This window comes from Callorhinus ursinus, unplaced genomic scaffold (genome assembly GCF_003265705.2).
Source record: "Callorhinus ursinus isolate GAN/ISIS: 27379988/994484 unplaced genomic scaffold, GSC_fseal_2.0 scaffold133, whole genome shotgun sequence".
NCBI classification, from domain to species: Eukaryota; Metazoa; Chordata; class Mammalia; order Carnivora; family Otariidae; genus Callorhinus; species Callorhinus ursinus.
The window spans coordinates 101,890-375,779 of NW_027397195.1; the positions used below are offsets into that span (position 1 = coordinate 101,890).

The window sequence follows — 273,890 nt, forward strand, 5'->3', positions numbered from 1 at the left end:
TTGTTCCTTCCTTCCTTCCTTCCTTCTTCCTTCCTTCCTTGTTCCTTCCTTCCTTCCTTCCTTGTTCCTTCCTTCCTTCCTTCCTTCCCTCCTTCTTCCTTCCTTCCTTCTTCCTTCCTTCCTTCCCTCCTTCCCTCCTTCCCTCCTTCCCTCCTTCCCTCCTTCCCTCCTTCCCTCCCTCTCTTCCTCCCTTCTCCCACCCTCCTCCCTCTTGCCTTCCCTCCCTGCTTCCAAGTACTGTTCTGGGTGCCAAGGACATGACAGTAAGAAGGCCTAGGAAGCTTTTGAATTGGAGAGGTGGCCCTGTGCCCTTTGGACCCCATCCATGTGCTCCCTCCACTCTCCTCTCACAGTTTTGTTTTTTTCATCTTCCTTTGGACATCTTCCATATTAACTGTTGGAAGTTAATTCATGTAGCCCCTTGTGGCCACTGAGAACCATGGCCTGCCCTGCACTGGGGTATCACAGCAAGTCGGGGTAATCACAAGGCAAAGGGAGAGCTGGTACCTGTGCTGTAGGTGACATCAGGCCTGTGCACATCAGCCCTCCTTACTGGGTCCAGGCCGAGCTAGAGCCAGGTGGCCAAAGTCCTGCTCATTCCTATGATCTGTATGAGGTCCCTGGAAACAGTCAGCTCCCATAGGGTCTCTACTGCTACGTCTTTGGTCTTAGCCACCACTGTCTCTCTCCTTAACCACTGGAATAGCCTCCCAAGTTGTCCCCTGTTCCCACTCTCACCCCCACTATGGTTGCTGCTCAGTTCAGCAGGCAGAGTGGTCCTAGTGACTAATCGTGTCACTTTTCAGTTGAGACCGTGCTCACTTAGGCTCCATGTCACTCAGAGTAAGCCACAGCCTTGACAGCTCTAGAAGACACTACACAGACTGCCCGCCTCCCACCCCCTCCCCCCACTGCCTTACCTCTCCTCTCCTCTGTTTGCTCAGCTCTAACCACGTGCCACCTAAGCTGCTGCTCCAGAACCTTCCTCCCTAGGGGATGCTCCTTGCCCAGATATCTGCAGGGCTCACTTCCTCACTCCCTGAAGGGCCTTTACTCCAAAGTCACCTCAGTGAGAAGGGAGCCTTCCCTGGCCCCTTATCTAAAATTCCCACCTCCTCTTTGTCATACTATATCCTCCCACCTCGTTTTCTTTTTTTCTCCTTAGCCCTTACCACTAACTAGCATATATTCTACTGATTTGTCTTATTTACTGCATGTCCCCCAACTAGAACATAAGCTCCACAAGGGCAAGAATTTTTGCCTCAGTGTGGCACCCGTGCCTAGAACAGCATCTGGCACATGGTGGGCACTTGATAAATAGTTGTTGGTTGAATGAATGAATGAGTAAAAGAACAACTGAATGCCCCCGACACTAGGCACGTGTGTGTGTGTGTGGCGGGGGGGCACCCAGAGCTGTCCTTGGCGCAGGAGGAGGGACAGAGTCAGAGAACCAGGGTGCGGCTTCTGCTTCTCTGCTCCTCCTGCTGCAGCCTCTCCTTCACTCCGTCCATCCCCCCTCAGCTACAAGGCATTTCCCGATTGCACCCCCCATGTCCTCAGGATAAAGCCCCTGCTTTCAGCCTGGCACTCCAGACTCCAGGGGGCCTCTGGGCACCCCTATGCCCCAGTGGTGCCGAGCACCTCGCCATTCCCAGAATTCACCCTTAGCCATCACCGCTCGTGCTCTTGCCATTTCCTCCACTTGGAATTCTCTTCCCCTTTCTCTGTGGACTGAAAGGGAGCCTCAGCAGGGCCCACCCAGGAGCATTCCCCTTAGGGAGTCAGACTGGAGGCTGCCGGTGAGTCTGGGAGCCTGGAGGTCCTGTGCTCCTCACTCTGTGTGTCCTCCCCAGATTCTGGTTAAGTCCATGCTGAGAAAGCGTTCCTTTGGGAACCCATTTGAGCCCCAAGCTCGGAGGGAAGAGCGATCTATGTCTGCTCCAGGAAACTTACTGTCGTAAGTACCAGTGGGCTGTGGCCTGCAGGGTGCTCCCTGGGGTGGGGTGCGGGCTCTCACTGTCACTGGGCTGTGCAGGCTGAGCCTGGAGCCTGGGGTCTCAGCCCGGTCTCAGGGGAGGGCCCCGTTTGCACCTCTGTTCTCAGCTCATGGCAGCCTAGTAGAGATTTGTAGGCATCATGTCTGCTCCTTGTAGAAGGTTGCCTCTCTGTGGAAGGAGAGGCACTTTTGCTGACTCTTCCTGGCCTGGGGGAGTGTTCGCTTTCCTGAGTAGCCCATGCTCCCTCCAGCCATTGCTGAGGCCATGTGCTCAGGCATCACTTTGTAAACGCTTGTCCAGCAAGTAAGTATGGACAGGCCAGGGAAGGGAACTCCCATTTGCCAAAGGCTTCCTGCTGTGAACCAGGCATGTGCATTCACCACCTCCTAGGAGAGGTCAGAAAAGCAGCTCCCCAAACCTCTATGAGCCTCGTCCTCAGCTTTTCCACCGTCTTCCATTAAAATAAAAGTCAGTTTGGGATGCCAACAAGGCCTGCTGGAGTTTGTGCACAGACCTGCAGAGAGAAAATCGGGAAGGGGTCCTGGACCAGAAAGTGGTCCTGGGACATTGGTTGCCTTCCTCTGGCCTGTGAAGGGTGCTGCAGAGGGGAGACATTGTGCACCCCCGCCCCATCTTCTGCCCCTCCCACCTGCTGTGTGGAGAAGGTGTGCTCCCTAGAGAGGTGAGTGCCACCCGTTATCCGAGTACCTCAGCCTCTCTGGAGGAGAGGCTTGTACTGTGCAGGGGCCCAGACATTGGCTTCGTGTGAGGCCACCCTTTTTAAGTGGGCTCTTCAGAAGTGTCAGGTCCCATCATGGTGGACAAGCTGGTGTCTGCTCCAGCCAGAGGTTGCTTGTACCCGGTAATGTCCATATACCAACTGCTTGCCCCCCACTTGACAAACTTCCTGGCCAAGGGAGGTGGAGGGGTGGGCCTTTGGAGAGGCCCTGACAGTACTGAGCTTATATTCAGCTCCCCGTGTCTTCTCTGGGCTCCTCTAGGTCTGCAGGCCTCGATGCTGGAATTGGGTTTAGTGTAGGGGATCACATATTTAGCATCCAAACAGAGCCCCTTTTGAGAGTGAAAAAGGAAGCTGTTACTAATTATGGCAGGACAAAAGGCATTAAGTAGGACCGCGATGATGAACAAACCTGGATGGCTGGTTACTCCAGCTCAGTGCCAGTGACTTCACGCCCCCTAGTGGTGGCACAGGGCAGTCACAGGCTAAAGATACCTAGCCCACGTGTGGCACAGAACTGGGTCCCAAGAATACCACTGAGCAAGGCAGTCCTTAGTCACTGTCCTTTCGTGGACATGTTAATGGGGAGAAAGGCCAGTTTACTCATCTGGACTGTGAGAGGGTTGGGCTTAATCCTTTTCAGCTATAAAATTCTGTAATTCTGGGACCCAAGTTTAATTTTGAAAAGCAGGTTTTACCTCATCAAAGTCCCAACATTTGTCCTTGATAGACTCTGTTTTTTATGCTTTGGGATAATTGGCAAAGCTCTACAGTGGAGTTAAATGGGGTTGATTTTTTTTATATCACAATCTATTCATCAGTCATTTTAAAAAGAAAAATCTTAGGGGAATAATCAGATACAGGAATCCATTAAATATGACAGAATTCCAAGACTGATAGGTAGACTCTGCCCTGTGAACAAGGCAAAGAAAATACAAAACCAAAGCCCCTCTACCCAGGATGACTGGGGCTGAGCTAGGCCACATGGCAGGCCTGTGACCGCTGCTACTCAAGGATGCGGGGGAGTCAGCGGGTCAGCTTGTGAGCAGCTCTGGAAGCCGGGCTGGGAAGTCTGTGCTTCATCTCCAAGCAACAGGGAGCCACAGAAGTTGTGGGCTGAGACCAGGGACAGGGAGACCGGCAAGGGGCCACAATTCCGGGGGCAAGACTGAGGCGAACTTGGGGAAATGGTGGTGGTGGAGGGTGGAGTGGGCAGGGGGCAGTGGTTGAGAAATTGTGGAAAGGAATGGCTGTGTGTGTGTGTGTGTGTGTGTGTGTGTGTGTGTGTGTGTGTGTCTTCCTAAGTGCATGTTCTGACCCCTGAGGTCCCTCTGCCCCTGGTGTCCCCTGAACAGGAAAGACAGGTGTGGTGAAGGGGGCAAGAGCCTGGAGCTCCCCGGCGTCCAAGAAGATGAGGCTGCATCCTGAGCCCCTGCATGCGCCCAGGGCCACCGGCAGCACGCTCATCCCACGCCTCCGAAGGCCCACTGCCCTCATGCCGATAGCCGCCCCTGCGGGCAGGGGGTTGAGGACTGTGGCCCCTCTTCCGGCCCTCCTCCTTCTGTCATGCTGCATGACCTCAGCGCACAAGTCCAGGGACAGGATTGGAATGTTCGTCATCTGGGCTTTGGGGGCAGGGCTCCCATGAGGCCTTTCTCCTCGTCCTGGCTCTCCCTGGGGGGACCCATCCTGTGGGAAAGAGAGGTACCCGTGGTGCCTTAGAAACCCCACCTGGCTCGCTGGCAAGGCAAGAGGTAGGAAACCAAGCTAGCAGGTGGAGGCCTTGTTTACCACCACGGCAGAGACCTCCTACTGGGAGTCAGGCAGGCCTGGCTCAGTTGCCTCATACACACATGGAAGGCTGTACCTTGCCCACCTCAGGGGTTCCTGCAAGAGCTCTTGTCTACTGAGAATGCTGATAGGGAGGCTCTGAGCCCTCGGGGGGTGTTCCTGGGCCTCACTGAAGCAGGGGCCAGCATTAGAGGATTCAGATTCCTTTTTTGTTGTCTCTTACTTTTAACATTGCGGCGGGAGGGTGGTGGTTCCTTCCCAAGGTGTTCCCTCCTTGGGAACATCTAGAAAGCTCTCCCACAGCTTTGGGTGGTCCCCAGCACGGTCCCCAGCACACTCACCATTTGGCAGCCAGGTGGGGTGGACTGACTTTCCTTGATTGTTTCACACTTGGTGCCATCTGGAGAATGGGTTAAGTGAAAGCTCTGGGCAGAGGCCTGAGCCAGGAGCACCCACCTTGCCTGCCCACTTTACTCCCTCCCTGCATGGCTCCCCTGTAGAAGAGACACCAGGGGCAGGCCTGACCCATGGCCCTGGACTCACAGGGCTGTGGCCTTGCAGATGCTGAAGTAACTGGAATCCAACCTCTGATCCTATACTGTCCTGCCCATCTGGCCCCAGAAGCTGCCCTCACATTCCTACAATGAAGGACAAACTGCCCAGGTTGGAGGCAGCACTGGAAGTGGGACCCTGGTGGGGTGTGCATGCTGGCAAGTAGCCACAGAGAGGTGGGCCTCCTGCCGCTGCCTCACCCCCAAGACAGTTGACATTCAGCCTGCACAGAGCTGGTGTGCTGGAGCATGTGTGTGGAGCTGGCCATGCTGGGGCAGACTTGATCTTCTCTCTGGAATCTGTGCCTGGCTGGCTCGGCATTTACCGACCAAATCCTCAAGAGATTGACCCCCAGAGGAAAATAAAACAGGCCTCAGATACCTCCCCTGAAAACATGGGCCAAACAAGGGATTTCAGTTGCCTGTGTGGGGCTCCTACTGCAGGAAGGCTGGTGCTGAAAAAGAAAGGGAGGCTGGGCTGGAGGAGCGTCTGTGTCCTGCTCATCTTTGTGCCTGTGGGTATATGTCGCACCTCCATGCACATGCATGTGCGTGCCCATCTGCTGCACACAGCACACCTGCATGTCTTGCACTGGCACATGCATCTGTAATATAGTTTCTTTGTGTCTTTAAGGCTATGAGCAGAATGTGGCTCATTGTCAGTGGGCCCACATTTCTCCCTAGCTCCTCTGCACTAAGGCATTGTAACCCAGGGCTTAAAAAATAATTCGGTACTGTTTTTAAGAACACTTTTTTTAGAATTCATGGGAGGCTAATCACAGGTCTACAAGTCTCCCTGAGCATCTCTGCACTGGGGCCTGGAGGGTGGGAGTTTCAAGGGGCTACATCAATTAGGCCTGCCCTCGCAGACCTCAGAGGTGGACCTGGCTTCATTGCCCATGTCAGAGCCTGGATGGGGTGCTCACCCCATTCCTGAGGGTTTTGGTTGGCGTATTGTTCTTGAATGTAGCACAAGTGATGAACAAACTCCATAAGAGTGTTTTAAAAACTAACTTCCCAGGAAGTGAGTTAAAAACAATAAAAGCCCTTTCTTGAGTTAAAAACAACAAAACAAAAACTTTGTGTGTACATTTTCAATATCTGGATGTGTGCTCTTTCTCACCAACTGGACCACTGGCTTTGCTAGTTGTTCTGGAAGAGTCTGAGCAGGACAGTGGTGAGAGGAGCTCTGGGGTGGGGGGATGGGCAGGGAGTGAGAAGGGGGCAAGGAGGGAGAGGGAAGGAGAAAGGCTGGCTCGGGAGGGTGAGAAGCTACAGTCAAGGATGTGACTCCATCTCCTGAGTGGGTTCTGTGGCCCTTCCTTAGGAAGAACAGGATGTTTAGGAGCCAGTGGGTTGCCCATGTTTCACAGGGACCCAGGAAACCCAAGGTCTGGTCCTTGGGAGCCGTCACCACTCCCCATGAGGCAAAAGTCCCAGTGGAGCAGCACAGGAGTCCCTGTGACACGTGTCCAATGTCTTTACTGTGCCCCTTTAGCCTTGGGCACTGGCATGGGCTTTTTGCACCCTGAAGCTCCCTGCTCGTAGTAGGCCCTCTATGGCCATCGTGAAGAGTCATCAGTGAGGTCAGACAGCCTTGAGCTTGAATCCAAGCTTTTCCATTTAATAGCTGTGTGTGACCTTTGGCAAAGCCATCGGAGGAGTCTTGGTTCCCTCATTGGTAGAATGTGGATCATATCAGCACCTCGGGGGGTTCTTGTGAAGTTAAATGAAGTCCTTGGGCCAAGCATCCGATACAGTACTCGGTATATAGTAAGTACTCAGCAAATGAGGCCCTTAAAAGAAAAAGAACTTTCTGTTTCTGGGGCTCTCTGGAACCAGCCTTAGAGGCCATGGGCTCAGCACATCTTGCACGATTGGTATTTACCTATCTGTGGAGTTCCCAGCTGGGTGAAATGAGACCAACCAGGAGACCAAGCCAAAGGCCACCCAGCATACTGCTCAATTTTTCCATCTGAGAAATGGATACCAAAGCTGTTATTGCATGTTTCCTGGTCATCCTGGGAAGGTCCCATGAGGGACTGTACCAAGCCCTCTCTAAGAGGGGCACTGGTGGCCAGGCAGAAGTTTCCCAAATGCCAAGACCAGTAAGTAGGTCTATCCGCACTTCCTCCCCACCATCTCTCACTTCCTCACTGGTCTCCTGGCCTTGGTCCTTAGGACTCTAAACCGTCCCCTTGCTACCAGAGCAATCTCCAGGCACCCCCCTGACCATGCCCATCCGCCCATCCCTCTCAGAACCCTTCCAGGTTTCTCCAGTGGTCAGCCTGGCATTTGAGGCCCCTGCCATCAGCCCTGCTACCCTCTGGATGTACTCCTGACCATGCCCCACACTCCATTCACCCCTTACTCCCCACGGCTCTTCAGGCCCACCCACTCCTCTAGAACACTGCCTTCCCCCAACCCCTGCCTCTGCTTGTCAAAGTCAGCCTCACCTCCAAGGGGGTGGTTCATCCCAAGCGTTGGGTCACCAAGTCCTGGGTCTGGGTTTGACAGGCCAGATCATCATGCATAAGAACTTTGAATAGGACCATAGGTGCATGATGTCATTTCCCCACGAGGACAACCACCCTAGGAGGCACACTGTGGTAGGGAAACTGAGGCCCAGGAAACAGTCTCACTCAGTTACATAGCAAGTCAGGGAAGAGCCAGACTAGAGCCCAGATCCCTTGTCTACCCACCCCACCCAGGTCTTCCCACATCAGCTGCCAGGAAAATGGAGAACCCTATTCAGGGAAAGGACATCTAGGAAAACCAGAGACAGGGGCTGCATTTCCAAGCCTAACCACACAAGAGAGCTGAGCCCAAGCCAGCGGTGTCCAGCTGGAGGCTAGGGGACAGTTGGGTTTGTCCTTGGAGGCCCTGATTACTTGCAGAGAATCTCTTTGGGCTCTGGAACCTACAGGCACTTTGTCTGGTCTCTGCTCCTCCCAATCCCTATCATCCTGTGTGGTCTCAGCCTGAAGTAGAAGGGGGGGGCCTCAAGGCCACTAAGGTTTCCAGTTTTCCAGGGGGACACCCAGCCACATACTGGGACCCATATGAACACCCCACAAATTACTTAGTCTCTCTCTCTCTCTCTCTCTCTCTCTCTCTCACACACACACACACACACACACACACGAGGCCTACACACCTACATAATCTCCCCTTGGGCAAACAAGCAGGCCTGCCTCCTAGGCCATTGGGACTCTGCCAAGGGAAGCCAGGGGAAGCCATGCAATGGGTGGTACTGGACCCTGAGGGTCAACTGAGGCTCAGGAGGAGACCAGGAGGGTCTGGGGAAGGGTGTGCCCTCCATCTCACCTGCAGAACAGAGTCCTGGCCTGCAAGGACTCCCTGCACCACTCCAGCCTCCTGCTAGACTGCGTGGCCATGGCTTAAATGACCATCTCCTGTCCAGGTGCCCTCGGTCATACACACACAGATCTGGCTTTTCCTTCTGGGATCTCAGATTTATTTCTCCAGCTAGGATGCCCCAGGGAACAAAGTCTCAATCCTTTCATTCTCCACGGCAGCTGCCAGTCCCCTCCCACGTCAAGCTGACCAGTTTGTCATTAGCCCCTCCTAGCTTTGTGGCCAGCCTCCCTGCCCTCCCCACTGCCTAGGCCCCCACCATCCCCAAGTCACCTCCTCCAGGAAGCCTTCCCTTGTCACAGCCCCAGAGACACCCTTGGCATGTGGTCTGGGGTCTAGTCCATTTCCTACAAGACTGGAATCAGGGCCTAGGAATTGCAACCTCACCCACTGACTGAGTCACTTTCTCAAACTATATCTGCCCACTGACTGTTCCACCATGATGACCATTCAAAGAGCATCTCTCAGCTGAATCACAAGATGGGGTCTTCCCTCTGGGGACCCCATTCTTTCCACTTTGATCCCCAGTAAGGCCCTTCTCTGGCCTGTATATCACTGGCTTTTTCTGGTCCCATGTTCCTGTTCCTCAGCCTGAAAACTACTAGCTCAGGCCTCCCCTATAGCTATAACCCAGATTTCCACACCCTTGGCTTTCTGAAGGCTACTGCCTTACACTCCTGGGCATGTAGGAGGAAACCCCTCCTGCCTTCTCTCTCAGATGCCCTCTGCCCTGGCTCCTTCTTTCCTGTTCCTGCCTGGCTCACTCTGTCCCATTCCCCGCAAGACCGGTCACTTTCCTAGCCATGGTCCATGCAATTGGCTGATACTGTCTGCATTAAGAGCCTTATGACACCCCCACCCCAAAGACCTTTGGTCTCCTCAAGAGCCCACCTCCCATGGCCCAGATGTGTCTATGCCAAAGGAATGGAACTGGAGTAATGGGGAACTGCAACACAGGAAGGAGCTGGTTAAGTCTGTATACTTGGTCTCCCCCAGAGTCCAGGGGACCATCCCTAAGGCACTGGAACTCTCACAGAAGAGGATCCCCTTGCCCTCAGGTGCTCCCATCTCCTTCTTGAAAGCAAGCTGTGCCAATATCTACCCACCTTCCTGGGAAACCCACCCCAAAGCTGAGGGCAGGCTCCCAGCCGTGATCTGCCCCTCCCATTCCCAGTTCAGTCCAAACAGTAGTTATCAACGAGCCTACATGCTAGGATTCCCCCAGGGAGCTTTGGAAAAAAAAAACAAAACAACAACCCTGATGACTGGGCTCCACCATCAGAGATTCTGATTTAATTGGTCTGGGATGTAGTCTGAATGTCAGGATTTTTTTTTTTTTTTTAATGAATAGACTATATTTTGGAACAGTTTTAGGTTTACAGAAAAGTTGCGAGGAAAGTACAAAGAGTTTCTGCACACCCTCTCAGCCTCCCCTCCTGCCCCCCAGGCTCTCCTGTTAGTAACATCTTGCCTTACGATGGTCATGGTCCGTCTGTTACAACCAATGAGATAGTATTGACACATCATAATTAACTAGACAGTTTACTTCAGAGTCCACTCTTTGTGTTGTATGTTGTATAAGTTTTGACAAATGTATAATACCGTGTATCACCCTTCCAGTTTCACACAGAGTAGTTTCACCGCCCTAAGAATCCCCCATGTCCCACCTGTCCATCCCTCCCTCCCCCCAAACCCCACCCTTCACCTACCCCCAACCCCTGGCAACCACCAATCTTTTTACTGACTCCATACTTTTGCTTTTTCCAGAATGTCATAGAGTTGGAATCATACAATGTGTAATCTTTTCAGCTTCCTAGTTGATTTTTAAGTTTTTTTTATTATTTTTAATTGAGATGCATTTGACATATAATATTCTATAAGTTTAAGGTGTACAAACATATTGATTTGATATATTTGTATTGCAATATGATTGCCACGATAGCATTAGCTAACACCCCTGTCTCTTCACATACTTATCATTTCTTGTAGTGGTTGGGACAATTAAGATCTAGTCTCTTAGCAAGTTTTATATTTATAATAATTTTGTTGTCTATAATCACTGTACTGTGTATTACATCTCCAGGACTTATTTATCTACTAGTTACAAGTATGCATCTTCACCTAGGCGATTTTAATGAACAGTGATGGTTGACATTGAGTAGCCCTGGTCTAGAATTTGGTAAAGGTGGGGGGTAGATCTGGTGCTCCATGTCTTTAAATCTAATGTGGGCAAAAGTCTCATTTTCTTTTGATATGCCCATCCATCCATCCATCCATCCACCCATCCATCTGTTTCAGTATATGTCCAGGGCCTTCTACACCTGGGCACTGAGTTAGACAATCAGCTAAATCAATACTGTTCCTGCTCTCATGGCTGTCATAGCCCACTGCAGGAGACAGACATCAATCAGGTTGCCATGCATGTATGTGGATGATTTTGAACTGATATGAGTGCTGTATAGGAAAGGTTTGTGGTGGTGGCTAAGAGTAGCTGGGAGGTTCCCAGAGGAAAGGAGGCTCCAGCTGAGATCTGAAGTCGAGGAAGAACTATCTAGGCCAAGGAGGGGGAAAGAAAGCTCAGGCAAGAGACCAAGCTATGCAAGACCCCCGTGGTAGGAGGGAGGCTGGGGCTTACCAAGAACTCAGGTGATGATGTTGGGAGTGAGGAGGAACGCAGTACAAAATGAAGTTGAAGAGGAAGGCAGGCCTGGATAACGTGTACTGAAAAAACCAGTCTGGCCACAGGGTAGAGGAGGGATGAGGGTGGAGGAAACAGAAAAATGGAGAAATCAGTGCGAAGGCCACAGCAGTGTCCAGACAAGATGGGATATGATGACAGCCGGGATGGAGAGAAGCTGAGGAATGGTAGCCAAGAGGATGGAGAGAAGCAGATGGCCGAGAGGGATATGTAGGAGAGGGGAGGGGCCCTGAGACATGCAGAGGAAGATGTGCACTAGGCGGTCAGATGTGTGGGTCTGGAGCTCAGAGGAGAGGGGAGAATTGGAGATAGAGATGTGGGGGACCTAGGGGTATATATAGTGGGGGAACTGGAAGCCATGGATGGGATAAGACGGCCTAGACATTGAGCATGGGGTGAGAAGAAAGAGGGTCTAGGACTGAGTCCTGGAAACTATTAATACTGGGTGAAGAGGAAGAACCTGAAAAGGGCCTGGAGCAGGAGCAGCAGGGAAGGTGAAAAAGGAAAACCGAGTGTGGCTTTATAACGGAAGAGTGTGTGCGTGGTTTCAAGAACTAGGGAGTGACCATCAGTGTCCGTGATACAGAGTAGTCAAGTCAGATGGAGAAATGAGGGAAGATAGCCCTTTCAAGAATTTAGCTGTGTTGGGGGACGTGGATACAACTCCCTCACCAGGTTCAGCTGCCTCATGAGCTTTCCTTTAACTGTGGGCATTTTTCCTTAACTAACAACCTGCCCCTGTTCCAAGGATAGACATAAACTGGGGTGTGTGAGGCATGGGGTTGTGTGTGCCCAATTTAAAACTGCATTAAAGAGGGACGCCTGGGTGGCTCAGTCGTTAAGCGTCTGCCTTCAGCTCAGGTCATGATCCCAGGGTCCTGGGATCAAGCCCCGCATCGGGCTCCCTGCTCTGCGGAGAGCTCTGCTCTCCCTCTCCCACTCCCCCTGCTTGTGTTCCCTCTCTTGCTGTGTCTCTCTCTGTCAAATAAATAAATAAAATATTAAAAAAAAAACTGCATTAAAGAACATCTCTGAATAGTCATCACCTCAGGTCAGTGGACCATATTACCAGTCCTCAGGTAGCATTTGATTTCACCTTAGAAGCTTATATTACCTTTTAATTGCTTTTCCTTTTGTTTGCCCTAGGAGAGATAGGCTTCTATTATTTTTATTCCCCTCCTCCATGAATGGGAGAGAGAGAAAGGAGAGTTTGTGGCCGATTCAGTCAAAGGAAAAAAAAAGTGAATCCTGTAGAGGACACTGTTAATAGCCTCCCTTGGCGCCTAGCCTCCATCTTCACAAACTTTTTGAAAGACTTGTCCATACTTTTTCACATTCCACCATTAATCTACCTTCTCTTTCATGGGCATTGGTCTCCTCAAGGTCACCAACAGCCAACAAACCAAGTTCCACTGCATTTGACACTCGATCACTTCCTTCATGAAACTCTCTCTCCTCTCTCCCCCAATGTGTCACTCTCCTGGTTTCTTCTGTTAATAAGAAATCATCCAGACTTTGGAAATAGGAAAATGAATAGGAAAAGGAACTACAATGATGTCCTCTCAGGGTCAGGTGCTGTTCAACGTGCCAGTTCCACCTGGGGATCACCTGATTTTCTAAGGAACATGTACCTTTGCTTGATTTCTGATTTACTATTGAGTATTTTATAACTCTGTAAGAGTAGAGGCTAATTCATAGGAAACTTATAATGAGTAAATGACTCTTGTCCAATAACAATGCAAATATTTTCTGTCTGATAAGGGGGAAACCCAAAGGTTGCACTTTCTTGCATTGTAGGGCATTAACCTTTGTTGTTAAGTTCATTTCAGCATTCCTTTGACCAACTCTGTATTCATTCTCAAATTCTTTTGAACTAGTGTTAAGATCTTACTGATGTCCTCATTCATTAATCAGTGAATAAAAGCTTTGACATGTGTTCATTTTATATTTAAGTAACGTTTTTTGAGTTTTTGAAAATTATTCTTTACCCCTCCTAATTCTGTGGCTCCACCTCAGCAGGCTGCACTGAGGACAGAGGTGAAGGGGGTGAGGTAGGGTTAAGTTAGGTGACCAAAAAGGAGTAAGGCACAGAGGGCATTCCTGGCAGGAGTCTAGGAACCCTCGTGTTTGCCTGTTGCCCTGGCTTGCTCTGGATTCCTAATTCTCCTGCCAGCTAGAACTCCCCCAGGGAACTGGTTTTCCTCTGAACTGTGCTGAACTGCAATGCCTGAATCCTCAAGCAACAAGGTACCTATACTGTAGGAGAGTCTGCCCAGCTTTTTCTGCTGGCCTCCAGAGGCCACAGCTGAGGAAGGACTGCTTCCTCCTCTCCCCATCCCCCACCCCTTCAGGCCTAGAAAACAAGTGTAATGCTGGGGTCTATCACTGTTACCCAAAGCTGGCCACCCCAAGCACAAACTTTCTTTGAAATGTTCTTAAAAATTCATGCACATGCATTCCATGCATTCAATCCAATTTTGTTAACTACCGTGTCCCTTTCACCAAATAAAACTAGCCCTCTAAAGAGCCCCATCTTGTGTTTGTGCTGTGATTCAGCTCACATTTAAGAAAAACTTTGATGTGTTATACTCCTGCTGTTGGGTCCTACATCTACATATCATTCAATCCTCACACTCTCCTTTGGGGGGGGTAATATTATCCCATTTTACTGATGAAGAAACTGAGATTTTGAAGGGTTAAGTGGCTTGCAAAGGTCACACATGGTGTAAGGGACAGAGCTTGTCAGTTTGAAACCCAGATATGTCTGATGCTGATTATGCCTTCCCTTGGTTTATAATTATTTGTTCCTCCATGGTTAGAGCTAGTAGGGCCTCAGAGACCCTAGGGTCCCACTTACACCCTCTTCAGATGGGAAGACAGGCCCAGGTAGGGGCCAGATCTAGCCCAGGGTAACATAGAAAGGAAGGTGCAAAATCAGGACTCAAAGCAAAAACTGACCAGTGGTGCCCTCTGGAAACCTAGAGGACTCTCCCTGTCTTCCAACCAGGCTATCAGAAATGTTGCAAGTACATATTTTAAGAAAAAAGGAAAAGAAGAAGATAACAGGAGAGGAAGAAAAGGGGAGTATGTCAGAGGGGGAGACGAACCATGAGAGATGATGGACTCTGAAAAACTGAGGGTTCTAGAGGGTAGGGGGGTGGGGGGATGGGTTAGCCTGGTGATGGGTATTGAGGAGGGCACGTTTTGCATGGTGCACTGGGTGTTATGAACAAACAATGAATCATGGAACACTGCATCAAAAACTAATGATGTAATATATGGTGATTAACATAACAATAAAAAAAATTAAAAAAAAAAAAAGAAATGTTGCAAGAAACCATGCTCAGGAGTTTACAGTGGACTGAGCCTTGGGGAGTCAGGAAATTGGGGTTCAAGCTCTGGGCTTTGGGCAGCTCACTACTCTTCTGGAGTCTCAACAGTTATGTATGTAAAATGGGCCAGTTATTGGGAGACTTTAAAGAGACACAGTTGGCAAGGAAGTAGGCTGTAAACCTACCAACTGCCTAGAAGTGATAGACCAAGGCTCTGGAACCTTAAGCTCAGATTCAGGTTTTATCCCTTAAATAGCCTGTCGCCCAGGCGCCTAGGTGGCTCACTCACTCAGTTGAGCATCCCAATCTTGATTTCAGCTCAGGTGTTGATCTCAGGGTTGTGAGTTAAGCCCTACATTGGGCTCCATGATGGAGCCTACTTAGAAAAATAAAAAATAGGGGCGCCTGGGTGGCTCACTTGGCTAAGCATCTGCCTTCCATTCAGGTCATGATTCCCAGGGTCCTGGGATCTGTCCTGTTGGGCTCCTTCCTCAGAGGGGAGCCTGCTTCTCCCTCTACCTGACTGCTGCTCCCCCACTTGTGTGCACTCTCTTTCTCTGACAAAGAAAATCTTTAAATAAATAGCCTGTCACCTTGGCTAAGTTTCTATGCCTCAGTTTCCTCATATGTGAAATGATGCTAGTAATAGCACCTATTCAATAGAGTTGTAAGATATCAAGCAGTCGGAACAGTCACTGACATGTAATGATCATTGTAAATCTGCCTTCTTTTTAGTTGATTTTTTATTATGTTATGCTAATCACCATACATTACATCGTTAGTTTTTGATGTAATGTTCCATGATTCATTGTTTGCATATAACACCCAGTGCTCCACGCAGAACGTGCCCTCTTTAATACCCATCACCAGGCTAACCCATCCTCCCACCCCCCTCCCCTCTAGAACCCTCAGTTTGTTTTTCAGAGTCCATAGTCTCTTATGGTTCGTCTCCCCCTCCGATTTCCCCCCCTTCATTCTTCCCCTCCTGCCATCTTCTTCTTTTTTTTTTCTTATAACAGGTTTACTGCTCAAGGCGAACCTATTCTCTAAGGGCAGGTTACACCGATCTCCTCCAGGCCCCGCCCCCTCCAGCAGGCCCCGCCCGCGTCCCCAACTCGGCCCGCCTTCTCCTCCCCAGGTCCCGCTCCCGCTGTCCTGGGTTCCTCCCGCCACCAGGGGGAGGCGGCGCTGAGGGGGAGGGGTGTGGTGCTTCTAGCCGAAGTAGGCGACACTCTAGGGAGCAGCGACAGCTGCTCTGTGGCCAGTGGCGGGGGCGCTCTAGCCGGCGAGTGTGCGAGGTGGGCTCTCAGTGGTGCGGCCGGCAGGCGGCTATGGCGGCCGTACGGGGCCTGCGAGTGTCGGTGAAGGCAGAGGCCCCGGCGGGGCCGGCTCTAGGGCTCCCGTCGCCTGAAGCAGACTCCGGTTTGGAGCGTGGCGAGCCGGAGCCCATGGAGGTGGAGGAGGGCGAGCTGGAGATTGTGCCGGTGCGGCGGTCGCTGAAAGAACTGATCCCGGTACGGGCGGGGGGCGGGGGCGAGGAGGAGGTCGCTGAGCTAGTGCCCCGCGGCCCAGCCGGCCGGAAGGGGAGGTGGCCGGCGCCTGGGCCGGGGGAAGTCAGGGGAAGGGGAAAGAGGGGAGTGAGCGCTCGGGCGGGGGGTGGGGGGCGGAGGCGCCAGGCTTGAGGAGAGACGGGGAGCGGGAGAAGGGACGCCAGGGCGCTCGGAAATGGGTGTTGAGGGGCCTGGAGAAAATGGGGGAGACTAGGGGGTAGTTGAGGACACCCCTTTTGCTGCCTCTCTGAGCCAGGCTGTGCAGGGGGGTGAGCGAGGAGGGCCTGGAGTTGTCTGGGCGCTTGAGATAAAGGCGGGGCCCCGGGCGGGAACCGGAGGAACTGCCGGGTGACGCCTGCATCAGGGTCTCCGTTGGAGCTGATGTTTGTTAAAATACAGCACTCGCGGTTTCTCTTAGAGGGTTGGACTTGTCAGCAGCAGAAACTTAGTGTTTCTTTTGTGACTTGAGAGTCATCTTGTCCCCATTCCACTTGCTCTGTAGCACCTACACCGTGGCCCCGGCATGTGACCCTTAGTGAGACCAAAACATAAGCGAACCTGCAGTGGTCCTTGGTCCGTCTTTTATCACATGGGGGGTGGGGAGAGGTGTTTTGCTTTTGGTCTGGTGGTCCTATGTCCCGTTCTTAGGGCTGGTCTTAGGCCTGCATGGCTCTTATGTACTTAATTTCTCATCTAACATGAACTACTTTTTACCACATGTCAGCAAGTCTGGCTTTTAAACTGAAATAGTGGGAAAAAGCAAAAAAGATAGGATCACTAAAGATAGCAAATGATAAAGACTCTGGTAACCATTAACATAGTGGCATTTTACCATTTACTACATTATGTTGTTTAAATATTAGTGCAGTTGTGAAGTAGATATTATCCCTTTATTCGTCCAGTGCAGCATGCAGCCAGGCACAATCCTAGGCCCTTGATCAAGATCAAGATCAAACTCTCTCCTGGAGTTTATGTTTTAGTTGGAGGACACAAATTAAGAATTTCAATAGTAGTAAATGCTATGAAGAAAGTAAAACGTGTCAATGGGACAGAGAGTGCAGAAAACAGGGAAGGTGTGCAGAGCGGGAAACCAAATGGGCTAGGATGGTCAGGGAAGTCCTCGGATAGTGACTGGTGACAGTTAAGCTGAAGCCTGAGTGACAAAAAGGAGCCAACCAAGTGCAGATTTGGAAGAAAGTATTCCCAGCAGGGGCCACAGTAGGTGCAAAGGCTATGAAATGGGAACACAGTTGTTTTGTTGGAGAAATGGAAAGTTCGGGAGAGCAAATGGGAGAGCAGTTAAGGAGGTTAGGAGGGTAGGCAGATACCATGGAGGAAACCCAGGCCCAAAGAGGCCAAAGAAATTGTACAGTGTCAAGTACTTAGTGAATCTCAGAGCTGTGACTTCCAAGTCCCATTCTCTCTTCATTGCACTGAGCTGTGTTTTCCTAGGAGGTCTAGGTGAGTCTGGACTTTCTGCATTTTGGTGAAGACTTGTGCTCCACCTGGTGGCCTGGCATGATGAATTTGTCCTATGTGGGCTGGGGAGATGAGTGAGTGTGCCTTACTTAACTTGGACATTTTTCATGAAAGCCTGTAGATTTTCATTTACATAAATACCTTCAGCAGATGGACTTAGTTAAGGTTTGGGACAGGGTCTGACCTAGAAAAGACTTCTTGTCAGAGTGGTTGATTGCGTACTACCTGGAGTTACTGAGACAGGCTTCCTCATTGTAAAGGGTTGTCAGGGTGAGGAAGGATTGCTGAAAGGAATGACTACCCAAAAGGAATCTGTTGCGGGGCTGTCTTTCATCATGAGTTTTTCTTCAGTTGCTGTTAGCATTTCTCACTCTTCGCCCTCGTGTTAGGACACAAGCAGAAGATATGAAAACAAGGCTGGCAGCTTCATCACTGGAATTGATGTCACCTCCAAGGTAAGACAGACCATAATTTATTTATTCATTTTGATAAGCAGGTGAACTTAATGAACTTGATCCCTTGGATTTGTGGAACAGCAGTTACTCTTTACCTCCATTTTTCTTTTGTTGCTTGATTAAAACTTTTTTTTAACTTAAATTTTATATTATACAATGATGCCTTCATGCATCCTGAAAACATACAGGCAGTATTTGTGTTCTTACATTTGTGAAAAGATAAAATCCATGTACTTTGTTGCCTGTGCTTAACCATAGCTAAGAAAAAGTTCTGCACTGGGAATGTTTTTTTTATGTTATATCTACTCTTTAAAAATGTGTTTTTAAATACTGTTTTTAATACTGTTTCCACTTCAAATGAAACAAAACATGAAAAGTACCTGGCATATAGGAGGCTGTTAGTAAATGTCTTTATTTTTCACTGGTTGCCGGCTTAGAAAAATAGGATTTCCTGATTGTGTGACTGTCTAAACTTTGAAAGCCAAGTCAGCTGAATTATTCTCAGTACCTGGGAGTATTGCCTTTTATCTAGTGGCTGCTATTACTAGGTTACCAGCTTTCCTATAACTCTTTACAGAGCCTAGCCTATTATTGTCCTTATTATAAACAGTATACATTTGTTGCTTTAATTGGATACTTGATAGTATCCAGCTTAGACATTCATTCTGATTTTAATGTGTGCAGTTTAGAACAGAATTTTGAATTAATAATTCTGAATAATAGTACTGTTTAACTAACAGTTAAATAGTACTGTTTAACTATATTGGGCATATAAAAATAAACATGTCCTGCTTACCTTTTTGTATTTTATCTGGGTCTCAATCTGTCTCAGATTGCTTAAAGGCCAAAAGAAAGAACTAGTCATCTTTTATTTTATTTTTTTTAAAGATTTTATTTATTTATTTATTTGAGAGAGCGAGAATGAGAGAGAGAGAGAGAGCACATGAGAGGGGGGAGGGTCAGAGGGAGAAGCAGACTCCCTGCTGAGCAGGGAGCCCGATGTGGGACTCGATCCCGGGACTCCAGGATCATGACCTGAGCTGAAGGCAGTCGCTTAACCAACTGAGCCACCCAGGCGCCCAGAACTAGTCATCTTTTAGACAGGCAAGAAAATAGAATAAAGTGAAGATGTTTTCTTACCGTAATTGAAAAAGTAGATGGTTCTGTTCTTACTCTTGTACAGTTAGCCATTATGTGAAACATATATGAGGGAAAGGGTGGTAGCCCTAGAATTGGGACTTAAGTTGTTACTAAGGAAAGGTAGATTTGTTGTTTGCACTGGGAACACTTCAGTGAAGAAAAGTAGCAGAACTGTTGGGGAATAACAAAGTGTTGCCGCTTTACCAATCCCCACAAGCTTTCTTGTAGTCAGACGTTCAATTAGTGTCGCAAAGTCAATGTACAATTAGTGAAGAGTTCCTAAGAGCTATCAGAAACCCACAGTTGGACCTGGACTTATTTTAGCTCTTGGAGAAAAACTTAAAAAGCTGATTATTTTGTTTTTCAGTGAAGTATCAGTGCTTTTTGTCACTTAAAGATGAAAACTGGCAATTCCATGGACACAAGCCTAGAATAGAGGAGAGAGTTTCTTTGCTTTAATGTTATTTTTAAACAGGGAAAACGCTTTAGGGAGTGGACTGCTCAGGCAGACATAATGTGATAGGTGTGATTACCATGCACACAGATGATGTGAAATGCGGGTGGTGATGGGGTTTCTAGAAATAGCACTGAGATCAGAAGATCTGCCCCCCCACCAGCCAAAGTATCTCCAGCAAGCATTTTGACTTTTTCTACCTCAGTTTCTGCACCTGGGAGATTAGAGTGAGATTGTGTAGTTGTAATTTGTTTGCCTGATTGCTAATAATAAGTAAAATGTCATAGAACTAAAGTCATAGAACTAAAGCAGTCCTTAACTCGTTGAATCAATAAATATTCATTGAATTCCTACTATGCCCCAGACACAGTGATACACATTGAATCATGGAGATTATTACAAATTATAGCAGTATTAGTATATGCTGACCCAGTCATTGACTGTGAATATCCATTTCTCTGCAAAAATTATTAAAGGCACAATGTTGCTTATTTCTTCTGATTTACTTTAGGGTTGTCACTGAAGTATTATGTTGCATTTGTGATTTAACTTTCCTCCTCCGTGTGACACTTTGGCTTTTTTTGTACCTTCTAGGAAGCAATTGAAAAGAAAGAACAGCGAGCCAAGCGCTTCCATTTTCGATCAGAAGTAAATCTTGCCCAAAGAAATGTAGCCTTGGACCGAGACATGATGAAGAAAGGTACAATGTGTTGGGGGGTATTTTTCCACATTTCCCCAGAAAATGGGTTTTCCCTGCCATGGCCTTGTGCTTTTGGCCTTGCCTTGCATGTCCAGTCCTCATCCAAACACTCCCAAAGGAAGGGACTTGTGAAGCCTCCATTTCTGAGGTGATGTGTTTAAATTTGGGCTGCTGGGGCGCCTGGGTGGCTCAGTCGGTTGTGTCTGCCTTCGGCTCAGGTCATGATCCTGGAGTCCTGGGATCAAGCCCCACATCGGGCTCCATGCTCAGCGGGGAGTCTGCTTCTCCCTTTGCCCCGCACCTTGTTCTCATGCTCTCTCTCACTCTCTCTCTCAAATAAATAAATAAAATCTTAAAAAAAAAATAAAGTTGAGCTGCTGTTAGCTGTGTCTTTAGATGCTATAGCTGGAAAAGAGAGATCATCTTGTCTGAGAAAGCCCAGAGAAGGTCACCCAGTTAGTAGCAGAGCTGAGATTAGAACCTATACTTCTACAGAATCTTACTCATTTTCTGCTTTTATCATGGAAGTGTTAACTTTTCTTTGCCTTTAAATGTAACGGAAGTGTGGGATGTCTGGGTGGCACAGTCAGTTAAATATCCGACTCTTGGTTTCAGCTTAGGTCATGATCTCATCAGGTCATGAGATTGAGCCTCACATTGGGCTCTGCGCTCAATGCAGTTTGCTTAATTAAGTCTCTGTCCCTCTCCTTCTGCCCCTCCCCCTACATGCTCGTTCACGCTTGTGCTTTCTCTCAAATAAATAAGTAAATAAATAATGTAATGGAACTGATAGGTTTTTTTAGGGGAGTCAGGAATATTGGGATTGGTAGGGGAAAACCATTAATACTTGTGTGATACAGGTTTGTAATTTTATTTTTGTGTTTTATTAGGGTAAACATTTTGCTTCCTAGAACTCACCCTGAATTACATATATAGTAATCTGCCCCAGTCTTCCAAAGCAATTTATAAATAAAAAGAAAAATTAGTCTTTTAATTCACAGCCCATATTATTCCACTCTAATATAAATCCATCAGTGCAAAAGGTCTCCTTTAGTATTTGCAAATTTGGGTATTTGTGAAGGGCTTAGTAGGCATCCTTCTGAATGCATGTTAAAGGTCTCTGCTTGCTGTGTAAGTTTTTCTTGTTGGGAACTTGCTGTTTTACCAGGCACTATGTCACTTAGCACATTACACACTTGTTTCTCAGTCATTTCTCACAACAACCCTATGAGAAATATATTTTTATCCCTATTCTACAAAGAAATTTAATAAATGCCCAGGGTTACACAACTAATAAAAGTAGAGTCAGGATTTGAACCCAGGTTTTCTGACTCTAAAGCCTTGCTCTTAATTACTTTGCTCTATTGCCTTATAGTACGTATATGATACCATAAACCCAAACCTCCTCAGTCCATCCCAGTGGACAGAGTAGGTTGGATACAGAGCTCAACTCTGGATGCTGCTTTACTCTTTTTCTGCACCATGAGTTGAAGTTGGAAATATGACCTTGCTTCCTGTGTAGGCTGGGTTTCCAGGCATCTGCTTGAGTGGATTTCTGTTTTAGGAAAATAGAACAGCTGTGCAGCTTGGCATTCATGTGCCTGTACAGTTTGGGCTCAAGTAGACCTCTGAGGCCTTTCACAACTCCACCTTGAAGCACCATAGTTTTACTCCACCTGTTTACTTCTAGTCCTGTGAACATTTCTTGTGATTTTTTTTTTTTAAGATTTTATTTATTTGTCAGAGAGAGAGAAAGAGCGTGCGCACAAGCAAGGGGGGAGTGGCAGGCAGAGGGAGAAGCGGGCTCCCCACTGAGCAAGGAACCCGATGTAGGACTCGATCCCAGGACCTGAGCCGAAGTCAGACGCTTAACTGAGCCACCCAGACATCCCATCTTGTGACATCTTGCTCTGATCTTATTCATGCCTTTTAGTCTGCTGATTAGCCCTTCCTTATCCCGTGCTTTATCTGGTTCAGATGTCACTTCCTCCGTAAAGCATCCCTAATCACCCACTCAAATTTCTCTCCCCTCTGTTGGAACTCTTTAGTGTGCTAAGCCCTCCTGGAATTCAGTGTCAGTTTCTTTGTGAATGTGGGCAAGTTATTGAACCTTTTCAGGTCTCGGTCTCCTTGTTTATAAAGTGGGAAAATGATACCTACCTGAAAAGGATCACTTTCAAGGTGTAGTTTTAATTAAAAAAAAAAAGCTTTAGGGACACCTGCGTGGTTCAGTCCATTAAGCGTCTGCCTTCGGCTCAGGTCATGATCCCAGGGTCCTGGGATCAAGTCCCACATCGGCTCCTTGCTCAGTGGGGAGCCTGCTTCTCCCTCTGCCTGCCGCTCTTCTCTCTCTCTCTCTCTGACAAATAAATAAAATCTTTAAAAAAAATAAAAAGCTTTAGTTTTGTTTTTGTTTCTGTTTTTTTGGAAAAGCAATCCTGATTGATCTGCCTAGGATGTCAGCTAGAGAGGGTTGTTCATTACAACTTGTTTCTCATCTGGGAGGCCTCATGACCTAGGATAGTGTTGCTAAACTCTGGAGAACCCTGCTGCCTATCCCAGATCAATTTAAATTAGAATGGGAGGGGGGTTATAAAGGTCCCAGAGATAGTTCTTTCTTTTGTGTCTCCCCAGGTAATTCTAATGTATAGTCAGGCTTGAAAGCCTTTAATGTAATGGTTAAGAGCATGGGTTCTGAAGCCTGACCTGTCACTTTCTAGCTCTGTGACCTTGGGCAAGTTATTTAGCCTCTAAACCTCAGTTTCCTTATCTGGAAAGGCAGGACTCTATCCCAGGACCCCAGGAGTTTTTATAGGGTTATTGAGAGGCTTTATTAAAATGTTACAGTTCTTAGAGTGGCATATAGTAAAGTGCCCAATAAATGTTGTTATCATTATCTGATGTTCTCCATCTTCAGGCAGCCATCCAAGTGGCCTAGCCTCTTGGGAGAATGGGGACATTGGAATAATGACTCCTGCAGCCACACCAGGTGTCAAGTTATTTCTTCTTCTTTCTTCTTCTTTCTTTTTCTTCTTTCTTCTTCTTCTTTTCCAGCAATAATAAAAGATACCACTTGATAAATGCTTATTATGTGCTTGTCACTCTGCTATGTGGTTAACTTAATCCTTTGAGCAGTGCTGTGAGGGGGAGAGTATTCATTTGTCTTACTGATGAGGAAACTAAGGTGCTGAGTTTGAGAAGCTCGCTCAGGTCCTACAGCTAGGTAAGTAGCAAGGCTGGGATTTGAAGGCTGGTCTGACCAAGGCCTGTGTTCCTAACCTCTCTGCCAGCATTCAGTAACATAGTTTGGGATATGTTGCACTAGAGCATTCTGCATCAAGAGTTCTTGCTAATCTTGAGTGATTCATTGTCAAGCAGCTTTAGTCTCCTTATCCCCAAGATCAAAGCTCTCATGTTTGGAAGGGACTTAGAGGTTATCTAGACCAACCTCCTGCCCAGTGCTGCAGGCCCTTTGGCAAGGTTCTCAATGGTCTTTTGGCCTTTGCCTGAACATTTCCTAGTGGTGGCACGAGAACTATTTATGAAGCGGTCAGTCTTATGTTTGGATACTTCCTCATGTTGAGTAGAAATTGCTTTCTAGTAATTTCTGTCTATTAGTTACTCCTGTGACTCTTAGAACAACATTAAGTCCTTTCCTTATTCACACAGTGAATCTTCTGAGGCAATTGGCAGGCTGTGCCCTAAACTTTCTTTATGTGACATGACTTTCTGGTCTCCTTCCTCTAGACTCTTTCCAGTCTCAAAATGCCCTACATAAGGTGAGGTGTAGATTCCAGATATGGTTGGATTCATGGGGAGTGTGGCAGGACTGTTACTGTAGTATCTGTCCTAGCTGTTTTGTAGTGTTGTATTAACCTTCTAGTCAACCTAAGCACCCAGGGCTTTCCCCCAGGAATTGCACCCATCAAAACAGTCTTCCCATCTTGTTCTTGAGATACTTTTAAAAAATTACCTTTTTATTTACCCTTATCAGTTTACATCTTGTTGATTTCAAGACTATTTCAGCCTATTGAGTTGATTTTATCATAACTATCTTTCAACATTTTAGCTATACTTCTCACTTTGTTATGCATGGCTTCTGCATCTTGGTAAATATTAAGATAATCCTGTATCATGCCATGAAACAGATCCATGAATTATTAGTCTTACTCTGTTATCAGGCCTGCATTTCATTTTATTGTCATGAGGAACTAGATTACATGCCTTAATAAACTTGAGGTAGAACACCATCTGTAGTATTCTTTGAATTTCTAGGTCTGGTAATCCTATCAAAAAAGAAACAGGTTAGTGTAAACTCTTGTAATTTCTTATGGGAAAGACTTGGTTTCTTAAGGGATCATAGAGTCTGTCTGATAAGCTTTTTTTTTTTTTTTAATCCAAAATCTGTTTATTGGGATAGTGTCCCACTCATCTTGATTCAGGGTGCTTTTAGTGCTGCTTCCGCCTGAAGGAGCATCCTTCTGTAAGCCTTGCTTTTCCTCCTGTGGGCTGGCGGAGGACAGTGGAGCAGCCAACACAGACAACTACCGTTTGTGTGTGGCTCAAGACGGTAGTGCTTTTGTAGCATTCCAGGGAAAGGTACAGGAGGTCTTTTGCCAGGGGCATGTACTCATGGGGAGGTCATCACTGCCAGAAACGTTTTTTGTTTCTTTTGGGGTGTTTTTGTTGTTGTTGGGTTTTGTTTTGTTTTGTTTTGTTTTAATTTCAGAGAATGACATCGTTTCAGTCTGTGATTTGGGAAATAATTTCTCTTTTCCTCTTATGAGAATCAGTACATGATTAGTCTTTCTTAAGGCTTTAAGGTACTTTACTCCTTCTCTGCAACTTCCTAGAGATTATCTACCTAATTTGGAGATTACTGCTTAATTCTGAAATCACAGCTAAGTGTTTTAGTCAGTGCAATGGGATGTAATTTTTGAAGAAGATTTAAACTTATTAAAGCTAATTCTTAGCTGTTATCATCTGTCTTGGGTTTTAGTTCTTATGTAATAATAGCTGTTCTGTCAATTATTAGAATAGCACAATAGAGCAACAGTTCTGCCCTTTTTCTTGCATCATCTTCCCAAAGCAGTGTTGCTCCAAACACTTAAAAGAAAAAGCCATGGGCGCCTGGGTGGCTTAGTTGGTTAAGCGACTGCCTTTGGCTCAGATCATGATTCTGGAGTCCCGGAATCAAGTCCCGCATCAGGCTCCCTGCTCAGCAGGGAGTCTGCTTCTCTCTCTGACCCTCCCCCCACCTCATGTTCTCTCTCTCCCATTCTCTCTTTCAGATAAATAAATAAAATCTTTAAAAAAAAAAAGCCATTAGCATTTTTGATGAGCCTTCTTACTCTGGACTATAACCTTTTCCTCATTAGATGTTATACAAACAATTCATGTTCACCAAAGAAAATTTGGAAAGTAGGGTAAGAGGAAAGGTTACCCACAGTCTGCCACTCAAACCCAGTCATTGTCAGCATTTTGTGTATTTCCTTCTAATCCTTTCTGGATCCTTTATTTTTGTTACTCCTTTTGTAGTCCTATTGGGTTTTTTCCCCCCCATATTTTTTATTGTTATGTTAATCACCATATATTACATAATTTGTTTTGGTGTAGTGTTCCATGATTCATTGTTTGTTCATAACACCCAGAGCTCCACGCAGAATGTGCCCTCTTTAATACCCATCACCAGGCTAACCCATCCCCCTACCCTCCTCCCCTCTAGAAACCTCAGTTTGTTTTTCAGAGTCCATCATCTCTCCTGGTTCGTCTCCCCCTCTGACTTACTCCCCTTCATTCTTCCTCTCCTGCTATCTTCTTCTTTTTCTTTTTTCTTAAAATATGTTGCGTTATTTGTTTCAGAAGTACAGATCTGTGATTCAACAGTCTTACACAATTCACAGCACTCACCGTAGCACATATCTTCCCCAATGTCTATCACCCAGCCACCCCATCCCTCCCACCCCCGACCACTCCAGCAACCCTCAGTTTGTTCCTGAGATTAAGAATTCCTCATATCAGTGAGGTCATATGATACATGTCTTTCTCTGATTGACTTATTTCACTCAGCATAACACCCTCCAGTTCCATCCTCGTCGTTGCAAATGGCAAGATCTCATTCCTTTTGATGGCTGCATAATATTCCATTGTATATATATACCACATCTTCTTTATCCATTCATCTGTCGATGGACATCTTGGCTCTTTCCACAGTTTGGCTATTGTGGCGTAGTCCTATTGGTTTTTTCCTTTTTACTTGATAGCTGATCATCAGCATTTTCCATGTCATTATATAGCCTGATGTTAGTTGCTTAGATTTTTATATTTTTTACATTGATTCTGTTACATTAGTCATTAGTAATTTACTCTTTTTCTTCCATGTTTTTTCTTTGGCAAGTTGTGCTCCCCTAAGCGCTGCTGCCTTTTCTTTTTTGGGGATCACCTCTCATACTTTGAGTTAATGTATTTAGTGTATTCCAAAGCTTTTGATCATTTTATTTTTATTTATTTATTTTTTAAAGATTTTATTTCAGAGAGAGCAAGACAGAGGGAGAAAGCAAAGAGGGAGAGGGAAAGTCGGGCTCCTTGCACAGGGCTTGATCCCAGAACTCTGGGATCATGACCTGAGCCGAAGGCAGATGCTTAACTGACTGAACCACCCAGGCCCCCCAAGTTTTTGATCATTTTAATCTGAGGCCTTGGAATTGACTACTTTTTCTCTGGATTTTCAGAAATCTGCTTTCCTAAAAACTTCAGTTTGGTGTCCTGTTATCTGTCATTCATTGTCTTCTTTCCTGCTAGAAAATCCAAGATGATGCCCTCACCACCTTGCTTATAAGTCAGTACTCAGTAAATGTTGAGTCCTCATTCACCAGTGTGTGTGTTCACTGCCACATCAGCAATTAGCCCTTTCTCAGTTGGGCATAAGTCTAGGTGCCTTTTTGGTTGTTTTATTTTAGGCAGTGACTTTGTCAGCAAGGTGAGGAAATTTTTTTTTGGCAGTCTTCCATCAAATCTTGAGCTTAACAGTTTCCATATCCAGTGGATCTTGCCACTGTCAACTGTCAGTCAGTTTGATTCTCCTTTGAGAATGAACCTTTTTTATCCTCTAGCTGACTGAGAGTAGTTTTTCTCTGTAGTGATACGGCATTTGCATCCCTTTTTTACATCTTTATCTGCTTCTTTTGATCGAGATTGTCCATTGCCCATTTCTAGATTTTTATGTCATTCTCTCTTCTTCAAAACATAGACGTCTGAGGCTAGAAGCTTTGTTCCTTATACTCTTTTCCTTTTGTTTTTTAAACTTTCCTCACCTGTAGGGTTTTTTCTAAATGTTGTTTTAATGTTTTGATAGAACAGTGCTGTGATATTCTTGATACTTGTATCATTTTTGTCATTTTTTGGTCTTTATTTTCTCTGCTTGTCTCATTTATGACTAAATCCTTGTTACCAGAGCAGCACGTCTCCTACAAGCTCTTTTCTCCCCAATCCTCAGTCTGTTCCCGCTACCATCACCAGGAGCTCTCCCTGTATGTGTTACCTTCAGACCTATGTCTTTACTTCCCATAGGATTTTTTTCTTCCAAAGTCATGATTTAGCTTGAAGAACTAAGAAGGATCCTGTCCAATGTGGACATCCATCTCAGTTGTATTTGGGGTCTGTTCACTGTTGAACTGCTGGTCACTGATAAGGACTTGCCAGAGTTCATAAATCTCGATGGTATCTCTGTCTTCATGAATCTGGCTGGCAGGAAGGTACTCACCTGATTGAGTCTGACCATACCTATATGGTTTCTAATTAAACCTGTCTTTTACTCTTCAGAATGACAAGTAGTTAAACATTTTTTTGTCTGAATATATTCGCATACTTTTAAGTAAATACTTAAATACTTTAAATTCATTTGTTTTGTTTTTGTTTTTTGGGTGTTTTTAAACACTTATTTCTTTATTGAGAGAAAGAAAGAGCTTGTATGAGCAGGGAAGGGGCAGAGGGAGAAGAGAGAGAGAATCCCAAGCAGACTGCCTGCTGAGCACGGAGTCTGACGTGGGGGCTAGATTCCATGACCCATGAGGTCATGACCTGAGCCAAAATCACTAGTTGGGGACGCTTAACCAACTCAGCTACCCAAGTGCCCCTAGGTTCATTTGTTTTAAATAGGCATATGAAAACATACTTAGGAGTAATGGACCTTGAATTCTTGACAGAATTACTTCAGAGAAGGGAGTGAGAGAAGGGATGTAGAGGAATTACACAAGCCTGTTCTATATGTCATGTTTTATTTGCCTCAAATCTTTTTAAGAAATTAAGCATTAAGTTAGGTGGTGGATACACAGGTATTTGAAAAAAATTTTATTGATATATTTGCATATTTCACAACTACAAAGATTAAGTGAGATATATACTGAAGTATTTAGTAAAAAAGTAACACAATCCTGTTGGTGGGAATGCAAGCTGGTGCAACCACTCTGGAAAACAGTATGGAGGGTCCTCAAACAGTTGAAAATAGAGCTACCATATGATCCAGCAATTGCACTACTGGGTATTTACCCCAAAGATACAAATGTAGGGATCCAAAGGGGTACGTGCACCCCGATGTTTATAGCAGCAATGTCCACAATAGCCAAACTGTGGAAAGAGCCAAGATGTCCACCAACAGATGAATGGATAAAGAAGATGTGGTATATATACACAATGGAATATTATGCAGCCATCAAAAGGAAGGAGACCTTGCCATTTGCACCGACATGGATGGAACTGGAGGGTGTTACGCTGAATGAAATAAGTCAATCAGAGAAAGACGTGTATAATATGACCTTGCTTATATGAGGAATTTTTAACCTCAGGAAACAAACTCAGGGTTGCAGGAGTGGTGGGGGGTGGGAGAGATGGGGTGACAGACATTGAGGAGGGTATGTGCTATGGTGAGCACTGTGAATTGTGCAAACTGTTGAATCACGGATCTGTACTTCTGAAACAAATAATGCAATATATGTTAAGAAAAAAAACAAGAAGAAGATAGCAGGAGAGGAAGAATGAAGGGGAGTAAGTCGGAGGGGGAGACGAACCATGAGAGATGATGGACTCTGAAAAACAAACTGAGGGATCTAGAGGGGAGGGGGGTGGGAGGATGGGTTAGCCTGGTGATGGGTATTAAAGAGGGCACATTCTGCGTGGAGCACTGGGTGTTATGCACAAACAATGAATCATGGAACACTACATCAAAAACTAATGATGTAATGTATGGTGATTAACATAACAAAACAAATTTAAAAAAAAGTAACAATCCTGGTTAAGGCTGAGGTTCTTTTTTTGAAGGGTCTGGCTTTTATTTATTTATTTATTTCCATCATGGTACATCTACTCTTTTATCCTTATCACCTATTTCACCCATCCCTCCACCCCCATCCGCTCTGGTAACCATTAAGAGTCTATTTCTTGGTTTGTCTTTTTCTCTCTCTCTCTTCTTTTTCCTTTGCTTGTTTCTTTTGTTTCTTAAATTCCACATATCAGTGAGATCATATGGTGTTTGTCTTTCTCTGACTTATTTCACTCAGCATAATACTCTCTAGCTCTTTCCAAGTTGTTGCAAATGTCAAGATTTCATTCTTTTTTATGATTAAATAATATTCCTCTGTGTGTGTGTGTGTGTGTGTAGACCACTTTTTTTTTTTAAGATTTATTTATTTGAGAGAGAGAGAGAGCATGAGCAGGAAGGGCAGAGGGAGAGGGAGAGAGACTCCCAAACAGACTCCATCCAGAGCCTAACACAGAACTCAATCCCACTACCCAGAGACCATGACCCGAGCTGAAACCAAGAATAGGTCGCTCAACTACGCCACCCAGGCACCCCTGTATACACCACATCTTTATCCATTCATCTATTAATGGACATTTGGGCTGCTTCCTTAATTTGGCTATTATTAGTAATGTTGCATGTATCCCTTTGGATTCATGGTTTTGTTTTTTGGGTGTCAATACCAATAGTGTGATTACGAGATTGTAGGGCACTTCTATTTTTTTTTTAAATTTTTTTATTGTTATGTTAATTGCCATACATTACATCATTAGTTTTTGATGTAGTGTTCCCTGATTCATTGTTTGTATATAACACCCAGTGCTCCATGCAGAACGTGCCCTCTTTAATACCCATCACCAGGCTAACCCATCCTCCCACCCCCCTCCCCTCTAGACTCCTCAGTTTGTTTTTCAGAGTCCGTCGTCTCTCATGGTTCGTCTCCCCCTCTGATTTCCCCCGCATCATTCTTCCCCTCCTGCTATCTTCTTTTCTTTTTATTTTTTAATGTATATTGTATTATTTGTTTCAGAGGTACAGATCTGTGATTCAACAGTCTTGCACAATTCACAGCGCTCACCATAGCACATACCCTCCCCAATGTCTATCACCCAGCCACCCCATTCCTCCCACCCCCCACTACTCCAGCAACCCTCAGTTTGTTTCCTGAGATTAAGAATTCCTCATATCAGTGTGCTACGGTGAGTGCTGTGAATTGTGTAAGACTGTTGAATCACAGATCTGTACTTCTAAAACAAATAACGGAACATATTTAAAAAAAAAAAAAAGAAAAAGAAGATAGCAGGAGGGGAAGAATGAAGGGGAGTAAGTCAGAGGGGGAGATGAACCAGGAGAGATGGTGGACTCTGAAAAACAAACTGAGGGTTCTAGCGGGGAGGGGGGTAGGGGGATGGGTTAGCCTGGTGATGGGTATTAAAGAGGGCACATTCTGCATGGAGCACTGGGTGTTATGAACAAACAATGAATCATGGAACACTACACCAAAACAAATTATGTAATATATGGTGATTAACATAACAATAAAAAATTAAAAAAAAAAGAATTCCTCATATCAGTGAGCTCATATGATACATTTCTTTCTATGATTGATTTATTTTGCCCAGCATAACACCCTCCAGTTCCATCCACGTCATTGCACATGGCAAGATCTCATTCCTTTTGATGACTGCATAATATTCCATCACACACACACACACACACACACACACCGCCTCTTCTTTTTTTCTTTAAATTTTTTTATTGTTAATGTTAATCGCCATACATTACATCATTAGTTTTTGATGTAGTGTTCCATGATTCATTGTTTGTGCATAACACCCAGTGCTCCAAGCAGAACGTGCCCTCTTTAATACCCATCACCAGGCTAACCCATCCCGCCACCCCCCTCCCTTCTAGAACCCTCAGTTTGTTTTTCAGAGTCCATCGCCTCTCATGGTTCGTCTCCCCCTCCAACTTACTCCCCTTCATCCTTCCCCTCCTGCTATCTTCTTTTTTTTTTCTTAACATATATTGCATTATTTGTTTCAGAAGTACAGATCTGTGATTCAACAGTCTTGCACAATTCACAGCACTCACCATTGCACATACCCTCCCCAATGTCTGTCACCCAGCCACCCCATCCCTCCCACCCCACCCCCACTCCAGCAAGCCTCAGTTTGTTTCCTGAGATTCAGAATTCCTCATATCACTGAGGTCATATGATACATGTCTTTCTCTGATTGACTTATTTCACTCAGCATAACACCCTCCATATCCATTCACGTCATTGCAAATGGCAAGGTCTCCTTCCTTTTGATGGCTGCATAATATTCCATTGTGTATATATACCACATCTTCTTTATTCATCTGTCGATGGACATCTTGGCTCTTTCCACAGTTTGGATCTTGTGGACATAGCTGCTATAAACATCGGGGTGCACGTACCCCTACGGATCCCTACATTTGTATCTTTGGGGTAAATACCCAGTAGTGCAATTGTTGGATCGTATGGTAGCTCTATTTTCAACTGTTTGAGGAACCTCCATACTGTTTTCCAGAGCGGTTGCACCAGCTTGCATTCCCACCAACAGTGTAGGAGGGTTCCCCTTTCTCCGCATCCCCGCCAACATCTGTCATTTCCGGAATTGTTAGTTTCACCCATTCTGACTGGTGGTACATGGTATCTCATTGGGGTTTTGATTTGGATTTCCCTGATGCCGAGCCATGTTGAGCACTTTTTCATGTGTCTGTTGGCCATTTGGATGTCTTCTTTGGAAAAATGTCTGTTCATGTCTTCTGCACATTTCTTGATTGGATTATTTGTTCTTTGGGTGTTGAGTTTGATAAGTTCTTTATAGATTTTGGATACTAGCCCTTTATCTGATTATGTCATTTGCAAATATCTTCTCCCATTCTGTCGGTTGTCTTTTGGTTTTGTGGACTGTTTCTTTTGCTGTGCAAAAGCTTTTTATCTTGATGAAGTCCCAATAGTTCATTTTGGGCCTTGCTTCCCTGGCCTTTGGTGATGTTTCTAGGAAGAAGTTGCTGTGGCTGAGGTCGAAGAGGTTGCTACCTGTGTTCTCCTTTAGGATTTTGATGGACTCCTGTTTCACATTGAGGTCTTTCAACCATTTGGAGTCTATTTTTGTGTGTGGTGTAAGGAAATGGTCCAGTTTCATTCTTCTGCATATGGCTGTCCCGTTTTCCCAACACCATTTGTTGAGGAGACTGTCTTTTTGCCATTGGACATTCTTTCCTGCTTTGTCGAAGATGAGTTGACCATAGAGTTGAGGGTCCATTTCTGGGCTCTCAATTCTGTTCCATTGATCTATGTGTCTGTTTTTGTGCTAGTACCATACTGTCTTGATGATGACAGCTTTGTAATAGAGCTGGAAGTCCGGAATTGTGATGCCGCCAGCTTTGCTTTTCTTTTTCAACATTCCTCTGGCTATTTGGGGTCTTTGCTGGTTCCATACAAATTTTAGGATTATTTGTTCCATTTCTTTGAAAAAAGTGATGGTTTTTTGATGGGGATTGCATTGAATGTGTAGATTGCTCTAGGTACCATTGACATCTTCACAGTGTTTGTTCTTCCAGTCCGTGAGAGTGGAACATTTTTCCATTTCTTTGTGTCTTCCTCAATTTCTTTCATGAGTATTTTATAGTTTTCTGAGTACAGATCCTTTGCCTCTTTGGTTAGATTTATTTCCAGGTGGCTTATGGTTTTGGGTGCAGTTGTAAATGGGATCGACTCCTTAATTTTTCTTTCTTCTGTCTTGTTGTTGGTGTGCAGGAATGCCACTGATTTCTGTGCATTGATTTTATATCCTGCCACTGGACTGAATTCCTGTATGAGTTCTTGCGGTTTTGGGGTGGAGTCTTTTGGGTTTTCCACATAAAGTATATCATATGCAAAGAGTGAGAGTTTGACTTCCTCTTTGCCGATTTGGATGCCTTTTATTTCTTTCTGTTGTCTGGTTGCTGTGGCTAGGACTTCTAGTACTATGTTGAATAGCAGTGCTGGTACTGGACATCCCTGCCACGTTCCTGACCTTAGGGGAAAAGCTCTCAGTTTTTCCCCATTGAGAATGATATTCACTGTGGGTTTTTCATAGTTGGCTTTTATGATATTGAGGTATGTACCCTCTATGCCTATACTCTGAAGAGTTTTGATCAAGAAAGGATGCTGTACTTTGTCAAATGCTTTTTCTGCATCTGTTGAGAGGATCATATGATTCTTGTTCTTTCTTTTGTTAATATATTTTATCACATTGATTGATATGTGGATGTTGAACCAACCTTGCAGCCCAGGGATAAATCCCACTTGGTCATGGTGAATAATCCTTTTGATGTACTGTTGGATCCTATTGGCTAGTATTTTGGTGAGAATTTTTGCATCCATGTTCATCAAGGATATTGGTCTGTAATTCTCCTTTTTGTTGGGGTCTTTGGTTTGGGGATCAAGGTAATGGTGGCCTCAGAAAACGAGTTTGGAAGTTTTCCTTCCATTTCTATTTTTTGGAACAGTTTCAGAAGAAGAGGTATTAAATCTTCTTGAAATGTTTGGTAGAATTCCCCTGGGAAGCCGTCTGGTCCTGGGCTTTTGTTTGTTGGGAGATTTTTGATGACTGCTTCAATTTCCTTAGTGGTTATAGGTCTGTTCAGGTTTTCTATATCTTCCTGGTTCAGTTTTGGTAATTGATACATCTCTAGGAATGCATCCATTTCTTCCAGGTTACCTAATTTGCTGGCATATAGTTGCTCATAATATGTTCTTATAATTGTTGTATGTCTTTGGTGTTGGTTGTGATCTCTCTTCTTTCATTCATGATTTTGTTGATTTGGGTCATTTCTCTTTTCTTTGATAAGTCTGGCCAGGGGGTTATGAATCTTGTTAATTCTTTCAAAGAACCAGCTCCTAGTTTCGTTGATCTGTTCTACTGTTCCTTTGGTTTCTATTTCATTGATTTCTGCTCTGATCTTTCTTATTTCTCTTCTCCTGCTGGGTTTAGGCTTTATTTGCTGTTCTTTCTCCAGCTCCTTTAGGTGTAGGGTTAGGTTGTGTATTTGAGACCTTTCTTGTTTCTTGAGAAAGGCTTGTATTGCTATATACTTTCCTCTTAACACTGCCTTTGTTGTCTCCCTAAGATTTTGAACAGTTGTGTTTTCATTTTTGTTTGTTTCCATGATTTTTTTTAATTCTTTTATTTCCTAGTTTACCCATTCATTCTTTAGTAGGATGCTCTTTAGCCTCCATATATTTGAGTTCTTTCCGACTTTCCGCTTGTGATTGAATTCTAGTTTCAAAGCATTGTAGTCTGAAAATATGCAGGGAATAATCCTAATCTTTTGATACCAGTTGAGACCTGATTTGTGACCTAGGATGTAATCTATTCTGGAGAATGTTCCATGGGCACTGGAGAAGAATGTGTATTCTGTTGCTTTGGGATGGAATGTTCTGAATCTGTCTGTGAAGTCCATTTGGTCCAGTGTGTCATTTAAAGTTTTTATTTCCTTGTTGATCTTTTGCTTAGATCTGTCCATTTCAGTGAGGGGGTTTTTAAAGTCCCTCACAACTATTGTATTGTTGTCGATGTGTTTCCTTGCTTTTGTTATTAACTGCCTTATATAATTGGCTGCTCCCATGTTAGGGGCATAATTACTTATAATTGTTAGATCTTCTTGTTGGATAGACCCTTTAAGTAGGATATAGTGTCCTTCCTCATCTCTTATTACAGTCTTTGGTTTAAAATCTAATTTGTCTGATTTTGGTGCCAGCTTTCTTTTGGTGTCCATTAGCATGGTAAATGATTTTCCACCCCCTCACTTTCAGTCTGGGGGTGTGTTTGGGTCTGAAATGAGTCTCTTGCAGACAGCATATCGATGGGTCTTGTTTTTTTATCCAATCTGATAGCCTGTGTATTTTGATTGAGGCATTTAGCCCATTTACACTCAGGTTAACTATTGAAAGATATGAATTTAGTGCCATGTGTTGCCTGTAAGGTGACTGTTACTGAATATTGTCTGTGTTCCTTTCTGGTCTATGTTACTTGTAAGCTCTCTCTTTGCTTAGAGGACTCCTTTCAATATTTCTTGGAGGGCTGGTTTCGTGTTTGCAAATTCCTTTAGTTTTTGTTTGTCCTGGAAGTTTTTATCTCTCCTTCTATTTTCAGTGACAGCCTAGCTGGATATAGTATTCTTGGCTGCATAATTTTCTCATTTAGTGCTCTGAAGATATCATGCCAGTGCTTTCTGCCCTGCCAGGTCTCTGTGGACAGGTCTGTTGCCAATGTAATGTTTCTGTCATTGGAAATTACAGATCTCTTCTCCTGAGCTGCTTTCAGGATTTTCTCTTTGTCTTTGAGACTCGTAAGTTTTACTCTTAGATGTCGGGGTGTTGACCTATTTTTATTGATTTTGAGAGGGGTTCTCTGTGCCTTCTGGATTTTGATGCCTGTTTCCTTCCCCACATTAGGGAAGTTCTCTGCTATAATTTGCTCCAATATACCTTTTGCCCCTCTCTCTCTTTCTTCTTCTGGGATCCCAGTTACTCTAATATTTCATCTTATGGTATCACTTGTCTCCCGAATTTTGCCCTCATTATCCAGTAGTTGTTTATCTCTCTTTTTCTCAGCTTCTTGATTTTCCATAATTTGGTCTTCTATATCACTGATTCTCTCTTCTGCCTCTCTTATCCTAGCAGTTAGAGCCTCCATTTTTTATTGCACCTCATTAATAGCCTTTTTGATTTTGACTTAGTTAGATTTTAGTTCTTTTATTTCTCCAGAAAGGGTTTCTCTAATAACTTCCATGTTTTTTTCAAGCCCAGCTAGTTACTTAAAAATCATCATTCTGAACTGTAGTTCCGACATTGTACTAATGTCCGTATTGAGTAGGTTCCTGGCAGTCGGTACTGTCTCTTGTTCTTTTTGTTGAGGTAATTTTTTCCGTCTTGTCATTTTGTCCAGAGGAGACTAGATGAATGAGACAACAAAATACTAACAGGGTAACAACATCCCCAGAAAATACTAAACAAATCAGAAAACACCTGAAACTGGCGGGAGAAAGAGAAATAAAGAAAAAAGAAAAAGAAAGAAAAAGATAAAAGCAAACAAAAACAATACAAAACAAAAAACAATATGATCCCATATGATCAGGCTGGTGCATAGATCAGTGCCACACACTAGATTTTTGGCGTGTTTTGGTCTGTTAGAAGAAAGTGCCTCCCAAAATTTTAAAGAAGGAAAAACTTATATATGTACAAAAATAAGGGTTAATATGATGAGGGGATGGAATATGAGTGTAAAGATGAAAATTAGAAAAGACTTTATAAAAGGAATTGATAAGTTGGTTGAAAAAAGACAGAAGGGGTTTTTAAAAAGAGAGGCAAAGGAGAGAATGTGATCAGGCAGGAGACTTGAACAAAGCCATATACTAGAGATTTAGGGTATATTTTGATCTGTTAGAAGAAACTGTATCTCAAAATTTTAAAGAGAGGACAACTTATATGTATATACCGTAAAGAAGGGTAACTACTATGAAGGGATAGAATATCGCTAAAAATGAAAAATAAAAAATATTTTTTAACAAAGGGATTGATAAGATGTTGGTTGAAAAAGGGAAAAAGAAAAATTGAAAAAAAGAAAGAAAAGAAAAGACAGTTAAAAAAATTAACTTTGAAAGACTAAAGAATCATGGGAAAAAAGCCATGAATTATGTGTGCAGTATTTCTCTAGCGCTGGAGTTCTGCCGTTCTCATTGATCGGTAAACTTGGTCTTGGCTGGATGTCCTTGCGGATCTTCTGGGGGAGGAACCTGTTGCCATGGTTCCCAGTTGTCGTTCCCGTAGTCGGAATTTGCCCACCCTTGTTGGGTCCTGGCTAAGGAATCCGCTCGGGTTTGCTTTCAGGAGCTTTTTTTTTTTTTTTTTGAAATTTTTATTGTTATGTTAATCACCATACGTTACATCATTAGTTTTTGACGTAGTGTTCCATGATTCATTGTTTGTGTATAACACCCAGTACTCCATGCAGAATGTGCCCTCTTTAGTACCCATCACCAGGCTAACCCATCCTCCCATCCCCCTCCCCTCTAGAACCTTCAGTTTGTTTTTCAGAGTTCATCGTCTCTCATGGTTCGTCTCCCCCTCTCTTGGGAGCTTTTGTTCCCTGCAAGCTTTCCATACAGCTTGGAGGACGAGAGTAAAAATGGCGGCATCCCATTCTCCACCCCGGAGGAACCAAGAACTCAGGGCCCCGCTCCTCAGTGCGCCCCCAGAGAAAAGCCGCCAATCACTCCCGTCTCCCCGGTCTCCGGCGGCACTCCGTGGTCACCCCACCTCTGACCAAGCGTTTCTATCTCTGGCACCCGACCCCGTGTGGAGTCTCTAAACTCATTAGATCCCTGCGGTGCGCTCCTGTGCTGCTCCTCCCCGGGGGAGGAAGGGGAGTCTCCCCGGATCTGCCACTCGGTGGGTCGCTGCAGGAAGAGCAATGGCCCGACTGTGCCGTGGATCACGGTTTATGGCAGCCCCGAGCTGAGAGCCCACTCCTTGGCTCCGTCTCTGCAGCCGGCTTCCCCGCTCCGATACCTGGGAGCTCTGCTGTACTCAGGCACCCCCGGTCTTCCTGTGACCCTGAGGGTCCTGAGACCACACTGTCCCAGAGAGGGTTCCACCCCCCGCTTATCCGCTGCAGCAACGTACCTCAGCCGAACCGACTTCTAAAAGTTCCAGTTTTGTCTTCTGGTGCTCTATCATTTGTCAGAAGCGGCCAACAGAGGCCCCCTCCCCCGCCGTCTAGCCTCCCGGATATTGCCTTGGATTTACTTCCGCTCGTCCTACCTTCCAGAAAGTGGTTGCTTTTCTGTTGTGAGAGTTGTTGCTATTCTTTTCTTCGATCTCCTGTTGAGTTCGTAGGTGTTCAGAATGGTTTGATCCCTATCCAGCTGAATTCCTGGACCAGAGGAAATCCAGGTCTCCTACACCTCTGCCATCTTGTTCCGCTCCCCCGGTCCCATCACCTCTTTAACCCATCCACCCTACCCCGTTCCCATCTGTAACCATCAGTTTGTTCTCTGCAGAGTCTGTTTCTTGATTTGTTTCTCTCCCTGTCATTTTTTCCCTTTACTTCTTTGTTTTGTTTCTTTCCACATATGAGTGAAATCATATGGTATTTGTTTTTCTCTGACTTATTTAGCTTAGCATTAAAAAATATGGAAGGCTCTACAAATTTACATGTCATCCTTGCTTAGGGGCCATGCTAATCTTCTCTGTATCATTCCAATTTTAGTATATGTGCAGCCAAAGCAAACACTTCTGCCCATTCTTAAATGGCATTCAGTTTTTGGATGTTGAGTTGTGTCAATTTCTTTATATATTTTGGACACTCACCCTTTATCAAATATGTCATTTGCAAATATCTTCTCCCATTCAGTAGGTTGCCTTTAAGTTTTGTTGATTGTTTCCTTTGCTGTGCAGAAACTTCTTATTTTGATGTACTCCCAGTAGTTTATTTTTGCTTTTATTTTCCTTGCCTCATGAAATACATCTAAAAAAGTGTTGCTACAGTCGATGTCCAAGAGATTACTGCCTGTACTCTTTTCAAGGATTTTTATGAATTCAGATCTCACATTTAGGTCTTGAATCCATTTTGAGTTTATTTTGTGTATGGTCAAAGAAAGTGGTCCAGTTTCATTCTTTTGCATGTGGCTGTCCAGTTTTCCCAGTGCCATTTGTTGAAGAGACTGTCTTTTTTTCATTGTATATTCATTCCGCCTTTGTTGAAGGTTAACTGACCTTATAATTGTTAAGTCTATGTCTGGTTTTTCTCTTCTGTTCCATTGATCTGTGTGTCAGTTTTTATGCCAGTACCATACTGTTTTAATTACGACTGCTTTGTAATATAAGTTGAACTCTGGAATTGTGATATCTCCAGTTTTGTTTTCCTTTTTCAAGATCGCTTTGTATATTCAAGGTCTTTTGTGGTTCCATATAAATTTTAGGATTGTTTGTTCTAGTTCTGTGAAAAATGCTGTTGGTGTTTTGATAGGGATTGCATTAAATTTGTAGATTGCTTTGGGTAATATAGACATTTTAACAATATTTGTTCTTCCAACCCATGAGCATGGAATGGCTTTCCCTTTCTTTGCATCGTCTTGAATTTCTTTCATTCGTGTTTTATAGTTTTCAGACTACAGGTCTTTCCTTTTTTACTATAGCCTTCAACCTTTCTTCCTCCCCAGAGGTTACAACTGTTATCAGTGTGAATTATACCAGGCCTTTTTCTAGGTATTTGTGTGCACAAATACTGACCCTTAGGTTTATATATTATTTTTTTTTAATGTCATCACATTGTACAGGAACACTTCATTTTATTGTACTTTGTAGATACTGTTTTTTGTTTTGTTTTGTTTTTTAACAAATTGAAGGTTTGTGGAAAGTGTGTTGAGCAGGTCTGTTGGTGCCATTTTTCCAACGGCATTTGCTCACGTTGAATCTCTGTCACGTTTTGGTAATTCAATATTTCATACTTTTTCATTATTATTGTATTTGTTATGGTGATCTGTGATCAGTATCTTTGATGTTACTATTGTAATTGTTTTGGGATGCCACAAACCACTCCCTTACAAGATGGAGAACTTGATAAATGTGGGTGTTCTGACTGCTCCACCAACTGGCGGGTTGCCCGTTTCTCTTCCTCTCCTTGGGTCCCCATTCCCTGAGACATAACAGTATTGAAATTAGGCCAATTAATAATCCTACAACAGCCTCTTTAAGTGTTCAGGTGAAAAGAGGGTCCATGTCTCTCATTTTAAATCAAAAGCTAGAGGTGATTAAACTTAGTGAGGAAGATACATCAAAAGCCAAGATAGGCCAAAAGCTAGGCTTCTTGTGGCAAACAGCCAAGTTGTGAATGCAAAGGAAAAGTTCTCAAAGAAATTAAAAGTGCTACTCCAGTGAACACACGAATGATAAGAATTGAAATAGCCTTTTTGCTCATATGGAGAAAGCCTTGGGTCTGCATAGGAGATCAAACCAGCCCATTCCCTTAAGCCAAAGCCTAATGCAGAGGAAGGCCCCGACTCTATTCTATTCTGTGAAGGGTGGGAGAGGTGAGGAAGCTACAGAAGAAAAGTTTGAAGCTAGCAGAGGTTGGGTCATTAGGTTTAAGGAAAGAAGCCATCCATCTCTGTAACATAAAAAGCACAAGGTGAAGTACCAAGCATGTAGAAGCTGCAGCAAATTATCCAGAAGATCCAGCTAATTAATGAAGGTGGCTATACTACACAATAGATGGGCAATGAAAGCTTGTGTTTTGTTTTAATGTGCATTTTTCTGATTACTAGTGAAATCGACTGTCTTTTCATATGTTTATTGGCCTTTTTTATTTCCTTTTGTGTGAAATGTGTGCTCATGTTCATTTTTATTTTGTGCTGTCATTTTATTATTGCTTTGTAGGATTTCTTTAGTTTCATACTTTGCTTTATATTCAGGAGCAGCATCTCTTCAGAATTGTCATGGCTATTGCACATCTCTATTTGACATACATTCTAAAATTATAGAATCAGCTTGTCAAGTTCAAGGAGCAATCCTATTGAATTTGTTTTTGCTTTAATTACTACAGGTTAATTTGGGGAGAGATACCTTGTGTTTTACCAACACCATTTGTTTAATCTTTCTCAGCCTGATATGCCTGTTCTGAATTAGATCATTTGTTTAATGCTGTTGCTCTGTGATAAAAATTAAAATAGTTTACCTTACTGTCCTATTTCATTTCTTTTGAAGTAATTGTCATCTCTTCTAGCATACTTCTTTTCTAAACACATGTTATCCGAACCGTCACAAAGGGCTACTGGTGGGATGTGCAATAGCGGGTGGGGAAAATTCTATCATCTCTTTTGTGTCTTGTTTTTCTAGCAATCCCCAAAGTGAGACTGGAGACAATCTACATTTGTGGAGTAGATGAGATGAGTACTCAGGATATCTTTTCCTATTTTAAAGAATATCCTCCTGCTCACATTGAATGGCTGGATGATACCTCCTGTAAGTACACGCAAGTTTTTTGTTGAATATACTTTTGTTTATGATTTTAATTTTGCCATCTCAGATGGTGAATATTTGTGGTTGAGACTACTCGTCTGTGCCCTAACCTCTACCTTTAGCCTAGGGGAGAAAGATTGCCCATTGATGAGAACCAGAATGCCTTAGCCAATCTGCCAGATCATATTCCATGAGTATTCCAAGTCAGCTCAGATGTGATGACCAGGAATCTAGGAGGTTGGTTGCTGGCATCTGAGCCTTGTTTACATGATTGAGACCTCTTTAACTCCCACAATGTCCCAACAAAGGGGTGGATCCAACTGTATAGACTTGGGCATCACACCTTCCCAATATAGCTCTTCACAGGGCTGGTTCTGCCTTAGTATTTGATTTAGAACTAAACTGGAACCCTCTGACACTGTATGAGACCTCTCACCTCTGCTTGCTTTGAAACTTCACCTGCTTGCCCTAACCTATGAGTTCTCCAACTTGTGAACTAGCTGTAATTTTTACTTGCCTCGCTGTTCCAAGTCTGGTAGGACCTGTGGTAATCACTCTGCTGGCTCCTTGTCTTAACTCACTTCTAGTCTGGCTTTGTTTACTGCCAGTTTGCTGACCTGCTAGGTTGTACCCTGAATAGCTGCCTGGTTTTTCCAGCTACTTTCTTTAGAAGATGTTGATTCAGTGTTTTCACTGAATGAAGAAACATGACTGAGTTGAAGAGTTTTCTCCATTTTTCCTTTTGCTTAATTTACACTATCTAAATCAAGGCTTGGCAAACCTTTTTTTATAAAGAGCTAACAATAAATATTTTAGGCTTTGCAGGTCATGCAGTCTTTGTTTTGTTACATCTATTCAGCTCTGCTATTGTAGCATGAAAGCTGCCATAGACAACATGTTACTGAACAAGCCTACAAGCCTGGCCGCTTTCCACAGAATTTTTTTTTTTTTTTTTTAGTAAAAAACATGGTGGATGTGTAGTTTATTGTTACTTAATTAATTATACCTATATAAAGCTGGTATAAATATAAATAAATAAATGAATAGGTGGTGGGCTGGATTTGGCCTGCAGGTCGTAATTTGCTAACTCCTCATCTAAGTCACTAAAACTGTAGCTAAGGGATATTAGAGTCGGAGGGACCCTTTAGATTTACCCAGTTTTCCTAACTCATGTTGTACATCAGAACTGAGAAACAGAAGGAAAATTGTTTGCCCAAGGCCACGTCACATGTTCATAACAAAAGTGAGAATCTATAGACCTTCATTTCCCAAACTGAAAATGGAAAGGTGACTTTGGTTTGAGAAATGCTCTTTTTCTTTTTTTTAAGATTTTTATTTTTTTAAAGATTTTATTTATTTATTTGAGAGAGAGAGAATGAGAGATAAAGAGGGAAGAGGGTCAAAGGGAGAAGCAGACTCCCGCCGAGCAGGGAACCCGATGTGGGACTCGATCCAGGGACTCCAGGATCATGACCTGAGCCGAAGGCAGTCGCTTAACCAACTGAGCCACCCAGGCGCCCGAGAAATGCTCTTTTAAACAAAATTAAATAGATTTCTTTTCTATAAGACTTCTCAACACCTTTTCTTTGCTAAATTCTCTTGTTTAAATAAGCAGATTAAATTAGTTGCTACAAAGCCAAGTGGCTGTCATGCCTCCATTGTATATGCTCCATGGGTACCATCATCATCCACACTTCACAGTGGGAAACAATCATTAGTGTGTCTGAATGACAAGGTACAACAGATGACTTCCCTGTAGAGGGCAGTAGTATGAAGGATAATCTAAATTTATTTGACGGTTGTCTTCTTGTCATCATCATCATCACCACAAGAACTGCTAACACTATATAGTACTCACTGAGCCAGGCAGTTTTAATATGCAGAACCCTTTCTCATGGAATACTTTACAGTTATTTTGTGGAACCCAGTTTGGGAATGCAACTCTAGGCTAATTTCATCAAAGAGGTTTTACTACCACTTTCTGTACTACTTTCATTAGTTGGTTCATACATTCACTGATACTGACCTGTAGCTATATGAGGCCATAGCAATGAATATGTTGCAGTCTCTGTTTTTTAAAAACTTAAACCATTTGGATGTGATGTAATGTTTTATTTTACATTTTGTTTTAGGTAATGTGGTTTGGCTGGATGAAATGACAGCCACACGAGCCCTTATCAATATGAGCTCTCTGCCAGCCCTGGACAAGATAAGAAGCAGGGATGTCAATGAGGACAGGTCATCGGAGAAAAGTAAAAAAGGTAACAACACAAAGGAGGGACTTTAGGGCTGAAAGTCCTATTCTTTACACCGTTGGTTTAGGTTTCTCTGCAGAGCATTATATAGCATCTCATTGTCAGTTATTTCTAAAATAAGCTGTGATGCTTTGGATCATCAGTAAATAGGAAATATTGGACTTTTAAATTACATGAGATGGAGTTATGTTAAGGTTCATCCTGTCCCTTATATTGTATTTTAGACAAGCAGGAAGACAGTTCAGATGATGACGAGGCTGAAGAAGGAGAAGTTGAAGATGAGAACTCAAGTGATACAGAGGTTAGTAATAGGGCAAAAATATATATATAAGGTTTTAGTGTAAAAACTGCTTACTCTCTTATTTAAGGCTTAAGGACTTAGTAAATTGAGTTCTTCCTCTGGCTTTCACTGTTAAACCTTTTGAGGGTACACCAGGCTCCTGGCCTTTAAGTTCATATGGCTGTAATGAGTGATTTTTCTTGAAATCTTAGAATAGTACTCATACTTGTGTATAAAAGAAAATGGTTTTATTGAGAAATATTTTGAAGTGTTATCTAATCAGTAAAATTAAGAAAAAACAAGTGACAGAATATTTCCTAATGGGGCATGTGTTATTGTTGGAAATATTAAAGTGTATTCATTTAAAAAATATTTATTGAGTACCTACTCTATACCAAATTCTAGGTCCTGTGGATATAGAGCATCAAACCAAAGTCCTTCCCCTCTTGGAACATACATTCTAGTGGAGAAGATAGACAATACACAGATACACAGATATATAATATAATGTCAGAAAGGGAGGAGTGCTATGGAGAAAAGTAAAGAAGGGTAAGCAGATAGAGAATGATGGAGACTATTCTTTAGACAAGGTGTTCAGGGAAGACTTCTGACTTAGAAATGTTTCAGAAGAACATGTGCTGTCATGGTTCAACAATTGTTAAAGAATGCTTTCTCAATGGGGACTTTGCTACTGAATAAATATGAAAGAAGCTTTAATGTTTATATTGAAAATGCTCTTTTTTTCTTAAGTTGGACACATTGTCTCAAGTAGAAGAAGAGTCTCTGCTAAGAAATGATCTTCGTCCAGCTAACAAACTTGCTAAAGGAAATAGGTTATTCATGAGATTTGCTACAAAAGGTAACTGTGATATTTGGCATTAATTTTTAGTTGTAATCTAAGCCATTTATTTTTGAGTGACATCCTTCTCTTTTGAATAGGAAGTTAGGTCAAGTAATCTCAAAGTCCCTTCAAGCTATAATGTTCTATGCTTGTGAAATGATGGCTTGCTGCCTGAGTTGAATTTCAGATTTTGAAGGTGAATGTTAGCTATTTGTATACTTTTGTGATTTCTGGCTAAAGGAAATTATTTTCTGTGAAAGCTAGTTTGCTCTCTGTGCGTTTCAGCCAATTTATCATCTGAACTATTAAAACATTTTTAAATTATACTTTTTTATTCATCACAGCAATATCCTCCTGGACATTGCTAATTGTGCCATTCAGCTCTAATTCTCTAAGGAGTTAAAAGCCTCTTAAATTTGTAAAGCTCTCTATGCACAATGATTCTGGTGTGCATTAAAATATATATGAATTTTGAATATGGAATACTCCTCTGATCTATTTTTCTTGACTGAGACATGTTTAAGGAGTCTAAGCTCATTATTTTATAGACTGCCCCTCAGTTTCGGTTTGTCTAATATCTCTTCCTGATTAAATCGGGTTCTGTGTGTTAGGCAAGAGTACCACAGAAATGCTGTTGTATCATTTGCAGTGCATCATGTCAGGAGACACGTGATACTTACTTGTCCCATGTCTGGAGATGTTAACTTTTCTCACTTGGTTAAGGTAATGATTGCTAGGTTTCTCCTGTATTTCCACTTGTAATATAAAAATTTGTGGGAGGTATTTTGAGATTATTTAAATAGACTTTTGCTCATCATACTTCCACTCAACATCCATTGATGACTTTTTAACTACGTTTCAACTAACTACGTTAGTTGGCATTCTGCTATAAGGAAGAACTTTCTCTTTCTACCCATTTATTTACTTACTTACTTATCAGTTTAGATTCGTGAGTCTTATTTTATTCAGTGGGTTATTCATTCATATCATTGTTTTGATTTACAAATCTTGGATTTGGCCAGTGGAGCCCTTCATGCTCTGTTATTTTGACATGCCTTCATGATTCTTTGAGCACTTTCTTTCTTTATGGTACAGTAAAACATCTTGTTTTTCCAGACTCAACTTGTACTTTCCCTGTCCCAAATCTGGAATCAGCCATTCTCCAAGGAGCTGGTGGGCATGTTTTTTAAAGGGTGTACATACTGGCTTGTGCCACTGTTTACTTATAGTACTGGATACATGTGCATTGGTATTCATCTGTTGTTGTCAGTGAGTGCCTCAACAAAAATGTGTATGATCATTTCTTTCTATTAACTGGCACTTTAACTCGACAAAAGTGATCTTCTCTCTATATTCATTTGAGTGGCTTATTTGAGTGCATTCTAGATAAATGGTGCTATGCTGTTTTCTGTAAGCCATTTTGAGGAACGTCATGATTGGAAAAAATGTTTTACCAGATATATGGAATATATATAATCTGTTTCTTTACTACTTCTTTGTTATTGGAGTGTTGTCATTCAGAAACAAATGTCATCTTTCAGGGGGGCCAGGAAAATACTACCTCTTCTGGAAAGCCTTTTTTATTCCTGAACAGCTATAATGACTGAAGCTCTCTTAAGCTTCTTAGAACCTTGTATGTTGTATTATTGTTGTTGTTAATAGTATTTTCTCTATGAGGTCAGTCAGCTCCTTAATGGCAGCTTAACCTCATTCATCTCTGTATTTTGCTCCCCCCCTCTATATTGCACTGCTTTGCTTTTGTAGGCACTGAGAGTGAATATTTGTAGTGTATCTTTCCCTTTTGTTGGCAGATTGTGCTGATCTGAGCCCAGCTATGGAAAACATTTTTTTAAACCATTCAACATTGTCTTCATATCAATGGGAAATCCTGGGTAACTGTCGTAATTAATTTTTAGATGACAAAAAGGAACTTGGAGCAGCCAGAAGAAGTCAGTATTACATGAAATATGGGAATCCAAATTACGGAGGCATGAAAGGAATTCTTAGTAATTCTTGGTGAGTCCAGAACTTTAAAATACAATAGTTTAAATACTACGTAAGCTTTTCTTAATCCCTCAGTTGGTATTCTGCAGTGGAATGTCAACACCATGTGTGGACTCGAAGGAAGACAAGAAGAAAGAGTTCAAGATTCTTAACTCTAGGGTAAATGGTATGAAAGGCTGAGTTTGAGTTTCACGTAAAATGTCTCTGTTTCAGCACCTAACATTTCATCAGTGTATAGTTGAATTTAATTAGTAGATTTCAAGGTTCTTTTTGTTGGTTTTTTGACTATGTGCTTATCTTGGAATGTTGCAGGAAGCGAAGATATCATTCCCGTCGCATTCAGCGGGATGTGATCAAGAAGAGAGCCCTGATTGGGGATGACGTTGGCTTGACGTCCTATAAACACCGACATTCCGGTAGTTGCCTGCTCAGCTCTTGGGTAGACACATGTTTGGCTCCCGAAATCATATTCTTATTCTTAATACAGTCTTTTAAGGTTCCAAACTTTATCATCCTCTCTTCCTTGCCCTCACCCTCTGCCAACATATAGGAAAGTAAGTCAAGTCACGATTAATTTTAAATTGCCCATACAAAAGAGGTCAAATGATTTAATAAAAGCTGTTCTAACAAAAAAGGCCAAATATGACATAGGAAAAATTGAAAGAAAATTTTCTGTAGGAATCTAATTTTTCTACTATTAATATCAAAAGCTGCATGAAAATCTTTTAAGTTATTTTATCAGATGACTTGATTTTATTATTTCTTTGTCTGATAATGAAAATAGGCTGCTATGTCTAGTGTTTTATGCTTATTGGCTTATGCACACGAATGCCTCCGTTAAATGAGATACCATGACTTGGGTTTCATTTTGTTTGTTCTGTCTTTCCTTCCTTTCTTTCTTTGTTTTGGTGCTTATGAAAGAACCGTTTTCATTATGTTTTATAAAGATTTGTTTTTATTTAAAAAAAAAGATTTGTTTTTATTTTTAATCTAATCTGTAGAATCTTCTACATGCTTTGTAGAACTGCTAAGTCAGCATACAAACATGGGATAACATGTATACATGTTTATCATGGTAACAGGGACAGGTGAAGTCTATCATTTTTGTTTAATGAGTATATCCAAAATTGTATATTTGAAATCTGCTTCTTAAAAATGTACATACTTTTCTGTTACACAGTTACAGGTTTCCAATTTCAATTACTCTAAGGTATTCTTACCATACAATCTTTATATTTACATTAAAGAAATTAAGAAGCAAATTGCCCCTAATTCTAGCACGCTAACATAAACAACAGATTTCATTTTACATTTGTTTCTTTTCATAATAAATATAATTGTTAACGTATTTTATAGTCATCTCCCACTTATAAGCATTTTTCCATGAACTTTAAAGTTACAGTTGATTTTCATTATTCGTAGTGGTTATGTTCTATAAAGTCACTGTGATCATTGATATAGTGAATACTAAACCATTCAGAGACTCTGGTCACACCATTTTCATCAGCTGATCAATATATAACCTTCTTGGATGTGTGTTTCTGTTTAAAGACATCTTATTTAATACATATTGTTGATTCATTAACATTGGACTCAGCCAACAGCACTATAACTCATGCTCGAACAAAGCTTATTTAACATGTGTTTATTCTGTAAGGCACATCACAGCCTTCTTGGGCTTAAGAACACAAGACAGCTTTGGCAGTACACTTGGAGGCCATTTTAAAAAATTTTTAAATGAAATCACCAACAAAAGCCACAAAAATATGAAAAGCATGGCATTTAATGAACTGCAATGTTTGTTTACAGTATGAGAGCTGAAATAAGAAAGCAGAGTGTTGCCTCATTTGACCTCAGCTGGGAATATGCACAGCTGATGACTCAATTTTTTTTTGTCACTCTGCACATGTCCACAAATGACCATAAAAACACCTTTACAAGTGTTGATATGGAGTTAAAAATAAATTTGGCAGATTTGCAAATATAGAATTCATGAATAATGACAATCACCTGCACTTTAGATAACTTTATAATAGTCCATCAGGTTACTAGATCATACCGTACTAGCCATTCTTCTGTTGTAGGTATCAGAATGGCAACTAGATTGGAACTTACAGATAATGCTCTAGTAAGATCTCGGGCATGGGAACCCCACCTTTTTAAAAGGTCACCAACATAGAGTAGAAAATCAGATTTGTTAGTTTTAGTGCTTTTCCTAATGTGTTTTGGTTAAATTTCTTAGGACTAGTAAATGTTCCAGAGGAACCCATTGAAGAGGAAGAAGAGGAGGAGGCAGAGGAAGACCAGGACATGGATGCAGATGACAGGGTGGTGGTGGAGTACCACGAGGAGCTGCCAGCTCTCAAGCAGCCCCGGGAGCGGAGCACCTCTGGGCAGTCCAGTGCCAGTAGTTCAGACTCTGATGAAATGGACTATGACCTAGAATTGAAAATGATTTCCACTCCTTCACCAAAGAAGAGCATGAAAATGACCATGTATGCTGATGAAGTGGAATCCCAGTTGAAAAATATTAGGTAAAAATAGTTTTTTTTTCAATGCTAACTTTTTATTTTATCTTAAATACTAATTTGTAACTTTCTCTTAACTCCTCTTAATTTTATAATCACTTTTATCTGTTCTAATTTCAGTCCGTTGAAGAATTTGAATAAAAGCATCTAGTTTTTCCTGTAAATATACAAGAAGTAATCCTTGTTATAAAAATGATAGACAGTAATAGAAAGTGAAAATCATCCATAATATCACCTTTCTTAAAATAATGATTTAGCAATTAAATGAATAACTTTCCTGCTAATTTTATGTATATACCTAACACATGGAGAAATTATAGTTCTACAAAAATGAAGTTGTATTTATATTGTTTTGCAGTGTGCTTTTTCTGTTTAATATATTGCAGACTTCTGCTTTTCTTTCCACCCAGATGTAGTACATTGTTTATGTATCATGATTTATTTAACCAATCCCTTATTGATAGACATGTAGGTTTCTGTTTTCTTACTGTTGCACTAACTAGATAAATTTCTTGAATTCCAGTTATTGCACAAAACTACATATATATTTAAAAATGTGGTGTTGCTAAAAGTGCCTAGGTGGCTCAGTTGATTGAGCATCCGACTCAGTTTCGGCTCAGGTCATGCTCTCAGGGTTGTGAGATCGAGCCCTGCATCGGGCTCAGCATGGAGTCTGCCTAAGACTCTCTCCTCTTCCTGTGTCCTTGTCCGCCCACCCCTGTTCTCGCATGCACGCACTCTCTCTCACTCTCCAAAATAAATAAATCTTAAAAAAAAAATCCGTGTTGCTAAATACTTTTCTCCAAAATACCATTATTGCATAGTCATTATCCCACAGTTGAAGTTGGTTAATTGTGCCTTTTTTTTTTTTTAAAGGAACTCCATGAGGGCAGATACCATATCCACAAGCAATATCAAAAACCGAATTGGTAACAAATTACCAACTGAGAAATTTGTAGATGTCCGACATCTGTTAGATGAAAAACGTCAGCACACATGTCCACGGCCACCAGGCAGCAATACTAAGTCAGGTATTGTTTGTTCAGTTGTGGTTCTGAGCTCCAGAAAGCAAATTAGGGCAGAGGTAGGTCCTCGGATAAAACATTGCCAGTAATGAACTGATTTATTTGTCCTAGTTCATCACTTCTAAATTTTGGGTTAGGCATTGGAACTTTAAGGACATGAAAAATAATCGTACTTTTGCAGTACTAGCTTTCAATATTTATGTCCCAATTGTTTTACTCTGTATGTCATTGATATACTTTATACATAAGGATGATAGAAATTAAGTTGGGTTTTTGTATAAATGGTCAGGAATTTGAACTAGATAGTATACATGTGCAGAGTGGGTACTTGGCCATGCCTGCTGTGTGCCAGGCCCTGGGTTAGATGGTGGGAATGTTAGAATCTTTGGAGGGGATGCAAAGTCATCATAGCACTTAGATGGAGAGACACGAGTGCACACATTCTGGTAATTCCACCCCAAAACAGAATGGAGTAAGTGCTCTACTAGGTCTGTAAACAGTGGGCTGTGGGAGCACAGAGGGGAGGTGGGTCTGCTGGGGGAATTGTGGAGGGCTTCTTAAAGAAAGTGGCTTTAGAGCAAGGCTCGGGGAGGGAGTGGGATCTCCATTGGCAAACCTAGTTTTTTGAGGTGGGAAATAAACATATTTATTTTAGACAGATAATTTGTGGCAGGGTGGGGTAGGGTAGAGAGCTAAATAAGTAACAAGGGTCTAAACTAGATTGGGGAGTGGAGATGGAATGGATGAGAACATCAAAACTTGTAAAGGAAGAAGACTTGGCACTAGGAAGTGAGGGGGCAAAGGGAAAGAAGCCAAAGGACTCAGGCCTGAAAAACCAGAAAGCTGGGGATGCTGCTCTCTGAAACAATAAGCAAGATGGATGAAGGCCGCAGTACAGTGACTTGCTAGTAAACGTGTTGTTGTTGCTGTTATTGTTGGGGGGAACTCAAGAGGACAGATTTCTTGGAGGAGGATTGGGGGAAGGGAAAAACAAATTTGATTTGTGATATCTTCCCTTGGTCCTTTGCTTTTGTCAGTCTCATTACATTTACTATTAAATGTAATAAGTTTATTAAGAATTCCTTATATGTTCAAAGATTGTGGTTTCTGTTCTCAGGGAACTTACAGTATTGTTTGTTAGCTGAAATGTTTGTAAATTCTTTGGTATGCTTGGTTCTACTTAAAAAAAAAAAAACGCACACACACACACAAAACAGCTGAGTTTGTGTCAGAAATTCCTTTCTGGAGCAGTCAGCTGAGAGTTTTTTTCCACTGGCAGCCTCAATGTCTGAACTTTCCTAGGGGAATCCGGACTGATTATATAGAGAGAAGGATTTTAGAAGCTTGATTTTGTCAGGCTCTTTGTCTTGGTTTGGGGAGATTTGGCACCAGGTCCTCTAGGGATCTCAGGTTGACAATATCGATAGCAAAGCACACACGCTTGGTCACAGTAATCCTTTTTTTCCTTTTTCTAGATATACGCCAGCGGTTAGGAAAAAGACCATATTCTCCAGAAAAGGCTTTTGGTAGTAACCCAGTCTTTCGGAGAGAGCCTTTTTCTGATGTACATAGTAGGCTGGGTGTTCCCAGGCAAGACGTTAAAGGCCTCTACTCTGATACTCGGGAGAAGAAATCAGGTTGGTAACACTTGAAACCGAGGGGGATAGGAATTGGGTAAGAGCAGACTATAGCATAGAAATACTTTGTTGGTCAAAGGCAGGAAATAGCGTGTGTCAAAAATAAATTATTTTTCCTCTTCCGTTATAGTCGTCATAATTGTAATAAGGGTATGGAAAATTTAGAAAATAGAAAAAAACAAAACCAGCCTTGGTTCTTTCTGTTTAGCGCAAATATTATTTAGTCTTAAGTCTCTATTCACATCTTTGTCCATATACATACTCTGCTTTTTTCATACAGGATTTTATTGTGATCATTTTTTCACATTGTTAAATTCTTTATAAATAAAATATTTAATTGCCTTTATAGTGTAGTATGGTATGAAATGCTAAACACATATTTCTCCATTGTTAGATATTAATAAAGTATATTTTAAAAATTAATGGATAGTGGGCCAACTCTCTGAAAGTTTACAGTATAGCAGGTCTGTCAGTTTGCAGAATTTATAGCTGGGAATGATCTGGGAATGGCCCACTCCTGGCAGAATGAAGCTCTACAGAGAATGGTGAGTCTCACCAGGGAGAGGCAGGTATAGCATAAGCAGCCTCCGAGGTGATTCTGATATGCATGGGGAGGCACACGTCCCCTAGCTGTGGGACCCAAAGGTCCCTCAGTGTGCAGGCAGGGATGATAGCCAGGGAAATGAGATTACCTTCCTAATGCTGCAGAGAGGTTACAAGAGCCACAGACCCCTCCCCAGTGTTTCTTGCACATCAGGTGATGGCAATGTCCCTGCTTCTCAGCATTGACCACCAAAACTGAAATGCCTTCTCACCCAAACAGGTAGTTTATGGACGCGCTTAGGATCTGCACCCAAGACCAAAGAAAAGAACACGAAGAAGGTGGATCACAGGGCGCCAGGCACTGAGGAAGATGACTCTGAGCTGCAAAGGGCATGGGGGGCTCTGATAAAGGAGAAAGAACAGTCTCGCCAAAAGAAGAGCCGGTTAGATAACTTACCATCTCTCCAGATTGAAGTTAGTCGGGAAAGCAGCTCTGGTTCAGAGGCAGAGTCCTGACGCCCTTGGGGCTAATGGCAGCTGCACTAAAATCTGACATTCTTGTGCAGGGTGGGGTGCACAGTAGGACCCCTCTGCCCCCCCGCAGGAGTTGGCGCCCCCTCCTGCTCTTACACAGTCACCCTCAGCTCTTGCTGCTTCAGCAAGACATGTTAAGAATGTGATGTATTTTGAAGGGCATCTGTCTATATTTTGCTGCAGAGTAAGAGTTCTGGGCCCTCAATCCTTTCCCCACTACCCCACAAGCTTTACCCTTTGAGGAAAAGGCAGCCCTCCAGATTTTGTAGATGTTTTTCTTAATATTTTTAACATTGTGCTTTTAAAGAAATGTTTTACACAGTTCATCCAAAGAGCAGAGAACTGAACTTCTCACTATTGCCTTGGCCCTGACAGCTGTTACCAGCACCCTTTTCCCAAGAAAAGTCAATTCCCAGGTGCTTATTGGACAGCCTTCGAGGGGGAAGATGAGGGAAGCTGCCAGCTCACCCTTCCAGGACCCTAGTGTGGGGGCCGGATCTCATGGACCTGACCTCAGAGGTGCACCAGTGCCGCCCAGGTAGATAAGAGATGCAGCATCGATCGTGCTTCCGTTCCTCCCTGGGGATTTCTGTTAGGGGCATCTTAGCAATCAGCTTGAAGTGAAGATCAAGTTCAGTGCTGTGGGATTTTTAGGAACAAAAAACTGTGACTTCTGGATTTGGGGTGGATTTTTGTGCTAGGGGTGGGGTCATGGATTAATGTTGAACAATTTTTAAGTCTGTATTATGTTTAAAAATATTAATGATTTAAAAGTTTAAATTTTTAATTTTTATATGTGAAAGTATTTCCTGTTGGCTACAAGGGAAGCTCAAGTGGTGTCTTATGTGTGCTGTTAAATATATATTATATACTTTGGAAGAAGGCAAAGAGAGGAGTCTCATTATTTTTAAATGATCCTAATTGTATAGTCAGTCTGTTGTATATAGTGTTCAGCTTGCTTTTTGGCCACTGTAGGAAAAAAATCCATCCATCTGAGATGGGGTCCTGTTGTTTATTATCACTTCAGAAGTGATACATTAGTATTTATTCTTTCTATTTCCAAGTTCTGGCACCTGAAGATATCTTTAAAACTGGCAAATAAGATAATAGTAATAGAAATTTTAGTTTATCTCGTTTACTTCTAAACTTTGAGATTATTTTAAAGGCAGTAGATTACTTTGTCTTACTATTTGATCTTTATTTTGAAGTATTTAATGTTCGTATTCCTCTACAGGCTTAAAAATAGTGTTTCACTTCAATTCACTAGAACTTAAGAATTAGAGATAGTAAGCCTTTGTCCCTTTGTGATGTCACAACTCCTCACCTGTCTGGAGTGTTTCAGTACCTGGTGCAGCCCTGGATTCTAAGGATCTTTACTTGTGGCATTGATAGTTGATTACAGTGTGGTGTGAATGCAGAACACTGCTGCTAAGAAAGGAAGGAAAGGGCTGTGGGGCTTGAGAGCCACAGCAGCTGTACTCTACCATGTTTTGTTGCTGTACCTGCTTTTCAATCCCTTTAGAAAGATTAGAGGCTATTAACTAACTACTGTATGTTTCCGCCTCCTCATCGGATTCTTGGAGAGAGATGATTCTCTGCCAGTTGAGACCTAACGTTTCTGAGGTTTCTAGCTTTTTTTGCCCTGTGGAGCATACAGCTGAGAGCCAGGTTCTTGAGAAGGGCAAGGTCTGGGGAGTTGGTAGAGTGAGAAGGACAAGGACCTGAGAGTCCGAGACCTGGATGCCAACCCCTGGTTTCTGTTCCATGGGCCTGGGCCTCTAGTTTTCCCATCTGGCAAGTGAATGGGCTGGTACCAGAGCTTCTGACTTTGTTGGTGCATCTCAGTGGTGTTTTACTCTTCCCGAAGCGATGGTTGTGGTGGGCTGGCCAGCACCAGTTTCTGTTGCAGGTGTGGGGAGGGTCAAGAAGGGCATGCATGAGGTTTGGGGCAGGGATTGACCTCCATCCCATTTCCATTACAGTCTCTGGGTCTTCTCGTGGGACAGAGATGTCCTTGTGGTCAGGGTCCTAACTGATGTGGTTTCAGCAGTGTTCAAAAAAAGCCCTTCTGTGTTTCCCAGTCACGACCTTTTCCACCAGTAGTTTGAGCCCATCTCTCCCATGGCCTTATAGTCCTGGCCAGTCTCCTGCTAGAGATCAGGGAAGGCTTTCTGAAAAGGTGGTGGTGTGTAGTCAAAACTGGGCCTTTGATCTTACCATGAAAAATGCCCACTTCCGCAGCCTTGTAATTCTTACAAATACACAGACCCCAGAAAAGTATCTTTGAAGATTTTACTTCCCCAAGTTATTGTTGGCCACCTCCTCTTGCTCTCTGGCCCACACTCAGGCACTCAGATCTTACAACATCTTACATGTGCTCTGAATGCCCAGGCCCTTTCTTTGGAGTTTGGGAGTGAGGGTAGACAGTCAGGATGGCCCCCTAGTGGCAGCTCAGTGTGCCTGGGCGCTCCTTATGTATGTGGGCACCAGGGCTACAGACTTTTCTATATTTTTCTTAGTCTTTATGCATATGAGATTGCAAGTACATTTCTGCTGCTTGATAGTAATTGCAGATACCTCATTTCTGTTTCCCACTCTCCCTCTTGGGAGAGACACCAGCTACCCAGGAGAACTTGTGGAGCCTGTGACAAGCCCTCCTCTGGCCCCTTTTTTTGTCCCATGAACTCCTCCCCTTAGTTCAATCACTGTCTTCTCCCACTTCATCCCTGTGACAGCTCCTCCCTGATCTCTGCCCCATATCCCATCCCTCCATCTCTGTTCTGTGCACTGCAGCTGGGATGAACTTTTGCTGTTTGCAGCTTTACTGAGCTGTTATTTACATAGTGTACAGTTCACTCCTTTCAAGTATACACTTCAAGGGCACTGGCTGTCTCAGTTGGAGGAGCATGCGACTCTTGATCTCGGGGTTGTGAGTTTGAGCCCCACATTGGGTATAGAGGTTACTTAAAAATTAAAAATTTTAGGAAAAAAAAGTATACACGTCAGTGGCTTTTAGTATATTCACAGAGTTGTGCAGCCATCACATAGTCAATTTTAGAACATTTTCATCACCAAAAACAAACCCTATATCCATTAACAATCATTCCCCAGTCCCTCTTCCCTCCTGGCAACCACTACTTTTGGTTTCTGTGGATTTGCCTTTTTTGAATGCTCATGTAAATGGAATCATACACTTTGTGGCGATTTGTGATTGGCTTCTTTCACTAAACATATTTTTGAGGATCATCCGTGTTGTAGCCCGTATTAGTACTTCTTTTTATTAATGAATAATATTCCATTGTATCAATACAGTACATTTTATTTACCCATTCATCAGTTGATGGACATTTGGGTTGTTTCTACTTTTGGCTGATGTGAATTTTGCTGCTATGGAACATTTATGTACAAGGGTTTGTGATCATGTTTTCATTACTCTTGGGTTATATATCTAGGGGTGGAATTGCTGGGTCATACGGTAACTCTGTTTTAACCTTTTGAAGAACTGCCAGACTATTCTCCCAAATGGCTGCATCATTTTCCATTTTCCCCATTAGTGTATGAGGGCTCTGGTTTTTCCACGATCCTCGACAACACTTATTTCGCAACGTGAAGTGGTAGCTCCTTGTGATTCTGATTTGCATTTCCCTGATGTATAATGATACTGGGCATCCTTCCGTGTGCTTCAGAATGAACTTTCTTAAGAAAGTTATTCTGTTATTCTTCTGCTTAAAACCTTTCCAAAGCTTGGAATAAATTCCAAACTCCAATGGTAGCTCACAAGGCTTGTCAAAATCTAACTTCTGGTATCTCTGGCCTGTTCTCCCCAACCTCCCCTGCCCTGTGCCCACTAGTTACTTGGACCCATCTTGATCTCACCAGCCTTTCACAACTCTGCTCAGTGCTTTTCTTCCCCAGCAGTGACACACTCCCCTGGACCTTTCTCCCTTCTGCCTAAGCCTTGCCTTCTCTTTTCCCTCATCCTCATAGACTTAGAGGTGGCTGCCTCCAACTTCCAGAGCCAGGTTATGGGCCTCTGCTACACAGTGCTGTCATGAATGAGACTCTGCTCATTTCAAGGTTGGGCTATACAGTCACACCTAAGATAAAAATGGAGTGTAATCAAAATTCCTCTTGGAAATCCTGGGGAACATGCCATGTTGAAAACCAGCATCGTGAGATCCAGCACAGTTGGTTTCTGCCTGTGTGGGAACAGATCATAGTTTCTTTGGTTGAGCTCCAGCTGAAGTGGTAGGCCTGCAATGAAGGGCATATTGTGGAAAAAAAACCCACTTATTTTTAGGTGTTAAACTCACTCAGGCAAGCAACTCACTTTTGAAGAGGCTCTTGGGAACTGTAACAAGCCACACAAGCTTACCTTAGGTGAGTGGAGGGGCAGGTGAAATGGCCCAGATGACTTAAAATTGTTTTCCTTTCTCCTTGTCATTTTAAAAATTTTCTCAGGAGACTATACCATTGTGTTTGCCTAAGTGAAATGTGTGTATGACGCCAAATTTCTGTAACCGCCCCCCAGAGCCAGCACGGCTATACACTGAATTGTAATTCCCTGTTCCTACTTTGTCTTTTTTGCTAGATTGTAAGCTCCATGAGAGTAGGCACCATGTCTGGTTTGTTCATGGGGGTTTCTCCAGTCTTAGAGCCATGCCTGGCACCTGGCAGGTTATCTGTAAACATGCGGTGAATGTCTAAATCTCCCAGCTGCAGGAACAGCTTCATTCTCTGAGGCCTGGGGTCCTCTTACAGGCTAGTCCTTGTTTTCTGCCTTGTACACACAGTACTTGATGTTCATGTTTTATTTTCCCTTTTAGCCTGTGAGCTCCTAATGAGCAGGTGTCTTCATGTTGTTATCTCTGTATCCTCCCACCATGCCAGTCCAGAGTAAGGAGTACTTAAGAAGTGTTTGGTAAATGAGTGAATTATGGTAACAACCCAGCTCTGACTCCTTTGCCTATAGGCTAGTCGAAATCTAGCTGACATTACCAGATTGAAAAAGAGGAAGATTATTCAGAAGTACATAAACTGTACTTGTATAAGAAAAAAATCTCATTAATTAGACCTCCATAAAATTCAAATTTTGGTGATCTGGCCATATCTGAGCTGAAGTGTACTTGCTGTATAAAGAATTTGCAAGAGAATCATGTAGAATATTTTTTTTGGAAAGCATTCATCTGCCCCAGGAGAGCAGGAAAGGAAGCTGGTAGGTGGATGAGAGGCCCCAAAGAGGGACTACTGAGCCAGTTCTTAGCTTTGGGTCCTATGGGAAAGGAAAGTGACAGCAGTCCAAAGAAGGCAAAGAGAAAACTTGTTCAGGCAGCAGCTCTTTTGCCTCCAGTAGCAATTCCAGCTCTCACTCGAGTGTTCTTAAAGTTATGCTGCAGTGCAAACGGGCCGTTTGGGTTCACAGTAACAGCGAACCATGGCTTCACAGATTAATTAATTGCTGTACAAATCAATTGGGTATATAAGTATTTGCTTTTAAACTTTATATAACAGGAAACAAATGAAGTTAAAACATTTTTTTTCCTTTAAGAACTAAAAGGACAGAATGTTTTTGATAATTTTGAGAATATCACACTTGCTTCAAGGCAGATTATTGCATAATCTGACCAACAAAAATCCAGAACTTTTCTTACATGTTTATAAAATAAATCTTAGAAGAAAAAATATGGTAAGCATTTTTTTTAATGAAATTCTATGAACATTTCACAAGATTTTGATGTTCCTGGGAGCAATTAGGGAAATGCTGGCTCAAAAGCCTATTTTGGATTGTGAGGCACTAAAGTGGGAGTTTCCTGTGCTATAGATAAAACTCTAGAGTATGGGTGGTATTAACCTGCCAAAGTCAATACCCTGCCCTAGGGTTCTTACCTGTTTTTGCTCGAGCAATTCTGAGGCCCTCTGTGCATGACCAGAGTCTTCAGTAGGTGAAACTTTGTGTTATCTCAAATTGTCTGTGACCCTCACCTCTGACTGTAGGGTAGTGAAGCTGTAGGTTAGTGAAGCCAAGAGGCCCACAACATTGGCAGGAGAGGAGACATGACCTTCCTGTCCCTTCCTGGCTGTTTGTGTGTTTAATCATGTGGTGCCTCCCCTCTTGTCATTGGCAAGGATTACTCAGAAAGCCTATGAGCAGGAGGTTGTACTTTTAGCTCAGGTAGAGTGTCTTTGGGGGAAGGTCAAATAGAATGAGACTGGGCCTGAAGCCTGGGGACTCATTTTTTCTCACATACAAACTGAACAAGACTGAACAAATCCCTTCCCCACTCTGGACCCCAGTTTCCCTCTCTGTCAGACGAAGAGCTCAACTGGGATGGCCTCCAGGTTTCTTTCTGTTGCTAATGTGAGTTCTAGGATCTTTGCTCTACCTTTGCAAAGACCATTAGGAGCCTAAGTTGCACAGGAAGGAGGTAGGGGCAAGCAAGAGGCCCAAGCCCTTGGACCCTTGGTCCATAAACCAACCCCTCAGCTACAGAAGAACAAGAGGATCCTCTCCCTTGCTTCCTCCACACTAAGCCCACCTTCCCCAACACGCATGCATGCACCATTCCATGTTTTATTTGGGAGGCTTTTTAGGAAGTAGTCCATTGTATTAGCATGGGCTACCATAACAAAATACCATAGACTGAGTGGCTTAAACACCAGAAATTTATTTTCTCACCATCTAGAGGCTGAAAGGCCAAGATCAGGATGGTAGCATAGTCAGGTTCTAATGAGGGCTCTCTTCCTGGCTTGCAGACGGCCATATTCTCATAGTGCCCTCACATGGCCTTTCCTTGGTACGTGCACATGGGGAGAGAGATCGCTCTTCCTTTGCTAAGGCCACTAAGCCTATTGATTAGGGCCATACATTTATGACCTTAATTATCTCCTTTAAGGCCTTTAGACCCTATCTCCAAATAAACTCATGTTGGGGGGTTTATGGCTTCAACATACGAATTTGGCAGGGGGCGGGGCACACAGTTCAGTTCATGACACCCAGTATATGTTTGTGAAATGAGGTCTCTGCTTTTTAAAAGCTCACAAACTGGGAGAGATTTAGCCCCATGGGTATGAGAGGAGTAGGGTTGTAGTAGTTCAGAGTCCTGGTACTGGAGGAGACAGACCTGTCTTAAGTCCCAACTCTGCCACTTATTAGCCATATGGCCTTAGGCAAGTTACTTAACCTCTCCAGTCCAATATTCTCATCTGGGAAATCAGGATAACCAAGTAGGGTGGCTGTTAGGGTCAGATGAGGGCTTTGCATGGAAGGCCCTTGGCACTGAGTCTGGCACTCCCTCCTTAGTGCTCAGTCAATGGTAGTGATTCCTACCACTCCTCAGATTGCCCCCAGCTGCCCTTTGCCAGCTCTGTCCTCCATTGCAGCCCTGTCTCTGTAAGTCCTCATGCTTCCAAATGCCCTCTACCCAGCTTCCCAGAACTCAGAAGGCTAGTGGGTAGTTAGAACGTCTTCTAGGCCTACAGGCGGTGAGGCAGGACTGTGGGAACAGCCCCCCATCCACTGGTGAATGCAGATACCAGAGCTTTGGACTCACTCTCAAAACAGAGCCGTTAGTGCTTTGACCTCTTGCTGAACAGGTCATCTCCATCCTGTAACTTTTAAGACTTTTTATTTTGAAATAATTTCAAAATTACAGAGAAGTTTCAAGGATAGAACAAAGAACATTTTGCAATATTTTATCATTCATTCTTTCCCTCCTACCTTCTGTCCCCCCATCCCCACCTCTGAAGCATGAACTATTTGAGAGTGACTTGCATACACCTATCCCTTTACCCTTAAATATTTTAGTGTACATTTCCTAAATTCTTAGGAAATAAGGACAGTCTCTCATATGACCATCACATAGTTATCAAATTCAGGAAGTGTATAATTTTATCTGATCAGCATAGTAGTATCTAATCTTTAGTTCATGTTTCATTTTTACCAGCTGTCCCAATGTTTTTTAAAGCTTTTTTTTTTTTTTCCTGGTCCAGGATCAGGAACAAAATGCATTTTGTTTCCTCTCCTTAGTCTCCTTTAACCTGGAACAATCCTTTAACCTTTGTCTTATGGATATACTGATATTTTTGAAGAGTTCAGCCCAGTTAAATGTTGTAGAATGTCCCTCAAGTTGGTCCCTTACCATTTGTCTAAAACCTGTATGAGGCTCTGAGCAGAAGCATTGTAGAACATAGTCTCGCTCTTTTCTTGGGATCTTAAATTTGGATTTGTGGGGACAGCAGTTACTATCAGAGGGACATGCCGGACCTATGTGTGCTCATGATTAGTGTTCTGTCATGCTGACACCAGCAAGCTTGGATAAATACATCTTTGAGGGATGCACGATGAGTCTGCATTCTAGAAGTCTCCAAAGATGCAGAAATGGCCCTGCACCCTGTCCAGCCTCCAGTCACCAGCTTGGCTTGGCCTCCTGAGGTGCCCTGAAGTTCGTACTCCAGACATGAAGTCCTGCTCTCAGAAATCTTGAGCAAGCTGCAGTCCTGGGTTCTAACGTGTCCCTACTGCTGGTCTGTTCTGCTCTGTGGCCTGGGGCTACTCTCTTCCCCCTCTGGGTCAGGGATGATGGGGAGAGGAGCTTCTTCTGGCTCTGCCAAGTGCCCCTGGCACTCCAAACAAGTGTGGGGTAGGGGGAAAGTCACTGAGCCCTGGGGTGGTGGGAAAACAGGCCAGGACTCTGGACTATGACAAGGTTAAGCCAATTTGGATGGTCTTTGTTGTGATCTGGCAGGCAGATCATCAAACCTGGAACTTTGTTTCCAGCTGTCAGACAGTGTCCGAAATGGTGAATTGTAATCTCTGTTCAAGCAACCATATAGCATCAGGGAACTATCACATTAGCTGTAGGTATTTTGTCAGACCAAAGCAGACAATGCAAACATGTTTTAAGTGTCATTGATCTCCACAAGACTTTGGCCAAGCAAGCTTTCAATGTGAGAAACAAAATAAAATTGATTTTCGTCTTGTCATTAAGTCAACACCCTTGTCTGCTTTGTTTTAACACTTGCACTAACACTTCAGCGTGCTCTCTCTGGGGATGCGGACATTTCATGTGAGAGACATAGACTCTCCTGCCTTTTTGAATGTGAATTCATTAAAATTAAATACAATTTAAAATTCAGGTCCTCAGTTGCACTGATAACGTTGCGAGGGCTCAGTAGCCACATGCAGTGTTGGACAGTGCAGATCTAGAACACCATCATAGTTCTGTTGGACAGCACTGCTGTACACTACAACAATCGGGGAAGCAGGGACACTTCCTTCTGTGACCGACGACAGACTTGGTCACAGGGAAAACTTGACAGATTATGAAGTTAGCTTTTAAATATGCCTGCAGACTGTTGGGGGGCTGGATTGGATCAGAGGTATGCTGTAAAGATTTATGGAATTTTATGTCTTCTGTCCGGTAGCTCAGAGCTGCCCACGTTGCTATAGCCAGGTTTTAAAGAGAATGCAGCCAAGCTGAATTCACTGAGGTGGTGATTTCAGTCAGTGCACTGGGTCTTAACATTTATCAGGCCCTCCATAGCCTCAGGGCCCTGAATGCAGGGGCCAGGTGCAGGAGCCCGATTTCTAGCTGTGGGGGTACTTCTGATAGGAAGGGGACCCCATTCTCACTGCTGAGGCAACCACCAAACCACCACTAAGGATCCTGGGCTGGATGTTGGGCTGAGGTATCTGGTGGTAGGTTCTAGAGCAGGGCAGGGGCCTGGGACTCACTCACATGAATGATAACGTCTGGATTAATACTGCTGCACTCAAACATCTATCTGATGAGGACATCCAGAGCTGTGTTCCTAGGCCAAGCTTCGGTTCACTGTTCCATGAAGCGTGGGTCATGTAGAAGGGCTCACAACTGTCTCTGAGTTTCCAGGACCCAGCCCACAACTGCCGAGGAAGCCACACAGCCAGCTGTGCACAAGTGGGAACATCCGTGTCTACTTGTAAGTGCCTGTCTGCCTGTGGGTCCTTGCTTCTGTGTGTGTCAGTCTCCACCTCCTGGCCACCCACGCAGAGGAGGGGAAGCTGAATAGGCCGAGGTCCACGCCGCTGCCTCTGCTCCTGCTAGGATGTGGCTCTTCCACACACTGCTCTACATGACCAGTAAGTCTGCCTCACCCCCGGCCCTGGGAGGTTGCTGTGCCCTCAGCACAGCCTATCTGTCGAAATGGGGCTCCCTCAGAGCGAGAGGTCAGAGACCGTAGGGAATCCCTGAGGGAGGTGCTCTTGCTTGCTGGTTTAGATCCCCAGCCTTACTCAGAAGGGCTTCTGAGGCTGTTGGTACTGACAGCCTGTGACTTCAGACTGCCGAGCTCTGCCACCCTGTTCCTCCTCCAGCCAGCCTCCCCTCCCCGCCTTGGGCCTTTTCCCCACCGCACCAGTTCCTGGCAGGTCCCTGGGTCTGTGCAAGTTTGTTCTCAGAGTATGGAGGCTGACGGTGCCCACACTGCCCAGCAGAGCACCCTTCCATCCCAGACTGGTGCTCAGCTGATGAGGGTGGGGGACTCTGAGAACATGAGCGTTGAGGAGAGACTGGGGGGCATGTGTCTGTGTGGTAGAAGGTGAACGTACTGGGGGAGCCTGCTTCCTGTTTCTGATGTTAGGGCCAGTATGAGAACCTGTGTGTGGGTGGAGGGGGGCAGTTCCTCTTCCCCCAGCCTGGGGGTCCCATTCTGGCCTTTAAACCTACCATGGAAACCACTTGGGGCAAGCCAAGCCATGAGCCTGCACCTGCCTACAACGCCTCAAGGATGAGATTGAGCATGGTCATCGAGCCCCTGGAGGCAGCTCAGGTCAAGCGGGGGGCTAGGGTGGTCTGGCATAGTGATCTGGACAAGCTTCCCTGGGGGGTCTCCTGCATTGGTCAGAACCTTGATGGAAGAATGAGATGAACATCAGGCAGATGTTCCAAGGCTCTTGGGAGCCCGAGTTCTTCCTGAAGGATGGGCAGGGGCCAGCAAGTGAGCACCAGACAGTGTCTGACAAAGCTGAATCCATTGTTGGAGGGAACCCAGAATTAGCATCCACCCCGGGGCCTGGTCACCAGAAGGCAGGCCAAAAGTGTAGGGGACCGGCAAAGCATACATTTTTGGACACATTTTAATATTTGATATTCTAAAATAATCATATGAAAAGGCCAAAACTTTGTTGAACTTCCTTTTCCTTATTTTACAGTTTAGACTTCTCTTTATTTTCAGTCACATATAGAGTGTGGAGAGGGTTTCACACTTTTTATGGCTTAAGGCTTTGATCCCCCATCACCAAGTATGTCTGAAAAAGATACTTAGTCTAGACTCTGGTCCACCCCTTCCCAGAAAGGAGGAGGTGACTGGAGCCCAGAGAGGTGCAGTGACTGTCCAGAGTTACAAGCAAGTACACAGAGAAATGGGGCTCAAGCCCAGGCCTCTGCCCTGACTTCCAGCTCTAGAATACCCCGTGGCCTGGGGTGCTAACCCTGGCATCATTCTGAGCTCCTCCTCGTGTCTGTTTCCTGTGGCCTCTGGCATGACCAGCCATTGCCCCAGTGCCTTTTTCAGCAATGTCAATCCAAGGGACATTTATCAAACCCCTTCTGGGGCCTAGACAGTCCCCAAGCTGATGGACAGCAGAGAGCAAGGTGGAGCAGACTTGCAATGTGATCACTTAGCCCACAGCTTGGCTAAGCTTTGGAAAGGGTGTGAGAGTAAGGCCCCAGCAGCTCCAGTCTGAGTGGGAGAAACGAAGGTGGCTGTGAGGTGGGATGGAGGGATGGACCAATCCTGAAGAGTTTCCTGAGGGGGTTGAGACTGGTGCTGAGTCTTGGGGGCTGGGAAGAGTCTGGGAAAGTGACACAGAGATGCAGGGAGGTTGGGAGGAACCCCTCAGACTATGACTCCAGGCCCAGGGCCCTGAATCCTGTGCCTGGCTGGGCTTCCCTAGACTGGAGAAAATCCAGACTATTCTGACATGACCCTGATCTTTTACCCTTCCCAAGCCACCCACTGTGGTGATGTCCACTTCTCATCTGTGAGAGCAGATGAGACAACCTCAATTGTCTTAAGAGTTTTTTAGCCAGGAGCAGGTACACAAACATACTCTAACCCTGGAGCTGCCCTTAGCCCCACTCCTAGCCCTATCTTGCCCTGCTACCATACAGCCTGCTGTCCCAGCTCAGTCTTTACCGTTGAGCCATCCTATGACCCCAGCCACTCACTTCTCCCTGGGTCACCTTACAGAGGGGCTTGAGATGGAGGGTAAGGCTGTCAGAACACGACAGGCCCTCCCTTGTGATTATAACACTTAACATCAGAAGTCGAGGGCCTGCTGTGCTCTTGTATCAACTTCAGGCTGAGACCTGTGGCCCTGTTAGGTCCTCATGGGGAGTGGGAAGATGTCAGACCTGGCTCTGCCCAGGGCACACCCCAATACTTGCGTGCAAGTATATGATGGAAAACCTTGGTGGTTAGGGATGAGGGAACATAGTATCCAACTCATGGTCTTTAGCAAGTATAGACTGGTAGAGGGGGGCTTTCTGTTTAGAACCAGTATGGACAAAGATGGGGAGTGTGAGGAGTCTGTTTAGGAAGATGTAGGGCAAAGCTTGAGTGGGAGCCGAAGGCTGCTGTCAACACCCCCCCACCCCGCCCCCTGCCCAGGACATGCTGGGCCCTGGGGGTGAGGGTGCGCTGTCCCTGTCCTGGGCCCCGTGTGAAGAGAGAGCGGGCTGCATTCAACACTACAAACACTCTAGCGCCAGCCAGTGGGTCCATTGACGATGCCTTCCAGTCTCGCACATGGGAAAGGGCATTCCAAGCAGAGGCAAAACATCTGAGAAGTGGAATGTTTGTGGCAAGCCAGGTGTGGACTGTGGTCCATGTGGGAACTAGATGTTTCCAACCTTTGCTGGGAGGTTGCCTTGTAGGATGTATACGGGGGGCTTGTGGGCAGTCGGGCTGGAGAGGTCCAGGGTGGTGGTGGGGAGGGTGGAGGGCCAAGAGTACCAGGCGGCTAAGGGAGCTTGGCACTCACCCTGAGGGGAATGGGAAGCCACAGCAGATCTTGAGCAGGTGGCAACAGTGAGACTTACATATGGGAAGGCGGAGTCCTGGAGGAAGGGGAAGATGGTGAGGCTCCTGTGTGAAAGACTGATGTGGGTGGCTTGAAGGTGAGCTGCCCCATGGGACAGGCAACTTGCATGCGGCTATGAGGCAGGAGCTCCCCCTAGGCCTTTCTGGGTGTTCTGGGCTTGGGTGTCAGGACACCAGACTCTAGTCCCAGTTCTACAGCTAGCTCCTTATGTAAATTTGGACAACCCATGCCCCCTGGGCCTAAATTTGCTAAACCAAGAATAGTGCTGTGAGAATGTATATTCAAAATGCCCAGAAAAGACTTTTTTTTTTAAAGATGTTATTTATTTATTTGACAGAGACACAGCGAGAGAGGGAACACAAGCAGGGGAGTGGGAGAGGGAGAAGCAGGCTTCCCGCGAAGCAGGGAGCCCAATGCGGGATTTGATCCCAGGACCCTGGAATCATGAGCTGAGCTGAAGGCAGATACTTAATGACTGAGCCACCCAGGCGCCCCCCATAAGAGACTCTTAACTGTAGGAAAGAAACAGAGGGTTGCTGGAGGGGAGGTGGGTGGGGCAATGGGGTCACTGGGTGATGGGCATGAAGGAGGGCACATACTGGAATGAGCACTGCGTGTTATACGCAACTGATGAATCTCTGAACTCTACCTCTGAAACTAGTAATACACTGTATGCTAATGAATTGGATTTAAATAAAATAAAATTTAAAAAAATAAAATGCCCAGTGTGTTGGGGGAAGATAGAGGTTTGAGGGGGCGAGGAGTGCTGGCTGACAGGATGAAGGGAGGGTCTTATTCTTACTCAGCAGGCCTAGGTGGCTGGAGACAGCTTAGGAGAGGCAGCTCTGTGGGTATTGTGGTGACAGACACTGGTTTGTCTGGGCTCATGTGTCTGACGGCACACAGGGGCTTGAGATAGAGGGTAGGGCTGTCAGAACACGACAGGCCCTCCCTTGTGGTTATAACACTAACATCAGCACCCACATACTGAGCCGTCCAGCGTCAGACCCCTCACCCATCACCCAGATTACACCATTATCAAGACTTGCTGCACTTGCTGCATCATTCCATATCCCTTTTGGTTTCCTTTAAAACTGTGCTGCTCAAAATTTGGTGTGGTGACCAGCAGCAGGGCATCACTTAGGGTCCTGTTAGACGAGGCTCTCAGTCCCACTTCCTGATCTACTGAATCGGAATCTGTATTTTTTTTTCTTTTTTTTAAACATTTTATTTATTTATTTGACAGAGGGAGACACAGCAAGAGAGGGAACACAAACAGGGGGAGTGGGAGAGGGAGAAGCAGACTCCCTGCTGAGCAGGGAGCCCGATGCGGGGCTCGATCCCAGGACCCTGAGATCATGACCTGAGCCGAAGGCAGACGCTTAACGACTGAGCCACCCAGGCACCCCTCGGAATCTGTATTTTAACAAGAAACTTGGGTGACTTGTTAGCAATTTAATGTTTCAGAAGCATTATTTTAAGGCAAACCCAAAACATTGTGTCGTTTCCTCCCCTACCCAAGCACTTCAGTACATGTTTCTGAGGTATGTGGTTATTTTTCTTAGCTAGCCACAATGTTCTTATCACCTAAGAAAGTTAACAATAATTGTGGGGCGTCCATATTTAAATCTTCCTATCTCAATTTATCTTTTTTTTAACAATAAGTTTTTTTGAGCCAAGATCCAAACAAGGTCCACATTACATTTGGTTGCTATGCCTCTCTTAGTCTAAAGTGGCCCCCTTGCCTATTTCTTGGTTTGTGTGTCTTTTTTAAGTCTTTGCTTTACTGCAGAGCTTGGTCACTTGTCTTGTAGAGCAGCTTCATTCAAGATTTGTGTGTTTGCTTCCTTCTGGTGCAGTTTGTCCCTTTATCCTCTGAATTTCCCAAAACCTGAATGTTAGTGCTAATGACTTCATTAAATTCATTTGAACTTTTTTGGCAAGCATACTCTAAACTATTGTGGGGATTTTGCTATACTTCCTAGATATATCTCACTCCCCCTTTTTGTTTCTTTTGCCAAAGTATTTTAAAGGCATGCTACTCAAAATGTGGTCTGAGGATCAGCAGCATGGGCATCACTTGGGAGCTTGTTGAAAATGCAGAGTCTGGGACTCCTGTCACCTTCCTGTGGTGTCACACTCCAAGGCACATATGTCTGAAGACCCATTCTTGGGGACGTTAAGATTGACTAGTGGGTTCAGGGGGTGTCAGTCTAATTGTAAAGTTTTCTATCAAACTTTCTTCTAGTAGTTTCATGCTTTGATTATCGTGGCCTGAATTCATTATTGTACAGTGGCTTGCAAAATTGTGTTTTTATGATTCTATTACTCTGCCCACATCAACTAGGACTATTTGGTGACCCTGAAATGCAATTTATATAGCAAAGGTAAGAAAATTAGTTAGTTTTTCTCTTTAATAAACAACTTTTAGAGTAAGGGGATGGTGCCCTCATTACTTCCAATGCTAACCAATGCAGTGTTTTGATTTGTTTTGGAGGATTTTTTCTTCTCTCTTAAATATTATTATTAACTTATAGAATTTTTATATATTCAATGTGTTTCAGAAACTTGCAATTATATTTTAATGTAAACTTTTTTGAATTACACAATAAAATCAGATTAGTAACTTTTCAAATTAAATAAAATCCATGTGACTTGTACCCATTTCAAGACACAGAATATGACCAACAGCCCAGAAGTACCCTTTGTTACTCCCTCTAGTCATTCATTACCTTATCCCCAAGGGTAACCACTCTCCTAAGTTTTAATACCATAGATTATTTTGCCTGGTTTAAATTTAGTATAAATGGAATTATACAGTATGGTCTGTTTTATTCCTAGTCTTTGACGCAACATTGTGTTTATGAAATCCAACCACCTTGTTGTAGGTTATTTTCACTGCTGTGAAGTATTCCATTGGTAACTATTCACAGCTTATCCTTTCTACTCCAGATGGATACTTGGGTGTTCCAATTTGGAGTTATGAATAGTGAGGCTGTGAACATTCTTGTACATGTCTTTTTGTGGACACATAAACACACTTCTGCTGGTGATATGCCTAAGAATAGAATTGCTGGGCCATAAGTTATACATATGCTCCACTCCAGTGATACACACAAATGGTTTCCTGAAGGGGTTGTACTGACTTATATTCTTACCAGCAGTATTTGAGAGTTCTAGTTGCTCCAAATCATTGTTAACACTTGGTATTATCTTTTTCATTTCAGCCGTTCTGGTAGTTGTATAGTGATATTATATGGTGGTTCTAATTTGCCTTTCTCTGAAGTCTGTTGAGTGCCTTCTTATTTGATTACTAGCCATTTGGATAATTTCTTGTGAAATGTCCTTTTTCCATTAGCTTACATACTTCTTTCTTATTGAGCTGTAGGAATTTTGTACATATTCTGATATAAGTCTTTTCTCAGATATTCGTGTTGCAAGTATCTTCTCTCACTCTGTGGCTTGCCTCTTTATTCTCTTAATGGTGTCTTTTGATAAACAGAAGTTCTTGAGTTTAATGAAGTTCAGTTTATCAATTCTTTCCTTTATGGTTAGTGCTTTTTGTGTCCTGTTTAAAAAATATTTGTCCACCCCAGGGTCCTCTGTTTTCACTTAAAAACGTTATTGTTTCATTTTTCAAAATGAGTCCATCCAAATCCACATTTCAACCCATCAGGAATGTGTGTGTGTGTGTGTGTGTGTGTGTGTGTGTGTGTGTATGTGAGAGAGAGATATTGGGTGAGAATAGTCAAGATTAATTTTTTTTTCAATATTGATATCCAAGTGACCCAGCACCATTTAAAAAATCATTCTTGGGGGCGCCTGGGTGGCTCAGTTGGTTAAGCAACTGCCTTCAGCTCAGGTCATGATCCTGGAGTGTCTGGATCGAGTCCCGCATCAGGCTCCCTGCTCGGCAGGGAGTCTGCTTCTCCCTCTGACCCTCCCCCCTCTCATGTGCTCGCTCTCTCTCTCTCTCTCTCTCTCTCTCTCATTCTCTCTGTCTCAAATAAATAAATAAAATCTTTAAAAAAAAATAAAAAAAAATAAAAAATCATTCTTGGTGCCCATCGACAGATGAATGGATAAAGAAGTTGTGGTATATATACACAATGGAATATTATGCAGCCATCAAAAGGAATGAGATCTTGTCATTTGCAACGACGTGGATGGAACTGGAGGGTGTTATGCTGAGTGAAATAAGTCAATCAGAGAAAGACATGTATCACATGACCTCACTGATATGAGGAATTCTTAATCTCAGGAAACAAACTGAGTGTTACTGGAGTGGTTGGGGGTGGGAGGGATGGGATGGCTGGGTGATAGACATTGGGGAGGGTATGTGCTACGGTGAGCGCTATGAATTGTGCAAGACTGTTGAATCACAGATCTGTACTTCTGAAACAAATAACGCAACATATTTTAAGTAAAAAGGAAAAGAAGAAGATAACAGGAGAGGAAGAAAAGGGGAGTATGTCAGAGGGGGAGACGAACCATGAGAGATGATGGACTCTGAAAAACTGAGGGTTCTAGAGGGTAGGGGGGTGGGGGGATGGGTTAGCCTGGTGATGGGTATTGAGGAGGGCACGTTTTGCATGGTGCACTGGGTGTTATGAACAAACAATGAATCATGGAACACTGCATCAAAAACTAATGATGTAATATATGGTGATTAACATAACAATAAAAAAAATTTAAAAAAAAATCATTCTTGGGCACCTGGGTGGCTCAGTCGGTTAAGCAACTGCCTTCGGCTCAGGTCATGATCCTGGAGTCCCAGGATCGAGTCCCACGTCGGGCTCCCTGCTCAGCAGGGAGTCTGCTTCTCCCTCTGACCCTCCTGCCGCTTGTGTTCTCTCTCTCTCTCTGTCTATCAAATAAATAAATAAAATATTTAAAAAAATAAAAATAAAACATCCTTTCCTCCCTGTTCTTCACTGTCACCTTTGTCATAAAATAGGTGATCATGTGTGTTGGACTCTCTGTTCCATCGGTCTGTCTGCCCTGTGCCAGTATAATTCTGTCTTAACTATAACTTTGTAATGTCTTGATAAATGATAGTGTGTTACAAAGTCCTACAAGTTTGTTATTCTCCCTTAAGAGTGCCTGACTATTCTTGCCCTATGCAGTTTCCTATAAATTTTTAAATTGGCTTGATAACATATCTCACCACCACCCCCGCCCAGTAATTTGCTGGGATTTTGATTAGGATTCTACTGAAGCTATAGATCAGTGTAGTGATAACTGACAGCAATATTGAGTCTTCCGTTCATGAACATGATCTATTGAGATCTTTAATCTCTCCTAATCTTTTATAGTTTTCAACACAGAGGTTTTGCATGTTTTTAGTTATACTTATTTTTTTTTAAAATTTTATTTATTTATTTGACAGAGACACAGCGAGAGAGGGGACACAAGCAGGGGGAGTGTGAGAGGGAGAAGCAGGCTTCCCACAGAGCAGGGAGCCTGATGCGGGACTCAATCCCAGGACACTGGGATCATGACCTGAGCCGAAGGCAGACACTTAATGACTGAGCCACCCAGACGCCCCTAGACTTATTTTTGAGCATTTGATTTTTCTGTCTTTTGCTAATAGCATCTTTAAAAATTGTTCATTTTTTATTTGATCATTGACGGCATATAGAAGTACAGTGTTTCTTTGTATATTGCTTCTATATCCAGTAACCTTGCTAAAGGCTCTTGTTAATTCTGTGTTTGGCTGTGGATCTGTTGGATTTCTCAGTCTACTTAATCATTTCATCTGCAAATAATAGCAGTTTTATTTTTTCCTTTTTAATCTTTATGCTCTGTATCTTTTTTTCTTATTGATCTAAGTCCTCTGGTAAAATGTTGAGTAAAAGTGGTGAGAGTGGGGGTGCCTGAGTGGCTCAGTCATTAAGCATCTGCCTTCAGCTCAGGTCATGATCCCAGGGTCCTGGGATCGAGCCCTGCATCGGGCTCCCTGTTCAGCAGGAGGCCTGCTTCTCCCTCTCCCACTCCCCCTGCTTGTGTTCTCTCTCTCTCTCTCTGTCAAATAAATAAATAAATCTTTAAACAAACAAACAAAAAAAAGTGGTGAGAGTGATCATCCTTGTCTCATTCCTGATTTTAGGGAAAGCTTTCAGCACTCACCAATAAGAATGATGTGTGCTGAAGGTTTTTGTTGATATTCTTGATCAGATTAAGGAAATTCCTTCTATTCTGGTTTACTGTGATTTTTTATCACAGATCAGTATGAGATTTTATCATGCCTTTTTCCTGCATCTGTCATAATGAACATACGATTTTTTTCCTTTTCTCCCTGTTAATGTGATAAATAAATCAGTTATTATCAAATGTCAAGCCACCCTTCCATTCCTGAAATAAACTCAACTTGTTGTGATATATTATGCTTTTTATATGTCACCAGATTTGATTTGCTAATATTTTGTCTATGATTTCTACATCTATATCCAAGAGAGAGATCAATTGTCCTTCCTTGTATTGCTCCTGTCAGGTTTTTTTTTCTGATTTTTGTTTGTTTGTTTTTTAAATCTTTGCTCTTGTCAGGTTTTAATATCAATGTTATTCTGACCCCATAAGATGATTGGTAAGTGTTCTCTCAATTCTGTTTTCTGGAACAGTTTGTGTAAGATTGCTATTTCTTCTTTAAATGTTTGGAAGAGTTTGCTGTAAAGCTATCTGTGCTTGGAATTCTTCCTAAGGTTTTTAATAATCAATTTAATTTCTTTGATAAAGATTATTCAGCTTGCACTTTTTTCATCTGTTTTGGTAAATCTTTATTTCAAGGAATTTGCCTATTTCAACAAAATTGTGAAGCGCAGTGGCATAAAATTGTATATACTATCCTATTATTATTTCTTAAATATCTTAGGATCCATTCTGATGTCCTCTTTTTCATTCATATTGCTAATTTGTGTGTTCTTTTTTTCTTGATCAGTGTTTCTAGGGGTTTATCAGTTTTATTAACTTTTCTAAAACACAAACTTTAGCTTTGTTGATTTTCTCTACTGTAGGTTGGTTTTGTTTCGTTGATATATGCTCATATCTTTATTCCTTCCTGGACTTTCTTTGGGTTTAATTTGTTATTCTTTTACCTTTTTGAGAAGGAAGCTTAGATAAGAGTTTTCCCTTTCTTCTTTTTTAACATATGCCCTTAAGGCTGTACATTTCCTCTAAGCACTGCTTTAACTGTTTCCCACAAGTTTTGTCGTATCTTAATTCTCATTTAGTTCAAAATATTTAAAAATTTCCATTGTGATTTCATTTTTGACTCCAGGTTATTTGGAAGGGCATTGCTTAATTTCGTTTTTTTTTTCACTTACATAATTATATTTATTATGTATAGTTGAACATGGTCCTTTTTTTTATTGTGATGTTATGTTAATCACCATACAGTACATCATTAGTTTTTTTTATTTTTATTGTTATGTTAATCACCATACATTACATCATTAGTTCTTGATGTACTGTCCCATGATTCATTGTTTGTGCGTAACACCCAGTGCTCCACGCAGAATGTGCCCTCTTTAATACCCATCACCAGGCTAACCCATCCCCCCACCCTCCTCCCCTCCAGAACCCTCAGTTTGTTTTTCAGAGTCCATCGTCTCTCCTGGTTCGTCTCCCCCTCCGACTTACTCCCCTTCATTCTTCCCCTCCTGCTATCTTCTTCTTTTTCTTTAACATATGTTGCATTATTTGTTTCAGAAGTACAGATCTGTGATTCCACAGTCTTGCACAATTCACAGCGCTCACCGTAGCACATACCCTCCCCAATGTCTATCACCCAGCCACCCCATCCCTCCCACCCCCCACCACTACAGCAACACTCAGTTTGTTTCCTGAGATTAAGAATTTCTCATATCAGTGAGGTCATATGATACATGTCTTTCTCTGACTGACTTATTCGTTCAGCAAAATACCCTCCAGTTCCATTCACCTCGTTGCAAATGGCAAGATATCATTCCTTTTGATGGCTGCATAATAGTCCATTGTGTATATATACCACATTTCTTTATCCATTCATCTGTCAATGCACATCTTGGCTCTTCCCACAGTTTGGCTATTGTGGACATTGCTGCTATAAAAATCAGGGTGTACATACCCCTTCAGAGCCCTACATTTGTATCTTTGGGGTAAATACACAGTAGTACAATTGCTGGGTCATATGGTAGCTCTATTTTCAACTTTTTGAGGAACCTCCATACTGTTTTCCGGAGTGGCTGCACCAGCTTACAGTCTCACCAACAGTGTAGGAGGGTGCCCCTTTCTCTGCATCCCCACCAACATCTGTCATTTCCTGACTTGTTAACTGTAGCCATTCTGACTGGTGTGAGGTGGTATCTCACTGAGGTTTTGATCTGGATTTCCCTGATGCCAAACGATGTTGAGCACTTTTTCATCTGTCTGTTGGCCATTTGGAAGTCTTCTTTGGAAAAATGTCTGTTCATGTCTTCTGCCCATTTCTGGATTGGATCATTAGTTCTTTGAGTGTTGAGTTTGATAAGTTCTTTTTTTTTCTTTAAAATTTTTTATTGTTATGTTAATCACCATACATTACATCATTAGTTTTTGATGTAGTGTTCCATAATTCATTGTTTGTGCATAACACCCAGTGCTCCACGCAGAACGTGCCCTCTTTAATGCCCATCACCGGGCTAACCCATCCCCCCACCTCCCTCCCCTCTAGAGTTTGATAAGTTCTTTACAGATTTTGAATACTAGCCCTTTGTCTGATATGTCATTTGCAAATATCTTCTCCGATTCTGTCACTTGTCTTTTGGTTTTGTGGACTGTTTCTTTTGCTGTGCAAAAGCTTTTTATCTTGATGAAGTCCCAATAGTTCATTTTTGCCCTGGCTTCCCTTGCCTTTGGCGATGTTTCTAGGAAGAAATTGGCGTGGCTGAGGTCGAAGAGGTTGCTGCCTGTGTTCTCCTTTAGGATGTTGAAGGACTCCTGTCTCACATTGAGGTCTTTCAACCATTTGGAGTCTATTTTTGTGTGTGGTGTAAGGAAATGGTCCAGTTTCATTCTTCTGCATGTGGCTGTCCAATTTTCCCAACACCGTTTGTTGAAGAGACTATCTTTTTTCCATTACACATTCTTTCCTGCTTTGTCGAAGATGAGTTGACCATAGAGTTGAGGGTCCATTTCTGGGCTCTCGATTCTGTTCCATTGATCTATGTGTCTGTTTTTGTGCCAGTACCATACTGTCTTGATGATGACACCTTTGTAATAGAGCTGGAAGTCTGGAATTGTGATGCCACCAGCTTTGCTTTTCCTTTTCAACATTCCTCTGGCTATTTGGGGTCTTTGCTGGTTCCATACAAATTTTAGGATGATTTGTTCCATTTCTTTGAAAAAAAGTGGATGGTATTTTGACGGGGATTGCATTGAATGTGTAGATTGCACTAGGTAGCATTGACATCTTCACAATATTTGTTCTTCCAATCCATGAGCATGGAACGTTTTTCCATTTCTTTGTGTCTTCCTCAATTTCTTTCATGAGTATTTTATAGTTTTCAGAGTACAGATCCTTTGCCTCCTTGGTTAGATTTATTCCTTGGTATCTTATGGTTTTGGGTACAATTGTAAATGGGATCAACTCCTTAATTTGTCTCTCTTCTGTCTTGTTGGTGGTGTATAGGAATGCCACTGATTTCTGTGCATTGATTTTATATCCTGCCACTTGACTGAATTCCTGTATGAGTTCTAGCAGTTTTGGGGTGGAGTCTTTTGGGTTTTCCACATAAAGTATCATATCATATGCAAACAGTGAGAGTTTGATTTCTTTGCCACTTCAGATGCCTTTTATTTCTTTTTGCTGTCTGATTGCTGTGGCTAGGACTTCTAGTACTATGTTGAAAGGCAGTGGTGATAGCGGACATCCCTGCCGCGTTCCTGACCTTAGGGGGAAAGCTCTCAGTTTTTCCCCATTGAGAATGATATTCACTGTGGGTTTTTCATAGATGGCTTTTATGATCTTGAGATATGTACCCTCTATGCCTATACTCTGAAGAGTTTTGATCAAGAAAGGATGCTGTACTTTGTCAAATGCTTTTTCTGCATCTATTGAGAGGATCATATGACTCTTGTTCTTTCTTTTATTAATGTATTGTATCACGTTGATTGATTTGCGGATGTTGAACCAGTCTTGCAGCCCAGGGATAAATCCCACTTGGTCGTGGTGAATAATCTTTTTAATGTACTGTTGGATCCTATTGGCTAGTATTTTGGTGAGAATTTTTGCATCCATGTTCATCAAGGATATTGGTCTGTAATTCTCCTTTTTGTTGGGGTCTTTGGTTTGGGGATCAAGGTAATGGTGGCCTCAGAAAACGAGTTTGGAAGTTTTCCTTCCATTTCTATTTTTTGGAACAGTTTCAGGAGAATAGGTATTAATTCTTCTTTAAATGTCTGATAGAATTCCCCTGGGAAGCCAGCTGGCCCTGGGCTTTTGTTTGTTGGGAGATTTTTGATGACTGCTTCAATTTCCCTAGGGGTTATAGGTCTGTTTAGGTTTTCTCTTTCTTCCTGGTTCAGTTTTGGTAGTTGATACATCTCTAGGAATGCATCCATTTCTTCCAGGTTATCTAATTTGCTGGCATAGAGTTGCTCATAATATGTTCTTATAACTGTTTGTATGTCTTTGGTGTTGGTTGTGATCTCTCCTCTTTCATTCATGATTTTGTTGATTTGGGTCATTTCTCTTTTATGTGTGATGAGTCTGGCCAGGGGTTTATGAATCTTGTTAATTCTTTCAAAGAACCAGCTCCTAGTTTCATTGATCTGTTCTACTGTTCTTTTGGTTTCTATTTCATTGATTTCTGCTCTGATCTTTCTTATTTCTCTTCTCCTGCTGGGTTTAGGCTTTATTTGCTGTTCTTTCTCCAGCTCCTTTAGGTGTAGGGTTCGGTTGTGTATTTGAGACCTTTCTTGTTTCTCGAGAAAGGCTTGTATTGCTATATACTTTCCTCTTAACACTGCCTTTGCTGTATCCCAAAGATTTTGAACAGTTGTGTTTTCATTTTTGTTTGTTTCCATGAATTTTTTTAATTCTTCAATTTCCTTATTGACCCATTCACTCTTTAGTAGGATGCTCTTCAGCCTCCATATATTTGAGTTGTTTCCGACTTTCTTGTTTTCACTGGGTTCTAGTTTCAAAGCATTGTGCTTTGAAAATATGCAGGGAACGATCCCAGTCTTTTGGTACCAGTTGAGACCTGATTTGTGACCTAGGTTGTGATCTATTCTGGAGAATGTTCCATGGGCACTAGAGAAGAACGTGTATTCTGTTGCTTTGGGATGGAATGTTCTGAATCTATCTGTGAAGTCCATTTGGTCCAGTGTGTCATTTAAAGTTTTTATTTCCTTGTTGATCTTTTGCTTAGATGAGCTGTCCATTTCAGTGAGGGGGGTGTTAAAGTCCCCCACTATTATTGTATTGTTGTCGATGTGTTTCCTTGCTTTTGTTATTAACTGCCTTATATAATTGGCTGCTCCCATGTTAGGGGCATAGATATTTACAATTGTTAGATCTTCTTGTTGTATAGACCCTTTAAGTAGGATATAGTGTCCTTCCTCATCTCTTATTACAGTCTTTGGTTTAAAATCTAATTTGACTGATATAAGGATTGCCACCCCAGCTTTCTTTTGGTGTCCATTAGCATGGTAAATGGTTTTCCACCGCCTCACTTTCAATCTGGTGGTGTCTTTGGGTCTAAAATGAGTCTCTTGCAGACAGCATATTGATGGGTGTTGTTTTTTTATCCAATCTGATAGCCTGTGTCTTTTGATTGGGGCGCTTTGCCCATTTACACTCAAGATAACTATTGAAAGATATGAATTTAGTGCCATTGTATTGCCTGTAAGGTGACTGTTACTGTATATTATCTGTGTTCTTTCTGGTCTGTGTTACTTGTAAGCTCTCTCTTTGCTTAGAGGACCCCTTTCAATATTTCTTGGAGGGCTGGTTTCGTGTTTGCAAATTCCTTTAGTTTTGGTTTGTCCTGGAAGCTTTTATCTCTCCTTCTATTTTTGATGACAGCCTAGCTGGATATAGTATTCTTGGCTGCATATTTTTCTCATTTAGTGCTCTGACGATATCATGCCAGTCCTTTCTGGCCTGCCAGGTCTCTGTGGATAGGTCTGTTGCCAATCTAATGTTTCTACCATTGTAGGTTACAGATCTCTTCTCCCAAGCTGCTTTCAGAATTTTCTCTTTGTCACTGAGACTTGTAAGTTTTACTTTAGATGTCGGGGTGCTGACCTATTTTTATCGATTTTGAGGCGGGTTCTCTGTGACTCCTGGATTTTGATGCCTGTTTCCTTCCCCAAATTAGGGAAGTTCTCTGCTATAATTTGCTCCAATATACCTTCTGCCCCTCTCTTTCTTCTTCTTCTGGGATCCCAATTATTCTAATATTGTTTCATCTTATGGTTTCATTATCTCTCGAATTCTGCCCTCATGATCCAGTAGTTGTTTATCTCTCTTTTTCTCAGTGTCTTGATTTTTCATCATTTGGTCTTCTATATCACTAATTCTCTCTTCTGCCTCATTTATCCTAACAGTTAGAGCCTCCATGTTTGATTGCACCTCATTAATAGCCTTTTTGATTTTGACTTGCTTAGATTTTAGTTCTTTTATTTCTGCAGAAAGAGTTTCTCTAATAACCTCCATGCTTTTTTCAAGCGCAGCTAGTATCTTTAAAATCATCATTCTGAACTCTAGTTCTGACATCTTACTAATATCCGTATTGATTAGGTCCCTGGCAGTCGGTACTGCCTCTTGTTCTTTTTGTTGAGGTAATTTTTTCCGTCTTGTCATTTTGTCCAAAGGAGAATAGATGAATGAGAGGAGTAAATGCTAACAGGGTAACGACGTCACCAGAAAATATACACTGAAAAAATCAGAAGAGACCTGAAACTAGGAGAAAAGAAAGGGAAAGAAAGAAAAAAGAAAAAAAAAAAGAAAAAGAAAAAGATAAAAGCATACAAAAACAAAACAAAACTAAAAAAACAGAATATGATCACATATGATCAGGCTGGTGCATAGATCAGTGCCACACACTATATTTTTGGTGTGTTTTGGTCTGTTAGAAGAAAGTGCCTCCCAAAATTTTAAAGAAAGAAAAACTTATATATGTACAAAAATAAGGGTTAATACGATGAAGGGATGGAATATGACTGTAAAGATGAAAATTATAAGATTTTATAAAAGGAATTGATAAGTTGGTTGAAAAAAGAAAGAGGATTTCAAAAAAAAAGGGAGAGAATGTGATCAGGCAGGAGAGTAGAACAAAGCCATACACTAGAGATTTAGGGTATATTTTGATCTATTAGAAGAAACTGTATTCCAAAATTTTGAAGAGGGAACAACTTATATATATATATATATAATATATATATATACCAAAAATAAGGTTAACTACTATGAAGGGATAGAATATGACTCTAAAAATGAAAAGTAAAAAAGATTTTTTTAAAAAAGGGATTGATAAGATGTTGGTTGAAAAAGGAAAAAAAATTCAAAAGAAAAAAAGGTAGTTAAAAAAAATTAACTTTGAGAGACTAAAGAATCATGGGAAAAAGGCCATGAATTCTATTGCAGTATTCCCCTAGCGCTGGAGTTCTGCCGTTCTCATTGATCGGTAAACTTGGTCTTGGCTGGCTGTTTGTGCTGATCTTCTGGGGGAGGGGCCTGTTGCCATGGTTCTCAAGTGTCTTTGCCGGAGGTGGAACTGCCCCGCCCTTGTTGGTCCAGGCTAAGCAATCGCTCAGGTTTGCTCTCGGGAGCTTTTGTTCCCCGCAAGCTCTCGGTACAGCTTTGGAGGATGACAGTAAAAATGGCAGCCTCCCAATCTCCGCCCCAGAGGAGCCGAGAACTCAGGGCCCCGCTCCTCAGTGCGCCCCCAGAGAAAAGCAGTCACTCCCGTCTCTCCGGTCTCTGGCTGCACTCCGTGCTCCCCCGGCCTGTGACCGAGTGTTTCTATCTCTGGCACCTGACCCCGTGTGGAGTCTCCAAACCCAGCAGATCCCTGCGGTGCACTCCCGCGCGCTCCTCCCAGGGGAGGGAGGGGAGTCTCCCGGGATCTGCTGCTTGTTGGGTCCCCGCTGGAGGAGCAGTGGCTCGACTGTCACCGATCACAGTTTATGGCAACCCTGAGCTGAGAGCCCGCGCCTCGGCTCCGTCTCTGCAGCCGGCTTCCCCGCTCTGATACCTGGGAGCTCTGCCGCACTCAGGCACCCCCGGTCTTTCTGTGACCCCAAGGGTCCTGAGACCACACTGTCCCGTGAGGGTTCCACCCCCCGCTTCACCACTGGAGCGACGTCCCTCAGCGGAGCCGACTTCCAAAAGTTCCGATCTTGTGCTACCCGGCTCTAGCACTTGCCAGAAGTGGCTGACGGAGGCCCCACCCCACCCCCACCGTCTATCCTCCCGAATATCGCCTCGGATTCACTTCTCCGCACATCCTACCTTCCAGCAAGTGGTCGCTTTTCTGTTGAGAGTTGCTGCTGTTCTTTTCTTCGATCTCCTGTTGAGTTCGTAGGTGTTCAGAATGGTATGATCCCTATCCAGCTGAATTCCTGAGACCAGACGAAATTTAGGTCTCCTACTCCTCCATCTTGCTCCTCCCCGCCCCTGCATTGCTTTCTTTCTGAGACATTCAAGTTTTTTTAGTTTCTTTTTGTTATTGGCTTCTAATTTAATTCCACTGTAGTCAGAGAACATATTCTGAATTATTTCAATCCATTGAAGTTTATTGGGGCTGCTTTTTGACGTAGCATATGTTCAATTTTGGCAAATGTTTCATGTGCATATGAAAAGTGCTTATTTTACCATTATTTACAGTGTTCTATTAATCAGGTCAATTTTGTTAATTGTGTTGTTCAGATCTTCTATCTCCTTAGTGATCTTTTCATAGCTTATATGAAAGATTGTTAAAGCATTAAAATCTCCCATTTTGGTTGTGGATTTTTGTATTTTTCCTTTTAATTCAATCAATTTTTAAATATATTTTGTAGTGATGTTATTGGATGCATACAGATTTTAAATTTATATCTTCTTGGTAAATAAAGAACAATGTATTTGTATATAGATATTTCTTTCTCTTCCTTATATAAAAGTCTGTAAACCTGTCCTTTGCCTAATGATTTTAATTTGTTTTTAAAATTGCTACTGCTAAGTGTAAAACCATTAATTGGAAGAAATATTTACATCAATTTCAGTGGAAAAACTGGTTCATTCCATCCAGCCCAATACCCAAACAGTTTTTACTGATGGAAAAATTTATTAATTGGCCAATAAAACAGGTTTATACTAAAAAAATAATTTGAATATAAAGATACAATTTACATATACAACTTATTGCAATAAAGGTTAATTGTCCTCATTAAAAGAAGAAATGAAGACTTAATGATGAGTAGTGGAGAATATTTGTGAGGGAGTCATTGAGAAAGGTACATTTTTCCTTCTGCACCATTTCTTCAGTCTTTTGGGTACTCATGGTTATCTTGCATTCAAACTACCTTTAAAAATAAAGTTATAGCACAGAAAAATACACTGAGGGTAAAATAAACACTAAACCTGAACGCACTTCAAAATACATGGAATAGCTTATGCATTTAACACACTGCAGAATCACAGAAGCTACTACCTCTCCAGCCCTTTCAATCGCCATGTATATGCAAAAACAAAGCATTTGGGATTTATCCAAACAAGGCAAGCAGTGCACATTTGTTTCCTATGATGTTGTTGGGCTAGGAACTGTTTTATTAAGAAAATTAGTATGTTTTGCCTGAAAGTGTGATGTCAGAACATCATTCCTTATAGCATGTTTATGTGGTGTATTTAGGGATGAAAAAGTCATTATTACTAACATCATTTAAAAAAGAGTGTTTTCCAAAAAGTAGTATAGCTTTTCAAGAGCCACTGCAAAAAGTTTCTCCTTGAACAGTAGTTGAACAGATGAGTTCTGTACACTGAACTTCACCTTGCCCTTTTTCTATGGAAATAATTTACATTAGAGTTTTTACAGTGGAGTGGCATGGTCCCAACAGAGGCCCAGATGCATATGGGATTTCTGAGAATGATAAAGTTGATACTGCAAAATCTATGGGGATAAGATGAGCTATTCAAGAAATAATGTTGAGACAATTTCATTTGTGGGGAGAAAAAGTAAAAGCTGGATCGCTATTTTACTCCACACACAAAAATAAAGTGTAGCTGGATCAAAGATTCAAGTGTAAGAAGTGAAACAAAAAAACCCCCAAAATATAGAGGAAAACATGAGTGAACTTAAAAAAAAAAAAATCACTGAATGGGGAAGCATGACATAAAACTCAAGAGTCATAAATGAAAAATGACTACATACAAACTATAGATGTGGGGAAAGATATCATGCAAGCCAAATAAATAGCTAAGTGAGAAACAATATCTTTAACACATTGATAATTTCTTTTGGATTCAAAAACTCTTACAGGGCACCTGGGTGGCCCAGTCGTTAAGCGTCTCAGGTCATGATCCCAGGTCCTGGGATCGAGCCCCTCGTTGGGCTCCCTGCTCGGCGGGAAGCCTGCTTCTCCCTCTCCCACTCCCCCTGCTTGTGTTCCCTGTCTCGCTGTCTCTGTCAAATAAATAAATAAAATCTTTTAAAAAAAACAACTCTCACAAATTAATAAGAAAGCAATAAATACTTCATACAAATGGATAATGTATATTAATAGGTAGTAAACAACTTAAAATAAGAAGCTTGACCTCACTCATAATTTAAAAAAAATATATTTTGGAACAAAATGATAAGGTACTCCTTCAAAACAAGGATGAAAAGGTCTGCACACAGCTCAAGCAGTGCTATGGGAAAACAGGCCTTTTCCTATTCTGTTGTATGAATTGGCATAACCTCTGTGGGGGACAATCTGTCAATATCAATTTTTCTTCAAAACTTTTTAGTGAAAGATGTCAAATATACAGAAAAGTTGAAATAATTGTGCAGTGGAAAATTATATACCACACTTAGATTTTACAATTGTCAACATTTTGTTCTATTTGCATTATCACATATATATCATATATATAAACATATATCTGCATATCCATCTAGCCATCCATCAAGCCATCTTGCATTTTGATGCATTTCAAAGTAAACTGCAGACATTGGTATACTTTATCCCTAAATATTTCAGCATACACATCAACTAGATTTCGGTGTTTGTTTATGGTTCTTTTTTGAGGGAAAATGTACCTTCGATGAAATGCACAAATTTTTAAGTTGACCATTCAGTGTGTTTTTGACAAATGCACACATCTTTGTCATCCAAATTCCTGTCAAGATCTAGGATATTTCCATCAGCCTACAAAGTTTCTTCCTGTCCCTTCCCAGTTAAGCCCCATCCCCATACCCCCAGGAAATATTTTTTACCATAGATCAGTTTTGCCGATTCTAGAACATCATGTAAGTGGAATTATACAGTACATGCTCTTTTATGTAAAGCTCCTTTCACTCAGCATAATGATTTTTGTGATATACCCATCTCGCTGTGTGTGTCAATTGCTCATTCCTTTTTACTCCTGAGTAGTATTCCATTGTATGAATATACCACAGTTTATCCCTTCCCCAGTTGATGGCCCTTTGGATTGTTTCCAGTTGGGAACTATTACAAATAAAGCTTCTGTAAACATTCTTGTACCTGTTTGAAGACGTTTTCTCTTGGGTCACTTGGTGGAGGGTCGTAGATAGAATGTATGTATAGCCTGTCCCTGGGGCTCAACTTTGGGGCAAGACCCTGTCGTGAGTATGCGCTGACAGGTACAGAAAATGCATAGTGGGAGGTGTGAGAAGGTGGGAAGTACTTCTAGGGGAGAACCAGGGAAAGTTTCCTGGAGGAAGAGGCCTTGGTGCTGACACAGTTTAGTAGGAGGATTGGGGGGGCGGGGGTCTGGGTCAGACATGCCTACGTTCCTGTCCTATTCCCACAGGAAAAAGATCTTGGGAGTCTCAATTTCTCGTCTGTAAAATGGGTGTGATGACCCCACAAGATGTGACTGAATGATGGGAGTCAAAGGCCTAGCCAAGGCCTCGACAGGCTCCCTGTTTTGTTAATGTTCCTCTGTTCTCCACAGGCCTTGCTCTTCTGGCGGCCTTCAACGTGGATGAGGCCCGGATCTGGGTGACTCCTGAGGGAGACACACCCTATGTGCTCAACTCCCTTCTTCACCAAGACTCCAGCACCAACCAGACCTGGTGAGTGGCGCCTGGCAGATGGGAGGCATAATTGAGGGCGCCTCTGGGGAGTCTGAACAAGCCCCAGAGAAGGCTCACCCCCACAGTCTGGGAAAAAACTCCCTTCACTTTCAAAAAGGTGTACAGGAGAGAGGCTGTGAGCACCAGGCCAATCCTAGCCCTCTTTACTGCCAGGGAACGGGGGGCAGGATATGACCTCAAACTATTTTAAAATAAAGTTTATTAAGGCTGTTTTGTAATGCTCAGTATAGAAATTTTGGGCAATGACAAAAATATCAGAGAAAAAATGGAAACTGTGAGGCATCAGGGAATGTGGTTAAGAGGCAGGTTGTGGGTCTGGTAGCCATGCGTCAGTGACAGCTTTACTCTGTACTTGTAGCGAAGCACTCAACCCACAACCCGTTTCTTATCTCTACTGTAGTGGTAGAGATTTCCCTATATCACGGGGTTGTTGCATAAAACTATTTGAGTTAATGCACAGAAAGGATTTATTACAGTTTCTGGCCAAACTCAAGCTCACTAAACATTGCATTTGTGTTTTTAAAATCTCATCTGGGGGATGTCTGGGTGGCTCAGTTGGTTAAGTGTCTGCCTTCTGCTCAGGTCATGATCTCAGGCTCCCGGGATGGAGCCCCACATCGGGCTCCCTGCTCTGCGGTGAACCTGCTTCTCTTTCTCTCTTCCTCTGCCCCTCCCCACTGCTCATTCTCTCTCTCTCAAACAAATAAAATCTTTAAAAAAAAAAATAAAAATCTCATCTGTACCCACCCATTAGATAAGCCACAAATTTTAAATGTGGCAAAATTCTGCTGGTGAGGATGTGGGAACCTGTGGGGCTGTAAATTGATACAACCAACTCAGAGAATCGTTTTACCATACCTGGTAATGTCCAAGATGCCTTTGACCCAGCCATTCCACTCCCAGACGCCAACCTTAGAGATAGTCCCAGGCACATGTAAAGCTATTTATTGTAGCATTTCTTAGAATAGTGAAAGACTGGAAATGGTCCTCATTAGGAAAATGGAGGAAATAAGCTGTGAATCATATACGATGCAATATTAGAAGCAGGTCAAATGAATAAAATGAGCACAGTGGTTGTTAACTTGAATCACTCCCAAAACGTAAGGTAAAAACGGTGATTGTTGAATTATATATACAATGGTCATTTATTCAACAAGTATCTATACGGAGCACTGACTATGTGCCAGACCCTGAAGATACAGCTGTGAGCAAAGTAGACAAAAATTCTTAGGCTCGGGGGAGATAGACAATGAGCAAGCAAGCAAAATATGTATTATATCAGATGGTGATAGTGGGGATATGCTAATGTAGAAACATGTCTTTAGTTTTGTCCCTTATCGTCATCAAAATGACTTTTAGAGCTGCTTTGTTTTGAAGCCAGGATCCAGTCAAGGTTCACATGTGCCATATTGTTGTGTCTCTTTATTCTCTTTTAATCTAGAGCAATTTTTCCTTTCCTTTTTGTTCATAATGGTCATATGGCTTTCTCTGTGCTTGCTGTCACCCAGCCCTGCTCATGCCCTGCCCCAGGCCAGTCCCCTCCCCATCCTCGCTGCTTTGCTTCTTGTCAGTGGTCAAGGGTTTCCTTCTTACCCAGCACACATGAGCCATGAGCCCAGCATCCAGACAGGCTTTGGGGCAGAGCCAGATGAGGAGCCCAAGTTTTCTGGCTGAGCGGAGCTCCCCATCTTCCCAAGTTGAGCATAGCAGAAGCTCTGTTTGGTGGAGGATGGGTAGGCAGTAACAGCTTCTGAGGCAGCCTTATAGCCCTGGGACTTGGGCCATGACCCCGCCAGCTAAGCATGCTTGGACCCCTTGCTAGACTGTGGTTTCCTCCCTGTACAGTGAAGAGGCTGGTGACCATGCAAGGGGGAAGGGCAGGGTCAGTTTGTTCATTCATTCATACATTCAGGAAGTATTTATGGAGCATCGACTCAATCACAGGCTAAATGCGGGGATAAGATAGTGAAAGAGGCACAGTCCCTGCCCTCGTGGGGCCCCCTGGCTCATGAAGGAGACAGACAAGGCAGGCAATGACAAGAGGAGTGATGGCAGCTCTGGTGGGGATGTCTAGGGTACTTTGGAGACATAGAGGCAGGTGTATCCTTCAGTCACAAGGTGCGCATCAACCCTGGGGCTGAGGAGATGAGTAGGAATTAGTGTGAGAAGGCAGGGGAGGGGGATGTCCCAGCCAAGAGCAGTGTGGTCAGAAGCCTGGAAGCCAGTGGGAGCAAAGTCAAGGAACAGAAAATGTCAAATGATCGAAGCTGAGTGCAATGAGCAATAGGCTGGGAGAGGTGGGTGGTGCCTTGCCACCTAGGCACCAAGGATTTGAGGCTCCAGAAAGGTTTGAAGCAGGAAGGGGTGGTGAGAAGGTTGTTAACAAGTTCTTGGCTGCAGGAAGATGAATTAAAGTCAGTGTTTGTTGTGTGTTTTGTTGTTCTTGTTTTGGTAAAATTTTATGGACATTTGTCACACAGAAAATGCCCCCATCATAAGCGTGTAGCTCAGTGAATGTTTGCAAAATGAAACACCTATGTAAGCAGCATCCAAATGAAGAAGCAGAACATTACCAGCCTCGGGATGCCTGAGTGTCTCAGTCAGTGAAGCATCTGCCTTCAGCTCAGGTCATGATCCCAGGGTCCTGGGATCGAGTCCCACATCAGGCTCCCTGCTCTGCGGGAAAACTGCCTCTCCCTCATCCACTCCCCCTGCTTGTGCACACTCTCTCTCTCTCTGACAAATAAATAAATAAAATCTTAAAAAAAAAAAAAAAAAGCACATTACCAGCCTCACCTAAGCCCCCTCTAGCCTGGTGTTCCCTTCCAGGCACATCCCCTGCCAAGAGCTAACCAGTGCTCTTATCTCCACCTCCCTGGATTAGTTTTGCTTGTTCTTGAACTTATAAATGAGGCATGCCATTATTCTTCCTCAATAGAGTCTGTGAATTTTGAAAATGGTATTGCCTGAGACAATGATACTTATTCTCATTGCTCTTAAGTCTTCCATTGTGTGAACAGTGCTGACAATGGGCATTTGGCCAATTTCCTTGGACAAATTATACTGCTCTTGATGGGCAGGTGTACTTCCTTTTATCAGGCATGTGCCCAGCATTGGAATTGCTGGATCAGGACTTATGCATAGAGCCAACATTTAGTTTTCCAAACTTCAGTGCATGAGTGTTCTGGTTGCTCCCCATGCTCCTGAAAGCCAAGTGTCAATCCCAGTTATTTGTGACCATCTCTTGCCCAGTCCCCTTCCACCAGTACCCCAGCAGGACCCTCTCCAGCTCCAGGCCCCCTGACTAGAAGCCAAGGTGATTGGAGCCCCTGGAGCGGAAGGCTCTGAGTCCACCATAGGGTGCAAGGAGAGCCCAGCTGGGCTCATGAAAACCTCCCTGAACACCTGCTGAAGCAGAGGGGGCTCACAGGAGGATGTGGTGGAAGGAACTTTGGGTTCCTGCCACAAATGGTGAAGCCCAAGACCACGTGCCTGCCGTGCTGAGCAGGAAATGTGCTGCTGGCCTCCTCAGGGCCACAGAGAGCGGAGAAGGCTGGGCTCCCTGTGAAAGGGTGATGTGTCCCTCTCACTTCCTTGTGCTGTTTCTCCCTAAAATAGAACAGCCGGGGCTGGCAGCATGAGTGTCGTTGCCGCAGGGTGAAATGAATGGAACATAAAGAAGGCCTTCCACACCTGAAACGAATATAACACTGTATGTTAATTATACTTCAATAAAAATGCAAATGAAACCATAAAAAATAAACTAAAAAAATACGATAAAAGTTGGGGTAGGGGTACCTGGGTGGCTCAGTCGTTAAGCATCTGCCTTCGGCTCAGGTCATGTTCCCAGGGTCCTGGGATCGAGCTGCGTGTCGGGCTCCCTGCTCTGTGGGGAGTCTGCTTCTCCCTCTCTCTCTGCTGCTCCCCCTGCTTGTGCTCTCCCTCTCTGTGTCAAATACATAAATAAAATTAAAAAAAAAAAAAAAAACTTGGGAAAAAAAAAGAAGGCCTTCTCCTGGGAGGTATGGGATTAGACTCAGAATGGACCCAGGTTAAAGGTGGGTGAAGGCAGGAGATGGACTGCTTCTAGCCTAGGGTACAATAGGGTCCCTGGGGATGTCAGCTGATGGTGGGTTTGGTTATTGTTAGTCAGTCATTCAGTCAACAAACCTGGAGATCAAGAGACTACCCATCATGGGGGGTAAAATGGTTGGGCAACAGAGGCAGCTCAGACTGGGCCCCAGGCCACAGCACTGCATGACTTGATATGAATGGCAACCTTGGGTTCTGCAGTTCACAGCCTGGACAGCCGTATATGGGTAGTCTCTTGAGAACTCACAGTCTAGGTGAGTATAGAGGTGGGTTCCAGTAGTCAGGGCTACCTGGAGGGCTTGGAGGGGGTCAAGTTGTTCCTTTTAGGAAGACTTCCTGAGGAGCAGGTGTTTACGATGACTGTTGGCAGGAAAAGGAGTTGGGAAGGAAATAGCTCAGGCAATGGCCTGAGGGAGGAAGGAGAGCTGAGGCTATTCCAGGCCTGGACCTACCCCACCAAAACATGATTTGGAGTGGAGACTAGTTCTGACCCCACCTTTATGGGGGAGAGGGAATGCGGTGCTAGACCAAGGGCTGAGGCTCAGCCCGGGGAGGAGTCTGGAGCAAAGGCAGTGTTGCTGAGCCCGTGACCTATTTTGGGAGCTCAGCTGCAGAGCCCACAGAGCTGCCCCTCTGCTCTTCAGCCCTGCCCCACATTAGCGCCCTTACCTGCTTCCTGGGCTGTAATTCAGTCAATATTTAACCATATTTACTGAGCCCTAACTCTTTGCCAGTCATTCTTCCATGCTCTGGAAATAACATGGTCAACAAGATTAGATGTGATCCTTGAGGAACTTACGGTCTAGTGGGGGAGACAGATAATAAGCACATAAGCAAGTAAAAAGGATACTATCAGACATAACAAGTTCTGAAAAGGAAATAAAACTGGGAGACATACAGCAGAGTAGCTGTGCTGTGAGGTGGCGCTGGCTGGAGAAAGCCTTTATGAGGACATGACAGTTAAGCAAGGCCAGGAGATGGAAATGAGCCAGACTTGGGGAGTGAAAGGCAGGCTTCCAGGCAAAAGGCACAGCAAGGCAGAGGGCTGGGGGCAGGCAAGAACTGGGGCTGTCCAAAGAAGGGGCTGGAACAGAAGCCAGCCAGTGTGGAGCTGGAGCTTGGAGAGCAAAGAAATGGGAAGAGGAGGGCTCCTGGGTGGCTCAGTCGTTAAGTGTCTGCCTTTGGCTCAGGTCATGATCCCAGGGTCCTGGGATCGACCCCCACATTGGGCTTCCTGCTCGGCGGGAAGCCTGCTTCTCCCTCTGATCCTCCCCATCTCATGCTCTTTCTCACTCACTCTCTCTCTCTCAAATAAATAAATAAAATCATTAAAAAAAAAAAACAAAACAGAAATGGGGAGAGGAGGACTCAGGCAGAGAGAGGCTAGACCGGCAAGGCCCTGTGGGGTGCATCAAGGAGTATGGACTCTTTTTCTAAGCGCATGGGAGGCTACTGAAGCAGGGGAGTGATATGGTATAAACTATAAGGGTAAATTTCAAAAACAAACACTACCAGTTAGTTGGCTATTATCATAGACCAGGCAAGATGCTGGTGGCCAGGATGGTGATGGGGAAATGGAAAAAAGAGATGCTCTGTAGGTATAATTTGGAGGAAGAATCCATAGGGTTTCCTGATGGACTTGATGCTCGGATGAGTGAAAAGATGAAGCAAATAAAGATGCACCCAGGCTTCAGGCTTTATAATGTAGTGGTTGGTGCTACCATCTATTGCCTTGGGGAAAATGGAAAAGCATAAACTTGAGGCGCCTGGGTGGCTCAGTTGTTAAGCGGCTGCCTTCGGCTCAGGTCATGGTCCCAGGGTCCTTGGATTGAGCCCCGCATCGGGCTCCCTGCTCAGCAGGAAGCCCGCTTCTCCCTCTCCCACTCCCCCTGCTTGTGTTCCCTCTCTTGCTGTGTCTCTCTCTGTCAAATAAACAAATAAAATCTTGGAAGAAAGGGAGGGAGGGAGGGAGGCAAGCACAGGCTTGGGAGGACAAGACCCCAAGCTCTGTTTGGTCAGTCTAATTAGACGGGGCAGTTAGTCATTGCATTTGTTTCCTATGGCTGCTGTAACAACCACAAAATTAGAGGCTTAAAGCAACACAAATTTATTATCTCACAGTTCTGGAAGTCAGAAGTCCAAAATGGGTCTAAATAGGCTAAAATCAAGATGTGTTAGCAGGGCTGTGTTTCTTCTGGTGGCTCAGGGGAGAATGGGTTTCCTTACCGTTTTCAGTTTCTAGAGGCTAACCACATTCCTTGGCTTTTGACCTCTTCTTCCATCTTTAAAATCAGCAGTGTAGCATCTTCAGATCTTTCTCTGACTCTGACCCTCTTGCCTTCCTCTTATAAGGACCCTTGTGATTACATTGGGTCCACCGAGATAAACCAGGATAATTTCCCTTATTTCAAGATCCATAACTTAATCAAACCTACAAAATCCATTTGGCCACAAAAAGTAGCATATTCACAGGTTCTGGGAATTAGGACATGGACATCTTGGGGGGGTGCATTTCCTACAGCTATTTCCTATTTCCTACAGCAATGCTGGCCTGACTTCTGGTGGAGGGATCCTAGGGCCACAGAATTTCAGCATTTACAGGTGTACTGAAGCCATGGGATTGGAGGGGATCACTAGGGAGAATGTGCTGGCAAGGAAAACAAGAACCAATCCCCAAGGCTCTGGCAACAGTTAGAAGTTAGACAGTGAAGAAGCCAACAAAGGAGTCTGAGAAAGAGTGTTGAGAGAGGTGGGGGGAAATCAAGAAGAAAGTATTTCAAGGAGGGGATGGTCAGATGTCCAGGGCTGCTGAGAGGTTGAAGAAGATAAGGACAGAGAGGTGTCCATTAGATTTGGCAGTGTGGGGACCACTGTTAACCTCGACAGTAGCCGTATCAGAAGGTAGAATCAGCTTGGGGTGGGTTAAGCTGGGGGTTGGGGGCATATACACAGGTGTAGACTTTATTATTATTCTTAATCCATGGAGATAAGTAAATGATCTATTTCATAATTATAATAGAGTGATAGGAAGTGAGGAAGTGGAGGTGGTACCTCAATCCTGCCACCCAACCCACCATAGCTGCATCATGACCTTTTGAAAGTACAGACTAATATTCCCCATTGTAAAGTCCTCCATGGCTTCCTGCTGCCCTCAGCACAAAGATCTTGGAACTGGTTCACTGTTACCAAGCCCAGCCTCGGGGCCCCTTCCTCAATACCCCCTACTCACAACCCAACCCCTAGGATGGGGAGCTCACTCCCTGCCTTGAAGCAGACCAGTTCTCCCTGGGCAGCATGGAAAATGAGAATGCTTAGGCGGACACTGGACTCTGCTGTCTCCCTGGGCTTGGGATGAGGGCAAAGTTTGCCTTAGGGAATCATATCTCTGGAGGCTGCCTTAATGTGGCTAAGGCGCTCCCCCCTTCAAACCTCCATTTCTGACTCACCCATAGGATAGAGCACCAACATGCTCTTCTCAGGAAATACTATCACTGAGGCCAGGGCGGGCAGTTCCCCTGGCAGCCACCAGGAAGCCAGCACTGCCCCCAACAGAACCAGCGGTCCTGCTGATGGCTTCCTGGTACCTACCCCCCCCACACCCCAAAGAGTAGGGAGTCTTTATTTACCATCAATACCATCCCCATCTCTGTCAGGGTGAGTCAGCAGAGAGCAGGTGCATTTAACCATTTCCCACCTGGAGCTGTGTAAAGGTAAATGCTGAGCAAATGCCTCCCACATAATGCAGAATCTGCCATTCTGGGCTGGAGTCTGCCTGCCTGCCTCAGGTCGGAACCTCCTCCATTAGTTTTCCAGATAGGGAGCCTGTGAGCCTCTGGATTGGGAGTGGGAAGACAGTGCCTGGGCATGCAGAAAGAAGAAAGGAATCATTGGCCAGCTCAACTTTGCTGTCTACCTTTCCAAATCAGGCTCCTGGTCACCGGCCCTCAAACCAAGGGGGAAGCAGGCCTCCTGCACTGTTGTTCCCTCATCCAAGATAAGATCTCCTGTAAACGAGTAGGTAAGTCTACCTCAACTCCAGGGAATGCTCCTAGGACCTCCTTCCAAGGAATCCCACTTATCTGGCCCAGTCCACTTGAACCTAGTCCAGTCCCTCTACCCTAGATTCCACCACCAATAGCAGGTTTTCTATCTCAATGCTCGACCCCATCCCAACCTGACCCTGATCCCCAGCCCACCTTTCCAGACCCAGTCCTAACAAAAATGATACTTAAAATGTATTGAGTGCTCACCATGTGCCTGGCACTGTGCTAAGTGCTTTGTTCACTTTTAATTCTCAAAATTATACCATTTTATAAAAGAGGAAGCTATAGCTCAGAGAAGTCCTTTGATTGCCAGTATGACTAAGGTCATGCATCTAGAGCTGGCAAACTCAACTCTGATTCCAAAACCCAACCTGTCCCAACTCAACACACCTCAGTGGAATCCAACCCCACCCCTCCCAACCTGTGGCCATCCTAGCATCTAGCATGGGACTGGCATACAGTAGACACTCAATAAATGCTGTTTGAAAGAATAAATGAGGAAACAAATGAATGGACCTAATTCACTCATTAACCAACTCTACCCATCCCGCCCAGTCCAGCTCAAGACCTACATTTGCTGATGACCCTTCGACTGTGTATGGTAGAGTCCTTGTCTCTGTGAGAGACACGATGTGGAACAGCCTCACTCTCTGCTTCAGAAGGGGATGCAGGCTGGCAGGGCAACTGAGTGATCTTATGGCTCGAAAATGCATCTTCTGAGGCCCACAATATAGAGAGAAATGAGTGAGCTACATGTTCACCCTGGGGTCTCGGTGGGGGGCAGTAAGATTCTCCAACAACAGAACTTTGAGATTAGAGAGTTCATTGATCCTTATAGCCAGTCCTTTAGCATCTTGCACACCTCCCTGGTGCTGCACACACCCACCAGCTAGTGCTTCTCTGCCCTCCTGCCCCTCTAGACTGGGACCCCCTGTAAGAAAAGCCCCAGGTCTCAGTTATTTCTAGATCCCCATCACCATCTGGCATGAGGCCAGGCACAGAGCAGACATCACAGGACATTTGTTGAATGAGTCAGTGAATAAGTTTGGGGAATAGCCACTTTGCCCCGAACATGTCCAGGCCTGTACTTGAAATCCCCTCAACCAGCTTCTAGAGGCTGCTCCGAATGGCCAACAGTTCTTCATGGGGCCCCGTGACATCTGACCTTGGCTGAAGAGTTGCCTCCCAGCATCCCTCCCTCCTTACCTGGCCTTAACTGTTTCAGAGATTGTCCCCACCCCAAAGGGAAGGTACCGGGGAGTGACAGTTGTTCGGAACCACCACAGTGTTTTGGTGAGTGTGCATGAGGTGGGGCAATGGAGGGCTTCAGGGAGGGTGGCACTAACCCTATGGTTGACCAGTGTTGATACCGGTCTGACTGGTATATTCTCAGGGCTGAGCCCAGCTATCTCCTTGGTACCAACCCCAGGACTGACCAAGGCTTGGACCTGGGTACTCCATGTGAGCAGCACACTGACCCAGGTGCTTAACCTCAGCTTTGACCCCAGCATGACTCCTACCCCCTGCTGAGGGGTGAACCAACTACTCCTACATCCTCTGCCTGGTTGATGAACTTGGTTCTGGCATGGGAGTGATGGTGTAGCTGTGATTAGGGGGACTGTGCTGGAGGTGACCTAGGCTTTCCCCTCCCTTTCTCCCCCCTCCCCTAGATCTGCATTCAAGTGCTGGCCCGGAAGCCCCACAGCCTCAGCTCAGAACTCACAGGGACATGCAGCCTACTATCCAACAACTTCCAAAACCACACCCAGGTCCACTTCTCCAACCTCGGTAAGGGTTGGACACTCACTGACCTTGGACAGCATTGAAGAGATCTCCTCGGGTCTCTAAGAAGAGGCATGGCAGATGTAGAGGGACATAGGGCAAGGCAAGCCTAGGCCCCTGTGAAGGGAATCAGGGCAGATCTAAGTGTGGGCCTGCCTGGAGGTGAACAAGGAGGCTGTCTGACTCTGAGTTCTTCCATGTGCGTTTTTTAAAGAAAATCTGGATCCTAGTGCACATGTGGATGACAGAAACTGCCACAGGAACAAGAAAGGCAACATAGAGAAGCCAGCCAGGTGGCGCCGGACTCTGAAGACACAGGAGGATGATGAGGAGGAGGCAGCCGGTGAGAAGAGGCAGATCTGGGTTGCTCTCAGAGGCCATCAGAGCCGATCCCTAGGCTGGCGACCTCCAGCAGCCCTGCCCAGAGGTTCTGAGGCCTCTGGGGGGAGGTGTGCCTAGGTCTGGAAGATGGGGAGCAATGGCTAGATTCTATAGACCTGGTCAGTCCCAGCTCTGCCCTCTTCCATATTACAGATGGGGAAACTGAGGCCTAAAGAGCAGGAGCGATGGCAGTGACTCACTTGGCAAGTCAGAGTGAGCAGGCTCTGGCTCTCTGCCTCTGAGACAAAATCTTCAATCTTGGGAACTTTACCAACTTCCTCCCTGAACTGAGCCCCCAGAGCTTGAATGGGGTGGGTACCCCACAGGGCAGTACATGCTGCCCTCACTGCTGCCTCAAATCCCATGCTCACTCCTGACCAGGCACTGAGATTGCCATCGTCCTGGATGGGTCAGGAAGCATTGACCCCCCAGACTTCCAGAGAGCCAAAGACTTCGTCTCCAACATGATGAGGAACTTCTATGAGAAGTGCTTTGAGGTGGGCTTCCCTAAGAGGTAGACTCACATGGTCTATCAGTTCTCTATTGCTGTGAACACACCACCTCAAAACAACAACCACTTATTTGCTCACAGTTCTGTGGATCAGCTATGTAGGCTGGGCTCAGCTGGGTGGTTCTTCTGCTGGTCTTGCCTGCAGTTAGTCCTGCAGCTGCAGACATCTTGTTGCTTGACTGGATGGCCTAAGATGGCCTTACTTGTCTGGGCCATGTGCCTCCAGCAGGCCAGCCCAACTTTTTCATGGCTACAGTGTTCCAAGAGGGCAAGATCCAATGCATGCATGCACTTTTCACGGTTCTGACTGTATCACATTTGCCAATGTCCCATTGGCCAAAGCCGGTCACATGACCAACCCCATAGTCTATATGTGGGAGGGGGACTACACAGAGACATGATTTCAGGGACAAGTCTGTGATTCCCTGGGAACCATTACTATCATAGCTTCCTCCATCTCTGCTTGCTTAGAGATTTCCCTCTGCTTTAACATCTCCTCCTGCCTAGAGGCAAGGAGAAATGAATGGATTCTTTTACTACTTCCAGGGGGAGCCATCTAAGGGTCAGGGGGTGCTTTGGGCATGGGGATTCTGCCAACCTCCTCCCCACCTTGGCTTCTGCTCTTTAGTGCAGCTTTGCCCTGGTGCAATACGGGGAAGTGATCCAGACTGAGTTTGATCTTCGGGATAGCCAGGATGTGATGGCCTCCCTCGCCAGAGTCCAGAACATCACTCAAGTGGGGAGAGTCACCAAGACTGCTTCTGCCATGCAGCATGTCCTGTAAGTACGAGGGCAGTGGGAATTCCCTGAGCACCTACTACATGCCGGCTCATGGCCCTGCCCAGAAGCTCTGAGGCCTCATGCCTGGAGAGGTGTCTGGATAGAGCAGCGAGGAGGAGAGGATCAGGTTCTAGCTCTTCCTGGGCTAAGGGGAATGCGAGGTCTTTCAATCCAGCCCCGGCTGATGGATGATATCCCAAGACATCCTCCAAAAATTCTTCCAAAGACTCCAATTGTGAGCAGCAGTAGAGCACAGTGCTTACAGGTATGGGCTTCGTGGCTGCCTGGGTTCAATCCCAGCCCCATTTTGTACTTCAGAGACCTTGGGTGAGTTGCCTAACCTGTCTGTGCTTCAGTTGCCTAACTTTTTCTTTTTTTTCTCTTTTTTTTTTGAGAGAGAGAGAATGAGCTCACATGTGCTGCGAGCAGGGGTGGGAGGTTGGAGGAGGGGCAGAGAGAGAGGAAGAAAGAGAATCTTAGGCAGGCTCCATGCCCCATGCGGAGAGCAATGCAGAGTGCAATCTCATGACCCTGAGATTATGACCTGAGCCAAAACGCTTAATGGACTGAACCACCCAGGAGCCCCCGATGCCTCACTTTTAAAATGAGAATAAATAGGGGCATCTGGGTGGCTCAGTTGATTGAGGGACCAACTCTTGGTCCTGAGATCGAGGCTCATGTCAGGCTCTGTGCTCAGCATGGAGTCTGCCTCAGATTCTCTTTCCCTCTGCCCCTACCCCTGAGCGCACACTCTCTTTCTCTCTCTCTCTCAAAATAAATAATAAATTAATTAATTAAATAAAATGAGAATAATAACAGTACTTGTCTTATAGGATTTGGTGAGGATTAAATGGGTTAAAATATATCCAGTGCTTACAACAGTGTCTGGCACATAAGTACTATGTAAATATTAGCCACTATTATTAATATCGTTATTATTCACGAGAGTAGACTGAAGTGCTGTCCAGAACCTTTCTATGGGAGGAGGTGAGGGGCAAGGCGTGTCACAACCTCCCCTCCACCTGGCCCTGCTGTATGCCAAAGGGGGGCTCTTTGGATTTTTGTTCCCCATTTTGGAGGGCTCCTTAAATCTCTCTAATTCTAAAACAGGTCAGTGAATAAAATTTTCCAGAGCTCAGTATCCCTCTGGCAAAGTTCTCCTCCTCATTTACTGTCCCCTACTTAGAGACAACATCTTCACACCAAGCCACGGCTCCAGAAAAAATGCATCCAAGGTCATGGTGGTACTCACCGATGGGGACATATTTGAGGACCCACTCAACCTCACTACTGTCATCAATTCCCCAAAGATGCAAGGTGTTGAGCGCTTTGCCATTGGGGTAAGAGCCAAGAGTTGGGGGCACCTCCTGACCCTGTGCAGCCTGGGGTGGGGAGGAGCCAGGGTTCCTGGTAGGGGCTTCTGTAAACAGCTTACTCAAGCCTTGCTCTATTTACAGACACTCACCAACTACTCCCAGTCCCTATATCCTGAACTTCCCCCATTCCATACTGGGTCTTCCCACAGAGGGCTTGTTTCCCAGTGGTGGTCACAGCTCACTTGCCCAGCAGTGATGGGAAGAGCAGTGGACATGCAGGGATCCCAAAGGAAGGACATCAGGGAAGGTTCCTGGAGGAGATGGTGCTAAGCTGAGTCTTGGAGGACAAATAGGAGGAGCTGGTCTAGGGTGCAGGGGAGGCGGGATGGGCTCTGCAGGCAAAGGGCACAGCATGGGAGAATGAGCCTGGTGTGAGAAGGAAGGAGTGTGTGCAGGAGAACAGGGAGCAGGGAACAGAGGCAGGGGGTGGAGGGCCCTGAAGGCCAGCAGAGGAGTTCAGCCCTCTCCCTGGGCCTGGGATCCAGCCTGCTCTCGCGATCCCGATCCACTGACCGAGGGCCCCTGTGCAGGTGGGAAAGGCATTTGAGAATAATAAGACCTACAGTGAATTGAAGCTGATCGCCTCAGACCCCGATGACAGATATGCCTTCAAGGTGACCAACTACACAGCACTGGATGGACTGCTGAGCAAACTGCAGCAGAATATCGTTCAGATGGAAGGTGAGGCCTCTGCGGGGCAAGTCCCCTCAGCATCTGGCAGGAGGCCAAGCCCTGTGCTCTGGCCCCACTCCTGTCCTACCTCCGTATGGCTCTCTGGGCAACTCCCCTGACTTTTATGAGCCTCAGCTGTCCCATCTCTATAAAGATGGTCCCCCTAAAGTCCCCCCCAGGCCTCCTCACTTCCCCAGAGTCCCCTGAAGCTCTGATGAGAAGCTTCTTCTGATGCTGGAAAACGAAGGATGACTGGAGCATGGATCCCACTCTCAGGAACTCACAGATGAGGAAACTGAGGCCCAGAAAGCGGGAGTGAGCTGCCCAAGCTTACTCTGCCAGTAGTTACTAAAGCAGGACCAGGTTTCCAGTCTCAGCCTGGTGTGTGTCCCATTATTCTGAATGCCATTCCCTCTGGGTATGAGATCAAACTGGGCTCTTACCTGACTTGGTTTCTCCCTTCACCTCAGCCCACAGCAGTGTCTCACTGGCTTCTTGGCTTCTAGGCACGGTTGGAGAGGCCCTCCACTACCAGCTGGCACAGATCGGGTTCAGTGCCCAGATCCTGGATAAGGTATGTGGCCAACTCAACACCAGGCAGGCTTACCGTAGAGGAGGGGCCCCAGGGATACCCAGGGACTTGGGGACCCCTGGCTCACAGTGTAGGGCTCTGCCCTCCTGTAACGAGGCCTCTGAACCAGCCCTTTTAGGATAAAGGGAAACACTTGTACTTGCTTGCCCTAATCTGGACCACTGAAGTAGATGAAAGAATGGCCATATTTATTACAGGAGGTCGTTTTGTTCTGTGTGCCCAGGGATAGAGCAGTTCCCCCTTAATATGCACTACTAACACAGGCTTTGGCTTGGGTCACTTGCCTACCAAGTTTCATACTTGTCCTCAGAGGCACTGTTCCTCGCGATGGGAAAAGATGCAGGCATGGTGAGGACACCAGCCTTGCATGGACGTGGAATTATGGTTAGCAAATTGCTCAACATAGGTGGGCCTTGTGTGCCAGGCAACCTGTACAGTAGGACATGAACTCTGTCTTGTTCAATCCTACTTTGTTTTAATGCTCAACATTTGGGGCCTGGGTCAGATTTCTGTCCTGGGGTTGACCGGTACTGGAGGGACAGTTGTCCTGATAGGGTCATGGGTACAAGGCAGGAACCGAGTATTTGCCCGTCTTATCTTCCTCCTGCGTATCTAGCCAGGTGGTCAGTGATCACTGAACGTAAACGTGCCCTCCACCCCTGCCCCCCAGCTCCCCGTACCCCCACCCCTGCTGTGGCTGGCCTGGGTCCCTCCCCCTCAGATGGCCTCCAACACTCGTCCCTTGTAGGGGCAGGTGCTGCTTGGTGCTGTCGGGGCCTTTAACTGGTCGGGGGGCGCACTGCTCTACGACATGCACAGCCACCAGGGTCGCTTCCTGAACCAGACTGCGGCGGATACCAAGAATGCACAGTACAGCTATCTGGGTGAGGCGGGGCCTGGAGACCACCTGAGTGAGGGTGGGGCCCAGAGAGGGACACTGAGGCTGGGCATCAGACTGCATGAGGCTTCCTAGTTAGGGCAGGCTCTGGTCAGTCACATGGACTGAGCAATAGGCCTTGGTTAGGGACCCTGAGGCTGAGAATTAGGGCCTTCTGGATGAGGACAGGGCCTCCTCAGTACTGAAGCTCAGGGTGGCCCTGGGCAGCTACCTGAGGAGGCAGGGCCTCACCATTAAGAGTAGTGGTGAGTGACCCTTCACCCCTCTCCCTGGTCCTCATATACTGTGTGTGTGATGAACATGGGTGGTGAATGTGTGTGAAGGAGTGTATTTTGAATGAAGCTGTATATATAATAATGAGTGCATATCACTTCTGTGTGGTGGGGCACATGTGTGTGACAAGCCACAGTGGGTAAGTACGAGCACTCCCTGATGACAGTTTTTAAAATGATGAGAAAGATAGTTTCTTCAAATCTGCCCCCCTGCCCAGGCTACTTTGACGGACTGGCTGGGAAAGTGGGCAGGGGGAGTCAAAGGAGTGGCCCAATGGGAGCTCCCAACCACAACCACCACCAACCCCCTTGTCCCAGGTTACGCAGTGGCCCTACTGCACAAGACCTGTGGCCTCTCCTATGTGGCGGGGGCTCCACGGTACAAGCAGCGGGGGGCCGTATTTGAGCTCCAGAAGCAGGGCAGAGAGACCAACTTCGTGCCAGTGCTGGAGGGAGAGCAGGTACCTGCTGGAGAAGGGTGCCCCTGTTATTATGGAGGGAGGATCTAGTGGCCCTGGAGGGAATGGGACAGGCTTCGAGGCACACAGTGGGTTATGGACTCAGCCTGGACAGAACTCAGGCAGAATGCAGTGCCATTGCCCCAGCTCTGCATGTCTGATTGTCAGCTGGCTTCCCCCATTGCAGGGGATATAGCCGCTCACCCAGGCTTTCTTGTTACTCTGGTGAACATGTTGATCTGGAATGACCCAAACTGGCAGTCAGGAAGAGCAGGAGCAGGGATTTGGCCTTGCTGAGGGGTATCGGGAAGGCCTCCCCAGCACCCTTGTGCGCTAAGTTCCTCCTGGGCTGTAGATGGGATCCTATTTTGGCTCTGAGCTGTGCCCTGTGGACATTGACATGGATGGGACCACGGACCTCCTGCTGGTGGCGGCTCCATTCTACCACATTCACAGAGAGGAAGGCAGAGTCTATGTGTACCATCTGAATGAGCAGGTGGGAGTCTCCGTCTTTGCAGGCTTGCTGGGGTTGTGGCGGCTCAGCCTGGTGCAGATGTGTTGGAGGTTGGGAGCACCCTGGTCCTGTCTTGCATGGAAGGACAGCGATGGGGAGGTGCTCAGGGTGGATGGTAGCCAATGGGGCACCATCACCTTTCCTCCCGTACTCTGGTTTTTCACTTTCTTCACCCCATCGTCTCATGTTGATGATGATAATATCCCACAGATCTGCACAGTTGACAAAGCATGTTTTGTCTATGATCTCACTTGATCTCAGGAAGCTGAGGCTCAACAATGTTGAGATTAGCTCAAGTTTACATAGCAAGTGTGTGGTCGAGCCAAGACTAGAACCCAGGCCTCCCAATTGCCAGTCCAGTACCCGTAACTGTGGGAACAGAGGGGGCAGGCTCTGGGTGCTGAACTGCAAGGCAGGAGGATCCCAGTTTTACCACTCACTCACTGTGTAACCTTGGGGAGGTCCGTTGCCTTTTCTGAGCCTCAGCCTCTCTACTAGAGAATCAGAAACAAGTCCAATGAGCATGCCTCCTGGGGTGGCATGGGTGTGCACGCTGCATCCCTCTCTTGAGGGCTGAGCTGCCTCTTTGCTTTACAGAATGGTTCCAATGGTTCCTTCTCCTTGGCATGCACTCTGAGTGGGCACCCTGGATTCACTAATGTCCGATTTGGCTTTGCCATGGCAACAATAGGGGATATCAGTCAGGATAACCTCACAGATGTGGCCATTGGGGCCCCCCTGGAGGGTTTTGAGGCAGTCGATGGCACCAGCTTTGGCAGCGTGTACATCTACAATGGACGCCAGGATGGCCTTTCAACTAGCCCCTCTCAGGTAACCTGCAGGGCTTTCTTCAGCCTCTGCTCTGGGATTCTGACCTCCCCTATATGTGATGGCCTGAGCCCAAGCCAGCTGCAGTTCTAAGTGTCGGGCAGGTCCCAAGGGGTTAGGAGTGCCCAGTGAAGCACAGAAGTCCCTCAGAGGTTCCAGGCCAGGGCCTCACCCCAGACACTTCCAGTGGGGTAAGAGGTTGTGGCAACATCTGTCTATTTCCTTAGCTGTATCTCCCTTTTTTGGCATTCCTGACCATGGACCTCCCTCAGATTCTCCTTCCTCCCCTTCTGTCCCTTCTCTGGCTCCTGTCCCCCACCCACCTCCTCCATGCCTTAACTCTCATGCCCCAGGACTCCATTGCCAGCCTCTCATGTTACCTATTTTGTGGGCACTTTTACCCACCTCAGACCACAGTTTCTCTCCTCACTTCTGTCTAGCTGCCTCCTGAACACCGCACTGGATGGCCCCCCAGGCATCTCAGTCTCATGCTGCCTAACCCAAAGCATCCTCTTCCCCCAGACCTGCTGCTCCTCTGGACCCCGTCCACTCATGCCCCACACATGTCCTAATGATTCTGTCTCCCCTTCCCACTCCCGGCCTGGCTCCTGTCTCTCCCCATCTTCTCCCATGTCTGATTAGACAGGCCCACCTCACTGCCCAGCCCCTCATCAAGCCTCCTTGTACCCAAATCCCCTTCTGTTCCCACTGTAGTGGCCCCCAGCTATGTTCTCAGATGGCCCTGCTCTTCCCCACCCCCTGCTTCCCTCGCTCTCCCCATGTCAAGTCCCACCTGCCCTTCAGGGCTCCATTCAAATGCCACTACCCCTGGGAAACCTTGCCCTTCTTTTTTCAGTTCCTCAGCTGAGGACTCCCTGGGGTGGGGACCAAAGCTGATCATGCTGATTTGAATAAAACCCAAAAGGACTCCCCTTCTCCTCCTCCATGCCTTGTGTTTCTCCCTCCACAGCGGATCAAAGCCTCAGCGGTCGCCTCAGGACTCCACTACTTCGGCATGTCAGTGGCTGGTGGCTTAGATCTGACCGGTGACCACCTTGCTGACATCACTGTGGGCACTCTGGGCCGGGCAGCTGTGCTCCGGTAGGGGTTCGCCCTGCCTTCTGTGGTCCCAAGTCCCAGCCTCACCTAGTTGCCCTGCCTTCAGTGACCCCATGAAGACACCAGGAACTGATGGAGGGAGTAAATGTGTTTGTTAAGGGCATCAGCTCTGGAATCTGTGCATCTGGCTTTGAACCTCGGTTCTCAATTAACCATGCGCCCTTGGGCAAGTTATTGTATTCTGAGTCCCAATTTTCTCATCCGTAAATGGGAATAACACTAGCATCTACCCCACAGAGTTATGAAGATTGAGAGAATCTTTGCAAAGTATTTGGTACAGTGGTCAGTGAAGGCTATTATTTTGATGATGATATGAATTTCAGAGCTTCTATGCTCCATCCCTAAGTAAATTATCAAATCCCATGGCTGTAAAGACTCTGGCAAAGCACCTATCTGCCCTGTGCCCTCCACTGAGCTCCAGACTTGGCCGTCTATCGAACATCCCTCTTGGCTGTTACTGTCAGGCATCTCAAAGTTAAAATGTCTAAAAATGGGCCTCATATTCTCACCCATTCCTCATTCTCCCAACCTGCCCTTCCCCATGCTTCCCAGCTCAGTCAATGGCACCATTTGTTCAGGACAAAAACCTAGGAGTCATCCTTGGTTCCTCTTTCCTTCTTCTGCCACCCCATTAACAAGATTTTGTTGGCTTTGTCTCCAAAATACCTCCCCGTACAAGACGCTGTCATCTCTCACCTCCACCATTGCTATGGCATTCTTCCCTGCCTCCACTCCCCATGCTCCATTCTCCACGCAGCTGCCAGAGTAATCCCTTTATTCTGCTGCTTAAAACCCCTCAACAGCTCCCACTTAGAGAGGAACATCCAAATTCCTTGCAGTGGCCCACCCTCTCCGTGGCCTGGCCCTGCCTACCCCTCCACCCTCATCTCCTATGCTCTGTCTCACGAACTGTGCTCCAGTCATGCTGACCTCTGTGTTCCTCAAACAAATCAAGCTCATTGCTGCCACACGTCCTTTGTACTAGCTGTACTTTCCGCTGGGAGTGAGGGTCCCCTTATATTCAGCTCTAGTTAACACATCTCAAATGTCTCATCAGTGAGGCCAGCCATGATCACCCAACCTAAGTAGCCCCCAATCTCTATTACCTTATCCTATTTTATTATCATAGCATTACCTGTACATAGTTTCTTCTTATTTGCTTATTGTCTGTTTTCCCACTAGAGGAGGGACTTGTCTCTTTCCCTACTCTATCCCGAAAATGCAGAACAACACTTGGTATATTGGAGATGTTCAATAAATATTCATTGAAGGAATGAATGAGCCAAGCGCTGAAGGTCTTACAGTCATTTCTCACAGTTCTCTTTGCTGTCTCGTTTAGCTCAAGACCTGTGGTTTACCTGAAGGTGTCCATGACCTTCACCCCCAAGGCACTGCCCATTGGCTTCAACAGCAGTGTGAATGCATGTTTGTGTTTTGAAATCAACCCTATGACCACAGCTGCTAAGTCAGGTAACAGGCAGCCTAACTGACCCCCCCACCACCACCTGCCAAGGGTTGTGGTCATTCCTTGTTGGCTTCAGTAGGGGACAGGAAAAGAGGCCTGCCGGGGGAGGGGTACAGGGAGTATTATGAAGTCCTGGTGCTTGAAATCCCTCTATTAGAGCTGAGTTCCTTTGACATTAGGTTCTGTTTAATGGGAAGTGACCCAGAAAAGGGTGGTCTGCTATTAAATCCATACTATGAAGGGATTTATCCCTGCTGGGAAGAGGTGCTTTGGATCTCTTCCTCAAGGTTGAAGGATTGAGTTCTTGAAAGCACACTCAGAAAAAAGCAGCCATGCCTCCATCTCCCATCCCTTCTATTCTGTACAGTAAGGGAGCTGGCCCAGGTGGTCTGAAGGTGCTTCCAGCTCTGCTATCCTCGGGTTTTACTCTATGGTTTCTCTCCCATCTTCTGATTATTCTTCCTCCTTCCTTTCTCCTTCACTCATAGCCTCTTCTCTGAGCCCTCCTTCCCCTAAGGGAAGACTGACTCAGCCCTAAGAATGGGTTTGGAGCTGGACCAAACTGGGGAACCCTAGCCAGGTGCCAGAAGACCATGAGAAAGGTACTTCCAAAATGAAGAAACTCAGGAATCCAGCACAAGGGACTAGGTGGGGACACCATGCAGGAGGGGCTCATAAGGAACTGCAGGCAGGAGAGGGGCACTTTGTCTAAGGCTTACCCACTCCAGCCTCATCATGAAAGTCTGGTCTTCATTCCCAGGCTTCAGAGAGACACTCCTGAACTTCACGGTGGATGTGGACGTGATGAAGCAGAGGAAGAGGCTGCAGTGTTCAGACAAGAGAATTTGTCAGAGCCACCATAAGGAGTGGGATGGCGGTGTGCCTCGGCTTTGTGAGTCCCTCCTGCTCATTCCCACAGAGGGAGAGGTGAGTGGAGGAGTTTAGAAGAAAGTCCAGAGGAGTGTATATTGTTGAGAAAAGATTTGAGGTGCATGCAATGAAGGGCATAGACCCAAAACAAACTAGGCAATTAAAATAATCCTAATAGATCAAGAACCACATAATGACATGAGAGACGGAGTTAATTATACTAGAACTCCAGAGTAAAGAAATCTGCTGAAATTGAACATTTACTGTACCTCTGAACTTCCCAGAAGCTCGACACAAAGGGAAATGTTCAACTGTCTGCCATTTTTCTTGGTAACCAATCAGGAATAACAGAGGTCCCCCACCTCACGTGGTAGTAGCAGTGGGGCTACTGAAGGATTGAGTTCCTGAAAGCACACCTGGTAGTAGCAGTGGGGCTGAGTGCCTTTATATGAATAAACATCAGAAAATTTGAATGAGAAAGTAGAAATAAAGACAAAAGTTATCATTTACAAAGGCTTACTCCTGACAAAGGTGCCTAGAGACATAAAAGAAATGTATTTGTCAGCATTCAGAGCCTGACAGGGCCTAGAAGGACCTAGAAGGATCATTTATGCCAGTAAACTCGTAAATTATGCTTCTGCCTACACATCTGTTCCTATGTCTGTTCAGTGTTAACTGGATTATGAGAGAGTTTCTAGCAAGTCTATGCCTTCCTTCAATGAAAGTTCCATTTTCCACACAGGAATCAGGCTCACTGACTCTCGGGTGTTCAGAGCTCCTACTGTGGCTGAAAGGCTCACTTAAGGAGAATGGCCAATGGCACCCTACGCAATCTCCTTATGTTCAGCTTGTACCTTTCTAATATGTCCTGCAGGCTGCTTTGAGAAAGATCTTTATAAACACAGATGTGATCATGATTCTTCCCTTCTGTGGCATCCATTTGCCCTCCAAAAAATTCAAATTGGTTTTAAAATTCTGCTGGCCAAAATCCCTTTGGGTTTGGGATGGGAACCATCAGGAGTTATCCGGCCTGAGGCCATAGCAGATCAAGTGAGATTTTCCCACAGCTCTAGGCAGCTTGGTTGAAGGAAGTTTCCCTTCAGCTTGGCTTATTTGGAAGAGGCTTACAACTTCTGACTCACCACTTTCGTTGTTTGTTTCTTATTATGACTACTTTAAAATTAAAAGTATTCTCCTTGTCATCTTGTCCCCGACTCTGACCCTGCATTACTTGGTAACTCTAGCTCTGTGAGGAGGACTGCTTCTCCAACATCAGTGTCAGCGTCAGCTACCAACTCCAGACCTCGGAGGGCCAGAGGGACCATCCCCACCCTGTTTTGGACTTCTACACTAAGCCCTTCGCCATCTTCCAGGTGACTCAGCTACACAAGAATCTCCTGGGAGCCACACCCGAACAAGCACCTGCTCCTCTAACTTCAAAGAATGTTAAAGTTAGGAGGGCCCTCAGACAGTATTTGGGCCCCTTGGCTGTTTAAATGGGGAAATTGAGTTCCTAAGATGGTGTTAATTTGCCTAGGGCCTTACTGGTGGGTAACACAACTCTCCAAACCACATGCAAGGTTAGTTCCTTCATGTTCACAGAAACCGTGCTTGCTACACATTTAATGATGCATAGGAATATGTTGTCCAACTTGGCAAGGGTCTCTGATGAGGTGTGGTGGGGTTCCTGGTGTGATGGGGGTCCTGTATGGGGCCTGGACTAGAGCTAACCTGCTCTGTGCTGTAGACAGGATGCCCTTTAGTGCATCTGCTGACCCAGGTCCTGACCACGGCCTTCAGGCTGAATGCCTGGCCTACAAAACCTGTACCCTAAACAAGCAGGTAATGTCACAAGAAACTTCTCTCATAACTAAGGGAAATAAGAGGATGAAATAAACAGTCAAATTTCTTGATTCTTTGATATCTAAGGTGATTTGGTTCCCACCTAGGCCCTGGCCCCCATGGTATTCTGTCAGTCTTCATTTAGAGGGTCTTACAGCATATAGAAAACTCAGCATGATCAAAGTGACAACATGAGCATTTGAAATAATAATTACATTCAGCTGGAATGAACTGCCTCTCCAAAAAGAAAAAGGAGAAGCCAAAAGCAGTTCATACTGGCACAGAAAAGCTTCAGGTAACATAAGTATATTTCCAGGTAATCATTGGACACTCATGACTGTCTAATATTTTTACAACAATGCTCTATATAAATTAAATTATATAATTCTTTGGCTCAAATTTTGGCCAATATCCAATGAATCAATCACAAATAGTGAATAGAAAGAGAGTAACATAATCAAGGTAACTGTTTCTATTGCTCACCTGCCCAGGAAGCGGGAGAATCAGCCTCCCTATGAGTGAAGATTGTCATCTTGATTATTTTAGGCAAGAAATGTTGTTTTAAACTTATAAATAGTGTATTTATAATAGTGTATTTATTTTGTAAAGAATTTTTAAAAATTTGGTATTGACAGCAAGTTAGATGATTCAGAAAAGATTAGGAGAACTAATGTCACAAAATTTCATGAATAAGCAGATGAACATTAATTATATATATTCTGTTTTTTAGAACCTTTTTATTGTGAAATATTTGGCTTGCTAAAAAATTAAAGAATAGTCCAAAAAGAATTGCCATGCATCTTTTATTCAGATTCCCCAAAAGTTACCATTTTGACATTTTATCGTATTTGCTTTATCATTCTCTCATATATATATATACATATATATATATGCACATCACACATTTATATTTTGCAGCCATTTAAGACTAAGTCACAGATATGATGCCTCTTTTACCCCCCAATACTTCAGTATATATTTCCTAAAAAACAAGAACATTCTCTTACAAAACCACAGTACAAGGATCAAAATCAGGAAATTAACAGTGATAAAATGCCATTATCTAATGTACAAACTTTACTCAGATATCACCAGGCACGTCATGTTGATTTGTCCTTTTGTAATTAATAAGGATCTTATAGAGAGATGCTTTGAGACTGTGTATTTATATCTTACATACATCCATTCATGATTCTTACCTTAATCAATTATTACTTTGTCCAGCAAAGAGATTTTTTTAAAAAAATTTATTCCATCAATAAAATGGGTGTGGAGAAATTATTTGGTCTTGGGTTAGGCACAGAGGTGTTTCCAAAGAAATGAGTTCTAGCTGGGAGCTTGGTTTAATCCTGCTCTCTTCCACTGGGGTTGAGTGAAAAACTGTTGACCAAGCCAGATAGAGCTCCAAGATCTGACCTCTGCAAACTGCATCTCCCTTCTCCAGGAAGAAGGTTTTCTTTTCTAACTCTGAGCTCCCATTCCAGCTCCAAGCCATGGTAACAGTCTTTGCAGAAAGCTGCTGAGGTGGTGACTGGCTGCTGGGGACATAAGTACAGAGATTCTCCTATTAAGGAGCTGGCTATGTTTCCTTCATAATAAAAAATAGATGCAGCTCCTTTAGAAAATTTGATCTTTCTGAAATAAGTCAAGCAGAGAAAGATAATTATTGTATGGTTTCACTCATATGTGGAACATAAGGAATAGATCCGAGGACCACAGGGGAAGGGAGGGAAAACTGAATGGGAAGAAATCAGAGAGGGAGACAAACCATGAGAGACTCTGGACTCTGGGAACCAAACTGAGGGTTACAGAAGGGAGAGGGGTGAGGGGAGGGGGTAATAGGGTGATGGATATTAAGGAGGACATGTGTGGTGATGAGCACTGGGTGTTATATGCAACTAATGAATCATTGAACACTACATCAAAAACTAATGATGTACTATGTGCTGGCTAACTGAACATAATAATAATAATAATAAAAGAAAATTTGATCTTTCAACTTAACTCGGGCTGTTCAACCTTGACTGGGCCTTTTGGACCCTATGTAACCTTCCAAATTAGTTTGTTTTAGTGTAGGCAAGACTATAAGGGGAGTATTTAACCTACGGGGAAGACTGGTCATGGGGACTGGACCTGATAATATGTGATTAGGTATACCCCATTCCTGCCCCTGCTGTTCCTGTCTCTACTTTTAAAAGGACTAAGGAAGCTTCTTTCTCTTCACTTAGGTTTTCCTCCCCCAGATGTTCAGATTAGTGAGTTGTGAACACTGCTGCTTAATTCACATGACATAAATGTGACAGGCACCCCCACCATTCCATGAAGGCCACCCCATTTTTTACCTGGACCAGGCCTGATCGTAGTGTACCTATGTTGTAAGACCAAACACACTCCCTACCCCTGACAGGTCAAGGAATGCCAGTCACAGCTCTCTTGGCCCACGTGGGCACAACCCCAGCCTATCAGCCTCTGCTTCTGTGTACCTGTACTTCTCAGAGTCTAAGAAAGGATAAGTGTGTCCTAAGGAGAAGTTACTGGGGATGGTGGTGTCCCTGGGCTGACCCCTGCTTCTCTCTGTTTGGTTACAGCTGCCCTATGAGAAGAACTGCAAGAATAAGTTGTTCTGTGTTGCTGAGTTACAGATGGCCACCACTACCTCTCAGTGAGTTGGATCCAGTCATCATAGTTTCCGCAATTAACTTCCTTCTGAAGGCACACCTGGGCAAAACCCTCATCAAAACCGACCCATCCTCATGGGGTGGCCCATAAAGGGCTTTGCATTTATTATCTCATTGGGTCCTCAGCCACACATGAGGGAAGCAAGAGATTTGTATTCCTGTTTTATAGATTAGGGAACAGACTCAGTAGTTGAAGGACTGTGTGGAGTCACAGTGGTCATTTGGTGGACTTGAACCCAGGTGTCTTGACACCCTGAATAATGCTATTTTTCATAACCCAGTGTTCCTTGCTCCTAGGACTACCTCAATTAGAGGTAGCCTCTTCCTTGGCTCACCTCTTAACCAAATTACTTAACTAATTCATTAAATATTTATGGCACATCTCCTTAGTGCCAAGCACTCTACATGCTGAAGATGCATCAGCAAACAACACAGACAAAAATTCTTGCCCTTCTGGTATTTTAGGTGGAGAAGATAATAGGTGAATTTTATATTGATGAGATATACTATGAATAAAAGGCAGGGAAGGTGGGAAAAAGTTCTGGGTAGGGACGGGTTGCAGTTTTAGAATGGTCGGGAAAGGGCTCACTGAGGTGATGATTTGGTATACACAGGAGGAGGTTGAGGAATGGACTCTGTGGGTGTCTGCAGGAAGAGCAACTGCAAATGCCCTGAGATAGAAGCATGGCTGGAGGTGGGAGGAACGGCCAGGACACCAGTGTGGTTGCAGTAGAGTGAGGAAGGGAGAGGTAATGTCGGAGCAGGGAGCACGGTTATTCAGGGCTTCTGAGGCCCTGCATAAGGGCTTTTACTGTGAACTAGGAAACCAGAGGAATGACAGGATCTTGCATTTTAACAGGCTCATTCTTGCTGCTGTGTTGTATGTAGACTGCAGGAGCAAAGATGTAAGCAGGGAGATGGTAAAGATCTATTATAATTCAGGTGGGAAGCGATGGTGACTCGGGCCACAGTGGTAGCAGTTTAAGGTGGTTATATTTTGAAGTTAAAGCCCACAAGATTTGATGACAGATTAGATGTGGGGAGTGAGAGAAAGAGAAGGGTCTAAGGCAGCCTCCGTCATTTCGTCCTGTGCATCTAGAACTTTGCTGTCCAGTACAGTAGCTACTAGTCACATTTGGCTATTTAATTAAAATTAGGTATAATTAAATTTTAGTTCCTCAGGTGAACTAGGCACATTTCAAGTGCTCAACACCCACATATGGCTGGTGATCTTGAACAGCACAGATATAGACTATTTCCATTAATGCAAAAGTTCTGTTGGATCACAACTGAACTCCAGAGTAAAGGCAATGCCAAGAACTGAATTGGGGAAGGAAGCCTTTAGAAGAATGATTTTGGAAGGCAGGGTGGAGAGGAAGAGATAAAGGAGTTTGGCTTTGGACATGTGATGGTCTTAAAATACCCTCCCTGGCTACAAGTGCCATATACAGAACGTGGTACCAATGGCCTGTTGGCCAGAGTAGGCATTTGTGGGGAAGAACACTGTTTCCTGAGTCCTGGTAAGCCTTTTCATAGACATTTGTAGGACTTGTGGATGGCTTAGCCCATCTCGATTACTGAGGATCCAACTGAAGGCTTTTGAGTGCTTTGGAATCCAGCCTGATAAACAGATGCCACTGTTTCCAACGGGAATTGATTACAGCCCAGAAGTTCCCTCCCAGCCAACTCCTTGTGATATATATACACACACAACTGGCCCTACGTCGCCCCCTAGTGTAAATAGTAATCAGTCTCTTCTTTTTTTTCAAAAGCATGATTGAGACTAATCTTTAGCATCCAAATATTTCAGTGTTTTCCACGTTTTTGTAGGTACAGATCTCCTAAAGACCCTAAGGAAAACTACAGGCCCTCCTCCCCAGAGGATCACATGTGCATACATAAGTGTTTGCACTTGGGGCCCTCTGAAACCGTCCCTGGCCCTCAGGTTAAGAACCCCTGTGAAATATTCCAGTGGCTCCCAGATCTCTCTCCTGGGCTCTAGAACAGTATATCCAACTGCTGTTTCAACATCTCTACCTTGTTATGCCATAGGCACCTCTCATTATATCCCCTGACTGGACTCATGTGGTCAGCTGCCACCCTCTGGTCTTCCTCCATGTTCTCTCCCTCACGAATAGCACCACTTGGTTATCCAAGGTGAAAATTCAGGACGCATCCTTGATCCCTCTTTCTGTTGCTCTGGTTGCAAGTGTGGCCTTCCCATATCTGGCTTCAATCCCTTGCCTCTGTCCCCACTACTACTACCTTACACAGGCCTTTGCCATCTCTCGAATGGATTTCCACACGCAGCAGGCTCTAGCTATCTCTGCCCCTCTCCCCCACCGGTCAATCTATCCTCTTCTCAGCTGTGATAAAACAAAAACAACATGACAGGAAAACACATGTCACATTGCTTCCCGATCGTAACGTGTTTTTGAACATTTCAGATGGTTAGGAGATTTTCTTTGTATTGCTAATATGTTTATCTGTAGATCTCAGTGGTGGATAGTGGTTTTATACCTTGGGGCCCGCAGCACCTCAGGGGACTGAAGGAAGCTCTCACAAATCCCCAAGTCTTCTCTCCTCCTGTCTGAACAGACTGTTTTAAACCAGTCTTTAAATTGGAAGGGCCTGAATGATTTTGTGGATGGGAAAGTTGAGGCCAAGAAAGAGGCAGGGACAGTATCTGTCTCATACACCGCTAATCTCCAGTACTGAGCAGAGTACCTGGCACAGAGAAAATACTCCATAAGTATATGTGAAATGTATGAACTTGGGAGAATGAAGTATCTTGCCTAGGGTTGCAGTGAATTGGTAGTAGAAAGAGCATTTTTTTTTTTTTAAGATTTTACTTTATTTGAAAGAGAGAGAGTGAGAGAGAGCACAAGCAGGGAAGGGTCAGAGGCAGAGGGAGAAGCAGGCTTCCTGCTGAGCAGGGAGCCCGATGCAGGGCTCAATCCCAGGACCCTGGGATCATGGCCTGAGCTGAAGGCAGACGCCTAACGACTGAGCCACCCAGGCGTCCCAGAAAGAGGATTTAAATATAATTTTCCCAACCCTCTCTTGAGAGTGCTAGACCTGAGGCAAATTAGTTAGACTCTCTTGGCTTCTGTTTCCTTTTCTATGCAATGGAGAGTAAGCATACTATTTTATAGGGGCATTACAAGGATTACTTTAGGATGTGAAGCATTTAGCACCGTCCCTGCCATATGGTGAGCACCATGGTAGCCATTAACACCCTCTCACACAGCAACTGAGGTGGGTGTGCTGGTCCAGGCACTTGCTTATGTTGAGGGGAAGAAAATCTAGGCTAAATGTATCCGTCAGGCAATATAAGGAGCTAGTTAAGGATGTTCTATTGTACTGCATTGAGGTTTTTACAGATTAAATAAACTGGTAACATGTACCTATTTGCCTACACTGTGCAGGCAGGAATTGGTGGTGGGTCTCACAAAGGAGCTGACTATGAACATTAACCTAACTAACTCTGGGGAAGATTCCTACATGACGACCATGAGTTTGAATTACCCCAGAAACCTCCAGTTTAAGAGGATACAAAAGGTAACGATGAAACATGCCACTCAAAGCCTTCCCTCCCTGCATACCTGCTTTTTTATGGCAACCTCCTAACTGGTCTCCCTGCCTCCAGGCTCATCTTGGTCCATCCAATAAATGATTGTTAATGAGATGAATCCCCTCCAGTCCAACCACATGCTGTGCTGTGAGTCCAGGCACGCTGTTCTCTGCCTACAGCACCTGCAGTGCGGCTGTTCTGCAGTCACCCTTTCTTTTTTTTTTTTAAAGATTTTATTTATTTATTTGACAGAGAGAGAGAGCACATGAGAGGGGGGAGGGTCAGAGGGAGAAGCAGACTTCCTGCTGAGCAGGGAGCCTGATGCGGGACTCGATCCAGGGACTCCAGGATCATGACCTGAGCCGAAGGCAGTCGCTTATAACCAACGGAGCCACCAAGGCACCCTGCAGTCACCCTTTCTTGACCATGGTTCTGGGAGGGAAAGACTCACACATGAGCCTGCACTGGGAAAGTAAGAGTCGGCCCTGCCCCTGGGCCCCTCGTGAGCCTGGGGTCACAGACTGGAAGCTAGCTGCAAGATAACAGGAAACAGTGTTTCTCCCAAGGACATCCTGCGGCTGTGAAGTATCGTAACCCTGAGAAATGTTCTCTAAAATCGTAGGCTATCAGAAAACTTGGCTGCTTGAAGTTCTATCTGTAATTATGAAACCATTTCACTTGACTAGAGAATAGAAGTCCCTTTGAAGAGAAGCAGTCTCATTTCCATCTGGGGGGCGGGGGGCAGAGCTTCAGATAAAGCACTTCTGGATACACCTTTACAACTCCCTAAGAGTTTCCGAGGGAATGGGTCCCTGGGTCCAGATCTGATGTTGATGGACCCTTTTACACACAACCCTGCTTTACATAGAGCCCATCAGAACTCTGCTTTCCTAGGGTCGCCTGGGTGGCTCAGTCGTTGGGTGTCTGCCTTCGGCTCAGGTCATGATCTCAGGGTCCTGGGATTGAGCCCAGCATCGGGCTTCCTGCTCTGCGGGAAGCCTGCTTCTCCCTCTCCCACTCCCCCACCTTGTGTTCCCTCTCTCGCTGTGTCTCTCTCTGTCAAATAAATAAAATCTTAAAAAACAAAACAAAACTCTGCTTTCCTTCTGTATCACCTGAACTCCACCCTTCCCCAGCATCCTTTAATAACTGTCTTTGCTTTTGTTTAGTTAGACACCACAGCGCAGTCTTCCTCACTGTAAGGAGTCAGTATGACAAGTTTGCCCAGTTCAAATATCTTCTTCCCCTGAAGACTTCACAGATTCCTCCTAGTTGGATTTCACTTCTTTTGATACTGTTTTTCCTTGTACCTTTTACAGAACCACTGCTTAGGGCTTGTATTTAAATTCCTCAACTACCTACCATTGATCCCTTCTGCCCAGCTTGGGAGGAAGACAGAAACCAACTCTGATTTGTGTCCCAAGGCTCCTGGCAGATGTCTGGCATGTAGAAAATCAGTGAATGTTTGTTGAATTGGTATCAGGAAACTGCTTCCTTTCTTGCTCTTTAAGAACAGTGTCTTCTGTGTGTTAACAGCCTCCTTCTCCAGACATTCAGTGTGATGACCCTAAGCCAAATGCTTCTGTGCTGGTCATGAACTGCAAGATTGGTTACCCTATACTCAAGAGGTCATCTGTGAGTGTTTGGGTTGGCGGACTCTTCTCACTTACGTGGAGGTGGTGTCTCCTACATCCCAGTCTCATTTGAATCTTAAGTCATGGTCTCCACATTTCCCTTTACTGCAGTCAATCCACAGCAGAGCTTAGAGCTGCCAAGTTTGCTCTCGAAGTAGGGAGTGGTGGGGTGGGGGATATAGCCACAAACCGTTGCCTCACCCCATACAGCAGAGTGAAGCTGGGAGTAGTATGGGAAGAGCAGCAGGCCCAAAGTTATTAGTTGTGAGTCCCTCATCTGCCACTGATGGTCTTTGTGTTGTGGGGAAGCTCTGAAGTGGTTCCCTCAACTGTAAAAGGGGAATAATGCTGTGCACCCTGCTTACTCCTTATGGACATTACAAGGCGTACATGGAATAATGGATGTGCAAGCATGCTGGGCTAAAATGTGAGGCATAAGAGTGGTTTCCCAGTCTGTTAGTTAGTAGGAAGCAGTTTGTGAGTGCTAGAGAAGAATCAGGTGACCTTTTTTCTTTTTTTAATAGGCAAACTTTTCAGTAGTTTGGCAGCTAGAGGAGAATGCCTTTCCAAACAGGACAGCCAACATCACTGTGACAGTCACCAAGTAAGTAGTGCCTATGGCCCTGTGGGCCCAGGCTGTGGCCCTGGAAGAAGCCTCCCTCCCATGTGCATGTGTGAGCTTCGGCTCGGTCACTGCCCGGGGAGAGCCTCAGTGAAACCGCAGAAGGAATATGCGGCTGCAGTGCCTTGGCTTCCCTTCTTGTTATCAGAGTTACTCAAAATGTCCTTTTATTGACACACAAAGCAAAACTATACTATAGTCTGGTAAATGAGCCTTGGACATAAGTTCTATTCCTGGTTCATTTAACTTGGAGAAGCTCGGTCACCTGCAAAACTTCTACATTTCAGGGGTAGGGTATGGATATAGTTTTGGGGACAGGTTCTCAGATGGGGATGATTCTGCCCTTTGGGGGCAATGCCTAAAAACATTTTTGGTTGCCACAGCCTGTGGGGTGAGGGAATGCTTCTGGTACCTAGTGGGTAGAGACCAGGGATGCTAAACACCATAGCGTATATAAGATGGCCTCTCACAAAAAATGTTATTATTGTCAAGGTTGAGAAACCCTTTTTAAATCAGTGTTTCTCCAAGTATGGTCTTCTGGCAAGTCCTCTGCACTCTAATTACTTATCTTCAAGTGTCTTTTCTTATCTGACCCTCCCTGACCCTGAGAAGCCAAGGTATATAAGCAGCTGTATACACAGTTGATATGCTGTGAACTGACACTCTTATTTCCTAGTTTCAATGACAAAAAGTCTTCGGTCACACAGAGCCACAGCCTTCAATTCAAGCATGCCTTCGTTGCAGTTCTCCCTAAGTAAGTACTTCCAGGGGGCCAACACCTGCAGCTTCAGGTGGTCAGGGTGGATGTGGGCATTCCTCATCTCTGACAGGAGGCTGCTTAAAACCCAGGCTCCCACTGATCGCTAGGGCAAGAACAGTTGGGTCCTAGAAACCCCATGGTAGTAATCAAAGGAGGTGCAGTGCCAACTGGTCTTAATACTAAAGGTTACTGACATAATGCTAAGGAGGGAAGAGAGGAGCTACGGGATTGGGAAGTAAGGAAGGAGAAAAGTAAGGCCACCGAGGAATAACAATTAGACACAGAACCAGCCCAAATACACAGAATTCAAATATTCTACCTGATCTGAACTGCCCTACCACCACTTTACATTTTGATATTCTGCTTTGATTCTTCTTAAGGATATGGTGCCCTCTGTCCTAGTGTATCCAATTGGTAGCATTCTGGCTCATTTGAAAGAAGGGGGCCTTGAGGCCTAACAAATATCCTCTCATTTGCAGACCTTCAGTGATGTACATGAACACAAGCCAGGGGCTTTCTGTCTACAAAGAATTCCTCTTCAATGTAAGTGCTTAATGCTTATTATTGCAAAGTTACAGGTGGCGAAACAACACCAGTTTTGATCTCCTACTCTCTGATTTTATTTTGTAGATACATGGGGAAAATCTATTTGGAGCTGTATTCCAGCTGCAAATTTGTGTTCCAATCAAATTACAAGCTCTCCAATTTATAAGAGTGAAAAACCTGACAAAGATTCAGGTACTTAGAGGTGTATTGTTTTTGTTTGTTTGTTTTTTAATCACGATCACATCTCTTTTTCAGAGTGACTGTGGATTCTCAAAGGTGTAAAACTAGAATTCTAGGAAAGGAGTAAAAACAAGTTTAGTTAACTTGGGAACACATCAGGAGTAAATTGCCAGTCACGTTCATAAGAAATATCAATCATTCAGCTCTTAAAGCAACATTCCAGTTTTCCTTCCCTTGATGAAAAATTAGCAAAAAAAATCAAACCTTTTTAATACCCATGGAGACATTTATTTTCCCTTTGAAAAACTGATAAATTCTGCTTCTCTTTGTGACTGGCAAATAAGCTTGATAAACATGAGCTATTCCTTGCACTTCTCCCTATAAATATACCATCTCCCTTTCCTCCCTCCAGTCTGTCTCTGCTCTGCTTTGCTACAGCCCCTTTGCTCTCAGTTGACTCTTCACCTGTAGTATGGTTCCCTTTTGATACCTACAGCCACAGGCTCCGATGAGTATGAAAGTTGAGGCCTTTGCTTTCCTGCAATTCTTTTTTTTGGGGGGGGGGCTCAGGGTTCATGAAATGTCAAGGTTCAAAAAGGAATATACAGAAAGGCATTTACAGAATGGACTCTGCTGAGAGAAAGAGGGCTTATAAATTGTAATCATTTGTTCTGATGTACAGTTTATTTTTAAAGAACGTCTGTTAATGTCTAGAAACATATAGAATGGGAATTCCACCCTGCTCTGGGGATGGAGATTGAAAATAGCATCAGGGGCTGGAAGACCAGTGTCCTCTCAGTTTGGGCCAATAAGGCACCTCTGGCTTACTTAAATAGACTGTGTTGGCAAAGCAAGTCAGTGGCAGAGCTGAAGTTCAGCATTGTCCTATAGAAATGCTGGATCTTTCTCTTCATTTGTTTCATGGCTGGGGTGTTACATTTAATCTTGAAGGTCATCTGTTTCAGAATCTTATCTGTGAGGTAATGGAGCCAGAGCACATTATTATAAGGGTGATATTCAGCCCAGCAGTTGTTGTTCTCCTTCCTCATTAGCCTGTAGATCTCAAACTGGTAGTCACCTTCACCTGTAAATAGGTCCTCATCCATGGAAATGTCACAGAACACCACAATCCCATCCCGCTCCAACCGCGACAGTGTGTAGTCAATGATATTGACTTGCACTCCCCGGGTGGGGATAGTGCTTGTCTTCCCATTGAGGGTGTAGTGGAGCTCTTTGAGGCTGGTTTTCTTTAAAAGCACGTTCCCCCAGTGTAAGTCTCGGTGCTCAAAGTGCAGTGACGCCTCTGCCACTGCGAGGGATGCTGTGATTTGGTGCAGGATGCTCTTTGCAGTAGCCATGGAGGACAACTTCGTTCTCATTTGCTCTAAGTCAGTCCCTCCAAACTCAAATTCCAGTACAATGAAGAGCTGGTCTTCCTCAAAAAAGTCAGGCCGGTCATTTGCAGAACCCTTAGTTGAGTTATAATGGTCCCAGGCTCTGAGGAGCAAGGGAGGGTAAGATCCTTGAACACAGTGCACGGAGTTCAAACCAATAAAGCCTTCCGTACGGTTGCATACCTCATCAGACAAGAGGCTCAACTCTTTGGAGATGATGATCTCCGGCAGAATTTCCTCAAAAGTTTTCTGATGGGCTCCATTGACTAAATCTGGTCCTTCAATAGCAATGATTTTTAGGGCAACGGGTGTGTGATTAGTAACTGTTTGAAACACTTCTCCAAACACCCCTTCCCCAATCTTCTGACAGCACTCCAGTTTTTCTGTGGAAAGGCAATAGCTAAAGGGGATAGGACCTTCCTGATTGCATTCCCCATAAACCTTTTCAGCGTCAGATGCCTTTTTGTCTGTGACATGTAGTGTCTTTAAGGGGGTTAGCAAATACATGGAAGAGCAGTGCCAAGGAGACAGAGCACTGTTTGTTCTGTTCATAACCGGAGGGTTTGAATATTCGGATATGAGGGACTCAGAGAGAGAACTGGCAATGGTGTGGCTGCTACATACTTCTGACATAGCAGTCACCATCTTCTTCTTGTGGAAACTGAAGGAAGCCCTGGCTTTGGTCCAAGAGCAGGCATTCTGTAAATGAGCCAGGTCCTGGGCGAGGAATGAGTCTTTTCCCATCTTTTGGCTCTTCTTAAACTGGTGGTAATGGAGAAGGGAGGTTTCTACTGTTTCCTGAAGTTTCCTTTTTCGCCTAGGCCCAGTTTTCTCCAGCCCGTTGATTTCCCCAGGTACAATACAGCCCTTGCAGCCATCTGCCTCGTAGTCCATCTGGGCAGCCCCTGGAGACCCGATCTCTTGACAGGAGTCCTGGTCTGTGGCCCTCTTCTTACCCATGCTTGATAAACCTGGCCTCTCCAGCCTCTTCCCAGCCCGTTTCCTTTCACAGCAAGACTCCCTCATATTCCTCCCATCGGCCCCAAACTCATAATCTTCAGGGTTTCCACAGTCCATAAGACTAAAGACAGCGGACCTGAGACTGGCATGGGCTCGATGGGCCAACCTGGTGAACCTGCCTCCTCCTGTTGCTGCCTCCTGGAAGCTGTGGAGGGGTGCTGGGCCCGGGGAGGCCACTGGAAGGTGGAAGGCGCCCGGAACTTCGGAGGCCGCATCCGGAGAGGCGGAGGGGCCGGGGCCGGGAGAGGCCAGACTGCTGAACAGGGAGGCACTGGTGCCCAGCTCGCCGCCGTCCCCGGGCTGGCTGCACGCGCTGAGGTCCGGGCTGAGGCGGCCTGGGTTGCCGTTAGGGAAGGGCGGCGGTCCGAGCGGGCCGCAGGGGGTGCTGCACTTCTGCGGAGGCCGAGCTCGCAGCCTCGGGCGTCGTGGCGTCGCGACCAGACTCAGCCGGTCCTTGGAGGCTCGACCGCCAGGGCGCCTCCGCCGCTGACCTACCGGAATGCCGAGGAAGTCGGGGTCGTCGGGGTCGTCGGAAGTGCTAGACCGCGAGGGGCCGCCGCTGCTGGCGTCGCTGCTACTGCTGCTGCTGCTGAAAAAACGCTTCTGCTCTTGCGGCGGGAACCACTGCGCGGCTGCCCGATCCGGCCGCCGCCGCGGCCTCCCGCCGCCCACAGCCCCGTACGTTCGGAAGAGCCGATTCCCCGGTCGCTGGAGTGACGCCGCCATAGTCGGCACCCGCCCGGAGGTTCAAATGCAAACACCGCGAGACTTCCTTAAGACAGACGCGCGGGCCGGCCGGGCTGCTGGGTCCTAGCGTCCGGCCGTGAGCACACGCATCACAATGGGCCCCGCGCGAGGTGGCGGCGGCGGGCGGGTGACGGGCGGTTTGGCGTCTTCCTCTTCGCACTTCCATGGCTCTCGTTTCAGGCCCACACCGAGTGCAAGTCTAGTCCGAAGTCGGACCGCTGTGGGAGCGATCCTGCTTGGGTGAGCGCGACCGTCGCGAGAGGTGGAGGGAGGGAGGAGGCCTCGAAGCGGGCGACGGGAGCGGCCCGGGGTTACTTTTGCGGGCGTTTCCTGCCGAAAGCTTCTGCGGGGTGGCCTCGAGGCTGTCCTCAGTGTCCTCGCTGGGCCCCGTTAGCCACGGTTAGCCACGGTTGCGGCTTTGCTTGAGCCAAGGGGAGCGCCGAAACTGTTCACACCCTCTCTCCTGGGGCCTGAACATGCTCTGCGTGCCCAGTGTTAATGTTTTCTGCTTTTTCACTCAAAAGGGGACGGTGCTAACTATAACCAGAGTTTCATTTTCAGTATGTGGAAGAATGGTATTCAGTGAACTGTACCATCACTTCGAATACAGAAAATGTAACGGTGGCCGCGGAGCTGTCCTTGAATCAATCTCAGCAGATACTTGAGATGGTGAATGCTCCACATTTGATTGTGCTCACGTGCCTCTGCTCTCTCTCTGAGAAAAGTTAACAACATCTCAAATGTAACATGTCCAAGACAGGTGTCCTGATTCACCTTTTGCCCCGGTCTGTTCTTTACACAATTACTTGGGATAATTGATGAGGGTAACTTACTGTATTTACTTACCTTGGGAAATACTTGTGACTTCTTCCTTTCCTACATCCCCATACCTGTTCCAGCGCCAAGCTCTGTCCTTCCACCTCCAAAATAGGTTCTGAATCCATTCACTTCTCTCCACCTCCACTGCTACTGTTGTAGTTCAGGCTACCATCTTTTGCCCAGGCTGTTGCAGTAAACACTGTCTTTTCCTCCGGTCTCTGCTCTTGCCCTGCCCTCTACAAATCTTTCTTCACATAACAGCTATTTTAAAGTAAACATTGTGCTGGGGCATCTGAGTGGCTCAGTTGTTAAGTGTGCCTTCGGCTCAGGTCATGATCCCGGGGTCCTGGGATCGAGCCCTGCATCAGGCTCCATGCTCAGCGGGAAGCCTGCTTCTCCCTCTCCCACTCCCCCTACTTGTGTTCCCTCTCTTGCTGTCTCTCTTTCTGTCAAATAAATAAAATCTTTAAATAAATAAATAAATAAGGTAAACATTGTGCCACGGCTCTGAAAAGAAAAAAGTGACATTTGAATACATCTAGAGTAAAACACATACTTTTTCAATGGCCTGCAAGGCACTGCATGGTCTAGTCTCTGCTTCTTCAACTTTATCTCCTAGTACTCTCCTCTTTCCCACTTCTTATACTCCAGCTATTCTGTCCTTTTGGTTTCTCCAATATTATTCTGGCCACAGGATCTTTGCACTTGCTGTCCCTGCTGCATGACACTTTTTTTTTAAATTTTCATTTTATTACTTATTTGAGATAGTGAGAGAGAGAGAGAGCATGAATGGGGGGGAGGGACAGAGGGAGAGGGAGAAGCTGGCTCTCCACTGAGCAGCAAGCCGGATGTGGGGCTTGATCCCAGGACCCTGGGATCATGACCCTAGCCGAAGGCAGACACTTAACCTACTGAGCCTTCCAGGTGTCCCTGCATGACACTCTTCTTCCCCCGTATCTTCATGTGCATGGTTTCTTATATTTAGCTCAGATGTTACCTTCTTGGAGAGGCATTCCCTGATCACTCATTCTAAAGTGGGCACTAGGATCAAGTTTAACTCCTCACAGTGATCCAGATGAGAATGATGAGATCTGAACTGAAGGCGTAGCAATGAGGGATGGAGAAAAGGGACAGATGTGAGAAAGAAAAAAAAAGAATTGTCAAGAACTGATTTGGGGCTGGTGAGTGGGGCTGTGACAGGAGGTAAAGTGTAAAGGAAAAGAAATTGGGGAATGATTGCAGGTTTCTTGCTTTGGCAACTTTATGGTTGCCAAGACCACTAACTAGACAAAGGAATACAGGAGAAGGAACACGTTTAAAGGAAAAGATGCTGTCCAAAAACAATAAGTCTATGTCTAAAATATGTTTTACCTACCCTCCATCTTACAGTTACCAAGAGGTGTAACTGAACTACAGATCGTTGGTGAAATATCTTTCAACAAATCTCTATATGAGAGGCTGAATGCAGAGAACCACAGAACTAAGGTAATCCCTGGCTGTTTTCTGGTTTTCTGAGCGGTGTTCTGGGGAAAACTGTGCCTAGCCTTAGAGCCTCTGTACAGGCAACTCTTCCTGTTTTCAGTCTTGCCACCTCTGATCTCGACTCTACCACAAGCTGCCTCTGTGACCTTGAATTAGTCAGATTCTGCCTCAGTTTTTCCATCTTTGAAATGGCAGTTGAATAAGAGGCCTAAGCTGAAATAACTAGGGTGAAATCAACAGCTGTGTATACTTTGATTTGAAAACGTAGTTTTAAAATTTGCCAAGTGAGAAATTACTTTTTTGTATACATTGACTGTCTTCCTAGTGTGTAGTATCAGTGTTTATAGTATTAACTAGTTACTCAGGAATGTGTGATTCTTTTATAAATTTTAAACTAAATAGTAGGACTCTTGGGATTCCTTTTGCCAAAGTGTGACCACAAGTCAAACTGAAATCTATGGGCTAAATGATCTTGACACTTAACCTAGATATGGTTAAGGGTCAGCTGCAGCAGCTGGCTTGAGAGATAATGTGGGCTCTTTAGTCAGGCATGATCATTACTGGAGGGAATGTTAAGAGAGTGAGGCTGGATTGCTAAATATTAGGTCCTGTGATTTCCTTCCTGGAGGAGGAGAAAGGAACAGTTCTCCAGACATGTCAGAAATAACATTACCTTTTATTTTTAAGTATTTCTAATACAAAAAGTTACATGGAAGAAAGAGAAGTGCTCCATTATCCCACGGCCCAGATTTTTTTTTTTTTTTAAATAGAAGAGCAAGAAAATCCAAGCCTTACAGAAAAATATCAAATGAAAAATAATGGTTCCTCATTCCCCCTCTTCCCATGTCCCCAACTCCATCTTCCCAAAGAGTGCTACAGTTAACAGTTTCATATATGCACATATATATAATTTATTTCCCTCTCTTACTGATGCTTTCATTTCTGTACATAGATTCCCCATAATTATTTTCCTTTCTTTAAATTCAATACCCTAAGCAGAGTATTAAGTTGTTCCTGACAATAAGCAACTAAGGTAGAATGAACCTATGAGTATAAATAGCCATGTATCCAAGCGCATTTCATCTGCAAGTAGGGGAAAACTCCCACTAATGTACCATAAAGGCATCTGTTTGGTCAACAGCCTGGCTCCTTTGGATCTTGTGCCCTACAGGCTGTGCCAGCACAAAGATATCACCTCTCCCAGTGCTGTGTTTCCATGTGGCAGGACACAAAACAGGAAGCAAGAGATCAGTAGCAAAAGGAGTTTTTCTAAGTGTGTCTTCCCTTTTTAGGGAGGGAAATTTTCCTAAAAACTCCCAGTAGCTATCTCCTTACATCTTTTCAGTGAGAACTGGATTTCCTCTTGGTCACTGGCAAAGGCGAATAGCTCTGTCATGATTAGCTTAGACCAGTCATGATTTCTGAATGAAAATTAAAAGGAGAGAATGGTTATTGGGTAGGCCACCATCAGTGTTTGACTACAAGCACTAGTATCCTGTGTCCTGCTTCTCTCTTCACCTTTACCAGGGTAGCTTTAGGTCAAATTTGGAACCTGTGGGTTTAGAAGAGGAAAAGGGGAAGAGGCTTTGAGAAAGAGGAGCATTTCTTCTACTGAAATCTGCCCTGTTACATCACTATGACCTTGGGACTTCATTACTTTCCTAAACCCAGATTCTCAAGACCTTCCCCCTGCCCCCCACTTCACTCTTCCATGGAAGAAAAACCAGCTCTCTTCTTGTTTTTCCTCTCCCTCCCTACTCTCAAGGCCCAGAACTTACTCCTATTAACCTCAGCTACATAGGAATTAAATAGTTGCCTGAAGGATCAACCCTAGGAAGTAACCAGCATTTATAACTTAATTAGAAGAGGCCTTAAAGGGAAATTTGTTCAGGGGCGCCTGGGTGGCTCAGTCAGTTGAGCATTCAGCTCTTGGTTTCAGCTCAGGTCATGATCTCAGGGTCGAGGAATAGAGCCCCGCATCAGTCTCTGTGCTCAGCACACAGTCCACTAAAGATTCTCTCCCTCTTCCTCTGCCTTTCCCTGCTTGCACAAGTGCATGTGTGTGGCGCACGCGTGCGCTCTCTCAGAAATAAAAAAATATTAAAGTTAAATTTGTCCAGCTTTCCAACCCATACAGAAATTATCTCCAAAGCCCCCCAACCTTGGTGCTTAAACACATGCATGAAAGGAACTCAGTGTTTGGGCAGGCAGAGAAGTTTTGGTGGCCCTCTGGTCCCACTTAAGTCCTGGGAAACTCTGGCCATGGGAGGGCCATCACTTCCAGCTGAGTCCTGTTAGTGAGAAGAGGGCTTAGACTCCTGAGACAGCCTTTAGACAAGAATGCTGGGGACGGCAGCTGACTCTTGAGCAACGTGACTCTCCATGTGGTCAAAACCCATGTATAACTTTTGACTCCCCAAAAACTTTACAAATAGCATGCTATGGACCAGAAGCCTTATTGTATTAAATACTGTATTCTCTTTTTTTTAAAGATTTTATTTATTTGTCAGATAGAGGGAATGAGCACAAGCAGGGGGAGCAGCAGGCAGAGGGAGAATCAGGCCTCCTGCTGAGCGGGGAGCCCGATGCGGGGCTCCATTCCAGGACCCTGGGATCATGACCTGAGCCGAAGGCAGACGCTTAACCATCTGAGCCACCCAGGCGCCCTCTTTTATGATTTTCTTAACATTTTCTTTTCTCTAGCTTACTTTATTGTAAGAATACAGTATTTAAGGGCCGTCTGGGTGGCTTAGTCGGTTAAGCGTCTGCCTGCAGCTCAGGTCATAATCCCAGGGTCCTGGGATCGGGTCCCTCATCGGGGCTCTCTGCCCCACTGGGAACCTGCTTCTCCCTCTGCCTCTCTCTCTCTCTCTGTCTCTCATGAATAAATAAATAAAATCTTAAAAAAAAAGAAAATCATAAAAGATACATTTACAGTACTGTATTTATCCAAAAAAATATGCATATAAGTGGACCTATGCAGTTCAAACCCGTGTGGTTGAAGGATCAACTGTAGTATACATGGATGCCATTGTGCATTTATTATTGTGTCTCTGAAGTAACATACACTTCAGTTTGGTGAAGAGCAGACAAGTATCTTTGTCATATATTTTGTGTGGGATTTGTGCAAGGTCGAAAAGAGCTGTCAGAAGAGAATTGAAAAGGACTTAGAGATCATTTAAAATAGGTCATCAGTTTGAAGAGGAGCTTGGGGCTCAAGGACACAGAGTGGCATAGCTGGATGTAGAACTGATTTTCTGTCTTTCAGTGTTCTCTAAAACCTAGAGACCATAATTCTCTGAGACTTCTGTTAAACTGTCAAAGAATCTTTAACAGATCTCCTGACAGACCAAAATAACTGAAAGTATTTTGTTCCTTAGGTAATTTTGTTGTGCTGCTATTGGTGTGTTTTTTCCATCCAATTTTTGTTCTCTTTGCTTTTCATGGATTCCTTTGGTATATTTAGCTCAGAGATTCTTTAACCATGGCCAGTCTACTAATGAGCTCATCAAAGGTATTCTTCATTTCTGTTACACTGTTGTTGTTGTTGTTTTTTTATCTCTAGCATATTTTTTTGGTTTCTTTCCTGGGGTTTCCATCTCTCTGCTTACGTTACCTATCTGTTCTTTGTCTTTGTTCTTGCATGTTGTCTACTTATCCATTAGAGCCCTTACCATATTAATCATAGTTGTTTTAATTATCAGGTCTGATAATTCAAACATCCTTTCTCTGTCTGGTTCTCATGCTTGCTTTGTGTCTTCAAGTTGTGTTTTTTGCCTTTTGATATGTTTTATAATTTTTTAATTTTTTTTTCTGATAATTTTTTCTTGATAGCTAGACATGATGTACCAGGTAAAAGGAACTGCTGTAAATAGGTCTTTATTAATGTGGTGAGGTGTCGGGAGGGGAAGTGCTCTGCCATCCTATGACTAGGTTTCAGTCTTTTAGTGAGCCTATGCTTCGGGGCTGTGAACTTTACATTTTCACGTTTCTCATTTTTTTTCAACCCCCTTAACGTGGGACAGGATACCTAGAGTGGGCTTGAGTTAGGTATTTCCCTTACCCCAGGTCAGTTGGACTCTGGTAATACCTTAGCTGGTTAGGCTCCAATTAACTAGTTTCCCCTGAGGGTAGGCCAAAAAGAGTACTGTGGCCTATTTCAAAATGGTTCCTTTTTCTCTCCTGGTGCCAGAGGCACAAAGGGATTTTTCTCTAGTATTTACTGTAGGAACCTGGTAAAGCTCCTGGAAGAAAACCTTATAGTGTTGTGGGGGCTCCATTATGACTGGGTTCCCTTGAGTTTTTAACTCTGAGAGTTGTCAATACTGAGCTTCTCGTAATTCATCAATTACAGATCAGATTTTCTTACCCCAGCACTGGGAAGCCTCTACTCCCTATATTTGTCTATCTCTCTCACCAGTCTTGGGGGCAGCAGTTTGCCAGGTGTCTTTCCCTCTCTTAGGAAGTCAAGAATTGTTGACTTTTGAGTCTGTTCAGCTTTGTACTTGTTAGTACGGAGTGGTGCCTGCCATGTACTCTACATATGGGACCAGAAACTGGAAGTCTCAATGTTAGATAATTTTAGATGATGCATCAAGAAACATTTAGCTTTTTGCTTTACTGTCAGCCTTGGTCAATATACAGAAGGTTGCCAAGTTCTCATATTTTGCTCCTTAAAATAACACGAAGAATTTTTTTCTCACCTGCATTAGCAGACTTATTGGATGCTCTCCTTGTCTCGTTCCAGATCACTGTCATCTTCCTGAAAGAGGAGTATTATTTGTCTGTCATCATTATTATTGGAAGCAGTGTTAGTGGCCTTCTGGTTTTGACTGTGATTATAATCATCCTATTTCAGGTCAGTTCTACTCATGTGAAAATACCAGAGTACAGAGAGATTTTCCTAAAATGGATATGATGATCATTACCCTATTTAAATACTTTACTCTCCTTCCCCTCTTTTAATGTTCAAACTTGCTTACTGCTTTCAAGACCCTCACTCTGTGGCCTCCACCCCTCTCTACCATTAGGTCTTGCTTTTTTCTCTAAACACGTGTAACTCAGTAAGTTTAGTGTCTCTGTGCTTGCTGTCTGTGCTGCCACCCCCCACACCAACGCCTTTTCCCACTTTTTCACCTTGTTCACACTATTCCCTTAAATCTCAGCCCAGAGATTCCTCAGTCCTCTGGGCTGAGTTATATGTTTTTCCTGTGAATAAGCTGCTTTCTGGAAACGCAAGTGGTAGTCATCACAATGTATGGTAATTATTTTTGTTTCTACTAGATTGTGAGTTTCTTTTAAAAAAAATTTTTTTTTTTTTTAATTTTTAAGCAATCTCTACACCCAGCGTGGGGCTCAAACTTACAACCCTGAGATCAAGAGTCACTGAGCTAGCCAGGTGCTCCTAGATTGTGAGTTTCTTGATGTAGGATGCCATACTATGCATAGTAGGCTGAGTATTTTTACATAAATAAGATCCATTACAGCTGAAACTAGAATACTTTGCAGATTTAGTTAAGTTAAAAAGGTTAAGGAACTTTGGGGCTTAAGGGGAAGGTGATTTTTCACTTCTGACCAGAGAATGAGCACCAGAAGAGGCTTGTGGAAAGGCAGCATTTAAGATGGATCTTGTACAACTGTAGTGAAAAGAAGGGGCACGTGCACACCAATGTTCACAGCAGCAATGCCCACAACAGCCAAACTGTGGAAGGAGCCGAGATGCCCTTCAACAGACGAATGGATAAAGAAGATGTGGTCCGTATATACAATGGGATATTACTCAGCCACCAGAAAGGATGAATACTGACCATTTGCATTGACATGGATGGAACTAAAGGATGTTATGCTAAGTGAAATAAATCAAGCAGAAAAACACAATTATATGGTTTTTCACTCATATGTAGAACATAAAGAATAGCGCAGAGGACCATAGGGGAAGGGAAGGAAAACGGGGAAGAAATCAGAGAGGGAGATAAATCACAAGAGACTCTTGACTCCGGGGAAACAAACAGGGTTATGGAAGGGAGGGGGTGGGGGAAAGGGGTAACTGGGTGATGGGTATTGACGAGGGCATGTGTTGTGATGAGCACTGGGTGTTACAGGCAACTAATGAATCGTTGAACACTACATCAAAAACTAATGATGTACTATATGTTGGCTAATTGAATTTAAATAAAAGAATTTTTTAAATATAATCATTCCTGATTAAAAGAAAAAGACAGATCTTGAAGGATCAGGTTATCAGGGAGAGATTCAGAGGAGGCATGAAAAGCAGAGGAGTATAAGAGCTATTTTGGCAACTAGATAATGGTTTTCTAAAACAGGTGGGTATCTTAGGCCTATAATGGGACTTCCCCTCCTTTGTTTTAGTGTGGCTTTTTTAAAAGAAAATACCAACACCTGAACTTGGACAGTACAAGGAAGACCCAGCTGAAATCTGAGAATCTGCTCGTAGAAGATTAGGGCCAGCTTCCTCATCTGTTGGGAGAGAACATCAAACCAAGTTTGGGTTTGTTCCTTTTTTTTTTTTTTTTAAGATGATCTAGAGTAGAATCTAACAAATTAATTGTGGAATATTGTTTTTTAACCATACGTTGTACTAAAAATGTGTGTTGTGCAGAAAATAAACTTGGTAAACATCTGATATTAAATAAAATTAAACTGTTTTCTTTATAGAAGTGCCTTTAATACAGAAACATAATATACTTTGTGATATTTTTTTCCCCAAGAGGAGGTACGGCAATTTCTAACCTTATTTGCCTAAAAATGCTTTTTCTCGGCATTTCTATTAATGTCTCCCAATGTAGTCTTCTACAGAGTACCTCTTGGGGGACAGTGTTCAGAAACATTTCCTAGTCTGGCATTTTCAAGATCCTAAGATGTTGCCTATTATTTCAAATCAGGCCATAAAAAAGCACCGCCTATAACAAATGTAAAAAGGAGAAAAACAAAAGTCACCAAAACAGGAACTAGGGAGGCAAAGAGAAAACAAAGACTTTGATCTGTAGTTTCATTTCTGTTGTGTTTAATGCACTGTGTTAATCCTTACCCAGCTTCCTGCTTAGTGACTTGCTCAGGGAGACTTTTGTTCCTCTGTAAATACTGTCACTGGGAGAGAGCACTGTTGCACAGGTGGAGATGGAACCTGGCCTGGGAGTTGGGGGCACAGAGATTAGGGCCTCGTTACAGGCTGGCTTTGTTCTTGGTATCTTACTTTATCTTTATGCCCCATGTTAAAACTTGACCCATCTCCCTACTCCTAACCCTGTAATGGAGCAATCTTTGTTTTCATGGATCATAAAAGTTATTGCATAAAAATTAAATGGTGTGTCAGTATATAATGTAGAAAGTAATCCTTGTCTTTAATTCAGATGCTATCATTTTTTTAAATTTTATTTTTTTTCTGAAATTTATATGTGTATAAGGTATGAATTAGGGACCGAGTTTCGGTTTTGTTTGTTTGTTTGTTTGTTTTCTCCCAGAAGCATAACTTTTACCACATCACTTACTGAAATAAACACCTCCTTTGCTTATCCACACTCTCCTGTGTCACAGGGGCTGAAAGGTTTTAAACATTTCCCAGACTCCTTTGCTGTGGGTTTCTAGTTTAGGTTTTGCCAGTGAGAGGCACTTGCATGAGACTGGAAGGTGGAAAGAAGTCTTTCTTTTTGCCGTGGCCTCCAGCAGTGGTGGCAACTTCCCGCACCTCCTGACCTCTGGGTGATACCAACTCTCCTGTTTTTATTTTCCAGCCCTCCTGACAGATTTGAAACACAACTCTCTTTATTAAATCCGTTTCTGCTTGAAATATCTAGAGTGGCTTCTGTTTTCTTATTGAACCTGAGTCTAATTATATTATTTCCAATGAATAATAGTTGTCCCTATGTCATTTATTGAAATGCTCATTAATAATTTGAAATTCTGCCGTTACTCCTTGTGAAATTCATATACATACGTATAAATTCTGGAAATTTAATTTTGTTTCACTGGCCTGTTTGTTCCTGTACCAGTACCACAATTGAAGGAACACTTTCTAGCATTATGCAAATGATAAATTCAGAACAGCACAAAGGTATCTAAAAAAGGAAAAGTCAGTCTCCCTCTTCTCTCCACCTCCAATGTCTTTCCAAATGCAACCACTGTTAATAAATTTTTAGATATTCTTTTATTTTTTAAAGTATTCTTTTTTTTTTAAGATTTTTGTTTATTTATTTGTCAGAGAGAGAGAGAGAGCACAAGCAGGGGGAGCAGTAGAGGGAGAGGGAGAAGCAGGCTCCTCACTGAGCAAGGAGCCCGATGTGGGACTCGATCCCAGGACCCTGGGATCGTGACCTGAGCCGAAGGCAGACGCTTAACGACTAAGCCACCCAGGCGTCCCAATTTTTAGATATTCTTTAAAAATTTTCCTATGAATATACCAGCATAAGCTTTCTCTCTCTCTAGATATATTTATATATATACAAATACAAATCTGTATATAAATGGAATTACATTGTACCTAGTGTCCCACCTCCTGCTTTTTCATCTAATAGATTCTAGGTATCTTTCAATAGCAACATCTGCAGATCTACCCCAATCTTCTTTTTTAAGATTTTATTTATTTGACAGAGACAATGCCAGAGAGGAAACACAAGCAGGGGGAGTGGGAGAGGAAGAAGCGGGCTTCCCGCTGAGCAGGGAGCCCAATGTGGGGCTCAATCCCAGGATCCTGGGACCATGACCTGAGCCAAAGGCAAATGCTTAACGACTGAGCCACCCAGGCACCCCTCAATTAAATTTTTTTCATAGATGATGGCAACCTCCAAAAAGTTTTTACCAGTTTATACCCGTGCTTAGAGTATATGAAGTGCCACAATGTGCCTTGTCACCACTGGGCGCCATCAAACTTTATTTTGCTAACCTGATCATTGTAAAAAATGGTATCCTGTTTTTGATACCAGTTTTCATCATTATAACTTTGCAGTAAATTTTGATACCTGATAGGACATTTTCATTCTTAAAAAAAATTACTGATTATATTTTTTCAGATAGTTCTTAGTATCTGTGTTTCAAATTCACAAAAGAAACCCCTTGGGATTTTAATTTAGTTGTACAGATTAGGTTGGGAAGAATTGCTTTCTTTATGGTACTGTTTTCCTACTCAGAAATATGACATTTTTCCACTTGCTGAGATTTTTTTTTTTTTTAAGATTCATCTATTAGGGACGCCTGGGTGGCTCAGTCGGTTAAGCGTCTGCCTTCAACTCAGGTCATGATCCCAGGGTCCTGGGATTGAGCCCCCGCATCGGGCTGCCTACTCAGTGGAAAACCTGCTTCTCCTTCTACCTCTGCCCCTCCCCCCTGCTCATGTGCACTCTCTCTTTCAAATAAAATCTTTAAAAAGAAAAAGATTTGTCAAAGAGAGAACACAAGCAGGGGGAGAAGCACTGAGCCACATACGCGTTCCCTGTACTTTGTTTTTTAATAACTTCTTAGTTGAGTCTCGTGGATTTTCAAAGGAAATGCTATCTGGAAATAATGGTGATTTGGAGTCTTATATTTCTACTCTTTTCACCCTTATTTCTTTGACTAGAACTTGTAGAGCTCTGAGAAGTTAATGGGATTTCTCTGTACCCTCCACTGCCTGGCCCACAGCCTGCCCATGGTCCCACTCCCTGCCATCCTGCCTTTGGGCAATTTCTGGGCCTTTGGTTGGAAAACCCACCCACTTCTCATGGAGCCTCTTATTGTGTTAAATCACCAGGCTCTTTGATTGAGAGCATGATCAACTTTTCTGTTGATCTGATTCCATCTGCTTCACTTCTTTCAGGAATTCCTTCGTATTTTTTTTTTTAAAGACTTTATTTATTTATTTGACAGAGAGAGACACAGCAAGAGAGGGAACACAAGCAGGGGGAGTGGGAGAGGGAGAGGGAGAAGCAGGCTTCCCGCCGAGCGGGGAGCCTGATGCGGGGCTCGATCCCAGGACCCTGGGACCATGACGTGAGCCAAAGGCAGACGCTTAACGACTGAGCCACCCAGGCGCCCCATTCCTTCATATTTTTAGTCCCTTTATTATATCGTTCTCTGTTTCCAATGCTACAGTTCTTCATTCTTTCTATTTCTTGAGTTATTTCAGAGCATTTGCCTTTGAGGGCAAAGAGGTCAGTTTGCTTCGATATTTCTGTTGTTGGACTCAGGAGTTACGTCCAAATTTTCAGTGTTATAGGTGACTTACAGCCCTTGCTTTTATATTATTTTATTACAAATAAAACCCTACTCTGATTTTAACAGTCAAGCCTTATATTAAGCACCTGTGACCTGTTGACTGACAGCTGTGCTGATCGGATTGGAGTTAAGCCAATGCAATTGTAGTTAAGAGACTACCTAAGGGACCGGCCTGAGAAGGGAGGAGACTTCTGAAGAGACATGATTAGATTTTACAAATTCATGTGCTATAGCTTGGACCAAGGCCTTGTCTTTATTCTAAAAGATGCCTTTCTAGTGCCAGGCATTTTCCATTTCCTGTTTACCCTCCTCTGCCTGGGAACAGGAAGTGCCAAAGCTTGTATAGATCTAAGGACAGTGGGTCACGGCCAATGTCCCGACCAGGTAAGACCAGCATGAGGTCAGCTTGACCCCAGCATGGGGAAAATGCCCCTTGTGATTTCTCTGTTTTCATTTCCCCTGTTACAGGCTAATGAGTACAGATTCAAATAACCTTTTTCTCTTGGGATACCATCGGAACTTTGGATTTGGTTGTTGGAGGGATGACATCAAGCAGATGTGAAAACCTAAATCTGTCAGACTTTTTAGGCCTAATTAAATTTTGAGAAAGGATTGCTTCATATGGCCAAGCCTAGCAGCCTTACATTATCCACAAATAGTGTATACTCTATGCACATCTCTACCCCTTCAAGGAAGGATATTTACTTAAGATCAGGATCTAGGTATTTTTGGGTCTCCTAGCTATAATTAGTAATGGTGAACCTTGTAATAGTGCCAGAATTCTACCATTACTTTTTTTTTTAAAGATTTTATTTTTTTATTTTTTTATTTTATTTTTTTTTTAAAGATTTTATTTATTTATTTTGACAGAGAGATAGAGAGCACAAGCAGGCAGAGTGGCAGGCAGAGGGAGAGGGAGAAGCAGGCTCTCTGCCGAGCAGGGAGCCGGACATGGGGCTCGATCCCAGGACCCCGGGATCATGACCCGAGCCGAAGGCAGCCGCTTAACCGACTGAGCCACCCAGGCGCCCCAAGATTTTATTTTTAAGTAATCTCTACACCCAACGGGGGGCCCAAACCCAACAACCCTGAGATCAAGAGTTGCATGCTCTACCGATTGATCCAGTCAGCCCTGTCATTACTTTAAGAACAAATTTAGTAAATGGAATCAAGGGAAACATTGAATCATTTTAAGAAGAGTAGTTCTAATATCAGAGTTCAGGAAATAGCTGGATGTACCTAAATAGACAATTCCCAACTTCAGTTAACTAACATGACTGATAAATAGAACAATATTTTGGGGGCGCCTGGGTGGTTCAGTCGTTGAGCATCTGCCTTCCGCTCAGGTCATGATCCCAGGGTCCTGGAATTGAGCCCCGTGTCGGGTTCCCTGCTCCACGGGAAGCCTGCTTCTCCCTCTCCCACTCCCCCTGCTTGCGTTCCCTCTCTCGCTGTGTCTCTCTCTGTCAAATAAATAAATAAAAATCTTAAAAAAAAAAGAAGATTTAAATAGAACGATATTTTGAAAAATACATAAATAATAACAATGTCATAGTAAGATCATAGTAAAAAGTGAAAAATTGGGGCACCTGGGTGGCACAGTTAAGCGTCAGACTCTTGGTTTCAGCTCAGGTTGTGATCTCAGGGTTGTGAGGTCAACCCCCACCTCGGACTCTGCTCTCAGCGTGGAGTCTGCTGGAGATTCTCTCTCCCTCTCCCTCTGCCCTTTCTGCTCATGCTCTTTCTCTTACTCAAATAAATCTTTAAAAAAAAAAAAAGGTGAAAAGTTGCCTTTGTCACACCCTACCCCATCCGAGCCCCTCCTTAGAAGCTGTGGTGAACTGGTTTAGCATATATCCTTCCAGGCTTTATTCTGTGCATTTATAAATATTCACATATATGCATAAATAGTATATGGTTTGGGGGTTTTGTTTTCTTTTACATCAATAGAATCATATATTCTGCCATTTGTGAGAATTTGTGACCATTTTCAAAGAACCGGTGTCAGAGAAAAAATACTGCTGCCAATTGTGGGTGGAGTGGATAAGGAGAGGTGACACCTTAGGTTAATGTGTCCTTGGGGAATTAATAAATTTGCATAGCTCTTTATAGTTCATAAAGAGTTCATAAAGAGGCCCTTTCAACTTTTTCCAAAAGTGCAGTTAAAGACATTTTTGTAATTGCTATACAATGCCAAAGAGCTTTCCCGAAGGATTGAGCCAGGTTACACGGTCCTGGGATCTCCGTTTTTACTTAACTTATTTGCTTGATGGGTGTATAATCATAGCTTTAGTTTACTTTCCTTTGCTGGCAAGACCATGTATTTTCCCATGAAATAAGATGACTTTGTTTTTTCCCCTCTGTGCCTTACTTTTTCTTTCTTGTCGAGTTAAAATATGGCCCTGGTATTTTCTCATTAGCTCTTCTGAACTGCACCATCTTCTGGGATAGAAGTAATAGAAGTATTTCTCCCTCTGAACTCTGGAGCCTCTGGGGGAGTAAGGGTGATTTGACTCAGAATTGGAGCAATGTGACTTCCAGAATGGGGGAACTGAGTCATACAAATTTGCTGGTGAGCATTAGGAAGTAGTAGTCCTTACTGGTAGTCTGTCTAAAAGAGAAACTCTTGGGCACCTGGGTGGCTCAGTTGGTTAATCGACTGCCTTCGGCTCAGGTCATGATCCTGGAGTCCCGGGATTGAGTCCACATTGGGCTCCCTGCTTAGTGGGGAATCTGCTTCTCCCTCTGATGCTTCCCCCTCTTGTGCTCTCTCTCTCTCTTTCTCTCTCTCTCAAATGAAATCTTAAAAAAGAGAGAGAGAGAGAGAGAGAAACTCTTCCTAAGTACCCCAAAGAACCAGGACCATGGGGCCAACCTCCAGGAGAGCCAGCTGGAGGTTCTGCTCCCCCCTCTCCCTCCACCCTGAAAACAGGATTCTGGGACCCGATAGCCAGTCCAAGTCCTCAGGGCACAGTTGGGAGGGAGGTGATTGAAGATGTGGCCTCTGGGGATATGTCCTCTTCTGTCCAGGGCCTGGGAAAGGTGCCTGGACTCACCTTGCCTAGAGTGCTGGCAGATGTTCTCGGGCTCTTGGCCTTGGTTTCTGGGGTTTGACTAGTGTCCTACTCTGGGGTAATCTTTTTTCTCTTTAGAGCTGTGAGGTCAGAGATTAAGGTTGGAGTGCTGGGGTGGGAGAAAACACCGCTGGAACACTTTGATTCTGCAAACCTTTGAGATTTCGTAGTTTAGGAAAAGGCTACCAGCCTAACTCCTGGCATTCTACACCGGGGCTTGGGGTACTTTGCCAATGATGAACTCACCCTGTGGATCAGCTAGCTAGTGAAGGACACCAGTACCTCTAGGTCAGGGGTTTCTAACTTTTCTCTGTGCCATAGACCCCTTTGGTGGTCTGGTGAAACCTAGGGACCCCTTTTCAGATTTTTTCCCAGCATGGTATTATGAAGAGTTGAATTTTGCAATTGTGAACACCTGTCTACCCACCATCTAGATTCTTCCATTTACATTTTACACTAGGCTTGCCTTATCACATATTTTCCCATCTATCCATCTATCAGCTTGTTTTCAAAAACATACAATAAAAGTTTACAAATAACCAATTATATTGAAATACAATGATCAGAATATTTAAAAATTCTTATGGAGATACATGTGCTTCTTTATTAAAGTGTTAAAGCAGCAGGCCTAATAACTACCCTTCTTTCAAGGTAGTGATGAGCTTAAAATGTATTTTGAGGTATCTGCGGTAACTGTAATGTGGGAAGATAGCTGTAACTTCTACTGGTGCCAAGATACAGATATTTCCTAATACTGCTATGGTTTGTTGCCTGCTTTCCTAATTAAAGGAAATGTCAAATTTCAGTTAAAGAGCAGGAAAAAAATAGGTAACATATTTTTCATCTGACTTCACAGACCTCCTATGTTATATGTTCTGGTCCATTTAAGAAAAGCAGTGTCCTACCCTGGGCTTTGTACTTTTGCAGCTAATCTTAATGATCACTCCAGAGAGTTTTACCTCTGTTTTATGGAGGAAGAAACCACCCCACAAGTCTAGTATATAGCAGAGCTGTTGGAACAGCAGCAGAGTTTTGGATCTCCAAATCTAATGATTTTTCCCATAAAAGCTTCCTGACAGACTTAGCAAGGCTGAGGTGAAAGCCCTGGGTAGAGTGGTGGCTTTCAGACTTTGCTGGGCACGAGAGTTACGGGTGGAGCTCAGCATTTCCGGTTCCTTGGCCTTGTCCACTAAAGGCTCTTGATACTCTAGTCCAGCTTGGGCCTGAAAATCTGCTTTTTTGGCAAGCACTCCTGATGATTTTCATGCGAGAGTCACCCCCTGGAAGATAGGAGTTGTGAGATCAGGGTTTGTTTATCTGATTGTTCTTTGTCAGTGGATGGGCCTTAGCACAGACTTGGAGTGTTGATGAGAAGAAGTTGCCTCAGGAGACAGAAGACAATGCTGAGGCAGAACTATCTCTGAAATCTTCTGTGAATATGCACACAAAATAAAGGCTTAGTCACTCTGTCCTCAGACACTTCTAATATGCAGGCTAATGGCCAGAGGCAGGGAGATCAGGAATCAGTCCATCCTCCCTCCCTTTCTTCCTTCCTTCCTTTCTGTCCCCCTCCCCCTCTCTTATCACCCCACAAGGCTCCATGACCACCTACTTCACGAAGGCCGTGTGGTACAAAGAGTGGTAAAGCCCTTTCCTGCACTCAAAGTCCTGTCTGACAGATGTGTACCCAATGGTAACTCCCTAAATTGTACAGATCCTGTCCTTTGGGAATTTAGAGAACGCGAGGGATTCTGGAAGCCTTCATGAAGGAGGCAGACCCCTTGAAGCCATGGAGGACTGAGGGGAGACCAGCCGTGGGCAAAGGCATGGAGGTGGGAAAATGAAGGATGTGGTAAAGCATGTGAGCCAATTGGGCTGAAGTGGAGTGTGCATAATGGGGTATGTGAGGCTGGTAAGCAGGTGGGGACAGTAACTGCAATAAAGAATAACCTAAGGAAGAATTGTGGATAAGGAACTGGGAAGCCACAACTACTCATGGTGTATTTTTTATGCAAGGATTTTCTGCTCATTGCCATTTCATTACCACTTTAGTTCTGTGAATTTGAGAGTGGAACGGAGTGGAGGGGACGGGTGTGAGGAATTTCACAAAGGCTGTGGGAGAAAGCACTGTAGAGAGCAGGAGGAAGAACAAGATGAGCTTGCTCTAAGACATACTGTGTTAGATTGGTTGACTTGAACCTTTATCCTTTTTGGTGCTCAGTAGATCAATAGTTTACTCTTTTAAGTATTTGAGATCTCTGTAGAGTTTTTCCCCAGGTTGCATTTTGAGAACTAAGTAATGAATAACAACCCATCAATTAAGATGGGTCACAGGAGCCACTGATGGACTCAGAAATGCTTCCTACAGAGAGGATCTTCCTTTTCCTGTTGGCCGTATTGAAATGACATTAATAATGCATCTGCTACTTTTAAATGGACGAGTAATGTCTATTAATGGAATGCGTTTATCATAGCAGGACTGTCAGAGCAAAAGAAAAATTAAAGGATCAATTGTTTTGTGGGGCCTTTTGTTAAACCCTTTCTACACCATGCCTTTCCCACTCTTGTCCCTTCTGTGCCATCCAGGATACTTAGGACGCTGAAGGAAAGCCGGGTCTGTAGATGGTCCTCAGACGCCTTCCTTAATGTTGCTGTAACTTCCTTTTGTGCCCCAGCACAGACTCAAATCTCCTCCCTCTAGCCCTTGCATGAACCCTCCTCTCCTTGGGGTGGGAAGTAGAAACACATTCACTGTATGTAAGTAATATCTGAACCTCCAAGAGCCATATTATTTTATGGACTTTGTGGGGTTTTAAATTTCTATTTGTCTTCCTTTAATGTTTTGGAGAACATTCTTGGGGTTTGTTAGCCTCCTCAGGCTAAAGGAAAAGCTTTAGTACTGGGGGAAGCCCTTACCAGGGCTGGAGAGAAAAGGAGGAAACCATGTGTGTTTGGGGGCTGCAGGGTGACCAAGTGATACCTGCAAGCCTCTGTTGGAAACACAGTGATGCTATTGGCCACTTTCAGGCAGCCACCCACCTGCAGCCAGCCCACGGTTTCCCTCCTACGAGCTCCTTCTCATCTCCCACAGAATGGGAGTTTTTCTTGATTAAAGGGGTGATTGCCTTGTAATTCTCCTGCCTCTAAGGCTCACTCTATTGCACGATACTTCCTCCCTTATAATCTCTAAAATTCATAGGAGAAGGAAGAGAGAATGGTATGGCGGAAAGGTTGGAATCAGAGTCCAGAGGGCCTGCTTTCCACTAAGAGAGTCCAACACATTTCTCTGGGGGGACATGTGGAGGCTCTGTCTGTTTCAATTTCAGTACTTGAGAATCCACCAGGTTGTTGTTGTTTTAAGATTTACTTGTTTATTCTAGAGTGAGAGAGGGAGAGCACAAACAGGGGTGGGAACAGAGGGAGAGGGAGAGAATCTCAAGCAGACTCCCCGCTGAGCACAGAGCCTGACACAGGGCTCGATCCCAGGACCTGGAGATCATGACCTGAGCCAAAATAAAGTCGGTTGCTCAACCAACTGAGCCACCCAGGTGCCCTGTGGATCCACCATATTTTTAACTAGAGATTGTCCCAGGACCCAGAGCAGACCAAGATGGCCACAGCCATGTGGGTTGTGGGTCCAAACCACACAGAACAATAGGCTTAAGATGTTGGCAGGTCCTAGGAGTAAGTGAGATGACATAAGAAAAAAGGTTCTTTAGAAATTCAGTTTATAGAGGCTCCTGGGTGGCTCAGTCGTTGGGCATCTGCCTTCGGCTCGGGTTATGATCCAGGGTCCTGGGATCGAGCCCTGCATCGGGCTCCCTGCTTGGTGGAAAGCCTGCTTCTCCCTCTCCCCCTGCTTGTGTTCCCTCTCTCGTTCTCTCTCTCTCTCTCTCTCTCTCTCTGTCAAATGAATAAATAAAATCTTTAAAAAAGAAAGAAATTCAATTTATAATTCCCCATCACTTGATTGCTGGTACCTTAGGTCATTCAGCTAGACAAAGTCTTGTGAACCAGATGAGAATGGATAAATTCACACCCACTGCCAATCCTTCTTTCAGGTGGACAACACTCAAGACTTCTTTGGGAAAGGAGAGGGGAGGGATGTGGCGGTGAGGCAGGGAAGGGTTTGACTACTCTGAGGACAGGCCATTCACCCCGACGCCTGACCCAGGAAGTGAGGGTTCAAGGCATTCAGCCATTTCTTGGCATGCCAGGGTGCTCTCTGCCCCAGCAGCAGTGGGAGCTCCCACAGATGGTGCCCATTCTCTTGACTGACCCCTCACTCTGATATGGCATCACGAGAGAGTCTGTTGCCTTTTGAGGAGCCCTATACGACTGGGTCTCAGCAGCTGCCTCCCTCCACGGTGGCAGGGCAAATGTGCGAGCTACACACTAACTGTCATCTAGAGAAACCTCAGGCTCTAGACAACTGAGCCCTGACTGGATGGCTGGGAGACCTAGGACTAACTTTAGCTTCTCAGGTGACTGAGGACCTTGTTCCATCAAATGTGTAATGGGATTGAGAGTTACCTCTCTGGCTGGGTTCACAGAGTGAGTCACGTGAGTTGATGTGGAAACTGTAAAGCACTGTGCTCATGGTGACAGTGGACATCATTGCTTGGGCTGGAGAGCCAGGTCACCTGGATTCAAATTCTGGCTCATCTAGCCTCTTAGGGAAACATAAGGATAATGATTGCACCAAGCACGTAGGTGTTAGGGTTGTGATGATTAAATGAGCCCATACACGTAATGCATGTAGAAGCTGAGCAAGTAGTACGTGCTGAGACACCCTCACTGGTGACGATCCCTGGAACAGGGTGCTTGGGGGGCTTGGAAGACTGTGCAGATGGGGTTAGGTAGAAACTGGAGAAACTGTCACTCAGAAACAGTAGGCAATTTTCTTTCAAGTGGAGAATACATTTTACTTTTGGAAACATCCCTGACTTAGAATTTTATAATAATGGAAATGTAAAAAGCATAGGCCCCTTCTCCCACTTCAGGTATATTGAGTGTCGAGCTGAACTTGTAAGGGTTGTGAGCTGGCCTCCCATGTGGAGGTAGATTGCAGATACTTGGGTTTGTAGCTTTCCAGAAGCATTTTCCACAGTGTTTTGACCATGACCCCAGGAAGAAATACATTCTACATCATAGGCACACACTCATACTCCAAACAAGTTTCATGAAACTATGCCTACCTTACTTCCTTAATAAGCACACTGATATTTCTCTCTCTCTTTTTGGGAGGGGGATATGCTGTTTGTAATCCAGTAAGTGGATATCATGATCCACTGATGGGTCTGGACCTAGTAGTCTAAGAAGCTGCGCTATGAGGGAACCCACAGGGGGGGGTCTGGCCTGACCGAAAGAGTGGCCCTTTCCCCTCCAGTACTCCTTCATGTGGTCCCTAAAGCTTTACGATGGTTCTATCAGAAACTGCAGGTTGGTCTTGGCTGAGTCATGGGGGGTTCAGGGAGGGCTCTCCACACTGCTGGGCACACAAGAGCAGAGTCCCTTCTCTAAAGCCAGAGCGGCAGTTAGGATGAGCCACACACGAAGGACAGGGATCCTTGCGTTTCAGCCTTAGCGGCAGCACACAACACACACTCACAAAACGGCTGAGCAAGCAAGAACAGGGGAGAGTGCCCTGGACTGGGGCTAGTTGTAGGCTCTGCCCTGTGACCTGGGTCCTCAGTTACCCGACCTGAGAAATGAAGGCCTGGGTCTCTGGGGACCTCCCAGCAGAACAGACAGGCCAGGCCACAAAGCCTGGAACTCACTTCGGGGAGTGGAGAGACCCAATGTGGCACCATCCTGTATGCAGCTTATGCAAGGGTAAGGGGCCCTGCTGGTGTGGTGTTTTTCAGCCTCAAGCTCTTCTTCAAACGAGATTTGAGATGCTGAAAGGCTACTTTCCTCCTAGGCTCAGGTTGATGGGATGTTCACAGGAGTCATGTGACTCCCTCGTGGCTGCCTCAACCCACACCCTCATCCCCCAGGATTGGAGAGCCTCTTATGAGGTGGGCTGAGGAAGAGGCTGGTGGGAAAGTGGGGAAGGAAGGTCTGGGGACAGTTCCCAAACCTTCCCCCCAGGATGGTATCAGCTTCTAAAATCCCCAGTCATGACCCCCTGTTTAAAAAATCAGGCCTGAGTTTGTTTCCTCATTTGACAAATATGTATTGAGCTGATATCTGGCAGATACAGCAGTGGGTATAGGACACAAAGATGTCCAAAGGCAAGGTCCCCATGCTCCAGGAGCTTAGGGTCTTAGTGGGGGACACAGTCAATAAATAAACAAGATCCTATCCAAGAATGACAAGTGTTTTCAGGGAATCAGAAGGGGTAATGGGATAGAAAGTGACTGGGGTGGGGACCAATTTTGGGGGGGTGGTAACAAGAATACACCTTTTGAGGAAATGGCATTTGAATTTTTTTTTAAGATTTTATTTATTTATTTGAGAGAGAGAACGAGATAGAGAGAGCGAGCATGAGAGGGGGGAGGGTCCGAGGGAGAAGCAGACTCACTGCTGAGCAGGGAGCCTGATGCAGGACTCGATCCCGGGACTCCAGGATCATGACCTGAGCGGAAGGCAGTCGCTTAACCAACTGAGCCACCCAGGCGCCCTGGCATTTGAATTTGATGAAAAGATGCAAAGATCTATGCTTCCCAAATGACAGTCTGAGAGCAAAATACAGATCCCCAGGCCCCATCCTAGACTTATGGAATGAAAATATAAGGGGCAGGGCACAGGGATTTGCATTTTTCTTCCAAATGATTCCCATGCACAGTAAAACTGGACACCTACTGCCCTGTAGCTTTTACTTTTAGAGAAAGTTCACCTTGGTGAACTTTTGGGACCCTTCTAACGCCTGGCGCCTGTGGTTCAGGGAGGGGAACTTCTATGTGTGTGAAGGCCTGGGTAGAGAGAGGAGCAGGACCGCTTCTAGTCAGATGGCCGGATGCAGAAACTCACAGCGCCTGCCTCTCCGTGGCTGTCACAAGTTCTAAAACTGATCTCAGAGATGCCCTCCTTCATCCCAGTGCCCATGCCCTCTCATTTAATTTCACCTGCTGTGAGGAGGGTGCAGTTTTAGCACCCTAGATTAGGCGCATCTCTTGCTTTGGGAACATTTCAGACAGTTGGTTTGAACTCCCTCCAGGCATATTTTGTGATTCTGCCTACATCTCTGCAGCCCCAGCCCATCTGTCTGTCCCAGATCTGGTACAGAGGTCTTCATGCTGTGGGCGCTGGGACCTGCTTGGCAACTGACTCCCTGGGAGCGTTTGGTTTTAAGCGAGCAGCAACTGCCCCTGTAGGGACATCCACTGATTCACAGAGGACACAGGAGCCACGGATCAGGCAAGTCTTCAGTCTCTCTCAGCCTGTGTGGTGAGAAGCAAGGTCCCCCAGAGAGCAGGAAAAATCAAACCCGGGGTGTTTGCCTACAAACGCTCTTTACCCTCTCTTCGTTTCCTGTGTTGTAGGTCCCGCCTCCCCTGGCCTCAGTTTCCCCATTTATTCAATCTATCCAACCCCCACCCCAGTATTGCTTTGGGAGTAGAAAAAGTGGGGTTGCTTGAAAAGCAGCCCTTCCTACTCTCATCCCCTCGCCCCTGCTCCTCCAGCGCCCGATTTCTGATTTCCGGCTCGGGGGCCGCACGTGCGGCCCTGCGCCTCAGGAAGGCCCTCATAGGCGTGTCCTCCGCAGGGGAGGAGGGAGAGGGAGAGGCGGCGGCCAGGTCGCAGCTGAGGCCGGGCACCGCCACCCTCCGCCCCCGGCCCCCAGCGCGGATTCCGCAGCGTCGCCGGCAGCGGCCCGCGCGCCCGGCCCGGCGACCCTGCGCGTTGGAGCCGCGCCCCCGGGAGCCGCAGTGCCCAGCGGCCTGGGGTCGGCGCAGAGCGCGCGGGGAGCCGGCGGGGAGCAGGAGCAGGTGAGCCAGCGCCATGGGGCAGGCGGGCTGCAAGGGGCTCTCCCAGTCGCTGTTAGACTACAAAACCGAGAAGTACGTCATCGCCAAGAGCAAGAAGGTGGGCCTGCTCTACCGGCTGCTGCAGGTCTCCATTCTGACCTACCTGGTGGTGTGAGTTCTCCGGGGGCTTTCGGGGAGGGGGGCGGGGGGAGAGGGAGGCTCTGGGCCGCCCTGTGCCCTTCCGGGGCCCGGGAACTGGACGTGCGTTCCCTGTGCTTGGGAAGGGGCTCTTGGGTGTAAGAGTGGGCAGGTCAAGGGGGAGCCCTCTGGTTCCCCACCGGCTCTGCAGATGCTGAGCTGCGGGCAGGGACTTCAGCTTTCCTTCATTTATGAGGCTCTCGGTGGGCTGCTCCTTCCTTCCGGCCGAGCTCTGAGTGTTAGGGCCATCGAGGGGGGCAAAGACGCAGGGGGGCTGGGCTCCAGCTGTTGCCCTGGGAGCCTCCCTGGTCCTTTGGCCTGGTGCAGGCCCGGGCACCGGGTGGGTTATTTATAAACACCGAGCTCATGTGCCAGGCTCCTGGTTGGGGCAGCTCATCAGCCTGGCATGTCTCAGCACTCCCTTCTGTCAACTCACCCCATCCCTGGCTGGCTTCTCTGGGATCCTGCTAGGGGTCCTGCTCAGAGGCCCACTACCCGGCTCCCAGCTGGACTGTCTGCCTCACCTTTAACCCCTCCCCGAGCAGCTCCTTGGAGATGCTCAACCAGGCACTGTTCAGAGCCCCCCCCCCCCAAGAAGGGAGGGACAGGTGGAAGGAGGAAATGACACCAAATGAGTAGGAGGCTGATGTGCCTCTTTTACTGCCTCAGTAAATGCTGTTGAGTCCCTCCTATTTCCTGACTGGGCCCCCTGACCTCACTAGGAGATCAGTGCCCATGGAGCTTCATTCCTAAGGAACCTGAATGCCTCCCACCCCAGGGCCTTTGTACATGTCGGTCCTCAGCCAGGCGCGCCTTTACTCCTCTACTTGGTTAAAGCCCACTTGTCCTTCAGACCCAGGTTCTTGAATAACTCCTCTGATATATTCCGTAGGGATCGTTTGCTTGTCTGCCTTCCGTCCAGTGGCGGGGGCGGGGAACACCATGAAGGCACACAGGGCCTGGCATCACCTAACTGCTTAGGAAGCAGGTGTGAAATGAATGAATGAATGTGCATTGTTCCTTGGCATTTGCTGAATGTTCCTGTCCAGGCTGGGCCCAGTGTCCCTACTCATTGTCACAGCCGTCTCAGGTTTCCTTGGGGACAGGAGAGTCTAGGGCCTAGGATGTAGCAGGTCTGCCCCAGAGATGAAGAGAGTGGGCACATCTTGGTTGGCACCTGCTATACAAAGAACCCTTACTGGCATGCTGGGAGGTGCAGGGCACCCCCGGCCACTCCTGCATGACCTCAGGCAGGCAGCTTCCGGCCCTCTCCTGGACTCCGTTTTCCCAGCTTTCCCAAGGGGTTAACCTGGACGATCTCTAACGTTTTTTTTTTTTTTAAGATTTATTTATTTATTTACTTGAAAGAGAGAGAATGAGAGAGAGAGCACATGAGAGGGGGGAGGGTCAGAGGGAGAAGCAGACTCCCTGCTGAGCAGGGAGCCCGATGCGGGACTCGATCCCGGGACTCCAGGATCATGACCTGAGCGGAAGGCAGTCGCTTAACCAACTGAGCCACCCAGGCGCCCTGGACGATCTCTAACCTTAACAGTAAACGTCAACAGTAGGCTGGTTAGAGCCTATTTTGAGTTCTTCCGTGGCCATTTACATGTGCCATCGCATTAAAAAAAATTTTTTTTTTTGTATTTCAACAAAAGTTTAGACTTACAGAAAAGTGACAGGAGTAGTACAAACTTTTTAAAACGTCCTTCACCTAGATTCCCCAGATGTTAACATTTTACTACATTTGTGTTGTCCTTTCCCTTTTCTTTCCCCACATACACATGATGTGTGTGTATATGCAATTTTTTCTGTTTAAGGGTAAGTTGCAGGGGCGCCTGGGTGGCTCAGCCGGTTGAGCGTCTGGCTCTTGATTTCAGCTCAGGTCATGGTCTGCTGGTGTGAGATCTGATCATCGGGGAGTCTGCTTCTCTGTCTCTCCCTCTCCCTCTGCCCCCACTAGCACTCTCTCTCTGAAATAAACAAACAAACAAATAAATAACTCTTTTTTAAAAAAGAGTAAGTTGCAGACATTATGCCCCTCTACTACTAAAGACTTCAGTGCATATTTCTTAAAACCAAGGAATTCTCTTATTTAACCAAGTACAGCTATGAAAATTAGGTAATTAACACTGAAACAATATTATTTTCTAACCTATGGACCTCTTGTAAATTGCTCTAATAATTACATTTAATAGCAAAAAATATATATATATCTGAAATCCTGCCTTGCATTCATTCATTCATTTTGTCTTCTTAGTCTCCTTTAATCTGGAATTGTACCCAAGACTCTTTGTATTTTCTGACACTGATGTTTTTTGAAAAGTACAGGATTTTTATTTTATTACAACTTTTTAATTGAAGTAAAATTTACCTAGCATGTAATTCACCATTTCAACTATTTAAAATTATACTATTCAGTAGTTTTTAGTACATTCATAATGTTGTACAACTATCACCACTGTCTTATTTCAGAACATTTCCATCACCCTTAAAAGAAACCCATGTCTATTAGCAGTCGGAATTCTCCCCTACCCCATCCCTTGGCAACCACTAATGTACTTTCTGTCTCTGTAGATTTACCTCTTCTGGACATTTCATATAAATCAAATCATACAACATTTTTTTGGTCTGGTTTCTTCACTTCACATAATGTTTTCAAGGTTTATCCATGCTATAGCGTGAATCAGTACTTCATTGCTTTTACGGCTGAATAATACCCACATTTTGTTTATCCATTCATCTGTTGACAGACATTTGGACTGTTTCTACCTTTTTTTTTAAGATTTTATTTATTGATTTGAGAAAGAGAGATAGCATGAGCGGGGGAGGGGCAGAGGGAGAAGCAGGCTCCCCGTGGAGCAAGGAACCCAATGTGGGACTCTATCCCAGGACCCTGGGATCATGACCTGAGCTGAAGGCAGACGCTTAACCAACTGAGCCACCCAGGCGCACCTGTTTTTGCTTTTTGGCTGTCACGAATAACATTACTAAGAACATTCATTACAAGTATTTGTGTGGATATGTTTTCAGTTCTCTTGGGTATATATTTTGGCAGGAAGTTGTTGGGTCAACTACCAGCTGTTTCCCACAGCAGCTGCACCATTTTACATTCCTATCAGTGAGTCCCAGTTTCTCTGCATCCTCACCAGCACTTGTTATTTTCTTTTATATATTTTTTTAATTACAGCCAACTTATTCGGTGTGAAGTAGTATCTCATTGTGGTTCTGATTTTCATTTCCTTGATGCCTAATGACATTGAGCATCTTTTCATGGGCTTATTGGCCGTCTGTTTATCTTCTTTGGAGAAGATGTCTACTCAAATCCTTGGCCCATTTTTAAATTGGGTTATTTGTCTTTTTCATTGCTGAGTTGTAGGAGTTCTTTATATATTCTGGGCACTAGACCCTGACCATGTGATTTGCAAATATTTTCTCCCATTCTGTGCATTATTTTTTCACTTTCTTGATAGTGTCCTTTGATGCACAAAAGTTTTTATTTTTTATTTTTTTTGCACAAAAGTTTTTAATTTTGATGAAGTTCCACTTATCTATTTTTTCTTTTATTGTGTGTGTTTGGGGTGTCAAAGAATGTAGGATTCGTACTCTCATTTTGTAGAATGCCCCTTAGTTTGGATTTGTCTGCGGCCTGTCCGTGAATAGTTTCAGGTTATGTACCATCTCCTTTAACTGTCCTCACATCCCTGGGGGAGGCACTGTTACCCTGTGTTAACTCCCAGAGTTCATTGCCTCTCCCGAGATCACATCCCCAGTGCATGTGTGAGCAGGTTTTGGCCCAACCTGGGCCATTTTCAGGGCCTCAGCCCCTGAGAGTAGCTGTCTTCCTGTTCTGGGATTGCTTGTCACCTCTGCTGCTTGCAGAACCAGGTTTTAGGCAGCAGTGGAGTTTTGACCCCTGCCCAGGAGCTGGTGGGAAAGGTGAAGCCCCTGGGAAAATTCCCTGAGGGCAGCAATGAGGCTGATGCCCACCTGTTGACCCTTTCCCTGCAGCTGGGTGTTCCTGGTGAAGAAGGGTTACCAAGACACTGACACCTCCCTGCAGAGCAGCATTGTCACCAAAGTCAAGGGTGTGACCTTCACCAACACATCTGAGCTCGGGGAGCGGCTCTGGGATGTTGCCGACTATGTCATCCCACCCCAGGTCTGAGTCCCACACAGCACTAGGGCCCGGGCTAGCAGGGCCTGGCTTGGCGGGGGGGGGGTCACATAGGAAGGTGCTCAGGTACCTAGGGACTCCCTTGGCCCGGGACAGCTGCCAGAGTTTGCAGATGGAGACCCTGCCCGGAGCCTTCCCTCCACACCGACCCCCTGCTTTCCTTGACTGTGCCTATGAGACCCGTTCCATCCCAATAAACCCCGAGCCTGTAAAAACCAAATGGGGCCCCAAGAATGTTCAGGTCAGTGTGAGTTAGGTGGCCTGGCACAGAGCACTGCTTCCTTATGTTAGCCACTGGCTGCCCTTGGGAATGGCTCCCTGGCCTGCTCACAACTGGCCTGGGCCAGGGCCAGGGCCTGGGCCACCCTGTCTGGGCCTCTTCTCCCAGATCTGGGCTTGGATCCCAGGGACTGAGGTCAGAATAAGAATTCATGGAGGGAGCAGTTTGGGATTGTGGGCCTGAAAGGGACCTATCAAAGGATGTCTGCTCAGAGACTTCAAAGTCAGTGGGCAGATGGGTAGGATCCACTGATTTTGTGGCCCTGTTGTCCTCAACACCCATGCAGAGACCCAACCCTTGCCAGGAAGCCCTGGGAAGGAGGGTCCCCAAGAGGGCAGGAGGGTGTCCCTCAACTCCTCTCTGGCTCCTCAGGGAGAGAACGTCTTCTTCGTAGTCACCAACTTGATCGTGACCGCCAACCAGCGGCAGGAAACCTGTGCTGAGGTTTGATGTGGTGCAGAAAGCAGGGGAGGGGGTGGGAGAGCCTCCAGCTGTGGTTGGGGCCTACCCTTCTCCTGAAGCAGGGGATTCTATCCCCTCCAAGTGCCCCAGGGGATATGTGTACCAGAGCACGTACCTGCAGTGTTTGGGGGAGAGAAGCAGGTTCTTAAAGGGTGTGTGACCCCACTCAGGGGAGGAACCCCTGTCCTGATTCCTGGGGTGGGACCTGGTTCTGAACTGGGGCCCCTGCAGGGAAGTTCCCCCACCCAGGTGCCCTTTCTTTCTGACAGAGCGAAAGCATTCCGGATGCCTGGTGCTACACAGATAGTGACTGTCCCCCTGGGGAGCCTGTTGTGGCTGGAAATGGTGAGGCCTGGAATGGTCAGGGCTGGGAGCACAGTGGGGGATGGAGCCAGGAGGCTTCTAGCATCATCTCTGCCCCAATCCTACAGGAGTGAAGACTGGCCGCTGCCTGCGGGTGGGCAGCATGCAAAGGGGCACCTGTGAGGTGTTCGCCTGGTGCCCCGTGGAGACAAAGCCCAGACCAGTGTGAGTGGCTCCAGCCTCAGGACCCAGAAGAGCTCCCTGGGCAGTGAGTGGGTCTCAGCCTGATGGTGGAGACACTTCTACCCTGAGATCCTCTTTCCGAGGACACCCTACCAAGCCCTAGGACCACCCCAACACGAGCAAATGAATGGTCTTTGGCAAAGGCTCCAGGGGCTGCAGGGAGTGGGCCAGCCCCAGCACTGCCACAGGCCTGGGGGGATGTACAGAGGGAGCAGGGGCAGGGCCTCCTGGACAAGCTGTCCCGGCTTCATTTTCAGGAAGCCACTGCTGGGCAAGGCTGAAGACTTCACCGTTTACATAAAGAACTTCATTCGTTTCCCCAAATTCAACTTCTCCAAGTACGTGGGACTTGGTTCCTGGGGATCTGCCTCCTTGTCACTGTGCGTGGGCCCGTGTGCATGGTGTGGAGGTGTATGTGAATGAACCACCAGGTGATGCTGGAGCACCCCTTCCTCTTGCTGTGGGAGTGGGGTTCTGTCCTTGAATGCAATAGGTTAGTGGGGTGTGCTGAGGGGGAGTAGTCAGGACTTGAGTCGAGGCTAAAGTCAGGGACTCAGCCTGGGCCAGGTAAAGGCCCAGCGACTCCTGGGCCAGGCTGTCTCTGGCCTGGGAACGGCAAGTCTCAGCTTCATTTCACTGTCTGTTTGTGGCCTCCATCCAGGACCAATGTGCTAGACACCAATGACAGAGCTTTCCTGAAATCCTGTCGGTTTGGCCCCAAGAACCCCTACTGCCCCATCTTCCGACTGGGGTCTGTGGTCAGCTGGACGGGGAGCAACTTCCAGGAGATAGCTGTGCAGGTGAGTGGCGTGCTCTCAGGGCACCGTGCCCGGGGGCCAGGGGGCCTAAGAGCTCTGGGTCTGGGCTCTGTCACGAAGAGGATGGTGAGTAGGGGGACCTGTGGGGTGGGATGGACAAAGTTCCCTGCCCCAGGGACTCACTGTCTTCAGAATTAGCTATGACACACAGTCTGTCAGAACTCAGGCATCAGTGGGAGGCACGCTGAGCACCTGCTGTTGGTTCTCAGTCCTTGGGGCATCCGTTGAAACTGAGCCAGAGGGAACCTCACTGGCATATCCTGGCTCTTGTGTGAGGTGCCCATTCCTTTGTAGGTGCTCGCTCACGGAATAATGAAACAGGAGGGTTCTGGGGTTGGGCGCTCTCGGCGATGTGCTTTCCTCAGCCACTCCAAAGGTGGGGCTAGGACCCTGGAACTTCCACCTTCTTCCTGGAAGGATGCTTCGGGGGGCTGACCCTTGGCCTGAGTACTTTTCCCATCTTGTCCAGCTCCCTGTGAGGAGCTGGTCTGTGCCTTTTGTCCACTCCACAAAGTTCTGTGCACTGAATCTTGTCTCTTCTTCATCAGGGTGGTGTGATAGGAATTCAGATTGAATGGGATTGTGATCTTGATAAAGCTCCTTCTGAATGCAACCCTCACTATTCTTTTAGCCGTCTGGACAACAAATTTTCAGAAAACTCAATCTCCTCTGGGTACAACTTCAGGTAAGTGGGGCTAGACTTGCTGTCTTGTGACCCGGTCCACATTTTGTCCTCTTCTGGGTGCCAGCACTCTGACACCCCTTATTGGGGGTGGATATTAGAGTGGGAGGTATAGGGAGAAAGAGCTGAGGAAAGGTGAGGGATGGCAAGGGAGAGCATCTCTGGGAAAGGAGAGAAGTTTTTGTCACCCTGTGGGCTCACCAGGAAGCTGAGGCTTGGCTTCTTAACCAGGTCACCTCCCTCAGTGCTTTAGTGGCCCTGGGTTGGCCCAGCATATAGTGGGAAAGCCCTTGCCTCTTAGGGAATGTCTGTAAGGATTTCAAAGATCTGGATGAATCTTTACTGTAATGTTGGCAAGAGGATCTATAACCTCCCCCAAGGCTGCTAAGAGCAGGGTCTTGGGGGCTGCTTATAAATCTCCAAAGCAGCCAAGTATGTGTTGCCAAGCAGGGAAGGTCTCCCCTAGGTTTGCCAAATATTACCGAGATGCTGCTGGAGTGGAGTTCCGCACCCTGATGAAAGCCTATGGGATCCGCTTTGATGTGATGGTGAATGGCAAGGTGTGTGCAGTGTATGTCCCCTCCTGAGGCTGGGCAGGCCCGGAGTGGGGCGTGTTGGAGTCCCTTGGAAGCCTGCTGTCCACCCATCCCATGTTCACACTGCTTTGTTTCTCTGTGCTACAGGCAGGGAAGTTCAGCCTCATCCCCACGGTCGTCAACATTGGCTCTGGGGTGGCGCTCATGGGTGCTGTGAGTACCGCCCCCCCTTCACCTTTACCTGAGCACTGGCCTGGGGGTGGGGGGATCGCTCGGGAGGTGCTGTCCTGATGTTGCAGAAAGAACAAGAGCAGGCGAGGTCGGTGGGATGCAGGTCAGGCTTTCTGGGACCTGACACCTGTCGGCAGCCCCCAGGTGGCAGTGACTGCCCGAGTTTCTGTTTCCAGAGCCAGAGAGCCATCTGCCTGGCGCTCTGGTGCTGGGGGCAGGGCTGGGCTTCTCTAGGATCCGGGGTCAGTCCCTGAACTTCCGAAGCCTCATCTGTGCTGCTGCTGAAAAGAGACGGGACCCAGCTATCTACAGGGTTTCTCAGCTGTCCCTGTTGACATTTTGGGCCAGAGAATTCTTTTTTGTGTGGGGCCCTCTGTGCCCTCTAGGGTGTTTAACAACATGGCGCTGGGCACCTCTACTCACTAGATGCCTGCACTGCCTTCTTCCCCAACCAAAAACGTCTCCAGAAATTGCCTGTCTCCTGGGGAGCAAAAACAAAGCAGGGTGAACATGGGACGGGTGGACAGCATGCTTCCAGGGACTCCAGCATGCCCCACCCCGGGCCTGCCCAGCCTCAGGAGGGGACACACACCGCACGCAGCCCCGTTGAAGGGCACAGGGCTGACAGACGAGCAGCAGGGAAGTCAGGCTGCAGTCCTCCCTCAGATCTGTCCCTTCAGCTGAGCCCAGGGGGCTCACCGGAGAGGAAGTACTTGCTGGAGGGTAGGCAAAGGTTTCCTCCGAATCTCTTGTCGTGCCCCCTTGTTCTTCTGGAAGTTTCTTAAAGCCCTGGGAGCTGTCATGGCTCGTGCCCCTCCCAGCAAGCTCCTTGCCAGGGTTTCTGGCAGCCTCGTCCTCTTTGCCCTGTGGGAGGCTTCCGGCAGGACCTGGGGTGGCCTTTTTTTTAAGACCAGGGGAACAGGATGTGACAAGGCCATATTCTCCTGAGAGGTGGTGGATGAAAGCGAGCCCCAAATGAGTCCTCTTTACTGCCAACCAGCATTGTTAGGGAGCCCTGCACGTTTGCTTCTGTGACTTCCTTAGAGCTGGGCCTCTGTCAGTCATTACTTCCTCACGCTGTGGGTAAGTCAGACACAAGGGCCTGGGGTCCACACATGTGAAATAAAGAAAACAGGGCAAGGGGTGTGGATGCGGGTTGGGTGGAGGAATGTTCTCTGCGCAACAGGGAAGTGATAAGTAACATTTGGGCACCTCCGTGGGGAGCAGGAGACGAGCCGTGAAGTACCCAGAGTCAGAGGCCCGGGTTCACCTATGAGCCCGTCCCTCAGCCCCCAGGCGCCCTCACCCCGTCCTCAGCCCTGCAGGACACACCCCTGCCCGCAGGGCTGTGGGCGGAGGGGCCCTCTGTGATTTGCCGCCCGCCCTGTGGTCGGAGGCTCCTGCGGACGGCTGTTGGTGGGTCCCAGCTGGATCCATCTTGCCTTGACCAGCCCTGTCGGCCTTGTTCTTTAGGTCTCCTCCAGCCCATCTCTCCAAGTGGCTACTGAAGGGACCAGCCCACCGTTCTAAGCTGCATCCTACCCCTGTGCAAGGCCCTTCAGTGTCTTCCCCTACCCTTAGGGGAATTAGGGATTAGGACCGAGGCCTTGAAGGCATTGTAAGACAATTGACCAGCTGGTCCCCACCCCACCTCTCCAGAAGCGTGTCTCGCTTTGGCAACACAGACCCTGTGCACTGTCCTTTGCTACCTGGGCAATGCCCTCCCTGGGCTGGCTGGCTTTTTCTTTTCTTTTTTTTTCTTTCCTTTTCTTTTCCTTTCCTTTTCCTCTCCTTTCCTTTCTTTGTGTATAAATTCCATTCAACGCTCAAGACTCAGCCCAGATATCTGTCCCCAGGCTGAGTGAAGTCCTGTCTTCTCTCTGCTTCCTTGCTCCTGTCCTCATCATAGGATATGTCACTGTCATAATTTACATGCGTGTCTCCTGCACCAGAGGGACAGTCCCCACAGGGTCTCATTGTCTTAATCCTCCTGCACCCCAGTGCAGTGACGGGCACATGGTGAGTGCTCAGCATACATTCATTGAAGACACGATTGAGTGGGGTCAGGGTAGTGCAGGGGGTGCTTGGCCTGATAGAGCAGATGGGCCCCAGGCTAACTTTGGCTCTACTATGAACCAGCTTTGTGGCCTTTGACAAAGGTGCCTCCTGCTGAGCCCAGTTTCCTCATCTGTTAATTGGACAACGATGCCCCCTTAGGGGTTGGTGCAAGATCAGACGGGATGCCCTATGTGTCAAGTGGCAGTCTGCTTTCTGGATGTCTAGGATTCTGAGTCAGGAACCCCCAACTCTTTTGCTGCAGGGGGCTTTCCTCTGTGACCTGGTACTTATCTACTTCATCAAGAAGAGCCACTTTTACCGAGACAAGAAGTACGAGGAAGTGAGGTCAGTGATGCTTCCTCCCCAGCAGTGTGAGGGGACCCTTGAAGAGCCCCCTTGACCAGCCTTCCCATCCCCGGCCTAGAAACTTTACCCTGGTTGGATGGTGGTGCTTGGGGTGTGGAGGGAGGCAGGGCTGAACCGTTGGGAGCCCCCCTGGAAGGGCAGCAGAAGGTGGGATGTTTGGAGAACCTGCTTTACCGAGCTGGAGGTTGCCCCACAGCAGCTGCAGAAAACAAGGCCTGCCTAGGATGGGCAGGAGACTTGGTTTCCCAGCCTGACTCTGCCACTATCTACCATGTGACTTCACACAAGTCCCCCCAGGCTTCCTTGGGCCTCAGTGTCTCTCTCTGTGAGCCTTTGAGCACTTAAATTTTAGGATTCTTGGACATGGTATTCCTGGTGGACTGGGGCTAAGGGACGCTGGAGTGGCAAGGGAAGAAAAAGACGGATTTCTTGTTTTTTACTCTGGGGGTCTATTTCCAGGCTCTTTTGGGCCGTGAGCTTGGTGGTGTGTTATGTGTGTATTCATAGCAGCAGAACACAGTGTAAGTGCGAAATCCAGAGGTCTGTAGGCATATTGGAAGGGGAAAGGGGCTCTGGCCCAGCCATTCTGGAAGAGCTGGGATCAGAAGGGGGATTGCAGATGGTGGGCTCCAGATGGGCACGGGCACTCCCTTGTCCCCACCACAACACATCATTCCCTGGACTGAACCGGCCCTGAGGCAGGCTGAGCCCTTAACCCTGACCCTGACGAAGGCCTCATCGCTCCACGGCTGGAGGGACAGGGGTGCCCCCCCTCGCCCCCGCTGGGCTCTGCAGGCCAGGGTTAACTGGGTCCTGTCCTGCCCAGAATCCTCCGGGTCCTCCAGGGGCTGGCAGAACCCTCGCAGCAGGGCGGGACCCCAGAGGCAGAGGAGGCCGGGCAGCCTGAGGCGCATCTCAGAGGTGGCACCCGGAAGGGGAAAGGCTGTGCAGGCCAGCAACACCTCCAGACCCCCAGGTGAGGGGCTGTGGGGCAGAGGACCCCGGGATGAGCCTTGCAGAGATGGCATGGGCCTCTCCTCTCCTGCCTGCTCCAGGGCGATCTGGCTGCAAGGCAGGATGTCCAGGACCCAGGAGAGCCCACCCACGCTGGACTGTGTGGAGAGGGGGCGCTTTAGCCTGGTATTCCTTCCACGCCCCCAAATGACCACAAGGCCGCCCGCTTGCTGTGCACTCCCAGCCGTACCACCATTCCCTCAGGCTTACTCTGCTGCCGCTTCTCTGAGCTCTTTGTATGTATGAACTCCTTCCGGCAACCTCCTGGGGGGCACACTAGCCGTCCCTCTTCTAACAAGGAAATGGAGGCAAGGAAGGTTAAGTAACTTGCTCAAGTCACAGCTAATACGTGGGAGAGCTGGGATTTGAACACAGGCAGTAAGTCTCTGAGATCCAGTTCTTCTCCATCAGGTTTTTCTGCCTCATCAAGTCCATTCTGCTGCCCCCCATCAGATGCTTTCCTTGCCTGTTGCTGTTGCTGTGGGGGCTCTGGGTGCCCTCTGGGCACCACCACAGTGGCAGCTGCTCATTATGGCCCCAGAGACCCCAACCCGAGCATCCACACGCGGCCGGGCTGTGGCCGGGGTGGGGGGGGGGTCCTCTGGACGGCCCCTCTCTCTGGATGCGCTGAGGGTGGGCTCTGCCTTTAGGGCGGCCGTCTCTGTTCTCAGGGTTCCCGATTGTCCTCTGTGTGCCCCCCTCCTCCCCCCGCCCATCCACACACAGGTCTGGCCACCTGGGGAAGGGAGAGGTGAATGTGGAGCAGCTACAGAACCTGCAGACTGTGGACGCATAGCCAGAGGTGTCAGCTGAGAGCAGATCTGGTGAAGATGTTGGGGCTGAACCACCTGCAGCTCTGAACTGAGCAGTGTCTTGTGTTTGCCTGGGATCCTGCTGCGGGCTTTGTGCTGGGTGTGCTGTGTGTGTGGCTGGGGCTGGGGCAGGGGAGCCTCCTAGCGGCCAGAGTGGCTCCGATCTGCAAGAGGCGGCCTTGGAGAGCCAAGTGGGGTAAGGCCGCCGGCCTGGGTGGTACTAAAGTGTTTTCGTTTTTCTGAGAACCTAGTTCGTTCATTCATTCGTTCATTCACACGATACACATTATTTGCTGTAGGCTGTGCCCCATCCAAGAGATGCTTAAATGAGACGCTGACCTGGCCCTCGGGGGCGGGGGCGGGGAGAGCACACGTGTAATTCCCTCCAGAGCCAGTAGACATCACAACCAGCCTCGACCGGCCTGGCCTTCCTCCAGCCTCTAGCTGAGACCCCTGGCTCCTCAGAGAAAGGCTTTGGCTAACATCCACGGGGACATCTGGCCTTGCCCTCAGGGATAAAAAAAGGTGGCCAAGGAGGCCACGAGGAAAGGACTGGATGTGTAAGGAGGCAGCTGGCCCTTGCGGGGAGATGCAGCCTCGAGGGCTTCCAGCTAAGGTGGGGAAGGGGAGGCAGGGAGGCCTCTGCTCCAGTCTGCCTGCCCAGTCTCAGGAGGCCTCGGGCATAGTGTCTCACCTAAATGGGAGATTACGTGCCTGTGCCTGTCTCGCAGTTCTGTGCAGCTGGGTGACCCTACCTGGCCCCCCTCCCTTTCTCCTCAAAGGCTGGGTCTGAAGGGCTGGTGATAACAATAGGTGGCACTCACGTGGCAGGTGGAAGCAGTTGTTACTAGGGAGGCCCTCGCCCCTCACCCCAGCCTCTCCTTTCTCGCCCACTCCACCCCACCCCCACCCTGCAGAACGGTGCTGCTCCCCCCCTAGTGGCTGTAGAGCCTCTCTACTTCCAGTGTGGCCCAGCGGCCTCCCCTGGGAGCTTGTTGGAGATGGCAGTCGTGGGCCCCTCCCTTCTCCTACATCAGAACCTGTTTCAGGAAGATTCCTAGGTGATCCGTGTGAACATTGCTGCTTGAGAGCACGGGTTAAAGAGATCTGCCAAGCCTGGTTCCAAGGGAGGAAAAGGCCCGCTTTGACAGGTGATGCCAATGTCTAGGTCAGACTTACACATATTGTACTTTGAGAGCAAGAGGATTCCCCACCCCCACCCCCAGGAAAGTGGCAAGCTCAGTGTATTTAAATTAAAATATTTTGACTAGATAATACTTCTATGATTCAAAAACTAAAAGGTACAAAAGATGACAGTGAAAAGCTCCCCTCCCACCCCTGTTCCCCGAGGCAGCCTGTTAAACATTTCAAGAGGCTCTCCTGTTTTGCTGAGCATCTACTTGGTTACTTGTGCCGTCACTCAGGAAATGAACTCTTCCTGATGCCTGCAACATCAGACCAAGTCTCCTCTGTCAGAAAGGGACACGATGGAGGACACTTAAGTACTGGGCTGGGGAGTCGGCTAGCTCACTTCTCCCTCTCCCAGCGTCTGAGGAGTCCCTGTGTAAACCCAAGAGGAGAGACCTAGAACTCATCACTCACTGCTGTCTGATCGCTCAGTAGCAAAGGCCCGCGGTGCTGCCTCTGGCCCAGCAAGCCCTGGTGCTTTGTTCTCACAGCCACCCGGATGCTAGGGAGCGTCCTCTTTGGAAGTGCGCTCTCTGGGCCACCGTCAAGTCAGAAGGGTTTGGTTCTCTGCACACAGAGGAGGCGGGAAGCATCCTTCCACTGGGGCCTTTGGAGAGGTCAGAGGGACTTGCAAGAGGGCTGTGCCCCTGGGGCCAAGAAGCATAGTCCCCCCCAAACAGGAAGCTTGCTCCTTGTCGAGTAACCTGTCAACAAGCCCACTTGCTCTCTGAATGGAAAGTGAAAACTCCGGGTGATCCACTATGGTGTTCACTTCCTCACTAAAGCAAACCCTAGGGTTTGATAATCTGGCATGGTACTTTCATGTTCCGGAGGAAGTAAAAAGGGCAGGCACCTTGGCTGCTTAGGAGTCAGTGTGGTTTGTGTGAACCCGTCTTTAGAATTGCTTGGCAGTGGCCACGTAACTCGGGGAAAGTTGTACTATTGATCTTACCCTGGGATCAGAATGGCTCCTTACAGTATTCATTCAATTGGTAAATATTTATTGGGTACGTATTGTCCGGTGCTGGACTAGATATGGGGACACAGTTGTGAGAAACACAAAACTGTCCCTGTCCAAGTGCGTACAGTCTCGGAGGCGGTGTACCTTAGTCAGTGGTCACGCCTATGACCACAAACTGAATTTTCGGCAAGGGGTAGCCAGAGGTTTCCCCAAGGAAGTGACATGTAAGCTGAAATCTGAAAGCCATCTAACTAGGCCATGGGGAAGCATTCCAGGTAAGGGAAGCACACGTGTAAAATGAACACTTTGACATGAGAAGGAGTAACTGAGGAAATGGGTGGAGACAGTGTGACTGAATCTGGTTTTATGAGGCTTTCTTTCCATCCACTGACTTTAAGGGTTGCCATTAAACTTCAGTGTCACAGAGGACTTAGCTTCCAGTCCAGCTAAGCTTTCCAGGTGGCCCCCCCTACACATCCTGGGTCCTGGGCTCAGAAAAGCCAGTGACCCCATTCCAGCTTCTGGATAGTATTGCACGCTGCCAGTTTCCTTGCTTTTGCACAACCCCCCCCCCTTTTTTTTGCATAATCTCGGTGCACGAGTGGGAGGCTCCTGAATCTTACAGAAACTGGCTTTGAAATGGGAAGTGAAGTGGGAACCTGAGCCCCACTTGGGAAGGCCCCTTCCCTTTGGGGCACCAGTTGCCTCCTCAGGAAGATGAGCATATCAGCCTCTCCAGAGCTCCTTTCCATGCTGACATTACAGGATCACCTGAACCATCTACGCCTACCTTCAGGCCCTGGCCTAAAGCCATCCACCTGGTATTTTCCTCATGATTTAATTCCATGCCTTGGGAGTGCCATGATGCTGGCCAATGGGCTCTGTAAACTGGGTGCTACTATCAAGAGGACCAGCCATGAAAGAGCGAAGTGTTCTCACCAGGGCTGACCAGTCATGGCTGCCTTCTTGCCCCCGCCACCCCATCAGTTCTTCTCAGTGCTGTGAAGTGGGAACAGGACTTCCTTCAGGTATCTGAGCACCCCAGCTAAGGACTACCGTGCTCTGCAGAGTCCCTAAATCACCCCACTTGGAATGGCATCTTGCACGTCTGAAAAAGGGCTCCACTTGATTGCAGTCCACCCACCCAAGTGATGCAACTCTCCTCAGAGCATACTCTCCAGTGGACCCTAGAGAACTGTCTCTTCAAAAGGCACACCTTTCTCCTGGCTGTTTGTTTTCCCTTAGGCCAGTGCACAGAATTAAGAGGAGGAAAGATGGCAGCCATTGTCTGGGACCTGCCGTATAAACGTATTCTGATATTTTTGTTTGGTTATAAAACAATAAAAGGTTTTAACTTTAAATGTATCTTGATTTTTTCCCCTCTTCGTATCTTCTTGGTCACCCTGTGTTTTAGAGGAAAATGTAAGGAGAAAGTGAGACCAAAAGAGGCAGACACAGGAACAATCGGTGAGCAATAGATTATGTTCCCTATTATTTTGCAAAGAAATTCAAATGGAAGGAAACTAAATGAGCAAACATTAAAAGGCTAGGAAGGCACCATAAAACTGGTACTTTTTCATTCAATGAGTGTTAACTGATAAAACTCTGGAAAGCATTTGGAATCAAGTTTTTATCTTGTTTTAGGAGTTAAGTTCCCTCAAAATGATATAAAGACAGTCTCTGCAATATTTTTTATAATAGTGAACATTTCAAACAACCTTACTGCCTAGTGATAGAGAAATGGTTAAGTAAATCAGCTCACTTATTCCGCACTACCCCCCCCCATCCAGTAGGACTGCCTCTTTACTCCACATCAGGAATGAACTTTCCCTTTCCACGGAGAGAAAAGCCCTAAGAGGTCAGGGAGGTTGAGAAGGGTGAGTATGCAAACCATGCTTGTGAGCCTCTTCAGGGGTGTCCTGAGAGGTGTCCTGAGTGGGTGAGGGAGGCAAAACTGTGGTCTCACCTGTTTCTTCCCTTCGTGTGCAAGCATGTGGCCCAGAACCCCCAAAGGCTTCAGGAGGTCTGAGTCCCAGATCCATCTCTGTTATCTGCCATGGGCCACATACTGTCTGTAAAAGGGGACTTGGATTCAAGCTCAGATCCTCTTCTGACCTGAAACTGATTCTTTTGAAAAAATCCAAATGTGATCACATCACTTCTGGCTAAAACTTCCAAAAGGCTTCCCCCAATTGCTCTAAGGATTAAGGCCAAAATCTCCACTACAGCCTTCCATGATCTGGTCCAACTACTGGTCTTGGCCTCTTCTCCAACTCTCCATGTACAGGCCAAACTTCTTCCTACCCAGTGGTCCTCACACATGTGCTTTCTTGAAAGTAGCCCCTTCTTCATACTTGTTATTCAACTTTGAGGTCTCAAATATAATTTCCTCAAAGACTTTTTTTTTTTAAGATTTATTTTGAGAGAGCATGAGCACACGCGCTAGGGAGGAGGGCAGAGAGAGGGAAAGCAGACTCCCTGCTGAGGTCCTAGCCTGAGGCAGGGCTCCATCCCAAGACTCCTCCCCGCCACCCCCGCCCCAAGATCATGACCTGAGCCTAAATCAAGAGTCAGACACTTAACCGACTAGGTAATAGGTAATACTGGTCTTCCCAGTTAGACTACAAATTCCATGAGCAACATGTTCACTACTATGACTCTAATGCAATATGTATTTCTCAAATGTATGTACTTTATTCTAAGATATCCTCTGACAAGCAGGGATCATGGGTTAGCACAGAGACAGAAGCATTACACTACACTCTAAACAGGCCCAAAGTTTAGCTTAAATGTCTTCTATTTAATCTCCATTAGATATATTCTAGAAAAGAGCTTGAACGTATTTAAAATGGAAATGACAGCTAGCTGTAACTAGATGAAATGGAACTGAAATTCATACCTGAAAGTGGTGGTTACTGAGCCGGGCGGCTGGGATCTGAAGAGGTACACTCAGCCAGTACAGTGAGAGCAATTGAAGACCTGTATTTCAAACTTGGCTCTCTTTCTAGCTGGGCCTCTTATGGCAGAGGTATATTTAACCTGAGCCTCAGATTCATCAATGAGGGATAATAATTATATCTACCCCATGAGGATACTGCTAGAATTAAATGAGATAACGGGTGTAAAAGGTACAAGGCACAATGCTTGGCATATAGGAAACGCTTAATATTAACTGTTCATTAGTTCTTAGGATGTTAACAGTAAGTTCTCTTTACTTGGGCCCCAGTGGCCCTCTCTGGATGGCCTACGTGTAAATTCAAGGAAATCACAGAAGGCTAAGACCCAGCCCAGCTCTCTAGGAGTCAAAACTTGGCGTTCTGCACCCACGGCAGACATGGGGTATGAGTGAAGATACGAAAATACTCCACGAAGTGTCTCACGTTTCATTTAATCTGAAGAATATTACAGGCTCTTCGTCTTCAGCTATAAATTATAACGTTACAGAACAAGCAGCGAATTTAACAATTTAAAAACTAAGTTTACACGGTGTTAATTTCTGGCGACAGTCCTCCCAATCTGTTTTTTTAAAAAAAGTCATCCCTGCCCCCGTTCAGTAGACGTGCACCATGCCATAGAGGAACGTCCAGAACAGGACGTAGGTGAAGAGGCCTCCGATGAGACCTCCTGTAAAGAGGGGTCTTCGTGATTTAAAGTATTTGTTCCACCTCCTTCCCGCTTTGAGAATTAAGAGCAGGGAGAGCAGGATGGAGGCAAGCAGGTAGAAGATGAAGCCGTAGAGGCCGGTGAGGCCGAGGATGCCGGCCGTGGCCCCCGACAGCGCTGACACTGAGGTCCGGCAGTAATCCAGGACGGCGGCGTTGCCTCGCACAGCTGCCTCGCTGATGAACGGCGGCCCTTCCCGCTTGGCCACCACAGCGGCCATCGCACTCGCCCGGGCTCAGCCTCTGTCTTTTCGCGGAGCTGCGGAGGAAACCAAGTTGCAAGTGGCCCGCAGAGCCTGGCGAGTTACCTTAACGCCGCCCCTCCCCCCGGGACTTCCAACACCTCACACCACTCCTGCTTCTCGGACCTTCAAAAGACGCAGAGAAGGCTGAGGGCTCGGGCCGACCCACCCAGGCTCACCCAGTTACCTGCAACACGGCGGCGGACACAGACACTTGGCGTCCCGTCAGACGACCAGTGGCAAAGCGCCTCCCGGCGCCATCTTGCGCTGGAGGTTGCTGGGAGGACTCACGCTGCGCATGCGCTTAAACCTCGCTCCCGCCCCCTGACGCGGGCGCCCACCCACTCCCCGCCTTTCTACGCTCGCACAGGGACTTCCGGAAGCCGAACAGCGCTCCGGCGGGTGACTGGCTGGGGCTTCGTTACTATTCATGAAGGGGCGGCCCGAGTCGGGGTGCCTTTGTTAAGCAGGGAGGGCGCGGCTGCTGGGATTTTCGCTGCGGGTTTCCCTGAGCTGGGCTTGGTTTCCAGATTGGGGTCGAGATGTCCTACATCCCGGGCCAGCCGGTCACCGCCGTGGTGGTGAGTGCGCTCGCGGGCTCCTCTCGGTCTTGGCTTAGCCCCACTTTGCAGATAGGAAAACGGACACCCCGCACAGGTTGACAAAGCGTGGAACCCAGGGCTGTTGCAAACCGGCGGCCAGGCCTTCGGTCCCGGCTCTGTCCCAGCGGGACTGCGGTCTTCCCCAGCCAGGAAATAGAGATGGCCGGGGCCCAAGTGCCCCCGGAACACCCGGAGTCGCGACCAGACCCCGCGCACTGCCGCCGCCTCGTTGGACTCCATCCCGCCGGCAGAGGCGGGAAGGACTGAGGAGAAAATCCTCAGCTGTGGGAGTATCGGGAGAGCGCCCTCTTCCCCGGCCCGAGGCCCCAGCTGGGCAGCGGCGGGGGGCGGGCGCCAGCCCCGACGGCCGTGAGTCGCAGCCTCTGGAATGAGGAAGTGCTTCCTCCCCTGCCGGAGACGCCGCCGCCGCCCAGAGGGAGACTGGGGGGTGGAGGTGGCCAGGGCCTGAGTAGCAAGCCGGCCCTTATCCCTCCCGTCCAGCCTTGCTTGCTCGGACCCCGCGCCGCCCGCTCCAGAGTGAGGGCGCACGCAACTGACTCGCTCCTGCTCCAAACTTTCCTTGGCTCCCCAGCCCTTGGGACAAAGTCCGGGTGCCCCGCCTGGCACTTGGGGCCAGAGGAGACCAGACCCTTTGGGCTAGCTCAGGCCCCTGGCTCTCGCCGTTGGCTTGTCTTGGGTGCCAAGTGCTATTAGAATAGGCAAAGGGAAGGAGAGAGACTGGGACATTAGACTCAGACGCCAGTGCCAAAGCTGAGTGGGGCCTGGAGGCCGACTCCGAGGCGGAGGTGGAGAAACTGAGTTCCATTGAGAGGTCTGTTCACATCCAGCCCTAAAGGAAGCCCACAGGAAGAACCCAGATCTCTGAGAAGAAATGCCTGCTGGACAGGCTTTGGGTCAGATGGAAGTCCCACTCCTGAGGCCACGGGACCAGCTGCAGTATCTCAGATGGGTGTGCAGGGGAGTCAGGCGCTGACAGGGTGTGAAGCCGCTGATTAAAGTGGCATGTGAGGTTGGGCTTAGAGAACGAGCTCTGGCCTGGGCTACTAAGAAACATTTCTGCACCTGCGGACAGCTGTCCCAAGCTTCACCCTGACTGCACCAACCTTGCTTTTCTAGATCCCTAGTTGCCTCAGAGAGAAGGAGCCAGGTTTGCTTCTTAAATGGGGGTGGGGGTGTGGGGTGTGGGGGAAAGGTGGTGTAGGGGAGGCACAGGGGCAGTAACCTGCCTGATGGCACCTAGTAAGTCAATGACAGGGCCTTGTCTTCCAGCCCAAGGGCCTGTACTCCCTTCTAATCTTGAGGGTGGCTCAAAGGTGTGCAAAGGTGTTGGAGGAATTCACTTTGGGGCACAACGATCTAGGTCTAGTGGGCCTCAGGGGTCACACTTCCTGCTTCCTCTCTCGCCTGTCCTGGCAGGTTCTCGGGCCTTCCTCGGAACTGTAAGACCGTGCCCTCCCAATTCTTGTTAACACTAGGAACATGTCTGAACGTGCTGGGTGGGGTTTGGCCTCTCTTGTGTTTTGGATTGGGGATGGGGTAGGGGAGGCTTCCTCCCAGGTCTCTGCCTTATCCCATGTAGTTAGTATCTTGAGAATGTTAAAACCGTTTTGGCTTCTCCTCTGAACTCTGGCTCCATAGGTCCATTTGCCTTCTGGACATTTGCCTGGGTGGCTCCTGGCCCTCCAGAATGCTTCTTCAGTGTCCCCAGCTGGGAGATGTTTGTGTTCAGCCAGGCCACTTGGCTGGGTGCTTCGCTTGACTCCTCTCCACCACAAGCAGTCCTCAAGTCTTGTTGATCTCACTTTCCAAGTAGTCATGTCCCCTGGCCTCCAAATCCCACCGCTGGAAGACATCCATTCCCCTCCTAACTGCCCAAGTGGTCATTCTAGCATCAAACCTGACCATGACCAACCTTATTTCCGGACTCTTGAGAGCTCTAGTGGGCCCAGAATCAAAGTCAGGTGTCCAAACTCCTGTCATTCAAGGCCTGGTTTGAAACTCTTCAGGTCCAGATCAAGTCACTTTGGTTTTTTTCCTTCTTCCTGTAAACTCAACTTTTGGGGTGGGGTGATCTGGTCTAGCCCCTACGCTCTGGTGACTGGAGGGTGCCTGCTGAGGGCTTTGAAAGGAGCCTAGCAGTTTGGGAACCACAGCCCCAGAATATGGTGGGAGAGCTCTAGAACCCTCTTCTGCCTCCTCCACTGCACAAGAGCAGGGTCTGGGGCTGACAGAGAAACCCCCTCCCCCTCAGGGCCCAGCGTCTTGGGCCTGCAGTCCACAGCCTTCCTGAGCTAGCCCCAGCCTCACCTCACCTCCCAGTTCCAGTCCTGTAGTGGACACTCATCTCATGGACATATATCCATAGTACCTTCAGGCCTCTGCCTCTGTCCCTTGGCCAGGACAGCCCTGCCTCTCCTTTCTGTGCAAGTTTGAACTTCTCTTTTTTTGGAGCATCTCTAGTCTTGCCCTTGACAGGTTTGGCTCAGCAGTGAGCTGCCTCAGCAAAGTACCTGCACTTTTTTTTTTCAGGGCCTGACCCCTTCTGCCCTGTGTGGTCCCTCCCCTGGGACACAGGCCCCCCATCTATAGCATCCTGGCTCTTGGACCGGGAGTACATGTTGACTAAGGCTGGTGCCTGACACTAACAGGAAGGGGACAGAGGCTAGGAGAGAAGGTTGCATAGGTGGGTTGTGGCTGAGTTCTGAGTCTCAGCCCACCGCAGGTCTCCCAGGGTGGTGACCAGCTGGAATCCTGCAAAGGGCCCTGGGCTCCGCCCCCTTGGCATGGCTCTGAGCTGGCCCAGCAGCCTGAGGCTGCTGCTGGACAGACCAGATTCATTGTCCACACACCCACCTGCCCCCAACTCCTTTTTTCCTTTGCCAGCAAAGAGTTGAAATTCACAAGCTGCGTCAAGGTGAGAATTTAATACTGGGCTTCAGTATTGGAGGTGGAATTGACCAGGATCCCTCCCAGAATCCATTCTCAGAAGATAAGACAGACAAGGTGAGGGGGACCAGGGTCCTGGGACTTTTCCACTGGGGACAAAGGCCTGAGATGGTGGATCTCTGTTTCTAGGGCCTTCATGGAAGGAGTAGACCTGTGTCTTTCAAACAGTCCTAGGAAGGTTTAAGAAATGATAAGTAGGGATGGGGGTGGGGAGTAGACCTCCCAGCCCTAGGAAGACTCACTCAGAGCCCAGGAGGAACAGGAAGAGGCCAGCAGCAGGGGCCAGAGCATGGTGGGGCAGCTCTGTTTTGGCACAGCCTGTACTGGGGGGCAGACTTGGTGCAGAGTCAGTTGGATGGCTGGGAGTTTGCCATGCTGGGCTTTGCTCTCTGGATAGGTGCCAGTCCAGTGACACTGGGCTTTGACCTGGGCTGTTTCTTTCCAGGGCATTTATGTCACACGAGTATCTGAAGGAGGCCCTGCTGAAATTGCTGGGCTGCAGATTGGAGACAAGATAATGCAGGTAACACATGTCCCAAAGGAGGAAAACAGGGCTTGGGCCCAAGGGTCTGAAGCACTCGGGGTTAGGGGCTGCCCCTGCCTCCTGAGGCAGCTGGGAGACTCCCTGAAACCATCGAGAGTGCATGCTGGTGCTGCTCCCAGAGGGGGCGGACTCTCTCCTCTGTGTGCCTCATCTGTGGTGCTTGGCACCCCCCAGCCCAGACACATCAGCCTGGGAGCCTGCTTGGGTGACCCAGGACCCCAAAACCCGTCCTGCTTCCAGATCCCAGACAGCAGAGAACTGAGGTAGGCTGTATTTTTTTCCTTGGGCCAGGTGAATGGCTGGGACATGACCATGGTCACGCACGACCAAGCCCGGAAGCGGCTCACCAAGCGCTCGGAGGAGGTGGTGCGCCTGCTGGTGACGCGGCAGTCACTGCAGAAGGCAGTGCAGCAGTCCATGCTGTCCTAGCGGCCCGCCACGGTCCCAGACTCGTGCCTGCCTGCCTACAGTGACACCACTTCCACGCTCTGTCTGCCCCTCATCCTGGCTTCTGCGGAGTACTGCGCTCCAGCTCAGAAGGGCCAGAGCTGGTCCCAGAGGCCTGTCCCTGGGACCTGACCCAGCCTTCCTTCCCCACCTCCCGCCACTGGCCCGAGGCTCTGGGACCAGCTCTCGTCCTCAGACACTGAGAATTGTCAAGTCTGTAGCGACCACAGGCTTGGCCCTCAGACCCCTGCTGCATGGCCTTAGCAGTGCCCAAATGGGCAGAAGGCCCCCCACTTCTTGAGAGCCACCACAAAGCTGGGGAATGCCGGCTGGGGCCAGCCTTTCCCACACTGAGCCCTGGCTGCAGGGCTTGGCCTGGCCCCCCGTTATCTCAGCTCTGCAGTGACTACCCCATGTTTTTTCCTGCCTTCCCCAGCAGGGACTTGACATATGGCCAGAGGCACTACAGAGCTTGGTCCAAATGGAACCCAGGCAGGCTCACAGTTGACCCCATCACCTCCCACCCCCCCCCCCCCCCGGGGGGGGCTGGCCTCCCCAGGGTTCACCTGCTCAAAAGATTTAGATGAAGTTTGAGGCTGACATTTCAGGGCAGTTCTCAGGATTGCCATTTCCTTCTATGCCTGTGGGTTTAACTTTATATTTTTTTAATCACAATTTTGATAGAAAACCATTTTTACCTTACTATTTGGAGATGCCAATTCTACTCCTGAATTTATCTTACTAATTCACATCTGGAAATAACAGCGTTGCTTTGGTTCCTGTGGAAATGGGGTAGTATGAAACTGCCCCATACCTGACATCTTGGGCCCAAATAAAACAGTGCTGGAGTTCACAAGGGGTTTTTGCTGAGGCACAGGGTAGGGGTGTCTGGGGTGGATGGTGGCTAGAGCTTCGGTTGTAGGGCTGACTACCCTGGCCCCCAACCCCTTCTGAGACGAAGCCCTGCTGATGCCAGGCCTGCCACTTACTGTGCGGCCAGGGCCACATTGGTGGGAACATCGGGAGCACCTTCACTGGAAGGTCCCCTGTGTAATTCAGCTTGTGCTCCACCCGGGAGGGGCTCCTGGGCACTGTGGGGTTCATGGGAAAAACCCCTACCCCCTAAGACTCTTGAGAGCGTACAATTATCACAGACAGGAGTGCGGCTCCACATTTCCAGGGACTGTGGTCTGATGAGACGGGGCTAAGTTGGAGACCCGCCCGGGGCCTCTGCCTGGCCCAGCACTGGTTGCCCTACCAGCTCTTGGACTTACTGTCATTTGTGGACCCACCTACAACTGCCAAATCCAGCTTTTCGAAGTTTCAAATCTGAAATCTCCCATTTCTACAATCTCTGCTTTAGGGAAACAAAATCCTAAATTCTCTGATAATGTGGATAGAGGAATCATTGAAAAATAAGACACCCTCCCTTCCCCCTCAGTGAGAATGCCCTTAACCCATCCAACCCATGCTCACAACCCCAGCTTGAGCACCATGCCCTGTAGAGACATGGCACCCGTGTGACCTCCCTGGCCCTGAGCAGGCAGGCATCTTGCACTACCCAAGAGGCTTCCCTTGATGAACTGCCAGGTCAGTATGCAGCTACCTCGCCATCAGCATACTTTGTAACCCATGCGTTTCCTTACATGAAGTGAGTAGGGCTGTCTCCCTAAACCCTAAGGATTGGTTCTGAAGCCAACACACCTGTCTCCCACATCTGGCAAAATGCTCTGTGTGCAGAAAGGAAACAAATCAGGTTTTAATTAAGGATATACAAGCACCTCATTAATCTTGTAGTAAAAAGTCTAAGAGTGAGCTGACAAGGCACATCCTGGGACCCTCCCCTCCTGCCACAGGAAGGACAGCTGCCTGGGAAAAGAGGGAAGGAGGTTTGGAATAAGGGTTGGGCTCATGAGGACTATGTGAGTTGGTCTCAAGTCCTTAGGTGAGGCTCCTGAATAGCCAAAAAATTGGTGAGTCTCAGGTAGGTGTCTGGGGTAAGTGAAGGAAGGGGGCCAGCCCTCCCCTACAGGGGAGCTACTCTCACCAATTGGCAGGTCTTACTGGCCTCTAAGGCACAGAATGGTGTGCGTGTGTGTGCATGCGCACACGTGTCCTATACTCAAGACACAAGGTAAGGAGCAGTTGAAGGGGTACATAGGGTCCCTGACTCTGGGAAAGTAGAGGTAGGCAGAAGGTGAAGAAATTAAGCCACTCACTTCCAAAACATCCCTCCAAAAAATCCCAAAGGGGGGTAGTGTGATAAAGATCCAGAGGGTTTGGGCGTAAGCCTAGCTCAGAACCAATCTGTTGGGCACCTCAAGGCTCAGAAATCCAGTTTCTTTACCAGACCCTAGCCTGGGCCACCTGTGATTACAGTTGTGGGTGTTGAATTATGCAGAATGAGTGTCAGGAAGGTGAATGCTCAGAGCATGTGGCCTTCAGAGAAGGGACCCCCCCCCCAGGCCTAACCCCCAGATCAGTCCTATCCCCTCTGCCACCAGCATGAGCACCAGCACCTCTGAGTCCACTGGCCACACCACCTGGCTGCTTGGGTCTCTGGGAAGACAGCAGTGGCAACAAAGCACCCTTGGCTCACAACTGCGGGGTCAGTCCTTCAAGCTGCTCCCAGAAACACTGGTTGCTTAAGTCAAGGCCTTTGGCTCCAAGCTCAGCACCCAATCCTGCCTGGGACGGCTGTCCGAACCCGTGTGTGCTGCCTGAAGCCTTAAAGAAAATAGAGACGGTGGCATCAAGATGCAGGAGAGCCAGACGCCCGGCTGGCAAGGCCTGGGAGGGGCCGTCAGCAGTGTGGTTTTCCGTCTCAGAGCAGAGTCTGGTGTCTGTCTCAGGGGGAGGCTCCTCCCCAGCCCGGCCTGGGAGAGTCCTGGCTGAAGGCAGGCTGGTTTGTGTGTAAGACGTCTGGCCCTGAGGAAGAGAGCACTTCAACACTGTCCGCACACTGAGCCAGCCCTGCGCTCCAGCCTCTGCCCCAGCCTTCCTGGTGGGCACGTGACCCGGGGCCATTTATGCTGGGTCCCTGGGTGCTAGTTGAGTTGGTCATACCCTGGTCTCTTTCTGTATAAGCAGAAGTGCTGAATGAAGAAGACAATATCGAAGAAAATGGAGAAGAGGCCGAGTCCAAACTTGGTTGGGTCTCCAAAGATCAGTGTCCACTGCTCTGTTAACAGTCACAGAGGACAGAGTTTGGGTTCAAGTTGGCAGCTCCTGAAGCAGCTGGAGCATGTGGGGCAGCGGGGCTGTGTGGGGTGGGGAGGTGTCCTCATCTGCCCAGAAAAACCACAAATCCTCCAGCTGCAAAGGCCCCTAGGTGAGTCTCCCCTGGGTGCTGGGACTGGGTTGGATTCCCAGGCTGAAGGGCTGGGGGGGGGGGGGGGGGGGGGGTGGAGAGGTATCCCGGGATGCCTAGCCCTACCCTGTGCCTCCAGCCCACCAGATGGGCAGGCAGCCCGCTGGCTGACTCACCATTGTTGTAGGACTGGAGGAACATCTGGAGGAGGCTGAAGCTACCCCCAGTGAAATCCAGAAGCACGTTACCAATGCTCCAGCCCTCGGTGCTTTTGTAGTAAAAGTTCATGTAGGCCTGGGTCAGACAGACAGAACGACGGCAGTGAGGGGGCTGGGTGGCTGCCTCTTAGACCTTGTGACCGTCACTCCAAACAAGAGCAGCTCTCATTCCTCCCACTCATGTGCTTGGGCCTCGGCATCAAGGAACACAGTGACCTTTGGGCTCTGACAAGTCCCCACCAGCAGAGGGAACAGTATGGGCGGGTCCCGGGGTCTCATGTGGGTGCACAGCCAACAGCTCTTCTCCTCGCATCCCACACCTCACAACTGCAAAGGAGGGGGAGATGTTGCTTCTCCATCTTTATCCTTCCCTGTTCTGGGGTGAAACCCTATTCTGGTTTTCTAGCAATTGATTTTTCTTCTCACTTCCAGTGAAGGAGAAACTCAGCCTGGACTTCATGTTGTGCTTATGAACATGGGCTAGAAGTCAATTTCCTGGTCTGGCATCCCAGCTCCACCTATGGAGGGAGGTTATCTTGGGAGTGTTACTGAAGTCCTAACTTCAGTTTTCCCCATCTGTAGAATAGACTTGACTCCCCCCTCAGCTCTGGCTGGGCTCTGGAGACTCCATCTCAGGCGTCCTAGGTTTAGTGGGTGGGTCCACTTGGACATCCCCCCACTTTCTGCTGCCACTGCCCCACATCCTTCCTCCAAAGCCAGAACCCTCTGGACTTCTCTGATTGGGGCAACCTCCCTATCACCCAAGAGGATGTGGCCTCTGTAGTGGTCTTCCCTCAGTCAGCCTCCTGTCAAGTCCCCTTCTTCATCCTCTCCCCCCCTCTTTCATGCTTGTGGCCACCTCTCTAGTCTTGGGACAATTCCAAACATCTGCAAGTGGAGCTCCTAACTCCTGGGTTGACCAGGCCCAAGCCTTCCCACACTCAGGGACTGTGGTCCCTACTTCCCTCAAGACCTCCCCCCGCCCACTCCGAAGCCTTCTTCCCCAGCCCCCTAAGGCCTGACCCTACCTTTTTAGCTTCAACAGTGCTTCTTGGTACCTCCCACACTCCTCTGACTGCAGACTGCTCCCAGCCTAGAATGCCCCCTCCTTTCTTGCCCACAAAATTAAGTCCTCCTCATCCTTAAGAGCCTGGATCTGTTTCCAAGCCCTCCAAGAGACAGGCCTGGACTCTGACCCAAATGCTCTCCTTCCTGAGCCCATGAGATACCAGGTTCCCTGCACTGGGGAAACTGAAAAGGAGGCGCCTCCATGGGAAATGGGGCTAGATTCCGGGGTGGAGCCCGCCAGTGGCCGCTGTCCCACGCCTCCCCCGGTCCTGGGCCGTATGGGCTAAGGGGGAAGATGTGCTGGACTCTACGTCTCTGTATCTGAATAGAACCCAGTACTTGAGGGAGCATGCTGAGGGTCCCTAAGGTGGACCCCGGATGGGATCTCTGGATGGGAGACAGAGGTCAGAGGTTGCAGTGCTGGGCTGCTTTCCCAAGTATCCTGCCACTGCTTGTCCGGGTCACCGGTTGTAGCAATGGGGGGCAGAAGTGATGTCCTTAGGAAAGATGGGATGGAGAGACAAGTGACCCGTACGACCTGACTCTCAGAGCTAAGCATGAGCTCAGAGAAGTCGCCACACTGACCCTCAGGTGGTTCCTGGCTCCAGGGAAGAGCAGCAGTGCTTATGGCCAGCTTTCTGCCTGGCCCTGCACTGGCTGGGCTCATGCCTTCCACTGCAGCTTTCCATGCACATCTCCTTACCCCAGCTAGAAGCTGCCCCATGCGAGCAGCACCCAGGCCCTGTGTCTCATCCCTCTCACGCTAATGGCCACGTGAAGAGTACCTGGGGAAAATACTTGACCAGCGTCACTGCGAGCTTGATGTAGGAGAAGCAGAAGAGAAATCGCAGCCATGTGATTACCCCAACTGCAGCCAAAATCACGGTGATGAGCACCAAGACCCAGGAGAGCACCAGGAAGCTGACGGCAGGCCAGGACACATGCTGGTTGCCTCGCTGAAGATGACCGAGAAAAGGAAAGGAAGTAGGTGGTAGGGGTTCGGGGGGTGGGCACAGAAAGCCCAGTACCAATCACACCCTTGTCGCTAGCAGGGTCTCTTGCAGTCCTTAGACTTTCCAGAGCCCATTTCTTCCTGTTCCCACACTGCAGAACTGGGTGCCTCTCGGAGGCCACCAGGAGCTGGGAATGTGGCCTGCAACACACTGGAGGCCTGTGCCTCATTCCATGATCCAGGTGGAGCCTGATCATCTCTGGAACCCATCCCTCACCGCTCCCTTCCCCAGAGCAGGCCTTCTTCACCAAGCCTCAAAGCAAAGGGTAAGAAAACCTAGAAAGTTTGTGAAGGTAGGAGCCAAGCAGTCCCTGGCTGACCTTGCATGTGCAGAGGGAGGTCCCTGAGGGAAGCAGTGTATCCAGTGAGAGAAAACGTACCTATCAGTGTGATTCCCTGAAAAGCGGCCTAATGGTGCCTTTCTCTGCTGAGATGCCCAACAGCCCTCCAGCACTCCAGCTGAGGCTGGTCTCCTCAGCATGGCACTGCAGACCCCTCAGGAGACCCCGAGCCCCATCCACACCCGTCTGCTCATAGTTCCTCTCGCTGTTCCTTGGCCTTCACAGCTCTGTCCTCCAGCTGGGGCTGCCCCACCCTGGCCCGCTTCCCCATTCCCATGGCAACATCACTTTCACTATGGACCACAACCCCATGCCACTTCCTTGATGCCCTCCTTCCCTCTCCTCCCTGGCTATGCCAGGGCCTCCATGAACCGCCTGTGTCCTCCCCGCCCGCTCAGCTCTCAGCCTGCTGGGTCATCACTGCCTCTCTGTGCCCCTCACCCCAGACCTGGGGTCCCGAGAGCACAGGGCCAGGCCTACTCTCTCAGCCTCAGTAAGTAGATGCTGACTTTCTGTGTCTTCTGTAACACGGGAGGTATGGCCAACAGGTGGTAGGGGTGGGTGTTGGCCCAGGGAGCCCGAGGTGGGGTGGGCACCAGATTCATCTCTCACCTCATAGAGGAAGCACTGCACCATGACAACCAGGGTGAGGGCGACTGCGTGCAGACTGAAGAAGACATCATTACTGTCCACGGGGTTCACCCCATTGGGGTATTTGAAGAAAAACTGCTCCTGGTTGAGGGGTCGGGAGAAGCTTGGGGGTGAGGTGCAGCCAGGCTACCAAGGAGCTGGGGCCGGGCTACAGTGGGCAGGCAGTGCCATACCTTGATGTAGGGTACCCAGAAGAGACCAATGTTGAACACGCTGTAGGCCACGAAGCCTGTCAGGTTCAGGGCCACGAAATCAAAGCTCAGACCAATGACACTGTGGCATGGGAGCAATGAAGAGACAAAGCAGGGCAAAGGGTGAGAATGGGGGGAAGGGAGGGGACAGAGCTCCCAACGCATGGGGAGGAGGGCCCAGCTCTCCCAAGGACAGCACCGTCCTCAGGTCCCTTTGCATCCCCCAATCAACGCCACCCAATCCCACCCTCTTGGGAACCAGTTACCTTCCTCCCCCGCTCCCTCCCTCGTCTCCTGCCTCTTCAAGTCCTGGCCCCAGAGGAAAGTCTTGAGCCTCCTCCACAGAGGAAGCATCTTCCCCCCGCTGGCTCCCAGCTCCGCAGCCCCCTACGAGGCCCATTTGATGGGGGTGACTGCAGGAGAGCTTGAGTTCTTGATGTGTGCAGAAACACAACTCCAGGCCCACTTTGTCTTTAAAGTCAGGGTGGGGCAGCTTAGCCTCCGAGGCTGAAGGACCCAGCTCTGGCACAGCAGCCAGACCTGCCACTAACTCCTCCAGGGCTGGGTGGACCAAGAACAGAGCAGATTTGGTGGACTCCCCCAACCCTGCCTAGTCTCCACTTCCCTGAAAAGCCCCATTTTGTTGCTTTCACATGGAGGAACTGAACTGGGCCACAGACCAAATGCCCGGAGCTGCAAGTCCTGCCACAGGCTCTTACAGCTGTCACACTGGACACTTTCTAGAAAGGGCAAGAAGAGAGAAGAGCAGAGGAGGAAAGTCTGAACCCATGCTGCCTACAGCCTCTCTGGGATGCCTCTCATCTTACTAGTCTCAAGTGACTTCACATAAAGCTTAGCAGGTTACCTTTTCCGCTTCCAGTTGGTGATCACCTGAGGGTAGAAGGAGATGGACCAGGCCACAAAGTAAATCCAGCCAATCACCTGGTTTATGATGCTAACGACATTACTGTGGATAACCAAGAAGTGGATCCTCGGGCTAGAAAGAATTTGGGGACTGAGATGAGCTGAGGCTGAGCCTGAGGGAAGCCCCCATGTACCCAACACTGCCTGCCTCCCGTCTTATCATTTAAGGTCCACGTGGGCTGAGGTCAGCCTACCCGGTCTGGTTGGAGTAATTTCCGTGCAGATAAACAGTAACTTGTCCAACATTTTGAGATGTCACTTGAAAAGAGGAATCTGTCACTCCGGGAGGCACCACAACCTGTTAAGAAAACTGAATTCGATCTGGTGCTACAGTTATTAGGACCTCACTGAGTATCCAGCTCCAGGCTACACTCTAGGGAATGATGGGACAGATCACACATGGTCCCTGCCTTCCAAGAGCTTACTAACAGGAGGGAGAAACACTGGACCAACTACTTGCGCCCCCACCCCCCAATACCCGTGTGTTAGACGTTCTGAGCAGAACAACAGCCCTGCCTTCAGGCCCTCCCCTGCCTCAACTACGAGGGAAGGTGGGATAGCTCGATCTCAGGCAAGTTATTCAAGCTCTGACCTCAGTTTGCTCACCTGTACAAGGGGATAACAGACGTGTCTACCTTCCAAGGTTGCTATGAATGGCACAGTGTCCATAAATACCATGACTGCTATTCTACTTCTGTTATAATGGAAGGCTCCTTAATACCCACAAACAATGTCTGCCCCATACCCAGTGTGGCTGCCAAGTGACAAAAGAGAAGACAGACACCTGTCGGGGAGAACATTCTTACCCTCCTTTCTGCCCAACACTTATCAAAAGCTCTGCTCCGAGAAACAGTACTTGGAGGCCTGCCTGCAATATCTGATCTCCCAGTCACCCGCCCCCACCCCCTGACATTCTCAAATCTCCCAAGTGTGGCAGGGAGCAGAATGATACCTTCCCTGAACCAACCGTCTCCTCCTCTTTGTTCCTTGGATATTGCTCTGGGCCCCAGACCTCTACCCATACCACAGGCACTGTGAGGATGCAGCCATTAGGATTCAGTGGCTTCTTTATGAGGACCCTGGAAGGACCATCTTTTTGGTTTTAGCTCCAGAAATCAGGGGGCCTTTGGCTGAACAAGTGAAATGGTATAAGCAGCTGCAGCAAAGCCCAGAGTCTGATTCATGGCCCACCTCTTGCAAGCTACATCCTCATGACATGTACTACTCTTGGCTACTTTTTCTTATCTTTAACAAGTTTTTTTTTGGCAATGTTGGTTGTATATTTGTAAGTGGCCACTAAGTCCCTTCAGGAACTAGGCAGGAAGAAAACTGGCCAACTGGAAATCAACTGATACGAGGCAAAAGGAAATCATAACTATCACTATCTTTTTTCAAATTATTATTAAGCTTTATTTTTAATTAATTTATTTTTTTAGAGAGAAAGCGCACAAGTGGGGAGGTGCAGAGGGAGGAGAAAAATCTTAAGCTGGCTCCACACTCAGCACAGAGCTTGGTGCGGGGCTTGATCTTACGATCCTGAGATCATGACCTGAGCTGAAATCAAGAGTCAGACACTTAGCCGACTGAGCCACCCAGGCGCCCCAATAAACTTTATTTTGAAAACAGTTTTAGGTCTACAGAATTTTATCACTATTTTTTACTGAGTGCTTTCTTTCTACATGCCAGATACAATTCTAGACATTTTATACTTGCTACAGCTTTTAATCCTCAAAACCCTGTCAAGTAGACATTACTAACCTTATGTCTACAGATGAGGAATCTGCGATGTAATGGGGGGAGTACCTTATCCAAGGCTCACGGGTCAGGCTTCTAGACTACCTGACCCCCCAGTTCTAACCAGTGGTTTCCAAAGGCACGGGGAGTAGATAGGAGTGCTCAGAGCTGGATGGGGAGGGGCCGTATAGGTTGGCCCCTGGAGAGTGGGTTGGCACCCATATAGATCATTTCTATAATTGGATTTGACTTTCCACATAATTTTTTAAAAATTATAGTTGGCATACAATGTTATCCACCATTAAATAGGTATGAAATTGAATTATAACATGTGCAGAAAAGTACACACATCACAGCTTGATGAAGTAACAACCACAAACCAAGATCAAACACTCAGGTCAAGAAATGGAACACTTCCAGCACCCTAGAAGCCTTATTCTGCTCCTTTCCAGTCACACCTGATCCCCAAGGGGAAACTGCTATGCTGACCAACACCACAGATTGGCCCTGTGTTTGCACTTTATGCCCAAGGAAGCGTACAGTGTAGGCTTCTCTACAGCTTTTTTTTTTGCTTAAGACTGTATTTGACTTTTACTGGCCCTAAACTAGGTGATCAGCGTCATTCCTCAGACTCTAAATTTGATCTGTGGGTCAAACCAGACCTCAGCTGGGTGCCACAGTCTGCTCTAAGAACCAATGCCTTTTCTTACCCTGTAGCAGGCTTCATGCCCCAGGGCAGGGGGAAAGTTGTGAGAAATGGCTCTGTCTAATGAGGTGTGGTGTTCACCAGAGGGTGAGCGAGGACTGCCTTCCCACACAAGGCCCTTCTGGGTTGACACCCTTTATCTGATCACATGCTTCAGTACTGTTTTCTTGCCAGGGGCCTCACAGCCAACCTGCAGCCCATTTCTACAACCACACAGGGCCTCGTGACATGCTGCGTCGTTATCCCTGCATATAGCTTGTCTATTTTTTTTTTAAACTCTTGTTTATTCTCTACATTGCTGCCTTCCCTACTGATATTTTTTTATCTAGTCAATTGGCAATTGCTCAAATGTTGGTAAGGTAGAAGCAGTGCGTATATTAACAGATAAATGCATAAGGACTATGAATAGTTATTGTTAGATGGCATTTGGCACTGGCATTTGGCATTCCGACCAATGGAATCTTGGAAGAGTGCTTTGCAAACTTCAGTGTGGGCCTAAATCATCTGGGCATCTTGCTCATATGCAGGTTTTGAATCAGTAGGTTTGGGATGGGGCCCACGATTCTGCATTTCTAAAAGATTTTCAGGCAGGGACAGTACTGCTGGTCCGCCAATGCCCTCTAAGCAGCCAAGCTTTAGAAAGCTATCTTATTAAGAATTTCTTCTACAGGGCGCCTGGGTGGCTCAGTTGGTTAACCGTCTGCCTTCGGCTCAGGTCATGATCCTGGAGTCCCTGGATCGAGTCCCACATTGGGCTCCCTGTTCGGCGGGGAGTCTGCTTCTCCCTCTGACCCTCTTCCCTCTCGTGCTCTCTATCTCTCATTCTCTCTCTCAAATAAATAAATAAAATCTTTAAAAAAAAAAAAAAAAAAGAAAGAATTTCTTCTACATTCCCAGAACCATTTTTGCCTCAAATTTCTTACTACCACCTTCCTCATTCCATCTACATGGCATAAAATGGCCATCCTCAAAGAGATGAACAAAACCAAAATCAGAGATTTTTAGAATGATGGAACAGAACAGGAGCAGCCCACGGTATAAAAACAAGGTGGTCTATTTCTAAAAGCACTTTCTTAAAAAGTATTTTATTACCCAGCAGTTAAAATTCATTACTTACTTCATTAGGGAGCTCAAGGATAGTGACATTTTTTGAACGAAATGTGATTTGAAAAGTGATCACCAAGGTTGCATTTAATGGATGCCTGTGGAGAATAAGAGTCTGATTATTGCTGAGAAGTTGGACACTGTGAGATCTCAACCAACCCTCTGGATTTCACATAGGGCCTGTCACTGCTCAAGCAATTATAATTAAGTGCTATGTGCTAGGCCCTGAGTGGTAGAGGTGGGGTCCTTGCTCCTAGGAGCTTTCCATTGGTATTGGGAGACAAGAGGCCCACAGGGGCCAGGTGAGAACATGAGAAGGTGGGGAACAGGTTGTGACTGCCAAATCGGGTGTCCAGAGGCCAAGAGGACCATGCCATCTGCTCTGGTAGAGAAGGCTTTAAAGGGCTCGGGTCTGAGCAGGGACCGTTGTGTCCCCAGAAAGCCAGGAGAAATGTCCAATGGGAGTAGCTGGTGGTGTCCTCAAGTGTGAATGTACAGACCGGGAGTGAATTTGGAAGGCCATGGAAAGCCACTCGAGGATTCTGGAGAGGGGCGGTGTGGTAAGGGGAAGGCTTGTCAGATTTATAAGGTGTCCATGTAGAGGGGTGGCAGGAGCTGGGATGGAATGCAGGTTGCTATCAAAGCTTTGGTTTGAGAGCAGACTTCCCAGGAGAGGTGAAGAAAAGGGAGAAGGTAAAGAGAAAAGGCAACGTTCTAGATCTTGGGGAATCCTCACGGCTGGCAAGAGTAGGGAGAAGCAGTAAAGGACAAGGGAAGAGGCAGGCTCTCTGGCAGTCTGTACTAGGTCGGCACCTCACGCCTGAACCAGCAGAGGTTCGCCAGTAAGACACTCAGAAAAGGCCAAGCGGGAATGTCACCGTGAATGGGATCCACTCAATAAGGTCACTTCTGCTTTCAGAAGGGATCTCAGAAGTGCTGCCGAACAGCTCCTTGCCCCCTGACCTTCAGGGCACTCATCAGATACTTAGAGCCTTGGAAGGGACCACTCTGAGCTCTGGCATCAACTGCTGGTCACTCAAGGCCAGCTCTCAGCTGGGGAAAAGGTTCATGTCTCTAGGGGGAAACCCGCTTCCTCCTCCTCCGACCAGAAACAAGGATTCAGTGGCCGGGAGTAGAGAGACTCTAGGACCTAAGTCTGCACACCACCTGCTATCACCTCTCTTTCTCTGGCTTGTTTTTTTTTTTTTTTTTTTAAAGCTTATTTTATTTTCTCAGGAGAGAAGGGACTTGATACCACCATACAGAATATCCACTGTCCCTAGGGTTCTCTGGCTTGTCTTAAAGTGAAGAGGCAAAGCTATCACATTTGAAATATGAACAGACAGAACCAGGGGTCAGCCTTGACCTGCCATGGGGTGAATGAACAGGGCTGATGACAGAGTTGGGCCCGGGAACTTACTGAAGCGTGATGCTGATGTTGGCTGAGCTTCCATTTTCCAGCTTCACAGTGGGAGGAACAGTGAGGTCGACTGTCGACTCTGGAAGGACCCAAACCAATGACAAATTGTTAGGTCAGAGAACTCAGGCTCCCAGGGAAAAACTGGGATGAGGCTCCTCAACATCTGAACTCATGAGCTCTGACTCATGACAACCCCCATCTTCTAGAAGAAGACATGGAGGTCCTGAGAGGGCAGGTGATGGGCCTGGAAACCTGAGCCTTCATTATGCTCTCTCCCCTTCTGCTGCCAGAGAGAGGTAGACACAGGCCTGAGCAGGAAACACCGCAGCTGCTTCTTCCCCACACTGAGAGGTCTGAGGCTGAGTTATCCAGAGTTTTAGAACAATGGAGCCCCAAAATTGTCACACAGGAATTCATGCATCGATCTGGGACTGAAAAATGTGGACCTGAACCACCTCTTCAGATGGGAAAGCACAGGGGTCTCCTCTGTTCATGGAGCTAAAATGGCCCTGCAGCACTGGTCCAGCCCCTTCCTGTACTCTCAGAGACACACAGGGCCCAGCTATCCTGTTTCTAAAGAACCCCTGTGGGCTCTGTACTAACTTAGCCAAACCCATTCACTGATCCCCTTCCTGAGACTGACTCTGCTGGGGAGTGGGGGGAAAATGGTGTATACCACAATCTCACTATCAGGGATTTCTTCTTGGCATTAAGGTGTTAATGCAGGATAAGGTAGACAAATTGGCCTTGGGAGTGAGGGAGGAAGCAGGTTTGGGAGGCCAAATACCCCAGAGCAACTTGGCCATAGAACCAGAGTGAGTGAGCCTCTCCCTGACCTCTTCCTGTGTTCTTTGGGCAGCCCACACTTGCACCCCACCCTACTCCCAGGTGCACTCAAAGCCCCAGGCCCCTGTCCACTTCACCTCCCTTACCTCAGGGCCTTCAGGGTTATGCAAGGACTAAGGAGTGGTCATGAAGCTAGACTGGGCAGGAAGAGAGCCCATAGGGGAAAGGAGCTTAACTTGATTAGGATGGTCCTCGTAGGGGGAGCAGCTACAGGCAGGGCCCAGGTTTCTCTCTCCCCAGTTCCCTCTAGGCAGAAGATAAATAAGATCTGAAGTTTTAGGTGTTCAGGTTGAGGGGAACTTAAAAGTTCCCTGATATAACCTCCACTGTCTGATCCCTTTTTTCATTACTCCTACCTGGAAGTTGCCCTTCCTCTGCCTAAACACCTCCCAAGAATAGTGACCTCATCTCCTGCAAAGGATTTGGCCAGCCTGGAACTTGTACTTCTGGGCCTGGCTCTGAGAGCTGCCTTCTCCATGACAACCCTGCACACATGAATGCAGACACATGCTCTGTCACCTGCACGCCTCCAAGCTGAGACTCCCACAGTCTGAGGTCTCAGCACTCTCCTCACACCTGCCTGGCATCCCACCGAGTGGGCATGTCCCCACGTTGGCCCACTCACAGCTGAGTAGGACGACCCCTCCCTTATGTGTAGCCTCAGGGCCTGGAGGCAGCTTTGCAACTCTGCCCCTTCTTTTTCACAGTCTGATAGCAACCTGAGGCTTTGTTCTGGGCTTGCACAGCTCGGGGGCAGTAGGACTTAAGGTCCCTGATGTTACTTTCTACCTAGAGTTGAGGACCACACCAGAGAAGCAAAACCATTGACCAGACAGTGCCCAGGACAGAGATATTGAAAGTGATGCCAGGCAGCCCCCCACACCTCTGGGGCAACCCATAACCTCTGGGGCCCGAAGGTTCTGCTGGGCTGTGGTCACGGTGAGAGGTCCGCATGGCCTTTGCTCTTCCATATTCTTTGCACTTTACAAGAGGAGGCTGTGAGCACCTGAGAACCAGATCAGGTAGTTTACTTTCCCCTCACTTAGAGCCAGTGAAGACAGTGGCTCTTAGCAGCTGAGAGACTGGGCTCTGAAGTCACACGGTCCATCCCGGCTTTGTCCCTTCCTTGCTCTTAACTTCTCTATGGGGCTCTAGTTCCTCACCTGTAAGATGGGGAGAACAGCACCATGTATTTCACATGGGGCCGTGAAGACACAGTGTGGGAGTGTTTGTGACACACTTCCCATGTGGCCTGAGTGCTAGATGATTGCTGGTGTCTGTTCTCATCATCATGTAAACACTGTAGGACATTTTCAAGCCCAAGATGGAAGGCAGTTATGAAGCAGGCATAATTTCCAGAGAGAGCATATTTTAAAGTTTGCCCTTGGGCAAGAGTCTTGGGACACCACATCAGAATTACCAAACAAGTCTTCATGAAACCAACTGAAGTTTCCCCTAAGGAAGGGTCTTTTTTTTTTTTCAAAGGAATACTTATTGGCACCCTCCACTGTGCTCCCCATCCCACCCACTCTGCCTCATGCCCCATTCTCTAATTATTGTAACAGTGAGAGGTGGGTATTATCCTTCCCAATTTGGATATAAGGAAACAGAATCCCAAGAGGGCAAGTGCCTTGCCCACATAGCTCAGACATGATGGAGGCAGGATTCAAACCCAGGCCTGTCTGGTTCAAGGCCCAGCTTCTTGCCACTAGGTGGCAGTGCCTCAAGATTCCACCCAGAGAAGTCAGAGACCGATCATCTCATCCACAGTCCTTGATGACCAATCCCCAAAGCAAAGAAAGAGAAGACAAGCAGAATGAGCTCAGAACCCCAATTCTAGTCACTTGATTTTATGGTGTTTCCATTACTCTTTTTCAATGACATTCAGGAAAGGAGGCAAAGAAGTAAAACAGAGCAGGGATCCCATGCAGGTCCCACCTTTGGGGACTCTGTGACTTTGGGGAAGACTTTTTGGGTCGAAGTTTCCCCTCTGTATAACTGAGGCGGTGGTGGCCAGATGTGTTCTTCTTTCCTGGGCTTTATCTAAAGCCTGACAGTGCAGAGCAGGTCTGGAATGGGGCTCTGGAATTCGTATGGAGAAACACCAGGCTTCATGGTACCCCCTTTCCGTTCTTGGAAATTGTTTATTCACAAGGTGTGACTGCAAAGTAACATGACTGATTGTTTAACGAATCTGGAAGAGCCTTCAAGTGGCCACATAACTGTAAATGGTACAGCCACTGTGTACAGCTCTCAGGGGGCTTCTGTAGGATTTGTACTGTTTGTATAAAGGTCATTTGAAATCCTTAGGGATTTCAAGATATATTTGATTTTTTAAAAAAGATTTTATTCATTCATTTGACAGAGAGAGAGAACACAAACCAGGGGAGCAGAGAGGGAGAGGGAGAAGCAGGGAGCCCGACATGGGGCTCGATCCCAGGACCCTGGGATCATGACCTGAGCCGAAGGCAGACGCTTAACCGACAGCCACCCAGGCACCCCAAGATATATTTGATTTTTTTTTTTAAAGATTTTATTTATTTATTTGGCAGAGAGATACAGAGAGAGAGCAAGTAGGCAGAGAGGCAGGCAAGAGGGAGAGGGAGAAGCAGGCTCCCCGCTGAGCAGGGAGCCCGATGCGGGGCTCGATCCCAGGACCCAGGGATCATGACCTGAGCCGAAGGCAGCCGCTTAACCGACTGAGCCGCCCAGGCGCCCCAAGATATATTTGATTTTTGACAACAGCTAAGCTGATGATCAAAATAACCAGCCTGCCATCCTAGGAGTGCTAAACACTTTCCGTCCTCTTCATGGAAGGAATTTCAGCAATGTTTTAGGCAGTGGAAGAACTGATAGAATGATGCAGACCTCTAACGGCCCTGCTGCTCTTACAAACCTCACAAGGATGCCCAAACCCCAAGGTATTTTTTGACAACCAGCCTATGTTATGTGAGGCCCCTAGCCGCACTTGGGCTGCTGCATCCTGTTCTTGGTTTTCTCTCTAAAAGGTTTTTCCATCTTACAAGGGGATGCCTGGCAGACTCCTCAGGTATCTGAACCTGACAGAAGAACCAGGTGCTACAAGATGGCCACCTCATTTGCTTCTGCAGCATCTCCTAGGACCTATAATTCCTTTTGTGAGGTCCACAGAACAGGGAGTTGTTGAAGCTCTGTAGTTTTAACTTTGGTGGTACAGAAAAGGTAACAGGGACCCCATGGAAGAAGGTCAATTATTTGTGAAAGTCCTGAACCCCAGACCTGGGTCTGCTCCACCACCCAGTGGTCGTTTGGCCAAGGAGCCAGCAGACATGCAGTCTGGACAATCCTAAACCCTTGGCTACGAACAGGTCTGGCTACTTACTCTATTGCACCATCTCCCTCTTTACAAAGTTGATGACCCATTTCTAAACTCACCACATTTCTCTATGAGCTTCAGGGGAAGAAGGGTAAAAATAATCAGCCAACTCCTTATCATGTTCCTCAATTTCAAAGAACTAGGAAGAAAAACAAACAGGAAGAGAAGTTCAGGTTAAAGTTGGAGCAGCTCAGCAACAAATGGACCATGGCACAGACAGTTCATAAAGGGCTTTCACCTCACACCAGTGACCTCACATGCTTTGCATCACCAGGTGACTGGGGGGTGGGGTGTGCGGAACATAGCTTTCTTTGATATGTGGAGCCATGGGCTCAGAGAGGCTAAGTGTTTTGTGTAAGGCTCCACTCTGAGGAAGGAGACAAACACCAAATTTTTCCCTCTTCAGCTGCTTCTTGTAACCTCGTTAACCAAAAGAAAGATTGTAGTTTTATTGGCTGGGGGTCCTTTTTTTCAAAAAGTTATCCAAATTGTGGTCAGATATTTGACTTTGTGAACTTATGAACCTTAAGGAAATTAATTTCATTCCTTGTCCTGGGTCAAAAGCCAAAGGGGCCAATGCCACCAACTGACACCAGGTTAAGACTTTTTCATTTGACAAGTGTCACCTCTCCAGGACTGGCAGGGATCACTCATAATGGGGACCCAGTGTGGGAGGAGCCCCAGATTAGCCCAGGGGAAACTCATTGGTTAAGTGAGGGAGATGCACTACATAACACCAAAACCCCAATGCACAGCAGGTGAACCACGTGTCAAGATGGGGCAGGTCAGCATGGATATCTCTAACTTGGTCTGTACATGCTGCCTTGGCATGCAGAGCCTAGGCCCTCCCACCTGACAGCCTCTGGGGAGTCCCATGGGGAGAGCTAGGAGTGGTCTGTGTGGAAACACCTCTCTGATTTCAGTTTTCCCCAAAGGCCTCAAGGAACCTAGTACACCCCTCCCTTCAAAGACATCTTCCTGACTACTCTAGCCTGCCTGATCTCTGCCTGTTCCTGTCTCCTCCAGGGGCCTCTCTGCCTGGGCAGCTCCCTTTGATCTGTTAGATCTTACTTCAGGAGCTTTCCCACCTGCTGGCATTGACCTGCTCTGTCTCTGGCCTCCTCTGGATCCTTTGCCTTTGGTGCTGTATCCCTGTGCTCCCTACCACCCACTTTCTGTACTCTGACCTGCAGGGAATTGCTCTGCTGTGTCTGTGGAGTAAACACGGGTCTCCCGTGCACTCTTGCCACTCTCTGCTCCTCACACCTGCCTGTGTCCTTATGTTCAGGATTCAGAATGTCCCTCAGGGTAGAGTCTGGGTTTTCCCCCAGAAATCAGATATGAATCAAGCCTAACCAGCTCCTCTCTCATCCTGCAGGAGTGGAATGTGGACTAAGAAACTAAAATGTTTGGTCAGCAAAATTCCCGCCCCCGCCTGCCCGTCCCAGAGTCTGAGATACATACCTTGCAGGAAAGACACCAGGACAGATAGACATTGAGAGGTAAGTCGATTAAAATTAAAATGTCAGAAAAATGTCAGGGTGATAGTTATACACTAAAACTATGTCTTATGAATGCTACAAGGTAGAAATGTAGAATTTCACGACAATGGGCTCTTTAGGGCATGCCCCTCTTCCTGGGTTAAGTTCTCTCAGGCGTCACTCAGATACCATTTTAAGAGGTCTCCCTCTCCCAAACCATGCATTCCCGGAGCAACCTGGGGTCAGGGGTCTCCAGCTCCTGTCAAGTATCTGACTTAATCCTGTCAATTGTTTTACAACCTGGAACTCCTTGAGTCTCCTTCTCTTGTAGGACAAGTGTCAAGAATGTGTGCCCTGCAGACGGACTGCACAGGTTTGAACCTGGGCTTCCCATTTATTGTGTGACATTGGGGTGCTACTTAACCTCAAGCTTCAATTTCCTAATGTGAAAACAAGACAGTGAGATTACATTATAGGACTTAAATGAGATGAAATGCATAACATGGCTTGTGGCCCTCCAAAGGGCCACAGTACACAAACAGACTTAATCAGTGGTATTAAAACTTCATGGTGGTGGGGAGGAGTTCATTAGGAAAAAAGGTTGAGAAACAATGTCGTAAAATGATTACTACCGTTGCCTCGGGCACCTAGCAAGCTCTCATAAAGCACAGGTGGTTATTTTTCTCAATTCTGTTGAAAAGGGTAGCCAGTCAGTTGTCCTCCCTTCCCCCGGCCTGAAAGCCCCGGAACGCAGGGCGGGGTCTCATTCTGCCCAGTTCCCCAGAACCCAGACCCGCGCCGAGCACACCAACGGGAGTTCGTGGAATGGGCTTTTTAGCACCTCCTCTCTCCAAAGTAATCCGCCAACTCCGCGACCCAGATTTAGGCGGCAACTAACCAGGAGGCGGGGAGGGGGCTCGGACTTGCACTGGAGTAGAGCCACCCACACCACCTCGGCAGCCCAGGGTCCCCTGCCTCCGCTCACCACCACGCGGGCCTTCCAACCCGGAGGCTGTCTGGTGTCTCGAGGCCGGGACCGCCTGTAGGTGATGGAAGCCTGGCGCGGCTGGAGGGGCACTAGACGCGCGGCAAGATTCTCAACCGACTTACACTGCCAGTCTTTAGCCCTCTCGGGGTCCGCCGGGTAAATGGGGGGAGGCTGTTGGGGCCGCGCCGACGCTCACCTGAGATCCTCTAGGCTCAGGGCAGCGACCACAACGGACGCTGGATCCGTTTTGGACTGTACCGGCTTCCCCCGGCAGCCAGACTTTGGGTGAGGGCGGGCCAGAAGTCACCTGACTCCAGCCACCTGATTCTCGGCTAGCGGAGTTCGGTGCGATGCACGCTGGGAACTGTAGTTGGGCAGGGCTGCGGCGCGGAGCAGAGGGGCCCAGCGCCTTGGCAAGGATGGGGGCTCGGGTGTGTGGGAGGCTTAAACCACTTTTAGGGACACAGAGCCTCCCGGAGCCCCCAGTGCCTGTCGGCGAACTCCGCGACACCACGGTGAGCGAGGCCGCGGGAGGGCTCCGCCGTCTTAGAACGGCCGCCGCGTGGAACTGGGCCCTCTAGGTCCTGCCTTCCGCCGCCTCTTCGCCTGTAGGCGGGGTCTGCCGGGACGGCGCGCGGGGCTCCGCCTTCCTCGACCAATGGGAAGGCCAGAAGCCTCCATGCTGGGTGTGGCTGAAGGGCAGGCCCCGCCTCGGCTCCTGGGAACCCGCCGGAGCGTGCAGGAGGGGGCGCCACTCCCCCAGACGTCGGCTGCGCGGCGCTCCGAGGCTATGGCTGCGCGGCCCGTCATTCTCGGCATCGACCTGGGCACTACGTCTGTGAAGGCGGCCTTGGTGGAGGCCGTGCCCGGCGACTCATCGGGGTTTGTGGTCCTGGCGAGCTGTGCCCGGGCTGCGCGGGCCGAGGCGGCGGCCCAGAGCGCGGCTGCAGGGCCCCAGGTGAGGCAGTGTCCTGGAGCGGCGCCGCCTCGGGAGCCGCTCTCGTGCTCTTCAGAGGAGGCCTCCTCGACACCCATCTTCTCCAAAGAAGTGTCCCTGGTTTCTCCAGCCTGCCTGGCCTCTGCCTGCCTGCTGTAGCTCCTTCTGGTCCGTTAGGCTTCGTCCCAGGAGCTTTTCCCACCTGCTGACCCCGATCCGGCTCCCTGGCGTCTGGGGGCCTTGCTTAATGGCGCTCTATCCCCGTGCTCTCCGCCTTCCACTTTCTGTACTTTGATCTGGGGAAATTGCTCTCCTTGTGTGACCTCGGGCCTCCCTCTTGTTCTTGACCCCTCTGAACCTCACACCTGCCGGTATCCTCAAGTTCAGGATTCAGTCTGTTCCCCGGGGCAGAATTTGGGTTTTCCTCAGGAACTAGGACTGTGGAATCAGGGCCTAGGCGGCTCTTCTCGTTGGGCAGGTGGACTGGGGAATTCAAACACTTGGTCAGCAAAGATACCAGGACCCAAAGGCTGAGACACCTTGGAGGAAGGACTGCTCAGACAGAGACAGGAGAAGAAGATCGGACGGATCATTATACATTAAAACTAGTGTCTAGTGAAAGCTACAGGGTAGAAATGGAGAATTTCGCCACAGTGGGATCTGTTTGGAGATGTGGGTTCAGGAAGAGCATCAGTTCTTAGAGCTGGATTCCATTAATTCTCTGAAAAAGGTAGCTCTATGTTCAGTTAATTGACAATAGAAATTAGTATCCAGGAACTTTCTGTGTACCTTATTACTTTTTTTTTTTCTGGATTTCTGCTTCTTCTCCCAGTTGAAATAGGTGGCCTCCTTAAGGCGCTTTCCAGCCCTGACCCTGAGTTTTCTAAGCCCCACTCCCAAGGGCTTGTTTTTCACAATCTTTTGCCACTTACCTAGACTCAGTTCTTTAGGGTTCAGAGTCCGTCTTGCTCAGAAACATTTCAGAGGGTAAAGAGTTCAGGAGCACTTTGCATTTTCATAGAGACTCAAACTTAGTTTGATGAGGGCATCAGGGTATTTTAGAATGATTATTTCACCACATGGACTATGAAATGGAGGCATGTTCAGCTCTGACCTTGTGGGGGTAAGCGGCAGAGCTGGGATTACAGGGAGTAGGTTTAGGCACTGCCCTTTTTTCTTGAAATAAAGCCACTTTTTTTTTTTTTTTTTTTAAGTGGGCTTCCTGCTCAGCGTGGAGCCCAGTGGCGGGGCTTGAATTCACAACCCTGAGATCAAGACCTGGGCTTGAGATCAAGAGTTGGATATCCAGCTTAACGAACTGAGCCACCCAGGGGCCCCAAAACAGGGTCACTTCTTGAAAACTACTTTCCCCGCTTTGCACAGCCTACAGCGGGCTGTTCTGTGTTTACAGGCACACCATGTGCCACACCTGACTAATGAGGGGTTTAGGAGAGGCCAGGAATAGCCGCCCCCCTTGCATCCTCCACGTGTGTTTTGTGCTCTGGGACAAACAGTATTGCTGTAATTTATAGCAAGATTTCTCAGCCTTGGCACTGTTCATACCTTGGGTTAGATGATTCTTTGTTGTGGGGAGATGTCTTGTGCATTGTAGGATATTCCGCTGGCCTTTATGTACTACATGCCAATAGACCCTTCTACCCAGTTGTGACACCCCAAAATGTCTCCATGTTGCCAAATGTACCCTAGGGGACAAACCACCCCTGGGGTGAGGACCACTGAGCTACAGAAATGCCTGATGACTCTCCTTTCCTTTTCCTTCCATACTTTTTACTCTTAAGAAGTAGTGTATACACCAAGGTCAAGCTTGGCGGCTGTATGGAAAGTCAGGCTTTTAGGTATTTGCAACTTTAAAATACCAGGATTTTTGAGGGAATCTCTGTGACCCTTTCTGAGTTACTAATTTCTTCTTTCTAGGCCTCAGTTTCCTCATCTGTAAAGAGGGGTGTGGGGGGGCGCCTGGGTGGCTCAGTTGGTTAAGGGACTGCCTTCGGCTCAGGTCATGATCCTGAAGTCCCGGGATTGAGTCCTGCATCGGGCTCCCTGCTCGGCGAGGAACCTGCTTCTCCCTCTGACCCTCCGCCCTCTCATGTGCTCTCTCTCTCATTCTCGTTCTCTCAAATAAATAAATAAATCTTAAAAAAAAAAAGAGGGGTGTGGGGGAGGAAGGTTGAATGAATTTCTAAGTTCTTTCTCAAATCTAAAGTTTTAGGATTTCATTTGGTTGTAGAGGGATGGATATTCTGAACCAAGGAATGGGGGCAGCACTTTTCCTATTACAGTGTGGGTATACCCATTGTCTGAGAGCTACTCCCTGATCACATTCACCACTAAAACTCGAACTAATTGCTGAACACTGACTGCCCCCTTGTCTTCACTTCCACCTGGCCCATTTCCCTCCTCCACCATCCCCACCTATGCAACTCACCCACCCTGGGCCCATTTGAAACAGTGGCTCCTCTGTCTTGGATTGATGCACTGTCTGAGGCTGTGTGGGAATTCTTTAGCAGCATCCAAAAGGAATTCTAGCCACAAATGTGACCCACACCTGTAATTTTCAGTTTTCTAGTATTAAAAGTAACACTTGAAATTAATTTTAATTGCATATTTTAGTCCAATGTATCCAATGTACTATCATTTCTATTTTTTATTAAAATTTTTTATTGTTATGTTAATCACCATGCATTACATCATTAGTTTCTGATGTAGTGTTCCATGATTCATTGTTTGTGCATAACGCCCAGTGCTCCACGCAGAACGTGCCCTCTTTAATACCCATCACCAGGCTGACCCATCCCCCCACCCCCCTCCCCTCTAGAACCCTCAGTTTGTTTTTCAGAGTCCGTCGTCTCTCATGGTTTGTCTCCCCCTCCGATTTACCCCCCTTCATTCTTCCCCTCCTGCTATCTTCTTTTTTTTGGTTTCTTACCATATATTGCATTATTTGTTTCAGATGTACAGATCTGTGATTCAACAATCTTGCACAATTCACAGCGCTCACCATAGCACATACCCTCCCTGATGTCTATCACCCAGCCACCCCATCCCTCCCACCCCCCACCACTCCAGCAACCCTCAGTTTGTTCCCTGAGATTAAGAATTCCTCATATCACTGAGGTCATATGATACATATCTTTCTCTGATTGACTTATTTCACTCAGCATAACACCCTCCAGTTCCAACCATGTTGTTGCAAATGGCAAGAGCTCATTCCTTTTGATGGCTGCAAAATATTCCATTGTATATATATATATATCGCATCTTTTTTTTAAAAAAGATTTATTTATTTATTTTGAGAGACTGAGAATGAGAGAGAGAGAGAGAGAGCACATGAGAGAGGGGAGGGTCAGAGGGAGAAGCAGACTCCCCGACAAGCAGGGAGCCCGATGCAGGACTCGATCCCGGGACTCCAGGATCATGACCTGAGCCGAAGGCAGTCGCTTAACTGACTGAGCCACCCAGGCGCCCTATATCACATCTTCTTTATCCATTCATCTGTGGATGGACATCTTGGCTCTTTCCACAGTTTGGATACTGTGGACATTGCTGCTGTAAACATTGGGGTGCACATACCCCTTCAGATCCCTACATTTGTATCTTTGTGGTAAATACTCGGTAGTGCAATTGCTGGATTGTATGGTAGCTCTATTTTCAACTTTTTGAGGAACCTCCATACTGTTTTCCAGAGTGGTTGCACCAGCTTGCATTCCCACCAACAGTGTAGGAGGGTTCCCCTTTCTCCACATCCCTGCCAAGATCTGTCGTTTCCTGACTTGTTAATTGTAGCCATTCTGACTGGTCTGAGGTGGTATCTCATGGAGGTTTTGATTTGGATTTCCCTGATGCAGAGCGATGTTGAGCACTTTTTCATGTGCCTGTTGGCCATTTGGATGTCTTCTTTGGAAAATTGTCTGTTCATGTCTTCTGCCCATTTCTTGATTGGATTATTTGTTCTTTGGGTGTTGAGTTTGGTAAATTCTTTATAGATTTTGGATACTAGCCCTTTATTGGATATGTCATTTGCAGATATCTTCTCCCATTCTGTTGGTTGTCGTTGGGTTTTTTGGACTGTTCCTTTGGCTGTGCAAAAGCTTTTTAACTTGATGAAATCATTTTTGCCCTTGCTTCCCTTGCCTTTGGCGATGTTTCTAGGAAGAAGTTGCTGCGGCTTAGGTCGAAGAGGTTGCTGCCTGTGTTCTCCTTTAGGATTTTGGTGGACTCCTGTCTCACATTTAGGTCTTTCAACCATTTGGAATCTATTTTTGTGTGTGGTGTAAGGAAACGGTCCAGTTTCATTCTTCTGCATGTGGCTGTCCAATTTTCCCAACACCATTTGTTGAAGAGACTGTCTTTTTTCCATTGGACATTCTTTCCTGCTTTGTCAAAGATGAGTTGACCATAGAGTTGGGGGTCCATTTCTGGGCTCTCTCTTCTGTTCCATTGATCTATGTGTCTGTTTTTGTGCCAGTACCATACTGTCTTGATGACAGCTTTGTAATAGAGCTGGAAGTCCGGAATTGTGATGCCGCCAGCTTTGCTTTTCTTTTTCAACATTCCTCTGGCTATTAAGGGTCTCTTCTGGTTCCACACAAATTTTAGGATTATTTGTTCCATTTCTTTGAAAAAAGTGGATGGTATTTTGATGGGGATTGCATTGAATGTGTAGATTGCTCTAGGTAACATTGACATCTTCACAGTGTTTGTTCTTCCAATCCATGAACATGGAACGTTTTTCCATTTCTTTGTCTTCCTCAATGTCTTTCATGAGTATTTTATAGTTTTCTGAGTACAGATCCTTTGCCTCTTTGGTTAGATTTATTCCTAGGTATCTTATGGTTTTGGGTGCAATTGTAAATGGGATCGACTCCGTGATTTGTCTCTCTTCTGTCTTGTTGTTGGTGTATAGGAATGCCACTGATTTCTGTGCATTGATTTTATAGCCTGCCACTTTACTGAATTCCTGTATGAGTTCTAGCAGTTTTGGGGTGGAGTCTTTTGGGTTTTCCACATACAGTATCATATCATCTGCAAAGAGTGAGAGTTTGACTTCCTCCTTGCCGATTTGGATGCCTTTGATTTCTTTTTGTTGTCTGATTGCTGTGGCCAGGACTTCTAATACTATGTTGAATAACAGTGGTGAGAGTGGACATCCCTGCCGTGTTCCTGACCTTAGGGGGAAAGCTCTCAGTTTTTCCCCATTGAGAATGATATTCTCTGTAGGTTTTTCATAGATGGCTTTTATGATATTGAGGTATGTACCCTCTATCCCTATACTCTGAAGAGTTTTGATCAAGAAAGGATGCTGTACTTTTTCAAATGCTTGCTCTGCATCTATTGAGAGGATCATATGATTCTTGTTCTTTCTTTTGTTAATGTATTGTATCACATTGATTGATTTGCAGATGTTGAACCAACCTTGCAGCCCAGGGATAAATCCCACTTGGTCATGGTGAATAATCCTTTTCATGTACTGTTGGATCCTATTGGCTAGTATTTTGGTGAGAATTTTGCATCCATGTTCATCAAGGATATTGGTCTGTAATTCTCCTTTTTGTTGGGGTCTTTGGTTTGGGGATCAAGGTAATGGTGGCCTCAGAAAACGAGTTTGGAAGTTTTCCTTCCATTTCTATTTTTTGGAACAGTTTCAGGAGAATAGGTATTAATTCTTCTTTAAATGTCTGATAGAATTCCCCTGGGAAGCCATCTGGCCCTGGGCTTTTGTTTGTTGGGAGATTTCTGATGATGGCTTCAATTTCCTTAGTGGTTATAGGTCTGTTCAGGTTTTCTATTTCTTCTTGGTTCAATTTTGGTAGTTGATACATCTCTAGGAATGCACCCATTTCTTCCAGGTTATCTAATTTGCTGGCAGAGAGTTGCTCATAATATGTTCTTATAATTGTTTGTATTTCTTTGGTGTTGGTTGTGATCTCTCCTCTTTCATTCATGATTTTGTTGATTTGGGTCATTTCTCTCTTCTTTTTGATAAGTCTGGCCAGGGGTTTATCAATCTTGTTAATTCTTTCAAAAAAGTAGCTCCTAGTTTCGTTGATCTGTTCTGCTGTTCTTTTGGTTTCTAGTTCATTGATTTCTGCTGTGATCTTTATTATTTCTCTTCTCCTGCTGGGTTTAGGCTTTATTTGCTGTTCTTTCTCCAGCTCCTTTAGGTGTAGGGTTAGGTTGTGTATTTAAGACCTTTCTTGTTTCTTGAGAAAGGCTTGTATTGCTATATACTTTCCTCTCAGGACTGCCTTTGCTGCATCCCAAAGATTTTGGACAGTTGTGTTTTCATTTTCATTTGTTTCTATGAACTTTTTTAATTCTTCTTTAATTTCCTGGTTGACCCATTCATTCTTTAGTAGGATGCTCTTTAGCCTCCATGTATTTGAATTCTTTCCGACTTTCCTGTTGCGATTGAGTTCTAGTTTCAAAGCATTGTGGTTTGAAAATATGCAGGCAGTAATCCCAATCTCTTGGTACCAGTTGAGACCTGATTTGTGACCTAGGATGTGATCTATTTTGGAGAATGTTTCATGGGCACTAGAGGTGAATGTGTATTGCATTGCTTTCGGATGGAATGTTCTGAATATGTCTGTGAAGTCCATTTGGTCCAGTGTGTCATTTAAAGTCTTTATTTCCTTGTTGATCTTTTGCTTAGATGATCTGTCCATTTCAGTCAGGGGGGTGTTAAAGTCCCCCACTATTATTGTATTGTTGTCAGTGTGTTTCTTCGCTTTTGTTATTAATTGCCTTATATAATTGGCTGCTCCCATGTTCGGGGCATAGATATTTACAATTGTTAGATCTTCTTGTTGGATAGACCCTTTAAGTAGGATATAGTGTCCTTCCTCATCTCTTATTACAGTCTTTGTTTTAAAATCTAGTTTGTCTGATATAAGGATTGCCACCCCAGCTTTCTTTTGGTGTCCATTAGCATGGTAAATGGTTTTCCACCCCCTCACTTTCAATCTGGGGGTGTCTTTGGGTCTAAAATGAGTCTCTTGCAGACAGCATATGGATGGGTCTTGTTTTTTAATCCAATCTGATAGCCTGTGTCTTTTGATTGGGGCATTGAGCCCATTTACATTCAGGGTAACTATTGAAAGATATGAATTTTTTTTAAAGACTTTATTTATTTATTTGACAGAGACAGACACAGTGAGAGAGGGAACACAAGCAGGGGGAGTGGGAGAGGGAGAAGCAGGCTTCCCGCAGAGCAGGGAGCCCGATGTGGGGCTCCAATCCCAGGACCCTGGGATCATGACCTGAGCCGAAGGCAGATGCTTAACGACTGAGCCACCCAGGTGCTCCAGTTGAAAGATATGAATTTAGTGCCATTGTATTGCCTCTAAGGTGACTGTTACTGTATATTGTCTGTGTTCCTTTCTGGTCTATGCTGCTTTTAGGTTCTCTCTTTGCTTTGAGGACCCCTTTTAATATTTCTTGTAGGGCTGGTTTCGTGTTTGCAAATTCCTTTAGTTTTTCTTTGTCCTGGATGCTTTTTATCTCTCCTTCTATTTTCAATGACAGCCTAGCTGGATATAGTATTCTTGGCTGCATATTTTTCTCGTTTAGTGCTCTGAAGATATCATGCCAGTCCTTTCTGGCCTGCCAGGTCTCTGTGGATAGGTCTGTCGCCAATCTAATGTTTCTACCATTATAGGTTACATATCTCTTCTACCGAGCTGCTTTTAAGATTTTTCTCTTTGTCACTGAGACTCGTAAGTTTTACTATTAGATGTCGGGGTGTTGACCTATTTTTATTGATTTTGAGAGGGGTTTTCTGTGCCTCCTGGATTTTGATGCCTGTTTCCTTCCCCACATTAGGGAAGTTCTCTGCTATAATTTGCTGCAATATACCTTCTGCCCCTCTCTCTCTTTCTTCTTCTTCTGGGATCCTAATTATTCTAATGTTTCATCTTATCGTATCGCTTATCTCTCGAATTCTGCCCTCGTGATCCAGTAGTGGTTTATCTCTTTTCTCAGCTTCTTTATTTTCCATCATTTGGTCTTCTATATCGCTGATTCTCTCTTCTGCCTCATTTATCCTAGCAGTTAGTGCCCCCATTTTTGATTGCACCTCATCAATAGCCTTTTTGATTTCAACTTGGTTAGATTTTAGTTCTTTTATTTCTCCAGGAAGGGTTTCTCTAATAACTTCCATGCTTTTTTCAAGCCCAGCTAGTATCTTTAAAATCATGATTCTGAACTCTAGGTCCGATATCATACTAATGTCCATATTGAGTAGTTCCCTGGCAGACGGTACCACCTCTTTTTCTTTTTGTTGAGGTGATTTTTTTTGTCTTGTCATTTTGTCCAGAGGAGAATAGATGAATGAGAGAACAAAATGCTAACCGGTTTACAACGTCCCCAGAAAATATACTCTAAACAAAGCAGAAGAGACCTGAAACTGGGGGAAAAGTAAGGGAAAGAAAGAAAAAAGAAAGAGAGAGAGAGAGAGAGAGAAAGGTAAAGATAAAAACAAACAAAAACAGAACAAAACAAAAAAAATATGATCAAATATGATCAGGCTGGTTCATAGATCAGTGCCACACACTAGATTTTGGGTGTATTTTGGTCTGTTAGAAGAAAGTGACTCCTAAAATTTTAAAGAAAGACTTATATATGTACAAAATAAGGGTTGATACGATGAAGGGATGGAATATGACTGTAAAAATGAAAATTATAAAAAATTTTAAAAAAGGAATTGATCAGAAGGTGCTTGAAAAAATAAAGAGGATAAAAAAAAAGAAAGAAAGAAAAGGGAAGAGAATGTGATCAGGCATGAGAATGGAAAAAAGGCATACACTAGAGATTTAGGATATATTTTGATATGTTAGAAGAAACTATTTCAAAATTTTAAAGAGAGAGCAACTTACATATATATATGTATATATGCCAAAAATAAAGGTAACTACTATGAAGGGATAGAATATGACTCTACAAATCAAAAATAAAAATGTTTTTTAAAAAAAGGGATTGATAAGATGTTGGTTGGAAAAGGCAAAAAGAAAAATTCAAGAAAAGAAAAAAACAGTTAAAAAAATTAACTTTGAAAGACTAATGAATCATGGTAAAATAGCCATGAATTCTATGTGTAGTATTCACCTAGCGCTGGAGTTCTCCCGTTCTCCTTGATCAGTAAACTTGGTCTTGGCTGGTTGTTTGTGCTGATCTTCTGGGGGAGGGGCCTATTGCCGTGGTTCCCAAATGTCTTTGCCAGAGGCGGAACTGTCCCACCCTTGTCAGTCCGGGCTAAGCAATCTGCTCGGGTTTGCTCTTGGGAGCTTTTGTTCCCTGCAAGCTCTAGGTACAGCTTTGGAGGACGAGAGTGAAAATGGCGGCCTCCCAGTCTCTGCCTCGGAGGAGCCGAGAACTCGGGGCCCCGCTCCTCAGTGCACCCCCAGAGAAAAGCAGTCACTCCCGTGTCCCCGATCTCCGGCCGCACTGCGTGCTCACCCGGCCTGTGACCAAGCGTTTCTATCTCTAGCACCTGACCCCGTGTGGAGTCTCCAAACCCAGCAGATCCCTGCGGTGCGCTCCCGCGCTGCTCCTCCCGGGGGAGGGAGGGGAGTCTTCCCAGATCTGCCACTTGTTGGGTCCCTGCTGGAGGAGCAGTGGCCTGACTGTCACCGATCACAGTTTATGGCAACCCCGAGCTGAGAACCCGCGCCTCCGCTCCGTCTCTGCAGCCGGCCCCCCCCCCCCCCCCCCGATTTTGTGCTATGCGCCTCTAGCATTTGCCAGAAGTGGCTGACGGAGGCCCCCTCCCCCGCCATCTATCCTCCCGAATATCGCCTCGGATTCACTTCTCCGCACATCCTACCTTTCAGAAAGTGGTCACTTTTCTGTTCAGAGAGTTGTTGCTATTCTTTTCTTCGATCCCCTGTTGAGTTCGTAGGTGTTCAGAATGGTTTGATCCTTATCCAGCTGAATTCCTGAGACCAGACGAAATCCAGGTCTCCTACTCCTCCGCCATCTTCCTCCCTTCGCTATCATTTCAATATATATTAATTAATATAAAATTATTAATAAGATATTGTGTATTTTTTCATATTAAATCTGCAGTCTGGTATGTATTTTATACTCCCAACACATCTCAATTCAGGTGCACAGCTATGCACCTCCTCTCTGCTGGTCTCTCACTGCCCAGTCAGTTCTGCCATAGTCTCTCCCATATATAAAGAGTCCTATTAGAATCTGGGGCTGCACCCTCAGGAAGATGATTTGTGCTGTCTTTGCACTCCTTCCCCCATCCTACCCATCCTCACCTTCCTTTTTTTCTGCTCCTTTATTCATGCTTGTTTGGAACCTAAAGTTCCCCTGCCCAAGGCTGGCAGACTGACAGGGCAAGTGAGGGGTTTGTCCCAAGGAGGCGAAGACAGTGTTCTGCCTTGGGCAGGGTAGCCTGGGGCTTGAGTTTTCCGTGGGTCCTTCTAGTTGTTAAGTATAAGTTTATTTTGTGCCTTCAGACAGTTTGTGTGCCAGAAACATTTTACTTTGGTTGAAATAAAAATAAGTATTCAATTTATTAAATTCAGAACCCTAGTTCTTAAGCTTTTAAATTTAGCCTATAAAGCTGTTTTCATTTTGTTTAAAGATTTTATTTATTTATTTGAAAGAGAGAGACACAGCGAGAGAGGGAACACAAGCAGGGAGAGTGGGAGAGGGAGAAGCAGGCTTCCCGTGGAGCAGGGAGCCCGATGCGGGGCTCGATCCCAGGACCCTGGGACCATGACCTGAGCTGAAGGCAGACGCTTAACAACTGAGCCACCCAGGCGCCCAAAGCTGTTTTCATTTATAAGTCTAACATGTAACTATCAATTTTGAGGACCTTTGAATAATAATGCCATTTCAGTTAAGTACCTTAGTTATACATTAGTTATACACACACACACACACGTATTGTAGTTGCCTGACCCAAAGCTTTTCAGAACACTTAAATAATTCTTGTAAATCTAATAAGTTAAATGGATAGCTTTGTAAACTTTAAATGTTTTATATGTTTAAAATCCTTTTATAGGGTGCCCGGGTGGCTCAGTTGGTCAGGCGACTGCCTTTGGCTCAGGTCATGATCCTGGAGTCCCAGGATCGAGTCCCGCCTCCGGCTCCCTGCTCAGCAGGGAGTCTGCTTCTCCCTCTGACCTTCTCCCCTCTCATGCTCTCTCTCTACCATTCTCACTCTTAATAAATAAGTAAAAATCTTTATAAAAAAAATCCTTTTATAAATGTACAGTAGTGAGATTTGAATTTATAATCACAAATCTAGATCAGTTACTCAATTACAGAGGTAACCTAGGCCAAATTCTCTTAAACATATAAATTTACCTAAAATACCAAATACTCAGAAGTTTCTTTAAGCACAAATGTTAATCAGATAGGTATGACTCTTTTAAACATGCATATTTAATTCTTGATTTTGAATTCTTTGATATCTACTTAATCATGGGGCTCAGTTGGCTAAGTGTTCGACTTTTGATCTCAGCTCAGGTCTTGATCTCAAGGTCATTCCACACTGGGTGTGGAATCTACTTGAAATCTACTTAATCATCGAGAAAACAATTATGTCATCTGGGTTGCTTTTCCAAGTGTATATTTTGTGGTGGCCTCCTTAGTTTTTTGAGACTTCTTACTGATTAGAGGCATCTCCTGGGATGGGATGGGATCTTGGAGTCCGATTTCTAGTCTTTAACAGGGACTTCATAATTTGAAAGAAGAGATGGTCATGGAACCTAAATGTTTTTTGGTGTGAGTCACCTACTTTTAATGTTACATTAGTCTGGACCTCCCACCCGTTTGGATTCACTGCTTAATTGGTTTTGGCATTTCGTTATCTCTAACATACCTAAATGTGTTTTCGCTTCTGATTCCAGAGACCTTTAACCTTTTTCAAATCCTGCATTCTATTCATATTTTTTCTCTTGGGACTTATAGATAATAGTATGCTGTTTGATTCTCCTTATTTCTCATGACTTTGTTTTTCAAGGTTATTCTGCCTAGAGAAATTCTTAAGGAGGCAGCAAATCAGAAGAAAAGGCAAATCAGGAAACGATGGTCCTGACTTTCTTGAATCTCATTTCCAGCCCCCAAAAATCTCTTTATACTATCAGTCTCTCTCTGGGTAGCTTATACCATTGCCTAATTAACCTTACGATGATGGTACTGTCCCATTCAGAGAGCCCGAGGTGCTCCGCATTGGCTTTAGGAGGAGCCCCTCACCCTGGGGCTCGAGGTCCCCCACTGGGCTCAGCCTGTCCTCTTTTATAGCCTCATCTCCTGCCAGCCCCTTGCATGGACCATCTCCCTGACACTCTGCCCAGGTATTCTGGACCATCTCCCTGACATTACCTCCTTGCCTGCCTTGCCTAGTGGGTGTTTTGTTTCCGAGTCTAAGGCCTGGCCCTTTAGGCACTCAGGAAATGTTTGCCACATGGATGAACTAAAGTCCAAGTAGAAGCTAGAGCTTGTCCCAAAGTGCTTTAGTCCATGAGGCCTTGCTTGGCTACAACTTTCCTGCCAGGTTTCTCCCTGCTGTGTTCCATCCTTCCCTTACCCCAACCCTCCGTGTGCCTTGTGATAGACCCTTAACTTCTTCTTCCGTTACGGTCTTTCCTGTGTTTTGCTGTCCTCCCTGCTAGACTGTCCATTCCTCTATGGCAGAAGCAGTGCTTTCCCCAGCTCAGACTCACCCACAGTGGAGAGCAGAGCCTTGGCCATTTCTGAACCTAATCTGCAGCAGCGCCTCACCTGTGCGGGGAGGGAGTGGAGTCTTGATCACCACATTCCTGCTCCAGGCCCTGCTGGAGGTGGTGGAGAACCCTCAGTCCCACATGGCACCCCTGAGGCCAGTCAGTGGGTCCTGGAAGGGACCCCAGTGCAATTAGCTCGGCAGCTACTACCCAGGAAACTCCTGGAGGCCTCTGTCCTCCTCCCTCCTGTCTGTGTGCCCCTGCCCACCATGTCCTGTTCTGTTTCCAGGGGCGGGAGCAGGATGTGAGCAGAATCATCCAAGCCCTAAATGAGTGCCTTGCTGCCCTTCCTCGGCAGCTGCTCCAGGACGTCTGTGGCATTGGAGTGTCAGGACAAATGCATGGAGTCATGTTTTGGAAAACAGGCCAAGGTATGCTGGGCCCTGGGGATGATTTTGTGCTCCTAGCAATCACTGTGGGATAGTAAAGTCCTGCAGAGGACTCTCCTCTGAAGGATCAGGTCACCCTGAAGTGGGAACGAAGTGGCCTACACGGCCTCTTGTATTTTGTGTGCATCCTTTCTCGTACAAATGTGTAAGGAGTAAGCGAACTCTCCACTCACACACTGTCCATAAATAGGGTGAGGGAAAAGCGAGTTCTCTCAGATTCTCTGTAGGATTCAGTGGAGTGGATTTTCCACAACTTTCTCTTTATTTCTGTTGGTGTCTCAGAGCATCAAATGCAGACAGCTAAGGATTAGTGTAGTTGAAGGAGATGCCAAGACACAGAGGAAACTTGAATTTGGGCATAATGTTTGTTGTTTGCCATAATCACAGATGTTTGTGATTTTTAAATTTCAGGGCATCCTTTTTATGGGCTCCAGGTGCTGAGTTTTATTTAGTTGGTCGTCTTCTATCAGGTCTACCACATGCAGAAGTAGGTGACCTGTTCTGTTTGGCCTCCAGGAGGAGGCTTATTAAGCCAGCAAAATAACAATGAGTACTTTACATGCTTAGTCCTGGGCTAAAAGTGTTACCTGTATGATCTCATCAAACTTTCCCAACACCTTTATGATGTAGGTTACATTATTGTCCTCATTGTGCAGATGAAAAGTGGAGGTTCAGAGAAGTTAATATACTCAGGGTCAAATGGCAGCAAGTGGTGACTCCAGCTTTTGAACCCAGGTTGGTCTGACTTTAGACACTGAGCTCTTAAAGGCCTCTAGGAGGACCAGAGCTGTAGGTGGGTGCAGTAGTTCAATGAAGGGAGGAACTTCCCAAAAGAATGTCCAAGGAAGGATTAGGATGCTATGAGTTTCTGTTACAGCAAGCATTAAAAAGCCTTTTTTTAACTATTAAAAAATTCTATACAGACATAAAAGTAGGGAGAATATTATGAACCGACACATACCCATCACCCACCTTCAAAGCTACCAACATTTTATGGCAGGTATTTTAAGTAGAGGATGGATGGCTACTTTGGGGGCTGTAGTTCAGGGGATTTGAACATTGGATTCACTACTTTTTCCCTGGAGAGTTAGTGATTTCAGTTCTCCTGGGCCAAGTGAGTGGTGACCTGTCTCTCACCAGTGTGACAGATGTCTAGCGATGCATCCTTTGATCAGTCCCCAGGAGGGCCTGGGTGACTGTAGAAGCCGGTGCAGGATCTCTTGCTCCTTCCCTCCTTCTTGTCTGCCTGTTGTTAGGCTGTTTGGGAACCACAGGAGCTGCTTGGCTCTAATTAGTAGTTGGAGGAGAAGGCTGATTAGGGTGTTAGAGCTGGCCTCTCAGAGGGAGTCTAGGTTATAAAAGCTTTTTAAACTCCTTAATTTTGCATTAATAAGAATAAATGTCCTTTTAATACTAAAATCCTTCCTGAAGAGGACAACAGAGATCTAAAGATTGTGGTCTGGTCATACACCTCCCTTTCTGCCAGTTTCCTGGACTCTGTAACAACCATACAAACCATTGCCCACATTGTTGGAGAGAGCTGCTTAATATTTCATTGAGCCAGCCCACATGCCTCCTTGTTTTGTTTTCTGCTTCTGGGAAGGAGGGAAGCCACTCTTTGACGATGATAATACTTGCTTAGTAGAGTAGAGTGAATCATATTTGGAATCAAGTCATTGTGTTTTTAATGGTGGCCATAGATTAGTTTGGCTTCGGTACCTACAATATATAAGGCTCCATGCTAGACCCCACGGGAGACATAGATACGAGCAGACGAAGCCCTCATCCTCCAGGGCACAATCAAGGCCGTCAACACAGACAGGCACCAGTGAGCTGAGCAGAGAGCTAATTGCTTCCACAAGGGCACAGGCCAGCCAGCGGGCAGAGAGGAAAGGCAGTGAGAGTGTGTTCTGAGAGGCCTGTGGTTACACCTGTAGACTCCATTTCGAGGCTCAGTAATAGCAGGAGAGAAGTGGGGATCATAAAACCAAGCTAAAAGGCAAGCAGCCGACTAGGAGAAAACATTTGCTAGTGTGAATATGGGTACATAATAAAAAACCAAGAACAAAGAAAGGACAGGTGGCTCTGTGGAAAATGGGCAAAGGATACCGAGACGGGCAGTTCTAGAAGAGGAAATACAAGTGGCTAATAAGCACGTGAAGAGATGCTCAATGTCATTAGTAATTAGGGCAGTGCAGATGAAAACAACAAAGAGAGATCATTTTCTACCCACTGGATTATAAGAAATCAAAGTCTGAAAATACCAAGAGTTGGCAGATGGGGTGGAAAATTGGTTTTTTAAAATATGGTTGGTAGTAGTGTAAATTAGCGTAGCCGTTTGGAGGGCAGTTTGATGGGACCTGTTAAAAATAAGAGAGCTGCAATGACTCAGCAGCTCTGCTACTGGGAGTCTGCTCGGGAAAATTACTTTCACATGGATGTGCGTAAGGATGCCTACTCACAGTTGTTCTTTGCCTTCTTGTTATGGTAGTGAAAACTGGCATTTAACCTCAGGGGAATGGATGGATAAATGTTGGTGTGCCCGTGCTGCAGAAGGATATGCAGTAGTTAGAAAGAATAAAGTGCATTCACGTATACTGACATGGAAGGAACTCCAGAACATTTGTTGGATGATAAAAACAACGCCTAGAGAAAGAAATACAGTATAGTGCTATTTGTTTTTAAAAAACAGACAAAAATAAAATAAAGTCAACCAAACCAAACCCAATATGTTGTGTTTGTGCTATTTGTTTTTAAAAAACAGACAAAAACAAAATAAAGTCAACCAAACCAAACCCAATATGTAAAACTTTATTTAGATGGTTACCCACAAGGACTAACGGACAGGAAGGGGGCTGGGACCCAGGTGGGGATATAAGCAGGCCTTTGGCTTTATCTGTAGTATCTGAACATCTCATACTGAGAATTATCTGTAGTATCTGAACATCTCATACTGAGAATTATCTTTAATATCTGAACATCTCATACTGAGAATTATCTTTAATATCTGAACATCTCATACTGAGAATCCTGGTTCTACCACGTAGTAGCTATGTGACCTTTGGCAATTTTTTTTTAACTTTTCTGTGCTTCATTTTTCTTGTACAAAGGGAATAATTATCATACCTATGTGATAAGGCTATTATATAGATTCAGTGAATTAATATTTTTGAAGTGCTTTGAATACTACCTGGTACATGGTAAGAACTCCATATTTGTTTGATAATACAAACAAAATAAAAATGATAGTCCAAAATTTTTTTTTCTTTGAAAAAGGACCAGAGTTTTGAAGCAGATACAGGGGTTGAAAAAAGCTGTAGAGATCCAGGTTTAGGGCTGGGATAAGAATCCAGCTCGAAGTTTAAGTACAGATGTAGTATACAGTTAAGAAGGTGCACTGCCTTGAGGAGTCCTTCACCCCAAGTAAAACTTAATGTGCTTTAGGTGCATGATCTGTAACGTGCCTCTGCTTTTCTGGCTGTCGGCCAGGGATACCAAACAGAGACTGACAAGATCCCTTAGATCCTTTGCCCTGACCCATCTACCTGCAGCATGTGTCCCTAGACATTCTTATGGCCCACTTCCTTACTCCATTCAGGTCCCTCCTCCTTAGAGAGGACTTCCCTGATCACCTCCAAATATCTATCACTGCTGTATGTTTCTTCACAGCAATGAAAAGTATCTGGTATTATATATTTGCTTGTTTATAGTCTATATCCCTAGTGTATAAGCTTTATGAAAGTAGTGACTTTTCCTTGATCATTGCTGTATTCTCAGGGACTAGAACCAGTGCCTAATACATATTAGATATTTAATACACATGTCATTCAATCATGCAAGTATGAATGAATGAATGAATGGATGGATGGATGTTTCATGGCCTGGAACCCAGGGGGGAGGGGCAGTTAAGTCTCTTTCTTTGGTTCTTTTTTTTTTAAGATTTTATTTATTTATTTGACAGAGACACAGCGAGAAAGGGAACACAAGTGGGGGGGAGGGAGAAGCAGGCTCCCCGCCGAGCAGGGAGCCCGATGTGGGACTCGATTCCAGGACCCTGGGATCATGACCTGAGCTGAAGGCAGATGCTTGACAACTGAGCCACCCAGGTGCCCCTCTTTCTTTGGTTCTTAATGAATGTATTTATAAGAAAATGTAATGGTTTGGGCTCCCAAATCTGGGACTTGAGATCAGGTATAGCCATGAAACTGCTGCATGTGGGGCTTTGCCCTGCTTTGCTTCATGGCAGGCATTGTTCTCATCTGGAGGCCACCTCATGTCACATGGAGCCAGATTCCCATCTCTGTCCATTGGGTCTGGAGTGTTCTTGCTGCTGATAACTTTTCTCAACTGGCACTTAATGTCAACATTCTTTTCCCATTCTGCTGAAGTGGTTATATTAATATTTTGTGGAAGTGTGAGAAATCTCCCTTGTATGAGGAGAGGAGAGAACAAAAAATATGTGGGGGGGGTGTATTCTCTTTCTTTAAGACTGTTGGAAGTCTTAGACCATCAACAGAGTTTAGAAGGTAAAGGTTCATTTTCATTATTATCATCACTAACATTAATTGAGTCCTCACTGTGTCAGATACTGTTCTAAATGCTTTACATGTGTTAACTCATTTAATACACACAACCCTATACACACAACACGCACAACACACCCTAACCCTAACTCTAACCCTTCCCCTTGCTACTAGTTTGACAGCAGAGTCAACACATGGCAGGAAGAGATACCAGGACCCAGGAAAGAGTTATAAGTGTCCTCCACCCCTGGACTTCCAGATACACTTGCCACCAAGCTGCTGAACTAGCTTAACTGTTGACTCTCTCCCCCAAGATTGGTTTCAGAAGAATTGTAAGAGAAAAACACCAAGGAAAGGGGAGAACACTGTGAGAGAACCTAGGGTGATGGGGCTACTTGGAGTTGGTGTGTGTCGGTTGATGGTTTGGGTGTGGGGCAAGAGGCAACCAGCCTTGCCTGTGGGAGGATAAGGAACTGCTCGATCCCCTGGATTGTCATGGCTTTGGGACAAGCAGCACCTTGTCCATAGCAAGGTGTCTTCAGGAATAAAATCAAGGCAGTGGAGAAAAGCAGGTGTCTCTCCCCAAATCACAGGGCTGGTGACCTATAATCTAAGGATCCTCAAAACATTGTTTCATCCTGGGGGGCAGAGTGGAAGCCCTGACCTGAAGAGATGTTTTTCAGGGTGGGATGGGTTAGCTGTGGATTCACCCCAGGTCTCATCCATCCTCCCCAGACCTTTGGGAACTGGCAGGGACTGAGGTCTGGCTCATTTACACTGCCTGACAGAGTAGCCAATACTCCCAGAACAAAATGAGTTCAGGGACCAGGACAATAAGACATTTCAGGTTCACAGCTGTTTCACAAGAAAAAAATTGTGCTGGGTGATTTGATGGAGATTTTTTTTTTAGATTTATTTTAAAATTTATTTTAGAGAGGGAGAGAGGGAGAGAGAGCAAGTGTGAGTGGGGAAAGGGGCAGAGGGAGAGAATCTTCAAGCAGACTCCCCACTGAGCTCAGAGCCTGATATGGGGCTCGATCCCATGACCCATGAGATCATGACCTGAGCCGAAACCAAGAGTTGGATGCTCTTGGAGCCACCCAGGCACCCCAGATGGAGATTCTTTCAGAAGTAGAACTATTAGAATGGACAGTCTAAGAATTTAAAATTAGCCTGATGTACATACTAAAATATATGAAAGGAGAATATTAGCAAGAAACAATAAGAAGGAAACAAAAAAAAAACCAAGTAGAAATATTAGGTATAAAAAATAAAATGGTTGAAATAAAGAATGTAATAGATGGGATTAATAACAATGGATAGAACTTCAGAACAAATTAGAGAATGAAAGATGCAAATTTAGGAAACCTCTCAGAAGGAAGAAGAAAAGAACAAAGAAGTAGAAAATATAAAACAAAAGGTAAGATATTGAAGATACAAGTAGAAGCACTAGCATCTGACTACTAGGAGATCCAGAAAAGGAAAAATAAAAGTGGTAGAGGAGGAAATATTTGGAGAATTAATGGAGAAAATTTACTTACCATAATTGACAAAATAAGATGTAACAGTCTGGACCAAAGGTGCCCGTAGAATGTCAAAGAAGAGAGAGAAGGAAAACCTCACAGCTGGATATGTTATAGTGAACTTTTTAGGATTTCAGAGACAAAGAAAATTCCAAAAACTTACAGAGTGAAAAACCAGATCCTATATAAAAATTAGAAGCAGATTGACTAGATAGTTGTCAGCAGCCACATTCTATGTAAAAATGCAATGGAATCATATTTTGGTTTTCTATTGTTGCATAACAGACTACCTCCAAAACTCCATGACTTAAAACAGCAACTATTTTATCATATCTTGTATGATCTACTTCTACATATTGGATTGAGCTGCTCTACATGGGGTTGACGGAGGCTGCCTGGGAGTATTCACCTCATGGACAGACTGGTCTGGAGGGTTCCAGAGTGGCTCTCCTCAGTGCCTGATGCCTTGGTGGGGAAGGCTGGAAGGCTAGACTCAGCTGAGGATGAACTGCTAGATGCCTGCATGTGATTTCTCCACATAGTTTCTCCAGCGTGGTGGCCTCAGGGTAGTGGGACTTCTTACGTGGTGGCTGGCTTCCCCCAGAGTGAGTGCTCCAGGAGGCTCTGGTGGGAGCTGCAAGTCTTCTTATGACCTAGACTTGGCAGTCCTAGGATGTCACTCCCCCCACATTCTCTTGCTCTCGCAAATCATCAAGGCCAACCTAGATTTGAGGAAAGAGGATTTAGACTCTACCCCTTAATGGGAGGAGTAGCAAGGAATTTGTGGCAATCTATCACAGATCCACAAAGTGTTTTTAAGTATCGAAGAAAGGGAACTTGAGAACCTAGAATATCACAGCCATCCTTCAAAAATATTCTGAGCCATGTAGGCTTCTAGATGCTTTGCCACAGAACGAACTACACTGGAACTAGTTTGGGGTAAAATATTTAAATAAGAGCAGAGGAAAAAAAAAACTAGATTTTAAGAGATAAATGAGAAAAATTAAGTAAAGATGGCCAGATTCCTGAGTAAAGTTTGATGTCTAAAAATCAATTAGCTAAGACCAAAGGAAAAGAGAAAATATATCCATCATCATCCAGAATCAAGTCTAGCTAATATTATCATGATAAGTGTTGGAAGGACAGAGACCAGGGGACTTGAGTGTGCCAAATTTCTTTTCTTACAGGGTGGGAGGGGATATAATATCAACTTTAAAAAAATGAATTAAAGGGAACATAGAAGAAGTGGGATAAATGGGGGGAGTAGGTGACTTGGCATGAGTCACACAGCCATTGGTGGTGGAGCCAGGTGTTAAACCCAGGTGCTCTGATATCAGAACCCACGTGCGTGAGTGAAGCATTATCATTGCTGTAACCTCACTAGCAGAGTGGTCGCAAGGACATGTTGCTGCTGGTCGGGTGTTCTTTTCTCTGTTTTTGGTAATTTCCTTTGTTCCAGGCTGTGAATGGACAGAGGGAGGGCCCTCTCCTGTGTTTGAGCCCGGAGCCGTGAGCCACCTGGTCACATGGCAGGATGGCCGGTGTAGCAGTGGGTTCCTGGCTTCTTTGCCCCAGCCAGAGTCCCATCTCAGTGTGGCCTCAGGGTTTGGCTGTGCAACCATCTTCTGGCTTTTGAAGAATAGGTATGGACAACTGATTTTTTAATCGGGTGCTGAATTTCCAGGGAAATGAGAGTGGCCAGGGGATTGTACCTCCAGCCGGTCAGCATCACTCCATCTGCTGGAGCATCCCTCAGTGAGGTGGCCTGGCACAGGGTATGGTTGCAAGACCTAGACTTGGTCTAGAACTGCTTCATTTCTCAGAAGGCTCTTTGTTGGTTATCTGATTCTAAACCAGAGGGGGAAAGAAAAAGGCAGAGAGGGCAAGGGACTTGCCAAGGGTTCCATGGTAAGTTCATGGTGGGGTCAGGGCTGTTGAGAACAGCCAGTGTTCTGCTTTCTCAAGCGTGGTGCATCCTCCCCTGAGACCACTCCCTGCAGGCCGACTCCAGCCAGCTTTGCTCTGAGTGGCTGGGAAGTCCTCACCCTGGGAAGTTCAGCATGTGGGGTTGCTTGCTGCCACCCAGCTACGCCATGTCTACTTCACTGCCCGCAGCTAGGTGGGGCACAGGCTTTCAAGTTGCTATTGGACTACATTGAATTGTTTTTGATATGAAAACTAGCCCAGAGTTCCTGAAGTCCTACGATGCTGCTGGCACCATCCATGACTATGTGGTTGCCATGCTGTGTGGCTTGCCAAGATCACTGATGTGCGACCAGAATGCTGCTAGCTGGGGATATTTCAACACTCAGAGCCAAAGCTGGAACTTGGAAATGTGAGTATATCCTTGCAAGCTGGCTCCAGGCTAACGGCCAGAATCTCGAATGTGAGAGATTTAGTGGGGCTTTCCCATTTGGGAACAATAGTGGAAGATTCCAAGAGCCTAGGAATCAGGTTCCCCTGCCCCTTAGCCTGTCCAGTCACCAGGCAAGGGTGGGCCTGGCTATAAGTGAACCCTTGGAGGGGGACACCTCTTACACCCTGCTGTTCTGCTCCCCTACAGCTGCCCAGACCTAGGTTGGGCTCCCCCGTTCTCTATGACTCGGACCGAGCCTGCAGCTTTCAAAGAACAACTGTCAGTGTAATAAATTTTAAAATAAAGGGGCGCCTGGGTGGCTCAGTCGTTAAGCGTCTGCCTTCGGCTCACGTCATGATCCCAGGGTCGTGGGATCGAGCCCTGCGTCGGGCTCCCTGCTCAGCGGGAAGCCTGCTTCTCCCTCTCCCACTCCGCCTGCTTGTGTTCCCTCTCTCGCTGTTGTCTCTCTCTGTCAAATAAATAAATAAAATCTTTTAAATAAATAAATAAATAAATAAAATTTTAAAATAAGGTTAGGAAGTGAAAGTAGTAGTCTTGAGGGATGTCTTTTAAAGTTCTTTTTAAGGAATTGTTTGCCATTTCAGATCCAGGAATCCTGTGCCCTCTAAGTTCACTTCCTTCAGGTTCCAAATTCTGAGCTCTGTAAAAAAACAAAAAGCACCTGGTAGTTCAGGTAAAGGACTTTCTATCATGTTGTGTAAAATTGACAGTCCCCTGTTTACTAACCCTGAGTGATGAATGCAGTTGGTGTTCAGGAGACTGATGGGTCTGACTTTGGTTTGGCCGGTGCTAACTGACTATAACTGCTGAAACTCTGTCTCCCTTTGCAGAGTACGTTCCCTTCAAACACAGAAGGCCGGATAGTGGTGACATCTGGCTCTTTCTGACTCTTCCTGATCACCCCTGCTTAAACTGGTGGTTTTCGCCCCTGGAAGGCCAGTCCCAAGCTTTTGAAAGCCAGTGTTCACTTTTTAAAAAATGCAAATCTGTTTCTCATGGTTTAAAAAAAGCCACAGAGGCCCTCTGTCAAAACACTGGATTCTACCCTCCTTTCTTGTATGTGTGTCCTGTAGGGTTTTCCTTCACTGAGCTTCCTGGAAACAACAAAGACCCAAAATCCAGCTCCGGGTAAATGCATTGTCCATTTTTGGATTGCAGATTGAGGGCCTCAGGCTTTCCCGTGCACCTGCTCCCAGACATCGCTGAGGCCGGCAGCGTGGCGGGCAGAACTTCCCGTGCCTGGTTTGAAATCCCACAGGGGACACGGGTGGGCGTGGCCTTGGGTGATTTACAGGCCTCCGTCTATTCCTGTATGGCCAAAAGGACAGATGCAGGTAAGTGTTTCTTTTGTTGGCTCCTCAGACTTCTACTGGTGCCTCCTAAGCTCCAGCTCTGTGTGAGGGCCCAAGGGGCACCTGTAACCAGCAGCCTCAGCATCCTGTTGATCACTCTTCTGTGACCATGAAAAACAGCCTCCTCCCTGCGGGTGAAGCCCCTCCTGGAGCTTACAATCCAGCAGGGCAAGTTCTGTCCCTGACCACAGTCTGTGTTTTTCTTCTTTAGGGCCAGGTAAGGGAATTGACTCTCTCTAGTTGGCTGATTTCTGCATAACTCTGTGACCCAAAAAGTAGATTAGTAGATTAGGGTTTTTTGTTGTGTCTTTGTCAATGGAAGTTCCATCCGATCTGATTAGGAGTGCAGTCTTTCTGCATTCAGGGTAAGAGAGTCACAGTGAGGTGGAGGCCGCAGTCTAGGGCAGGGCTTGGTAAACTTTTTCCGTAAAGGGCCAGATTGTAAATGTTTTAGGCTTTGTAAGCCATATAGTTTCTGTCCTAACAACTCAACTCTGCTGAAGCATGAAGCAGCCATAGCTAATACATAAATGAATAGGGGTATAGCTGTGTTTCAATAAAACTTCATTTATAGACACTAAAATACGAATTTCATAGCATTTTCATGTGTCATGAAATTTTCTTCTCCTTTTGATTTCTTCTTAACCATTAAAAAATGTAAGAACATGCTACTGGGATTGTAAAATGCTATAGCCCCTTTGGAAAACACTCTGGCAGTTCCTCAAAAGTGAAACATGGAGTTAGCACCCGACCTAGCATTTCCAGTCCTAGGTGCACACCCAAGAGAACTGGACACATGTCCACACAAACACTTCACAAAGATGTTCTTAGCAGCATTATTCATAAAATTCATAATTTCAAAATTAGCTGAGAGGGAAAAGTGAAATTCTCCCTATTTTGTTTGCACATATATGTGATAAAATCTCTTAAGGCCAACAGTTGTTCAAAACCTTTTCTCCCCAGTTTTTTTTCATATGTCAGCATCCTCCTTTTTAATTTTTTTATTATGTTCAGTTAGCCACTGTATAGTACATCATTAGTTTTTTTTATGTTATGTTAATCCCCATACATTACATCATTAGTACGTCATTAGTTTTTGATGATGCAGTGTTCAATGATTCATTAGTTACATATAACACCCAGTGCTCATCACAACCTCTGTCTTCCTCAGTACCCATCACCCTGTTACCCCCTCCCTTCTGAGACCCTCAGTTCATTTCCCTGGGTCCAGAGTCTCTCATGGTTCATCTCCCTCTCTGATTTCTCCCCCTGCAGTTTTCCCTCCCTTCTCTGTAACCCTCTGTGCTATTGCTTATGTTCCACAAATGAGTGAAACTAAAATCAATGCTTCAGGAAAATATGCTAAATTTATTCTGTGACTTTTAATTTTCCTAATATGGCATCTCTTGCCCATATCCCTTCATCTCAAAGTGTGAATGTCAAGGAACTCACATGGACTTTGGAGTCCAGCCCACTGGCCTGGGTGAGAATTTAGCCCCTCTTCTCCTTCGGTGTGACTTTGGACAGGTTGTTTTTTTTTCCCTGAGCCCTTGTCATCATCCAAAATGAGGGCAATGATATGTTTCTCATGGGACAGTTGTGGTGACACACTGGGATGATGCCTATAAAGAGCGTGGCTCTTTCTACCTTGGTGGTTTTCAAATCGTAGGCTGTTCCCTTGACAGAGGGCTGTCCTGTGCCTGGATGTAAATGTGCTTTCTCTGTAGTAAGTGAGGGACTAGTCAAATGGGAAGAAAGTAGGTATTGGGCTCCCTCTTCACTGAGCTGGTTGTAGTCTCTGGTTCCAGACTGGGTCTGCTGGCTGTGCTCACTTGTTCTGTGTCCATGGGCAAAGTTGGGTGGCCTCCGTCCTTGACACCTCCACTTGAGGGGACAGGTGGAGGGCATGTTGCTTCTGGTATAGAGTCATGGTGAAAGGCTTGATGTGGCAGAAAGTAAAGGTTATTGGCTTTCCAAGATTGTTTTCAGTCTCCTTGCTTCCAGCCTCCTAGTAGGTAGGAAAGTTACATGCTGATCTCAAGTTATTTCAGACCCCAACAGACTAAGAAGAACAGGCTTTTTGGCCAGATCTTGTGAGAAATGGAAGAGAAGAGACTTCCAGGGCAGTCCATAGGCCCTGGCCTCAATCCAGAGGAGAAAATCATTCCCTCCGTGCTGAGTCTGGGAGCTTTTCCCCTGCTGGTGGAGGAGGTTAAGAAAAACACCATGGATGTTATGCACAAACAATGAATCATGGAACACTACATCAAAAACTAATGATGTAATATATGGTGATTAACATAACAATAAAAATTTTTTTAAAAAAAGAAAAACACCATGGATATGAGAAGGAGGTGGCACTTGCTGAAAATGAATGAAACCTCCCCAGAGAGTCAAATACTTGGGCTGAGAGAGGTCTTACTATCTGTACATTGTTGTCTATTGCTGTGTAACAAATCACCCCAGTACTTAGTAGCCTAAAGCAGCAAACGTTTATTATCTCTCATAGTTTCTGAGAGTCAGGAATCTGGATGTTGCTGGATGGTCTGGTTTAAGGTCTCTCATGGAATTGCAATTAAGCTGTTGCTTAGCTGGGTCTGCAGTCATCCAAAGGCGTGACCAGGCCTGGTGGATCTACTTCTCAGCTCATTTACGTAGCTTTGGCAGGAGGCCTCAGTTTTTTGCCACATGGACCTCTCCGCAGGGCTGCTCATGACATGGTGCCTGCCTCCCCCAGAGCAAGTGATCCAAGACAGAAGCTGCAGTGCCTTTTTATGAGCTGGGCTCCAAAGTCACACAGGGTCACTTCTGCTTTATTTTCTCAATTAGAAGCAAGTCCCCAAGTCCAGCCCACACTCACAGGATGGGGGAAGTTAGTTAGGCTCTACCTCCTGAAAGGAGGAGTCTCAAAGAATTTGAAGACCTTTTTTTTTTTTAAACCAGCACACTCTCCCCTTGCCCTACTGTGACCTGTGACCTCTGAGTCAGCCGGACAGGCCTAATTTCTGCTTTCCTTGGACCCCAGTTCTCAACATCAGCACTTCAGTTCAGTTGGCAACCTCCATGCCTTCAGGATTCCAGCCGGCGCAGACTCCAGACCCTGCGGCTCCAGTCACCTACTTCCCGTACTTTGACAGGACCTACCTGGTGGTGGCAGCGTCACTCAATGGGGGCAACGTGCTGGCCATGTTTGTCCACATGCTGGTCCAGTGGATGGCGGATCTAGGTAAGGTGTTGCCCACATGGTGATGTGTTCCCCGCTTGTCCTTTGGATGCGGCAGTGTCTTGGTGCTGCCTGTGTTATTTAAGCTTCTAGATTCAGGTGTCACACCCAGCCCGGCTCCAGCACATCCCTTCCTTCTTTAGGGATCTGGGCCTGTAGCCTTTTTTGCTGAGGTGCCGTCACCTCTTTTTTTCTGAGGGAGCACCTTTTCCTCTAACACTGACTGGTCTCCTGGCTCTCCCCTGCCCACTGGTTACTTTGTCAGTAGCTCACCATCCCTTTCTGATGACTGCAGAGAGCTGAAAATAAAATGATCAAACACGGATGAGTGAAAAGACTCCTGGTATTTTACAATATTATAAAATCCTTATAGCATTTATTCCTGGCAAGTGGTTCCTGACTCCCTTTCTTGGAAGGGATCCCTGAAAAGTCTGATGCCCTCCTGCTTTCTTCAGGGTAGACTAGATCGGGCCTTTCTCTGCTCTTCATTTGCAGAGAAACATGTAGCCTCCTTCCAGGAGAGGTTCCCTTTCCAAGCCCTTAAGGTAGGAATGAAATTTCTGGTCAGCCATGCAGGTCTAGGGAAATCACTGGTCCACCTGTAGGAGCTCTAAATCAGGTCACTCCAGGAAGCTTTCAGCATAGTAACAAGGTGAGGGATGGGCGGTAGGGAGCACGTGGGAAGCTCAAACTGCTTGTGCAGACAAGTGTTGCTGACCCATGTCAGTGCTTTCCGGCTGGCCAGGGATGTCAGGATTTCAGGGGAATTCTGCCCCCTTGGCTGAGATCCCCTCAGGAATGAGTCATTAAGAGAACAGAACTCTGATTTTGTTTTGCCTTGTGTCAGAAAAGGTTTTCAAGATGCAGAACCAGTCATCAGAACCTTCAGGCAAGCCCTGTATTTAGATACTGTTTTAACTGGTTGGCTCTGTCACTGTTTTAACTGGTTGTTGACTGAGTTGACCTACCGGTCTTATCTTTACGCAGAAGTGACTGTTATTTTTACCCCTGAAAGAGATGGTAATATTATTTAATTTCTCTGTAAGATGCTTTCAAAAAGAAAAATCCCTTGCATTTTCATGGTTCTTGTTTTGATGAAACTGAGGACTTTGAAGGTTAGTATTGTACGTAATTTAACCTTCTAAGAAATTTCTACAATAATGTCATTTGATTAAAAAATACATAGATGCCGGGGTGCCTGGGTGGCTCAGTCAGTTAAGCGTCTGACTCTTGATTTTGGCCAGGTCATGATCTCGGGGTCCTGGGATCCAGCCCCCCATAGGGCTCTGCACTTGGCATGGAGTCTATTTGAGGATTCTCTCTCTCCCTCCCTCTGCCCCTCCCCCTGCTCACGTGTACTCTCTCCCTCTCTCTAAACTAAATAAATAGGGGTGCCTGGGTGGCTCAGTTGGTTAAGTGTCTAACTCTGGATTTTGGCTCAGGTCATGATGTCAGGGTTGTGGGATCAAGCCCAGCGTCGGGCTCCGTGCTTAGCAGGGAGTGTGCTCAAGATTCTCTTTCTCTCTCTCTCTTCCCCTCTGCTCCTCCTCCCTCTCTGAAATAAATGAATGAATGAATGAATAAATAAAATAAATCTTTAAAAAATATATAGATGCAAATACAATAAGGTTTGTTGAGATAAGAGACATTACATTTATTAACCAGATATGGAAATATTAAAGCATAAGATATAAAAATAAAACTCTCTATTCAGAATACCCTAGGTTTGCATTATTTTCCAGAAGTTAGGAAACAGGGAGTTCCACCCTCATGTGGTTTAGAGTAGGGACTCTGAAGCTAGGTGGCCTGGGTTTGAATCCCAGCTCTGCCACTTTCTTGTGCTTTGGGGCAGGTTGCTTATCCCCTCTGTTCTTCACTTTCTTCATCTGGAAAGGGATTATCCTAGATCTACCTTAAATAACTGTGGGGATCAAATGAGTTATATTGCAGAGCACTTAGAATGATGTCTGGCCCATAATAAGTGTGGTATAACTGCTTGTTAAATAAGCATAGTGGTGGTGCAGCCTGGGAGAGTGCCTCAGTTCTCAGCTCTGTCAAGTCATTATGTGGCCTTGGCAAGTCCCTTCCCTTTGGTGTTTCTTCAGCTCTGATGGCCTGTGGTTCTAAGCCTGTGATGTGAATATTTGGCAACTCATAGCATTTAATCCCCACAGTAGATTTGGATGAGGTGGTAAGCCAAGGGATGCAGAGACAGGACTAGAAGCCAGGTCCCTGAGACCTTCAGCTGCTATACTCCTTCCTTCAGGTGCCCCCCAAGGCTGGGGTCATGGCTCAAATGTTTCCCAGTGAGGAAGAACACTTTATTTTAACATTTCTTTAACATCCTTTTGGGAATTTTTATTAAGGACATACAAACACATCGTTTATTGTTTTCTTCTTTTAACTGTAGACTTTCTTTGGGTTTTGACAGTTTTCCACTAATGTCGTTTTTCTGTTCTAGGATCCAATTCAGGATACCACATTGCATTTAATCATCATATCTCCAGTCTCTCTGCTTTCTTTTTTTTTTTAAGTTTTTATTTATTTAAGTAATCTCTATACCCAGTGTGGGGCTTGAACTCATGACCCTGAGATCAAAAGTCATATGCTCTACCAACTGAGCCAGTCAGGTGGAGCTTTTCTATTTGAAAGCTTTCTATTTGATTGATCTGTTTTTTTTTTCTTTTTCATCTTCTTTTCCTTTTTTCCCTCATAATTTTATGGCTTTATATTCTTTATTCTTTCAGAAGTTTTCAATGTACTATGTTTCCTAGGATGTGGAGAGATAATCCCTCTTATACACTGCAGTAGTAGTGTAAATTGGTCCAGCTTCTATGGGGTGATTATGATGTACATATCTTTTGAACCAGCAGTTCTCCAAGGACTCAGTCCTACAGATTTGTATACTTGTACACATGTGCTAGGTTATTCATCAAGCATGTGATTTTTCTGAGATTTTAGTAGAATTTCTAGAGGAAGGGGAAAGATTAGTATTCATTCTGGCTTTTTTTTTTTTTTTTTAAGTAGGCTTCATGCCCAAGATAGGGCTCGAACTCACAACCCGGAGATCAAGAGTCACACGCTCTACTGACTGAGTCAGCCAGGTGCCCTGATTCTGGCATATTTAACCAGAGTTCTGCTGTTCACATTTTGACTGATATTTAAATTATTTCTCCCTCTTCCTCTCTCTCATTCCCAAGTGTGCATAGCTGAGTTTGTATAAGTTAAATGTGCTGCCAATGAGACTTCACGGTGACACTGGGGTGGTGGCTCTCAGCACTGGCTGCACTCTGGAAACACTTGTGAAGTTTTAAAAACAATGTTGATGTCCTAGTCCTGCCTGCAGAATGCTGATGATTTGGCCATGGGGTGGGGTGGGGTAGGCATTTTATACATTTTATAAAAGCTCCTCAGGTGATTGTTATGCCCTTAAGTGTTGGTAAGCAGTGGTCTAGAACCTTCTACTTCTTGGGCCAGCAGCACTGGCTTCCTCTAGGAGTAGAGAACAACTACAGAATCTTAGGGCCTACCCCAGGCACACAACTATGCTGCCCCCTAGGAATTCTATACTGTCTCAGCCTATAGCAAGGGGTGCATGAACTCACACAGGTCTTTTCTGTTCTTGGAAGGTCTAGAGGTCGAAGAATCCACTGTGTATTCATGTATGATCCAGGCAGCTGCACAGCAAAGAGACACCTGCCTAACTATCACTCCAACGGTGTTGGGCGAGAGGCACCTGCCGGACCAGCTGGCCTCAGTGACCAGAATCTCCTCCTCTGATCTCTCCCTGGGGCACGTGACCCGGGCCCTGTGCCGAGGCATTGTTCAAAACTTGCACTCCATGCTTCCATTTCAACAGCTCAAGGAGTGGGGTGTGGAGCGGGTGATTGGCAGTGGGAGTGCACTGTCCAGGAATGAGGTGCTGAAGCAGGAGGTGCAGAGGGCTTTTCCCTTCCCAGTGTCCTTTGGGCAGGATGTGGACGCAGCTGTGGGGGCAGCTGTGGTCATGCTCCAGAGAAATCTTAACCAGAGGGAGTCTTAATCAGTGCATCCTTTGGCCAAAAGACTGTTGCAAATTTTATCTAAGTAACATTCCCGACGTGACCTTGTGGTCATCCTTTTCCTGGACAGTTTTCTGGGCAGCTTTTAAGCAAAGCTTGTTTTCAGGGCACCATCTTGACCAAGAACTTACCTTCATCCTCTAATAATGCAGCCAGGACTCATCAACTAGATCCCAAATCAGTGCTTTCTAAGAGACTCACTTGGGAATTGGTTGCAAATGTAAATATGGAAAAAAGAGAGAGGGACAAAGAAAGAAAAGGAACAGTAGCCCAGCATCGTGGTCAGCAGGCTCTTCTGTGATTCACCTGTAGACAAAGAGAAAATAAATGTGACTTCAGACACCAAAAAGTCTCCAAATAAGAAAAGAAGGCCCACCCACCCCCTACCCCCTGCCGCTCCAGCTTTTGGGATGATTGTATTTTGGGACATGAGGCCCAGACTTTGGTCACATGCGCTGTTGGAAAAGTCCTTCCCTACTGGATTGTACCATGTGTCCCAGCAGTCCCCCTCCCATTCTTGTTCTCCCTTGGCCACAGCTGGTTAGCTGAGGCAGGGCATGGCCCAAGATAATATGGCTCAAAGGTACATAGCAGGGAAGGAAAGGGGGGGGGTAGCATGACCAGCGAGGGAGACAGATGCTGCATGGCCCCACCATTCAGGCACATCGTTCCTAAGAGTCTGACCAGGCACCAATAGGACCCCTTTTCAGGGTGTGTCTGGGCAGCAGTGTTTTTGGCCCTGTACATTCTTGGGAATCTTTCCAACAGAGGGATGTGTCTGGGCATGCTCCTGTCAGAGAGGGTGGACAATTTACTCAGAACCCCTTATCCTGCGGCCCTAGCCTTTTTTTCTCTTGGTGTAGGCCTTGCTGGGCCACTATGTGTCCTGGCCTGCAGAAGCATCCCCCTGAAGTCAGCATCCCTGCAGGGATCCCAGAGCATCTTTTTTTTTTTTTTTTTTTTTACATTTTTAAAATTTTTATTTTAATTTTACTTCTTTTCAATTATTTTCTTTTTTTTTAAATTTTTTATTGTTATATAAATCACCATATATTACATCATTAGTTTTTGATGCAGTGTTCCATGATTCATTGTTTGTTCATAACACCCAATGCTCCATGCAGAATGTGCCCTCCTCAATACCCATCACCAGGCTAACCCATCCCCCCACCCCCCTCCCCTCTAGAACCCTCAGTTTCTTTTTCAGAGTCCATCATCTCTCATGGTTCGTCTCCCCCTCTGACATACTCCCCTTTTCTTCCTCTCCTATTATCTTCTTCTTTTTCTTTTTTCTTAAAATATGTTGCATTATTTATTTCAGAAGTACAGATCTGTGATTCAACAGTCTTGCACAATTCACAGCGCTCACCGTAGCACATACCCTCCCCAATGTCTATCACCCAGCCACCCCATCCCCCCCCCCCCCAACCACTCCAGCAACACTCAGTTTGTTTCCTGAGATTAAGAATTCCTCATATCAGTGAGGTCATGTGATACATGTCTTTCTCTGATTGACTTATTTCACTCAGCATAACACCCTCCAGTTCCATCCACGTTGTTGCAAATGGCAAGATCTCATTCCTTTTGATGGCTGCATAATATTCCATTGTGTATATATACCACATCTTCTTTATCCATTCATCTGTCGATGGGCATCCTGGCTCTTTCCACAGTTTGGCTATTGTGGAGATTGCTGCTATAAACATTGGGCTACACGTACCCCTTCGGGTCCCTACATTTGTATCTTTGTGGTAAATACCCAGTTGTGCAATTGCTGGATCGAACGGTAGCTCTAATTTCAACTGTTTGAGGAACCTCCATACTGTTTTCCAGAGTGGTTGCACCAGCTTCCATTCCCACCAACAGTGTAGGAGGGGATCCCAGAGCATCTTAAACCTTCCTGTAGTTGGTAGGCATGAACATGGATGGCATGGCTTCCAGGAGAAAGCCATCATTGCTGCATCTAATTCTAGACTCCTAAGAGTGATCCCAAGGCTCAGGCAGGCCTGACTCTGAGGCATCTGGGCAACTATGAGTCTGGGAAGCAGTCTTGTTGTCTCTTTGTAAATATCACTTTACGAATCATGTGATTGTCCGAAGCTCTTAGATTAATCTGCCTGGCCATGCTGATTGGATTTTAGATACTAAAGCTCATTCTTCCAGAGCCTTGTACCTTTAATAAGACATACCTGTCTTCTTTGGGATTGTTGTAAATTATGGCATAGCTGCAGAGCTTGGTTTGGGAGGTTGGACACAGCCCTGAGGATCATTTGTAGGTTGTACTATAGAAAACCCCTGCTTGCCCCACAGTTCTGCCAGGACAAGTGGCTGAAGATCACTCAGGAAAGTCATGTGAGTTTTCTCTCAGCTAGAATGAGTCGACACCATTATTTTGGAGCCCCTGTGGGAGGCCTGTGAGAGAGAAGCCACCTTGGAATAGGCTGAAAGGTAACAGCCCTGTCCATCAGGAGGAATTGGCCCTCCGACTTCGGGGAGGCAGCCTGTCTTGTGTCCTCAGAGTGCTGTGGATGGAGTCTGTCAACGTAAGAGGAGAACCTGGATGCAAGGCCAGGAAGCCCAGCCCAGTGCCCAGTGTGGTGCTGGGACTCCCTGTTCCCTTTCCACATGTCCCCTCTATTTCTGAGGGCTGAGCCTTGTGCCGTCCAAGCTTGTCAGCTCAGAGCCGTGCTGCTGTATTTATTGCACCTGGCCTGGGCCTCTGCAGGGGGGTTGAACATAGTTTCCAGGGCCTCGTTTCTTCAGCCTGAAGTCACAAACCACTCACTGCTTTTGCTGTCATTCCTGGAAGGTACCAGTGTTTGATACCAGCACGATCCTCATATGAGCAACTGGCCTTGAGGACTGCCTGCCCACGTCCAGATCTTACAGGCACACGGCAGGCTCACACTTGCCTACCTGATTGTTTCGGCCAGTGAAACGTGAGCAGAAGTGTGTCACTTGTTCTGTGCCTTCAGGCCAGTTGTGTGGGCCTTTAGGAGCCAGTGTGTGATGTGTCACATTCCCTTCCTTTTGCCACCAGTGACGGGTAGTGTCCCAGAGAAGGGCTTTGTCAGCTTGGGTTCCATGTTAGGACCGTGTGGTGGAGAACCCTCACCAATGAATGAGCAACGTGCAGTATGACTAAGAAATAAACCTTTGATGTTTGAAACCACTGAGATTTGGGGGTTGTTTGTTACCACAGCATAACTCAGTGTATCCGGACCACTACAGCCACCCTAGAGACGTACCTAGGCTCAACTGCACCCAGCACAGACTGACACATTTATCAACACCCACTAGGAGCTGGGTTTTCTGTCAGGACAATGATGAGTTGTTGAATTTCCATCACTAGGGAATGAAATAAACACTAGGACAGATTTGTGTGTGTGCAGAAGGAGGAACAATTCATTCTTTATGTAAGTGACACTGAGCTAAACCTTGGAGAGTTTCAGTCCATCAATACCAACAACAGCTAACACTTTTTGAGTACCTGCTTTGTACCAGGAGCTAATCTAAACTCCACTTGTTCGGACCTATTTGATCTTTATGGTGATCCTAGAAGGTGAGTACTATTATCTTCATTTCTCAGATGAAGAAACCGAGACACAAAAATGTTATGTAACCCACCCAGGATCATAACCCTAGGATTCAGCCCCAGGGCCCACTTCCTTCAGTGTTCTGGGCTGAGAGAGCAAATGTGTTGACATGAAAGACTGGCATGAGCAGGGTGTGATGAATTGTCTGGTGTAACTTGGTTATAGGGCATATGAAAGGGTGTGGTAGCACTTGTGACTGGAAATGTCAGCCAAACTGTGAGGGGTCTTGGGTGCCAGATGGCGGGGTTTAGACTTTCTCCTGTGGGCAGTGGAGTGGAGGACAGGCTTCATGGGCTTCAGGAGTAGAACTGCCAGTGTGCAGACTCTAGATTGGAGAACGGGTGTTGCGGAAGGCAGGGGCCCAGTTGGAGGGGCCTAGAAAGCAGCCTGTGAGACATGGTGGCCCGAACCAGCCTGGGGACAGAGGCTGCCCCCCTTACCCTTCCTTTGGCCCTTGACTATGACTAGATCCATATGTTTATGTGGCTTTCATGTTCTCTCTTTTTCTTCTCAACTGGACTGAAAGCTGCTTGAGGGAAGGGTTCCTCTTAAGCTGTTCTCTGATCTGTCCTTCTGCCTAATCTTGGGCTGATGCCCATGTTTGGAATGTCCTCCCGGGGCTGAACATCATACCAAGGCCCAGCTCAAGTGCCATCTTCCTGCTATACAGACTCCCTGGCAGCATATTTCTCACTGGATTATGATTGCAGCTGACATCCGGGACCCCGCTCAGTGTTTGCTGTTGGCATGGCATATTGGCCCCTGGCTTGTGCCTTTTACAGGGCCCCCCACTCAGTAAAGTGTCAGAGAGAGCCTAGCAGATCTTCCTCCTCATGCATCCTGGCCTCCTTGAGGGCAGAGACCAGCTTATTCACCCTACTCAATTGCTGTGGGTTTGCTAGTGCTCAGTGGTCCTTCAGGAAAGAGGGCAGTTTGCACCTGACCTCTTGTCTCAGCCACAGTTAGATGGACAGATCACATCTTTGAAATCGAGAGATTCTGGGTTTAGAGATGCTCACTGTATGAGTCATGAAACATTAAGCAAATCTTGGGTTGTTTTTTTTTCATTAAAAAACAATTAGTCACAACCTCAAGCTAATGGCCAGATACAGCTCAACAGTCAGCAGATGCGGTTCTCATTTGAAATAATGGTAAGAACCATAATCCGTCGTGCCTGCCTAGAGCTTTACCAGCTCACAGAGACCATTCACACCCCGTATCCTTATTAATCCCCCAGAAAAGCCCTATAAAGCAGGTAGGGCAGGTGCTCTCGCCCATTTTGTGGATGAGGAAGCAGGCCCAGAGCTTTAGCTATCAGCCCAAATATATGCAGTGGGCGTCTGGCACAGCTGGACCTCCTCTCCCGCCTCCGTTCTCTGCCCATGCTCCTGATCTCTTCTCCCTTTTGTTTCCAGCCCCACCCTGGGTCCCAGCTCTGCAGAGCAGGGCTCAGTTTTGGGGTGCTGAGTGGATGCCTCATCCCTCCCTGGCTTAGGTGGCCAGCTCCATTCACTTCTGGAGTGCACTGACCCCTCTCACAGAGCCCTGCCCTCCACAGGAACTGACTCACGTGGGTACCTGGTGATGCTAATGCACAGACCAAATGCAGAAAGGAATGTAGGTTTGCTGTTTGCCATCTGCACCTGGGATCCCTGAAACCATTTAAAATCTGGGAGGCAAGACACAAAAATCAGGGAAGTTAAATGTCAACACAAGGTTTAGAAAGCTCAAGATGAGACTAGTAGAGCTGACACTGTCCTTGGGCGGGTTACAGTGTCCTTAACCACTTTCCCTGGGGCTAGAACTAACACTGCTTGGTTCCTACCCAGTTCCTCCCAGAAATGCCAGGCTGACAGTTCCTGATTTGGGTAATCAGGCTTTTTCAGCACATGAGAGTTTGCTGGTTTCTAGCTGTACCAGAAAGTCTGGCTTCAAATTGGTGAGGACCCAGATAGATGAAGAAAATAAATGAGGCTTCTATGGCCAGAGTCAAGGGCTCCGTTTAAGTCAATGTGCCCCCTGGTGGTAACACTGGAAGAACTGCAGCTGTTGGTGACGGGTTCCAGCTGACTCCGCCCACCCACTTGCTGGTGTGGCCTCCAGCACCTTCCTCCGGTGCCCCTTGTCCCCATCAGACCAGAGCTTGGAATAAGTGCCCCCTCCTAGAATTCATCATTTAAACTCATCATTTAAAATTCTGATCTACTTACAAAGAATTTAAATGGGTACATCATTACATAGATTCAAGAACACCCTTAAGGAGTTATGGAAGCTAGGGGCAGGGAGGTGGGAAAGAACACCTTGTTGCACATTATGACCCAGAAAACTAGGCTGATGGCAGCAAATCTCAGTCCTAAGGTGTTGTCTCTGCCACCATTTCATGAGTTTTAGTAGAACCACTCAGTGCAGATTTTGCTCAGATAAGACCATGCCAATAAATATTTACAGTGTGCTACTTTGGGCAAGGCATGGAGCTAGGCTTAGAGAAGGAAAATTGAGGGGACAAGAGCCCTGTCACCCTGAAGCCATTGAAATCTGTGAAAGAAGACATAAACATCAGAGAAAGCTCAATACAAGCTTTAGGAAGCTTCAGACAAGACTGGTATGGTTGTCACTGTCCTTGGGCAGGTTACGTAGCCTGTCTACAATTCATTTCCTAATCCAAAATCAAACTTACCTCATGAAACTTTGTGAGAGTTTGATGAGTTAATGGCCAAAGTGCTTACCCCAGAACCTGGCACACTGCATGGGCTTAATAAGCACCCACTGCCATTATTGTTGTCATTGTGATCACATGCACCAGTTGCTACAGGAAGGTATAACGCTGAAATTTGTGTAGGAGTTTAGAGGTGAGCACTTTGGCTGGGCCCTTGGTGGAGAGGCTTTTTGGAGGAGGTGGGAGTTGAATGATAGAATCTCAGCATCCACAGTACTCACCTGCCCCCTGGGCCTTAAAGATGGGTTAAGTGGGATGCATAGAGCAAACATGTTGGGCAGAAGAAGGGCACGGGAAGAGCATGGAGGCAGGCACAGTTAGTGTGACTAGAGGGGAGATGTGTCTTGGTGACAGCTGGGCCATGGTAGGAATGGGCTTAGGGTACCAGGGTGAAGGATAAGGCCTTGTTCAGTAAGGGGGCAAGGTCAGGAGAATGTTCCGGGACTGGGGATTGAGAGGTGGTGGGTCGGGGTGCTGGGCCAGGGAAGGGAGGCACTTCTGGAGCCTCGGGTGAGAGGAAGTAGCTGCCAGCTACAGTGGGTGGATTTGAGGACGGTGAGGACAGAGAAGGAGAGGCTGGAGATGACAAAGTATGTCAGGCTGGATGAGCACACAAAGCTGGTGTTTTTCTAGGCAGGAACATTGAGGGGAGGGAATGTGGAGGGCAGAGGAGTCTACTTGGACGTGCTGAGTGGAAGGGGTTTGTGGTCTTCATCTGCAGATTCCAGGAGGTAGGGATGGAACTCATGGGAGAGGGGAGGGCTAGACCCCTGGATGAGGGAATCCCTGGCTTGGGAATGTCAGATGGGTCCTTGGAGGAGTGGGGGTCTCAGAAAGGGGTAGGAGTATGTAAGGGCCAGTCATGGGGAGCCCCCGTGTGTTGAGGAAAAGCTGTCAGGGAAGGAGGAGGAGGGTCACGATTTCCCCTGTAGCCCTCACAGCATGCAGACTCTGGGAGATGCTGTCAGCACCCAATGGCTCTGTTACAAAGGGGACACATTTAGTGATGTGTGTTGTCCTCACCGGAGGCAGAAATCACCTGGGAAGCTAAGGGGACGGTTCTAGTGGAGAAGTGTAAACTTCTCCTTTCTTGGACCGTGCCCCTGAGCTGCCCAGTTGTCTCAGTGCCTTTCTCAGATGTCTCCCACCCATGCCCCGGGGCTACCCATGGCTGAGACCCAACCCTGGTCCAGGCAGTGTCCCTAAGACAGCATGGGCATGTCAGTCTCCATACCAAGGTGTTCCTGCAGCACCTCTGGCCCACAGTGGTTAGAAGGAACAGTGACCCCAGAGAACTTGTAGGTTGAGGGGTCACTGCTGGTGAGTTTTTGTGTTTTTTTTTAAAGATTTTATTTATTTGTCAGAGACCCAGCGAAGAGAGGGAACACAAGCAGGGCGAGTGGGAGAGGGAGAAGCAGGCTCCCCGCTGAGCAGGGAGCCCGATGCGGGGCTCCATCCCAGGACCCTGGGATCATGACCTGAGCCGAAGGCAGACGTTTAACGACTGAGCCACCCAGGCGCCCCGAGTTTTTAAAATATATGTAACAGATAGTTATGTATGATTAAGAATGAATTCCGTGATCCAGCAATCCCACTTCTGGGTGTATATGCCCCAAAGAATTGAAAGCTGTAACTCAAAGAGGTATTTGTACACCCATGTTCACAGCAGCATAGTTCACCCCACAGTTAAAAGTTGGAAGCAACCCAAGTGTCCATTGACAGATGAATGGCTAAATGTGCCATATACGTATGATGGATTATTATTCAGCCTTATAAAGGGAGGAAATTCTGCAATTTGCTACAATACGGGTGAATCTTGAGGACGTTACACTAAGTGAAATAAGCCAGTCATAGAAAGATAAATGGTGCATGATTCCACTTATATGATGGTCTTAGAGTAATCCAGCTCACACACAGAATGTGAATGGTTGTCGGAGGCTGGGGGAAGGGAGCAATGGGGAGTTAGGGTTTAATGGGTATAGGGTTTCAGCTTCGCAAGATGAAAACAGTTCTGGAGATGGATGATGGCAATGGCCGCACCACAGTATGAATGTACTTAATGCTACTGAATTGTACGCTTAAAATTCTTCAAATGGTATTTTTCATGTTATATGGATTTTACCAAAATTTCAAAAAAAAAAAAAAGAGATGAATTCCAAGGTTCATTTTAATTGAAGCTGAAGTGGCACATATGAATTGGCACACATGTAAAAAGGTGTCCAAGCAGGGGGCATGGTATGGTGTGTTGAGGTGGGCCTGGCTTCCATGCTCAGACCCCCAGGGTCAGCATGACCAGGGCAATCAGCTGCGCTGATTTCCCACGTGTAAAATGACCACGGCAATTTCTGCCCTGCCACCGCTCAGGGTGTTGTGTTGCCTGGGAGAGTGAGCTTGCACAGCCTCTCTGTAAACTGTAAAACGTTGTGCAAAATCCGTGCAGTGTCTGCACTCTACTGTCTTGACTCAGGGGTCAACCTTGTGAGCTACTCCAAGTAGGGCTATGATGGGCCTTTCTGGTACGTGGCTGCTCATTTCAGGCTGTGTGGGGCCTGTGGCTTGTGGGGTCCTCTAGGGTTCCTATGGGCAGCTTCCAGGATGGGTTCTGCAGGACATTTTGGGCTGCCAACTGCAGGCATATTCAGAAAGACTTTGCAGCTTTTCTCAGCCATATTCTGGGAGGGAATTAAGCCTTACTGTATTAACTTTTCTCCTGTGCATTTAGGATGGCACTAAGAGAAACAAGGAAATAGACACAGAAAATAATTTTCTGAGTTCTGTGGTTCCACGAGGAATCCCAGTTGAGCAAGGCTGGGACCTAGTAGACCCAGAAGCCTCCCACCTCAATGCCTACACCATGGTGCCACAGGGAATGAGAGGCCCAAGGGAGGCAGGGACTCACCCAAGGTCGCACAGAGCTGGTGGCAAAGCCAGCATTCAAAACCAGTCCTTAGATGCCAAGCCAGGACTGTATGATGGGTGACGTGACCATTTCCATCCCTTCTACATGGTGCTGGGTTTGACTTTTCTGGTCGTGACAGTGAATTTGTGGAGTTTGTGAGGGTGGTGGGTTTGGGAGGCCTGAGCAGTGCCCTCCTCTTCCTTGTGAGGAAGCTCTGGCTGGTTCTAGGCTGTGTGTGGCTAAGTGCACTGCAGACCCTGGCACGGTTGGAGGCAGGGCAGCAGCTAAGTGGTTTCTGAAAAAGGGCAGAAACGATGGGAAAAGCTCTGGGGTCCTCTGGGAATTGGAGCCACGGCAACCACAGCTGCGGCCATTGCTGGAAACGTTTTCCTTGAGTGCCAGAGCGGACCCACAGCTTGTCCCTGCAGCGCCGAGCCACCACGACCTGGGGAGGGGCCAAGGCCCCTCACCGAGGCAGGGGAGGCAACTCTTCTCCCCACACCATTCCAGCTCTCCCTTCAAGGAACAACGGCCTCGGAGCTCCAGTACCCACCGTGTCTGGGGTGTGCCTGCATCTAGCTGGTGAGTCCTTTTTGTTGTTTGATGGCCAGTGTCGATGTTAGCTTTTAGAATGGCATAGTGAGCTGTCGGAAGCTGGGCCTTGCCTCTGTCCAGCTATGTGACTATGAGCAGTTCAACCAGCCTCTTAGCACCTCAGCTGCCCCATCTGGACATGGGGTAATCACAGTGACTGCCTCAAAGTCGTGGTGACGCTGAAGTGAAGCTGTAACTATCGTGCACTTAGCGCGGCTAATCATGAACGCTTGGCAAGCGAGAGTGGAGGTTGCTATTGTCGATGTGTATTATTTGCACCAGAGTCATCCTGGACCCTGATCCTGGAGCAAAGAGGCCATGGGTCTTGCTGAGGCCAGTGATTTGTGGCTGGAGGTTTCGCCACATTGCCCTCTCTGTACTAAAGGGGCGCTGGGCTGGGAGGCAGGAGTCCTGGGTTCTTGTCCAGGCTCCAGTCACTCTCTGTTTTGCCTAGAGTTCCTCTGGCTCTTCATCCATAGGTTGGGTAGCCCCCCAGATCTCCAATCCTCTCTAGCCAAATGCTCAGATAGGCCAAGAGGGCAAGACTGATGTGGGCTGGGTCCTGGACCAGCTCCCAAGAGCCTGCAGGGAGGTCAGAGGCAGACAGATACTTTGAGCAGAGAGGGAGTAGGAGAGCCACACCCCAGGATGTCTCATCTGGACTGAGGAGAAGAGGAAGGTTTCTCCCAGGGGTTGGCAGTGTCCTCCCTGGCTCTGGAATTGAGGAAGACCCAGAGGCCAAACCAAGTCTTTGCTGAGCCAGGTCAGTCTTTCAGGACTGTCCTTTAGTCCAGACTGGTATTTGTGAATCTTGCATAAACCAGAACCACCATCTCCATTAGACACCCCAAGTCATGGCTGGAAATTCCCCCATCATTGCAGAACATTCAACTGTGACGGGTACATCGCCACGGGACTCACGTGCTAGACACACCCAGGCCTGGCAGTGGCAGGCCATCTCGTCCCTGTCTTACGCCACAACCCAAAGCAAATGGCCTCTCAGTCCCTGTCCTTCGCTCTGCTCCTGAAGCCTGGCTTCCAGTAGGGAATCAGGTGCGAGGCATGCATTGCCGATTTGGGGTTTCTTGACCTACTGAATGATGTTACTGTGTGGGCTGCTTCATGTTTCTTGGGTTTGGTTAGATTTGGACCAGTCAGAGGAAGAGGCAAAAAGGAACATCTCAGAACAATTTTGTGGAGGCTCCTGCTAATGGGTGCTCTTGTTGGGATAAGAGCTGTGAGTCAGGCAGCAGGTTTATTCTTGGTTTTGTGGCCAATCCTATCCAAGGGAATAGCCCTGGGAGAGTCAGGCCTGGCATGTGGCCTGGATCTTACTCAGACTTCATTTTGGGCTTTGAGCTTCCTGGGATGCTTGTTTGAGCAGGAAGGTACTACAGGTTAGGGCTTCTGATGGGAAGGTCATTGTGCCTGCCTGCCTGGCCCCAGGGCTGGGGAACCCTGGTCTGATCAGCCCCCCACCCTGGGGTGAGATCTGGGGCTGAGTTTAATGGCTGAGAAGAGCCCTGAGCCTTCAGAGAGGTGGTGGGGTGCTAGAGATGCTCTGGAGCCGGGCTGCCGAGTACCAGATCCAGCTTCCTCCTCTGCCTGTGTGGCCTCATGTAACCGCTGTCAAATACTTACTCTGAGTCTCCTCACCTGTCAAATACTTACTTCTTAGAGATGGGAAAGTGAAGTGAGTGCATGTGACGTGTTAGAATGGTACCCACTTTTGCACAGGACATGCTCAAGCATGTCAATTATTTTCATTCTTACTAGCCTCCTGTGCCTTTTGAAGGTGACAGGCTCCCCATAGTATGAACAGTGCTGGACAGGAAGTTACCTTTTGAAAGCATAGATGAGTATGGTCTTCACGCTTCTGAAGCTTCTCGTGGCTTTCTACCATCCACACAATTGTATCCACATTCTGTTCCTTGACATTCAAGGACAGTAGCCATCTGGTTCTGACCCTGCTGCCTGTCTTCCAGTCCCCCTGGCTTCCTCTTCATCAGCTAGTCTTCGATCCCCATCATCTCCCCCAGTCCCAGGCCAACCCTGCTCTCTTTCCAGGCCCAGATCCTCTGTCACTTCCTCCGTGAAGCCTTCTTCAGTACCCTGGCCCCTCCTACAAGAGCCCTGCCCCAACCAGCACCTGGTTTCTGTCTCAGATGGGGCCTGAGTGCTCTCTGTGCCCCCAGCACAGGCCTGGATTCCCAGTAGGATTCTGTAGATGGATGTTGAGTGATGGAATGAATAAATGGGTGAGTGGTCAGAAGTGGGATTCCCTGTGGCCGGGCACACTTGCTGCTGCAGGGTTTCCATCCAATGGATGACCCAGAGAAAGCCTCAGGCCCTCCTGAAAGAGGAACAACAGACAGGAGGGAAAACGGGGCTGTCTCATGCACAGGATGCAGAGGGTGAGGCTGCCTCATTTTCTTCCCCCAAGGATCTGGGCATCAGATCGTAGCTGATTTATTGCCAAGGCCCAACCATGTGCTCTGAGTGATAACTGCCTGAACTTGCACTTGAAAATGCAGGCCTTGGGGTACCTCCCATTCCTTCAGTGGCTATTTTTTGGAATCCAGCCACTGCTGGGACATGACTCTCACTTCCTATGCAAATGGGAACAAAAAAGGTCTGCATCTGATCTCCTTCATGTCCCCCACAGTGACCAGCACAGATTTTTTCATAAGGAGAGGGATCAGGCAAGCTCCCTGTTCAGGAGGAGGTCACAGGATGTGAGGGAGATAAGGCAGTGCCAGATAGAAATTGCTAGAGTGCATAATGGACGTTGCTAAGAAGGCCCTGAAGGATGATGGACAACCAACTGGGCCACTCTGGAGGGGCTTATGAGCATGGCCAGTGCAGAGCTTGGGGGTGTGGAGGACGCCAAGGGGAGGTGGCATCTGAAAAGTGGTAGGATTTGGGCAAGAGGAGGAGAAAGAAAAAAAGCACCCCTAGTGGAGGCACTGCAGGAGCAAAGGCCCCTGAGACGCGGGACAGCCCTGGGCACCAGAGAGCGGGGATGCCCCACTGGATGGAGCAAAGAGTGTGGGAGAGGAGGTTAGGAAGCGAGTGGAAAACAGTTTCAAAACGAGTTCACGGCCATATGTGCTGGAATGCCTGGACCAGCCCTGAATCACTTAAAGTTTAAAAGTTCAGGGATGCTTGAAATATACTAATTTCACAAAAATGACTAAAAGTGCAAAAAAATCTCCTACCAACTCAGCAGTTGCAGCCCCTGGGTTGAAGAGCAGAGGAAAGCGAGCACATGGCTAGTGACAGGGACACACCACTTGCCTTGTTCGTGAAGACACAGCCTGCCCTGCTCTTTGGGGTTGAGCCATCCTCATCACCGAGCTCCCCGCTGAAGGTACAGTCAGTGAAGGCCACTTCCATTGTTTCCCTTCCTTTGATCTTGGAGGGAGGCAGAGCAGTGGTTATCATCTTACCTTGCATTTGAGGCACCTGAGGTCCAGAGGGGAGAGCAATACATTCAAGTCCTTCAGAGCCTGATGGCTCCAAGCTGGGGGACACATTCACCCCTGAGCTCAGTGTCCATGGGGCCGCTAGGCCTGCTCTCTCCCCTGGGGCCTCTGAGCTAGAAGGTACAGCACCTCTGGAAGCTTCAGTTCTGGGGGGCCAGTGCCAACAGCTATTGGACCTCTGGGGTGCACTGCTTCACAGAGGCCTTTGCAAGGAGGGCAGATGGGAGCTCGAATCATGTAGTCCTCGAGCTGGGAACAAACCTGATTTTGGTGGCTGCCCGCAGGCTGCCTCTTAGTCCACAAAGGATCTGGCAAGGATGAAGAAATGGAGGAGCTCAGATTCAGGGGAGTCTGAGGACCCACCCCAAGAGGACTCCTGCCCAGACCCCCTGGATGGAGACCCTAATTCCAGGCCAGCTCCAGCCAAGCCCCAATTCTTCACCACGGCTAAGAGCCGTAGCCGGCTTTTCGGGAAGTGCGACTCAGAGGAGGCTTCTCCTATGGATTGCTCTTATGAAGAAGGCCAGCCAGCCTCCTGCCCAGCCATCACAGTCAGCCCTGTTGTCATCATCCAGAAGCATGAGGATGGCCCCACCTGTGCCAGGTAAGCTGTATCTGGAGCCTGGGTCCTATCCTCACCAGGAGCCGAATGGGCTTACCTGGCAGAGGCCCCAGCAACGGAGATCACGTGGTGCTCGAGTTTCTGGGCTGCAGGTCATAGAGCCAGGGAGCCGGGGAGCCTTCAGAAATCTGGTGGTCCAGCATCTGCACTCATAGGAGCTTTGGGACACATGGTCATGGATGCTGGCATGTATGCTGATATTAGCTGCCGGCTGATCTCTAGGTGTCCGGGCCTCGAATGCTCAGCAGCCCCAAACATTTAGACTTTCAGTTGAAAAGCTCAAAGCCAGGATGCTTTTAGTCAAAGAGTGCAGAACAGTTCTAGTGAGGAGCCCACCAGCTCTCTTGCCTCCGCCAAGGCAGGTCAGGGAGGGTGACCTGCTAACTACTAGCTAGCCTCTGGGCCAGTGCGGGGACAATTTTTCACTTGGCAGTGGCCATCCAAACCCTTGAAACCCCTGCCTCCAGCCCCCTCCAGGCCACTGCCTCCAGACCCCCAGCTCCTGAACAAGCAGGGAAGTGAGGGGCCGGGGCATTGGAGGAAGCGGGGACAGGGAAGACTTTCTACATGGTGCCTACAGATGGGGTGGGGATGGAATGAGGGCACATGCACCCCAGAGTTCCTTGTTACATCAGTTTCCCGGACAGTCCCCTAACTAAGGGATGGGTTTTATACCACGTTTTCCCCTGTTTTGGTTTGCCCTGGGCTTTCGCCATGCTCCCTGACAAGTGCTGAGGGCAAATCACAATAGTCCGATGAAGGTGTTGTCCGGCCCACAGGCAGCCATCCCAGGATTCTGTCACTGCTGCACCTGAGAAGAGCCTCAAGCTCTATGATCGCAGGAAGATCTTTGAAGCGGTCGCTCAGAATAACTGTGAGGAGCTGCAGAGCCTGCTGCTCTTCCTGCAGAGGAGCAAGAAGCACCTCATGGACAGCGAGTTCAAAGGTGGCCCTGGACAGCCAGATTCCTGGGAGGGGCTGCGGCTGCTGTGCCCTGCTCTGACCCTCACTTTGTCTTGCAGACCCAGAGACAGGGAAGACCTGTCTGCTGAAAGCCATGCTCAACCTGCACGATGGGCAGAATGACACCATCCCCCTGCTCCTGGAGATTGCCCAGCAGACGGACAGCCTGAAGGAGTTAGTCAACGCCAGCTACACAGACAGTTACTACAAGGGTGAGGAGGGGGTGGGGTCTGGCGTGGCTCTGTCCACAAGCACACCCGGAGCCCGGAGGCGTTGTTGTGCCTGGGCAAGCCTCTCAGCTCCTTGCTCCTTGCACCGGCCACTGATGGCATGTCCTGCTCCCAGTGGGTCCTTGCCCCCCGCCCCCCACCTGTTGGACTTGGTTTTTCCCGGTGCTGACGGTCCCATCCTCCCCTCTGCGGACTGGGTGTTCTTTGCCTCTGGAAGCCATGGCTACTCTCTCTGCTACTGTTCCTTGACGTTGTGCAGTTCTGACTACTCCAGTCCCCGGTCTGGTGTTCCCCTGGGGGTCTCTACTCCTGCCTCAGGGACTCCCTGGGCCCCCTTTGGGCATTCCAGCCTGCTCTCCTCTTTTGTGGGGGAGTCATCTGGCACTTTCTGCCGAAGTCTTCCCCCTTGCACCTGTCCAAGCACAGGACTGTGAGTACAAAGCCAACGGCACACATCTCCACAGGCCAGACGGCCCTGCACATTGCCATTGAGAGGCGGAACATGGCACTAGTCACCCTCCTGGTGGAGAACGGGGCAGACGTCCAGGCTGCAGCCAACGGGGACTTCTTTAAGAAAACCAAGGGGCGGCCTGGATTCTACTTTGGTAGGGAGACCAAGAGGCAGACACTTGGCTTTTTGACAATTGCTAAGGGGAGGTTTGGGGTGGAGACAGAGGGATTTGGAGGCTGGGTGGTCCAGGGACCAAGCTAGTCTATTCCTGGGGCCCATCATATGCCTGTGTTGGCCACAGGTGAGCTTCCCCTCTCCTTGGCTGCATGCACCAACCAGCTGGGCATTGTGAAGTTCCTGCTGCAGAACTCTTGGCAGCCAGCAGACATCAGCGCCAGGGACTCCGTGGGCAACACGGTGCTGCACGCACTGGTGGAAGTGGCCGACAACACAGTGGACAACACCAAATTTGTGACGAGCATGTACAACGAGATTCTGATCCTAGGGGCCAAGCTCCACCCTACACTGAAGCTGGAGGAGCTCACCAACAAGAAGGGGCTGACCCCACTGGCTCTGGCCGCCCGGAGTGGGAAAATTGGGGTAGGGGGGAGGCTTCATGCCTGAGCTGGGGGTGTGGCTTTCAAGGGTGCTGTGGGAGGGGACTGCCTGCCTTGCTGCACACCTGGCATCACCCCCCTGCAGAGCCCTGCTGCTGTGATACTAGCCTATAGGGGTGGGGGGTAGGGGGCTATTAGAGTAAGCCAGAGGGATTGTGAGATGCTGAGCAGAAGCCAGGCATCACCCCTGTCTCTCTCTGGTTTCCACCTCTGACAGCACCAGCCAGACACGGAGTGGGAGTGAGGTGCTGGTGCCTGGGCATGGGGGTGGGTTGAGCCAAGGGTGAAATGGATGTGACCAGGTGTGATCAGCCAAGTGCGATCAGGCAACGATGGGTCTGCTGTGGCTACAGTTGGGGTCTGAGTAAGTGGGCAGGTTGGTCAGGAGGTTGCTGCATAGAAGTGAGGGCTCTCCTGGGGCTGGGTTGGGTCTCCAGCTGGGCTAGGAAGCAGACTTACTGTTGAGGCAGAGCCGGTGGCCGGGTGGGGATGCCCCTGTGGCGGGGCTCCAGGCTGGTCTCTCACAGGCTCTTGTATCCCTGTGGTAGGTCTTGGCCTATATTCTCCAGAGGGAGATCCAGGAGCCTGAGTGCAGGCATCTGTCCAGGAAGTTCACCGAATGGGCATACGGGCCCGTGCACTCCTCGCTCTACGACCTGTCCTGCATTGACACTTGTGAGAAGAACTCGGTGCTGGAGGTGATTGCCTACAGCAGCAGTGAGACCCCTGTGAGTGGACCTGGGTGGGGCCTGGGCAGGGCGGGCTTCTGGCCTCTTTGTGCCCCAGGCCCCCCCCCCCCGGCCCCCCGGCCCCAGCCCCCATCCAGCTTTGCCTGTCCTTTCATCAGTGAAAACCTCCTGCCTGGGGCCTAGGCCCTGATGCCTCATCTCCCCGTTTATTCCCACTGAATGTTTTCCTTCATCATACAAATAATGTAGGGTAGTTTTCCCATAAAAACATAAATATTTCAGATAGACGAAAAGAACCCTCTTTTTATACCATATAAAAACATGTGGCTTCATTTTGTTTATATAAACGGGATCATACTATACAAAATGTAGAACAAGCAGTTTTTTCACTTAATGGTGTGTCTGTAGATCATTTTATATCAGTACATATGGGCCTGCTCCATTCAAAAACTCCGTCTGCATGGTGTTCCATAGTAGGGATGGGGAGTAAATGTCCATTGGAGGACATTTAGGTTATTTCCAGTTTTTTGCTACCACAATGCTGCAGGCCACTTGGCATGGGTTTGGGAATTTTTCTAGGATGCCTGGAATTGGAATTGCTAAATCAAAGAAGTATGTATGTTTTAATGTTTTAATAGCTACTGCCAAGTTGTCCTCCAAAAAGACTGCATCTATTCATTTGCCCACCACCATGTCCTTGTCAACCTGGGTATCATCAATCTTTTCTCAAAAACTAATTTAAGTTCTTGGGGCCAAAAATATTATCTTATTGATGTCTTCACTCTCATTTTCTTGACTAATGTGAGGTGGATAATTTTTCGTATAGTTATCTGACCATTCATATTTCTTTGGTAGATTTCTTATTCATTGTCCTCGGCCATCTCTTCTGCTGGACTGTTGGCCCCATTCCTTTTGGTTTGTAGGTGCTCTTGTTATAGAATGAATTGATCCTTTCTCTACTGCATAAGTTCCAAATATTTTATTTTCTTCCAGTCTGTCTCTTGCCTCCTAACTTCATGTAAGGCATCATTTGCTTATAAAAGGTTTTCATTTTGAGAGTCAAATTAATTAGTCTTTTTCCTTTATAGCTTCTGTGACTTGTATCTTGCTTTGCAAGGCCTTTTCCATTTCAAGATTATACACATATCCTTCAATACTTTTGTTTAGCTCCTTTGTAGATATTTTATGTTTGGCTCCTCAATTTATCTAGAATTTATTTTTGTGTAGGTGTGAGGTAGCCATCTTACTTAATTATTTTGTTTCCAAATGAGGGTCCCAGGGCCACTTAATGAAAAGTCTGTCCTACCACCTCTGCTTTGAAAGGCCACCTTCCCTGTCCATTCTTTCTAAGGCAATACCTGCCCCTGAGGCAGACCCAGGGGTGGGTCTGTGCTGTCAGTGAGGAGGGGCTGCCACAGGATCTCACAGGACAAAGGCTGTGTTTACAGGGGCAAAGTTCAGGGGAGAGAGAGGTCTAGCCTGCTTTGCTCTGCCCTGTCAGCCTCCATCTGGGCCGCCTCGCTGAAGCAGGGCTTTGGACTTGGAATCCCAGAGGGCTGGCCCAAATGAAATGGCTCCAAAAAGGCTGGGGTGTTTGACCTAGAGAGGAGAGGGCTGTGGGGCCATGGCTGCCATTTTCATGTCTCTGAAGGCTCTCTTGGGCAGAAAGTCAGTACTGGGGTCCCTGAGTACAGAACTGGGACAACTGGTGGAAAGCAGAGAAGACCAACTTTACTGCAGAGGTTGGATCTTCCTGACAGCATTTCTCCCCAGGCTGTGCGAGGCAGCAAGGCAATTCCTATCCCCAAAGGTATTGAAGAAGTCACTGAACAGAGACCTCACTGGGGGAGCTTAAGCTTGGGCTGGGGGTTGGGCTTGATGGCCTGCAAATGTTAGGATGACCTGATTTTGGCTCATCCATCTTAGGGACACTGGAACTTTAACAGAGACTCTTAGATATGAGATTTTGTGGTTTCTGGCTGGGGAGTGAGCCTCATCTCTCTCTGCTCCCCTTAGAATCGCCACGACATGCTTTTGGTGGAACCTCTGAACCGACTCCTGCAGGACAAATGGGACAGATTTGTCAAGCGCATCTTCTACTTCAACTTCTTTGTCTACTGCTTGTATATGATCATCTTCACCACGGCAGCCTACTACAGGCCTGTGGATGGCTTGGTGAGGACTGAGCCTCAGCCTCCGGACAGGGGAGTGGGGAGAGCAATGGGCATTCTTATAAGACCCCCAAGACCCAGACCCAGGCCAGGCCCTGGACTCCTTCCCAGCTTGCTGGAGAGATGAAAAGATCACCTGGAGCTCCTTATGTACCCATGCTCAGCCTTCCCCCTCTCAGGCTGTCCTGGTAATACCCCTCCCCCTGCCTTCTCACTCCCTCCTTTAGCCTCCTGGTTCTGTGAGGCCGAGTGTGCGGTCTATGAGGTCCCTGATGGCAGAGGAGGGATAACAGGTTAGAAGAGATGGAGGAATTAGGGCTCCAGAAGCAGCTCTTCCTTGGGTTGGCTGTCTGCAGGGTCATGGGCTGGCGTGAGCCCTGGGCCCATTGCCATGCTGCTAACCTGCCCACTTTTGTTCACTCACTCGCTCATTTTTCATTCCCTGGTTGTCTACTTTTGAGCACATCTTCTTCTTTTTTTCTTCAAAGATTTTTTTTATTTATTTGAGAGAGAGAGAGAGAGCACAAGCAGGGGGAGCAGCAGAGGGAGAAGCAGGCTCCCCACTGAGCAGGGAGCCCGACATGGGGTTCGATCCCAGGACCCTGGGATCATGACCTGAGCTGAAGGCAGACATTTAACCGACTGAGCCAGCCAGGCGCCCCTTGAGCACATCTTCTGTGCCAGGCCCTGGGCCATCCTTCACATCAGCTTAAGACCGGACTTCTTGCTCTGCCAGGAGCTATGGACTCCTTTGAGTTACTGAATTGGATCCTTTCTATTTGATATTGAAGCACTTACTTTGTTGCCTTTATTTCCAGGGTGCCTGCCTATAAATTTGATTTAAAACTCCACTTCCAAGTTAGGTAAAACCTGGCTTCTATCCACCTAGTAGGGCCATTTAATAATTTCATTTTATGAGAAAAGAGAAACATGCTAATAAGACAAGCTAGTGAAGCAGTGTTTACAAACCACCGATAGCCGGCAGAAAGGAAACCCACCTCAGGAAAGTGTCTGAGACACAAGGATGACACACGTGTGGGGGACGTCCCATCTTCTGCCATCCGCGGGAAGCCTTGACAGGGGCCCACCATGGCTGTGGGAGCAGCAGGATGCACATGGCATTGAGTCTATAGGAGTGTCTCCGGCTATGCCATCAGCTTCGTCTCAGCAGAGCTCTGGGCTGGGACACTGTCTGGGAGGTAGCACAGCACGGTGAGGATACTCTGCCTGGCACCTAGGGGCTGCCACTTTGGGAATCAGGTCCCACAGAGGGGCCTCCTTGCAATGTCCCCAATAATGCATGGTCTTTAGTTATGCCTCTCTCTTTTTTTAGATTTTATTTATTTATTTGACAGAGAGAGATATAGCGAGAGAGGGAACACAAGCAGGGGGAGTGGGAGAGGGAGAAACAGGCCTCCCATGGAGCAGGGAGCACGATGCAAGGCTCGATCCCAGGACCCTGGGACCATGACCTGAGCCAAAGGCAGACGCTTAACAACTGAGCCACTCAGGCACCCCTATGCCTTTCTCTTGATAGAGGGTGAGCCTCTTGGGCAGGGGCTGACTCTTAATCACAGGGCTTGGTAAATGTTTGTTGAGTGAATAAATGAGTGAATGGTGTCACTAACTTCTCTGCACCTTGCAGCCTCCCTATAAGCTGAAACACACCGTTGGGGACTATTTCCGAGTCACTGGCGAGATTCTTTCTGTATCAGGGGGAGTCTACTTTTTTTTCCGCGGGGTAAGCATTCCTTCCCACACCATGAGTTTCCATTATTACCAAAACAAAAAGCCAAGAGACTCACTCATTGCTCACTCACTCTTTAATTCATGGGAGAGATACACAGGTGAAGATGAGAGCCCTCCAAGCAGTCACGACTAGGGGTTGAGGGTCTGCCCAGTGGGTTCCTGCAGGCCCAGGGTAGTCACGTTCGAAGACAATCAGGACCCCTCACTGAATGTACAACTGACCCTTGAACACTGCAGGGGTTAGGTGCGCCAAATGCCTCCACAATCAAAAATCTGCATATAACTTTTGACTTCCCCCAAATGTAACTACTAATAATGATATATGTATTGTGTACTATATTCTTACAATAAAGTATGCTGGAGAAAAGAAAATGTTATGAAGAAAATCATAAGGAGGAGAAAATACATTTACAGTACCATACTGTATTTACCAAAAACAACAACAACAACAAAAACTGCATGTAAGTGGTCCCTCACAGTTCAAAACCATGCTGTTCAAGGATCAACTGTAATATTTAGTTACAGAAGTAGAATGGAAGCGTCTTAAGTGACAGGATCATGACTGGTAGTTGTTCAATTAATCCAAACAGTCTGTTAAAGTTCAAAATAATGAAAGAAATTTACACATAAACTGGTATCATTTTATTTTACCTGAAAATACATGCATATTCCTTGGCAATTTTTCTAACATACGAACAGTCTTTTCTTTGAAATTGGGACCACTGTTACAGGTTACATTGTTACAAATAATTGGAGATTATTGTGATTTTTTTTTCCCCTTAATCTTTTTGATCTAAGCTACATCCGATTTTTCTTAGTGACTCACCATTAAGGAGCCTTTCCAAATCATCGGACTCTGTCTTCACAGAAGCAACTATCTTTATTTTGCACTCGTATTTTACATTATAATAAAATACAAAGCCACAGTAGCAAGTGCAGTGGGCGAAAAGCGCTCTTGGCAAGCAGGAGTAACCAGTGGGAGGGAGTGGAGTGTGTGTGTATCCGAGAGAGGATCTCCTAGCCGCCAGCCCTGAATGTGGGCATCAGTCAGAATGATTTCAGGGAGTGGAGAGCCCTGCCTAGTCTAGGGATTTAGTTCAGTGGAGGCTGATTAAATTTTTACTCTAATGCACAGTTCTTAAAAAAAAAACTAGGAAAAAATGCACTCTCCATCTCATCATTCAAACACAGCCATTAATAATATTTTGATGATTTTCATTCCTGTCTTTATTTCTAGCTATAGTTGTAATTCCACTCTCTATTTTTAAAAATCTCTCCCAACCGAGTTACATAACATTATCTGTTAGCCTCACTGTTCTACCCTCTTCAGAGTCTCTGCTCTGATGCACTCCTCTGTTCCATTGTAGGCCCTTTAGGAAACATTGCAAGTGTTCACCATGTAGCCTTTCCTGGGATCTGACTCTCTCTGTTTGCCTGCAGATTCAATATTTCCTGCAGAGGCGGCCGTCACTGAAGACCTTGTTTGTGGACAGCTACAGTGAGATGCTTTTGTACGTGACACTTTGACTCTCATGCCTCAATAGAACACAGCCTCTTTTGGCCCTGTCCTAAGATTAGAGCCCTCGGTTCTCACCCATGCTTTTACATGTGCTGGGCCTGGAACATAGTAGGATCTCACAGACGTGTTGAATGAACGATGGAAGGCCCTCAGTAAATGTGTGTTGAGTGAGTGGATGCTGAGGCTCTACTCTATGTCAGATATGCACCGGGTGCTAGGGAATGACAGGGGTTGGCTTGTGTGGCTTATGGTCTGAATTACGGTCGGAACACTCCCGTTCATTTTTTTCATACATTTGTCCGACCATTTGGCATTCACTGAGTTGGCACTGGGATACTGAGATGAAACATATGATTCCTAACTTCAAGGAATTTCCAGTCTTTAAGGCGGGGTTTCTCAGCCTTGGCACTGTGGACATTTTGGACTAGATGCCTCTTTGCTGTGGGGGCTGTTCTATGCATTGTAAAATGTTTAGCAGCATCCCCGGCCTCTACCTTCCAGATGTCCCCCAGTCTTGACAGCCCAAAATGTATCCAGATACTGACAAATGCCCCCCACTTGGGGAGGTACACTGCTTTATGGGGAGACAGATCAGCAAAAACAGAGTTATAAAACAATGTGGATGTCACGGAGAACCTCCTTCCTTCACAAAATAAACTGGAACTTTAGGAGGTTTCCTTGCAGGACCCAGGATACAGAGGGGATCTTCAGATGGGGATGGATTCTTCTCCTAGGATCTCTTCTACGGACTTTACTCTGATCTCCAGGTTTCCCTCATTCCTGAGGCCTCTTTCCTTATTCCTGGCAAATGCAAGGAGTTGATTCTCATCCAATTGTAGCTAGCTTGTCCCTAAGACTCACAAACCCCATCCTTTTACTATAATCTTGAGATGCTTACACTTTTATTTTGTTTTGTTTTTTATTAGTTTCAGGGGTCGAATTTAGTGATTCATCAGTTGCATATAAGACCCAGTGCTCATTACATCAAGTGCCTTCCTTAATGCCCATCACCAGTTAATTACCCCTTCCCCCCACCCACCTCCCCTCCAGCAACCCTCAGTTTGTTTCCTAGAGTTCAGCATCTCTTACGGCTTGCCTCCCTCTCAATTTTCATATTATTTCATTTTTCCTTCTCTGCATCTATGTTCATCTATTTTGTTTCTTAAATTCTACATATGAGTGAAATCATATGGTATTTATCTTTCTCTGAGATACTTACACTTTAACCCCAAAGAATGGGGTCTGTAGGGTTAGTGCAATGCTGGTTTGCTTTACTAAGAGAAGCAATATTCTCTTACATAGCATTGTGCCAATAAACTTGATTCTATTTCTAGGAATACCCGTTGTAGGCAGGTTAGAAATTTATTTTATTTTAATTTTTCAAAGCTACCCATGCACACAGGGAAACATTGAAGAGCACTAAAAAGCTTAGAGCCAGTAAATGAGTCCCTCATCTTAACCCTTCCCATTCCTTGCGTTCCTCCTTCCCAGGGACACTTTTCATTCTCGTAACTTTCTTCTGATGTTTACTCACCCAGTAGATGACGATTTAGCATCTTTATATGTCCTTCCTTTCTGCTTCCACTCCTCTAGCCTTCTAATATGGTTCATAGTAATTTTTGTTTTCCTGGATATTGAGTAATTTATGTTCTTGTGTCTCTACATGTAGTATTCACAGTTGAGCTTCATAATATACTATATTTCTTTTTTTCCTGTTTCTCCTAAAGTTAGTAATTGTCTTGTTTTTATTTGTTTAGTTTTATTTGTATCCACTGTTAACTCGTCCCACACATCTTGAAGTCTCTCAGTACAATTTTTCTCAAAATCAGTCACCTAAATTATATGATTGGAATCCCCTGCTCCCCGCCCTTTTTTTTCCCCTTGAGAGATTTCCTCCTGAAGTGCTGTCCTCTCTTTCAACTGAGCTGCTTGCTCTCTGGGCCTGCTGCTTAGCTGCCATCCTGGGACTCCTCTTTGCTGCCAGCCTTGGGATACTCACTGCTTTCTTCCTGGGTTAGACTTCTTGTCTCTTTCTTGATTTTCCTCCTCGTTTTGTTTGAGCACATCCTTCAGTATTGTCATCTGGTGAGAAGGATGGTCTTATGGTAGAGAACACAGTGATGACAGCTTTCCATACCTGGTTCTTGAGTCTCATTGCTGCCACGTATACATCCAAGGTGTTATCCCTTCACTTGCACCTTGGAGATCCCTTTCACCTCTCTCCTGATTTGAACCCCTTATTTTCTGAACCTTATGTCTTCCTCTTTACTGATTCACTCCCTTGTTTGGGGGGAAGGCATCCTTTAGCCAAAGAGAGAAGACACATAGTAGGGAAGGGGGGAGTAAAATTTATTTTAAATCTGGCATGTCTGATAATATTCTACTATACCTTCATGTTTGGTTGATAACTTGGTTGGGTATAACATTCTTCTAAAAATTTGAAGATATTTCTCCATTGTTTCCTTGCTTCCACTATTATAGATGACAAGTCCAAAACCATTCTGATCCCGGATCCTCCTTTAAGACCTTGTTTGGTTTCTCTCTTTGTAAATCTGTAGTATCTTCCATTTGTTCCTAGTGTTCTTAAACTGAATGATGTGTCTTGATGTGGATGTGTAAAAATACCCAATGTCCTGGGCACTTAGGGGGCTCTTTCAATCTGGAAATTTATATCTTTTATTTCTGGATTTCTCTTCTGGAACCCTATGATATATATATTGAACTTCCTGACCTAGTCTGAACCAGTTCTTATATTTTTCTCGCTTGGGTTTTATCTATCTTTGGCTCTTCTTTCTGGGAGTTTCAAGTCAACTTTAATTTCCAACACTTCTATTGTATTTATTATTTTTTATATCATGTTTTTAATTTCTAAGTACTCTTTAAAAAATTCTTTGTTCCTTATTTATAGCATTCTATTCTTGTTTCATTGATGCAATCTTCTTTTGTCTCTCTGAGACTGTTAAAATAGTTTTTGGTAAATTTTTCTTCTTTTTGCATAGGTTTTATTTTCTCCAAATTGTTGTTTCCCATTTTCTTGTTTTGCTCTATCTTTCATGTTAGAGGATATTTGGAAATTTTTGCTGGCTGCTCATGGGTAAGAGTGGAGGACTGAAAAGCTGGTTGGAAGCTCTTTTTAAAATTTTTTTAAAAAGATTTTATTTATTTATTTGACAGAGAGCAGGAGAGAGAGAGCGAGAGAAAGCACAAACAGGGGGAGTAGCAAAGGGAGAGGGAGAAGCAAGTCCCTACCGAGCAGGGAGCCCAAAGCGGGGCTTAATCACAGGACACCAGGATCATGACCAGAGCTGAAGGCAGACACTTAATTGACTGAGCCACCCAGGTGCCCCTAGAAGCTCTTAATGCGTGAATAGGGCTTATCAATTTTGAGCTTCACTATAAACTAGTCTGTGTAAGCTCTTTATTGAAGAATATCCAAAGTTAGTCGATTGTATCTTTTCAATATTCTACTTGGAGGGAAGAAGTCTGGTTGCCAGATTTCTGAGAACTGAGTGGAAAAGAGGGATTTCTGTAATCTGTATTATATAAAAATCATATAGTCTCCTGCTTTTGGTAAAATACCAATGCTTTCACTGTTTGATGAAAGTGGGTCCAAAGATCTTTTGTTTTATCTTCTTCAGAGACAAAACCTCCACTCTTCCTTATTTTAGGTCTCTTCATCTCTCCTCCAGAGGTCCCTAAGTCTTTTGAGACTTTCCCCCCTACAGATTTGGATTTGGTTTTGTTGCATCTGCTAAGTCAGTTTCCATTTGTCCACTGCTTCCCAAATTCATATGTGGGGGCTCCATTTGCCATCCAAGGCAACTCTTTACCTATTTCAACTGGTGTCAGTTCTTATCTTGGCTAAGGTTCTGCAAATACAGAGGAATAAAGTTCTGCAAATACAGAGGAATAGTTTTCCTTTGCAGCGGAATTGATGAGCCAGTCTACTGACATCAATTTGCGGTAAACTCACATCAGCCCAGTGATAAATTTTTGCTGGGTTCTCTCCTACAAATGGGAGTTGAGGTGGTCAGTGTGGTCTACAGTGTAAAGGTAGCTGGGGGAACTTTCAGGAGGAGGCCGTGATGAACAAGGAGACCTGGGATGAATATGTAAAGAAGGGAGCCCTGGGCAGACTCTGACATAGGATTATCAGATTTACTCTACCTTATCCATGGATCCTACTTAGGTAGCCCTCAGCAGGCCAAGTTGCTGAGGGACATCTTCCCTGGCTCTGCTTCTGAGTTTGAGGGTGTGACCTGCAGACTCCACTGTGATTTTTCAGGAGAGCATGGCCTGCCCCTCCTTACTGATAAAGTCAGCCTTTTTTCATTATTACCTTTTTAGATGTTTTTTTTCCTAATTGCCCCTTCCATGAAATCTAGTACCACAAATATACTGTATAGTTGTCTATGTACTGTGTTAATATTTGTGCTTTCTACAAAAAGAGTGTAAGATTTTGCACCCCCTAACCAACTTTTGCCCCCTTGGGGTCGCTGTTGCTCCCACTGGCTAAAGGAAGCAGGACAGCCAACCCTGGCTCCTACCCCAGCCTGTGGTCTGTGCTTCTGAGGGGTGCCAGGTCTCCTGGGTGCTCACAGACAGAGCTTCCTATCCCTCCACTTTCAGTTTTGTGCAGTCACTGTTCATGCTGGGGACCGTGGTGCTGTACTTCTGCCACCACAAGGAGTACGTGGCCTCCATGGTGTTCTCCCTGGCCATGGGCTGGACCAACATGCTCTACTACACCCGCGGCTTCCAGCAGATGGGCATCTATGCTGTTATGATTGAGAAGGTGGGTGCCAGTGTCCAAGCAGTTTGCCCACAGAGCCCCTCTATACCATGGGTGTGTGGGACATGGTCTATAAACTGTCCATCCTCTGTAATGTCTGGGGAGGTGTTGGTTTAGTTCAGGACCCACTTTCCCAGCTAATTCCTCAAGAATCAGGCTATCTGGCCCTGACCCAGGTTTGGTGGCTCCCCTGAAACTTGACCCCTTTACATACCAGGCCCCGCTTTCCCACCAGAACAAAGGCCAAGGAGGGGGGAGTTGTGGATGACGTCCTTATGACCCCAGAACTGAAAACCACCAAACCAAACCCTCCTGCATGTTCTCCAGTTCTACTTGGGCTCAAGATTAACCCCCGGGCTGACATAGTCCTGACCCTTCCCTTGGCCTTGTCTGGGACTGGACTTGGTTCTGACAAGCCTGCTCTCTCCTGCAGATGATCCTGAGAGACCTGTGTCGCTTTATGTTTGTCTACCTTGTTTTCTTGTTCGGGTTTTCCACAGGTAATGGGCTTGCTCAGGGCTGGTGGTGGGCAGAGATCCTGCTCACCTCAGCTTCCTGAGGACTCTGCAGGGGCTGGGTGGGGAGAGGCCCGCTGGGGTGTGTATCTGCAGGTGACAGAGCTGGAAAATAAAGAACACAGTGAAATGAGCAGGAGAACCTGGAAATGTAATTCATAAAACATTGTAAGCAATTTTAGAGGTATGAAGTACTGCTTGCCTAAAGTATAGCTGCATTTTGGCTTAGTTTTTTTTTAATTTTTTATTTTTAATTAATTAATTAATTGAGACAGAGGGAGAGGCGCAGAGGGAGAGGGGGAGAGAGACACTTAAGCAGGCTCCGTGCCTAGCGCAGAGCCTGACCTCACAACCCTGAGATCATGACTTGAGCTATAATCAGGAATTGACACTTAACTGAGCCACCCAGGTGCCCCTTTTTAAATTTTAATTTTGACATTATTTCAGACTTTCAGAAAACTTGTAAATAATGCAAATAACTTTTCTTTACTTATTATCCCGATTCTCCAAATTTTACCACATTTTAAAATCACATTCTCTCCGTGGTACACACACGTGCACACGCACATGCACACCACCACCACCACCACCACCATACTTAAAAAAAAAATAGTAAGCTGCAGACATGATCAGCCCTTTACCACTGGATAAAGCCTGCATTTCTTAAAAACAAGAATATTTTCTTACATAAGCAATGTATAATGATCAAAATAAGGAAATAAACATCAATACAGTACTGTTAGCTAATAGCTAATAGTAGATGCCCAGTAGATGGGCATCTATGCTGTTATGATTGAGAGGGTGGGTGCCAGTGTCCAAGCAGTTTGCCCACAGAGCCCGTCTATACCATGGGTGTGTGGGACATGGTCTATAAACTGTCCATCCTCTGTAATGTCTGGGGAGGTGTTGGTTTAGTTCAGGACCCACTTTCCCAGCTAATTCCTCAAGAATCAGGCTATCTGGCCCTGACCCAGGTTTGAGGGCTCCCCTGAAACTTGACCCCTTTACATACCAGGCCCCCCTCTCCCACCAGAACAAAGAACAAGGAGGGGGGAGTTGTGGATGACGTCCTTATGACCCCAGAATAGTAGATGCCCAGCAGATTTCACTAATTGTCCTAATAATGTCCTTTAGAGAAATGAAAATCCCAGATCAGGAATTACATTCAGTTGTCATGTCTTTTTAGTTTCTTTAATCTGGAGTGGTTTTCCAGTTTTTCCTTGTCTTTTGTGACCTTAACATTTTTAATGAGTAAAGGCTAGTTTTTACAGTGTCTCTCAATTTAAGTTTGTCTGATGTTTCCTCACAGTTAGATTCAGGTATGCATTTTTTTAATCATAATATCAAGGAAGTAATGTGTGTCTTCCTCAGTGCATTGTATCAGGAGTCCCATAATGTTTGTTTAGTCCATTTCTGGTGATGTTAATTTTAATTACTTGGTTTTGATGGGTCTGCTAGATTACTGTCAAGTAATTACCTTTACCTTTGGAATCAATAAGTAATTTGTGAGGAGATGCTTTGAGACTAGGTAGATATCCTATTTCTCATCATAACTCAACTGGTAGTTTTAGCATCCACTGATGATTCTCACTTGAATCACTTAATCCCAATAGTTGCCAGATGACAATTTTCTAAGTCTGTCATGGCTTCCACATTTATTAGCTGGTATTCTATTGTAGGGAGGAGCTTTCCATTCTCCTACATTCATTTCCATTCTCCTACATTCATTTATTATTTACATCAGCATGGCCTCACAGATTCTTTTCTGGTTTTGTTTCCTTTTCATGGATTCTCACTTTGTTAAATGGGTTATAATCTTTACTATTACCATCTATCTTGATGCTGAGATTGTCTGAGTAATCATATTTACTCGGGGTCTCTCCAAGCTGGTTCCTGTGCCCTTCTGACACATGCACAGCATTTCTGGGCACCTGGGTCTGCTTTGATCCTCATCTGAGTCCTGCAGTTATATGGTTGATATGCACACCGTCTCCTGTCCCCACCCCACAGCCTGTTTTGGAATCTCTGTCTCAGAGTTATGGACAGCTTTGACTAGGCACTTTGACTGACAGGGATGGGTGTGGGCCCTGGCACCTGGTCTGAAGGCCCTGGTCTGTCGGTACCCACAGGACGTGGGTTAATGGATACCGGATACACAGTAACCATGGGGCACAACTGCTACAGAAGCTCTCAGGCTCCAGATTCTATTTCCCAAAGAAAGGTGTAGCATGCAGCGAGACTCTTCTGCTCTGAGCTGCTTAGTCCCTATCATTCTGGAATGAGCTGGCTCTGGGTCACCCTCTAAGGGGTACAGGCAGACAGGGGGTGACTGAGAAGCTGGGTATGGATTCAGAACTGATATGTAAAGTTAGGCAGGTTGTGTGCTGCACAAAGGTGACTATATTCACATTGTATATATAGATTTGCATATTTATTTTAACAGTTTTTTCCTAGCAGAGGATGATAAAGTTCTTATTGTAACAGAACAGTATACAGTTGACCCTTGAACAACATGGCGATTAGGAACACCAATTCCCTGCACAGTCAAAAATCTGTAAATAAGTTTTGACTCCCCCAAAACTTAATAACAGCCCACTGCTGATCAGAAGTCTTACCAATAACATAAACAGTTAATTAACACATCTTTTGTACATTATATATATATTATACAGTATATTCTTATAATAAAGTAAGCTAGAGAAAAGAAAATGTTATTAATAAAATCATACAGAAAATACATTTACAGTATTTGTGTTTATTGAAAAAATTCTGTGTATAAGTCGACTCATGCAGTTCAAACCCATGTTGTTCAAGGATCAACTATACTACAACAGTTTGCTGATAGTTCTGAAGAAGAGGGTTGTTTTTCTGTTAAATTCACAAAAAAAGTGTCCCATGGCCAAGCAGCATCCCTGCTGCAGACCCATCCTGAGTTATGGGGTATGTCTGTGGGTGGATCTGTCTTGGCTTCCATGCAGCTGCACCTGTCCCTCCCCATGCCCTGTAGCGGTGGTGACGCTGATTGAGGATGGGAAGAATAACTCTGTGCCGGCTGAGTCCACATTGCACAGGTGGCGAGGGCCTGGCTGCCGGCCACCTGACAGCTCCTACAACAGCCTGTACTCCACGTGTCTGGAGCTGTTCAAGTTCACCATTGGTATGGGCGACCTGGAGTTCACCGAGAACTATGACTTCAAGGCTGTCTTCATCATCTTGTTGCTGGCCTACGTGATTCTCACCTATATCCTTCTGCTCAACATGCTCATTGCCCTCATGGGTGAGACTGTCAACAAGATTGCGCAGGAGAGCAAGAACATCTGGAAGCTACAGGTGGGTCAGTGGGTGGGGTGTGTGCAGCAGGAGGCTGTCTGCAGCTCTGTTTGCTGCTTAACACAGCTAGGTGTGTGAGCTCCTGCAGGGTTTGAGGAAGGGCAGAGAGCCCAGGCAGGCCTGGGGGATCAAGCAGCAGCGTCTCTCCCCCAGTCATCTCCCTTCTGAGCCCTTCTTCAGGGTTTTCCTCCCAAGCATCCCCAACTGGTGTTCACAGCATGTGCTTACTGTGGCTGGGCAGTCCCTAGGGGCAGGAGATGGAGGGCTCAGCCCCGTGGGGTGCCTGCCTCACAGGAGCTTGGTCTAGTGTGGGCACCAGAGACCAGACTTGGGGGCAGCAGCTAGAATGGGGTGAGCCCTAACAGCTTATTTTTTGAGGCCCCTGGTCCACATCTACCCTCCCACCTAATAATAAAAGTGTCATTCTTATTAAGTAGCATTGACTCTATATACCATGTATTGTTCTAAGTGTTTTACATCCTCTCATTTAATTCTCACAACAATGCTATCAAGTGGCTACCATTACTGTTCCCATTTTTGGATAGAGGCAATGAGGCCTAGAGAAGTTAGGTGTCTGTGTCCAAGGTAACTACAGATCTTCCTCAACCTGCAATGGGGTTACATTCCGATAAACCACCATAATTTAAAAATGCGTTTAATACACCCATCCTACTGAACATCACAGCTTAGCCTGGACTACCTTAAATGTGCTTAGAACACTTAACATTAGCCTACAGTTAGGCAAAATCATCTAATACAAAGCCTATTTTATAATAAAGTGTTGGATGTCTTATGAAATTTATTGAATACTATAATAAAAGTGAGAAACAGAATGGTTGTATGGGTACAGAGTGGTTGTAAGTGTACTGGTTGTTGACCATTGTGATTGCATGGCTGCCTGGGAACGCCCAGCATCATGAGAGAGGATTGTACCATGTTTTGCTAGCCTGGGAAAAGATCCACATTCAAAACTTGAAGTATGGTTTCTGCTGAATGCGTATTGCTTTCACACCATCATAAAGTTGAAAATCATTAGGTTGAACCATTGTAAGTTGGGGACTATCTGTAGTAAGTAGCACAGTCAGTATTCAAGCCAAGCGGTCCCATCTTGTGGCCCTGCTCTTAGCTGCTACACTATCTGTTCCTTTGTGAGGACTTCAGGGAAGAGTCCGGGGCTAGACACTCCACATTGCTCATGGGAGGCCCTGCTCCGACCTGACCTGGCAGGCACCAGCAGCACCTGGGCAGGTCTGGGCTGGATAGGCTGAGCTTGGACTGTGCACCTGCTAGGCTACAGAAACAAGCCTGAGATAAAAGGCACTGGGGTTTAGCTTAGGGGCACTGGGGCTGGGAGAAACTCTGGAGAGGCTGATCTTGGAAGCCCCACTGGCAGCCAAGGGAAGCCCTGGGATGAGCCCTCTGTCCCTCTGCTCTCTGTGTCTTCTCCCAGAGAGCTATCACCATCCTGGACACGGAGAAGAGCTTCCTTAAGTGTATGAGGAAGGCCTTCCGCTCAGGCAAGCTGTTGCAAGTGGGGTACACACCTGATGGCAAGGATGACTACAGGTGGTGTTTCAGGTAATGCCCAGGCAAGAAATCAAACTTAGGGAGCTCAGGGGCTTACCTATAGATATCAGGGATCTACCCAGAGCCAGCTATGGGTACAGACGCCATTCTGGGGCTTTGTGGGCATAGGGGGCTCACCTAGAGCCAGCTGTGGATAGAGAAACCTGCCTCAGGGCTTCCTGGGACCAGTCATGAACATAGGGGACTCTCCCAAGGCCAACTGTAGGTAGGCACAGGGGCTACCCCAAGGCTCAGCTGTGGGCACCAGGGACTTACTGTGGGCATAGCAGACCTACTGGAAAATGAGGTGTCCAAAAGGGGTCATCCAGTGATCCGGGTCAGAACCAGGAATCCAGCATTTAAAGTCCCTGGGCTTCATGATGTGGTCTGAGAACACAGCTTTGGGGGTGGTGTCCAAAAAGCAGCCCCTCTCAGCCCTCCCCCTACCAGCTATGTCTCCCGATCCTGGTCTATGGGCTTCTTGGGATTGGCCTGTGGCACTCCCTCAACCTGGGAAGCCAGGCATGGCTTTTAGGCCATCAGCTCCTAGCTCCCTTGTCTCCTTGCCCTGCAGGGTGGATGAGGTCAACTGGACCACCTGGAACACCAATGTAGGTATCATCAATGAAGACCCGGGCAACTGTGAGGGCATCAAGCGCACCCTGAGCTTCTCCCTGCGGTCAGGCAGAGGTGAGGTGTGAGGGAAGTGTGCTGTGGCATGGAAGTGGCCTGATGTTGGGCAGGTGAAGCCTTGGGGTTCCTTGCTCCTTGCAGGCCCTCTTCACCCCCCAGCCTGGATGCTGGGACAGCCCCAAGGGTCAGGCACCTGCACACACTCAGTCACAGGTACTCTTGTGTACTCTCACACATTCCTGCACAGCTGACTGTGACACATGCCCATGCTCACGCCCAGCTCGGCCAGCACCCTGGCCCAGGCGCCTGTCCTCAGGTGCCCCAGCGGAAGCCCTTGTCCCATGTACAGCCATCTGGGACAGCTGGCCTTGTTGTGGGCTGCCCTATCTCCTCTTCCCGTTGCTCATACCCAGTGTCACATTCCGCTCTGTGAGGCCTACGGCACAAGCAGGTGCAGGCAAAAACTCCCCTTGCAGGAACACATCCAGGCAGGCAGAGGAAGCATGGGAAGAGTAAAGGGTAGGTATACCTTGAGCAGAAATGCTCTGTGGAAAACCACCACCAGAGAAAAAGTCCTTTAACAGTTCATGGTAAACATTTAATAGTACGTGTTAAATTGAAGGTCTAATTGAGAACATTTACTTAAAAATGAAGCAAATCTAGTTTGTATTGAACAGATTTTGAGTTATAATTACAATTCTGCACTAATTCTTTGTTTTTAGCTTTTAGAAAATTGTGGTAAAATATGTATAATACAAAAGTTGCTATTTTAATCATTTTTTAAGTGTACAGTTCATTGGTGTTAATTGCATCCACAATGTGTTGCAACCTTCACCACTATCTATTTCCAAAACATTTTCATTATTTCAAACAGAAACTCTGTACCTATTGAACAATTACTCCTATTTCTCCCACCCCCCAGCCCCTGGTAACCTCTATTCTACCTTCTGTCTCTGTGATTTTGCCTAGGGTAGATACCTTGGTATAAGCAGGACACACCTTTTGTGTCTGGCTCAATTATATTCCAGTGTAGGTATATACCATATTTTATTTACCATTCACCTGTTCAATCAACATCAAGATTGTGTCCAACTTTTGGCTGTTGTGAATAATGCTATGAACGTTGATCTACACAGTTCTGTTTGACTCACTGCCTTCAGTTTTTTTATTATTAATTAATTAATTAATTTATAGAGAGGCAGAAGCGGGGAGGGGCAGAGGGAGACAGAGAATCTTAAGCAGGCTCCACACTCAGTGTGGAGCCCGACAACGAGGGGCTCAATCTCATGACCCTGAGATCAAGAACTGAGTTGAAATCGAGAGTCAGATGCTTCAGTTCTTTTGGATAGAAATGAAACTGCTGGGTCATATGATCGTTCTATGTTTAACTTTTTAAGGAACTGCCAAACTGTTTTCTAAAGCAGCTGTATTTCTGTACATTCCCACCAGCAATACATGAGGCTTCCACATCCTCACCAACACTTGCTGTTTTCTGGGTTTTTGTTGTTGTGGTTGTGGTTGTAGCCATCCTAATGGATGTGAAGTTGTATCTCATGGTGGTTTTGATTTGCATTTCCCTAATGACTAGATTTTGAATATCTTTTCATATGCTCATTTGTCATTATAGGTACTCTTTGGAGAAATGCCTATTAGAGCAATTTGCCCATTTAAAAATTTGTTTTGTTGTTGCTGAGTTATAGAAGTTCTTTATACCTCTGGATATTGACCCTTATCAGGTATATCATCTGCCAGTGTTTTCTTCTATTCTATGAGTTGTCATTTGATATGAAAGTTTTTATTTTGATGAAGCTCAATTTATCTATTCTTTTCTTTTATTGCCTATTCTTGTGGTGTAATATGTAAGAAATTATCGCCAAATCCAATGTCTTGAAGATTTTCCCCTATGTTTTTTTGTAAGAGTTCTATAGTTTTAGTTCCCTACCATTTTTACATTGATTTTTTTTCTCCCTTGGATTTCTTTATTTAATTTATTTTATTATGTTAATTACCATTCATTACATCACTAGTTTTTGATGTGGTGTTCCATGATTCATTGTTTGCATATAACACCCAGTGTTCCATTCAATACGTGCCCTCTTTAATACCCATCACCAGGCTAACCCATCCCCCACCCCCTTCCCCTCTAGAACCCTCAATTTGTTTCTCAGAGTCCATAGTCTCTCATGGTTCTTCTCCTCCTCTGATTCACCCGCCTTCATTTTTCCCTTCCTACTATCTTCTTCTTCTTTTTTTTTTTAACATATAATGTATTATTTGTTTCAGAGGTAAAGGTCTGTGATTCAACAGTCTTACACAATTCACAGCACTCACCATAGCACATACCCTCCCCAGTGTCTATCACCCAGCCACCCCATCCCTCCCACCCCCCACCACTCCAGCAACCCTCAGTTTCCTGAGATTAAGAATTCCTCATATCAGTGAGGTCATATGATACATTTACATTGATTTTTAAAACTGATTCAGCATTTACTTGTTTGCTATAAACCTTAGACTATTTCCCAGAGTTGTGACAACATTGGTTCCAAAGTTTCTGGGTTTTTTTTTTTTATCTGTTTTTGATGTTTTTGTGGAGGCCTAGGTTTTGGGAGCTGCCTACTTTGCCATTTTGCTGATGTTACTAATTCTTAAATAAAGAATGAATCAGATGTTGACAGTTTGGGGTTTCTTTGGGAGGGTGGGGGAAGGGGCACAATTTTCAGATCAACTTGCCTGATAGCGTGATACTGCATTTTTCATATTTGATATTGCTTCATAGAGAAACTCATTTTTAAAATATTTTATAAACTTAAAATCAACTTTATTAGATATAATTTACATACAATAAAATGCACACATTTTCAATGTATGGTTTGGTAAGTTTTGGCAAATGTATACTCAGGCAACCACCACTCCTCCACTCAAGATATAGAACATTTCCATCAGGCCAGGAAGTGCCCTTTTTGTAATCAGTTCCACTCTCCCCATCCCAGGTCACCACTTGTCTAATTTCTATCACTGTCAATTAGTTTGCTATCAGCTTTTGTTTACTTGAAAATGTGAATTTCATTCTCATGTTTGAAGGATGTTTTCACCAAATAAAGAATTCTGGGTTAACAGATTTTTTTTCCTCTTTTTAAAAAAAATTTCCATCACTAACTTTTTCTCCACTATCTTCTGGCCTCCATTGTTTTTGATGAAAAGTTACTCATCATTTGCATTCCTGTATGTAATTTGTCTTTTTCTTTTTGACTGCTTTCAAAATATTCTCTTCATCTTTGGTTTTCAGCAGTTTGAGTAAAATGTGCTTAGGTTTGGTTTTTTTGGTTTATCCTGTTTAGGGCTTGCCTGAGGTTCTTGGATCTGTACATCAGTGTTTCGTCAAATTGGGAAACTATATATATTTTGCTTCATTGTCCCTAACTTATTTTGGGGGGACTTCGAATACATGTCTTTTATTTAATTTATTTTATTTAAGCTTTATTTATTAATTTGAGAGAGAGAGACAGAGAGGGAGAGAGAGCAGGGGGAGGGACAAAGGGGGAGGGAGAGAGAATCTCAAGCAGACTCCCTGCTGAGTGCAGAACCTGACACAGGTCTTGATCCCAGGACCCCAAGATCATGCCCTGAGCTCAAATCAAGAGCCAGATGCTCAACTGACTGAGCCACCCAGGTGCCCCTACATGTATTTTAGATCATTTGATATTGTCCCACAGGTTTCTGAGGCTTTATTTTTCCTTGATTTTTTTTCTCTCTGTTTCTCAAATTTGATAATTTTATTGTTCTGTCTTCAAGTTCACTGATCCTATCCTCCAAATTACCATTTAGCTCATCCAGTGAGTATTACATTTCAAGTATTATGCTATTTGCTTTTTGAATTTCTATTTGGTTATTTATTTATTTATTTAATTTATTTACTTATTTACAGTTTTCCTTTCTTTCCTGAGATTTTCTAGCTGTTCTCTCGTCAAGATCCTATTTTCCTTTGTTTTTTTTGAACACATTAATAATAGTTGATTTAAATTGTCTCCCCACTGAATCCAACATCTGGGCCATCTTGGGGACAGTTTCTGTTGACTGCTTTTTCTCCCCTCTTATTGTGAGTCACGTTTCCCTGTTTCTTTGCATGTCTAGTAACTTTTAATTGTATACTGGGCATTGTGGATAATATGTTGTAGAGACCCTGGATTGAATTTTTGTTTTAGTTGGCAGTTCAATTATTGATGAATCACCCTGAACTTGTGTAGGCTTAGTTTTAAACTTTATTATGGTAGATCTGTGAAATGCCAAGGGTATTTGCCAATTCCATCAAACATGTGGGACTCAACCTCCAAACTGTTTCCACTGAGGATCTTGTCAGGGCTTGGTTTTAGGCTTTGTCAGGTCTAGGTTTAGGTCTTGCTTAGATCTTACTCTAGGGCATGTAGAGTAAGTAGGGCATTTCTGGTATTTTAACTTGATCCTCAGAGTAGAAAAAAGGTGTTAAGGAGGTCTCTCCACTCAGTACTGCTCAGCTTCTGGTGTTTCTATCCCATTTTCAGCCCTATAGTGGCCACTGTCTGGTAAGCCTTATGCAGTCTCATGTTGTACAAGTACAGTCCAGCCCCCAGCCCAGACTTCTAGACCTCCACCCCCACAGCTCTCTTCTTCCTCTTTTTCTGAGCCCTTTCTCACAGATTCTTGTGCTTCACTTGCCCCAAACCCTGATCTCTTCTTCCTTAGTTCTGAGGTACTGCCATGCTCTGCTTGGACTCCAGCTCACAGCACCACAGTCAGAGAAATTGTCCCTATGCAAAGCATCAGGGCGATCACAGGGCTTACTTTGTGAATTTCACTTTTTCTCAACAATTGCAGTTTTCGGTCTGTGTCCTATGCCTGGAAACATTTACTGCAAGCATTTTGTCCTGTTTTATGGTTGTTTACAACAGGGTAGCTAGCCCAGTACTACATACTCCATCAGGGCTGGAAGTAGAAATCTATTTTATCAAGAGCCTCCTGAAATCCTGTAATTTTCCCACTAGTTTCATTAGAAGCACTTCCTGTGTCATGTCATAATACTTATTGATTATCTCTTCAATTGTTACTGGTCTAACTTTGCCACAGAGCCATTCAAAGATGATTTTGCCTGTAATTTGAGCAGTTTTCCAATATCAATCTTATTGATTTCCTGAAACCTCACATCTTTGAAAGATTTGCTGTTTTACTTTGCAGCTGATTTGCATTGTGTTTGCATGACATTGTTGGCTGTTTATAACATTGCACATTCACTGTGATCTTAATAAAGATATGGACCAAGTAGCAGGGATATACACATTTGTGTTACCTGGGTTGGGGTAGGAGATGGTTAGAGGTTCCCTGATTTCACATTTATAATTAGTTAGTGAATATTTCCTGGGGATTTTGCTTTTTTGTACAACTTTGTAGCAGTGGACACTTTTGTAATGAATAGTCATACAATTCAGATTACAAGGAACTCTCCCACCCACAAAGTGTGTATGATTGGGAAGGGGTGAAGGAATGCATGAGAGAAAGGCCAGGGAAGAAAGCAGTTAGTGGCTGAGCTAGGGAGGGCACTGAGGGAGTCTTGGCATCAGGACTGTGGGAAGTGGGCCCTGGGAGCCCCATGCCTCCTTTCAGGGCCTTTGAGCTAGAGCTGGGCCAAGCAGTCTCTGAGGCTGGGTGTCCCCAACACTGAACCAGCCAGAAGATTGTGTCTCAATGAGACCTGGCCTATGTCCCCATGAAGTCCTGCTTCAATGCCTGGGTTTCCCAAGGGATCCTCCTTCAGCAGTTGATGCTTGATGTAAGACTATGTTTGGGGGCAGGCCAGCATCAGCCTGCAGGCTTGGGTAAACACCAAGACTTGGGGAATTTGGCTGGGGTGGTCATGATGGGCCCAGTCTCCCATATTCCTGATGCCTTTGACATGTGGTCAGTGTTAGACACCAGCAGAAGAGACTGAACTATGGCCTGAGGATAGGAGGTATAAATTGAGGCTGGTTTTCTGGAGAGATTAGGCCCAGGGTGGCCAACCAGAGGGCTTGGCTGACCAGGGCTCTGGCAGCAGTAGGAGAACATGTACAGCTTTCCCTCTTGGTTTTTGGTTTGCCTAGGTGGCTGGGAAGCTGGAGGTGGCTATGGTGGTGATAACTGGATTCTCTTCAGGAGCTCCCTGCCCACACATGAGAGCCCCATTCAAGGCCTAATGATACCATGGTTTCTTTGGCATTGTTCCCAATCTGCTATGCCCTGGTGGGGCCTGGTCCACAAATCCTGATTCTTTGGCTGCTATTCATCACCCTACAGCTGACCTGATGTGGCGCCACCATAGCACAGGCCCCAGTGTTGCTCTGTGGAGATCTGCTCTTCCTCCCATGTGGGCAGGGAGGAAATGGAGACTAAGGAAGGGCAAGCAATAGACTCTCATGAGGTCCCTGCAAGTCAGGGTGAGGTGAAGGAAGAGAATTTAGGATCTTCCAGAGTGGACGAGGCTCCTTAAACAGGCAAGGGAAGAGGAAATGGCACCTATCCATGTGTTTCAGGAAGGACCAACTGTCTGGGTCTCCTTTAAGAGACCAACAAGTTGGTAAGGCCAAGAAATAAGTGTTTATTTCTGCTTGCTGCATCCAGGGCAGTAATGATGTTTTACCCTTTAGTTTCAGGAAGAAACTGGAAGAACTTTGCCCTGGTTCCCCTTTTAAGAGATGCAAGTACAAGAGAAAGGCACTCTGCCCAGCCAGAGGAAGTTCATCTGAGGCACTTTGCAGGGTCCCTCAAGCCAGAAGATGCTGAGGTCTTCAAGGATCCTGTTGCTTTAGGGGAGAAGTGAGGGACCCCTCTAGGGTACTCTTAACACTGTTGGTCCTCAGAATATCCCACCGTGTAGAGAACAATAGGGCACTATTAGCAGCCTGACCTGGTCTGGGCCTGCCTAGGCACTTGCCTCGCCTTCTCTGGACAAGCTGCGGGAAGCATTGTTGGATGCACGGGAAGAGATAGTCGTCCAACCCTCACTGTCCCCAAGTGAGTCTCCACCAAGAAAGGATTTTGCTCTCATATTTTTACTGACTTTGTTAAGTATCATGAATGATGAATCTTTGTGTGGACATATGTGATGACCCTGTTTTATTTATTTATAGTACTAGGAGTAAAAGTAAATGAGGCCCAGGAAAACACCTCTTAGAACAAAACAAAACATGTCCTTTGATGTAAAATGCTGAAGCTGTTCTCTGTATTGTGTTTAATACCTCCCCTGGACAGAGTGGTCTGGGGGTGATGTCCTTTAGTCCTCAGAGAAGGTAGGGGAGGCTGGCCCTATTTCCAGCTCTGCCAGAATCAGGTTTCACCAGAGCAGCTTCCTCCTTCTGTGTGATACATCACAGTCCCAAAAACATTAGCTCTATTGCTGTTCAGATAAAAGTACAGAACCATGTCTCAAAAGCACGTGGCAAGAGTTTTTAATGATCTTCCATTTATAGTGACCATAGTCCCGCCCCCTGCAGTGGTACATACCTCTGCCTCCACCCATCCTGTCACTCATCAAATAAATAAGTAAGTAAGTAAATAAATAAATATCATACCAAGTGTGAACTTTGTGCCAGTCACTGGGCTAGCATAGCTAGTTGGCTCTGTGGTGTGTATGTGTGCGTGTGGTACTATCGAGGCTGGGACTTACTATTGAGGTTAGGAAGGTTACACAGCCAGTAAACAGCATTGCCTGGGTCTGCCCCCAAGCAGTCTGACTCCAGAGCCTGGAACTTAACTGTGGTGCCAGGCTATCTGGCAGAGAATGGGCTAGGGCATGCCAGGCCATCCCTGCAGCGCGGAGACATGAGGGCTTTGTGCTTCCTGTTGTGGGTCTGGGACCCCTTGCTTTTCCTGTAGGCCTTCCTTAGAGGGTGTCATGTAGATGTCAGATATTTGCAAGTTTCTGCAAATTAGATCAACTTTCAAACTTACTCAGAGCTGCATCAGGGAAATCCAAATCAAAACCTCAATGAGATACCACCTCACACCAGTCAGAATGGCTAAAATGAACAAGTCAGGAAACGACAGATGCTGGTGGGGATGTGGAGAAAGGGGAATCCTCCTACGCTGTTGGTGGGAATGCAAGCTGGTGCAGCCACTCTGGAAAACAGTATGGAGGTTCCTCAAAAAGTTGAAAATAGAGCTACCATACGATCCAGCAATTGCACTATGGGGTATTTACCACAAAGATACAAATGTAGGGATCCAAAGGGGTACATGCACCCCGATGTTTATAGCAGCAATGTCCACAATAGCCAAACCATGGAAAGAGCCAAGATGTCCATCGACAGATGAATGGATAAAGAAGAAGTGGTGTATATATACAATGGAATATTATGCAGCCATCAAAAGGAATGAGATCTTGCCTTTGCAACGACGTGGATGGAACTGGAGGGTGTTATGCTGAGTGAAAGAAGTCAATCAGAGAAAGACATGTATAATATGATCTCACTGATATGAGGAATTCTTAATCTCAGGAAACAAACTGAGGGTTGCTGGAGTGGTGGAGGTGGGAGGGATGGGGTGGCTGGGTGATAGACAGTGGGGAGGGTATGTGCTATGGTGAGTGCTGTCAATTGTGCAAGACTGTGGAATCACAGATCTGTACCTCTGAAACAAGTAATACATTATCTGTTTAAAAAAAAAGAAGAAGAAGATAGCAGGAGGGGAAGAATGAAGGGGGGGAATCAGAGGGGGAGATGAACCATGAGGGACGATGGCCTATAAAAAAAAAAGGGAGGGTTTGGGGGGGGGGGGGTGGGGGATGGGTTGGCCTGGTGATGGGTATTAAAGAGGGCACGTTCTGCATGGAGCACTGGGTGTTATGCACAAACAATGAATCATGGAACACTACATCAAAAACTAATGATGTACTGTATGGTGATTAACATAACATAATAAAAAAAATGAAAAAAAAAAAAGAGAGAGAGAACTGACCAGACCTGACTGAGGAATCAGGACCCTGGCAAATGGATTCTCATAGACTTGGGCTTTTTACCCTTCTAGTGCCATCAGCCTTCTGGCAGTTTGGTGAGGCCTGCGAATCCCTTCCTAAACTACTGTTTTTAAATGCCTAAACCAGAATACGTAGGATCACAATTATATTGAAATATAATTATCAAAGTATTTTTTAAAACCCTAAAAATAGGCAATGTGATGACATGTGTGCTTCTTTTGTAATACTTATAAAATAAAAAAAAATGGTGGCTCTAAAAAACAAAACAAAACAAAACAAAAAACTTACTCAGAGCTGGAAGGAATCTTGTGGGCATTCTTTTCTAAAATGAATGATTGTAACCTTTTCTGTAAACCTGTGTTGTTTAAAGGACACACATGCAATTAGCCTGTTCTTTGCCCTTTTGTATCTGTCACTGTCTCTTTATCTCTCTCTGTCCCCATGTCCCTCCCTCCCAACACCTGGAGGCAGGATGGGCCACAAGCCAGAATCCCCGATGGAGAGGCTGCTCAGCTCTCCTAGCCCAAGGAGAACTGTGGCCTGCCAGGATGCAGACAAAGCCTCTCCTCACCACTGTCGGGGGGCAGGGGTCTGCTCAGGCCTGAGGGTGTTGGTGGAGCTCTACCTGGCTCCCAGTCCTCCCTCCTTGTTCACTGCACTAAGTGGGGCATTTCCTAGGGTGCACTCACCCTACAGAGACCACTTGCCTTCCTCCTTCTTGAGGGGAGAGCTTGTGCACCTGCCACCAGGGTCTGATGTCTGCAGGGCTTGGGAAGTGTGGGGAGGAGGTAAGAGTGTGCTTGACTCCTGCCTGGTAGGTCTGTTGGGGGGCGTTTTACAGTCCAGGGCGGACAGACACTGACCCCAGTCTGGTGAGATGGGGGCCCATGTAGGGTATGTTGGCAGATGGCTAGGGCCTGCCTAAAATTAGGGCCTCTGGGAGGCAGGGTTGGGGCAGGAACGTCCAGAAGCCGCCCTTTCCCTCTCACTGCCACATCCCTCCCGGGCGCCAGGCTGCATCTGCCCTTGGTGTTTTGCTTCACACACACAGCCCATTTGGAAGGTTCCTTCTGTCACTTTTGTCTTTATTTAGGCTCTATTTGTTCCGTGCACTGTCACAGAAGGAGCGGAAGTCACTGAGCAAGGGGGGCCCAGCATGGCTCACAGCTGCTCCAAGGAATGAGGGGCTGGACTGTGGAGGGCGGCTTGTCAGTGCTCCTGGGTGCCCAGGCACTGGTGCAACTGGACTGAGCACTGAGAGTTGCCCATGTGGCGGCCAAGGCTGAGTGGGCAATGCTGGCTTCTACAGGGCTCCGGGCTGGGCAGAAGGCCAGACTCCTGGCTCCACACTCCTGCCACTGTGCCGTGTGGATCCCAAACACAGGGTGGGAATCAAGCTCACGGGCAACCCCAGGTGAGCGCAGCCAGGGTTTCTGCTGGGGAAGTGTTGCCTTTGGTTTGAGGAGCTGACTCAGTTGAGCCGGGCCGGTTCCCTGCCTGACCGCATTGGCAAGAGCGTCTTCAACAGGGCTCCGTACCCCAGAAGGCTGGACCAGTGCGGCCTCCTGCGATTAAAGAGTCAGGGTTGACTCCCCGGCTTGTGGTCCGACGTGCGGCTCCTGTCTGATCCCCCCACCACGGTTGTACATCACTCACCCAAGCTCGTCATCACTCCTCGAATGTGCCTGGATCTCTTGCCTCCCAGTCCTTGTGTGCACTGTCCTCCCTCATTCCCAGAGTCCAACCCAATGCTCTCCCTTCCCTGAGCCCATCCCCCACTTCCCCATGGGCGGGATCTCCTTCCTCCTCAGTGATCTGAGCCCTTTTTGTCTTTACAACCTGCTTGGTGGGGTTATGGTTCCTGCCTGAGCCTGTCTCCTGTGTGACCCACAGTGTCTCGAGGGTGGAGACCACCTTCTCCAGTTCTGAACCCTAAGCTGGCTCTTGCCTCCCTGCCTTGTCTCCTACTGTAAGTTCTCACAATGAGTTGGATTAAATGGGATTGAACGTAGACCAGCTCAAGGGGCAGGAGCTTCTGTTTCCTTGTATTTGGGGTGGGAGCGCGGCGGCGGGCGGCAGTGGCTCTGACTCTGTCATCGACCTGGTCCCTGCTCCCACACACAGCAGAGAAGCCTCCCCTTACTCCTGGCTGGGCGCAGTGCGTGTCTTCGGGTGGGGACAAGGGCCTTGTAGAGCAGTTCCAGCCTGGCCTTTGAGAAAAAGTGCCAACACCAGGCAAAATGTAAACACTAAAATTGGACAACAGCCTCATCCCTAGGGCTCCGAGGCAGTGAGAAGCAAGCTAAGAGGGACAAGGGGCTGAGTCAGAAGGAGAAATTAATTATTAGAGGGACGACTATGATTGATCCAAGGTCAGGCTTTCGTGAAGGAGTTTCAGGCAATGTTTGTGGGAACTTCAGGACCCCCTGATGTAAAACTGCAAAAGCAGCCCCCACTTTACCCACATTAAAGCCTGTTGGTCCCGAAGCCAGGTTTCCTGTCCCTTACTGGCCATAGGTCCCTCTGCTCTATGATTAAAAGCCCGAGCCTGCCGCCTGCCTCTGCCCAGGCCTGGCAGGTTGTGGTGATGCGGGACGGAGGGACTTGCCCCAGAAGGCAGCTGGGGAAAGCCCTGCCCGTCAGCGTCAGCAAGACTTCCGGCTCCCCCCACCCCGCCCCCCCAGGCCCGGCTGCCAGCCGGAAAGGCGGTGCGATTCCTGAGTGGCAGCCTTGCTCCGCCCCCTCCACGCTGCGGTCCGCGTGAGGTGGGAGGGCACAGAGGCTTCCCCAACGTGGGCCTGGAGGCAGGTGGCCCAGGTGGTTGCTAGGGGATGGATTGGGATGACAAAACCAGTGAGAATTAATAGCTGTCACTGTTTATTGCGTTCATTCTGTACTCTGGGCTTTGTTCAAGTCCTTTCTATGTGTTTTCTTAAGTGATTCTGCAGGGTGGATTTATTTATTTTTTTTAAGGGTTTTTTTTTTTTTTTAAGATTTTTATTTATTTGTCAGAGAGAGAGAGAACACAAGCAGGGGAAGCGGCAGGCAGAGGGAGAAGCAGGTGCCCCGCGGAGTAGGGAGCCCGATGTGAGGCTCGATCCCAGGACCCTGGGATCATGACCTGAGCCGAAGGCAGATGTTCGACGGACTGAGCCACCCAGGCGTCCCTGCAAGGTGGATTTACTATGCACATTTCACAGACAGGAAATGGGAGAAATGACTTGCTCAAGGTCATATAGCCAGAAAGGGGTGAGGCTGTCTGACACCAAGGTCTGAAGTGCATAATTTCTGGTGGTAAGCTTTGAATGGGAACTTCTTTTGTCTCTAACAGAATCTGATCACAGACTTTGAAGGACAGATACCAACTCTTGGGGCTGGGCACCCTGGGATCAACCAGGCCAGTGTCCAGCTGTGGCCTTTCCTCCCGGGGCTCAGGGCAGAGCACCTGACCATTCATTAGGCTCTCCCACGAGCATGATCTCTTTGACTCTTCACAGCATGCTTGCGAAGTAGCTATTGTAATTCCCATTTCCCAGTTGGGGAAACTGGGGCCCGTGATGAGAAGCATCAAATACAAGAGAGAGAAGAGTTGGGACCAGAACTCTGGCCTTGGCACCTGCTGCCTCCCCTGCCCTGTCCCAGGCTGCGCTGCCGTGTGGGTGTGGGGGTGACTCAAGCAGGGCATGTGGGTGGGCAGGCGCTGCAGCTATGGCTGGTGGGTGTGGCCTGCCTGACGCCCAGGGCAGGTGGCCCAGCCAGTTCTGCCTCTGACACATTTCAGCCTTCTCTCTGCCTATGATGGGAGCCTCCCGCCGCCTCAGCCACAGTCCCTCCGGGGGTCCTTGGGTCCAGGACATGCGGTGATCTCCGAGCACGGGCAGCCACCACCACCCAGAGCTCACCAGGTGAGTCCTCACCACACATGGCGGCCAGTGCTGCCCAAGGTCCGAGGGGACGCCAGAGCGAGGACCTAAGGCGTCCTTTAGGCCACACTGCCCTTTGCTGATAGGCCTTGGGGGAGGGGTTGGGAAGAAGCTCGGGTCTCTAGCAGGAGAAGCAAAGTGAGGCATGAGCTCTTGGCCCAGGGAGTGTGTCAGAGCACAGGTCCTGATGGACCCAGGAAACTTCTCTGAGGTTTGGAGATCTTGGGGAGGGGGAAGGCTCAAAACCACCAAGGGGCAAAGGGGAGGCTCTTGTCTCCGCCAGCAGGCCCCCGGCTGTGGTTCTACAGGGCAGGCATGTGAGGCATCCGGATGAGATGATGTAGCCCAGAGCTTGAGAGCAACAAGGCGCAGGCCCCTCACAGGGGCTGAGACAGCGGCAGCAGGGGCTCCCTGCGGGCCCCCAGGCCTGGCCTGTCTCCCAGTCAGTGTCAGGGCTTGGGAGGCACTTCCCAGGCGGAGAAGCCCAGACCCAGAGAGGGAGGGCAAGGCAGCGAGAGAGTCCCGCAGGTGAGAATTCAGCGTTTATGGGGTGACTCAGGGAGCTAATTATCACTGCTAATTATAGCTCCAGCCCAGAGTTTTCTTGACCCTCTCCTGCCCCAGCTTCCCAGGACTGCCCCAACTCATGGGCCCAGGGCAGGGAGGATGGAGCAGCCGGCTGTCATGGGTGAAAGCTCGAAGGTCCTTGGGGTCCTTTCAGCTCATTTATCAGAAGGGAAAACAGAGGCCCGGGGAGGGGTAAGACATGCCCTCCATCCCTCTCCTTCACTCTTGGTTTAGCTCAGCCTTTCAGCCCTATCTGTCCACAGACTACTGTGGGCTGAGGAAGGTGGTAAAGGCCACGCATCCTCCTCCTGTGACTGTGGATATGGTCAGGGACCTACATGCTCATGATTCTCTCTCCATCTGTCTGGCCTCAAGGCCCCTCCTCAAAGGTCCCTGCCTCAAGGTCCCTGGACTCCAAGGCCAGAGCCCTCCCCTGGATAACTCCTCCTCTCCCAGGGCTGCTTACTTTTGGGGAGGGCAGCCATCCCATTTCCAGACCTCACTGTAGTCTGATGACAAACTTCTCCCGATACTTTTTCCAGGCAGCTTTCCTATTTGGGCCAGGATTACCAGCGGCCCCAGCTCCACCCCGCCTAGCTGGGCTCTTCGTACAGAAATCTGTCCCCTGCCCTACCTCCATGACCCTGAGGGAGTTCTCTGAGGGCTGCTCAAGCTGAGAATGGCTCCCTGTTGATTGCAGAGTCACCTCCTGTCCATGCAGCCTTTTGCCTTGTCCATCTCATCCTACATGGCCAGCCCACCCTTCCCCATGCCAATGCCCCTACAGCACCCTTCTCCTAGCTCCATGGTCTAGTCTCCTTCATTCCCCATACAGTCTGCTATCTCTAACATGGCCGTCTCCTGTGTAACCCAGGGCCCTCCCAGCCCCCACTGCCCTTGGGACCAGCTACAACTCCTCACTGGTATTCCAGGCCCTCACAACAGGGCCCCACCTGCTTTTGGAGCCTCTCAGTGCCATTGGTCCCCATGAACTCCCAGACTCTGCAGCCACACCAGCTCCTTGCCACTTGCTAACTTTCTTGACCCCTGGTCTTTGCTCAGGCTGTCCCCTCTGCCTGGATTGTCCTTCCTCTACATAGAAACCTCTAAGGTCCCCTTAGAGGGATCCAGCCTGTACTGAACATCAGTAAACCAGGTCAGGACTAAGGGGCTGCCTCCTCTGCCCCTGGGCAGGGGTCTCAGCTGCTTCTTCTCAGGTGAGGAGGGAGTCTAATGGACAGATGGCCACAAGGCTGGTTGCACTCAGTTCTGGGTGGATGAGACAAAGATAATCAGTGTGTAAGCTTCTGAGACCACCAGGGTGGTAAGAAATCCAAAGCACCAAAGAGGCCAGAGTCTGTATTATTAGGAGCATAGTGTCTAGAACAAAGGAGGTGATAGTCCTGTTCTGTTGAGGATATCACTGAACACAAAATCTGATAGGGACATGGAAAAAGCAGAACTAATTCTTGGGAGTTCACCTGAAGATTGGTGGGTTGAGATGATGTCTTGAGAGAAGCTAAGGGCATGGTGGTCTCTGCCTGGAAGCTCTGTTGGGCTCTCCTAAGATGCACAGGGGCAGAGGTGCTGGAGCAGGGAGCAGGAGAAATTGCGGGGACAGTTTCTCTCTTCCTGGGAAGAGTTGGCAGCCAGGGAAGGTAGAGAGTGAGCTCCTCATCCCCGGGGTATGAGCAGGGACCACCTGGTGCCACATGGACGTCTGAAACCCCCGAAGCTCCTCCATGCCCACTCAACCTAAGCATCTGTGCTATGATTGTGCTCCAGCCATGAATGCCCACCCCAAGGAGATGGTGCCCCTCATGGGCAGAAGAGCTGCCATCCCCAGTGGGAACCCGGCTGTCCCGCAGGAGAAGAGGTCAGCAGAAATCACCCCCACCAAGAAGAGGTAGGACGGGCAGGCTTGGGCACTGTGTTGTGAGGGCACAGCAGGGATTTTGGTGCCCATCCTCAGGGAACCCTTGCCCAGGTGGATACGAGACTCTCAGTCTCATCTGGGGTGACCTGGTGCCCAACTACGTATAAGTGAGGGGAGGGGGGAAATAGGACTACATACTCAGGGGGCTGAGCTGGGAAAGTCAGTATAATGGTAATAATCAGGGAGGCCTCCTTGGAGGGGTCGGAGGCAGAGAGGCAGTGATATTCAGGAAGGCTTCTGGCTGAGGCAAGGGATTGCCGGAGCCATCCTTTAGACAGGAGCCAAAAGGTACGTGGAAATTTCAGGTAGCCTGAATCTCCAAGTGAATACTTTTTTCACGTGCACCAATGGCTTTCCTGTTCACTGTGCGCCCAGCCAGGTTATTCAAGCTCTTTAACACCACCTGTGTAATGGGGACACCAGCAAAGGCACCGGCTCACAGGGTGATAGTTTGTTGGGATCGTCGGCACAATGCACTGTGCGGCACGCTGCCGCCGTCCTGTACATGCTAGTGTGGATAGTGGTTTTGCTACTTGGAGCTTCATCTTCATCATTGTCATTGTTACTGTCACTCCAAAGGGCCCCTGGGAACTGAGCAGGGCTGGATGGTTATGACTACTTCCCAGCTGGGGGTGTGGAGGAAACAAAGCAGGGAGAGTATTTCTCTAGGGTCATCCCTGGTCCCTGAGCTGCTTCCATGGCAGTCCCCCAGCCCCCCAGCAGATTTGGTGCCCTTAAGCCCAAATGCCCCTCTTCACCACAGGTTGTGTCTTCACTGGACCCAGGTGGGCCCTGGGTGTAGTTCAGCTCATTTGCCCTGCCTCCTCTGGCCCCATCCCAGTCCCTGGCTTGGGCCAGAGGTGAGATCCGTGTTTTCCCTTCTGTCTGTTGTTGTGAGTAATAATTGCTGAGGTTTTCTGTGCACCGGGGCCCAGGCTGGGGAGACGGAGACACAGAGAGAAAGAATGCCCATCCCTGCTCATAGTCTGGTAAGAAGGGTACCAAGAAGAATGTGAGAAGTGTCCCAACAACAAGGTGGGAAGGGGTCTGAGAAGGGGTGGGTCATTCTGACCCTGCAGGCTCTGCGGGCCGTCTCAGGGCACTTCCTGGATGAGGTGGTTTCGAATGGGTGATGGCAGGTGGGGAGGCAGGAAAAGGGCATCCCCAGACAGAGGCTTGGGGCAGGGACCAGGGAGGATCTGTGTAACTGAAGGGCTGGGTGGGGGGAGGAATCTTGGAGAATATGAGTCCCATTGGGGCTGGATCTTGGGGGTTGGTTAAGGAGTTGGGACAAACCTGAGGGCAGTGGGGAGCCACAGAGGGATTTTGTGTGACAAGGAGGGCATGGTGAGATTTGCATTTTGGAAAGCATGCTCTGGGTGATCTATGTGGACGATGGATTGGAGGGGAGGCTGGGAAGCTTGAGTGACAGGTGGTGAGTTCTGAACCTGGGTGATCAGGAATGGAGAAGAAGGGATCAGGTCAGAAATTTATCAGGATGATGGGGTCTGTAGGATCAACTATGAGAAGGGAGGGAGAAGGAGAACCGAGAGACATCCCCTTCATTTGGTGGGAGGACCTGAATGGATGATAGGGCCATCTCTGACGTGAGCACATCAGAGGAGAAGGAGCAAGATGAGGAGAGACAAGCCAAGTTCAGGTGTGATGTTGTCTGAGAAGTGCCCGATGGAGGCTCCATCCTGGAGTGCAGGAGAGAAAACTGGGCGGACATGGAGTTCAGACAGGTATCAGTGGGGCCATGGGGGCAGCCTGGGCCTTGGGGGCGGGGCTTAATTATCTAAGTAAGGGCAGATATTCCTGAGCTGAGCCATCAAACACCACACTCTTGCCTCTCTTTCTTTTCCTCTGCCCTCTCACAGTCCTAGGGGAGGTTTGGACCTCAGGGAAGGATTGTGGACATGGCTTCAGGAAAATCCCAGGATCTTCCCACAGTCAGGCTGCCTTTTCTGAGCCTATCCCTTTCATGAACTTAGCCTTAGACTCAGCTCTGCCTATGGCCTCACACAGCCAACACCCTGGGTGTGAGGTGTGACCTTTGTTTCATGAAGCAGTAGCACCTTCTTCCCAACGGCTCTTTGAGGGCCCTCAAGTGCCTACTTCTCCCTGAAGATTTGGGCATCTCCCTCAAAACGGAGTATAGGACTCAGCCTAGATAGAAAAAGAAAAGAAAAGAAAAAATTCAATGTAAATAAAGAAAGCCAATCTGACCAGTAAGAAAATCTGTACTAATGGTGGGATTGAAGGTACCAAGAAGTCTAGGTGAGGAGAGATTTTTGGACCTGTAGCTTTTCCTGAACCATCATGCTATTTCTTTCTTCTTTTTTTCTTTTTAAAGATGTTTTATTTATTTGACAGACAGAGACACAGCGAGAGAGGGAACACAAGCAAGGGGAGTGGGGGAGGGAGAAGCAGGCTTCCCGCGGAGCCGGGAGCCTGATGCAGGGGTCGATCGCAGGACCCTGGGATCATGACCTGAGCCAAAGGCAGGCACTTACCGGCTGAGCCACCCAGGTGCCCCCATCATGCTATTTCTCATGAGCAGCTACCACTGTGGCCTCTTTACTGGACCCTGGGCAAGGCGATGCCCAGGGGTGGAGACATGGGCTGATGAAACCTGTGGAGGGGCTGGCCTTTTGGAGATCAGAGCACTTGGGCATTTCTTGGGACAAAGTAGTTGGTCACACAGCCTCCTTCCCAGCCCTGGGGTTGCTCAGGGATAGTTCATCGTCTTCAGAGGGACAGAAATGAAGGAGAGATGGTGCAGAGCTACGTGTTCCCCTGAGTTAACGACACCCGTGAGGTGCCCTTTGGTCTGGATCAAAGGTAGGAATAAACAAACAGCATATGCTGTAGGTTAGAAGCCAGGATGTCACATGGCCAAGACATCACTATCTGTCATGGTGGCAGGGAAGATGTGGCATGTGCAGTGGTAAATAAGGCATGTGTGGGATGGGCTGTCATGGTCTGCAGCTCCCTGTCCCAGGAATCTTTGCTCACAGTCCGGGATCTTTCCAGTCTGGCTTTTCACCACTCTCCTTCCCAGCCACTGAAGACTTTCTTCCTCTGACATAGTCCTTGCCTTCTGCCATAGAAGCTTTTCTCATGCTGCCCTCTCTGCTTCTGGGGATTTTCTTAAGCCACAGATCTCTGAGAATAGGGTCCCTGGAAGGGTCATCTCTTCCTTCCCTGCTTCCGACATTTCCTACACAGAGCATATTTGTGGTTGTGGAGTAAGTAGGTGGGTCAGTGCAGGAGCAGGTGAGACAATGAGAGACAGAGTCGGCGAGTTGATGAGTAAGTGTCCTGGTGGCTCAGCACAGTCCCTCCACACAAAGAAGGACACTTCATGGTGAGATGAGGATATATTTCCTCCACTCCCTCGGGTCCTTTGGCTCCCAGGCCTGGAATAGATAGATGCTGTCATGATCTGGTTTCCTAGTCCATTCTTGAGGCTCCTTTGGCCTCTGGGAGGAAACCCTGAGAAGGAGAGGAGTTGGAGGAGAGGCAAAGGACCCTTCCTCAACTTCTTGGGCAAGACTGAGAAAAAGATGAGAGCTTTGGGCAACAGAGAGCCCAATGGGAGTCACCTGAGGTTTGTGTTGGTCTGTCTGCTTATTGGTTCATTCCACCAGCCTCTACATCTGTCCACCAATCTGCCCATCCAACTACTCATTGCTCAGCCATCCATGCATCCATGCATCCATCCTTCCATGCATCCATGCATCCATCTATCCATCTTATTCATTCATCCAACTCATCTGTCCATCTATCTGACCAGCCGTTTCTCCTTCCTTTCACACATTACCTATCTATGTTCTGCTCCTCTGTTAAGTCTTCTGAGTGTCAGAAGAAGCACTAGGTTCTGGAGAATTAAGGACAATTCAGGTGTAGTTCCTCCCATTGAGGATCTTACAGTTGAAGGTCAGTGTGTTGTCTGGAGCAGGGAAAGCAATGGCCTCATTGTGCTATGACCTGGTCCAATCCTTGGGGCCAATTCTGACCAATTCACTGGGACAATAGCTCTTCAAATGGATTTTTGCCCATTTGTGCACCATTTAATCCCCATCTCCTAGAACAGCGCCTGGCATATGGTAGGTGCTCAATAAGTATTTGTTGAGTAGATGCACACTACCAAGGAGCCTAGACAAGTAGGGACACTTTAGGGTGGCATTTCTGGGGCACTCCAAGAATGCTGGGAGTGGTGATCAGACTGGATGACCTCTGATGCCCACTTCAGCTGCACAGTCCATTTGGGGATGATTTTAGAGCTGTCCTGGCTCCAGAGTCCAGGATCATCTGGCTCAAGCACTCTCCATCCTCAGGTCACCCAGGAGGCAGAGGCAGAGCCAGACTAGAACCCAGGTTTTAGGCTCCCAGTCAGGGGTGTACTTCTGTTTTGGAAGAAGGATTTGATTTTAGGTCAGGTCAGAAGGTTCCTCTTGATGGGCAGAAGATAGGAGGGTGAGGGCCAATGTCCTGTCACCCACCCCACTTATGCCCCAGTTCTGGATTTGTTCTGAGCCTTCCAGGCTTGTCTGTGCCTAGAGGAGAGGAGAGGGAGAGGACAGGCAAGACCCAGGATTCCCTCATGCCTGCCCATCCCGGGAAGTGGCTATGTTGGGCAGTCTGCACCTGCAGCTAATCCCCAGAGCTGGTTTGGCTGGAAGAAGACCTAGGGGGTTGAGGGGAGAGCAGCGTGGGTAGTGGTGTAAACTGGGCGCCTGGAATCAAGAGTCAAGTTCTCTGGCCAACTTGGCTTCTATCCTTGGGGGGTGACCATGGATGAGTGTTGCTCCATTCTGGCCTTGGTTCCCTCATTATGGAATGGGGCCACAATCCCTCCCCTGCTAGGCTTCTGAACTTGATGTGGCTGGGACTGTGCTTTGGGAGCTCTTCTGTGGTCTTGTGAGAAAGGGAGGGGGTGTGTCGATCCTTCTGGGCGTGGGAAGGAGACAGACAGCAAAGGCACTTACAAGAGAGACCAGCTGGTCAGGAGGCCACTATCCCCGGCCAGGTCACAGAGCGAGAAGGTATGCTGCAGCAGCACGGGGTGGGGGTATCACTGCAACAGAGCCTCCTCCTGCTGCTCATCATCCAGGCCGTCATGGGAGGGCTTGTCCCTGAGTGTGTGACCGTGGGTTCTGAGAGCATGCGTGTCTGTGTTTGTGGGTGCTTCTGAAGGTGAGGCCAGGGCTGTGTCTGGCTGGGGAGTCGTATCTTGGGTGTGTGTCTCGTCTCTGATCAGGCAGTGAGTCTGTCCCCTCCCCTGGGGCTTAGTCAGGTCACAGGCCCTGGGCCCATGTCTCTCTTCCAGCCCTGGGAGAAAGTGTGCCCTTCACGTGCCCCTCTACTGCTCCTCACACCCACTGTCCAAAGTGGTTTCCTGAGTTTTCCTTCTTGATGAGGATTCTTAGCCCTGTCTCCTGAACTTTTACATCTCCTCACGGCTCTAGGTCTGACTATTTTCTGTGCTGACACAACAGTACAAGAGATGATCAGAGGGGGTTGGATGTGTGCTGGCAGCCAGTAAAGGCCCTTGTAGATGTCAGCATGTAGGGACTTCCTCCTGGAAGGGCTCTTCTTCAGACCCGAGGCCAGAGGGACAGTTGCAGGGGATGATGGGGAATTGTAGCTCTCGTTGTTGCCATGTCCCCCATCTCTGGTGAGTCCTCCACACCTGGAGGCAGCTGCAGACAGGAAAGTCCCCCTCAGATGCTAGGCCACCCCAGCAGAGACCCCTGGGTTCATCTCTCAGTATTTTTAATGACAAGAGTCACCCAAACCCAGCTTTGAGTCCAGGCTCTGCCACCTACTTGCCATGTGAGCTCGGGTGAGTAGCTTGACCTCAGAGCCTCCACATGCCCACCTGTACGCAGCGATGGGGCAGTACCCATCCCAGAGGGCTGCTGTGGGAGCTGAGCGAGGCCATGAGGGACAGAGCCCAGCATGGAGCTGGCCGAGAGCGAGTGTGCTGTGTGGCTGGGCACCCTCAGCAGCAGGGTGCAGGGCACGTGGGTGGACGGTCCCCGCCCCAGCTCTAATGGCCTTGCTTGGGTGTCCCCACAGTGCACACTTCTTCCTGGAGATAGAAGGGTTCGATCCCAACCCCACTGTCTCCAAGACCTCTCCCCCCGTCTTCTCCAAGCCTATGGACTCCAACATCCGGCAGTGGTGAGTACTGGCTCCCCTGACCAGCCCCCGCGCCAGCCCAGGCCTCCGCTCCAGGGCGGGCGGCGACTCACCCAGGGCCAAATGGCCAGGCGTGGTTGTCTCTCTCTTTTAAACTTGTTTTTCTCTCTCTTCCTTTCCAGCCTCTCTGGCAACTGTGATGACATGGACTCACCACAGTCTCCTCAGGACGATGTGACGGAGACCCCCTCCAATCCGAACAGTCCCAGGTCAGCCTGGCCCTTCCCTTCCCCTCACTGCGTCCACCAGGTGGGCGACAGGCACGGGCATCACTCCCCAGGAAAGAGAAAGAAGCCTCCGTTCCTTGGGGGTTGGGACAAACGTCTGGACCCCTGGCTGTGGCATGTAGGAATTTCTTCTTTGGGGAGGGGAGTATTACATTTTATAAACTATAAGTATTAGCCACTCATTATAAATCTTTCAAGGAACAGTATGCAGGAGAAGGAGAACTGTAACACAATCCCTGTAAGTAAATTAAAAATACATGCTTATAAACCATGAAACATCATGTGCATTTTGCAAGAACACATACAAACAAAAAATTTCGCATTACCATGCTTGTCTCTTTGGAGTGTGGGGGCAGGAAGAGATAGAGTTTAAAAATTCAAACATCCCAAAAGATTAAAGTGGGATTTTCCTTCCCCTAATCTCATACATTTTAAGGCAATCGCTATTAATTGTCCTTCCTAGTCATCTTTACTCTGTGTATCCAAGTACGTATTTTGAAAAAATGTGATTGCATTTGGATTGGGAGGGAAGCCTGCACGCGGCGACAGGAGTGCGGGGTGCCAGGGGCCTGGAGCGCTGATGGACAGCGCCTGGGGCGTCCGGACGGCGCGGGGGGGGGGGGGGGGGCGCGCGGGCTAGGCTGGAGCGGCTCTGCGCAGGCGCAGCGGCTCTGGCTGGGGAGGGGAGAGTAGGTTGGTGGTACCCGCCCGGTGAACTGGCAATACTTTCCGGCCTCAGTGCAAACCTGGCCAAGGAAGAGCAGAGGCGGAAAAAGAAGCGGCTGAAGAAGCGCATCTTTGCAGCCGTGTCGGAGGGCTGCGTGGAGGAGCTGCTGGAGCTGCTGCGGGAGCTGCAGGAGCTTTGCAGGCGGCGACGCGGCCTGGACGTGGCTGGTCAGTGGCCTGCTTCGGCAGAGAGAGCGCAGGGGTGGGGGCCCCATGTGGCTCCTGCTGTCAACCTTTCCCCACAACCACCCCTGGGGGGGGGGGGCGTGTGAGGAGCCCAGAATGCTGGGCTGGGGACTTTGAAGCTGACTCCGAGGGCAACGGGGAGCCATGCAAGGGCTTAGGCAGGCGAAGGTCAGGTCTGACCACTGCATGGAGGGCAGGTGTAAAACTGGAGAAGGGCGCTATTCAGGCAGTGTTGGGAGCACAGCAGAAGAGCTGCGGGAAGGTGACCTCGACAGTGGAACTGGCTGGAATCGAGGACAAGGGAAGTGAGAGAAAGAGAGGAGTCCAGGGTAGCGCCATTGGCCACCTGCTGGATGGTGGGGCCCACGCTGTCTCCAGGCCTGGGGAGTAGCTTGTTAGAGGGAGGGGATGTACGCTACTAGGAGGAGGCAGGCTGAAGGCTTCAGGGCATCAGCACTGAGGTGGACAGCGGGAAGGCCTGCAGTGGGTGAGACTGCCCCCTCCAAGGTAGCAGGTGCAGAGGGCAAAGAGCAAAAGGCCTCAGATGAGGCTCTCAGGGGCCTCAGGGGAAGAGCAGTTGGAGAGGGAGGAGGAGAGTAGGTAGCAGAGGCTCCAGGAGGCCAGTGGGGGAGGCCGGAGCAGGGTCTGGAGGTCTGAGGCTGCCGCCCCCTCACCCTGGCCTCCCCTCCTCAGGGCTGGAAGGGCCAGGGGCAGCCGGGGGCCCTCCTGCGGCTCATCCTGTGTGACCCTGCCCGCAGACTTCCTCATGCACAAGCTGACGGCCTCTGACACGGGGAAGACCTGTCTGATGAAGGCCTTGTTAAACATCAACCCCAACACCAAGGAGATTGTGCGGATCCTGCTGGCTTTTGCTGAGGACAATGACATCCTGGACAGGTTCATCAATGCTGCGTACACAGAGGAGGCCTACAAAGGTATGCTGCCTGTGGGAGGTGCTGTGCAGACAGGGATTTCT

General features: G+C 46.8%; 11 protein-coding genes and 1 non-coding gene across 36 annotated transcripts in view; 8 read left to right on the top strand and 4 right to left on the bottom strand.

The window, feature by feature from the left end:
• The window catches only part of CAMKK1 (calcium/calmodulin dependent protein kinase kinase 1), a 26,616-nt gene extending 20,452 nt beyond the window's left edge, over nucleotides 1-6,164 (top strand). For all 4 annotated transcript variants that reach the window (XM_025851331.2, XM_025851332.2, XM_025851333.2 and 1 more), the window contains 2 exons: nucleotides 1,854-1,957; nucleotides 4,092-6,164. In XM_025851331.2, coding sequence (XP_025707116.1) covers nucleotides 1,854-1,957; nucleotides 4,092-4,164 — 177 coding nt within the window. In that variant the 3' untranslated portion in view covers nucleotides 4,165-6,164. The remainder of the gene's footprint in view (nucleotides 1-1,853; nucleotides 1,958-4,091) is intronic.
• Nucleotides 6,165-15,766: 9,602 nt separating this feature from the next.
• Nucleotides 15,767-62,234, top strand: NCBP3 (nuclear cap binding subunit 3). The gene is made up of 14 exons (XM_025851521.2): nucleotides 15,767-16,000; nucleotides 17,905-17,970; nucleotides 20,159-20,264; nucleotides 41,474-41,599; nucleotides 43,729-43,857; nucleotides 44,076-44,152; nucleotides 44,882-44,990; nucleotides 46,889-46,988; nucleotides 47,289-47,392; nucleotides 49,219-49,510; nucleotides 50,381-50,535; nucleotides 52,005-52,166; nucleotides 52,990-53,152; nucleotides 53,619-62,234. The coding sequence occupies exons 1-14, from the start codon at nucleotides 15,818-15,820 to the stop codon at nucleotides 53,725-53,727; spliced, it is 1,881 nt and encodes a 626-aa protein (XP_025707306.1). The 5' UTR covers nucleotides 15,767-15,817; the 3' UTR covers nucleotides 53,728-62,234.
• LOC112808482 (U6 spliceosomal RNA) lies at nucleotides 38,764-38,870 on the bottom strand. Its single transcript, XR_003204358.1, has one exon. It is a non-coding gene; the product is annotated as a U6 spliceosomal RNA (small nuclear RNA).
• Nucleotides 53,662-130,674, top strand: ITGAE (integrin subunit alpha E). 11 transcript variants are annotated; one of them, XM_073890215.1, is made up of 32 exons: nucleotides 53,662-53,781; nucleotides 84,446-84,566; nucleotides 92,606-92,697; nucleotides 93,948-94,015; nucleotides 94,393-94,510; nucleotides 94,719-94,847; nucleotides 95,267-95,382; nucleotides 96,025-96,176; nucleotides 97,363-97,516; nucleotides 98,083-98,233; nucleotides 98,731-98,798; nucleotides 99,565-99,700; nucleotides 100,305-100,447; nucleotides 100,800-100,940; nucleotides 101,556-101,789; nucleotides 102,757-102,887; nucleotides 104,245-104,375; nucleotides 105,131-105,297; nucleotides 106,485-106,613; nucleotides 109,671-109,744; nucleotides 113,189-113,321; nucleotides 114,871-114,969; nucleotides 115,493-115,572; nucleotides 116,267-116,344; nucleotides 116,830-116,893; nucleotides 116,981-117,088; nucleotides 120,418-120,477; nucleotides 120,799-120,906; nucleotides 122,446-122,541; nucleotides 126,005-126,052; nucleotides 127,286-127,396; nucleotides 128,908-130,670. In XM_073890215.1, exons 1-32 carry the CDS (start codon nucleotides 53,745-53,747, stop codon nucleotides 128,998-129,000), a joined length of 3,570 nt encoding a protein of 1,189 aa, XP_073746316.1. In that variant the 5' UTR covers nucleotides 53,662-53,744; the 3' UTR covers nucleotides 129,001-130,670. The 11 variants fall into 11 exon arrangements, with proteins under 11 accessions (XP_073746316.1, XP_025707295.1, XP_025707298.1 ...); XM_025851510.2 differs by lacking the exon at nucleotides 126,005-126,052 and having other exon boundaries at nucleotides 128,908-130,666; XM_025851511.2 differs by lacking the exons at nucleotides 53,662-53,781; nucleotides 126,005-126,052 and adding an exon at nucleotides 62,359-63,360 and having other exon boundaries at nucleotides 128,908-130,666.
• Nucleotides 117,739-120,231, bottom strand: HASPIN (histone H3 associated protein kinase). The gene has a single exon (XM_025851520.2). It carries the CDS (start codon nucleotides 120,214-120,216, stop codon nucleotides 117,901-117,903), a length of 2,316 nt encoding a protein of 771 aa, XP_025707305.1. The 5' UTR covers nucleotides 120,217-120,231; the 3' UTR covers nucleotides 117,739-117,900.
• A 12,989-nt stretch (nucleotides 130,675-143,663) lies between the features above and the next one.
• P2RX5 (purinergic receptor P2X 5) lies at nucleotides 143,664-159,421 on the top strand. Of its 10 annotated transcripts, none has more exons than XR_012377287.1 (14): nucleotides 143,665-143,902; nucleotides 147,941-148,091; nucleotides 148,759-148,830; nucleotides 149,118-149,193; nucleotides 149,280-149,376; nucleotides 149,652-149,732; nucleotides 150,056-150,194; nucleotides 150,761-150,897; nucleotides 151,361-151,454; nucleotides 151,578-151,643; nucleotides 153,982-154,064; nucleotides 154,912-155,061; nucleotides 155,141-157,062; nucleotides 157,336-159,421. XR_012377287.1 is itself a non-coding variant. In XM_073890199.1 (14 exons), the coding sequence occupies exons 1-14, from the start codon at nucleotides 143,766-143,768 to the stop codon at nucleotides 155,893-155,895; spliced, it is 1,548 nt and encodes a 515-aa protein (XP_073746300.1). In that variant the 5' UTR covers nucleotides 143,665-143,765; the 3' UTR covers nucleotides 155,896-159,421. The 10 variants fall into 10 exon arrangements, 9 of the variants coding, with proteins under 9 accessions (XP_073746296.1, XP_073746299.1, XP_073746300.1 ...); XM_073890199.1 differs by having other exon boundaries at nucleotides 155,141-155,335; nucleotides 155,826-159,421; XM_073890193.1 differs by having other exon boundaries at nucleotides 155,141-155,225; nucleotides 155,826-159,421.
• A 2,008-nt stretch (nucleotides 159,422-161,429) lies between these two features.
• EMC6 (ER membrane protein complex subunit 6) lies at nucleotides 161,430-170,128 on the bottom strand. Of its 2 annotated transcripts, none has more exons than XM_073890208.1 (2): nucleotides 170,011-170,128; nucleotides 161,430-161,981 (listed from the first exon to the last, which is right to left on the bottom strand). In XM_073890208.1, exon 2 carries the CDS (start codon nucleotides 161,941-161,943, stop codon nucleotides 161,611-161,613), a length of 333 nt encoding a protein of 110 aa, XP_073746309.1. In that variant the 5' UTR covers nucleotides 161,944-161,981; nucleotides 170,011-170,128; the 3' UTR covers nucleotides 161,430-161,610. The 2 variants fall into 2 exon arrangements, with proteins under 2 accessions (XP_073746309.1, XP_025707372.1); XM_025851587.2 differs by lacking the exon at nucleotides 170,011-170,128 and adding an exon at nucleotides 162,152-162,303.
• On the top strand, nucleotides 162,407-167,380 carry TAX1BP3 (Tax1 binding protein 3). Its single transcript, XM_025851586.2, has 4 exons — nucleotides 162,407-162,545; nucleotides 165,471-165,590; nucleotides 165,979-166,056; nucleotides 166,369-167,380. Exons 1-4 carry the CDS (start codon nucleotides 162,507-162,509, stop codon nucleotides 166,504-166,506), a joined length of 375 nt encoding a protein of 124 aa, XP_025707371.1. The 5' UTR covers nucleotides 162,407-162,506; the 3' UTR covers nucleotides 166,507-167,380.
• CTNS (cystinosin, lysosomal cystine transporter) lies at nucleotides 168,260-186,288 on the bottom strand. 2 transcript variants are annotated; one of them, XM_073890200.1, is made up of 12 exons: nucleotides 186,070-186,288; nucleotides 183,464-183,543; nucleotides 179,204-179,282; nucleotides 177,797-177,881; nucleotides 174,434-174,537; nucleotides 174,181-174,312; nucleotides 173,298-173,397; nucleotides 173,086-173,205; nucleotides 171,906-172,076; nucleotides 170,011-170,128; nucleotides 169,591-169,705; nucleotides 168,260-169,251 (listed from the first exon to the last, which is right to left on the bottom strand). In XM_073890200.1, the coding sequence occupies exons 2-12, from the start codon at nucleotides 183,522-183,524 to the stop codon at nucleotides 169,170-169,172; spliced, it is 1,167 nt and encodes a 388-aa protein (XP_073746301.1). In that variant the 5' UTR covers nucleotides 183,525-183,543; nucleotides 186,070-186,288; the 3' UTR covers nucleotides 168,260-169,169. The 2 variants fall into 2 exon arrangements, with proteins under 2 accessions (XP_073746301.1, XP_073746302.1); XM_073890201.1 differs by having other exon boundaries at nucleotides 185,996-186,288.
• Nucleotides 186,289-186,424: 136 nt separating this feature from the next.
• Nucleotides 186,425-217,371, top strand: SHPK (sedoheptulokinase). Its single transcript, XM_025851577.2, has 7 exons — nucleotides 186,425-186,831; nucleotides 199,804-199,945; nucleotides 207,469-207,652; nucleotides 208,192-208,344; nucleotides 209,545-209,720; nucleotides 212,764-212,964; nucleotides 216,591-217,371. The coding sequence occupies exons 1-7, from the start codon at nucleotides 186,532-186,534 to the stop codon at nucleotides 217,001-217,003; spliced, it is 1,569 nt and encodes a 522-aa protein (XP_025707362.2). The 5' UTR covers nucleotides 186,425-186,531; the 3' UTR covers nucleotides 217,004-217,371.
• A 13,258-nt stretch (nucleotides 217,372-230,629) lies between these two features.
• TRPV1 (transient receptor potential cation channel subfamily V member 1) lies at nucleotides 230,630-257,664 on the top strand. The gene is made up of 15 exons (XM_025851492.2): nucleotides 230,630-230,916; nucleotides 231,714-231,880; nucleotides 231,957-232,109; nucleotides 232,592-232,732; nucleotides 232,880-233,178; nucleotides 233,744-233,923; nucleotides 235,901-236,059; nucleotides 237,701-237,796; nucleotides 239,245-239,315; nucleotides 243,953-244,118; nucleotides 244,549-244,615; nucleotides 247,638-247,960; nucleotides 249,411-249,538; nucleotides 250,101-250,216; nucleotides 256,813-257,664. The coding sequence occupies exons 1-15, from the start codon at nucleotides 230,630-230,632 to the stop codon at nucleotides 256,983-256,985; spliced, it is 2,526 nt and encodes an 841-aa protein (XP_025707277.1). The 3' UTR covers nucleotides 256,986-257,664.
• Nucleotides 257,665-262,148: 4,484 nt separating this feature from the next.
• Nucleotides 262,149-273,890, top strand: part of TRPV3 (transient receptor potential cation channel subfamily V member 3) — a 40,734-nt gene continuing 28,992 nt past the window's right edge. The window contains exons 1-7 of the mRNA XM_025851399.2: nucleotides 262,149-262,433; nucleotides 262,921-263,044; nucleotides 265,415-265,535; nucleotides 271,653-271,757; nucleotides 271,898-271,984; nucleotides 272,742-272,896; nucleotides 273,673-273,849. Of these exons, the coding sequence (XP_025707184.1) occupies nucleotides 265,417-265,535; nucleotides 271,653-271,757; nucleotides 271,898-271,984; nucleotides 272,742-272,896; nucleotides 273,673-273,849 (643 nt within the window). The 5' untranslated portion in view covers nucleotides 262,149-262,433; nucleotides 262,921-263,044; nucleotides 265,415-265,416. The remainder of the gene's footprint in view (nucleotides 262,434-262,920; nucleotides 263,045-265,414; nucleotides 265,536-271,652; nucleotides 271,758-271,897; nucleotides 271,985-272,741; nucleotides 272,897-273,672; nucleotides 273,850-273,890) is intronic.

Coding starts and splice junctions, on each gene's coding strand:
- HASPIN (XM_025851520.2), bottom strand. CDS start 120,216: ATGGCGGCGTCACTCCAGCGACCGGGGAATCGGCTCTTCCGAACGTAC.
- CTNS (XM_073890200.1), bottom strand. CDS start 183,524: ATGATAAGGAGTTGGCTGATTATTTTTACCCTTCTTCCCCTGAAGCTC. Junction 177,882..179,203: donor AACATCAGCATCACGCTTCA/GTAAGTTCCCGG, acceptor TATTCTCCACAG/GCATCCATTAAATGCAACCT. Junction 174,313..174,433: donor AATTACTCCAACCAGACCGG/GTAGGCTGACCT, acceptor AATTCTTTCTAG/CCCGAGGATCCACTTCTTGG.
- SHPK (XM_025851577.2), top strand. CDS start 186,532: ATGGGAAGGCCAGAAGCCTCCATGCTGGGTGTGGCTGAAGGGCAGGCC. Junction 186,832..199,803: donor GCGCGGCTGCAGGGCCCCAG/GTGAGGCAGTGT, acceptor TTCTGTTTCCAG/GGGCGGGAGCAGGATGTGAG. Junction 212,965..216,590: donor CCAGTGGATGGCGGATCTAG/GTAAGGTGTTGC, acceptor TGTTCTTGGAAG/GTCTAGAGGTCGAAGAATCC.
- NCBP3 (XM_025851521.2), top strand. CDS start 15,818: ATGGCGGCCGTACGGGGCCTGCGAGTGTCGGTGAAGGCAGAGGCCCCG. Junction 20,265..41,473: donor CCGAGACATGATGAAGAAAG/GTACAATGTGTT, acceptor TTGTTTTTCTAG/CAATCCCCAAAGTGAGACTG. Junction 50,536..52,004: donor AGGCAGCAATACTAAGTCAG/GTATTGTTTGTT, acceptor TCCTTTTTCTAG/ATATACGCCAGCGGTTAGGA.
- P2RX5 (XM_073890199.1), top strand. CDS start 143,766: ATGGGGCAGGCGGGCTGCAAGGGGCTCTCCCAGTCGCTGTTAGACTAC. Junction 151,455..151,577: donor ATGTGATGGTGAATGGCAAG/GTGTGTGCAGTG, acceptor TCTGTGCTACAG/GCAGGGAAGTTCAGCCTCAT. Junction 154,065..154,911: donor AAGAAGTACGAGGAAGTGAG/GTCAGTGATGCT, acceptor TGTCCTGCCCAG/AATCCTCCGGGTCCTCCAGG.
- TRPV1 (XM_025851492.2), top strand. CDS start 230,630: ATGAAGAAATGGAGGAGCTCAGATTCAGGGGAGTCTGAGGACCCACCC. Junction 233,924..235,900: donor ACAGCAGCAGTGAGACCCCT/GTGAGTGGACCT, acceptor TGCTCCCCTTAG/AATCGCCACGACATGCTTTT. Junction 236,060..237,700: donor ACAGGCCTGTGGATGGCTTG/GTGAGGACTGAG, acceptor TGCACCTTGCAG/CCTCCCTATAAGCTGAAACA.
- ITGAE (XM_073890215.1), top strand. CDS start 53,745: ATGGACCTGACCTCAGAGGTGCACCAGTGCCGCCCAG. Junction 115,573..116,266: donor ATCACTGTGACAGTCACCAA/GTAAGTAGTGCC, acceptor CTTATTTCCTAG/TTTCAATGACAAAAAGTCTT. Junction 116,345..116,829: donor TTCGTTGCAGTTCTCCCTAA/GTAAGTACTTCC, acceptor TCTCATTTGCAG/ACCTTCAGTGATGTACATGA.
- TAX1BP3 (XM_025851586.2), top strand. CDS start 162,507: ATGTCCTACATCCCGGGCCAGCCGGTCACCGCCGTGGTG. Junction 162,546..165,470: donor AGCCGGTCACCGCCGTGGTG/GTGAGTGCGCTC, acceptor TTCCTTTGCCAG/CAAAGAGTTGAAATTCACAA. Junction 165,591..165,978: donor CAGAAGATAAGACAGACAAG/GTGAGGGGGACC, acceptor GTTTCTTTCCAG/GGCATTTATGTCACACGAGT.
- EMC6 (XM_073890208.1), bottom strand. CDS start 161,943: ATGGCCGCTGTGGTGGCCAAGCGGGAAGGGCCGCCGTTCATCAGCGAG.